At 37.3% G+C, this 288358-nt stretch overlaps 4 protein-coding genes and 1 long non-coding RNA gene across 17 annotated transcripts; 3 read left to right on the top strand and 2 right to left on the bottom strand.

Moving 5' to 3' along the window:
* Nucleotides 1-11291: 11291 nt before the first annotated feature.
* SLC16A14 (solute carrier family 16 member 14) lies at nt 11292-24350 on the top strand. 3 transcript variants are annotated; one of them, XM_074834548.1, is made up of 6 exons: nt 11292-11384; nt 15558-15700; nt 15981-16257; nt 17130-17273; nt 21358-22353; nt 24047-24350. In XM_074834548.1, exons 3-6 carry the CDS (start codon nt 15996-15998, stop codon nt 24193-24195), a joined length of 1551 nt encoding a protein of 516 aa, XP_074690649.1. In that variant the 5' UTR covers nt 11292-11384; nt 15558-15700; nt 15981-15995; the 3' UTR covers nt 24196-24350. The 3 variants fall into 3 exon arrangements, with proteins under 3 accessions (XP_074690649.1, XP_074690648.1, XP_074690650.1); XM_074834547.1 differs by lacking the exons at nt 11292-11384; nt 15558-15700 and having other exon boundaries at nt 15891-16257; XM_074834549.1 differs by lacking the exons at nt 11292-11384; nt 15558-15700; nt 15981-16257 and adding an exon at nt 16401-16509.
* Nucleotides 24351-26523: 2173 nt separating this feature from the next.
* On the bottom strand, nt 26524-54168 carry FBXO36 (F-box protein 36). The gene is made up of 4 exons (XM_074833774.1): nt 53865-54168; nt 34396-34504; nt 31878-32050; nt 26524-28001 (listed from the first exon to the last, which is right to left on the bottom strand). The coding sequence occupies exons 1-4, from the start codon at nt 53958-53960 to the stop codon at nt 27810-27812; spliced, it is 570 nt and encodes a 189-aa protein (XP_074689875.1). The 5' UTR covers nt 53961-54168; the 3' UTR covers nt 26524-27809.
* LOC141927067 (uncharacterized) lies at nt 42216-53835 on the bottom strand. The gene is made up of 3 exons (XR_012624284.1): nt 53534-53835; nt 45895-45965; nt 42216-45751 (listed from the first exon to the last, which is right to left on the bottom strand). It is a non-coding gene; the product is annotated as an uncharacterized LOC141927067 (long non-coding RNA).
* A 213-nt stretch (nt 54169-54381) lies between the features above and the next one.
* Nucleotides 54382-135221, top strand: TRIP12 (thyroid hormone receptor interactor 12). 11 transcript variants are annotated; one of them, XM_074833763.1, is made up of 44 exons: nt 54422-54535; nt 56708-56759; nt 82281-82427; nt 91172-91297; nt 92264-93063; nt 100248-100353; nt 101507-101643; nt 102600-102683; nt 104054-104149; nt 105137-105285; nt 105626-105661; nt 105749-105844; nt 106244-106336; nt 106469-106630; nt 108241-108309; nt 108431-108596; nt 109308-109425; nt 109567-109723; nt 110034-110187; nt 110715-110943; nt 111685-111803; nt 112430-112637; nt 113757-113857; nt 113984-114158; nt 114564-114705; nt 115629-115820; nt 116520-116671; nt 118347-118519; nt 118952-119025; nt 119132-119331; nt 120076-120203; nt 120488-120639; nt 121089-121231; nt 122506-122662; nt 123851-123949; nt 124485-124599; nt 124886-125040; nt 125554-125718; nt 126903-127067; nt 130544-130657; nt 131848-131982; nt 132458-132552; nt 132730-132833; nt 133841-135221. In XM_074833763.1, exons 3-44 carry the CDS (start codon nt 82330-82332, stop codon nt 134035-134037), a joined length of 6336 nt encoding a protein of 2111 aa, XP_074689864.1. In that variant the 5' UTR covers nt 54422-54535; nt 56708-56759; nt 82281-82329; the 3' UTR covers nt 134038-135221. The 11 variants fall into 11 exon arrangements, with proteins under 11 accessions (XP_074689866.1, XP_074689862.1, XP_074689868.1 ...); XM_074833765.1 differs by lacking the exon at nt 56708-56759 and having other exon boundaries at nt 54382-54535; nt 118362-118519; XM_074833761.1 differs by lacking the exon at nt 56708-56759 and having other exon boundaries at nt 54382-54535.
* Nucleotides 135222-152068: 16847 nt separating this feature from the next.
* On the top strand, nt 152069-285997 carry DNER (delta/notch like EGF repeat containing). The gene is made up of 13 exons (XM_074833772.1): nt 152069-152421; nt 205979-206275; nt 217475-217569; nt 220017-220183; nt 234566-234711; nt 241520-241673; nt 246431-246544; nt 256257-256481; nt 267231-267353; nt 270608-270721; nt 271817-271948; nt 277814-278060; nt 284912-285997. Exons 1-13 carry the CDS (start codon nt 152161-152163, stop codon nt 285021-285023), a joined length of 2187 nt encoding a protein of 728 aa, XP_074689873.1. The 5' UTR covers nt 152069-152160; the 3' UTR covers nt 285024-285997.
* The last annotated feature ends 2361 nt before the right edge of the window (nt 285998-288358 follow it).

Here is a 288358-nt window from a genome sequence, read left to right as displayed (position 1 = left end):
GCAGCGGCGGAGCTGCCCTCACTCGGCAGCGCAGCCACGGCTCCAGCAGCCAGCCCTTCGGGGGAGCGGTGTCACCACACGCGTACCGGGGGGACAACTGGAGGCCCTATTATTTTTAGGGGCGGTAAAATGTTGTGGTGACTGTTCATTCCAGGAAGCCTCATTAATACTAATTATAGCTTCTTGTTACAGTCTCATTACATTTCTGTTAAGAAATAAATTAAAAAATTCAAACTGTCAGGTCAGCAATGAAATGAGCTGAATAAAGCACGTGCCTTTTTAAAGAAAATCTTGAGAAGTGGGTCTGCAATATTTAATCTTGAAAGACAGTGCACCTGGAAATACTAAGAGGCTGAAGTAATCATCATCTCAAGGTTAGAAACACATTAATTGGGTGAAAAACCATTTTAGAACATGAACAAAAAGCTATTCCAAAATGAAGCTTATAAAGGTTAACAATAATTTCCTTAGCACATAAAGTTGCATTCAAATCGTATTTGCAGTCTCTATTAATGCAACTCCACAGATGATCAACTGATTTAAATTGGAGAACATTTAATAATTTTCCTTTTTTTTTCTTTTTCATTTTGTGTGTTTGGTGCCACTTCAGCTGCAGCCTTCACAGCAGCAGAAAGGGCATCTCCAAGTATCTGGCAGGTCCCTGGGCAGATACCGACCACTAGAGCTCGAGACTCCATTTTGAAACCAGGGAAAAGTTAACAACTAACTTTGAATGCCCCAGGAGCCGATGCTCTCTCTCTCAAATAATAATCTTTATTACATTCTTATTACACTAAAGGGAAAGGAATACAGCATTTGGGAAAGCATAACCAACTAATACAGGCTGGTGTGTGTGATGACATTACTACGTTATCCTGGCCAGCAATCTATTACTTCTCTCTCCCCATTTGATAACATGAACAGTGAGTGGACAAACGTCCCTTTCACACTTTGCTCCTCTGCTTTTTGTTCTCTGTCACCCTCCCTAAAACACCGCACAAACTAACCGAGCCGTAAATAGTTTGTCAAATTCCAGAGCCTGGGATGCGTTTACGCCAGCCTATCTCTGTCGGGACGGAAGTGCAGAGCTGCTGTGGCAGCCACAAAAGCACTGCCTCATACATCTCTCTGTCCCTCTGTTACCTCTGTTGTTCATGCTGGAGGAGACTTTCAAGTACAGATAGCCCGGAGGCCACACTGGCATTTCTGAAGAGCATTCCATCATCTCTTCTGTATCATCTCTTAGCGCACTGTTTCACCCCACTCTTTCAGCTTCTGTGCTACTTACAGCAATTACAACTCGAGTGACTCATTGCACCACTGTCCTTGGAGTCAGTTCTCCGTACAAAATAATCCACTTTCTGCTGGTACTTGAGAGAGACAGTGGCAACCCAGAACTGTCACCCAACACTTCTTGTTAAGTAGCTTTGTTACCCTTTAGTGACTTGGTAAGAACAACAAATACACAACCTCCAATTAATTTGAACAAAAACGCTCAAAGTGACACACTCAGTGCAAGCTGGTGACTTGCAGGTGGAGAAAGCCCCTCTCCCTAAAAGCTGAAGACTGTGAGGTTACCTACATGCACACCGTCTTTCAGACTCCCTTGGAGTGACAGCTTTTCCACCTACCTGTGTGAAGTTTTGCATGGCAACAAGGAAGAGAAAGAAAAATACTAATAGAGAAAGTGAGATAATAAAAACACAAAATAGAAAAATATGGTAAAAAGTAGCTCAGGAGGAGAATAAGAAAAACTTTCCAGGGAAAACAGTAACAGGAATCTAGCCAAAAACAATGGTCTTGTATTTTGGAAACTAGAAGTGGAGTAATTATAGGCACATCTTGTTTAATCAGTAATACATAAGAAGTGTTTTCTACTACCCTAATTATGGCCTTAGTCCTGTAAATCATTACTTACATAAGCAGTTTGCATTTACAATGAATACTAAGTGCTTGGAAGATGTTTATACTGTTTTTTTTTTTGTTTTTTTGGGTTTTTTTTATTAGGAGACTGAAACAAAACAGTAGATTGTAACATCTAATTTTGAGAAAGAGATGGATACACATCCAAGTTTTGTGGCAGTCTCCTCCTTAAGATGAATACCACAAATTCTGAAAAGGTTTGGATTAAAATAGAAAGTTTCTCATTTAGGCATATGCTGTTTGAGGATCAATCTGGCAAATACCGACATGCAAGCTACTCCTGTGTTCAGCATTAAGCATGCTGTATTTTACTTTTGAGATTAAGAGTTATTTTTAATCTTAACTGGTGGGCCTTTATTGTTGTTTTAAAATGTGTCTAGATATCTGTAAATATTTACACACATAAATATTTTACAATTCATATCATTAAGGATCACTTTAAAAACAGTGCACTTGCAGAAAAATATTAATATGAATATCTCATTATCACTGCTAGTCATATAACATTTATGTTATACATTAAACACAAATTATTATATATTCTTGTTCAGAAAAGCTTTTGACCTCTGATAGTGTTATTTGATGGTTTACACATGTAAAAACGTAAAGAAAACTATTTTATTTTCCTCCACTAGAGGGAGAGAAAGCATCTTTTGTTGCTAGGCAGATTCGGAAAACAATTTCATTCTACATCCTTTAAAGCAATAATGTCAAATTTGGAAAAAAAACAAACAACAACAATTTAGTCCATTATATCACCAAACACAAAGTAATTTCTAAAATATTAAAGCCCTGAAATCTAAAATTTCATTACTGCTAGGTTACTTTCTGTGATCATTAGGACTGCACGATGAACACAGACAATTTAATTTCATATGAATGGTCAGTGATGGGTCAGGTTTTTTTTTACTTCTATTTACTGCACCATGTTGACTTCTTTAGACATGGATGTTAACATATTTATTAAAAATCTAAAATAAATAGCAAAAGTAACAGAAATTGTAATATTGAAAAGCAATTACTAATTTGACAATGAAGCAAAATGACCCATATTGTACTTCCCATTCTGTATTGAATGGGAAACGTTCTTACCAGTACTGCGTGGTTTTCACTGCTTGCTTAGAAATCAGAGCATGATTTCTTCCACCCAACAGATCACCCTCTATCTCAGAAGCTCAGAGAAGTCTGACCTCCTCAAAGACAATCTGACAGTAACTGCACAGAATTTGTGGATGTTTCCTTTCATATAAAAACCCCTCATGATCCAGACCATGATAACCACACAAATGATATCACTTTTAGTCCTATGGACTCTTGGTCCTGTCGGTTTGCAGTTTGTCACATGGTAAGAAAACAAGTGATAGTGATCTGTGTGCCCCGAACAGCATATGGGAACTGCTCCAGCTCACAAAAGCATGAGACACTCTATCCAGCTTTAGAGACTACTGAATGAGATTGAGTTTCTGATGCATGTATTGTCTTTTGGAAAGTGGGCACAGGATGCCCAGTACCTGTAGGACTACCATGGACACCATATCATCAAAGGCTGAAATCCTGACTTCATTTAGAGCTCACTGGAGAAATGTACTGCAGACAGGGTAAGAAGAAATGCTGTGTGGAGGGGTTGGTATGTAGATTGTCACAGCAATAATGTAGCACTGAAAGTTTAATTGACCTTGAAAAGTTGCTTTTTTTTTTTTTTTTTATATACTGCAATATGAACAAACTGAGCACAAGGCAACAATTATTTAGTTTGGGCTCTTATCAATTTCAAAGGAAGACCTCTGTTTACTGCTCAAGAATGAGAAGTTAACAAGGAAACATAACCCAGGCCTTAATATAAATGTTTGAATTTCCTTTTGAAGTTTACAAAATGCTCATAAATAAAAGAAACATAAAAAATATTTCTATTTTGCACTCCTGTTTATATTTATTTACATTTTCTAAAGAACTTGAAGCAGTTTAATAAAGATTGAAAAATGATGGTCCAAGGATTACCTATCTCTGTTTAGGGAAAACTGTGGCCATTGAAAATATGAGCACTGTATAATCAGAAACTGAAAAAAACCCACAAAGCAAGCAAGTAACATCAGAAAAGTTACTGAGAAGGAAGGAATGACTCTATCTTGGACACATAACATTGGCTTTTGTACAAATAGTTCTGGCTGAATTCTCACAGCAATCTCTGTTGCAGGATCTCTGGGTTTTGTTGGCCTAATGCAGATCAATCACACTCTGGCCCTCCAAAATGGCCCCTGCAACTTTGGAGAGTTCGACACCAGCAAAGTCCAGGAACAGTGAGAACACCCTGGCAGCTTCCTGCAATCTGAAAATATCTGGTTCAAGTACTGATGCAGGTAACCTTATAAGATTTGACCCACTAATCACACAATGCAATTTAGCTCTGAAATGAGTAAGTTGCCTACTGTAACTTGGCTAAAATATTTACAGCTCTTGTTCCAGTGGAGGACAATATATGTCTCTCCTCCTGTCTCTAGTCATTGTTTACTTGCTCTGTTCTCATGAATCATAGTATTGCAGTTCTTGCGTTTAAAAAAATACCTTTTCTGAAAAGATATTGCTTTGGGATTTTATACACATCAAGTTATTAAAATTTTAATGTTAGTATTTCATAAAAGCTATGATATTTCATGAACTGTTTATCAAACAAATGCAATACTTTGACAGAGCTGCTACAGAGAATAAAAAGAGAAACAAAAAATCACAGTTCAAATCCAACTCAGACAAACTCAAATTTTACAAGCACAAATACTGTTTTATATAGTATTTTCAAACTGATTACAGATCAGGAGATTCTTTTGATCTAAGTGCCTGTCAAGAAAAGCATAAAGCATAAACTACAGAACAAAGTTAGCAATATATTTAAAACACTATGCTTACTCTGCAGTAAAAGCAAATTTATTGGTTTAGACAAGACATATACAAACCACTAACTTCATACCCACTGGAGTAAAATATTTAAAGAGTGAAAATTTAGAAAGCTACTGCACACAGATTAATACTGTGGTCTGAATGCCACAGACTGAAGGACTAAATCCTGGTACCACTGAAATCAATACGTTAATTTATATTAACTAGTTGAGTGCTAATTTGACCTTACTGGAATTTGCAGTTAATTTGGTATATTTGTAACAGGTGCAATCCAGGACCAAGTCATACACTTCTCACCAGATGCTCTGAGATTTCATACACGCAGAAGTTTGACCCAGAGGAGGAAGTGATTGCAGCGCAACTGTGAGTCACATCGAGGGCCCCTGAGTTCTTTCTTCTAGTACCGTACTTCTGATGTTTAACCAACTGCAACCGCGCCCTTATGCTCACACGTTTTAAACCAGAAAAGTGAGATATCACCACGTGCAAAACGTTAGTGTCACAATAGCACTTATGACTAACAGGATTTTTTTGATAAGATAGTTTATTTTACCTTCTCAATATGCAGCTTGGATTGCTAATGTACAAGGCTGAAATTAAATAATGCTGCAGGAAAGGACAGTTTTATCACATCTTCCTTTGTTTTGTGAGCAAGTGTCATTTCTCCCGTGCTGTGACTTTCTGAAGCAGGGAAATGACTATAGGGAGTCTGTTGCGGATGAAGGTATCTCACACTAGCAATTTAAGATTTATTAATGGTGTGAGGTAGATCAAAGGCTAAATTTTAGCAGCACTTAATGGTTGATTGATTTAAAGATTAGCAAAGTGATCTGGTAAAATATGTCGATTAAAATAGTGACGTGATTACAGATTCAAGAATAACAAGATTCACACTAACTTACTACAAGGTATTCTGAACCAAAGTGTACATCTATATATGTAAAACAGAAGACATACACACACAAACAGCACAAAAATATTTGGCTGTCCAGTGAAGTATATATAAATACCCACACCTGTGAAGGCAGATGTGCGTAGTTAAACATGGATAGATTCGGAGGTCGACGGAAGAGGCTAGCCTGTACTTAAAATTTCCCTCTTCTCAAGTCTGGAGCAAATACTCACAATGCATTGGTATTTCTCAACGGGCGATAATCGAGAGTCAGGAGTAAGTTTGTCTTCACCCTGGCCTTCCGTTGGCTTTGAGGGCAGATGATCTTCAAACTTCGAGAAGTCTGAGCCTGAGAGGTGTCTCAGCTCAGGGGTGATGGTGGTCGCAGCCCACTGTGATCCAGGAGAGCTCAAAGGGTCTCGCTTAGAATCGCTATTTATAGGGTCCAAGATAACTGACTCCTGTCAGGTAATTTTCCATTTCAGCTCAACTCAGATGAGGAAATACTCTGGTACTTTCCACCAGCTGTGCAGGCCCAGAACTTGCTAGATTTTGAAGTTCTGGTATCACCCCCTTTAGGCCACGACCCACGTACAGATGCACTGGGCTGTCAGGAGGTGATTGACTGTCATTATCGTTCCCAAGTGACAGGGGAAGCAGGAGCCAGGTACATTAAGGGGGTGCCTTAATGCTCTGGTCCGCTGCCTTTCGCAATCCATCTTGGGTTGGTATGTGGCCAGGAGGGGGGAACAGCACCAAGCACTGAGCAGCCCGGGGTGGGGGGAACTGCACCACCACAGAGCCACAGAACATCCGTTTTCCCACTGGCTTCTACATCTACAACCTGGAAACCCACATTTGCTGCTGCTGCCACCCCTGAAGGGCTTAAAAGTATATGAGTGGCAGCGGTTCAGTTCAGAAGCAGAAGCCACTATACATACTCCTACCCATCCAACATACTCTGACATCTCCCTAGGCTTCTTCTCCAGCTCAGTGTCCTTTTTTCACTCACCTTCCCCTTTCATTCTTGCTGCACTTCTTGTGGCAGGAAGAACCTAGCCCCAGCCTCTCATGTGTGGAATAGCAATAATCAGTTTTGCTGGGGGAATCTCTGTTGTGAATTTTGACAAGGCACTGATGAAATAGCCACGCCACTCTGAGGCAGGATTGTTAAGCTCTTCAGCATCCCCATCTGATGAGGACCATCCTGTTGTCCTTCTAATACACTCCAGGAAACTTTCACATCTCTCACAGGATACATGTGTTTTTTGGACATTGTATCCCTGAAGGATCTAAGAAAATTGGACAGGACTTCCTGATCCCTCCCATATCTGTAGCTGGCATAATGGACCAGCTCTTGGAGAGGGAAGAAAGAGAAAAGACAAGTAGTTATTGTCCAAATGGAAATCTCCATGCCAGTAATGATAAAAATGTTGCTTTTTCTTCCACTTTGGAATTCCATTCCCATGGTCTATCTCCAGTCTTGGGTGAACCTGAAGATAGCAAGTTAGTTCATGCCTTCCCATTTGGGTAAGACTCTGCAGCTATCATTTGAGGAGGTGGGGGAGTTGCTGAAAATGTTCATACTTGCTTGCGGTATTCTTTGAGGATGTTCTTTTGTAGTAAATCCACCAAAGATACCAAGGATTCTCTTCAGAAAGGCAGTGGGAAAAAAAAGAAAATATGCATTATTTTTGTTTGGCAGTCTGGAGTTGCCAAAATGAAGAGGTACCACAAGCTTTTAGGGTGTTACAAGAAAGCTGTAGTACTGTGCAATCTCTGTGTCAAATTAAAATACTAAGTTTGACTTGTTTTCCTTTTTAACCCAGGACCAATGTAACATGCCCTTCTAAATATACAGGATACTTCAGTAACCCAAAGAGCTTACTGCAAGAAAGAGGAGGTTAAATCTTTAAAAACCATTAATTGTCTTTCTTTTTAACAATAACTGTGTAGCAAGAGTTGAACAGGTTATTTCGTGATACTTTGCACTGGTTCTAAGTTCAGGGATCGAACAAAACTGGGAGCAAGATAATTTTTCTGTTTTGTATCTTGATGCTGCCTCGACCAAGCTGCTACTTCAAATCTTTATTTTCTTATCAATCACTGCAGTACTACCATTTCAAGGGAAGTAGGGTGGCGACTTAATGAGAGCTTTAGGGAGGAGAGCAATCAGCACTGCAGCAACGGTAGAGGAAAAGTGCTGGGAAGCTAAATCAGCACTTTATATTTTCATCAATACACATTTTCAGAGGGCTGAACAGTTTGTAAGCTCTCCAGCACAGCTGCCATTTTGAGCAATGGGGCTTAAGCAAGTGGTTAAACCCCAAGGTGAGGAAAAAGCTGAGGAGTATGATCTGGATGAATGAACTGCCAGATGAGTTGAAACTGGGCGGATTGCTGGGCTTGAAGGGTAGTAATCAATGGGTTGATGTTTAGTTGGTGGCCAGTGCAAGCAGAACACTCTGGGGTCAATAATGGGGCCAGTATTGTTCATTACCTTCACTGTAACTTGGATGATAACACCGGATGCACCTGGAGCAGACTTAGAAGGTGTGGTTCTCAAACCAAACAGTGGAGCTGCAGCTGAGAGGACTCTGAGAAACTTAAAAATTGGGTCAACAGAAACCTCATGAAATTTAACAAGGAGTGCAAAGTTGTGCACATGGGATTGAAGTGCCGAGCACCAGTGCAGGCTGCCTGAGCAGCAGCCCAGCTGAAAAGCATGTGGCTGTCACAGTGGACACTAAGTTGAATATGAGCCAACAGGGTGTTTTCATTGTGAATAAAGTGAACCACAGACTGAGCTAGACATGGACAGCAAACGAACAGAAATTATTATCCCTCCTTATTCAGTGCTAGTGAGTCAACACCTGGGATAATGTGTCCTGTTTTGGGTTCCCCAGTTAAAGAAGGATGTCAGGAAACAGGAGAGGGCCATTCAAAGGGCTGATGAGACGGTAAGTGGCCTACAGCATACGACTTGTGAAAAGATGTTGAAGAAGTTGGGCTTGGTTAGCCTGGCAAAGAAGAAAATATGGGGAGATCTGATAACAATCTAAAACTAGCTGAAGGGGAGTGGCAAAGATCATTGACCTGAACTCTTCCCAGTAGTAGCGAATGGTAAAACGAGGAGCAAAGGCCACAAATTGAGTCACTGGAGCTGTGACTGGATGCATGTGATTGTGCATGGGTGGTGCTGCACAGGAACATACTGCCCAGAAAGGCTGTTGAGTCTCTATCCTGGAAGGCTTTCAAGGGCAGGTTAGGCAAAGCCATGGCTGACCCAAAATACCACAGGTCACAGTCCTGCTTCCAGTGGAAGGCTGGACCCCAGAGATCCCTTCCAACCACCACTTCTGTGACTGTAAAAGTCTAAGCCACCATAGTGGCCCCCGTAAACAAAACTGAGTTATCAATTCCTCCTACCCCTGCCTTCCGTCCTCTCTCCCTCCCTCTGTTCCTCTCTCCCTTTAAGCTATACTATTACATATAATTACCATCATGTGTAAGGGACTAGTAAAAAGTCCTTCCTTTTCAGTTGGGGTTATTCTGCTTGACATCCAACTACTTTATACAGTTGATTTCTAGGGGACCTGGGTCTGTCAGACTTTGTTTACATCTTATTTTACTGCATCAGGCACCTTATGCATCTTTGCTAAAAACTGCAAACTTTTTCTGATACCATAGAATTGTCCTTCCTATTCTTACAAGATGGACTTTTTCCCTCACCGAACATCATATGTAACCTTGCTGCTAGACCTGCACAATTTAATGGTTAAAATTCAAGTAGATCCATACATACTCATCTTCCCAAGAGACAACATAAATCCCAGATTTTAGCCCAGAACCACAACGACATATGAACCAGAAGTCCTGAAGCAGTATGACACAGCTAAGTGAATTCTGCATCAAATCAGACTGTAAAAACAGAATCTCTCCTAGCACAAGGATATAAGCGTGCAGTCTCAAGTACTAGAGGGAACATGGGTTAACAGCCAGTCAAACAAATATTTTTGTGACTAGTCATCCCACAATCCCAGTAAATCTGTTTCTGTGGTTAGGTTTAATAAAGTATGTTAGCATGTTAGATGATACACAAATCAAAATGCATGTGTTTCAAACTTGGGTAAAAACACTAGCCAATAAGCCGCAAATTTCAAGTGTCAAGTCTGTAGCATTAAACCTTTTAAGAAACCAGACTTCAGACAAAAAGCTAATGCCAAAGTTAAAATCTGGGATACGAATGCCCAATACACTGTTGGGCAAGGTATTGCAAACCACAAAGTAATCGGGGAACATGTATGCTCCAGAATGACACACATTTGCAGTGCAATACCATAATCTTTTAAAATGAGAAATCTAGTTTTGTTTACGAAGGAGAAGTAAGTGAACCCAATTGCAAGTCTCTGACACTAACCCAGTTGCTTATTCTGGAAAAGGATTATTTTTTTAACACTACAATGCAAAGTAGTGTAAGATTTATGTAAGGACTGGAGCCATAGCAATAGCCCATGGTCTGCCACTTGAATGAAAACCAGATGAAAGTGTTTCATAGCAATATATTTGATGGACTAGATATATAATGGAACAGAACACTAAACTTCTATGAAAAAATAGATGAGATTCACATGTGTAAACAGCACATAGGCCAAAGAGTATGGTCAAATACAAATGTAGTAAAAATATATTAAAAGTCCCAAACATGTATTTTTAACACCCCCCCCCCCCAATTCTTTTAACAGATTCTGAACCACAACGTTATGCACATAGCATGTACAACACCATTAACCATTCCTGTTGGTCTCTCCTCATTTCCTCTTCTTTCATACTCTTCTTACATCTCCTTGAACAGCCTTTATTTATGTTACTCAGTGTACTGCTGTAGGACACCCAGGATTCTCTGATGGTGCAAGTTTTGTACAGTGGCATACAATCACTTTAGCCTGGGTAAATTCGCTGCAAATAGTCAAGGCAATGTATTGCAGAATGTGTACCTCATTAATGTCAGATCATTAAGAAAGATACAAGTGAGGTCCGGATACTGCTTTGAGAAAGTAGGAGTGTATTTCTGCAACTTCTCCTAAGGGAGGAATATTTTTTAAGCTTATTTATTGCACAAATAAGGTAGTATACAATGAAGCCTTCAAGTTTTATTCTTAGGGTGGTTAGGCTACACAAATTCAACCAGCCTCTCTGAAGTAAAAAAAAAAAAAACCCAACGGTCATTAAAATCTTGATACTGGCTGCTTTTATTGGATTGTATCCTCTAACTCTCTCAGATGTAAATTTCCAGCGATAACCTGTGCGGCAATAAACTTCATTCAGCCACAAGAGTGTGCGTGTGAGAGGATTGCAAATCTCCTCCGCCAAACCAGAATTAGCCGGTATCGCAGGAATGAAAGAGCGTGGAGGTTTGAAATTGCAGGGAATGGAGACAAGGCGGTGCAGAAGACGAGCTGCCTGGGGGGCAAGAGGCCCCACGCCGCTGCCAGACTCCTGCAGAAAATAAGCCCCGGGGCGGCGAGCAGGGGCGAGGCTGAGCGGAGCCGGGCGCAGGTGGACGCCGCAGCCCGCAGCGGCTCTCGGGGCGCGGAGCGGCGCCGCGGCTCGGGCTGACGGCGGGGGCTCGGCGCCGCGGCGGGCTGGGGCGGCGGCGCTGGCGGGGCCCGGCGCGGTGAGTACCTCGGGAGGAGCCGGCAGCCGCCGCACGGCACCGGCACCGGCACGGGTGCGGCCGGGGAGCCGCGCAGCTGCCGCGCCGCCCGCGGCGGAGGCGGGCTGGCCCGGCGCGGTGCAGCGCGGCCGCGGGGCCGGGCAACGGGGCTGCCCGGGGGCGGCGGGGGGCGGCGGCGGCCCCTCCGTGCCGCGGCGGGCTGGGAGCGCCGCCGCCGCAGCAGGGTAACTAGCGGTCATCCTTTGTGCTCCGGCGGGCGGGCGGCGCCTGCAGCCGCGCCGTCCGCCCAAACGCCGCCCCGCCGCCCGGCCCCGCCGCCCGGCAGCCCCCCGCGGGCAGGGGAGGCGGCGGCGCCCGAGCCCGGGCCCCCGCCCCTGGGCCGCGGGCTGCGCGGCCGGCGCTGCCCCGGTGGCAGCCCCGCGCCCGGGGGGCGGGAGCCCTCCCGGTCCGAGCGGTGTGCTGCATCGACGGGCTCCGCTTGAATGCTGGGGGAGGCGTAGCGGGGCAGCTCCCAGATGGGTCATATGGGTGTGGGGGGAAGTCTCCCCTCCTCGGGCTGCTGCTGTAGCAGTCTGTCACCGCTTACAAAACCGAGGGACGGCGCCTGATGCGAGCTGCGCGCTCCCCCGGCCCCTTCACCCCGGGGCCGCTGTCCCCGGGGCCGCCCCCGGGTCCCCCGGGCGGGGCCGCCCCCGGGTCCCCCGGGCAGAACCGCCCCGCGGGCTCTCCCGCAGGGCTCTGAGCGGGGCCTGGGAAACGGCGCTGCGGGCAGGCGGGCACCCCCCGCGCCGGCAAGGGGAGCTGCCGCCGACTTCGTGCAAGCCTGCGACCCTGGCTTAGCGTTTTAAGCGCTTGATTTCCCTGATTTTCTCTTCCTTGCTGAACGTGCACAGTGAAGCAGTGTGGCTCTGACCTGCAGAAGTGGCTAGTGTCCACATCTGCAGGGAAGTCATGGACAACTGAAGTGCTCAGTGCGTTAGCAAGCTGAAGTTAGACTGCCAAAACTTAGGACACCCCAAATAAACTGTGTTTTAAACAATGCTTTTGCTGTATGTCTTCAAAAGACAATTCCATGGCATGTCTACTGGGAATACTGTGAAGCAAACCTCTTTACTATTTTTAATGCATTTCTCGGTTATCCATTGGAAGTGCCTTTAAAGTATGATTTTATTCTATACTTTTTTACACTCAGGCACTCAGGTACTGGAAGAGGTTACGCAAGTATATGTAAATTATTCATCATATGGACTTTTAATACCAAGATCAGATGCTTTTCCATGATCAGTTCAACAACAAGCTAGAGAGCCATAGCTCCACCAATGGTACAGGGAACTTGGGTGTTTTGCTGCTAACTTTGGTCTTCTTACAGCACCTGCATTGGTCCCTAAAATAGCTCATGAGTCAGATTTTCGAGAAAGCTCAGCATCTTTGTGGGCACTAACGTTTGGGCCAGTTTTCTAAGAGCTCTGTATATTGTGTGTGCATACAGTATAAAAAGCTTTTCTGAAAAAACCCTAGTCCTTGTCCATCTGACCAAACAAGAATCCCAATCCTCCTGCCTTTAAATGCAACCCCTTGCAAGGGGCTGTATCCAAACATGCTGTGAGTGGCTCTTCACTGCCTTGCTCATCGGGGAAGTATGGCTGGCCTCACACATCAGCTGCCGCCATTTTCATTGCAGTTTCTTTACGACTTTGTAATTGTGAAGAGCCCCTTGGGCTTCTCCGCCTTCTGTGATCCTGTGTTCTTGGCAGGGCTGTGGTGTGGGAAGAAGGCTGAGGGCAGGTAAGTGCATTTCTCCTGGGTGCGATAGGCCACGGGGTGATGAGGCAATAGTGGGGAGAGGACCCAGATGTCCAGCCCTTGCTTTATCCAGAGCCTGGGAGCTTGTGCAGTCATTGGAGATGACCTTCCCTGCTTTTGAGTGTATTCGCTCTGAAGTTGTGATGTCAGTGGAAAGTAATAAAAGTAATAATAAGCAAGAGTCCAGTTCAAAGGGAAAATATATGCATTTTATGAAGATTTGTGGGGGTTGATGCAAGCATGACATGAACTTGCATCTACTCAATCTAAGCCCATTCCATCAGTAAGATTGCAAAGATGAGTGTTGTATCTTTGCATCTCAATGTAAGTTATTTTTGCTTTAAATAATTCAAAATATTTAAAAGACGTATCCATTTCCTGTGCAAAGAAGAAAATTTTTGTATCCAGTGTCAGTATTCAGGTGCACACAAAACCAGTCAAAAGCATGAAAGAGAGAGGTAAGGCTCCACATTTAATGCTGACTCTGAATCTTCAGTTACATAATTTTGTATGCCATTATCTAAGATGTACTGTAATATCCATCATACATTTTCATTAATCTTATACAGAGTGTCTTTAACAGCTTCCAATTTTCCTTCATTCTGCTACTTCTCATTATTTCCCATTAGCATGATTATTCACTATCTTTATTACCTTTTTGCTGTTAGTATTTCTCTCTCTTGTGAGTGGGCTGAATCCTCCAGTAGTCTGATAAACTACATCAGTGGGGGATCTATCTCCAAGTACATTAATAGGAGAGAGTTGAGGTGTCATCTTTAAGACCTACCTTCTGTAGAGGAAGGATGAAGTATAATTTTAACTAAGGCTGTCCCAGGCTGTCCTCTTATGTTCAAAAAAAAGTCTGCACCACCACATGGCTCTGACTTACTCCCCTGCTACCCTTCCTGCCTCAAACACCCTGCAGGACCTCTAGAAAGACCTCTAAGCATAATCCCCCTTCTCGCTGCCTTTTGATTTGCAAATCCAGTAAGTCATTTCATTATGTGTTTCTACTGGCACCCAGGTTGTGGACTCAGCAATTGGTCCCAGCTGATCTGCTTGGGTGGCAAGTGTTACATGTGCACAGTTCTTACTCTTCCTCACTGTGTCGTCAATACCTTCCATGGCCAAGTCAGAGCTAGTGACAACTTAGTCCATAAAGAGTATCCATCTATGAAATGTTTGATACCAGGAGTACAACGTATTTTAGCTCCAGTGCACTGTGTGAGGCAAATCACTGTGCTCTTGGAGGAACCTACATGTTCAGGCTGTCCTTAGGTACACACGATTACCTACACTGCAAGTAAGGGGTCTGTGGCACTTAACTACAAAGGTAACGTACCCAGCAGCTGTCTGGAAGAGGTTATGTGTATTGGCAGCTTTTCACTGTTGTCTGTGAAAGAAATGGTAGCTTTGACCATTCAGCTCTTGACTCCGTCTACATATGAGTATGAAATACTTCAAGGCTGTATGTTTCTCTAGCAATAAGTAAAAAGTTGAATAGTTTGGAAAAGTAGTAACTTGAGAAGCAAAATATGTATATAAAGACAACAGCCCAAACTTTCAGTTAGTACAAAATCTGAGTTACTCCATCCACTGCCAGTTTTTAGTAGTGAGGAGCTAGCTCTGAGGCACACCTTCTGAGGGCTCACAGAATATGTAAGGAGCTTTTTAAACAATTCTTGATAACTTTTTTCTCTTTTTACTGTGGTGAAGCTAATGGCTCTTTTTATTTCTCCAGAGAAGAAAAGACAAAAAATTACCCTCTCTGGTAATTTGTACCATTACATTTTTAGTCTCCATGGAAACCTATGTGGTGCTTCACAGTTGGGTAACATTTCAATATGTTGCAGCAGAAATCAGATGGAGGGAAAACTGGGTTCTGCACCTTGCCTGTTAATCGATTAAAAATGGTTTTGAAATTATTTTCACATTGTGTTGCAATCTTCACTTAGAGTAACAATAGAAGAAATCAAAGTAATCAAATTAAGCTATTATGGTCTGATCCTACATACACCTAGGCACATAACTGCCACTCAGGTTGATTCTGATAGGCATTGACATTAATTTAGAAGAATTCTTTGGTTTTAGTAGGATTATATGGATTAATACTATGGAAACTGAAAGCATAATAGCAAACTGTCAGGTTGACTCTAATAAAAAGCTTGCCGGAGAGGTAGTAACAACCCACTTGTAATTTATGTAAGCAAAGCATTTTGAAAATCAGGAACCTTAAATCTTTATCTTTCTCTGTCTTCACTCTTGTTCTTCCACTACTAAAGAAGAAATAAATCTCAAAACTGGTTTCCTCTGAAAAGATACAGTAACTTCATCTACCTACCTCTTCAGGATTTCCTTTTTTTATTCCAGGCTTTATCAACTTGAACACAAAGGAACATAATCTTACTGGGAGAGCAGAAGGCAATACAGAGAAGGAATATACAGAAAGACACCAGTCTTTTTTTGTCATCACAGTCAACCCATGAAGAGTGAGTGCTCTCAGCCACTTACATGTAAGTAAAGTATATAGTAATGGAAATAATGCAGCCTACTGTCAACCTGTAAATACTCCTGCATAGACAGCCATGATAATAAGGTACACAAAGAAATATATTAATTAGAGAATTTTCTAAGGATTTTACTTTTGAGAAATGAACACCCAGTATTCACTTTACAACTGCACTAAAACACAGTAGTGAAATATGGTAGTGATTTATGTTACTCACTATAACTAAACTACAAAATCTGATAATTTTGTATGTATTTCGAAGGTATTTACTGCATTTGTTTCAGAATACCGTGGAGAAAATGTATGCTAGTCGAGAGGATATTGGATATGATTTCGGAGATGACTCAAAAGTTGGAAGTAAGCCAATTAAGCCTAATCCAAACATCGATGGAGGATGGGCTTGGATGATCGTACTCTCCTCTTTCCTTGTACACATACTTATCATGGGGTCCCAGATGGCCCTTGGAATACTCAATGTGGAGTGGCTTGAAGAGTTTAATCAAAGTCGTGGCTTAACAGCGTGGGTTAGCTCCCTCAGCATGGGCATTACACTTATTGTAGGTATGTTCCAGCATAATTTATTTCAAAACTACATAGGTTTTCAGAATATGTTTGCTACTGATCCCTGAAGTGTTTTCTTACAGTTTTCCATTTTATTAGCAGAGCTGCGCAGGTTCTCCTGACTTGCCTTTTTAAAGTCACCAGGACAAATTTTACAAGTTAGAGGGAGAAAGGGAACAACAGGGAAGATGATAGAGAAGACAATTACTCCAGGAGACAGCTTGAGCAGGAAAGGATGCCTGTGACTTCAAGGTCTCAATAGAATTAAGAAAACAGATGATCTGTGAAGCTTGTGGTCCTCCCTGTACTCTATCTGGGAGGAGAAAATGATGAATTTGGACATTTTATGTATCAGTTTGGCAGCCGAACTAAAATTTGTTTTTTAAGTTGTTGTTGGATCAACTCCAAATAATATCTGGAGGGGTACATTTGTGTATATACACACACACACACACACACACACACACCCCTCAGTCTCTCTAAATTAAGACTGAAAAAGTTGTGTTTAGGTCTGCCTAAAATACTCCACTGAAAACAAAATAAAATGTTTACTTTCTAATTACTTGTGAAAAAGGCCTGCACTCACACAGCATTAGTATTGGGAACAATGGTTTGAGTTTCTTCTTCTGTTTAAACTGTCCATTCTTCATGGGGCAACTTTGATTTTAGGTCCTGTGGGTATTTGCTAAGTATTTGGTCAGTTGGTTGAATTTTTCCACGATTTTAAACAGTAATAAGGAAAATAAACTGAATTGCATGAGTGGCCTGATGTTTAACATTTTGTTTAAAACATTAAGAATCTTCATGTGAAAAATTATTAGAGTGTAGATAATTAAATAAATAATTTAACATTTTTTCATGTGTTTTAACAGGCCCTTTCATTGGTTTATTCATCAGCATGTGTGGGTGCCGCAAGACAGCTATAATTGGAGGGATATTGAATGCCCTAGGTTGGATACTGAGTGCCTATGCCTCAAATGTGCACTACCTCTTCCTTACGTTTGGAGTAACAGCTGGTAAGAGCTGTAATAACGTTTGAAAGTTCTTTCATTAGTTTTGATTCCTTTGAAGGTTATCTGGGTGACTAAAGAGGGAAGTTAAACTGTAAAGTTATTCCAGCTTTTCTTTCACACTCTTTACAGCCTGCTACCTTTTCAGAAAACTTATTTATTTACTCAGTGGATTGGGCCCAAAGACTTTTGTTGTCATTTAAATCTGCCATGTGAAGATGGTATTTTTATCAGTTTCTCACAAGTGAATATATTAGAGGACATTTTTAATTAGAAGAATTAATGTAGCCCAGACTAACAAGTAGAATTCAAAGATGTTAAAGCACTGTTGAATTATATATCTAGCTAACTCCTCTCTTTGTCACAGGAAGAAACAGCAAATGTTTTCTACAGGAGCTGCTCCACATTAATAAAATACCAGATTATAATAACTATGCACTGCTTCAAAACCCATTTTAAAGGGTGCTGTGGGTTACTACTGGTAGGCAGCTAAGCCTCACTCGCTCTCCTGCAGTGGGGTGGAGGAGAGAATCAGAAGGGTAAAAGTGAGATAAAACCAGTTTAATAGGTAAAGCAAAAGCTGCATGCACAAGAAAAGCAAAATAAGGAATTCATTCACTACTTCCCATGAGCAGGCAGATGTTCAGCCATTTCCAGTAAAGCAGGGCTTCATCATGTATAATCATTACATGGGAAGACAAATGCTGCAACTTCAAATGTTCTCCCTTCCTCCTTCTTTCCCCCACTTTTATTGCTGAGCATGACATCATATGGTCTGGGATATCCCTTTGGTCAGTTGGGGTCAGCTGTCTCACTGTGTCCCCTCCCAGCTTCTTGTGCACCCCCAGCCCACTCACTGATGGGGCTGCATGAGAAACAGAAAAGTCCTTGATGCTGTCCAGCAACAGCTAAAACATCCCTGTGTTATCACCAGTGTTTGGGTCACAAATCCAAAACAGCACCATATGAGCTACTATGAAGAAAATTAACTCTATCCCAGCCTCAGTTAGGACAATGCATGTGGCCGTATTTCATACATAGTTTCTAATAAAAGTTATCCAGATTACATCAACAACCACTAATAAATAGCAACTAATCTTGCTACATCTTTTTACAATCAAAATCTTGCTATATTTTTTTACAATCAAAATCACTGAAGTAATATTTTGTCATTTTTATTGGAATTAAGTCTCTAGAAAACCTTTTGACATGTGTAAGAGCACAATCAAAATATTAAAAGGCATGCATGTTTAGGAATCTTTCTTGAAGACCAACAAATTCTTGGTGCCTTAATGCTCAGTTTCTAGCAAAACGTGGCTTGTGAAAAAATTTAGTTAGAGGAAGTTATGTAGAAGAACCCAGTATTATCTGTTTGAAGCGCTACTCCATTTATTCACTGTTCATTTCTGGAATTATTAGCTGAGCAACACTGAGCAGTTCAGGGGGCTTTGAAATATTACTCACTCCACGGTTAATATGGCCAGTTATGTTTGCAAATTAAGCATGGTATCTATATGTGACAGAAGCGTTATGAAAAAAAATTGTTTGCAATACTAATAATAGCTTCAGTACCCTCCATTCCCTCAAACTGCCCTTTCACAGAACTTCATAGAAATCTACAGAATTTCTGTACACAATTTTTTATCTAGCTCTCTGGATGGAAAAAATAATTGAAACTAGCAAGGATCACTGTGATGAGTCTTTATATCACCATGCCATAGATTTCAGTAATGTTGTAAATTCCTGAACAAAGAGCAATAATTACAGGCAGAGTTCTGCCCTTGTCAGAATTTCTGTTTCCATATATATGGAATATAATCAAACAGACGGGAATCTACACACTCTTTTGCTCAGCCTTTGCTGCTTTTCAGAAAGACCATACGCAAAATATCAGACAAAAAGGCAGAGATTGTACAGCGAATTTAAAGAGGGGTGAAAACCCTATTTTCAGAAAAAATCTGAGGCAAATTTTTACATAAGGTGAAGTGAGATGCTGTTGCAGTAGTAATTCTGGTCATAAAAACAGTGTAGAGATGCCCGAGATGTTTCTTCCAGCTCCACGAGACCTCCATTCACCATCCCCTCACTCACCACCGCCTCACTCACCGTCCCCTCACTTATGATCTCCTCACTCCCCTCAGTCCCCATCCATCTGCTCACTGCCAGCCGCTTGCTCACAGTCACCTCCCTCACCTCCACCTCAGGGAAGTTTCTTTCATGTTCTCGCGGCCGCTAGATGTAAGACTGCTGTTCACTTACCGTGGCCGCCTCCTGCTGCGAGCGCTTCTGGGCCTCCATGCGGTGCTCACGGGCTTACTCATGGCTCCTGTTCTCCTGGTCGGTGACCTGCCATGCCAGATGCCCTCACACAGAACGTCCCTGTGATCCCAGCCTGGCCCCTCCAGCCGCAGCCACCTGCCGCCTCAGCTCCCATTCCCAAAGTGCCCCTCACCTCAGCGCGCTTCCCCTCCCCCAGCCTCATCCCCTCGCCTCCTGGCCCACAGCTACATCCCAGCTCCACCAGCTCCTCTCCCCACAGCAGCAGTGGCGGGGGGCAGAGAAGCCGCCTTCCTCCTCACCCGTCCCGGGGAGCCCCTGGCTGGAGCTGCTGGCAGCAGGGAGTCCCTGTGGGCTGGGGGGCAAAATGCCCCCTGAGGCCTTGCACAGGGCTGGGGAGAGCAGAGTCAGCCCTGCCGCTGCCATCGCGTGAGGAAAAGGAGCGGAGAGGCTTGTGGCCCTGTATTTACCTGTGAAGGTGGCATGCCTTTGCATGTATTGAGAGTATGTTTTGCTATGTAGCCCACAGAATGAAAAGATAAGTTAAAACAACTTTAAAAATGTCTTACTTATTAGGATGCACAGGGAAGCGCGGTAAGCACTAACACAGGCACGAGCCTGGGCTGTTTTTTTCACAGCAATCAATGGCAGGCTGGTCTGACAAGGCTGGCAGTCTTCTGGGGGGCAGAGAGATTTCCTTAGGGTTTGTGGCTGGGATTGGGGAGGGAGACCTTGTGCCAAATAGAAACCTGATCATGTTATTTGCATAGCAAAGAAATAAATACTTCTAACAGGCAAAACAGGTCAGCTCTGACCACAGTACACTGCTGTGGTGTTGAGGTGCTTTTTTTCAGGCTTTGCTGGAATAACCATTCTTTCAATGATGGAGGAGCTACATCATGCTGTAGCTGCATGCAGCTATGTTACCAGCTATTTAGAAAAAACTTTTAAGCCCAAAACACTCTTCTAAATTATGATCACAGTGAATTTGGAAGCATCTTCTGCATATACCTCTTCCAGTCCAAATCCCCTCCCTCAGGAATTTGCTGTGAGAAAAACTGGGCAGCTGTTACCTTTAATGATGTGTTTGCACAACTCTCAACACCTTCTGCTTGAAATAGGTACCTTTAGTACCCGGGGTTATAAATACAGCTGAGGGATTTTCTACAAAATTACAGATCTGCCTTTTAAGAATATGCCTGTGCAGCTACTTTGTGGCCCTCTCTGGAGTATTCAAAGAGAAACCTGAAAACCACCCAAGGTCCCACCATGGGGCGAACACCCCGTGCTGACTCCTGAAATGTATCTCACAGTCACTGTGGCTCCACAGTTACAAAGAAAACAGAAACTCATTCTGAATCTTCGTTGCTGGTAAACTTGGGCAAAAGCAACAAGATAATGCCCACTAAGCAATTTCTGGTCGCTGATACAATCAGATGGAAGTATTACAAATGCAGATATTTCAAAGTAGGGTTTGTTTAGGTTTGTTCCCATATTAACTGGCACTGATTTACTGTGGGATGTTTGGGACTTTACAGCAATGTCACGCTGAACTGAGGTAAAGGTTTTATCTTCCATGTGTTTCACTTTTTCTAGGAGTTAAATAGTGGTATATTATTCTCACTGGAATGACTATTGCAAATTTTGGAAAATGCTACAAGACAGAAATGAAAGCTAATATGAGAATTGAATATTTATTCTCGGTTTTACTACTATGCTCGCATAAAAGTTAGGAATAAAACTGATTTGTTTTTCACTGCTTTTTGTCTTGTCGGCAAAAAGTTCAGACTGATTTTGGGTTTTATTTTCACAGGTGTTGGAAGTGGCATGGTTTATCTGCCTGCAGTGGTGATGGTAGGGCAGTATTTTCAGAAGAGAAGAGCGCTTGCACAAGGACTCAGTACCACGGGAACAGGGTTTGGAGCTTTCCTAATGACTGCCTTACTGAAGTACCTCTGCATCGAATTTGGGTGGAGAAACGCCATGTTCATCCAGGGCGCCATCTCCCTGAACCTTTGTGTCTGTGGAGCGCTCATGAGACCACTCGCTCCCAAAGATGTTGTTAGTGAAAAATACATTGTGAGAAGTAATAGTGAAGATAATCAGGCAAAAGCTCTGTCCCATTCTGCAGAGACTATAAAATCTAATGGAGTCCGCAGTGAAGAACCGGAAAAAAAAGAAGAGACAGCAAATGAAGAAGTGCTTGACAGTGTTCAGCACATAGAAATTGGAGGTAAATCTAGAAGCGGAAGGAATATGTATGGACTGCGCATTCTTAAGACAGTGAGCCAGCTGACGGTTACAGTCAGGAAGGGCTTTGCAATGTGGTACTCCAGCTACTTCGGAGCTGCGTCACTGTTTACGAATAGAGTATCTGTGGCCTTTATAATTTGGGCTTTGTTTGCCTATAGCAGCTTTGTCATTCCCTTTATTCATCTTCCAGAAATAGTCAAACAGTACAACTTATCTAGTCAGAACAATATATTTCCTTTGACATCGATTATAGCCATTGTTCATATTTTTGGTAAAGTGATCCTTGGAATCATCTCTGATCTCCCGTGCATCAGCACGTGGAATGTCTTCCTCATGGCTAACTTTACCCTGGTCACCTGCATTCTTACTTTGCCACTAATGCAAACATACGTTAGCCTGGCTGTAGTTTGTGCTCTAATAGGATTTTCTAGTGGCTATTTTTCTCTAATGCCTGTTGTGACCGAAGATTTAGTTGGAACTAAACACCTTGCAAATGCCTATGGCATCATCATTTGTGCCAACGGAATATCTGCATTGTTTGGACCACCCTTTGCAGGTAAAAAGTTCAAATTGCTAAGCAACAGATGTTTGTATAATAACCATGTGACTTGTTATATTATTAGGCTTTCTTATGTTACGAGCACATGTAGTTAACAAAATTACAGCTGCTCCAGAATGGACTGTAACATCCAGCTTTACATTGTACAAATTTATAGATCGCATTCGCTGGGTACTAGTTCACTATTCACACACTACAAATTACAATCCTTGCCAAATAACCCCAAATCTGTTACAACCTATCCTTTCAATGGCATGTTTCCTTAAATATTATATATTTTTAAAATGAGAAAGGTTTAACTTATTTTTATGGGTTTTGTGTAATATATGCACTATACATACTCATGCCTCTATCTAGATGAAAAAACGATGAGTAGTTTTCAGGATAGGCAGGTGTTTGTACCATAGTATTACCCTCCAAGAACTACAAAGTGTGTTTGGGTGTCACCACTCTAAGCTGCCAATGGATGTGTCGATTTAACTAACTTAGCTTTGCCTTCCTTCAGCCAGAAATACCTACTTTAGGGACTGCACTGCTCATAATCTCCTTACTGCCATACACAGCAGAAGGTAGAAGCATATGTATGTTATCCCCAAAGTTACTTAGGTTTAAACAAACACTCATTATAAATTTTCTCATAGAAGGAGGCGGGGAAGTACTAGGTACTGCTTGTCAGTACTATAGCCAGACTACAGCTATCTTTTACAGACATGTAAATCAAAAGAAAGCAGCAGGAAACCTTGTGAACAATGGCTGTGGTCAGCCAGGGATGGCACTAGGCTGAACTGAAGCTATTAGCAGCACAAGCAACCCAGAAAAGCGAGAACACTCTCACCTTCTCTCCCCACCAGAGTGAGATAAGACGATTTAGAAGAAAGCTCATTCAGTGCCCTTTGAAAAGCAGCAGTGTTTTACTCTACCATACATTCTTCCAGCACCTCTCAGCCTGTGCTGCACATGTCTTTGTATTTGATCATTAGTAACGAAGCCAATAGGATGCAATTAGTTGATGTTAAAAAAAGCTTCTGATCTTGAGGTTACATCGCATGCAACCAGCGTGACATGAGGGAATTTTGCTATTTTGGGTTCTCAAACCTTTCTGAAGTAACTTTAATGTATTTTTGCAAAGGAATTAAGGTTGGAATGAGAGTCATTTCAAGACTGAGATTATATCTCTTGAAAAGTCTTTTATCAGTATGTGAGTCTTTGAGAAAGCTATTGGGAATGTGTTTGCTTGCACAAGGCACAGCATTTGAACTAGCCTGCAGTATCGGGCATTTTACAAAGACAATAATAGGGTGGAAGAACTGATTGGTTTGGGATTCCAAAATGGCTATTTTAAAGTCAGACCTGTGATAACTTGTTTGAAAAATGTAGTTTTAGAGCGAAGGTTGCTAGGCTTCTTAGGATGGCACATAGCTAGAGTCCCATTTTAAGACTTCCATGATACTTAAATGAGGGGATAGGTTTTGCACTGGTTTTGGGTTTTGGTGAATGAACAAGACATTTTGTTAACACATTTCCATTCGTAGCATCTAGAGAAGGAGACAATCACCAGCTTTTTTCCACAAAACATCTATGGATTTGACTGAAATGTCATGAGAGAAATGTGCAGTGTTTTTCATATTTTCCCATGCAATGTGTCTTGTTGTCAAGCTTTGTAACAAACATGTTTGTCCTTATTTTGCAGGTTGGATCTATGACATCACACATAAATATGATTTTTCTTTTTACATATCTGGCTTGCTATACATGGTGGGAATAATATTTTTACTTATACAACCCTGTATTCAAAAGAAACAATCAAGAGAAAAATCTACAGAAGAAGCACAAGTATAGAACAAATTCCAGAAGTTTTTTTACAGAATTCTTTTGTTTTCACGTTTCTGTATGAAGCTGTTTTTCTTATGAATCCAACCACATTGAGCTGTACTTAAGTGAAATGCAAATGTGCTCCAAAATGCTAATAAATTATTAGAAACATGCTTTTAAAATGAGTTAAGATCTTTTACTTTAGAACTCACAAATAGAGCGATTAAAAGCACCCTGCTAGTCTTAAAATTGGGATAATGCTAAGAGCCTTTATCCTTGCTTCTCTTGACTTTTCACCACTATCCATTGGTGAAACTCCATTGACTGCAGTGCAGTTACTCCTGATTTACAGTAGTCCTACAAGAGAATTTGATCAGGATATGGATGATTTATAAAAGTCCTTCCTACTACATATTCTGTCTGATAAAAGAGTAGTTACTGAGTATGAAAAAATGATTGTATTTCTTACCTGGCTAGTTGAGTACTGTGAAATGCTAGTACAATTAATTCAGTGTATTAAAATTACTATTTCTGTGATGCAAAACTGAAGAAGAGTTCTTATATTTTTCTGAAACGACTCTCTACTTCAAGGATTTTTTATTTTTTTAAAGTATCAACTGCATAATAAAGTAGCCATCCTTCATACATAGGCTGCGTTATAAATGCTGTGACACTTAATGCACCTGAAGTAAAACAAACATAAAAGCAAAACCAGGCAACATATGGAAAACATTCTTATTATTCACAAACTGGAAAATGTTTCCAGAAACAGTTTGAAGTTTGTGGCTGCTTTACCTAATTAGAGGTAACATCCTAACATTGCCATTGATTTCTTCCATGGGACTTGTTTGTCAAGTAAACAGTACTAAAGAACCAGAGTTCGGCAAAATTGGCCAAATATAGTTTTAGAAAGAACTGGACTAGAGCACACTAAATTTTGTTACAATTAATTCAATAACAAGAAGTGTGACATTATGAGGAGTCTTGTTGCTCATAATGTGTGCCATGAACTCTCTAAGACTGGTCACATCTGAGATGTTTATTCACTAGAAAATTAAATAATGCAGAGCATGGAAGAGCTAAAGACCATTTAAGATATTCAAATAAATTTTCTTAAACAACGTTAAGCACCTGTTAATGTAGAATGTTTTGTATGGTGGTACAAGACATACTTTTTTCAGCTTTGAGAGGTGAGTCTGATGTTAATTGTCCTATCAAATAAAAGTCACTGTAGGTTTTTTCCTGCTAGTTTCATGAAAGTTTTTTCATGACAAATCAGGTTCTTAGTTTAATACTGATACATGCTGCTGGAATTCTTTAAAAACAATTGATACTATTCAATTAAATTGAACAAATATTGGAATCAGTTCAGTATGCAACAGTATCATTATACAGATATTGTATACTGAAATTCACCAGCTTCTTAGTTTTGCACTTCTACAACTGTTGGCAGGGACATACTTTAAAACAGATCACTGAAATGAGCCAAGTTAAAGAAGAGAACCCCAAACTACTTTTAAGATTTAGATCATTCATATAAGATAGTTATGTATGACCTTTAAAATTCGTATTAAAACAGTTACTGAGTTGGCAGTGAACTCAGCACATGATGTGAACACAGAGTCAGTAATTTCTTAAAATCAGGGGGTTTTTGTTGGAGAAAATGTTCCCGTAAACCACACTTTGACATCAGTTATTTTGTTACGGGTTTAATGTATTGGTGTGAATGCTGCTGCTAGCTTATTTTAACAGAGCTATATTTTATTGTTGAAGTATATACATTGGTGGTGATTTCCCTCCATTTCCTTTTCCTTTTTGAAAGATATGTACCCTTTATACTTAGATCTTCACTTTGTCTTTTGTCAAAATCAACTATTTGCCTATTACTGTAATGAATAATATGTTGTTCACTTACGATATCTGCAGTATATCTTTCTATAGAAGTCCTTACTGGGCTATATAATGGGAATAAACTTACCCAAATTTTCACTTTCTGTTCATTTACTAATTAAGGTTTTTTTTTAAGCTTAAAAATGAAGATTTTCTTTCAAAATGACTGTTCTTATTTCTTGTAACAGAAGGGACAGATACATGGTTGATCAAGGAGAAGGGAAGGTGGGCTGACAAAAATAAGAATTAAATTAGGATTTTAAATTAATATTCACTCAGTCTGTATTGGCTAGCATGGGTTGTAGTTTCCTAACCTGAAACTGCCTAAATCTGTTATGAAAGTACAAGCTAAGAAAAAAATTCATTGGTGGTAAATTGACATAAAGTGAGAAAAGAGGGTCTGTTGTTCAGTAGCTCTGCTCACATACTTAAAATAATTCTTAAAATAATTTCTCTAAAGCAAAATTACATTTTATAGTGTTTTATTACACAGAACAAATTTTATGAATACAGTATTTTATACACATAATGAAATTTGTATTTGTTGTTGTCCTAAAAGGAAACAGTCACAAAGAGGAAAGAATATACTAAAAGTTTCTTCTATCTGGAGATCTGCAGTCACCAAATGCTTCAAGAATATTGGTATATAGTTGTAGAACAAAATAATCTAAATTAGCAAATATCTTTTAAGAATTAATATACTACTTCATAAAGAAAGAATAAGAACCCTGTATTCATAGTTTTTAATCAATGTATAAAATTCAAGTTTAATACTTGACATGTTAAAAAATTGTAAACCTAATACACTCTTGGAATATTACACTATTATATCCAAATACTGAAACCACTTTTTTTAACATTCAGGTCCTAAGTCGAGTCAATGGTAAATGAATCAACTGGTACTTTCAGAGTAGTAATATTTGGCCTCTTAATTACTGAAGTTGATTGTTGGAGCAAGTCAGTTGTGAGTGAAAACTGCCTTCATCTTACAACACTCTTAAGTAACCATTGTTACAGTCTGGTAAGATAGCAAATGTCTCTTATCAAATATGCAACTTGCAGGAACTTTTGAAACTAATTGACTTCCATTGTTCATCAGCAACGTCAAAGAAAAATTTTGCCCTTATACCATTCTGGCAGTGCCTCAGAAATGATTTTGATGGATTGTCCAAGATGAAGATGATAATTTGATCCACACCCTCATTCACCAAAGAAGTTTCTTCTTGGTGACAAAATTACTATTTGCTTGAAGTTTAGATAATTAATTTAAAAACATTTTAACACACATCAAACTCCGGAACCAGCTACACGTTATTTGCTTATAAACACTGCAAATTTATCATGGTGGACAGTAAAAACGTCAGCATTCATCAGCAATTTTTGTAGTAGGAAATGACAGATGGTTTTCTATAAAGGTAATAATGACAATGCCATAGCATCTGATGTAAGACATGGAACATGTATAGCATATATACAAAATAGAGAAGTCAGAATGAAGAAGTACAAAGAAGCCACAACCTCTTCTATTGCTAGTAACTGTTATGATGCTAACTATAATACAATTTCAGGATGCCCAACATATTAAACATTGTATTATTTACATGTTGCTCCTAGTAAGACATACTTTGTTTTCCCTCTTTCAATCCTTAAAATAATCTGCTTTCCATTGTAAAGAAGAGAAGTCAGTGAGTCTGACCTGATAAACAGTAAATTCACACTTTATAACAATTGCTTCAATGAAAAATGCATCTTTATTCAGTTAGTTTTTTGTTCTGAGCATCTTGTTTCTGTCTCCTCCTTCGGAGCTGCAGCTGCAGCTGAAGTCTGTTTGTGAAGAAGAATTGTTTCCAGCCCATTTCCCGTGCAAGTTCTTTCATTTCAGGTGTAATTGTGTCACACAAGTTCTGCACAATATTTTCCCATAGCGCATTACTGTTACATATCTAGTTGGAAGATAAAGTAGAGGCTTAAAATCACAATTTGGCTTACTCATTGCTGATCATTTTACTACACAAGATGTGTTTAGACAACTGAGATACCTTGTACGAAGGTCACTTGCAGTGAAAGCTGCCCACTTACCTTGAAAGACACTATTAGTTAAAACTCACAATGACATCAGTGGAAGTTTTGCCCAGTGTTGCCAACGCAAGATATTGCATGTTCTTTGAAAAATTTGAGAAGCTTCTTTTGGTATGATATCAGAGGCCTTTCTGCCACGCTAAAAGCAGCTGTAATGCCACATACTCTCCTGGTATGTAATTCATACAGCCCCGCTGAAATTAGTGAAGCTATGTAAGATGATGCCAAAGAACTTGTCAGGATGTAGAAATTGCATCACAGATAAAAATGTGTTTTCAAGGTAAGTAAAAGAAGCAAACTGCCTTTGGACTTACAACAGAAATGCAATTTTAGGAAGCTTTCAGATGCACTGTAAGGATTAAGCCTGTTTCCCAGGAGATGCTTCCGTCTTTCAGAATGACTCCATCAACAGAATCAGATGAAAATATTATAAACAGGAAGAAAAATGAGGTAATTTGTTAGATGATAGAATCATCACGAAAAAAAGAATTAGGAAGATAGTGCCATTGTACATAAGTAAATGATACTAGAGCATAGTAACATTGATCCTTCCTCCAAATGTTCCACTTTTCTGAATGTGTAATTGCAAGGACTTGAGCGGAGTTGTACTAGATTACTCCAATGCAAGTGGCTGGTATGTCTCTCACAAGTAGTAACAGAAACAGAAAAGCAAAAATGCCAGTATAACTTCTGTTACATACTGCTGATGTAGCTGGATACCTTAAACTATTTAATTCACTGACTACAGCAAAGCTGTATCAGAGTATGTGTGGTCCTATTTTTGTTCTTGTGAGAGCGATCATAGTGCAGGCCCACACAACATGCTAGGATATTTTAGCAAAGGAAAAGCAGGGATTATTGGTGCAAAGTTGTTGTAGACGTCCTGAAATAAAGGATATGCATGTTTAAAGTTTTCTTTAAATTTCTGCTTGCTCTCACTCTCTTGCCATTCTGCTGTTACTATGAAAAATGGACACCTTTAAGTTAAAAATATGGAGACTGGTTTTTAGTATCATATATTTGTATTTCCAAATACAGTGTTCTATTAAAAAAAAAATACGGAAATAAAACCGATAATCATTATCATTATTGTGGTTTTCCCTTCCTGCCAATGGCTTCTGAGTTGCGTAAAAACAAATGGGTCTTCCCTTCTGTAAATCCGAATAAACAACGGGACAGCGGGGCAGCCGCTGCCACCCGGTTCACTCTTGCGTTGGGGACCGGGCTCCCTCTGGCGGGAGCAGCCTCCTGGAGCTCACAGAAAGCGGTGTTTTTGTAGTTTTATTTTGCCTATCTAAAGACCTTGCACAAAATAAGCTAAATGAATCCTATCCTGAGCTTGTGTTTGCAGAGATCACAATAGAGCAGTCTGATGAAAAAGTATTTGGAAAACTCACACAGTGCTCCTGTATTTTGTTTCTTTTGAGATGGAGCTTCTTTCACAATACTTAAAAATAGTACCTAGTGAAAATCTAAAATAATTGAAACTTATATTGAAAGCATCTGAATACTCCGGAGAGCCAAATTTATGCTCAGAATTACAGAGTCAGAGAAATGCCATGCTTTGGGTAACCAACGAAGATACCTGTTCAGTTCAGCCTACGAGGATGCATTTCACGGGACGGGACGGAGACTTTCACACTCCACTTCTCAATCCTAAGTGCAGAGACTGTTCTATTTTCCCCGACTTGAAAATCTGAATATGCTATTTTATTATTCTGCAGAGAGCAACATTCCAGCCTATAAATTAGTCTGGAAATGAAAACTCATACTACTGGGTCAAATTTTTAATTCCTTAAAAATACTGCTGAAGAGAAAGAGAATATGACATTACTAGTTGTAATAAGTTATTTCATTGTGCCAAAACCTTATTTTATTATTATGAAACTTAGTTCTTCCTACTATTTTCTTAAGCTTCAAAATACCCAAGGCTTTGTGTTAAACATTAAAAGTTTACTGCCCTCCACAGTACCTCATCCTACTCCACTCACACTCTGCAAACAACAGATGGATTCCAAATACACTAATAATTTCCTGACCGCCCTTCTATCCATTCTCTTCTTCTCTTTTACTTGTTTTTATTCTTTCATCCCCTACTGCTTGTTTCCCAGTCACAGTATCAACTATTTTATCTTCAAACTGAAATAAAGCTCAGAACTCAGCAAGCTTATCTACTTCCATCTGCCCTTCATCTCTAAATTCATGACACGCTGTATTTTGCTATCTTGCCATTTTCTCCTGTGCTCTCTTTACACTATCTCCTATTCCTTCTGCTCACTTGAACTCACTCTCGCTAAAGCACCTATGTCTTTGTAGCCACACCACAGGAACAGTAGTACAGCCATGTCCTCTTGAACTGACAGCATTCCTCCTCAGAACTTTTCTTGAAATCTTGGGCCACAGACTCAAAATAATACAAACCCTGTGAGTAATCTCATCCTGATACAATTTGGAGATGTACTCTGTACCAGAGACATGTCCTGTTCTCCAAACTAAAAGGTTAATCTGTCTCTCTCAAGTCTTTCAGAGAGTATCAAGCTGTCACATCAGAGTCAAGATGACTAAACCTGTTTTTATCTTCCTCCTAAGGTCTCACCATTACTTATGTTTTCAGTAACCGTACAACCCATAACTTGACAGGCTTCATTCTAGGCTCCTACAGCACCCCTGGGGATAAGAATCAAGTTATTTTTCTTTTTAATATGCTTCTCTTCCTATTTTTCATAAGCCAAAATCCTTTTCTCCCCCTACCCGAGTTACTGCAGCAGCCTGTTCTCAGGCTCTGACTGGGATAGAAAATGCAGTTTTGAGGTATTCAGACCCACAAAAGAAAGCTTCCCAGATCACAGCTCTGAACATACTATCTTTCTATCCCTCCAATTACCTGACCCTGCACAGACCAGGAAGTTGGGATAGATGACCTCTCAAAGGCCTCTCAGACACAGCCTAAGTGATCCTATGGCTTTGCTCTTTCTGCACCAACAGAGTGGCCTCATTCTCCTGGGACTTTAGGGCTAGCCTTTCCTATTTGTTACCCCTCATTCAGCACCCTTTAGAGGCTATCCTTAGTTCCAATCAGCCAATAGTGGCAACTTCTGTTATTATTAACTCTTCAAGTTTCAATTCAACATGTTCATACTATTTCCCATACTTTCCTGATAGCTGGAAAGAGCTTCCTAGTAAGCACGCATAACGTCATCTCTTTCTTCTCCTGTGTTTCTCTCAGCTCCTTGCTGTGACGTCTACAAAAATCTTGAAAAAACCCTCCTCTTTCCTTGTGCTCCTGTCTTTTGTGAAAGATTTAGAATGTAAACTCTCTAGGAATGGCAATGATTTTTTTGATTGTTAATGAGTCTAGCATAAGGGGATCCTGGGCTGTGGTTGAAGTTTCTAGACATTACAATAATACAAACCATAATGCAAAGCATAGATTTTACATTTCAAATACTTAATCCTGGAAGTAGTGCATAACACCCAGCCATGGGTTACAATGGAATTATCTGGATCACTGTGTTTATTATATGCAAAAAAGTTTGTAGGATAAGCACAGTCTCTCTAACAGCCTTTCTAAGATCTAGTTTTTATTGCACCCATTCAGTTGTTCAGATGATTAATTTATTGCCTCAAACTTTAAGCAGACAGATTGATGTTAAATGTAAGATGAATCAAATCCAACATGCTGCAAAGCAAAGCTAACAGTTTTAAAACAATTTATATATATTTTTAAATTGTTTTTTTACCATTTCAAATCTGCGTGAAACTTGAGAAAGCCTGGCAATATCTTCAAGCTCCAGAAAGGAAATGATGTACAGGACCAATGGGACAGGAAGCCGTTCCAGGAAGTCATAGTTACCTCGGCACAGATTGAGGACATGTTCCAGAACTTTGGCACCAAACACTATAGCAATCTGAACTGTGATAAGAAAAAGAACAAACACAAAGCCAAACCCCAAGAGACAGATTTGTAAAAGCCTGAAATTTCTTCCCAATAATCCCACATTATTCAGATAAATCTTAAAAAATAAATTTAAAAAAAAAAAATCAAAAAATTCAGCTCTTTTTTTAATATTTTCTAGAAAAAAGAACATGTAGTATCTTACATTGAACATTACTAATTTATAGTATTTCAATTCATCTTAAGAGCTGCTAGTGACATCCAGGAAGCCTGCACAGTAAAACAAGGCTTTAGTTAAAGAACTGTACATTGTCTAGTATACAGCAAACTCTTGTCTCAGCTAAGGAATGTTAAAAACAGTAGCAAAGCTGAACTGAAACTTGTCCAGATACATTTTGTCCACTTTTCCACATACATATGGACTAATTTACATAAAGACTGTGCTATTTACTCAGGAGGAGGTTAGTAAAAACAACTGAAAAAAGTACTTCAGTTGTATGCTTTGGGGAAAACAATGATGGCTCTGACATAAAGAGTCCCTGTAGTTCTGCTTCTTATGTAGGTACAGTTAAACCACTAGAATGAAATTGTGGATCTTATTTCAGACCCTAAATGAAGATACACTCAGGTTTACTCTTGAAAACAGGTGTATTCTCTTGAGGGAAGTTTTACCCTCTCCCCTGCCACCTGAGATTCATATACTTGGGAAAGCAGACCTCCTCTGCCTAGGTGTAACTAAGGTGATGTCTACTAAAGATGCTGATGAGGAAAACAGGACTTAATTTGTAAATGACATCTTTCAAGTTCATCATAAAAATAGGACAAATACGAAGTCACATCTGTAACTAATTTTTTTTTTTGTCTGTCCTGTCCTGGTTTTAGCTAGGAGAGTGTTTTGTTTTGTTTGTTTGGTTTTTTTTCCCTTCTTAGTAGCTAGAATAGTGCTGTGTTTTGGATTCAGTATGGGATTTGATATGAAAAGAATGTTGATAATGTACTGCTGTTTTTAGTTTTTGCTAAGAAATCAAGGACTTTTCAACTTCACATGTCCTGCTAGAGCACAGGTACAAAAGAAACTGGGAGGAAGCACAGCCAATGCAACAGACCCAAACTGGCCAATGGAATATTCCTTATCATACAACATCATGGTCAGTATATAGATGAAGGTTGATTGGAAAGCTCACTCTCACTTCTGGGATTGTGGTTTCAGGATTCTCTTTTCTCTGGGATTGCTAGCTGGGAACAGGCTGGGCATTGGTCAGCAGGTGGTGGGAAATCATATTGTGCATTACTCGTTTGTATTTTCTATGATTACTATTATAATTATTTTATTTTAATTATTAAATTGTTTTTATCTCAACCTATGAGTCTCCTTAACCCTCCAATTCTCCCCTATTCCCCAAGGACGGCAGAGGGCGAGTGAGCAGCTGTGTGGCATTTGGCTGCCAGCTAGGTTTAAACCATGACACTGTACATAATCAGAATACAAGAACAGCTTATTGGAAAAAAAAAATCTCACCAATGCAAGGTGTTTGAGTGCTACCTAGTCTCTTGGGCTACAAAAGCCTCAGATCTCAATCAAGTCTCAATTTTCAGACCAGGTCATTGCTCAGACCTCAGTTATTTGCTGCAGTTGCTGAATTAATACGTCTTTGGCTTACTATTTTCAGGAGACTGTTTCCTCTGTGAGCCATGACCAACCATACCTTTTGACATGACATCTCTTAAAACTAATCCATTACTGAGAACCAAGATTGTAAGAAGATGCAAAGCAATAACTACTTGGGACACATAGTCCCATGGAACTTTGGGAAAAAGAATAATTACTTCAGGTGTTCTCAGCAGCCAGTCTATCAGCACCAGGTTGTAAAACAGCTCTATAATTCTACATTTTGAGGTTTATTTAGTGGTGTCCTCACTACTTTTCTTTTTCTGGCTGTATGCTCTTACAGTTATGTTGCACTTGCATAATCCCAAGTACCTGTTGCAGTTGGTGTTACTTACGTTAAATCAGATTGGGAATCTGGGTAGCTCATGACATGGCCATAAAAACAAATGTGCTGGCACACATAAGGACTGAATTGTTTGCAATAAAAATATTGCTTTCTGGCCTATTTTTGTTACTAATACCTCTGTCATTGTTTTATAATAAAAATATCAATGTTGCTGGGATTTATCATGTATTTATATTTACTGTTATATCTTTTTGTTTTTCCAGTATCCATGCATTAATTAATAAATTCATACAAAAAAGCCTGTTAGCCAAAGCAATCACATCTTTCATGAAAGTTATTACAGATCACTATTGCTAGATTATTCAATTATATGCCACAGAAAATTTGTCATTATTATTGTCATCTTACTATGAAGAGATGAATCATCCAAAAAATCCTCCTGGGATTCTTTAATTTCTCCAGGTCTTGATTCACGAAATTCATTCCTAAGTGAGATTTTCCACCACCTGAAAATTACCTACAATTGTGGAAGAAGAAAAAGAAAAAAAGAAGAAATGAATATCAGGTACCATGAGATAAATACATTGCTAAGATTCAGGACTCTGGTTGTGTAAATATTACTACATTCCCAAAACAAAGTTATCATAAGAGATCAGACCATGGTTACACTACCAGCAGCACTACAACATGCTTCAAAGGACAATAAACACCCCACAATGCACCTAGACAAGTGTGAAATATTTTTTACACACAAAGAAAATGTACTCAACCCCTGCATAAAAATTGTTCCTAAAAATTAAAACACGTTTAATGACATATCAACTTGCAAAACTATAAACATTCTCTTTTTGGTTTTCATTTAGTTGCAGAAATACAATTCATCAGGCATTAAATGATGTGGTTAAGTAGAAATACCCATTCAACTGCTCAGGCATTCAAAAGTGGCAGTATTAGAAGTTAAACTGTCATTTAAACATTTTGTTAAAATCAAAACTAACACAACAGTTAAAAGGTCAGCAGAGACTGTCTGAAAACTCTGCAAAAAGCTCTCCAGAAGTACACATTCAACTCAGATTTTCAGAGTCAGAAAAAGAAGCCTGCACTACAAAGCATGCAACTGAGACAAAAGATTAATATGAATAGTAAATTATGTAGCTATGAAATGATGGAGAACAGGCAGCCCTGGCTATCAGTAATTTCCCCAGAGTTCTCTTAAAACATTACATATGTGCTTGAACTGTGTGTCAGCTTTTAATATTGGCTTTTGTTTTGTTGCTGTCACAGCTGGGTCTACAAGAAGAGGAAAGTCAGAATCACATCTCTTCCTTCACACCAGTTGCTAGCAAAGATCACGCTCCAATCCAGAAGTAGGATTCAGTTGCTGTTGTAGGCAAGGTTAAAAAACATAAATCTTGCAATCTTACTAATATTAATCTGTTTTATTTCTTTCCATTTCATTGAGAAAAGTGAGGATTGTACACATTGTTACATGTACAGGTGAATTCCTGACACACTGAGCAATAAAACTGACAAATGAGAATACTAGTGAGGTATACACTTATAAACACACACACGTGTATATATATAAAAATACACTCCATAGAGTTATTTTTTCTACTGGCACGTAGAAAAGGAACATTAAAAGCAAGCCTCGAGTTAACTGTCAAGAAGCCACAGAAAACTACTCACATATACTGACTGAGAGCACAGAGTTAAATTTACTATTACAAATCTTAGTTCTGGCAACAGTGGTTTACATCTGTCAACATGAAATTTAACTTTAGATGTCTCTGGTATTTCAGTGTCAAAGTGAAGATTTTAGAGTTGAGAATTAAGTATTTTTGACTCCTAATGAGTTGCATTAACTTTCATCATTAATTTTCAAATTAAAGCTCAGATTCCAGGCAATCTGCTAAGGCAGGCCCACACCTATCATTTCTGTATTTTTCAAGTCTTGCTTGTATCCTGTTGACATCTTGTATACAGTAACAGTAAGTAAGTTTGAATAAAGGCTTAACATCTACATTGGAATGTCAAATACAGTCAGCTAAAATTTATTATTTTGATGTTTATTGTGGCTAATATCATTATAGGGGGTAATCAGAATTACTAAATCATATTTCTGATAGCATACATACAAAATAGCTTCAATTAACTCAGACATATCTGCAATACTCTATAAAATAACCCTTATTATGTGAATGAAAGAAAAAACATCCTACTCAGTTGCATAAGTTCATCTTATTTTACAATGACACACACAATCTTTATTCCTTTGCAGTGAAACAGTTGCCTCTTTGAAGGGAAAAAAATCCCATTCATCCATTTTGCATTCTAGAATTTAATATATGGAAAAGTACACCCCTGAAACATTTTATAATAGCAGAATTAACATTTCTGTAACATACAGGCACAGTATAGACCGCCACATTACTAAAATAACAACACTTAATATATTAGTGGTAATATGAGAATACAATGCAATAGAGATTATAAACCACTTGTCACTGTTTCAGTGATGATCTTAACTACCTGGGAAGGCTTTAGAATTAGTATGTTTGTAGCCCACTGCAGGGATAATAGGACAGTGAATGCTGTACTGCACTTCCAAAAGCTCTTTTTATCTCTAGCAACGCAGGGAGAATCAGCACATAAGGCTACTTCCATTCTTATTTGTGAACAGGAGGTGAGAATACGGTCAGAACAAAACTGATATGCAAATGGAGAAAGAAAAGACATTTTCCTACATGTTCCTCAGCTTGCATACCCTTCAAAAGGGTATGCAAGAATACTGTATATTATAGGGAAAAAAAAAAATATCACTGTTAAAGGAGAAAAGAAACCTGGTTAATATGCTTTCTCTTGGCCTTTTCATGTTACTGTTGGAAATGACGTTTCTTAAAAAAAACCCCACCCAACAAAAAAACTCCCATTTCTTGGCATGGAAATGGAATGCCAAGTGTAACTGAAAAAGAAAATAGCCACCTGCCCCCAAAAACACTTACCAAAAATGATTAATGATGACTGTTGCTTTTCAACTTTTGAACTTTAATACCTAAAAACATTCTTCAGATTAATTTTCTGTACAACCTTATAGATTTAACTATACACAAATTTAGAAGTCTTAACTCTTAAAAAAGCAGAACTATGCTGCACAACAAGTTACAATGTGTTGTGATTCATTATAAAATAAATACTTTTCAGCCTGGGGTATACAGACAATGAAATTAAGTGTATAGAGATAGCAGATGCTTGCCCAAATTCTGCACTGGTATAAGCAAGACAAAGTTTTCACAGTAAGTATTCTACATATTTTTTGTTCAGTATTTTGTGGGTATGAGTGTATTTATTTATAATATAAGTTTATGTATACACAGGTGTACAAGAACATATTTAATCCAAATACTAGAGTGTGCATATGTCTGTGCAGACTCTTGAATAACATCTTTACACAATCCAACCAACCCTAAAATGGAACACTAAGTCAATACTCTACAAATTAAATACCTCTGTCCTATTTTTAAAGCAATTACAGTAGATGTTTTAACATCGTTAAAAAAAATTTACTTTCTAGTAGTATTGTTGTACAATTATAAACTCCAAAGGATTTTAATACTAACTTCAAAAGCTTAAAAAAATTACAGAAATACATATTTCAATAATCTCTCCTCTTCCTAATTGTTATACTAGGAAGCACAGACCTATCTGCCAGAAAGGGAAGATCAGGCCAATGCGCAGAGGCACACAAAAAGTAAAATATTCAAGTATAATATAAAATGCCACTGTGTATTTTCTCAACACTATTCTTTGATTTACAGTGGAACAAACTGTCAATAGCACTTCCTGATGTACAAATATTCAGGGCAAACTACAGTTACCTTGGTAATCTGTTAGCACACAGTTGTTTCAAAGAAAAATATTGCACAGATTTTGCAATACCTATACTTTTTGCATAGATTAAAAAGATGAAGAATGGAAAGATTATAAGTGCATCCTGGTTACCATGGACACATTTCATTCTTGATGTTATTTGGAGGTGCAAGTGTTAAAGCAATTCACTACCACATTGCTTAATCCACCGGCATTTCTTCATGAAAAAAAGCAAGAGGAAAGGATGAGCAGAACCAAATCTAAACTGCAGCAACCAGCCAAGGCTTCAGATAAAAAAGTCATAGCAATTTTTTTAACAAATAAAACTACTACATTACTTATGTGAAAATTAGCAAGAAATAAACTATTTAGGAAATGTCTATTGTCAAAATTAATCTGGATTTAGATTACCAGAAACACAGTACTATCTATATTGTATGAGAAAATAATATTTGAATTTTGTCATATGGTGAGCTGTCTTTTAAGGTTGCTGGGCTCAACCCTCCCTTAATTTAATCTATTTCGGAAGTTATCAAACTAGAGACAAGTCTCACATGACAGACTCATATTGTATAATGAGTGTGTGAATTCATGGTGTGAATGCCCTGTTATAAAGGCACATGTGAGAAACCGTTTTCTTCTCCAATATACATTTTTAGGATTTCAAACTTCTCCAGACTCAGCTTTCTGCTTTGCTTAAAACTAGTAACTCAAAATGTAATTTCTCAGATTACAGGTTATTCGGAGATTAATTTCCCTATTTTTCCCTTAGATTGTTCTACTTTAAATAGTTAAACATTCATTAGAGGAGAAAGGTGACTCCAGAATGTAGAAAACAGTGCTTGCTGAAATTGAGGAGATCTAGACTGAAATATTGTCCTCTGTCTCAGGTGAATAACCTAAATCCCCAGTCTTCTTTTTGGCCTTGGATTTGTCACTGTAGTCCAAGCTCTCATATCCCTGTGCAGTGAGGAGCTATTGCGTCTTCTACTGAAAAAAGCAGTCACATTCTCAGTCAGTGACTTTACCTCTACTAAATCCCTTCTCCCAGACTGTTTTATCCCATATTCTACTACTTTTCCACAGATTTTTTAAAAAAATAAATATCTGCTTCTGGATAGGTTTTGTGGATTGGAGGAAACTATAAAAATTTATGTCGCCTTACTAATTGATTTCAATCAGTAATTCAATCAGTAATTGTATTCAAATGCTTCTGTCCCTCATTTTTATCTCATTTTCTCTTGCAGAATATTGTTGCATTTTTGCTACAATTTCAAATAAATCTATTATTTTTAAAGCATTAAATTTTCATGCACCTCAGTGTAGAAGTCATCTATTTCCAGTATCGAAATCACCCATTTCACCCTCACATAAATATTTACAAAAAAGTGGAATAAATATCAGCATTACTGAAACATCTTCAAGGAGATAACTATAAGAGAGGTTTTTCTAAAGCTATGATCTCTATGCCTAAATATCTTTCAGTTAATTGATTGCTTGAAGCCAGTATCAGCTAATCTGTTGTCTAAGAGTTTGTAAACCTAAGTTCAATTACCAAGCCATGCCTTCACTAGATATCTTTTTAAAATTCTGAAATTAATTAGCGCAGTGAAAACTACCAGCTTACCTGCTTCCTTCATCTTTTCAGTCCCTGCTAGTGCAGACGCAATTTTACTTATGAAAAAGCACTCCTCCTGTCATAGATTTTTCTACTTTCATTCTAACATAGCTGCATCTAATTGAGAGGCTGATACTATAGTACTGTAAAGTTTTTCATGCAGTTGCAGCTACATCCACACTACAGCTTTGACTGCCTAAATAATAAAGGAAAATTTGAATAGGACAATAGAAATCTTTAGGCTCAGACAGAGCTATGCTCATTCTAGGTGAAGTAGGCTTCTAAGTCACTTCAAAAAATGCAAAACAGGTACCTTAAAATTTTATTCACTTTTCATCAAGAAGAGGCAACCACATATTATATCTAAACTATGGAACCAAGTAGCACCAACAATGCACAGGTATTTGCAAAAGAACTAAAATAAAATGTTAAATAACTTTATAAAGAGGTAGAGTGAGGTTATCCTTATGCATTGACACTGATGCTGCTAAAGCAAATGCTATTTTTATCCCTGTGGGATAAGCCTTTGAAGAACAGTAACACACATGGGCAATTGTTTCATGTAATGCTACTAATGGCACATTGTGATTAACTTAAAAGCAAGAATGCAGATCTTGTGGAACTGAAGAATCCGTTAATTCTCCTTTTTCCCTCTTGTCCCTAAACCCAGTTAGATTCTTGGCAATGAAAAGATATCCTTTGTTTAAATAAATATTGCCACTGTGCATTCATACAGCATAACAAGCAACATAAAGGTATCTCACAAGATGTTGTGAAACAGTTAAAGAAATTAATAGTTACAGAGATGACATTTAACAAATATTACCAAATATTCATAACATGATCTTGGCACAGTTACACAGAAACTTTTTTTCCTAATAATTGCCTCACTATCTCTACACGAAAGAAAATGGCAGTCACTCTCATGTTTAAGTTCGTTAATGATGGCTACACAAAAATCTTGCAAAGATAAGCAGCTCTTTCATATCCATTACTTGCACTAAGGCGTTTTTTTTTCAGCAGAACCTAAGCCTTGCCAGAGAGGCATCTTTTGCCAGTTTTACAAAATTCCATCAGCATCTCAATCTGTGAACACTGAGGTTTCTCTTTTGTGGCCTACTATTGATTTTTTCAGAGCCCTGCTATGATGTTGTATGGAGCTTTTTGGCAAGTATGATGACCTGAGGACACTTACCTGAAAACTCAAACTTTTGTCTAACTATGCTTGTGTAGCATGTATGGATATAAAGTAAACGTTCAGCTCGTTATTTCAGTCCTTTGTAAATACAAGGATATGAAGAAGAGCCAGCAGAGGATAAGGATGGGTGGCCTACTTTACACCATCATTACCTTATGACGTTTAGCTTGACCTAGAGTGTAAAAATAAGAATTCACAATGAATTCACTGTCCACCAGGAAAACCTGCCATTTCTAGCTTCCTTATTCCATTAAGACTGAGATTAACACAAAAACCAAACAAAACTTTTAATATATGTTTTTAAGTCTCTTATTTTGGAGATTTTGGGTTGCTGTAATAAATGTAAGAGCTGAAAAGCAGTTGTAATCACTCATTGCTATTGAAGATGGATAGCTTCCATCTTTATCTTCTAAGCAACAACAGAAAGTCAGCTGAATTTAATAATTGGGTTTTAAGATCATAAACATGAGTAGCTTAATACAAGACAAAATGCTCTAAAGCTACTGCTAAAATATTTATCTAAACACTTTAGATGTTTAATGCTTGCACTAAACTAGTAGCTCCACATCATACAACTTCACCAGTACTGTCCTGAAAGTGATTAACACTCATATCTGATTAAATAATGTGTTCATTTACCAATGAAAAACAGAATAATAGAAGTCTCCTTATAACACATTGTGGCGCTAGATCCATCTCCTCAACCTGATCATTCCGCTATTACAGAATGGACATACTGGTGAGTCTTGCAAGATGTTCAGAGAAAAAACAATACTGTATGAGACAGGTAGAAGGACACAATTAAGAAGAGTAAATCAATATAGTAATATTTAACTCTGCTTTTCCCAATGGATATTGCTGTGAAAATAGTTGTAACGGAAGGGGATAACATAATCAGCAAGACCACTCTTCTTCCACACGACATCAATAGAAAGACTTAATATGTTCACCAATTAAAGTAAGTCTCCAACTGTGCTAGGCTACTGAGCAGGCAAGCTTTTATTGCTGCTCTACAGTCACTTTTTAAATATTCTTTTACTTTCTGACCAGCTACTCCGGGACAATGTCCCACCTGTCCTCTGACTAATTAAGTAGCATCAGTCCTGTTACTTGTATGTATCTGTGCCTCCTGCCATTTATAACAGATCTCTGTTAAAAAAATAATCAGCACTAACGTTTAGATAGGAATCAATAAACACAAGTGTATATAAATATGGATGTCAATATTTGCAGAAAAAAATTAATTCTTGTGAGTTAGCAACAATTTAAAGAGAAGACTGGTTTATCTGGATTAAATTACCATCTTCAAAGATCACCATTACTTTGTCTTGATATACTGAAATTCACATCATAAAACTCTTCAGTTTATTGAAGCATATAGAACACATGTGAGTTAAAACTAGCACATTTATAATACACTTAAAACTTAAGACCTACTTAAATTACTTTTAGCGTGAATCTCAAGGCAGTGAGGAATAGTCACATAATGCTGTTAAGGTACAACACTTATGAACTGCAGATCTGCATGTTTCTTTGGAAAGATCTAGAAAGTAATAATATCTCTCTAGCCTGTAGAACTTGCTGAATATAACCAACCAACTGTGCTACTTCCATTGCAACTGTTTTCTTTAACAAACATCCAGTAGTCTTAATTACAAGCTCCACAAACTATTTCATAACTATTACAATATATAGCGCTTTTTCTACGGTCTTGATGAAATGTGGATTCAGGAGGGGTTGTGTGATTTGAAGTTTTTAATCAGAGAGATGGAAGTATGGAAGAAAACAGAGTTGTTATGACTGCTTTGACTTTTTTATTTTTTTTTTTATTTTTTAAATACAGCCTTTATTTTTCTGCTCGATTTTGAACATTTGCAATTAAAACTGTTACTTTGCTATGACTGGTGAAAGGAGATTATTTTGAGAGTCTTGATTTAGTTAATATGCAAGAATGTGAACAGTGTTCACTAGCAAATGCAGCCTGGCAGAATGAACTACACTGGTTTTGGGATGGGGGTGGTGGTGGAGGGTGGGTGTGTGTTTTGACCTGCTCCATAGGATATGGCAGCACAAAGGACTATCAACAGTTAATGCAACTAATAAAGCCTTCATTTATTTAGGGTTCCCAGACATCTTTGAAGGAAATCTTTCTAGGAGTAAGAACAAAAAATGAACCACATCTGGGTGGAACAGTGCAAGAGTTCAGCAAACTGAAATTAAACCAAACCTTTCTGCTTTGGTTCTGAAGGAAAAGAAAAAAATCACTATTAACAACAAGATAAAACAATTTAGTTAGCAAACAAAAAAACCCCAGTGACTGCAGTACAGTACAGCTGTAAAGACAATGGCATATGGAAAGAAAGATGATTTCCTGGTGTCAATCCAAACTGTTTTGTGAGTTGTTATTAACAAATATTTCAAGTGCATGGAAAAGAAATGTCACAACCCCAAAATTTCATACGTAGCAACTATGAAGCTGTTCATTTTTCCCCTGCTTCACTCTGAAACATCAACCCACTTAAACTAAGGGATTAGCTCTGCATGCACATGTGTGCATGACTACCAAAGGCTTCCACTTAAAGTATCTGAAAAACATTTTAGTAAAATACAGGAGGAAGATGGAATAAAAAGCTTGGAAAAAATAATTGTCTTTTCCTTTGGGGAATGCAGTAGTTATGTTTGAACAAGAAATCTGCTGCCTTGCCGTGATCTCTTCACTTCCTCTCAGTTACATACCTGGTTTATTCCTATAGTAGTATCTTTCCTCATTGGTTTTCTCAGAGCTTGCAGGGAAGAAAAAAAATAAAGGCAAGAAAATAAACCAAAAAAAAAAAAGCTAAAGATCTTTATTACAGATGCTTACAGCACTGGTGCTTTGGATGCTAACTTCTATTTTTATACAGACTTGTGCACACAGATCAGAGGAAACAATACAAGAGCAGAAGAGTGAAAGACAATGCAGAAGGGAGGGAAGTATTTGCTGAGGGGAAAGCAACACTATCAGAGGGAATAAAAAATTACTCTTGAGGATCAGAGTCTTCAATTATAAGCATGATACTTGCCATTTATTAATGTGATTAAACAGGCAGACCTAGATAAGACTACCACAAAGAGATTATTCCACTATTTAACAGAACAAAGGATGCTAGCTAAGTGCAAGACATAACATTCCTTTCTAGATGGATAAGACACTGACAGGTCTCATTTAAAACCATTTCTTTTAGTTTTGTCCTCCTTACTTCAGCTTCAAGGTCTCCTGGTCGCAATTTCAGGTTTAGTCTATGCTTTAAATTTCTTCTTTTTTTCTTTTTCTTCATTAGAGTAAAACACCCACAAAAACTAGAACAGTCAGACTTCCTGCTATGTGTATAAAAAGTCCTAAAATACAGTAGTGTTACAATGGAAAGCCCTTTTCCAGGCAATCTGCATCTCCTTTAGCAGGGTATGTGAACATAACTGGCAATCCTTTTTATTTCAGATGAACTCTTAGTTCAGTCATCCCACACTGTTCCCTTCTTGGATACTTCTTATCACCCTGATTTGTATGTATCTGCAACCAGTCTAATCTAATACCTGCTTAAAACTGTTTTCCTGTATTCTTACATGGTCAGCTCACTTTCAGCACTGATGTCTCTTACTCTAAATTTTGAGAAACATCTATTGCACAGCCCCCTAAAATCTCATCACAATTTTTAAGAACAGATTAACTCTCAATGTGTTTTTCAGAGTTCCCTTGCTGTCTATTTACAGCTTTAATTCCACCTGATCAAATAACAGGAACACTAAAGAATCCATCACTTCATGGAGGCATTCTGATATACTTGATTCCTACCCATGTCTCCAGTTTTCAGAAAAAGCTGTGGTGACAAGTATGCCTTTTTTTTTTTTTTTCTATCAGTTGTCAACTCAGTACTATAAATGGCCTCTGAAAAGTTTTTTTTAATTTCTGTTTTTTCAAACACTAATTTTGTCCAGTCCAGTTTTAACTACTTGCTTTACATTAAACTTAACACTTGTTACCTGTAGGTTTCAGTCTCATTGTAAACTGCACAGGAGGGAACAACTGCACGATTCAGCTGTAGCACCAATTTAGTGAATGCCGAAATCTATCCTTTCATTATCAGTTGTCATGATAATTTGATGTGCATGCATATTAAAAACATACATGGCATTTTCTGTCACAAGTATCGGCTTGCTCTTTTGAAGCTTTCCAGCCACACAGCTTCTCTTCCCTGCAATCCCCATTTGTTGTCATTCCTTCCACACCATTCGCTATCATCCTCTAGCTTCAAACACTCTCCTAGGTGTCTGCTTCTACAAAATCGTTTTGCCTTTTTTGACAAATCATTTTGATCATTTTACTGTGCACTCGTGTTCTTTCTTCTAGTTACTACACTTCTCCAGATAATTTGTCTAATTCAGGTTTCATCCAACAAATGACATTTACACTAGTTGCATCCAGTGCACAAGTTTAATCTAATTTAAAGAAGTCCATCCAAAAGCTGCAGGCACTTTTACTTTGGTTTAATTTGGGCTTATTTCAGTTTAACACAAATTGATTTAGTTTATACCTAATAAAAATCAAGTAAATCTTTACAATAAGCATCCACAGAGCAGTTTACATGAGCTTTAGCAAGTTTGTTTAAAAACAAATTTTAATTTACACTGGTGCATATTTAGATAAGATCTTTCATAGCCTAGCACACCTTGAGATAAAAAAACCTGATCTTTTTCTAGCTTTGCCTTCTACTCTTTTTTCTTTCTTCCTTCCCTTGAACACATTACTGAGTGCATTTAATTGATTTTTGATAAATGAAAAAAGTATAAATATATGGTACACCTACTCAAGCAAACATATCTGATGGTTCTTCATGATGAATGCTGTTGTGTATGTGGAAAATGAAATAAGAAAAACTGCTCTTGGTTAATAAAAGAAGAAATAATTATTTTCCTAACTCGAATCAGGAAGAAAGAAAACAAGACAGATAGGAACACAAACTTACCTTTGGTAACACAAAAGTAGATTTACTCCTGAGGTTTCCCAAGACAGAGAGCAACAGGGATAAGGGATGTACTACCTACAGTAAGGCAAGTGAAGAATATAACTGAATCTTTCTCTGGAAGAACAAGCACTGACAGTAATGAACATGTAAACAACAGACACTCAGGTACAGTAGGAAACATTTACTTAATTAAGCAGAAGATAGTGGTGATTGCTTACCTTGAGAAACTACTACACCTTCATGACCTGAAAATCATTCTTGGCAAGTAGAACTAGATCGAGCATGACACCTTTGAAGAAAGCCACAAATATTAAAGCCATGCATAAAATGTAAGATAAAATGGGAGCTTAAACACTGCAATTCAGTGTGGTACTGCTGTTCTGTATACTAAAGACTAGTTATAAGTGGACAAAAACCAGCCTAGACAAAAGAAAAAATTCATCTCTAGGCTACCAGTGATACAGAAAACCTGATTAATAGCAATTAACTAAATTAACTAAAATTACTTTATTATCTTTAACATTAATTGAAATTGATATGAGAATATTCCAATGCATCTTCAAAAATCAGCTCAACCACTGTTGAAAAAGGAATTTTGTAAGCTCACATGACAGTACTGAATTATCATAGGCTCACAACCAACTGAACTTCACAAGTAATAACCACTTAAGGACTCAATATTAGTTGTCTCTAATCTCAAATTCATAAATTAATATTTCACGGAGTTAAGCATTTCATAATGTTCATGGGGAAAGAAAAGAAAGCAACAACTCAGCTAGAGAATTGAGTCTTCTGAGAAGGAAAAACCCCACCACTTATATTGCTGTATGTGCTTCTGCAGAGGAACCTTGATCCACCAATAAGGAAAGCCCTGAAATGCCAAATTGCTACTGCAACACATCACAAATTGCATATCAGTTGTTAAAGTAAAAATTTTCCTATTTCAGTTGGGTACTTTTGCAGGATTACATCTTCAGTACTGCAGCATGACCAAAGAATTCCCCAATCTTCCCCAAAACCTTATGGATAAGATCTAGCAACTGCATACATCCAGAGGTGGCGTTATGGAAGAAGTGAGAGATACTATCAGGTATCCAAACTATAACACAACATCCCAACATTACTAAACCAACATATTTTAGCTTTGGACAGAAACATCTGACAACAATATTCATGTTTTTCCAATACAGCATTATTTCCCCAGAGAAACTATTTCTATTTTCCAAGCAGCTCTACTGTTTACTTAGATAGCTGAATTAGAGACAGTGAAAAAGCAAAGATTTCCCTATGTATTGTAGGTTTAACAAACATTCTCCTGATAATAATTGCTTAATACTGTGTGATACCATTACCATAAAAGTGTTCAATTATTTTGGAAATACACTTTTTCAGCATAATAGATCATTTCCTGAGCTGGAACAAAATGGCTTCCTCCTCCTTAAGTCATCAAACTGTGCTTGAAATAATTCTAATTTAAGACAACAATGAAGAGTTGATAGTTTTATGCAATTACATAATATATACAAATATAATATTACTCTACACAAATACCTCATAACAAAACAATCATTTTTTAAACTCCCTTTATAGAAATTTCTGTGCTCTTTTTGTTTGTTAAGAACTCAAATTCTCCCTTTGAAATGTCAAAAAAGAGACTTGAATAGAATTGGTCCAGCTAGGCAACAACTGGTGTGGCATCCTTCAGGTTTCAAATGCAAATAAAATAGTATGACTTTGAAAAAGGTTCATCTCCAACAGATCTTTACTTAAAATCAGAGTTATCTTGGAAAAAAAAAAATGTTTCATATAACACAAAATTAATGTCAGCTTAATTACTATAGTAACATCTGTTAATTTTTTTTCCCCCCAATCCATCTGGTTGAAGCACTTCAAATGGCATCTTGTGCCAATCAAATAGGTTATATATCAAGTGTCATCATTAAGACTTAAAAACAAGCCCAAGATACAAAAGCAATACTTTGTTAATTTATAGTACCATTTTCATAATGAAGTAACTATCCTTGCAGGTTTCGGTAGAGCCTGAAGGTACTCACAACTGAGAAACAACCAGCCCACAAGCAGTAAAACAATCACTTATTAACGTCTCCTAAAACGGAAATTTTATTGAAAATGATAAGTTGCCTTTTTTTTTTTTTAAATTTAGGGTTTATAGAGATCTGACATGAAATATTTTAAATGGAATGTTTAAAAATGTTTTTTAAGATTTAAGTTCAGAATTTTTACTTACAACTGAAAAAGCCAGAAAACAACTTTATTTTTTAAATTAAACCAATTAATTACAGGATCTTTTAAGAAAATATTGTAATTCTCAGTATCCAAAATAATATGCTATGCTCAGAATATATATGATTTAATCAGAAACTGATTGAACATGTAGAAATGAACACTAAATAGGAGCAATGATGGGTAAAAACCAAGAAGAGTCATCAGAACTGTTTGCCTACTTACTTACACTATTTGCTCATCTAGATGTCCTGTATACATTTGTTAGAGAATCTAGCTGCTGATCTCTGACAAAACATACAATTCTGCAGTTACATATTTGGTAAAATTCAGTTACCCTGATCTTTATATGAGCAGATCATATGTGGAATATTGCACAGAATGATGATAGTTTTGCATACATATGATGCCTGCCTTTTACGGGTAAGTAGCGAAACATTTTACTAACATGACAAAATCCTCTGATTAGGGCAGCATTCATTAAATGGTGACAGATGCTAGTATTAATTACATGTTGAGTGGATCATTTTCCCATTACGTTTCTTTTGTTAACAGCCTCATCTTTCTAGTTATCAGCCTGTCCTATAAGCAGATAAGCACCAGACTTTTTTTTTGGGGGGGTGTGTGTGTGTCTATATCCCTTGTTCGACCAAAATGAGAGACCAACCTTTTCTATACTACTCCACCATCTGGATTCCTCTCACAATTTTCAAAACCTTTACTTATCATCTGTTAAACAATTTATGAGAAATTTTATTTTGAAAGGTTATTTGTGCGGCTATCTCAAGTCATCTTATGTTGAAAGCCATATGATTTATTGCTTGCTTTGTACAAACAGATAACATGTATTGTTGTTTGTGACAAACCTTGCCAAATTATAACTGGCATATCAAATATTAATTTGGCATTTCAAGAGTGATTGAAAAACATGTATAGTGAAAGGTAGATGGAAAGACATATGTTAAACAAGTTGCCATCCTTGATGTCAGTCTTGAGACAAAGAGGTTCCCATTCTATGTAATGTTACATGCACTCACACAAACCAAAAACTATCTGCCGTTCCCATGAATTCTAGCAGGATTCCTAGTACACATTTTATGGCCAAGCATGTTTTTTCTATTTGGTACGTTTATCCTGACATGTACACCAACTTCTCCTTCATAACAGCTCAAAGCACTCCTGGAGGGGGAATAAAAAAATAATGATAATAAAAAAAAAGATATTGAAGAGTACAAATGGCAAAGTCATTCGTTTAGAAATAATTTCTGCCACAAACCAAAAGGTTGTAACTTGAAAGTTGACAGAGGAGAAAGACATTGGAATAACAACTGATGAAAGGACGATCAAGAGTCACTAATATGATTTTGGTAGAGAAAGTTAAATATAAACCTAAAATTTAAATCACACAGGATTTTCCAGAAGACACAGAGAAGTAACAATGCCTTTACACATAGCACTCATAAGACTTATTAAGAAAAAAAGTTCTAATGGGAAAAAATGCAGCAAAAAAGATACTGAAGTGACAAGGAAGTAGAGAGCCTGTTTCACAAGGTGAGACTGAAAAAACAAACCCTATCAAGAGAGCATATTTATTAAATATATATAACTTTTTATATATATGTGTATACACACATCTATAACATTGCTACCTACACACAAGGGCAACATTCAAGCTAAAAGATATCCATGCACAAAATAAACTGTAAATTAGTCTGTATATCTGCATTACTAACCATCAGAGAAGTTATGATCTGCAGCAGTTGTTCTGTGTAAAGTAGCAAGGCAAAAAAGCCTCACTACCTTTGAAACACATCAAGTCCCATTTATGCGATGGAGATCTATTATGTGGCTGGATGAAATAGCACGGACTAGGACTTGATGACCTCAAGTCATCTCTTTCAATCTTATATTTCTGCAGCAAGACTGGCAGGTGCCCACACAGGGGAAATATGTGGGATAGTTTCCCTGCATTTGTTAACTTATGATTGCAGCCTTAAAATAGCTACTTGAAAAAAAATTCTTTTCACTGATGGTTCAAAAGATCTCTCCTACACAATTCAACTGGTGGAACTGTATTCTGTGAATACTCACTTATGCATCTGTACCTGTAAACAGTCTACTTTTTAGAAGAGTTACTTGCAATGAGTTACAAGGCTTTTCCCCTTCTCCTTATGCTTCCTCCTTGAAGTAGCTTATGCAGTAACTAGTTGGTAATCTTCCATTCCTAACGTCTCAATGGAAGTGCATGCTTACTCCTTAGTAGTCAATACCTTTGTTTATAAAGTCCTAATTAATGGCTCTAATTTTAAAATGTAACTGAACTTGAATTTGTATCTGGGATGGAAGCTGTCTCTTGTTGCAAAATGAAAAGTTACCATCAGGGTGTCCTTGTCACATTTTTGACACAAATACATCCATAGAGACAAGTGGGGGTATTTCTAGCTATTTTTTTTTTTTCATCCAACTAGTGTTGCATTTGATTGGTCAGAAGAGTTCAAAGTAGCCTCTGCTTTTGTCTGCAGTAGGCCCTGCTTTCCTTTTTTCAGGTGTCCTAGTTTCTCTAGATCTGAGTTAAATACAAACAAGCGTGCTGAAGTACACCTTGCTGTTATAACAATTGCCAACACTGAAAGTAATAAATAAATGTTTTCCAATTTGTTTTTGCAGTAATAATTCACGTACTTACAGCTGAGGATGTGTGCCCCTGTGGTATCATACTTATAGGTATATTTTTGGTTTGTCTTGTCCTCTTTATTTGACTATTGTCCTATACTTAGCTTCAGCAAACTTAGTGTATGCTTAACTCTGGTCTCAGAGATGGCCTTTCTTTTAGTTTACTGTAATTTCAGTTCATTTATTTTTAGTTATAAGATACAATAGTTTGGGCCTACTGTACTGATCTTGAGGCAGTAGCAGACTTCAAAAATGCCTTCTGGAACACATCCCTAGCATATCAGGTCGCATGATGGAAGTTGTAAATTCCCTAGAATGAGGGGAAAAGCTAAACAAAAGCCACAGACATTTCACATGACTTGTTTGAAAACAAAGCCTGCTGCCATGGACTTGCTTTTCCCCCCAGATACGGCTTCCTTGTCCAACTAAATTTCTTGCCCTAACACTCTTAAGACTTCTGTATTTGTACAGAATTTCTGGTTCTATGACAGTTTGACTTGATAGTCAGCTGATACCTGGAAATCCTGGCCATGACCACAGACACACACACTCTGGAGCTGTATAAGACATGCTTGGTAAATTAATAACTTCATCCTGAAGGAGTTGAATTTACTGCTCATGTAAAGCCCAAGTACACCATTCAAAGTAAGGCAGCAAGCACAGAAATATGGAACCATGCAGCCACAAACTCCGTTCTCGTTTTTAAAGAAAAACAATGGATGTTTTGAAACCACTGATTTTGAAGAATGGGAGTATTCAAAGCAGCAAATTTCAGCATTCATGTAACTATGTGCCAGGTTGGAGGCTTAGACTGTAAGGTCTTTCAGGCAATAACTATTATTTATTAGGAGACTGCAAAATAGCATACTGGAAACATGAACCAACAACTAGGCTTCCTAGATGCTAACACAGTATGGCTAAATATGTTTTACATGATACATAACTTGGCATGTCAGTGATGACTATACTTTCAGTTACTATTTTTGACACAGATCTCTTCTCAGGAGATCCCATAGCCTCCTGCAGAAAGGCTAACTAGCATCCAGAAGTTTTACATGTACAGCAGTTAAAGCTGTAGAGATTACTTATGTGAAGTTAGTTGCTTTCAGCAATAGTGAATTCAAATGTGATTGAATTGCAAAGTTTTGCTGGAATCAGATACATCAGCTGCAGAGGACATAGTGATATATTCCAGTGTTCACTGTATCATGCTCAAATGATCTTACCATCATAAAATCAAAACCAAGTTTTTGAAATAATCCAAACCAGCTCTTTTTCAATGACACTAACTTCCTGGTAATGCTTTTGTACAATAAACATTTTCAGAATAATTTTACCTTACCTCCACTGACAGTTACAAAGTTTTTTGCGCAGTTTACGTTAACTGGCTTTGGTTTGTTTTAAGGATATATTTGGGCAGCTGAAAACAAAACCAAAAATAGGTACCTGAAGTGTTTGACAGGAAACTGATATAAGAATCAAAAAAAAATTGAGAATAATAATAATATGGAACATCTTATTTGTATTATACCAGTGCAAAAATGAATGGTAAAAAACTCTGTAATACCCAATTACATAGTCCACAAAGAAGCATGGCACTGATATGATTCCCATGAGGTCAATGGGACTGGCCCATTAGAAGACTTCAGGTACAGATAAGCACATATTTCCCAGCTACTGTGCAGCAGTGTAATGACTTTCTATTCTGGTGGAACTCAAAGCTCCCTAAGGCTGCCTTGTCACTTCTACCTTAAAACAATTTTTTTGAGGAGAATGAAACCAAAACACCTTTTGAAACTGCTAAAGACACTGGTGATTTAAAAAGAATATCTTAGCACCAGAGAGACCAGAAGAACAGCATATAATATACAGAACACAGATAATTTGGAATCGCAGCTGAACTTCAGTTTGTCACCTCCCCCTCCCTCTAATTTCTCGGTTACAAACCTGACAATTCCCTCATCCCTGGAAGAAACTATGTTCACTATTTTGGTTTAGTTTGGGAAAATAAAACAAAAACTTCCTCCTAGTTTCAAAATATATTGGTGTTTTGTTCCCGTGAAACATTTTAAAAGCTTCTCGGAAGAATTTTTTAAACTTCACAACTTCTGTATCAATATGTCCAGCCTGAGACAAGCATCTATGTTCATCTTTTATACACATGAAGTCAGAGGTCCAAATGAAACAAAATATAGGTTTGTATTTTTATTTCATAACCTTACAAACATAATCAGATTTTTAAAATCTCATTCATTCACTGTCAAATATTCCTCATTGATGATTACTATTAGATTATTCTGAAAAATGTTCATATAGCACATTTTGCAGCATATTTCAAAAGAGATTTAAAAAAAAAAAATCTCTTCCAGGATATTTACCATTGCTTATCTCCCTGATCAGAAGACCAGTTATGTACACAGCCATAAGGCAAGACACCTAAACACTTTCAGGTACCATATGGAAAATATACATGGTCTTCCCATTCCCAGATGGGCAGTTTAATTTTAATTTCCTGGAATGAGATGTTAGACTATTATTTCCCTGCACCTTAAGACTAGTTACTCTGAGAGCGCAGCTAAACTTGTCTTTCCTTAGGAGAAATACTGTAACATTACTTAAGGATTTGCTATTTGTTTACTTTAAATGTTAGCATCTCATTATTTGTGAGGCACTTCTGAGAGTAGATTTAAGTTTGGTTTACAGTTACAAAAATCACAGATGCGCATATACTTCTTTGCAAGGCTACTAACGCTGTTTTGAAGGACGTTTTTTCCCCCCCTTCCTCTGGTCCTCACCCAGAGCCCCTTCCCACAGGCTTGCAATACTCCAGGTAGAAGGAATCTCCGGCACACAGAGGCCCCTCATCCAGACACGCTTTCACCTGTGCTACGAAACAATACTTTTTGGTAGCAAATCCTTACCTGGTCCCCAGCTACTTACCGACACCACATCCCAAGGCTGCAGCAAGGTGTTCCCAGCCCTCAGGAGGCCAAACCTGCAGCCCTTACTGATGGCGCCTCCCGGGTCGCTATCTAGCGGTGTTAATAGGTGACCCCCGCGCTTCCCCGGCATGGCGCTGCCAGTGCCTCCATTCCTCACCAGCCCTTCCCCAAGGCCGGACCCTCACTACAGCCGCTGCTACCTCTGGAGCCGGGGGCAGGCCCCAGCTGCCTTCCTTCCCGGCCGGAGGAAGAAAGGACCACTGCAAGAGGAGAGGAAGAGAAGGGCGGGGCAGACACCGCTTCCCTCCCGCGGGCGGCCCAGCACCCACCTCCCGCCGGGTGACGAGCAGCTGGCAGAGGTCCTTGCTGGGGGCTGGGGCCTGCCCGCGCACCTCGAACACCTCCTCCCGCAGCAGCGACGCCATTTTGGGACGCTGGAAGGCGGTGTCTATGGCAACCAGGAAGAGGCGGACATCACGCGGGGTCACCGGGAGCCCAGCCCCCTCTTAAAGGAGCAGGGCCGGCGGCACCGCGGTGGCCGGGCAGGGTCTTCGCCCCCGCCGCCGGCAGAGCCCCGCTCCCCCGCCGGCTCCGCCCCCCTCCCGCGCCCCCCGCCCTCACCCGAGGGGAGACACTTGCGCGGACCCAGGGGTGACGACCCCGGCGGAGGGATACTGGCCGCCGAACGCCGACCCCGCCGAGCGCAGGGAGCGGGGCGCGCTCACGGCCGCAGCGGGGGCTGCGTGGGGGGCGGCAGCCGGGGCAGGGGCCGCCCATCGGCCCAGGGGGCGCGCAGGCCCCGGCGGGGCCCCGGCGCCGGGAGAAAGTAGTCCCTCGGCCTCCCCCTCGCGCCGCTGGAAGGGGTTCGGCGGCGGAGGCGGCGGACGAGGCGGTGCTCGGTGCTGCGGCTTCAGCTGATAATTGAAGGGAAGAGAGGCGGTTGCTGCCGGGAGGAGGGGAGGCACGGAGCGTCTGCGGAGGCCGCGTCGGGACAAACTAGGTACCTGGGGCCCCTCCGCTCTTTCAGGGGGCGCCGGGGCGGTGGGCGCGGGGCGGGGTGGCGTTGGGCCCATCGGCAGCCTCCGGGCCGGGCGGCCGGGCCTGTTGTGTCATCCCCGGCATTAGCTGAGCTGCCCTTCCCGGCGGCCCGGGGCAGGGGGAGGGGAGCAGCGCCATCCCGGAGCATTGTTGCGGATGGGGGGGGGAGGGAGGTCGGGGGGGGACGACACCACGCCGCGCTGGTGAGTGGGGGGGGGGGGGGGGGCCGGAGGTGTGTAACGGGGTGAGGGGAGGGGAGCCTCGCTGAGGAGGGAAGGGGTGGAAATGGAGCTGACAAAATGGCCAGGCAGTCACCAGAACCTGCTCTAGGGACATCCCCTCTCTCCCCGGCGTCGGGTAGGGCTGCTGCCTGCCGCCTCGCCTCGCCCGGGCTGCCCGGCGTGTGGGGGGAGCGCGGCCTCCCCTCTCTGGGCCCTGTGGAGCTGCTGATACAAAAGGGCAGTGTCAGTGTTGACACTGCCGTACCGATTTGTATGCCCTTTCCCGTCTTCTCCCTCCCCCACTGTGGTTGGCCCCCTTTTCCCTAATGGCTTTTTTTTTTTTTTCCTTTTTCTGAAGGAGCTATCGAATATCTTAAGAAAGAAATAGCAATTTCTCTTTCCTTCCCCCCTGCCCGGCTCGATAAAAATGCTAAATAATCGGCCGACGTCCATATTTCACAAGCTTGGGGAGGGGGGGGGAGAGAGGAAGAAGGTGGGAAGAGAATGGAGGCGCCTGTAGGGTCGGAGTTACAGTGTTGACTACCCACCAGAGGGGTTATTTTCGCAGTTAATGTTCTAGAGCTGATGTTTTTGTTGCTTTCAGTCAAGAAGCAAGTTGCCTGGTCCTCGCGTTTGCTTGCATAATGCGTCGTACTTGGAGGCTGATCAAACGCTGGGTTCTGCCTTTCCTGCCTGGCTCTTCCTCCTTCTCCTTCCCCTTCCCCGGCGGGCTGGGGGGGCTGGGGAGTGGGAGAAGTTTTGAGGTGCTGGTAGCACTGACGCCAGCCACCTCCTGGTTACTGCTCTGGTTATCTGGGGCTGGGAAACAAACCGATACCGGGGCTTTCGCCAGACCTGTAGGCCCGTCTTCCTGCTGTTCAACTTTTTTTATTGTTCCCCCTTCCCCCCCCTTCCTAGTGCACTGGCTTTCTCGACAGCCAGGGGTTTTCACAGAACGGGAGTCCGAAAGTCTAGACTGTGAACCGGAAAATAATAGGGGAAAGAATGGAAAGTTATGTCAAGGGCTTTGGGGGAAAAACATCGACGTATCGAACAAAGGTCCTGCCTGTATTGGAGAGAGGCCTGCATGTGAGGCCTGATTGTGTCGCATTTACACACGGGGAAGAAATGAGTGCTTGGTACTGGCCTAAATTTATTCTGTAAGTCTGGCATGCAACTTGGGAGCATTTTTAGTGTGTGTGCAGTTTGTTTTGAGGGTGGTTTTATTATGTGTAGCAATCCAATAATAATTTGAATTTGAACTATTTTTTTTCCAGAAGACTGTTTAGGTTTTTTTTTCTTCCTGCCTTGTTCAGCAGAAATAATATTGATCCAGAGGTTCTAACACCATAACACAAAACTTTACTCAAACAGGATAACTTCCACAGTTTGTTTTGTGTGTTTTATGAATATTGAGCTTCCTGGTGCTTTAAAGACTGTCAGAAAGAGGAGTTGAGTAGTTACTACCTGACAAATATGAAGTACATCCTTCATAATGAGGAAGAGGAGGCATTCTAATCACTTAAATTGAAATTAATTTTATAGGCTTTTCTTAGGGGAGCTGTCACTGTGGATATACGTTCTTTGTAAGACTTAAAAAGCTAGCTGGCATTGCTGTAATTACTTCTGTTTAGTATAGTCTCTTTCCAGTTCTGTCTTCTCTCCCACCCCCAAGATTAGACTTCTAATTGTACAGGGGTGGTTTTTGGTATTTGATTTCTGCTCAGATTTGTGAGGCTTTTAAGTTTTTGATTAAGCTCAAAGTTTTAAAATATATTTTATTTGTGTGTATATATATGAAATGCATAATGAACATGAAAGCAGTACTTGAAAAATAACAGTATACCTTTCTATTGTTTGGTAGCCTATTTAATAAATATTGATAGGAACTAAATGAATTTCATTTTTTGCAGCTAATTTTAACAATGTTATATTTGAACTAAGAAGTTTAAAAGCAGTGTTTTGGTGAGTAAATACTGTAATACTTCAAGTTTTCAGAAACTTACATGTTTTTAACTTGTAGTTTCTGTATTTGTAAAATGGGGCTGAGTATGCATGGCTTGGTTCTGTATATACACTGGTTTTGATCTTAAAATGGAAGGGTATTTTTAGTTTTTATTGTTTGGTGTATCCTGTTGTTGTGTTAGAAATATAGGTGACTGATATTTTTTTTTTTCCCCCCACTCTTAGGGTCTCTGAAAAATTTGTGAGTAGTAAGCTTGAATTGACAACTTTAAATTTGAATATTCTTCAGTCTCCAGATGGCTCCATAGGTAGGAACCAAAACAGGTCTTAGCTGTTAGTAGAAAAATTGTAGGTCATCCACAGTGTGACATTACTACTTATTAATATAGCAGATCTACTTCAGTAGGAGTGCCGACCTGTTGAGTAAGAGGCTTATGAAAATGGAGTCTTTTGATGTCTTGCAAAAGTTTTTCAGGCCAAAGTGACCATTAGGGAAACAACTTGTATCTTCCCAGTAAATGAATAATCAGAGCTGTCATTCTCAATCAGAAATCATGTACAAGTTTATTGTTTATTTTTCTTTTTATGTTGCATTTTGACTGCTTGTCTTCAAACCCAGGATGTAAATATTATAGAAAAAATTAGTAATGAAAACTTGTTCTTATGAAATCATTCCTAGATATGAGGCCCAAAGCTGTAGGCAGCAAAGACACTGTATTCCTTTGGCAGCAGTTTAACAGAAATGTAATGCAGTTGACTTTAATGTCATGAAAGAAGACATGATGAATTTCTCCGTGGGTCCTTACATCACTGATAGGTACAGTTACTTACTTTAAGACAACCCAGGAAGATAACCTGACTAAATTCCTTTTGTTTCTAAGCAATGAAGCTGAAGCATGAGCAGGGAAGTTATTGTTTGACTAACCTGTATGTTTGTACTTAATTTGCAGTGTAAGTGAATCTCAGAACTATCTGTGTTAATCTTATATTTATAGGCCATTCTATATTTTCGAACAGCTAATTAGTTAGCATCATGTAGAACACCTCTGATGATGGGTCTGTCTTCTGTCACACTGAGACTAAATTATTGTGACTAAATATAATCAAATCCCAAAGTTGTACAACATGGTGTATTATCACATTGTCAAAAACTTAACCTGGAATGTTTCTGGGATCTCCCATTGGCCTGTTGGATGACCTGTGTCCTGTTCATCACCTTTCAAATTAGTAACACTCCCTATAAAACACTTTGTGGACTCTGACACTCTTAATAGTGGAAACTCTTCATCAGGCTGTCACTGCTCCATTCAGTACTGACTCTGAAGGTACATCTGAATTTTTTGGTAGGGTAACAGATTACCTTTGGGTCAGTGTGTTTAATTTTTTTGAAGAAGTAATACCTACTTTGAATTTGCTCTTAATATTTTTATATATAGTATCATAGCAGATTTATGGGAGTATATGAACCAACTTTTTGCCAAGCATTTTCATAGCTAAGTTTTAGTTCAGGACATGAGGTTAATAGCTGCAAAAACAAAGTCATGTTAACTCTTTTTTTTCCTCCTGATATTTTTTTTCAGTTTACTTGAAATAATATGTTTCTCAAGGAGCAAAACTATTTACAGACTTCTCACTGGTGATCAAGCATGACAGAATGCTTGTGTGTAGCTGCTTGTTTCAGGATGTCTTTTTTAAGAAAAATGATTAACTTTAAAACATGAATTCAGCAGTCTTCCGTAAATGCAAAAATTCTAGCTACACGTGATACCAAGTGTACAGTCAATGTGAAAGACAGTGCTAAGTCAACTAGCTTCTCCACTGTGTGCTTTCAGATACCAGTGATGGTTACTTTGGTGCGAAGGTTAGTTTTGAGGAGCAATTGTTCTCCTAATCCTGCCATGTGATAAATTTTTTCTCATCAAGTTGGTAAAATCTAACTGTGTAAATATGCAGTCATATTCTCCTTCAATTCTGTCTGGCAGCCAGGGTTCGAGCACACATAACCAATCTGTTTACTCTCACTGTCTATAATAAGGCTTGTCTTGCAATGTACTGACTGTTGCCAGTCTTACTTGACTCATGAACATAGTACAAATATGGCAGAAAACTGCCATGTGTAAGAGCAATACATAGTCAACTTTTGAAGTGAAGACTTTTATATAGGAAAAAATGGAAAAGTTAGATGTATATCAGAGAAGTAATTATGGTGATCTAATACTGGACTTCAATAGTGAAGATGTGTGAGAAGTACTGGCAATGGTGTTCAAGCAATAGTTGCCTTCAGTTGCTCCTAAAAAGCCTCTCTTGTCATGATTCATAGAGTAAGACAGTTTGGAAAGGACCTCTGGAGGTCACTTGGCCCTGCTCACCACTTGACTTTATCTACTCTTGAACAAATAGTTTTTCATTGATCACTGTACTGATAAAATAGCTCCATCTTGAGTGATAAGAAAGGGAAAAAGCAGCAAACCTACAAAGTTATGTGTGGAGAAGAAATGGGAAGGATTCTACAATGTGTAGCAGTGCAATGCTGTCTCATGGAGCAGGGGGGAATCACAGTTTCTCAGTGTTTTCTGAATGGATCATTCTGCTTTGTGATGGTGTCCACAATAAAGTGCATGTGCTGAGCTGCAAAGATTTGACCTTCTTAAAAGGTATGAAAGGGTCTGAGTCATATCCTGGAATGTGAACGTTGAGTTGTAGGGAGCAATTTGGTATTTCAAAATGGAAGCTGAGGTCCTTGGTACTTGTTGAACAAGAAGGCTTTTTCAAGATCTGAAAGTCAAGGTATATTTCATGTTTATTCTGCTTTCAGAGTACCTTGTTACTGACAACGCTTGTTTTATTGCATAACATCTAAATAAGTAAACTTAGTGTAAAGAAGGGCAGCTACTTGCTAGACTCTTGTAAAGGTGGAAATGAAAGAATACAAACATGTTCTTTATTTTCTGATGCACATGTGTTATTTGGGGACAAAGGTGTTAAACTTTTCAGAAAGCTGTTTAAATATCAGCAATGTGAGTCTCCTTCAGATTGTGGCTGACTACTATTGTGTGTTTAAAGTATGGTTAATATCAATTGTTATTAATGCAGAGCAGTAACTGTGAAGAATTTTTACTTTGATTTTTAGGGGTAGTTCCTAAAGAAAAACCATTAGGAAAAACAGCCCTGGGACAAACCTTCGTAGGTCATCTGTTACATACTTATGCTCCAAGGTAACTAGGTATAGTCTTAAGCTATATTTGCTTTTAGAAAACACGCATGCTGTTTTGTTCTCCATGTCTAACTTCCGTCTTACTTGCCTCACTATGAGCTTATTATGGTTTCATATCCACTCTGGGTAGGAGAAATGATCTTCTCTCTGTACTGTGGGCTTTTATGTGGTTGAAGTCTGTTCTGTACCTCCTCTCTTAGTCCAAGACTGCTTAGATGTAAAAGTAGAAGTACAGGTAAATAAAAATGGAAGTAAAAAATACACTTTTATGTAGTATCTTCTAAGGTGAAAATGTGAGGTTTTAGAAGCAATATAAATGAGTTGAGGCACCAAAAAAGGAAAGCTGTAAACAATGCATAGTAACACTAGTGATGGTGGACTTCAACATCCCCCATGTCTGCCTGCCCTGCCCCAAAGAAAAGGGAAAAAAAAAACACACACATATGCACACACCTCCCCTCCCTCCCCAAACAATCAAGGGACTTGCATTAAATTTCCTTGATGTTGGTATAATGATTAGATGCTTGCTTTAACTCTTGGAGTTAGTGAGGAGAAGCTGTCTTTACATCATATATCTTTGTGGAATATGAATCTGTGGTAGATGTCTATTTTTGGACAAGATAATATTGTAAGATGTTAACATCAGGGCTAAAAGATGGCATCTTATCCATGTTAGTAATGTTCTGTGTCTTCTAATGTCAAATCCTTTATGTAATTAGCCTATTCAGTACAGAGAGTGTCCCTTCCTGGAAGGTGTGTGCAGTGTAACTGAACCTTCTGATCACAGGTGAGATGTGGCTATGCATTTAAGAGAACTAATGAAGAAAGTAAGTGAAGGTGCATATTAATAGCCTGTATGCTGAACACAGACTTGGAACTCTGCCTTCCTTAGAGAGTGAATGTTCTCTTCCTCTTTACTTTGAGGATATATACTCTAAGCAAGCTACTGACTGGGAACTGTAATTTTTCTTTAAAACTTGACTTGTTTTGGCCTTTGCAGTTGTTTCAGGTATAACAGCCTGATGAACTCATCCATTGTAAAGGGGTGAGGGGAAGGTGGGAAATCACTAACTTGAAGAAGGGTGAGCATACAGTCATAGTCTGTGTGAGTAAGCCTGAGTGAATAGCACCTGAGAAGAAGCTGCATAGCTAGGTTTCAGATCTTTAAGTAACACCAGTAAACAAAATAAATGGGTTCAGGTAATGGAAGGGGCAGGAATACCATTGGTGTACATAAAAATGCAGCTTGATTTGAAGTTAATTAGAAAAACCTCTGGAGAAAACACCATTTCAACTGAATCTCATTTAAAGAAAGTGACAGAAGCGACATAACTTTAGCAAACTTTAAGCCAGGGTTCCAAGTGTTAAAAGTTCTGCTTTAAAGATCTGCTACAGTCTATTCCACAGTGTTTTTCACATTTATGTAATGACAGTGCATGTTGCCATATCTTCCCCTGGTAGTATTCTGCCTGGTTTATTTAGCAGATAGCTTTCTACAATAAAACACTGGTAATAAAAATGAAGACCTCCATTATACCATAAGAATATGGCATAAAGAAGTTAGTTTCATTTCCTTACTTGGTTACAAAAAGCTTGGCAGAAGAACAAACATACTTTGCCAAAAATAAGACAGCAAATATGCTTTCTTCAAATTTCTTGTATGACAACTTTTAAGTTGATACAGTTCTGCTGCATAATCCCTATTTCTTGTTTACCTCAAGTATTTGTTGACTTGCAAGGGAATGTAGCCATGTTTTATACTAGACTTTTGACAACAGGACTCCAACTTAAAACTTTCATCAGCACTTAGTAACTAGAATTGGAAAAGAAGCATTGTTAAGACAAATGCCCTTGCACACCTCACTCTGCAAATTTAAATACTCCATTGAGCTGAACTGAGCTCTCTCAGGTTAACCTTCAAGAGGAAAGATGAATTTTGTGGAATTTAGAATGTGAAGGAACAGTACTGTTTAAATGCCTTCCATGAACATTTAAATACTTGAGCATTATATTCACAGTAGTAAGGATGGGAATTTTTTTTCTTAATAGTTTAGGGGTTCTTGACATAGTGCCAAAACAGAACTGGAGTTGGAACAGAATGGGCACTCAAGATTCTGACTTAACTGTGTTGTATGCAGATGAACTCAAGTAAGCTAGGACCTGAGTACTGTAAATTTGGAAACTTGAGGTAAATACAAATGTAGCAATAAGTTAATTTTTGAAAGCACACTTAAAAGAAATGTAAAGTTGCCTGTGAGACTCCACTGAAGTTAGAGGCAAAGTAATCTCAGTCTGTCACTTTCAAAATAAAATGCAATGAACACACTTGTTGCTATACTTCATTACTTCCAGAGGTTGTCTGGAGTAAAGTATATTCCCTGAGTGCATGAGGCTTTTTCCTCTGTCACAGACTCATCCAAAAGCTGTTAAAACTTACTGTAGTTTTAAATAAACTAGATTCCTATTAGGTAACTTAAGTCAGTGGGTAAACTTAATGTAGTTCTGTTGTCTATTCTGCAGAATTCTTTACTACTTCATGTATTTTGTTCAGGTGAAGTCTGAGTTTCTATCAGCTTGAGATCTTGCACTTAAATTCTAACTGTGCTTCCTGCTCGCAACACTTGTAGTGTCACCAGAAACACTTTAACTGCCTCAACCTGTTTTTGGCAGTCTGACTGTTCTGAAGTAGTGTTGCTTCTGTTTGTGGTATATGTTTTGTTGTTTCAGTTTCATGGCCACTGAAATTACTGGAAACCCTATTAGATCTCACCTGTACTATTAATGCAATTAATTTTAATCTTGTTTTAGTGCTGTTTAGCGCATTTTAAAAATTTAATCTAAAGTAAGGCAAGTAGGTTGCTGTGCATTGTAAAATTGCTTAATGTTTTTTCATGTAAAAGCTGTTCCCCTTCAACTAAGATACAGTTTCTTCCTTACAGATTTTTAGATTCGTGGTATTGTTTTCCTTCAACAAAATTCTGTCAGGATATTTGAAAAGTCAGCTCAGTAAGATGGCAAATCAAAACTAGATAGCAGATGATATTGTTAATGGATTTAAAGACAGTTAAATTATTTTTTGACTTCATTCTGTAACCCATTCTGAAATATCAGTTGCCTTGATTGTTGTTAATAACTCAGTTACAAAATTTCTGTGTTGCACTTTCATAGTGTTCCTGTGTTTTTGTCTGCTAGTCCTGCGTGTAACTCTTTCCAAAAAAGTTTTCTGAATGTATTAACTCTGAGAGATTTCACCCCCACCCCCCCGCACACACACATTTGGGAGATATCAAATGTGAACATATGGGCACAGAGTGACACAGCAATAGAAGGATCAAGCTGGATAAACAACCTCTGCATAGAATAACCCTATCCAAAAGTGTGGTGTATGGTTTGTGGTTTTTTATTTTTAAATCCTAGAACTTGCTGCTTACTGCAATAACTTGCTTTGTGGAGAGCTATCTGCTGCCTCCCCCGCTCCTTCCCAGCAGAAGGTGTGGGGACAAGTTTTCTTTCCTTAGTCACAACAGAGTTTCAGTGGTAGATACCATGGGACAGAACAAGAAAAGCTTCACAAACTGCAGATAATATAGGTTTGATTCTTTGCAGTGTCTTCTCTGACTTCTTTTATCTTCTGAGAAAGAATGGGTGTTAGGCTAACAAGAATGGTGCTCCAGTTACTTCCTTAGCAAAAATATGAAAGAGGGGGTACTAGTCTTTTCTAGGAACTGAACCTTTAAAGTAGTTTTTGTACCTGAGTGTCTCAGTCCTGAGCAACATGAGCATACCATCTCTGGTTGGCCTAGTAGAACAACAGAACTTGTTATTTGTCAGTTGTCTGTAAGGACAGTGAAGTACTACTGTCTAGGAATAAGCTTAGTAAGAGACTTCATAATGTGAAAAGTGTAATCTGCTAATATTGTTGATACATCACTTAAATCTCTAACTTGCAACCATCTAAGAAGCAGCTAGGTGCATGCATTGGTTTTGTTTTCATACTTGCTTTTTTAATTCTTCAGTCTTCCTAGGAGATTCTTTCAGTATGTTGTTTCTTTAAATTTAGGATCATCTAATTTCCTGCCTGAATTTTTCTCAAAACTGTTTTGCCTGCTAACTGTATCAATGCTATCCTCTCATTTAAAGTAACTTTCTTCTCTTGATGATCTACCCTTGGCCCATACAGAAAGCCTTTATAACCACCTTGTTGCCAGGCTAAATAACACAGACTTTATTAGTCACCTCTTGTAAGACCACTTTTCTGTTCTTTCAACTGGAATTCATCTGTCTTGACCAAGGCTGGCTGTGATGGGATGGTGTATTCCAGATAAATACTTCTTGTACAAAAGAACTGCAGAATTCTCACTTACTCTGTAACGGTATATATACCTAAGCATTGGTTCCTCTTCCACACCCCCCCCCCCCTCTCCATTCCCCTCTGGTATCACTGTGAGGAACTGGAACATGTAGTCACTACTGGTTATTTCAACGGACAAGGGCTTGGCTTATAGCAAACCTCCTTGTTTCCAGTACAAAGGTATAGGATCTCCATGCTGCTTGGTATTATTTTACTTCATAGCATTACAAGTATCTCATTAGAATAATTTACTGTTCTGTGTTTTTGATACATACTTATTATTTTGGGGGAGGAAAGGAGGAGAGGAAAGGGGAAGTGTAGGTTTTGATAGTTTTTGGAAAAAAAGAAGGGGGGGGGGGGGAGTTTTGAGGGAACAGCTCCAGCTTTCAGTAACCCTGTCACCTGGGTAGTTACGTTGAAATAAGCAAGGCTGTAACAATGATAAGGCTTTCTATGGGTAATAGTATTTTCATTGTTACAAATACCTTCGGATAAACTCATATGATGATGTATTCTATTCGTATGCTACTTAACAGCAATTGGTTGTTTAAATAGTTTTGGATTTAAGAAAACGAAGTAATGAATGACCTCTTTTCTATAAGCTTGGAAATAGTAGCAAGTGTCCTGAGTTCTGCTGTCAAAAAACTATTTCACTTCTGGACTCTACTGATTTCCTGTCATTACTGAATTAGGGTTTCAAGATCTAATTCCATCACAAGTTTAAGATTTAACTTGCCTGCCTTCAAGTGTTACAAATGTATAAGCAAGCACCCATAGTTTACAGAAACTGTAATTTCCAACTGTTTTTCTGAACATTGGGCCTCTGACTGCACATTCACAGTAGCCATGAGTATCTTAAGTCCTGCTATGTCTAAAAATGAAAGTACTTTAGACAAAAATACTCTTGCTCTAGTGTGCTTGCTGTAACACAGCTTTGAAACTGACAGGGGTGGAAAGTTGTAGTTTAATAGTCCTTGTCAAAGAGTACTTGTACTCTCTTGCTAAACTCTGGTTCAGTGAGAGTGTCTATCTACATATGTTCATAGCGTAAACAAGTATAATTTCATGGCACTACTGACATAGTGAAGGAGGGTAGGCTGTCTTGTGAAAAGTATTTGAAAGAAGCAGTCTTAAATCTTAGCTTGTCAGGAGAGGACAGGGCCTATTCCTGGAAATGCTGTCTACACTAATGGGTTCTCTTTTTAACAGTAGTTTGGTTTTTGTTTGTTTTGGTTTTTTTTAAAGCAAAGGGACAATTCTTCCTTACTGTGTTTGTGGATCACTTTAGATTGGAGTACTTCAAAGGCCTGACTTTTAGACTGAAATATTTAGTTGCCAGCTAAAGGCTAACAGGAGGAAAAAAACCAAAAAGTGCAAAAGTGTGTGTAAGTGTTCAGTTTTTATACCACTGACTATAGCTGTATTGTCATAAATGTTATAGCTATACCATGAGAGGTAGTTGCTCCCATAGGGATCTATCTCTGTGCTTAGTTCCTGTAAGGGAAGGTGTTCTAAAGGTGTTAACCTGCCATGCTTAAGCTTTGAACAGCAGAGGCAAAGAATTCAAGAACCCTGAGTTCTGTGCCCACTGACTCATGAATGCTGCTCAGAGATCACTGTGTGACAAGTAGAGCAGATGTAAACTACTGTTTTTCCTCTGATTCTCAGATAGCTTGTGTGAGGCATAGCTGAGTTGGGGCTTGTAGGCCCCTATCTTTGCTTTATGTATATTATCTAACTTGTTAAAAAAGCCTACTTCAGAAGGGTTTGGTCTTTCTGTTGACAATATCAGAAGCAGAAAGTGACTAGTGCAAGTCCAGACCTGTGACAGCTAGAAGCAGAAGCTCAACCTATAGTAGAATACAGTGATTTAAATGTCCAAGTTTAGTTAAGTCAAGGAGCATCAAAATCGAGGGAGTTTGCTACTATTTAATAGTATTCCAGGTGGTGGCAACAAACTAGAGCTGCACCTCCTCTTGGTGTGTGTGTTTGCTGTGGTGTTGGGAAGGTTGGTGGCCCAGCTTTGAGGTGGGAATAATTAAAATACACATTTGTGACTGGCTATCATCTAAGCTGCTTTGTTCTTTATACTTGCTGCAGTAACATTTGTGGTGGGAGGGTGGAGGAGAATCTGATGTAATTTCAGGTTGCTTCAGCAGAATTTGAAAGCTTTTACTGGTGACAACTGGTGATAGTTCTAAAGGTTTGAAATTGTATGTATAAACTTGTACAGATGCAATCTATATTTTGGCCAACTCCTGAAGTTTGTGCTGAATTCTAACATGAAAATGGTCTGCACAGGCATTAGTGTGAAACTAGTAATTGTACTCTAACCCTGTACCTTCTGAGGTATTTGAGTAAGCAAAGGGGTTTGAAATAATGACATAGTCAAAGGTAGGAACTTTGGGTAAATACATATAGTAGTTGCAAGCTACCTTCTACTAAGTACACAAGACTTTTACTTAGTTTTTAGATTAGAGGAACTAACTGTCCTTTCTTATTTAGATGACTATGCTCACTAGGATGTCTTCCAAGAAATGTAGTTGGGTTTTTAACCTTCATCACTACTGTGGTACATAGCAGAGTTCAGCTGAAAAACTCCATACTGCAGACTCACAACTCTAATGCCCTGAAGTCTGGCTTGTTTAGGTTTTCTCTCCTTAGTCTGTACTGTAAATTTAGTAGTAATTTTAATCCTGTATGAAGAGTGTAAGGAAGTGTAATCACTATTAAGCTTAGAGTTAATGGAGTTATTAAAAAAAAAAAGTGTGTTTAGCTCAATGTCTGTCATACTTGAATATGTACAGAATGTTTGTGCTGTCATATTAATTAGAAAAGTATCCATTATAAAACACACACTGCTATACCACAGCTGAAATGTTTTTCTTGAAAATAAAAAAAAGCACTCCTGAAACTTTCAGGCTCTTATCATGCAGCTGTTTAATGTAATAAATATTGTCAGATTATTATATGCTAATGGCATATGCTGTCCTTGATATTTGAAACTACAACACCAGACTGCTGATTTGAAAAACCCATGTTAAAAGCTTCATACCCTCCACTTTCTAATTAACCAAAATAGACATTTAATTGGAAATAGTTCAATCTATTTCTTAATAGATGATCCAAGTTTGGTGAGCAAAGTTTTCAAACTGTTTAACTTTCAGTTCTGTGGAAGAAGTTCATGCTGGACAGATCAGGCTGTTTTCAAATTGCAGTATCTGTGTCCCAGAACTGTTCTGCCAGGGGAGCCTTTACATACAAAGAAAACATATAAATAAAGTTTGAAAAGCATAGAAGACCCAAAGTTAGTACAATTAATTTGGCATCTTTGGTAGCTAATGGGGGTTGGAGGTGCTGGGAAATAATAGATGGGAGAAGAGATTTATTTCAAAGACTTGAAGTAGGGAAATAGAGGCAGTAAAGATACTGTGATTACTAGAACGCTTCATTGCTCATTAATCATATGTGGGATGGGGATGTGCATGCTCCTGGCTGAGTATCTTTGATTAGCAAAATAGTTGTAGGATTAAGAGAGGCTGCCGCCTTTATGAAATACCTAAATTTTGCATTTGATATAAGATACTGTGCAGAGGGGAGGGAAGGAAGAAACTGATCACTTTGGGGCCTACAGGTATTTTCCCTCTTCCTTCACAAGCCTAATTCATACTTGTTCTTTAATCTCTCCCTGAAGCCACTCCATTCCCTGTGTTTTTTTACTCAAGTGTTGTAAAGAGAGTTCTGTCTTGCATGATGAATCTGCCCTCTCTAGTTAAATATCCTTTTGTTTGTCTTCCTTACTAGTGCATTTTATTAAATGGCTTAAAATAAATATTAAGAAGGATGACATGCAGAGTAGTTCTGAAGCTGTATCCACGTCTTATGGATGTTTTTTAAAGAAACAAAACAAGAGACAAGACATCTTGCATAGGAATTGTTGAGTGAAGTTTGCTTTCAATTCAGTGTCAAGGGTATGGGATTATTTTCATGTTTGCAAAAATGTCTTTCAGGAGCGTAGCAAGATGGATGCATAGCTTTGCTCCAGAGTATTCTATCATTGATGTACACACAAAGTACTTAAAAGAAACACTGTCTTCCTTTCTTCTTTTCCTCACCATATCATGTTCCAATCCTAGACAAGGCTAGAATCAATTGGTGTTTGGGGGTGATAGGTTGTAGGTTTGCTTGTAAGGCATAATTAAGCATTAATGCAGGAAAAAAGGTCACCTGTATAGGATGCTACTCTTGAGTATTCTGACTGGGTTAGAGCAAACTGCAAGAGCAAAGATTTAACAAATCAGCTATTATAATATCTAGTTCTTAATCATTTTGGTCCTAAGATCAAGCTATAGAAAGCTTACAGTTCTGCTCATTCGTTTATATGTATCTTGGAGCTGTGGAGAAACTGTTTTTGATACGTGTTCTGTATTATTGGTAGTCTGTGAGTCCTTTCAGTACATCAGAGAGCAGCAGTTTAGCTGGGAGGTAACAAAAAGCTTCAAACAGATTTAGGCAGCATCTATTGGAACATCTTGCCAGGAAGTAAGTAACCTTTCTTCCAATTCTGAAGTGATTGACTGTTGGCAAGGAATTCAGGCTTTGGCAATCCTGGCCATGCTGTGACCCTGAGGAAAAATACCTTATTAGTGTCAATTTATTAATCTAGTGAACTGTAAAATATGGACATAGTTACACTTGTTGCTTGTGCAAGAGAAGTGTGTGCATAGCTTGGGAGAAAGGGGGTAAAAATCATTGGTGAGGTAAAGCAGAAAAAAAGGGCTGGTGGTACTTGCACATATGGGAAGGAAGAGAGGGATTTGTAGTAGACTTTTTTTGTTTGTATTAAAGTTTGATGATGGTGAGTTCTTGTCTAGTTTAAAAATAAGACTAAGTCTGGCATCCTGCTAAAAAGCATTTGAAAGAGCTCTAATATTTAGATTTGCTAAAGTTCAGCATCTTAACCCTCTGTGTTCAGGTTCTTGGGACACTTGCTCATTTGTGGTTACCATACTCTGTAATCCCCTTGTACAAGACCTCATTCTCACAAACTTGTTTTATTTGTCAAGTGCTGAAAAGGTGCATATGTGCAGAGTGGAGTAGACAGTCTTGTCAAAGCGTGCCATAAAGTTCCTTTATTCTTTCATAAAGCTTGGTACTCTGCCTTTTGACAACTTTTTCCATGAATTTAAAAGTGAGAACCTTCTTAAAATGCAGTTGTGGAAGCTAATATTGTATGCTTTCCCGTGTAGTTACCATGAAAGAATAGCTCTGAGCGCTGTAAAGTCCTGATCCTATCATTGATAGGATCAGGTCTTTGATCAATGATAGGATCAATTTAAAGACAGCCTAATCCTTGGTGCTTAACAGGTGTTTCTTTGGGTGTGCCTTCCTTTTGTTCAGCTTTACACAGAACTTCTGTTTCTCTATACAGATGCTTGGTAGGTAGTTTGGTTCATGATTTCATACAAGATAAATGTCTTTAATTGTGCCTATGTCAGTAATTTGGTATGTGTATTGGAGCTCACTCTTAATCACATCACTGCAAGGTATGATGTCAATGTATAAATTGTTTTTCTTTGAGAAGATGCATCTGTGGCACATAATTCCAAGATGCCATTGGTTCAAGCACTATGCCGTTTAGAAACCTTAAATGTGTTTTAATCACTTTGTTGTGCAGTATCCTTGTGATAGCTAAAGATCCATATGCAGATCCAGTGCTGAGGAAGCCGGAAACTTAACCTGTTTTAATTGTATTTCTTCTTCAACATCAATTAAACCATTTCCCAGATTGTATCATATGACGTAGGAATCTTGCTATGCAGTCGGCCTACGTCCTTTTTTGTGTGGCATTTGGATAGAAGTCTTTGCTAGGAGGATAGCATAACCTGCTTCAGACAGTATAGGAAAGGAAGCCTCAACAGACATCAGGTTGGAGTCAGTGCTAACCATCAGTGATTAGAAAAACAAAAGGAAAACTCCAGAGATCATACAGATTTGTCCAAAACTTGTGTAAATGATATTTTGAAGATGCAAAAACTTAAGACCCATTCTAGTTAAGTAGAAAACAAATGAGTACTCCCCCTCTCCACTTCCCCTGGAAACCTAGAATATTTTTTAAAATTTTTGTATTTATCTTTAAAGTAATTCTCTTAAAGACATGCTAGTTGAGTGAACAGGCTTCTCAACTTTTGGCATTTCTGTATGTAAACAAGTTTCAAGTTGAAGCTGAATATTATCAAAATGAAGACCCAGTCTCCTCCCTCTTTACCTTGTTTTCAGGGTAGATCTACATAATGCCCTTAGTCCTGTAACCTTGGGTTTATCTGTGGCGCTTGTCTAATCTGCGTGTACAGGTGAACTGTTGTTTGTGTTTCTTCTCCCAGCAGAAACTTCTGTAATTTCTCTGAATTTCTTCATTCTAGTGGCTAACTGAAGTTCTTTTCCTGTTTCAGCCCCACCCTGGCCCCGGTTGTCTAAAAGATTGCAGAGATCATTTTATATTAATTTAGACTTTGGGTGGCCAAACCATGTTTTACTAGCCACTGAGCTCACTGTCTCTGTAAGACAGTTTGGCAAAAGTTGATTAGGAACCTGGCAAGGCTCAGGCAACCTGCCATGCTGCAACTTGGGGCATGTATTGTCTAACAGGCTCTGCAGGTAGGACATGTGTATGTACCGTATCAGTATGTCTTGTGCTATTGCACTTGATTTTACTTAAGGGCTGTGTGTGCCAGATGAAGATGAATGGCAAACTGCAAATAAGGCACCATCTGGTCTATGGGGTTAGAATAGGGAAGAGGCTTGGTGTTGTAGCAGTAGGTTCTGCATTCAAACTCATAGAAGTAAATGGAGCTATGCAGCGCAGAGACAGCTGGACATTAAGCATTGCACAGGGCAGACTTGGAGTGGGTGATGATTTTGGGTGTTTCTTGGGTCACTTGTGTGACTATTGAAATCAAGCTTCTAAATTGAAATTTGCACTAATCACTCAGCTGACTTTTTTCTTCACTGGTAATAAATGCCCACTGCCCCAACTTCATCACACCTGTTTACTTGGTCTTAAATTGACCACCTACCTGCTAGCTTGTCTTCATTTCTGGCAGTGTCCCTGATCTGTACTTCATGAAGGACTTTGTGCTTTTGTTCATGTTGTCTCACAGAAGGTAAAAGCTCCTCATTCAAATTCATTCCCCTATTCTGAAGAGAATGTTCTCCCTCATGTTTGCCAGGCAGCATGTTTTTTTATAATGTTACTGAAAGCTTAAGCTACCACACAGATAGTGAATTTTGGCTCCTACTAAACAAGAGTTTCTAGAGAAGAGCTGAAAATTTTACTTCTATTGCTTGTGATGGCTTTTGTTGGGAGTTTGCTCAAACTAAAGAATTCACATCAATTAATTCACTCTGGGTACAAATAGCAGAGTGTTGGTCAGAATTTGGCTGCTGGAAAACACGTTCTTTTCCCTTGAAGAGATATCAGTTACTTTTGTTTAATTTAAAAAAGGAAAAAAGTTATAATTATTTCCATTGTTGCTAACAAGTTGGAACCACACTTATATTAGTATCAGGTAGCAGAATTGCATACTGAGACTTTCATAGTGTAAACTTCTCTGTCTAGCAGCTTGTCAGTAAGTAGCTAATTTTAGAGTTCCTGTAGAGGTGAAGTCAAGCTTTTGCTGTAGGATCTGATTTGGCAGAAAAATTTTGCTCTGACAGAAGTGTACACAGAAAAATAAACTTTAAACACATCTGTTCCTCACTTTTCCATTCTCTTTCCCATTGCTGTGCTAAAAGGGAAAAAGATCTGTCAACAAAGAATCAAAAACTGGTTCAGTATTCTGCAGCTAATGTTTGTTGTGTTTATATGTGCCTGTTCTCCATGTGGTATAACAAATCTTTCATATTACTAAACTGGCTTAAATATCTCGGGGCTGCTTTTTAAGCTGAGCTGTTTCTGGCTGACTTGCAGCTACCCAGATCAGACTATTGCTGAATATAGGTTGATTCAGAAGTTTCTGGGTTCTTATGCTTTTGATAATCTTTATATTTGTGTGCAGAAAAAAATTAACTACTGCAGAATTGACTGAATTATGCAATGAAACTTAATGTTTAGCTGGTTAAAAAACCAAACCAAAACAGAGCACTGAAGATTGAGAAACTACAGGTGTTGTAAACACAAAAATATTTTCTTAAAGCATTGGGTCCTGGCATTCTACCACTGAGGGAACATTCCCTTCCTTTGTTACTTAAGTCAAACTATACACTGATGGAAAACTTATATTGAAGTACTTTGGATGTGTTGCAAATGGTGACGTGGAAAGGTAACAAACTTGTTCATTTGGAGAATGACAATTATTTGAGGTTTTTTACAAGCGCAGATTCTTTGAATTAAATTGTGATCTACCCTTATAAGTAAATGTTCTAAGATTGCTTTTATAATCAACTCCATTGCTGATGCTCTCAAAAATGAGAGGAGTAGTTGCTGTTGACAAGATATTTAATTTCCAAAGATACAGTATGCTAAACTATAGAGAAGCAAGAGAATAAAAGGAAGTGCTTTCTGTTTTTCTTAGATCCTCATCCAAAAGAGAAGTTAAGATCTGAATGACACTTGTGTACTTTTCTGAACCAAAATGCACTGCAAAGAACAATACAACTTGTAATATTTCTGTCCCTGATGAACATAAGAGAAACAAAGCATGAGGTGGCAAAACTAAAGAGGGATGCCCTCAAAACAGCATTATATTTGTTCCATGCAACTCCTTTACTTTTTTTCCCCGGACTGCAGCCTCTGGTCTTTCAGGGGAAAGGAGTATAGGAGATAAAGGCTTTTACAATCTTAATGTTAGCTAGCCCCCTTAACCAGCACTTGAGAATTCAGTTAAGATTTAGTCCTGGTTTAATTTCTCAGTGCACTGATGGTGAGTCTTTCTTCAGTAATGAAAGAAAGCTATGGATTCCTGTGTACCATGAGCTGTGATCACCAGTTGTGCAAACAGACCTGACACCTGAGCTCACCTTTGTATCCTGTATAACCGTATACAGAATAGAACATGAGCAGTGTTTTTTTTTGTTCCTTTAAGCTGTCCAGTTGAACAGGAATGTTCTGCTGTCAAACTCCTGCAGGTGCATTTTTTTTTCAGCTAATTTGTGGCCCTCCCCTCCATCCATAGGTTTCTCTTGGTTTTTGAGTTGTTTAAGTTCTTGAACAGTCAGTTGTACTGTTGGCTACTTAGAAAGCCATCTGCCAGCAGTACCTGTGCTTCTCTGTAGTTTTGAGTAGGACCCTGTTTGCTCTTTCAGTTTGACTCTTCCACAGCCTGAAAAGACTTGCTAAGGTTCTGGCTGTGGTGTTCAGGCCAGTCTACTGTTTTCCTTCTAAACCAGTGATGGGTGTCAGGTCTCAGTAATCTTTGTAGAACAAGGTTTTAAGCTTCTTCCAGGTCACTGAAGACATTTTCAGTTTGCTTTTCTGTACCAGGCCCAGCAAAAGGTCTCTGCAGTCTCAGACTTCAAATTCAACTGATCTGCTTGAAGCAGAGGAGGCTGTTCAGCTTCTGCAACTCAGAATGTCTTCCTGCTGTTAGAAAACTATTCTTATTAACACTGGAGCTTGTGATAGCATGTATTTAGATTTTTTTTTTTTTTTTTCTTAAATGATACTTGACCTCTGACTTCCCCAGACTGTTCTCAAGCTATGGTAGCTTTTGCACAGATACTTTTCAGTCCGTTCACCAGACAGACAGTAGATAATTTGCTGGCTTGGGGTGATGGCATGTATAACCTATTGGATCACACAGTCATAACAACCTGGGCATACCTCTAGTGAGCAGTGTTGTACATCTTTTTCAGAGGCTTCTTCAGTGTTCTGGTAGAATCATAGAATGGTTTGGGTTGGAAGGGACCTTGAAGATCATCTAGTTCCAGCCCAGCTGCCAGGGGCAGGGACACCTTCCACTAGATCAGGTTGCTCAAAGCCCCATCCAACCTGACCTTGAACACTGCCAGGGAGGGGGCAGCCACAGCTTCTCTGGGCAACCTGTTCCAGTGTCTCACCACCCTCACGGTAAAGAATTTCTTCCTTATGTCTGATCTAAATCTACCCTCTTTCAGTTTAAAATGGTTACCCCTTGTACTATCCCTACACTCCTTTATAAAGAGTCCCTCCCCATCTTTCCTGTAGCCCCCTTTAAGTCCTGGGAGGACGCTATAAGGTCTCCCTGGAGCATTCTTTAGGCTGAATAACCCCAACTCTCTCAGCCTGTCCTCACAGGGGAGGTGCTCCAGCCCCCTGATCATCTTTGTGGCCTCCTCTGGACCCACTTGAGCAAGTCCGTGTCCTTCTGATGTTGGTGCCCCCAGACCTGGACACAGCACTGCAGGTGGGGTTTCATGAGAGCAGAGTAGAGGGGGGGAATCCCCTCCCTCGCCCTGCTGGCCAGACTTCTCTTGATGCAGCCCAGGACACGGTTGGCTTTTTGGGCTGTGAGCGCACATTGCTGGCTCATAGTAAATTTTCCACCCCCTAATACCCCCAAGTCCTTCTCCGCAGGGCTGCTCTCAAACCACTCTTTGTCCAGCCTGTATTTGTGTTTGGGATTGCCCCGACCCATGTGCAGGACCTTGCACTTGGCCTTACTGAATTCCATGAGATTTGCACAGGCCCACCTCTCCAGCCTGTCCAGGTCCCTCTGGATGGCACATCCCTTCCCTCCAGTGTGTTGACCGCATCACACAGCTTGTTGTCGTTGGTGAACTTGGTGAGGGTGCACTCAATCCCACTGACCGTGATGCTGAGAAAGATGTTAAACAGTGCTGGTCCCATCACTGACCCCTGAGGAATGCCAGTCACTGCTCTCAACTTGTATGTTGAGCTGTTGACCACAACTCTTGAGTGTGACCACCCAGCCAATTCCTTATCCACTGAGTGGTCCATCCATCAAATCCATGTCTCTCCAATTCAGAGACAAGGATGTCATGTGGGACAGTGTCAAATGCTTTGCACAGGTCCAGGTAGATGAGCCAGTTGCTCTCTTCCCTTACCCACTAATGCTGTAATCCTGTTGTAGAAGGCCACCAGATTTGTCTGTCACAATTTGCCCTTAGTGAAGCCATGTTGACTGTCACCAATTGCCTCCTTAGTTTAAAGCTGCCTTCACTAGCTTTGCAAGCCTGTGACTGAAGATGCTCTTCCTCTTCTGACAGATGGACCCGTCAGCCCCAGTAGGCCAGGTTTCTCAAAGCAAGTCTATGGTCTAAATAGCTGAACCTCAGGCTGTGACGCCAGTCCTGTAACCAGTTGTTGATTTGCTGGATTTGATTGGTCCTTTCAAACCCCTTCCTTTTGACTGGGAGGGTTGATGAAAAAACTGCCTGCACTCCAGAGTCCCTTACCACTGCTCCCAGGGCTCTGTAATCCTTGACAGTGCTCAGACTGCTCCTGGCTGTATCACTGGTGCCCATGTGAAACAGCAGCAGTGGATAATAGTGGACTCCTGTGGGAACCTGTAAATCTTCAGTTTGAGATAATGAATATTCTGACTGCCAATTAGCAGTATAGTTTCCCCTAATTCTGAACTGTGAGATCACAAATGAAGATATTTTTAGGTTCCTCTTCCATGCCAAGACTTTATCTTCCCAGTCTTTGTCTATAGGTCATTATAGACATGTATGCATAGATGCAGTCTAGAGAATCTTAACCTGGTGGTTACATACTTTCAAGCTCCTAGTCACTTGTTCTGCTGATTCTGCGACGGTGGACTTCTGCATTGCCCCTGTCTCAACTAGAAGGCTAGGCAGGGTCTAAGCTCTTGAAAGACTGTGTAAGGCAAAGCTGACTACTTCTTCCTAATGTAGTAAGGCCCAAAGGTTGCCATAATCTTCTGATGGCTGTTGTCAAGTCAGTGGAACAGGGGGTAACTCCTTACTGATTTTTTTTTTTCTGTTGTGGAGTCTGTAGTTCGAGTGTATTTATGGCCTATTGGTATTTGAAAAGTTTTCTGCGGTATCCATACCTCTTTCAATATAGGGGGTATTTTTGAAATGTTTAAGGAATAACTTCCACTCTAATGATTAGAGAGTAGTTGAATTAAAAAGAACTCTTCCACTGTAAATGAATCTAGGAAGAATATTGTGCTGAAACTATTTTTTTTGGTCTCCAACTAACAGCTTATGTATTGTCTGAAGTTACCGAGTGTAAAAGTGAATGTGAGCTTGTCCTAAGTCTATAATGTCTTCAGTTATTGGACCCCTTTGATATTTGTAGCTTACATGCCTGTTTTGCGTACTTCCTCATCTCTGTCCAGGTTACTAGATTGTGTTTTTAAGGAACTGAAGGGGAGGGAATGCTTTCTGAGCTATATGTGATTGCAGTGAGGAACAGGGCCAGAGTTGTTTCTTTTCCTCTCAGGGAGGTTGTCCTGGGGAGGGATGGGGAGTGTGTCCTTGCACACGTGTACATTTACACAGATCTGGGATCTTGGGTTACTTGAACTGACATCTATTGCATGATTTTTTTATCAAATGCTTCTGCTGACTATACTGGCAGTCTGTTAGTGTCTCCTCTTGCATGCCTTTGTATCTGGCATGATGTTTTAATATGTGGTGGTTTTTTTCTTCCCTGTTCTTCGGGATATCTCTCATGATTCACATTTTGCCTTTCTGCTGTTGCTCAGAACTCAGAATGTATTTTGTCGTCATGATTGGAAATTGTTGCTACTCAGCAGAATGAGAGATCCTTAACATAATCTAAGGTCCTACTTTCAACAGGAGTTTGGGCCAGATGATCTCAAGGAATCCTTTCCAGCCAAGGCTTTTTTAATGATTCTAACTTAACTCTTGCACTCCAGTTGAGCCCTGCATCAAAAAGGCATCTGGTCTGAAGAGGAATTTTTCTCTGTATGCTGTTAAACTCTGCTTGTCTTCCCATCAATATCTTATTAATGTCTTTCAAGAGAACTGACGAAAGTGATGCAACTATTTAAGTTTGTAGAAATTCTGTGCTGGAAGAGGTGTGGAAATCTGTCTCCTTACCACCTAACATGCTCGTTTTAAGAAGAAACTTTGATGATACCTCCTTGTCTGTTCTCTCAGCAGTGAGGTAATGTTACAGTACTAGGAGGATGTAGAATCTTGTTTGTCCTGAAGGTTTTTCCATATGTACTAAATTTGCTGTAGTTACTGTGTCTGTGCATGTATTTCTGTGTGTGTAGCTTTTTTAAATATAGCATTGGAGGGGGAGAATACAAAAAGAGTATAGTCCAGCCTAATGTATGATTCAGGGTGATCTTGTGTGGTTTCTGTATCAAAAGAAGTTAATCTGATAAAAGTCACCATGTGAATTTTACATTATTAGATGCAGTGCAGCAAGTAAGCTTTAGTGTACTCCAAGCATCTTTAAATCATGTAGATGGCTTATGGCTATTCTTGGGGAGAAGGAGGAATGGAAGCAGGTAAGAGAGTAAGTGGTAGCTTACTCTTCCTATGTTGGAAGCCTTAATGTTTTCTGATAAGTACGCTGAACTCGGTTCTGGCTGGCAAGATGTGCAACTTGCTGGAAGAAAATGTTCTGAACTTACAAGACGCAAAACATCCTCCCGTCTTTTCATTCTTCCCCACCTCTCCCTCCCCACCTTTTGCCTAATACTGACTTCAGGTCAGTAGGTCTTTGCAATTTTGAGAAGCTGGACTGCAGCAGCAGCATTATTAAGTAAGACACTGTTGTTTTGGGCCAAGGTACAAAAGAGTATGCTGACCAGTGTCTTTAGCTCAACTCCAAGCAGATAGCAGGTATTATAATGGAGTGTTATAGGCAGAGGTGCTAGGCATATCCTTAAATATTCAGAAAACTGGAGTACAAGAGCCTGAAGAATTTTTGCACTCCTGAGACTCTTGAAAGAACTGAAAAACCTCAAAACCCAAAACCAACAAACATGTCAAACAAACAAGTTCTAGAGCTCATCCAAGTAGACTAAGGAAGCCCTTTTCTTGTGAAAGGGTTCAGTTCCATTTTTCCAGAGGTTGTTACTGGTTTGCCTTGTTACACTGTTAGTGGCACTAGAGTTTATTGGAGTGCTTCAATTTACTCATTTTCTTTTCCTCTCTTTAGCCTGCATCACAACAGGCTACATTACGGTTCACAGCGTCCTTCAGGGAGTGATTTTGGGTGTTAAGTAAAAGCCGATACAGGCTTGTTCTGTAGTTGTCTGTTTCCTCTGCTTCAAAGACCTGGAAAAGACCTGGAAAAGCGTTGGTCATTTCCTGTTGGCTTTTCGATGAGAAGAAAGGTAAAGGCTTAACTGCAAGTTGACAGATGTGTTTTGTATCTTGTGTTCCTGTGGAACCTCTCCCAAGTAGTATGTTGGCTATACATTAGCTAAAGTGTTCGTAATAGGTATGTTAGGTCTACAGAAATTTATTCTAGTTGCTTTCCTGTGCAGTAACAAAGATAACTGTTATTGGTAATCAGAGTTTACTAAAACTTAAGGATACTATGCAAGATAATAACAATTAGATGCCAGTGCTGTTAGTTGTCTTCAAAAGAGATGTCTGGGTTTATTTAAAATGGTGGGTTTTAGAAGTCATCCTCAGTCTAAAGAGTCTGCTTATGAAGAGAGCATCTGTGGGCCAGTGCTTGGCATCATTAAAGTTAGGAATATGGACTTGTGAAACATTAACTAGAATGGCTTGTTTACAGAAAACTTCATGCTAAAAGAGGACCTGAACTTAAAATTCTCATATCACAAAGCCTGTCAACTGAAACACAAGAGGTCTGATGTACAGTTGTAGGTTTTTTTGTTGTGAGTGTGGGGAGAATGCTCAATCTAGTTGAGGAAATAGTCTTAAAATGTGACAGGACTGCACTGGTGCATTCAGCTGATCTACTGGATTGTGCATCTCCTTTGAATTTAGGTATTTAAAGAGGGGGAAGAATAAGCCTGGGAGTGAGGCTTACATATGGAGGCACAAGTCTGAAGTTCAGATTTAGGAGCCTTAGGGCTCTCTTCTTGTCATTCTAACATGTGGAAGTCACAGTTGTGACCCACTGAAAAGATCTCTTCCCTACTGGACTAACTGGGCCCATGATATTGTGTGGCTTCAGATACTTGCAGTGAGACTTAAGTTAATGTTTTGATGTTAAAGGTCATAGCTGAATTGTGAAGCAGCATTATATTTAAAGGCAAACTGGGAGTCGTATGGTAACACACTACACGGTAAGAAATGCAGTTATGTTGAGAGGTTTCAATATAAACTCTGGACATCATCTTGACTTGACAGATGCCTTACAGGATAAAACAGCTGCCACTTCATTCTTCTACACAGCTGAAAATACCATGTGTATGACAACACACTGTACTGCATAACTTCTAAGCACAGACTTCTTAAAGTGGCTGGCTGACCCAGACAGATCAACATTAAACTCAGGTTTCCCTAGACAGCACCAGGATTGCCTGTGTGATGTTTTCTTCTGCTAACTCTTCTGGTATTTTGTGGAGGAGCCCATGTACTGGCCTTAGGTGGAAAGGCATGTGGCTGACCTAGCAGAGCTCTAGAGTGAGCAGTGCTCCTTGCAGAATGAAACCTGCTGGAATGCATGTTGTTCTTAGAGTCAGTATGAGGTGAGACAGTAGATCTATGGCAACTGTTTCATAGTATGATTGATAGTTTGACATGAGTACCCAATTTCAACTTTAGTTGACCTTTGGCAGAGGGGACACTACTTCCTTGTGGAAAATGCACAAAATGTTCCTCTTTGATGTTTATGAAGAGATGTTTTTTCATTTGGTGTTTGAATACAAAGAAATAGAGAATGCACAACAGCATTTGACAGTGCCTGTGATCGAATTCAGGTAGACCCTGTAGGTAGTGCTGGAACCTTGGTCGGGTTTCAGCCTGGTTAATGCTAGGCTTGTTGTCTTGCATCTGCAGTGTACTCTGAAGAGAATGCTGCCACTTATGCTCTCCTTGACCTGGCTAATCTGGCTTCACCAGCAAGCTGGTGTAATTTACACCTACAGCAGGCTTTTTCTGTTTCATTGTAAGTCTTTTTGTGCTTTAAAGTATAAGAAATTGTAGACTGAAGGTGTCATGTATTGCTTAAAAGCTTTAAACCTTTCTGTTAGTGGGAATATTTACTATGATTAAGGAGTTAGGATAAGAAATAAACATGAAGAGGGAAAGCTCAGCTTCTGAGGAGTAGGATTTACAGTCATCAAGACTTCTAGCTACGAGGTTCATTGAAGAACTATTTTGGTAGATTGTGGTTTTTGGGCTCTACTTCTATCAAGTTCTAAGTGTAAGGTCAAAAAACAAGGTAAAGACAGTTATTTGCTAATTAATCCTACTTTCTGCTTTTGCTGTCTGCTGCTGTGTTGGACCTCTTAGTGGAAAGAACATGAACTTCAAAAAGATGCTTTTGACTCCTGTGATGTGGGGATTAGGAAGGGGAGCAATTCTTCTGCCTAACTTTTATTTGACTTCTGGAGCTTATTTAAAATATTTCTGATATGCTAATGGAGAGCTTTTAGTACTAGGTTGTATCATTACGGTCTAAAAGACTGAATCTGACCTAGCAGAATCCTGATCACTTACTCTTGTGCTGTGCAGGTGTCTTGATCATATATACATGTTTCTTTTGGCCTTGTGTGAGGTAATGGTTTGCATAATACCAGTTTATGTGCCTGGTTTCTTATGGCCTACAGTAAAATGGAATAATTTAGGATTCTTTTTTTCCTTCTCGTTTTTGTTTGCTTCTGTGGGCTCTTTCAAAGCAATAGACAATTATAGTCAAGTATTGTCTGGCTTTACTGACAATGCCAGGTATTGAGAGTTACTTTATTGAAGGCATTTGAATTTGAACTGAGCCTTAGTAACCTGCAGATGAAATGTTTTAAACTTTTTCCTGGCAGAGTTCTTGCTTCCTGTGCCATAGCTGTAATAGATTCTGAATCAGCATATAGACTACTGTGTTCTTAAACTTGGGTTATTTTCCTTCTTGGGGCTTTTTTCACTTGCACATACCTTTTTTACCAGATTTCACACAATTAGAAACAGTGACGATGGATTTGCTGGTTGTGGTCCTTCTGCTATGCTCTCTGTAAAGAAATACCAGTTTAGCCCAGGATACAGTAGTTACTTCTCTTCACTGAGGAGCTAGCTGAGGCTTGACCTTGAAATACCTCTGTTTCTGAGAACTGCAGCTGGATGTTATGTTAGTCTTCCATAAAACTACCAAAAATATAATCTGTAGACCTCTAACAGTCACAAAGCAATTCCAAAAGTAGTAATACAAAGCCATCATATTGTTTTTTAATAATTGTGTACACTCATTAATTCTTGTCTCAAATACCTTTTCCTACTAATTAAGCTCTCATGAGCAAGAACTTCTTACTTACATAGCTAGATCTCTTTTCCTGAATTACTGTGTATGTTTCTTTACTCAAATGGAAGTTGTATAAATCTGACTAGAGAAAGAGTGGTAAAAGAACAGTAGTTAAGTTACTTCTGTAATCCTGTGGATACAGCTGCTCGTTCATGAGACTGGTATTGTCATCTCCTACAACGATAGTTAAAATACTTAAATACTATTGCTGTCTATCAAGCATTGAGTTTTACTAGTTAGTTTGTTTTTCCTTAATGTTGACAAATACAGGTTCTCCTAAATTGCATTTGTCTTGTCTCATAAAATAATTATAGAAGCCTGCCAGGAAAGAAGTGTGTCATCATAGAATCGTAGGATAGTTTGGGTTGGAAGGGACCTGTAAAGGTCATCTAGTTCAATAGATCATCTGTATGCTATATATACTGAACACTGGTTGCTCTGTATTAAGGATCTAAAGAATCTTCGTTTTTGTCTTAAGTTTTTGATTAAACAATAGCATTTTACATTTGTCTCTTGAGGCATGGCTGTGAGTCTTCATGCCATGTGTCTTATGACTATCTCTTTCTTGTCTTTCAGTGAATGATAGTGTCTAGAAAGGGTATGTCCCTTCAGGAGAGAGGTGCCAATGTCCAACCGGCCTAATAACAATCCAGGGGGGTCACTGCGACGTTCACAGAGGAACACTGCTGGGGCCCAGCCACAAGACGACGCAGTAGGAGGAAGGTACGACTTATGTCTGTTTTAATGTATGAAAGCAAATTTCATGTGATTTAATTAGAGAATTAAGTTTTCTACCCTGCAATCCAAGCACCGAAACTTGTGTAAAATCTTTTTACCTCTGAAATGCTCTCTGTACTGTTATTGTATGGATTGAAAACATGGGTAACTCACTATCATGCATGTTCAGCTAGAACAGCAGTAGTAGGTCTATGGGGGAAAAGTGTAACTGAGCTATATTCCACAAATCATAGGTGGTAACAAATTCCTTCCCTGTCTTGCTTCCCTGATAACAAAAATATCTGGAGGGGATGGACGGGCAGAGAAACTGGTTTGTGAAATCTGGGAAAATCTGTGTCCCTGTTAGAGAAGACTGAATAACTGGCACCCCTCTGTTCCCTTGCACTGTGTATTAATTTGGTGCATAATTTTGAATTTTGGATAATTCAAGAACAAAAGGTTTGCCATCCTTTAATGTACTGGTGAGCAAGTGGATCAGGATGTGTTTGTTCTGTAAGCAGAACGTGAAGAATGAAGATCCTTGAAACTTTTTTTATGGATGTTGACTGTATAATTATTGCCGTGTCCTTTAAGGAATTAAGAGTGTTCATCTGAGTGAAACCTGTATGGATAAGTCTTCCTTTAATTTTGTTAAAATATTAATCTAATGAAGAAAGGTTATAGTGTCATGGTAGGCAGCATCTGTCTGTATTTTACTTCCTCAGAGGTGTTACTGGTGCAGTCGTTTGAATGTGTGTAGCTTGGACTTGGATTTTTTGGTATAAGAGTAATAAAATATTGCAGGTCAGTGGCACAAGATAACTTTTTTTACTATAAAGGAATCAGGCTAAATGATGAAGACGAGGTATATTTCTTACTGTTGTATAAGAACAAAGTTACGGTTGAATGGATGAAGGAGGCTAGCTGTTTTTCTGAAGAACCTTGGAGGGGAATAATCCAATCTGCAAAATGCAGCTGCACTTTTTCTAAACTAGTCTCTACTGTAGAAATGGAAAAACAGATGATAAACACAAGGTCCTGGGCCTCTGTAGCATAAGGAGGGGAAAGCTGCTGCCTTATGTAACTAATTATTTTGCAAGCTAGAATCGTTTTTGGAGAATACTCGTTTAACTGAGGTATGGTCAACCCATCATTCCATTCTGTCTGTTCTGTGTTATCTCTACACCTGAATGGATGTTTAAGTTAGATACTGCCCCACCAACTCTTTCCTTTTACACTGAACTAGACCTGGGGTGAATAAGCCTCTCCCTAAAATGTAGAATTAGAGATGAGTTATTTGGTTATGGGGTGGGGGGATTCTTCTTCAGATATCTACTGTTTATAGTACAGTACGCTCTACAGTGAGTCAGACAAATTTAAGAATTTTAGGGGTAGCACTGTTTTCTTATAAGGAAGTTACACATCTAGTCTTTTGGTGCATTGTGATCTTTTACTTATGCTGTCATACAGTGAATCAAGATGCATTTTGTCTTAACTGACTGGACCTCTTCCACCTCTCACCAAATCTATGTCTGTCAGACTTCCATGAGCAAGGGTGTATTGCACTCCTGAACTATGTTATTGACCTTTATTGGAACCAAAGTTCTTTGCTTAAGTAAAGCAGATGGAAATTTACAATCCTCTTTGAAAATGTGGGCTCTTTAGTATAGTACCTGCCCTGCCTTTCCATCTCTGAACAAGCATTATTGGCTGGCAAAGCCTATCAAAAAGGCCTGGATAAAGCATGCTGGTTAATATAAACTATAATGAATTCAGTTTCTTTTACTGTCTTTATATCTCCTCTTTAGTAAGCTGCTGGGCAGAAATGGCTATTGTACAAGGAACAATGTAAGACAGATCAATTGGGGCCTTGAAAAATTTGTAGATGAAATGGAAAGAGACAGGCTCTCAGGTAACAGTCACTCTTTCTCTGGTTGCCTGTCTTTAGACACAAACCTCAGGACTCATCCTTCCACGCATCTAGCATGCAGTGGGATAGAATGTTCTAGTTCTGTTGCTGAACAGTACATAGGAGGGTCTAGAGTTTACAGCTTGATGTACCTTTGTTATGCCTTGATGTATTCTGGTGATACACACTGCTTTGGCTGCTATAGTTAAAAAAAAAACCCCAACCAAAACTAACAAAAAAACACAACAAAAAACCCTACCCCCAAAACCAACACAAAAAGCCCCAGAAAGCCAACAAACCCTCCCTACAACCAAAACCACCTTTTCTTACATGAGTGCTTTTGGGACACTTGAGACATGACATTTCTTCCCAGTCTCTTTCTCACACTTGTTATCCATAAAGTGAAACTTCAATTTATTCCTTGAAATAGAATGAACAAACTGTGGGAAGACCAGTTTCAATAATATGCTCATATTGTGCAAATAACTGAATTTATGATGCATCTGTGTTAGTATTTTAGTTGGAGTTGGGAATGTTCTTTTGAAGCAGATCTGTCATCCTCACCTGCTGTGCTTTAGCTAACATCATGGAATGGCCTTGGAGCACTTGAATTGAAATCTTTTTGGAGAAAACGAAACTGGAAGTTGTGCTGTAGGAAAACAGTTCATGCATCCTGGTCACTTGTGGTTGTAATCTGATCTGCTTTGAAGTAGAGATCATTGAAATGCGTAGATAGTGGACATTGGTCCTTAATGGAAACTATCTTGTTTTACAAATTCTGGTGATCTGCACTACCTGTTGATGTAGTTGTACAGACAGTATGAGACTTTCTTTAGCCACTTTATTAGATCCATGTGTTTCTTAAAACAAACCCAATACCCAAACATACACCACCACCCCACCCCTGCTCCCCCCTCCAAAAAAACCCCAAACCCAACAGAAAAACCCAAACAAACCCGAGACAAACCAACAAACAACTAGTATTGTAGAGGGAATTAAGGAGTAATGTGAGTCTGTAGGGGGTTGTTGCTTCAACCTAAAATTAGCCACAAAGTTTATAGGCAAATTTAAGGGCCACACCTTGTAAAGTGTTGGAGAAGGTTACTTCACTTTGGTCACAGATACGCAATCATAACCCTTCGAGCAAGGACAAGTTTCGATACTGTCTGAACTTGTGTACTTGATTACATTTCTGCTTTGTATAAATAGCTTTCTAAATGCTGGAAATGCAACAGCTTTTTTCTTAAAGCTTTCTTGTGGCTAAGGTGCATGCATTTTTCAAAATACAAATTAAGTGACAAAAACTCAGTTTCTGCAGTTCTGTCACTCGTACTATAATTTCAGACTTTGATGTGAAGTCCGCTAATCTAATGTGAGCGGTTGTATAGTCATTGGTAGTACAGCCAAATGGGTTTGTAATAGCCCTAACTTTGCCTCCAACTCTTATGCTCTGACTGCGATAGACTTCAGTTGAGAAAGGTGTTAAAAAGGAGAGGGGCTGGAGAATGATACTGCTTCAAGCCAAAATGCTAATGCATGTCCTTCGGTAGTCTTTAGCTTTTTTGCAGCTTAAAGGTCTTCTGTTTAAAACTTTGTCAATTTAACTTGATGAGCAGCTATTGTTCACTTGCAGACTTTGGAAATGCCAAACTCCTCTCTGGTCTAGTATGTAAAACATGCCGAATCATCCTCCTGTGACATCTAACACTGGCAGATTTGGCTTAACCTGGAAACAACAATGCAAACCCATTTTCCTCTAGACTGGGCTTATTTGCTATCACCCTCATAAGATCAATACTTGCAGTCAGAATGACTGGGGGATACCTGTGATGTGGTTTCTGCTGGGGTTTTACTAGCAATTTCACACTCAACACAGTAACTTGATAGGAGCTTTGAGTGTTTGATTTTTATGGTTGCGTTTGCTTAAGAAAAACCAAACAGTGATGCTAGGCTCACAGTGTAGAAAGATTGTTGCAGCACAAATTGAAAGTAAACTTAGCATCTATGATGTGTGCTGTTCTCTAAAAGAATCAAGAGATGTGTGTTTGTTTACAGATGTATAAACCAGTGAACTGTTTTCCCCCACCATGTAGGTGCATACCAAGTTGGCCTCGGTTAAGTTGGGTTAATGTGATTTTTCACTTTTTGTTGTCAGTAGTGATCTTGAAATACCTTTGTGCTTTGGATGACTTTCTGTTTTTGTGGATATTGTAGTTCTGACTTGCTTTACTATTGGATTGAAAATTATTCAGTGTTATCCTCCTAATCTAGAATTACTGTTAGGATGACACCTTCCTAATTGTACACGAACCCTTATCTGAACTAACTCTTCCAGCACTTTCCATTGAAGGATGACTCTTTGCAGGTTTGTAAGGAAGGAATAATGATACTAAAGCTTCCCTTTGCAGCAGTAAACCAAAGAGGAGTGGAAGCAGATGCATTAATGAGAGCATTCTTTTCCTGGGGGCAGGAGGAGAGGGTGTGGAAGGTACTTGCTGTCACTTTCTTAACTCTGTATCTACATTGTCACCATGCGTATTGAAGAATTGTGGCCTTGTGGCTTAAGTTGCCAGTGATGCCATAGTATTTACTTTGAATGGGAGCAATTTGGAGGTGATATTGCGAGGCACACAGTAAGATCTTTTCTGAAAGTGATGCAGTTGGCTGTTCCTTTCAGTTGTGAGCAATGTTTTAGTATGTTGGTATGGAGTAATGGAAGTGGATCTATGTAGTAGTGCTGCAAAACTTTTTAACTTTTGTTTTTAGTTGCATGAAATGACAGTGGTGCTTATCTTTCAATCTGCGTATTGTCACTCTTCTGAAATCTTTAGGAACAGCAGTATTTAAGTAGGGATATCAATTTGACATAAGTGATTGCTGTGCTGTTGCAGTTGCTTACGAAAGTATGATACTTTATAAAAACTAAGTTTTCATGATGTAATATATACATGTTCTTGTGCATTTGGGATTGAAGGCTAAATAAGAGATCCTTGTTAGCTGCATAGAGGACATTGGTATAAGCAGAATCTGGAAAACAATTTGGTCTGACCCTTTTCAAATACTAAAGTAAGAAGAATGCTTTTTTCAGTTATATGGCTTTTGTTCTAAACAGGTTTTGGTTTTGGACCAGTCTTGATAATATGTGAACTCGTAACGTCTTACCTGAGACTTGTGTAAAAACTAAATTTAAAGTTTACATTGGTAGGGAAGATGAGTGGAGTATTTGAGGAGAGAAAGTAGGGTTTTTTACACAGCTTAGTTCATCTGTGCGATTGCTTTTTTATCTCACTTTTGACAGAAGTAGAAGGGTGTTTAGCTTTGTAGACTTCATGTTTGGAGGCATTTAATACCTCACTCTCAGCTGCTGAGGAACATGGCTTAGATGAAACACTTTGTTTATTAACTAACTTCAAAAGGTATGGTTTTTAATACGCATGGAGTAACTCCTTGCGGACAGGTTCTAGTTGATTCCTTTTTATGGTTTTGCTAAGGAATGCTAAGGGCTGGTAGTTTCCACAAGATTGATTATATGAAGACTGCAAAGTAAATGGTGGGTCACCGGTCAACTTATGTGTGCTACTCAAAACTGAGTGTCTATCTATGAATAAAAACATGTATCAGCAGACAGCTTTGCCCAATTGAATGAAGCCTTGGAGTGGGTTATGAAACTGTCTTTAACTTGGGGTGGGGGAGGCGAAACTAAGAAAATCCAAAGCAACACTTGAGGGTGCAGCAAGCACTCAGTATTTCTGGATCTGCCCCTGCAAATAGAAATGGACAAACATAAGCTCATAAATATTTACTTTTTTGCCAATAGTGAGGAACTTAGCTTCTCTAAAGTACTTGTTGCTGGAAAATTTAAGTGAAGCTTCTGAATGAATGATATGTTAATGGACGGGAATAAAGAGCTTGTAACTGGGTAAGTTATGAGATAAAAACCTTGAATTATGGACAAAACTACAGGTAGCTCACAGCCTTTAACAAGAATCAATCTTCTAGCTGCCCAGGTACCTTTCATAGCACTTAGTTCTCCAAGCATTACTCTTTTTGTTTCTAGCTCACTAGACTATTTTAACTACCTTTGTATGTAAGTTAACTTTAAATGAGACCTGAAGCAAGCTGTCACAACCTCGATATAAATCAGGACAGTGATAATTTGTTTGGTGTATGTTCTTTTAAAGTTATTTTAACTTAATCCTGCAGTTTCTCCAAACTGTCAGTCTGCTTGCCATCGTATAAATCTTAGAGAAGGGAGTTAATGTCGTGCTCCTTTTAAATGACATGCTACTGCATGTACAGTTGCTATGTCTTGTGTACCTTCTCTTTGCAACACATGGGAAGTGAATGATTAAACTCAAAGAATGAGAAGTGAGAACACAGTAGGTCTTTAAAACTAAAATTAAAAAAACCTCATCAGTTTTGACTCCCCACTTGTTATGTTTCTAGTGTAACCTTTCTGCTCCAGCTATGAGTGTTATTTTTGCTGATAGTTTGACAGAGAAAATAAAGCAAATGCAAATAGTCTGCATGATATGGTATTCATGTTCTCCAGGATATGGTTGTAGCTTTGTTGGTCTACATAAATTGGACATTGGTATGAAATTGTTTGTAAAAACTTAAGAACCTGAAGGAGTTAAAGGTGAAAGGGAAGAAGCCTGAAACAACTGGAAACTTTTCAGTGCCTGATTTAAGTACTTGATGTTTTGATGTATTGCTTTAGCCATATTTTAGTTGAAAAGATCTTCAATTATTTGTGTTCTGTGAATACTTAAAGCACTAAGTTGAATCCAGTTCTAATTAAAGCAAAACAAAAATCTTTAAGGGAAAATAGCCTTTTAAAATATACTTCAAAAGAAATGAACCCTGATCAGTTAGCTTACATAAAATAGATTCCTGCCAAGTGCAAATTATGTAATAACTTCTGTTACTCCCATAAGAAAAACATTTCAAGGGAAAACTAAATTTCACGCCTTAATTTTTTGTTGGGAAAAGGAAAATCCAAACACTGAGTGTCAGGTGAAACATTCCCAAGTTTACGTTGATGGAGTTTGCTATTGCGAGCTAAAGATCTAACTTTTATTTCACTTGCTTTTGATAGTAAAAGTGATTTATTCTAGTATGTGAAGTGAAAACAAATTACTAGAGTATGGAGAAGATGCTGTTAATCTTTTCAGACTGTTATGCTCTTAGAAAGATGAACCGCAGAAGATGTTTTGAATATGTGCTGTCTAAGTGTATTCATCAGTTTTGGTAACTGACTGAGTGAGAATACTTCAGAAGAAAACAAAGGAAGGTTATCAAGAAAAACCATAATATTACCAAATTTTTACCATTTCAACTCTGTAAGCATATTGTCATGTGGTTATTGCTTAGGTGATTAGACTTGGTACTTTTTTCCTACTAAGGTTTGTGTTTAAATTTGTGTTGAAATCCTTAAGAGGATAGTGAAACTTTCTGGTCAATAGGAGGTTTAGCTCTGCCTTTGCTACTACATTTTTGGCATTTCCTTGGAAGAAGCTGTTTGGAAGCTTGTGGAACGCTTTTACCTCTTCCACTTTTGGCCTAAACTTTTTGATGTTTGGGGTCATGGGTTGGAGCAGGACACTTAAATATGAAGTCTACATTTCTCCCCTTCCCCTGTATGATTCAAAGATGTTTGCATAACTCAGCTCAAAGGACTAGATAGCCTAGGTTAATAGCATATCAGCATATAATCAGCAGTTCTTTAACTTTGAAACATTGCATCTTCGAGCATTAATACTACACTAGTTTGAGATTTCATAAAGGTTAGTGGTGCTTGGGGTTTCTGTATAGATAGGATATGAGCAGTAGAGTTTTCCTCTGGTGACAGCTTAGCCAAAAGTGTGTTTTATCCAGGGAAGTACAAGTGAGATGTCTCTTGCCTTTGCAATTATTACTATTACTTATTTTTCTTAATCTTATTATTATCATGCTGTTTTACATGCTGATGAGCTGTCTCTTCTGAGTCTTGCACATGGTAATTCTGATTGGTTTTGAAAATAGATACGGAATATGTGAAGATATAACTTAATACTTTATCTATGGTATAGTATGATCTTTGTCCTCCAGTCAGATATCATGAAATAAACCATTTTTTGCATGCAGCTGGAAGCTGCTTGAAAGACCTCTTGTAGCTCATTCCTTTCTCTGACATCACAGGTTTCCTGTCTTATCTGAAGGCCTTCATTGGTAGCATGTGTTTCTTCATTCCTCTTACTTCAGCTGTTACCAAACAGCTCTCAATCATTTGAATTTGTGGATCTGCAGCCAGAAAATAATTGGCAGGGTTGAACTTTCCTACTGAGTGGAACTGGTTGCATTTGCATTCCAAGCATTTGATTTTCCTAAATGGAAGAGCAAAGAAACAAACTTGTAAACACCCTTAACTGGGTAAAATCTTAATGCATGTAACTGTGAGGTTGATGAGTGTATGTCTATTTTTGAGAAGACGTCTTTGACAGGTGCCCTAGTCTTGTGCCTTAGCATGCTAGCTTAATGCTTAGGTGAATAATTTAGTAATCTTGCACACCAGAAAAATTTGAATTTATCTGCACAGCTCAGGTGTGAGAAGATGTTTTATTCATTTAAAATGACTAAATAATTGTGTGCTTTACAAAACAGGTACACTGGTGGTGATTTGTAACTGCACCAGGTGATTCTTTTGAAATATTGCTGTAATGTTAGTGGTTGATATGGAAAGGTTTGAAGCTGTAAACTAATATTTGTAAATGCTCCAAAAAATAAATAATAATTCCACCTACAGGTTTGTATCTGTATCTTGGAATCCTGATAGCTTTCTGTTTTGACTTTCTGCTGACAGGTCACATTTAGGGCAGGCAAAACATAAGGCACATAGCCCTCCTGAGAGTAGAAAATCTATTTCAAAGACACCCAAAGTGCAGTCTAATACTACTTCTGAGCAGTCCAAGGGACACTTTTCTAAAAGGTAATTGCTCTTCATATTTGTATGTTAACCAGTGTTATTTGCGCTTCACAACTGTGTATAATACATCTAGTTATACAGAGTTCTGATAAAATGTATGACTAACAGATTTTAACTAATCTAGGTATTGCATTCAGTGGATATATTTCAGTGTTTTGCATTCTGTTTGTGGTTTTTTTTTTTTTTCTAATTCACCAGCTAAGAGCATTCCATCAGTGATGGGGAGGAAATGATTTCTGCATAACTAGTCCTGGAATACTTGCAAGGTCTTTCTCCCCTCTTCTGGCTTCATATTGGGGGAAGATTGCCCAAGGAGTTCTGAGCAATGTCTTGTATTAATTGAAACATGTAATAATCTAAAGTATGCCTGTGTTCAGGGTAATCATCTCGGTCATACTTTGCTCTTCATACACTTCTGCTATATGCACACTGGAACAGTTTTCTATCATGTAGAAGACAGTTTTGCCATTTTTGTGATTAATTACGTTAGTTTCAAGATTGAGAAACTATCCTATCGTTAAGAGCCTTTCTTGAACTAGAATCCAGTTATAACTAGTTATGCATTACTGAACACTCCTTACTCTCTTGTGGAACTTCTCAAATGTTCAGATAATAGCTTCATGGCTTCATTTTTTTCCCTTTTTTAATCAGTTCAACATATCTATCAAAAAATAAAATCAGATAGTAAAATCTTATCTATGTTATCTCATATATTTCTCTTTAAAAAAAGCAGTGTACTGTGCTTTTATTTTGCAATTTATTTTAGTTTTCATGCTAGCAAACATTTGCAATATGATTGTTCTCATACACGCATGGAGTTTTTTCTTGTTTCAATGTAGACTTAATCAACCCTGTTTCTTACCTGTGGTTTCCTTTATTATTAGAGAATACTGACATTTATCTTGCTAAACTGTTGCAACTGAGGTTTCTCAAGTTCAACACTAATACTGTTCCTGCTTACTTCTACAGAGGCTGTAGTTCATCTGCTGTTTTAATACCACAACAAGAAGATCCAGAGAGAGTCAATACTTCAGAAAAGCAAAAAACGGGGCAAGTGCCTAAGAAAGACAATTCTCGAGGAGTTAAACGCAGTGCTAGTCCAGATTACAGGAGGACCAATTCTCCCAGCTCTGCTAAAAAACCCAAAGCACTTCAACACACTGAAACTTCCTTGGAAACTAACAAGCCACATACTAAATCTAAGAGAAGACACCTAGACCAAGAACAGCCGAAGTCTACACAATTGCCATCAACAAGCAAGGCTCACACCAGAAAGGGTGGAGCTGCTGGTAGCTCCCGAAGTCAGAAAAGGAAAAGGACAGAGAATCTGTCTTGTATAAAGAGTGGTTCAGCAGTTGAATCAACTGGCGCTGAAGAAAAGTCAGCAAAACTCTCCAAGCTGGCTTCAAAATCGGTGACCTCAGCCAAAGCTGGGTGTAGCACCATCACTGATTCTTCTTCTTCAGCTTCCACATCCTCTTCCTCTTCTGCTGTTGCCTCTGCTTCTTCTACTGTTCCTCAGGGTGCCAGAGTGAAACAGGGAAAGGACCAGAATAAGGCTAGACGTTCCCGTTCTGCATCCAGCCCCAGTCCAAGAAGGAGTAGCAGGGACAAAGAACCAAGTAAAACAGGTGGCTCTTCAAAGTTTGACTGGGCTGCTCGATTCAGCCCAAAAGTCAGTCTGCCTAAAACAAAACTGTCTCTACCAGGCTCTTCCAAGTCAGAGACATCAAAACCTGGACCTTCAGGACTACAGGCTAAGCTAGCAAGTAAGTTGTTCTTTTGGGGAAGAATAAGCATGTATGTTTCACAATCAAGTCTTCTAAACAAATAGTTACATTGTTTTCAGGCTTCCTGGGATCTTCATAGAGAAATTAACTTTTAGTGTGTTCTGCTGAGCTTTGAAGTAAAGCTGTGACTGAAACTATTTATAGCTAAAGCAAATTATTTAAGTACAGTCAGTGTTCTATAAGTTTCAAGTTGCTTCTGTGTCTTGCAAATCAATTTTAAAAATAAAATATATGCAAAATAGTTGGGTGTTGTGATGGGCCATATATGTTACAAAACCCTTGATTATATTCCTCCTGTCAGATTTCTTTTTCCCCTCATTTTCATAAGCTTTCTGTCATGAAGTGGGAGTGATAAATGCTGGAAAACAAGTAGATAATACATGGTTTCTTGTTTCAAGACCACTTTCCTGATTTTTCCTTACTGTCAGAATCTCTGATGTTACTTTAAGAACAGTAATCTTTTAAACCTGGTGTACCTAGTGCTTGCAACATTAGTCACTTTCTTTTAAATTGTTCTAAAATATGTTCTCTCTGGTGCTGGACTTGAGTAACAGGTACTGTTCTTGGACACTGTCACTGGGAAATATAGGCTGTCTCCAAGCAAAGCACCTGTTTGCTAGCATGCAGATATGCTTGTAGCTCTGTTACATTGAACAAAATTTTCTTGAAATGCATCATGCTGCCTTTGTGTACTGTACGATTTATAGCACGTATTATCTAAAACTTGATTTAAGAAGTTGGATTCCTAAGCTTCCTTACTGTTGTTCCTTTATCTAGACCTGAGCACAAGTAGGCTGTCCCAACCGGGGCATGTCTGCAGTTAATACTAATGCAGGAAATAAGTGAAATAAACAAGAGCAACTGGATGTTTTCCTCTATAATCAAAATAGATTTAATTGACCTAAAAGGCTTGATTTGGATAACTTGCATGAATGGAGTATTGATTCTGGAATGCCCTAACATGATAGACTAAGAACAGCGCTGGGGAAGAGGAGAGAGGTTACTTTCTTTGTAGCAAGGTTTTGTCTACTTGCTTCATGGTTCAAGACTTACAGGGTGATGAATTCCAGAGGAAAAACTCTATAAATGTGCACAGGGTGGATTGAGGGGGAAGTGGTAGGAATTGGGCAAGAGTGGGATTAACCAACAAGTTCTTAGCTAAGCCTGTCCTTGTTATAGGCTAATGAACTAAGACATTGAAGTATATGTCACAAAACCAAGTTGATATGAACTGTAGGTATGTCTGTGTATGTATAAAAAGTTACTGGTAAGGGGCACAAAGCATGGTGAGAGACCTTTCCAGACTCAATAGAGGGTTAAAGTTACTTTCTCTATGTGGTATTGCAATTTGAGGAGAGAAAAAAAAGTACTAACAGGTGATACTAGGAAGTCTAAAATGTATAATGTGTATTTATTTTACTGTAGACTACAGCAAAACTTATTCCAATGGTGGTTACACTGAATATCACTGATCAGAGTAAGTGATTGTACTGGATATCACTAAGAGTGAGAACTCAGCCTAGAATAGAAGTGTTAAATTATGATGTTTTTGAACAGTCTCAGCCTTTCAAATAGTGCATTAGAGCTCTTTGACAACAGATTGAAGTGATCTTGGAATCAATGGTAACTATTGTTAACTCAGCCCTTTTTTAAAGAGAAAATAACTTGTCTGTCATACAGCTTCACTATCTTGAAAATATTGGGACAACTTTGAAATATTTTAACAAAATACGCATTTTAGATAATGCTGAGAAGCATCAAGAAAATACTAAGAAAATAAACTTCCAGGGTAGGTTTTTAAGGAAGAATGGGCAAGCTGAAATTTATTTTCTGTAGCAAGCTAGTACCCCTAGAGGATAAGGGAGCAGAAGTAAGTGATTTTTTTTTTTTTTTTCACACAGATATTAACACCCCTAAAGCTTTCTAAAGCAGTAAGGCAAACAGTGATCTGGATTAAATTATTGAGGTGTATGCTCCTCTGCCTGGGAACATGTCACTGGAAGTCATAGTAATCCTGTGTAGAAAGTGAAAGCTAAAACTCAGTAGTCTTGTATAAGGGTATAATATGAAACAGATGTTTGAAGTAGGGCTTATAGAACTAGTGGGATATAAACAAACAAACATGCAAGGAGCTGCAAAAACTTAGGAGAAATGATGGGGAGAGTGGTTCTAGGAAGAGAATTGAGAGGGGACATTCTGGCTAACATCATCAGTCATGTCTATATAAATGTAGTGCTGTTCACTTCTGGGTATTGCAGTTTAAGAAGTACAAGAAGAATTATTAGTAGTTGTGATCTTTGAAGGAAAAACTAGAAGAGCTGAACTGACTTACTCTACTGAAGAGAAGGATGAGGAGAGAGTTGGTTGGTACCTTTGCAGAAGCTTTTTCACATATTGGAGGGGAATACCCTGAGGCTTCTTGTCCAGCCCTCGCTGGGTAATTAATAGGTGTTAAATGCATCCAAGGTGACTATCAGAGTTTTCAGCTACCCAGTAGTCTGTAACTTATCAGTGACATCACTGAATAACAAGTATTTGTTGGAAGAATAAAAACAGGCTGAAGCTTTCCACCTCTATTCTTGTAGCTAAATATTTCTTGATGGGAGGGGCAAAAAAAAAGCAAGTTCCTTGTTTTGCTCTCTTGATTTGATTATTTTCATATCCCTTTCAAGCCCTATATTTGGTAGGGGCTTTTAAAATGTTGCAAATCATGTTATCTCACTGTTTATGTAACAGTATAAAACCAAGTTTAATTATGTCGCCACATTTAGGGAGGAGATATCTCTACTGCCCTTTCTGTAGTGTCTTGTGGCCCTTAAGTAGGAAGAAGCTGGCAATGATGGGTAGGACAACGTTGAGAGCAGGGTAACTTAGGGTAACTGTCCCTGACTGAGGAGCCTCTACCTAGTACTTTAAGGTCTGGGAGGCTGAAGAGGTTACAGGTATACACTGGAAAGCCACATGAAAGTGAACACAGAGCGTGAATGGTGCATAACTCCTGTCTTTAAGGAATTTGGCAGAGGTGGGGGAGGAAAAAATCTGAAAATAGCTCTGAAAAAGTTTATTAGGGGTTGTGGGTGACAGTGCTGTCTGTGTGATGGTCATTAGAGCCTTAGAGTTGTGGATTTACGGTTGAGGAAATAAGATGACTAGCTTAGAGATACTTAGTTTATTTGGGGTGATGGGCTGTGTACAATCAAGAGCTGGGGGGTGTTTCAGTTGGTACTGAGGGAGGGGAATAGTGGAGTATTAGAATGACAGGAGGTTGTCTTGCCTTCCCCTGCCATAGCTATTTTCACCCTATCTTTATTGTGTGAGGAGGAGAGCAGCCCAACACAGGAGCCCATCTGAAGTCTAACCTTCCAGTCCTAACAAGTAAATCTCTACTGATTATCTTTCTGAGCTGCAAAGAAAGGGTTTTCCAGGTTATGTACTGTGAAATTTTGACTAACTTTGATTTGGCTTGGGTAATACACTCAGTCTTAAAATAAGTGAATGCAGTTCAGCTGCTTTCAGAACTTTTTTCTTTCATGCAACAAAAAATGCCTTAAAAAGCTGACCAGTAAACATGCTTAAATGTGAAAATGTTCTTAAGATTTTTTTTTTGTTTGTTTGTTTTATTTTTGTTAGGCTATGCTGTTTCAGGTTTAGCCTGTTTGGGTCTATTTTCCTTCTGAGTCATTGACATGCGTGTTTCGCATGCAAATAGGATGATGTCACGCCATAAGCAATATATCTATTTGCCATAAGCAAACGTATGCTCCTGCTTAAATTCTGAAGTTTACATCACAAGTTATAGCAGTTGCTGAATATGAACTGCTCAAACTTGATATTCTTTTGGTTTATTAAAAGTCCATCTCTGTTAACTTTCATTAGCTCTTTGAAACATCTCTTGATTACAGAAATAGTGCTGAATAAACAACTTCTGGAGAGGAACATCAAACCAATTCCTCTGAAAGCCCTTGCTGTCTGTCTTATGGCAGTATGACTGGTGCTTTCCTTCATCAGGCAGTCACAGGGCATCTCTAATCTCCTCTCTCTGAATGCTGGTTATGCCTTATTTACCAGTGAAGGCTTGGGGCTGTTAGCCTCCTGCAACTCCTCAGCTGGGAGGCCATGCTAGTGGTGTGTTAAGGGGGAGATCAAATTTTGGTGACAATGTGAGTGAAAGGAAGAAGGTTCAGCCCTGTGCTGAAGAAATTAGCAATCCTGAGCTTATGGTATTGGGAAGATTCAAAGGATTTGCAAAAGGTGCAGGTGGTGAGATTGACTTAAGCCTTCTTAAACAATGAACTTTAAGGGCACAGAGTGGCATTGAACAGCAGGAAGGGAACAAGCTCTGAAAAGTCTCTTTGCTTCCTTTTTAGCCTTTGAAATTAATAGAGGGAGGTGGAAGCTCCTATATGACCTGGTAGATATCAGAGGTAGAGAAATAAAGACTTGAGAAAAAGAGAGATGTGCAAAAAGATCAGACATATATAACATTCTTCCTGAGCAGCAGGAGAAAATGAGTTCAACTCTTCTGGGTGCTCAGGCTGTGATGTATTCTGCACCTCGTCCACCAAGCAGTAACTGGCTAACTACATTCTCTAAAACCTGCTTACTGAGGTAATTCAGTTTAAAAGAGATGGCTCAGCTAATTTAATGCCTCTTACAGAAAAGGACAACCCATTTCACAGCTTCCATTGCTTTACTGCTTCATGGTGTCTGTGCTCATCTGATCTGTGTTAAGCAAGTTCAGCTCGCCACACTGGCAGGATGCTAATGGAACAAGAAAGTGAGCATCAGGTGTGCACTTTGTGCTTCTTGGGATTGGTTTGGGGACAAGAAGACATTAGGGAGTGTACCATACTGTTAAACAACAGCTGTTTTGTGAAACCTTTGCCCTTAGCAGAATTCCTGTTTTGATACAAGTTAAGTCAATCTTGCTTCACTTATAGTGGATGTGTGGTGTCTCATTGATAGCCTATTACCAAGTTGATATGAAGCCACTTAATATTTAGGTCTGACTACTTGAAAATAAGTACCCAAAGATTTGAAGTAATAAGTGGTGTGTTGATGTACAGAATTAAAAGGTATTTGTGTATTTTCTGTGAACTCTACTGTAACAAGTTAATTAACTTATTCTTCTATATGTAAAGCAAAAGCACATCTCACTTAGAAGTTCACCACACTGTTATAGGTAGAGTAGCCTGTTTTTCCATACATGTAATATGAACCCAGAGTGGTAAACACATTTTATCTGCGGAACAATACAGTGCTACACCTAGTGCCAGTTAAAGCATGCATTTTCTATTGTAAAATATAACCAGCTATGAGGGGAGTTTTGTTGTATCTGTGCACTTCTAGTACTTGAGAAACTTAGAGAGCTATGGCATAGCATCCTACAACTGTTTCAAACTAGTTTTGTCTTGTATCTCTACTTTATAACACACTTTTTTGTGTCTCGTGTCCCCCCGTTCCACACCCCCCCCCCCCGTATCTTGCATAATGACGAACCCTATTGACATACCAACTGTTGTACCAACTTCAACTTAAATTTTTGGTTTGAAAGCATACATAGTAAACATGTCACTGCTTTTTTAAATATTTGAAATAGTTATGTATTTTGTTCTGTATGTACAGATCATCTGAAAATTTAAGTGGCTGGCCTGATTCAGTTCAGTGCTGGGTGGCTGTTAAATAAAGAACCTTGTTGTTTTCTTAAGGTTGCCAAATTTCCTGAGTTAGTAAGCCAGATGTGTGGTAAATACATGAATATCGGGTTAACCTTCATCTGCATGGAACCGCACACAGCATTGTGTTCCTGGATCAAATATAGTATAGTATTTGAGAGGACAGGCTATTGACCAGGCCAGGAACAGCTTTTCAGATCACTTTCCCTTTTCCATTAAATATCCAGTCAGAAGCTGTGTAGTTATCACTTCATCCCTCAGTACCTAAGCTCAGTATTCCTGGAATGTTTTAGGATTAAGGAAATAGACAGGAGCCAGTTTAATAGGTAATGTGCTGAAAAACATTGCATATTTAAATATGTTTTGTTTCTGCTTTGTTGCCAGAAGAGGGAGCAGTGATCTAACTTTCTCATCTTTTCAAAATTCTTTACATCTGTTCTAGTAATAGTATGTCTAAATTGTATGTTGTGGGGTTCTCTTATTTATTGCAGGGGCGGGGGGGACTAAAATGTAAAGCTGGGCCTGATAAGGGTTTTTAATTTTTGACACGTTAATTCTCAGCCTTCAGGTTTGGAAGTTGTTATGGGATATTTCAGCCTGATCGTAAGCTTGTTCATCATCTGATAATGTTGTATTGCATGGGGTTTTGTGTGTGTTAAGATTTGCCTGGTTCTGTGGTGGGATATATCATCAGAACAATAGCTTTATAACCTAGAGCAAATTAATTTTAGTTGAGTCAGTCTCCAACAGTGCAAATACTTTTAAATTAAAAACTTGACAACTTCTTTTCCAAAGCTGTGAAGATGTGCTTGGTTATTTGGCTCAAGGAAGACCTTATGACAGTGATAGGGGTTGAAGAGATGTAGTTGAAATAGGAACATGAATAATATATAGGACAGATCTCAATACTGGCAGTGCTTGACTCCTGGAGGAGAGCATGGTTTTGATTTAAGGCAGTTATTCTTAAGCCATGCTAATGTGAATAAAACTGTCTAAAAATTATAGTTCAGCTAGTGAAGATTAAGTTTATGCTGCACAGATTTATTTGGAGGTGCAGGAAAACAGATGCAACCACCACTGCCCTCCCCCCTCAGCATGGTTTTTTTTCTCTTTTATCTAAAGCTAAAGCATTTTCTTGTAAGTGTTTTGAAATCAACATGTGGAAATAATAAACTTGTATCCCATGATGTGATAATCCGTTTAGCGTAAGAAACACAAGCTCTTCTATAACTGTAGTGTGTATGTTAGGAAAAGGTGTCTAGGTAACAACTTGGAGTTTAGTATTACTTTACTTTTACTCATTGAGTTAATAACCTTTGTTTTACTGGTTCAATGTAAGGTGACTAAAAGCTGATGTGGGCTTATTGTGGTTCTTGTGTAGAAGCTGTTCTTCTACACAGAAGTTTCCTGTACACAGAAATTCCATTTTTTTGTAGAACTGCTGTGTATTTAAAGACTGATTTACGCTATTCTTTACATATTACATAGGTCTAAGAAAATCTACAAAGAAGCGCAGTGAATCACCACCTGCTGAGCTCCCCAGTTTGCGGCGGAGCACACGGCAAAAGACCACGGGCTCCTGTGCTAGCACCAGGTAAAACTTAAGATAATGAAACATGATTACTGCAGTGGATTGATATTAATGTCATTTTCAGGCATGAAAACTGGCTTTGTCTATCTCTTTGCTATTGGAGAAGTAGCTGTAGCTTTTCAGGCCTGCTGGGTTACTCTACACCAGTGTCATGGGTAGCACATAGAATTTATCTGAGCTGTGACAATGGAGGGAAAGAAATGCCCAAAGTCAGTATCACAGATTTAAATAATCCTTTCCTTAGGGACGTGTTGTTTAAAAAAGATACTAAACACAAAGAAAGAGTGCTAAACTACTGTCCATCATGAATAGTAGAGGACTATTTTGAAAAATGAAAGACTTCATGGTACTACACAGGAGTCTGTTTTAATAGTGTACGTTGTTAAGCTGACTCAGCTTGTCAGCAGCTGTGTTTGAACAATACTACAAATATCTAAGTACTTAATATACTTTCTGATACAGGGGAAAATTACTCCTGAATTAATAATTTAAAACAGCTGGTAGATTAAATGGAAGGGGAGAGTAAATGTGTCCTGTGATGCAAAAAATTTTTGTAGTTGCATGTATTCTGAAGCTAGACTTAAAAAGCCTTAACAACTTTTATTTTTTTTCTTACATCTAAACTGTATTTAGTAGTTCCAGCATAACTTCTTTTTCTTCTTCCATGCCATTAAAAAAAAGCTTCTGAAGTCTGATTCTGTTGTCAAGTGTGCATTTGAATTTGGCTGTTTACTTTGTAGACATATATATTTGTAGGGGTGATGATGATAGTGTTTAAAAATGCAAATTTTAAAAGGCTCATGCCCTCAAGCTTGTTCTGGCACTGAAAACCAAGTTGAACATCTGAGTTCTCTTTGTGCTTTCAGTAGTTTGGAACTTCATTTAAAGACAGTTACCCTGTCATTGAACTTCTCTGAAGGTATAATGTAAGGACCTAGCTGTAATGCATCTGTATAAACTAATCATTGCCATGGTGCGGTGCAAGGAGGGAAAGACAAGTTGGATGATTTTGTGAGGACTGTTTCTTATGTGAATCAGTTAGTTTGTGCAACTTTGTGGTAGTGATCTACATAAATGTTATGTGGTATTGAGTAGTCTCACATTAATAAATCTCTTGGTTCATAAGGTCTGAAACTTGTGTTTTTTGAATCTTTAGTCGGCGAGGCTCTGGCCTGGGCAAAAGAGGAGCAGCTGAAGCTCGTCGACAGGAGAAGATGGCTGATCCTGACAACAACCAGGATGGAGTTAACTCTTCAGCTGCGCGTACAGATGAGGCTCCCCAGGGAGCTGCAGGTAAGAAGAAATTCCAGTGGAAGCATTTTTAGTATAGTTGCTGATATAAACTTCTCTGCATGTAAAAACAATTAAATGGATTAAGTTCTGGGGAGAAATTATTTAAGCTGGTACAGCTGGTAAATAATTCTGGAAGGTTTTTTGAGTGAGAGGGACCTTTACTTTTGAATCTGATCTCTTGGATGACTCGTACATGTTTCAGTTTGCTTTTTTTGTAGTCTCCAAACTATGTCCAATAAAGCAGACTTTAGTTTTCAGGCATCTACCTTTTTTTTAAAGTTGTAACTTCAGCTGGTGCTACATAATTTACTGTACTGCCAACCAAAGAGACACCGAAGTGTTCAGAATACAAAAGGCATGTATTTACCTGTAAAAGCTCTTTTGTAACTACTCATAAATATTCTACAAGTTTTCTGCTGAGATTGCAAGCATGTCTGTACTGGAGAAATGTGTAATGAAGTTAAATATTCTTACTTGCACAGTCCTATTAAGTGGTATCTAATTTTATCATCTGGTCCTAATCAGTAGTGAGTTCAGAGGAGCTTTCCAGCAATTATGATAGATTGTAGAAAATCTCAAATGTTCTCTGCTTAAAGCTAACTACATTAGTACAAAAAGTCAGTATTAATGGAAACTAAGTGTAGCAAAACACTCAATTAAGAAAAGCATAAATTTTCGAAGGGTACAGGCAAATCTGTCGAAAGGCAATTTGCTGATCTAGCTGTACTTTTTTGTTATTATCTTGTGTTGATATAGCCTCTTTCTTCAGCTTTTGGAAAGTTAGACCTGTAGACTCGTCTATTCAAAATGACAATTGTACAGAAGTATGATGGTGGCAGGGTTAAATGCAGGACACTCTTCTGATGGTGGACACTTTTCTTGATGATGGAATTGATGCAAATTTTATAGCTTTAAAGGCAATATAACTTGCAGTAATCTCTATTTTATTTATTTAGCTTCTAGTTCTGTTGCTGGGGCTGTAGGTATGACAACCTCTGGAGAAAGTGAGTCAGATGATTCTGAGATGGGAAGACTACAAGGTATAAAAGTTATTAACTTACTTTCAGTTTGTTTGCAGTCTGTAAATAGCTATACTTACCCAAATTCTGTATTATATGTAGTGGGAAGGGTGTATTTTTGTTTTTCTGTCTGTGAATGTGTTGCTTTGCTTACAGTAGTTCTGAAGTATGGAGTTTACAAGCCTTAATTCACTAAAGATGCAAGAATTTGGAAGTGATATCTGGAGGGGGTGGCATAGCGTCCTTACTCATTTGCATGGTGTATAATATACTACTGTTGATGATTTTTCAGGAGGAGGTGGGGGGAGAGAATTGAGAACTTGGTCCTATAAGTGTGTAAGCTCAAATATGAAAAGAAGTCTTTGCAAGAGTGTTTTCAGTTGACAGGCCAGGTTAGGCCTACTGTTACTCTGACTGCTTCTGGATAACATTTTTTGTGCATGTCATAGATACCCACGTTGCTGTAAGCTTTGACCAAACAAAATCTAGATGTTGTTAAAATGCTTGCTTTTGTGCTTGGGCTAAAGGATTCAGGTCTCTCAAAACCTGAGAGTACAGGCAGGTATAAACTCGGATTGCATGTCCTGCAACTGTTTTAATGATTTTACCACTACACTGCAACGAGTTTGAGATCATGATCTCCATTGCAAATGACAGGTTTCAGTTAATCTGCGTATTTAATGTAGAAATGAGTGCTGTGTCACTCCCAGTTCATTTGCTTATAGTCCTCAGTAAGCATAGGCATGCATTAGGAATATTGAGCTAAATTGGTTTTCACTACTAATCGTTACTGCATTGTTTAGCAGTAGTCATGGTTGCTACAATAAAAATCAGAATCACCCACTTAGTCTAGCTTAAGTAACACTACTGAAAAGTGTTTAAAAACAAAACCAAAAACCTCCTAATATCTAGCAGAATTCTTCCCTCTCCTGCTCATCAGCAAATAAAGCTGTGAACACTTTCATCGCTGTCATTGTTTTACATTAATAGTGCCATTCTGTTCCTGAAAATGTGAAGATCAACTTACAACCTATTTTATGTAGCTTGAGATTTGAAATTACAGTTTGGTGTATCTGCTATTCTAGATCTAGACTTATAACGATTTAGTAGACCAGACTTCTCCTGTGAAATATGTAACTTTGGAAGCTCAGTGGGTGACTTCTTAAAGGGCCTTAATGCTCTGATGCATACAAGATTAGTTATTTGTTCCCTAAAGGTAATTTTTTTGGTGTTTTTTAGAAATTGAGGTAGCTGCAGTCATCTAATCTTAACTCTTCTTTCGTAAAGTATCAAAATTCTAGTAGTCTTAAATTATAGCATCATGGAATTTAAGCTTTTAAAAATATATGTAGAAGCTTTGACAATGGCTGTTATCCTCTGTTTGCTTTTAGCTCTATTAGAGGCTAGGGGTCTTCCTCCTCACCTGTTTGGCCCTCTTGGTCCTCGGATGTCGCAGCTCTTCCACAGGACAATTGGAAGTGGAGCTAGTAAGCAAAGTTTGTCTAATTTGACTTAATTCTTTCCACTTCCAGACTAGTAGAACTCAGCCACTAGTAAATTCTAATATTTGTATTAGCTTCTTAGTTTAATATAATATTTTACATGTTGAACATTTGTATGTCATGATAGTGCTAGACCACTGGTCAACAATATTAATTTGCTTGTCTTCCTATAAGGAAGAGAAATTTGTTTTAGCCATATTTCTTTTCTTTTTTGGGGCATCTTAATGTTCCTTTCTAGGTGGGGAAGGGAGGGTTCTTGCCTTTTCACCCCTTTGTTATCTTTTTCTTTTGCATGATGGACTGCTTAACAAAAGATCTCTCCAACCCCCTTGGGTTTTTTTGCTAGCTTCAAACAAAGGCTTTAGCTAGCTTTAAAACTATTAGTAGATGTCAGTTCTGAGGTATGTTGTTTATAGTTTCAAAAGTGTCTTGGGTTTCAGACAGAAATAATTTCCTTCAGACAGTGCGTCAGAGAACATGGGTCCTTAGTCTTGTTCCACCATGTCTGTATTATGCAGCTGGATAAGATGTGTACCTTCTAGTCCAAGTCTGTTTAGCTTCCCAGGAGAGCCAAAGGCAGCCTGTTACACTGCTTGCTAAGAGGAGGATGGGGTTTCATGGGTACTCCATGTGCTGTGTTATGTAGGGGGTGTGCTGAAAAGTCCTTTGCTTTATAGAGGTGAAATGGTGTGGGTTCTGGCACCTGCTGTAGGTTGGCAAGATGGCTATGGTGACAGTGTGGTGAACTCCCTGTGCTGACCAGTCTGCACTGGAAAGACAGCCAAGAGTGAGATTTTGCCTCCCTTTCCTATCCCTCCCTTTTTATGACAGGGAAAGGAAGTGAAACTACAAATACAGAGGAAAACAAACTATCTCTGGTCTTCCACTCTGGCAGAAGTATAGCATAACAGTTCCCTTGAACACTTATGTTTTCTAATATCTTCTTTCCTAATCTTTTTTCTGAATATCTAGGTTCTAAAGCCCAACAGCTTTTACAAGGTCTCCAAGCCACTGATGAAAGTCAGCAACTTCAGGCAGTGATTGAGATGTGCCAGCTGTTGGTCATGGGGAATGAAGAAACATTAGGAGGATTTCCAGTCAAGAGTGTTGTACCAGCTTTGGTAAAGATTAAATCTCATATTTCTATAGGAGGATATAATATTTCACTCAATATCTGGCTTAAATCAAATCTTACTAATTTATATTACATATTCTTAATTATCTATGTATGTGTGTATGTGTATCTATCTATATATCTCATTATTTGGCTTTGAGGACATGTTTTGCTAAATTTTGATAGCCCTATTAATTCTTTAATAGCTCAAGAATAAGTAGTGGCTCTCTTCAAACTTTTACCAAAATTCAAAGTTCTGAATCAAAAGCTACGATGTGCCCTTTTTTATGTTGATATCTAGATACTTTTTACTGAACTAACAATACTTTTTTTTAAAAAAAAAACAGATAACACTGCTGCAGATGGAGCACAACTTTGACATTGTAAGTGATTTTTAATGTTTAAGAAATTTTTTGAAATAGAGAAATGTATCATCTGAACTTAAGAACAAATATCTATATATTTAATAGATGAACCATGCATGTCGGGCCTTAACATACATGATGGAAGCACTTCCCAGATCATCTGCGGTAGTGGTAGATGCAATTCCTGTCTTCTTGGAAAAGGTAAATTGAAATCAGAGCAGTGTTAAACTCATCTGAGGGGATTTTATCTTTTGATTTAACTTTATGATATACCATTAAGGTAATGGCTTCTTTTCATAGCTTACAAGATAATACATAACCCATGAGAAGCTTTTAGAAACAGGTTTACTCCTTGTTCATACCCTTACTGAAAAGCACTATCTGATTCACTGAGAACTTTTTGTCTGATTGGCGTTGCAAAGATACTGTGTAATCATACAAACTGGTAACTCCTGGAGTGGCTATATAGCTGATCTAGCAGTGCAGCTGCATTAGCATATGTGTCTCAGTACAGGCTAACTGTCCAAGTCTTAATGAAGATTATTATTATTTACAAACTAGTTTAAAAATTGATTGACAAGCTTTCTTGTTTTCTTGTAGCTGCAAGTTATTCAGTGCATTGATGTGGCAGAGCAGGCGCTTACAGCCCTGGAGATGTTATCACGCAGGCATAGCAAAGCCATTCTGCAGGCAGTAAGTAAAAAAGAAACCACTTTTACCTCTACGAGTTCTACATCTTGGTGATCTTCTATGAAGATGAAATAAGGAAACAAGTTTCTGTGATTTTTAACAGTACTGAGAGTGAAAATGTTTATTTTATTATAGGGTGGGTTGGCAGACTGTTTGCTGTATCTGGAATTCTTCAGTATAAATGCACAGAGGAATGCACTAGCTATTGCTGCCAACTGCTGCCAGAGTATAACACCTGATGAGTTTCACTTTGTGGCAGACTCTTTGCCACTGCTTACACAAAGGTTAACCCATCAGGTAAGAAGCTATTATAAAATGGAAAGTTTAGTATAAAATTGCCTCTAGATATCTCATTCTTTACTGTGTATTCTTTGCCTTTGCAATGTGATAATTACCTTAAAGTTTCTATACTGTCAAGTTGTGATATTCTAACGTGCATATGGACCTTTTCTTTTGTAAATGTGCTGTCAGGATTCATTACACCCCTATTAATTTTGTAAAATGAGATAAATAAGGTACTTTAACTTACAGCATGAATAATAGTGGGTCTGTAGTCCTTGTTGCCCATCAGTAAGAGGAAATCCACTACCATTACTGTTGTTTTTTCTTAACGGGTTGCAAGGTTCCTTCCCACTTCAAACTCAGAAAAGCTTCAGTTTCAATTTTTGTGTTTTTTTTTCTGATTTGACTTTTTGGGAAGGCTTACAGCTTTTTAAAAAGAAAGCTCCTACTCTTGCACAATAGTTTGAAGTGATGAATCCTAAATCATGGGGCTCCTGAGATCTGCCTGTCCTGCAGTGCTGCTATGTTCATAAGTGAGCACTCGCAATGACTGTTGCACCACAGGAGATCTGGACATACTGCTTGGTTGGCAGTTCCCTGTTAAAAAGGTGAAAAAGGAGAAATTATTTTGTTCCTTAACAAATGCTACTAAATGGAAGTCTCCAGGTAATGTTTTTGTGTATTCTTGTGCTATTCTTAATTTTGCCAACATCTTCTTGCTGAGAGATTACTTGAATCTTTGAGGCAGCTTCACAGAAGTCAAATGTCAGCTTTAGATGGTGCTCTGGAAACAGGAAGCACCATTCCCAGCAGCAGTTGGGTCAAGTACTGACTCCTGCTCTCTGAAGAGAAGCTACAGCCCACAAAAGTAAGGTTTTAAGAAATTTTGAAGTGGAATTTTCCTGGCAAAACAAGTCTTGAGTTAGTTCTTAATAGAATAGTTGAGGTTGGAAGGGACCTCTCAATTAATCTAGTCCTAATCCCCTACTTCAACAAGGTCAACTAGAGCAGATTGCCTAGGACCATGTCCACCTGAAATTCTTTAAATATCTACAAGGATGGACACTTAACCTCTCTGGGCAACCTCTTCCACTGTTCAAACCACAATAAAAGTGGTTTATTATGTTCAGATAAACTTTTCTAGTGTTCAGGCAAACTTAACGAGCTATTTTTAGAGCAGTCTTTACTATCTTGGTATGTTTGGATTTGCTGTCTTGGCTGCGCTGCATGCTATAAAAATCAGGCTTCATGTAGTTTGTAGAACAGTAGCCTTCACTCCTGCTTATTGTCTGTATCTCCTGTTGCTTTGGCTTTGTAGCTCTCTTCCTTTTTGTTTCCTCCTTGTAGAATCCAAAAAGGATATTATAGATCCATTTATTCACCTCTAAAGGTATTTGTGTTGCAAGTGTGAGGTGTTTCCCAGGGAATATGCAGGAGCACAGCCATATCAGGAGGTCAGTTTAGACTGTATCAATGAACTTAAAATTCAGAGCTGTAATATTCTGTAAAATGTGATTCAGCTGGCCTTTTTGGAGAAATTTTATGAATGCCTCAAAATGACAGGATAATCTAAAGCAAGTTAAAGTACTTTAATTCAAACAAATACTTAACTTTTTTTATAATAGGACAAAAAGTCTGTTGAAAGCACTTGTCTCTGTTTTGCACGGCTAGTGGACAACTTCCAGCATGAGGAGGTAAGGGTGTGGGTTTTTTGGGGGTGGATTTTTGTTTCCTTCTTCTCTCCCTCAGTTCCTCCTAAGGGCTTACTTTTCAAAGTCAGACTAACGTTTTCAATTTTGCTGTTCCCTCCTAAAGAACTTGCTCCAGCAGGTTGCTTCCAAGGACTTGTTAACAAATATCCAGCAACTCTTGGTAGTGACGCCTCCTATCCTGAGCTCAGGAATGTTCATCATGGTGGTGCGCATGTTTTCCTTAATGTGTTCCAATTGCCCTACACTTGCAGTCCAACTTATGAAGCAAAGTGAGTTCTTACCCTTTCATATTCTGGGGGATCTGTTTAAGTTAATGCCTACAATCAGTAGGCTCTACTATTGCTCTCTGCACTTGATTATACAAATACTATGTTCTTTTTATTTTTCTTTCTCTGTTCTATGCTTCCCCTGGGATACAAAGTTTAGTTGATCTTGTTGAAAGTTTATTTTCCTGAGGGGTTTTTCTCCCCTTTCCTGCCTCTAGGTGTTGTCATTGGAGCGTTTGCCTAATTTTGAGTCTGTATTAGCTGCACAGATTACTCTCATTCCAACACAAGTTGAATAATTCTTTTTGTAGTCTTTACCAGGTGGGGAAAACATGTGATTTAAGGAGTTTTTCTAAGGAAAAACATAAAGAGAAGTAACTGCTGTGTAGCTGTCTTAGTTCTCACTTGTTTCCTTCTTTTCATGTAAAACTTGACTTGTCACTTCAACTGCCTTATGTTCCCCTGTTTTCTTTTGTGCCCTGTGTATTGAGTGATACATCCCTTAAAGGAAAAAAAACCCTAAACACCCAAAAAAAGTGCAAACCCCAGACCTGAGAAAACACACATTTCTTAATACGTTCAAAAAGATGGCTTTTGTCTTACTGTCTACTGTCTGTTTGCTTTGGGCAGTGACTGCCTCTTCTGTGTAGTGTCCAACACAAAATGGAGTTTATATTTTGATATAGGCAATCTCATGAATAATAATTTTTATAGATATTGCAGAAACGCTTCACTTCCTTCTTTGTGGAGCCTCAAATGGGAGTTGTCAGGAACAAATTGACCTTGTTCCACGAAGTCCTCAAGAACTTTATGAGCTTACTTCTCTTATCTGGTAAGTTAATGCAGCCCTAGGTTTTGAGTCTGGTTGGTATGTTAAAATCCCTAACTTCACTAAAATGAAGGCAAACAGTTTTCAGCTTAGATGGACTTATTGTGTATTTCTAGTAAAATACTGTTTTAATGTTCTTTACAGTGAACTGATGCCTTGCCTGCCGAAAGAGGGAATCTTTGCTGTTGATACTATGCTAAAGAAAGGAAATGCGCAGAATACGGATGGTGCAATATGGCAGTGGCGAGATGACAGGGGTCTCTGGCATCCCTATAACAGGATTGATAGTCGAATAATAGAGGTAGCAATTCCACACATTTGTGTGTTGATGTTTTTTAAATATGCATGTGGTTGTATAGGGAATTGAGAGCTTTCTTCATGGCTTTGAAAGTATTGATCTTGCTCTTTTTGAGTAAGAAATATGTGAGTTTCCTCAAACTCCTGCCGTAATGGTGCACTATTTTGGTATTCAGGGTGAACTGCTTAATCACTCTTCTTACTGTATTTCTGTCAGTCATTGCTTTTCCTATTGTGTTGCCCTTCTCCTCACCTTTCATATAGCTTCCTATTTGATAGGGGTTTCTTAACTTTAAACTCTTTCTTGTTTTTAGGCAGCTCATCAGGTTGGTGAGGATGAGATAAGCCTGTCTACGCTTGGGCGTGTCTATACTATTGACTTTAACTCTATGCAGCAAATAAATGAGGATACTGGAACAGCACGTGCCATTCAGCGAAAACCAAACCCTTTAGCCAATGCAAACACTAGTAAGTACAGTTTAGGAGACACCTGGTGTCTCTAGCTGTGGCTAATTTATGCTGGGTTATGCAACAGTCCTCTACTTAGCTAATATTTCTTACGGTTTCTGTGGGACATCAGTCTGATCGGACTTCTACAACACAGCTCAAACTGTTGAAATGCATTTTCTATAACATGTAAACTCTTTTCCTGGAAACTGAAAATGCATTAAACTGTGGGTTGGGAGTAGAGCTAGGGGTGTTCCTGATGTAGGATTTCCTGAAAGTTTTGTTCATATACCCTTTTTTTTAACAAAGGCTGTATGAGGACTATTTAGTACCATACAGAAATATATATGAAAACTGGAGAAAAAAGATGCAACTCCTTGAAAGAGGAGGATTTGTACCTAAGTTCTTGCCATCAGTTTGACTTCTGGCTCTTAAGTGATATCTTTTCAATTCAAGAGCTAAACTAATTCATCTTTAACAAAACAAAGTAATCATCAGAGCAGAGATGCAAACAACTATGCGGTGATTTGTTGTGCAATTTCTCACAGGTGGACATTCAGAATTGAAGAAGGATGATGCTCGAGCACAACTAATGAAAGAGGACCCAGAACTGGCAAAATCCTTTATCAAAACATTGTTTGGTGTTCTTTATGAAGTATATAGTTCTTCAGCTGGACCTGCTGTTAGACACAAGTGCCTTAGAGCAATTCTTAGGATAATTTATTTTGCTGATGCTGAACTTCTGAAAGATGTGCTGAAAAACCATGCTGTTTCAAGGTGGGTTCATTAACTGTTGTGAGTGAAACTAATTTTGAGATTAACAGATCAGACTTGTGATGGCTTTTTTTTTGAATCCTCTTTTTCAGGGGAAAATTGTACTTTTAAATTCTTATTTATTTATTTTCCAAAAGCTGAGGCTGCCAGCTCTTCATGATTTTTTTTACATCTTAGATTTTGCAATAAGTGCCAACTCTAGGCATTCTTATTAGAAACTTAGATTACCTGTATGGCTGTGTGTACTAGTAATGTCTAAGATTACCATGTGCTGTTTTCCTGGTTTCTAAGAATTGCCTGTAAACTTTTCTGAGGGCAAGATGACTTTTGAGGTAATACAATGTGAACAATAACAGACTCTCTGGCATTCAACTGGTAAGTTCTATTCATGAAACCTCTTCTACATGTTATACCATAAAGTTACTGATCTAGATAAAAAGATGCAATTAGAAAATAAATTGACCAGTTTTTCAAAGGCAGTACCAGGTTCCAGAACACCATGTTCTTTAAAGAAAGTAAACTTTCTCTTTTCCTTTATGGCACATGTTAAAATTTGGTAAAAGTGATTTAGGTGGGAAGAGGACTTTTTCAGTCCTTTTACTTGTAGCTTTTACAAAAGCACAATAAACTTTGTTTGCTTTTAATCTTCAGTACTATGTATGCAAGATGAACTGGCTTGATTTTTTTTTTTTAAAAGCAAAAAATGAAAAGGCAAATCTAATTCTAATAAATTATCTGTTTTAGTCATATTGCCTCCATGCTGTCAAGTCAAGACCTTAAGATAGTAGTTGGAGCCTTGCAGATGGCAGAGATTTTAATGCAAAAGTTACCTGATATTTTTAGTGTTTACTTCAGAAGAGAAGGTAAATCCTTGTTTTCTTTTTTTAACATCTTTAGTATTCTAAGTGTGTGTGTATAGAATCCATATACTTTATCCCTCTCTTCATCTCCCCTAAGCTGTAAAAAGTTAATATTGTTCTTGAATAATAAAGACAAATCCATACAAGCTATCCTCATATGACTAGGGAAGAGCTGACCAAGACTATGGAGGAGACAAGCTTGTTTTTTCTGAATCTGAAACAAGTTTGTACAGGCTTACTAGGTGCTAGCAAACTTATATTTAGATTGAAGATGGCTTGCTGAAATTACATGGGTAGTCTTATTGGACAAAACTGATGAATCTTTGGCAGGAGATCTGTGTTCTAATCCACTGGGGATTTGGGGGTTTCTTTAACTACTGTTTATGCTGCTGTTATTAGTTTTTAAAAACTATGTAGTTTAACTTTTTGAAGAAAGGATTGAACTGCTTTTAAAACTTAGTATTGATGGGTAGGGTGAGCCAATGCTGCCATAGTCAAAGCAGAGGTTCAAATAACAGACTTCTGCCTTGTCAAACATCTTTGTCCTTGCTGTACTCACTCCCCCTGAAAAAAACCAAAACCCCACAATCAAACCAACCTACCAAACAAAGACTTCTTCTTTTGTAAAGGGGTGATGCACCAAGTGAAAAACTTAGCAGAATCTGAGGCTCTGCTAACAAGCCCACCAAAAGTATGCACTAATGGATCGGGAACACTGGGTACCACTACAACAATAAGTACTGGAACAGCCACTGCTGCCAGTAATGCAGCTGCAGATTTGGGCTCTCCCAGCTTACAACACAGCCGGGAGGATTCTTTGGATCTGAGTCCACAGGGGTAAGTGCACTTCTTGTTGTGAAAAAACAATCTGTTGGGGTGTGTTTTGGGTGGGGGTGTTTTGGGGGTTTTTTTGGTGGTGTTTGGGGTGGGTTTTTTGTCTTATTTTTAAGTGTTGACTGACATGGGCTACTACAGTATTATCTGCATTTTGCTGTGGTATTTTCCTCTAAGGTTCTAAAATGGAATGGTGTTGAAGCTATCAATGAGTAGTTTTGATGCGTTTTATATGAAATGTTAAAAAAACCCCAACAAACTAGTCACTTGATAATTATGATGTAAGGATATGAAACAATTTGCTGTTTGGGGAGAGGCTGGAGAACGCCAAGAGCAACAACTGTAGTCTCATGTAACCCTTGAGGATAGAGTGATTCTTTCAGAGAAATGATAGCTACGGTGTGTGGTTCCTTTCTGCTGGAGAAGGGAGGGGAAAAAAGTCATCCTTAAGTTACTTTGTTGGAATGCAACCATTTTGAACACTTGAAGAATTAAAATCTCTTGTAGGAATAAATTATTTTAGTGTTACACAGTTTGTCTTTAAATGTCTTTAAAGGTTTGTCTCTAATGTATTGGCATAATAAGGAAGCTCACTTTAAATCAGAATTGAAATATGTGAGCTTGGAAAGTGTAGGACTTGGTGCGTAGAAACACCATAAATTGTTGAAAATTTTGATAGGGGCTTTGACAGAGGGAGGCAGGTCGAATATCCAGTGTCTTTTGGTGTTTATTCAGCAGAGATTTGTGGATTTTTTTTTTTTCTTTTTAAGGGTATTCAACTAAATGACTAACCAGATGGCTACACAAATAAAACCTTGAAAATTATGAGAAACCTTTATTTAGTGGCACTTCTGGCTGTTTTTGACTTCACGTAGTAGAAAAGTGACAGTAAGCAGAACCCCTTCTTTCTGGATGGAGTAGTCACTTTGTCCTTCCAATTAAAATAGAGTTAAGGCCTGTTCTCCCAGCAATCATTCTTCCCTTGTAACCTCCTGGTTATGAGATGGAACCTTTTTATAATTCTTGAGGAAATAGCTGGCAGATGCATCTTAAACTGAGTGATGGGTATGCATATGAATATGGTGGATGGAAACATGTTACTTTATTTTTAATTTTGTACAGACGACTGAGTGATGTTCTAAAGAGGAAAAGACTGCCAAAACGAGGGCCAAGGAGACCAAAATACTCTCCTCCAAGAGATGATGACAAAGTAGACAATCAAGGTAAATCATTATTAAAATGTGATACTCTTATTTCCTTTTAAATTTAAGAGTAAGCTTATAAGATGTCAAAAGTGCTAGCTGTAATAAATGTGTTGATTCTCTTAATTTTGTCTTTGCTTCCTCCAGCTAAAAGCCCTACTACTACTCAATCTCCTAAATCTTCTTTCTTGGCAAGTTTAAATCCTAAAACATGGGGAAGATTAAGCACACAGTCCAACAGTAATAATATTGAACCAGCACGAACAGCAGGAGTAAGTGGTCTTGCAAGGGCTGCTTCCAAGGATACCATTTCCAATAACAGGTACACACACAAAACATCAAAATACTTGTAATATGGTGTAGACTTTGAGGTGCAGCTACTCTCTTGTGATAAGCCATCAGGTGATTAAGCAGCACCTATCAAAGAAGTTTGAGCTTAACCACTGTTAAAATAACTCTGGAAGAAGAATCAAGAAATTAAGGTAGAGGAAAAAAACCTCTTTATTAAGTAGCATGCTGGGGAACAGTTGGAGAACTGGGGAAAATGGTGCAAGAAGTAATCTGTAGAGAATAGACCTTTACTGTGTTTGAGTAAGAGGGAAGAGTTTTGGTCTGTGACTGCTGTTAAACATGGGGAAAATGATACTCTGGCTGTGCCTTTACTTGCAGTGTTGGAGTATGAAAATGCTAAGTGTGGCTGAAATGCCTTTTGTGTGCTTCTTTACAGAGAAAAAATTAAGGGCTGGATTAAGGAGCAAGCCCATAAATTTGTAGAACGTTATTTTAGTTCTGAAAACATGGATGGAAGCAATCCTGCACTAAACGTATTACAGAGACTTTGCACTGCAACTGAACAACTCAACCTCCAGGTTAGAAATGGCAATCTTCCTTGGAGTGTGGGAGTAGGTGTAGAGGCAATAGAAGTATTTAGGAGGAAGCTAGACCATCTTAGACTGCATGGCAAATATTTTAAGCATAGTTTTTGTTATCGTAAATGATGATACGGTGTTTCTTCATTTGCAATGGTTTGCTTGGAACTTTTTTAGAATTAGTATATAGGCTCTGACACATAACTTAAGATAAGTCACTAGTATTAACACAGGTATTCTTGATTCCTAGCAATGTGACACTTACATAGCATTTTATTTCAAAGTTTAAAATTCTGCAGTTAAATGTTAGGGATTGACTTTATACCTAAAGAACAACATAGATTGTAATAAGAACTTTGGGGGTGGGAAAGTGGTGGAAGTAGCATTCTGTTGAAAGGATAGAAGAAATACAGATTGGGTTGAATCTATAGCATCTCAAGAACTTGAGCCTTGCTTCTCAGACAGTTGTGATTCTTGATAGATGGTCTAAACCTGTAAGTTCTAAAGTAGTTAAACAGCTGAGTTACGTTCTGTGCTTTGATCTAAGCAATCCTTAAAATATGAAACTTTGCCTCCTCCTCTCTGCCACACAGATGTCATGTAAAATATATACCAATCTGAGGATTTTGTGTGGTGTTTTTTTATAAAAACTTTGGAGCTCATCTTCTTATTACATGAGACAGAAATGGGACCTTGCATTTCTCTTACAATGGGAAAAATGTAGATGTTGCCTGTAATGTCTACTCTTGACTAGAGAAATTGCTTATCCTCAGATTATTTGCCCTGTCATTGTTTGTATTGAGTTACTATACACTCCAGACTTCCCCTGCTTTTTGCTCCCTTTAGAGCTGTTCCATGCAGTAGGAGAAAAAACAGTACTTCTTAATACCTGGGTAGTAAAATATTACCTTCATATTTTTCAGGTGGATGGTGGAACAGAGTGCCTTGTAGAAATCCGTAGCATTGTCTCGGAGTCTGACGTCTCCTCATTTGAAATCCAGCATAGTGGGTTTGTTAAACAACTGCTGCTTTATTTGACATCTAAAAGTGAGAAAGATGCTGTAAGCAGGGATATCAGATTGAAAAGATTTCTTCATGTATTTTTTTCTTCTCCAGTAAGTTTTCATGTTTATTGTTGTTCTTAGTTGTCTTTCTCTCAAATTGTACTTACCTGACCATCTGAGAGGCCCAGGAATGACCTTGGCTTAAAGATGGAGTATGGAAGGAATATTTATTTTTTTTAATGCCTAAGCTGCATAACACTACAATTTTCACATGGTTCTATGTCTTTGCAGGTCATACACTTTTTAGAATACCATGTAATTGCAGAAAATTCCACACAACAGTGGAAAAAAATCCTGAATGGCCAATTGTCTGAGTCTTGAATAACTTGAAAGTTGTTCCTGAGTTTTAAGAAGTTGATATGGAAAGAGTTTGGAGAGTAATCTTATCACTTGCTCCCTTTTAGTCCTCAATACCGCAAGAAACTATATTATCCTGTTTTTAAAGGAAGAAATTTTAAGTGAAGAGAGGAAAGTAGATAGCTACAGCTTCCATGAAGCTTTTTGCTTGTGGTTAGGGGTGAATGCTTAAAATCTGTAGGGCTAGTCAATTAAAACCAGGAGCGAAAAGTCCTTTGAAACAAGTCTTTCATAAAGTTGTTATGTGTCATCTAGTCATAGATACTTCTCCTATTTTAACTGAGAGCAGTGACTCTTAATTTTCTTTTTTCTTTTTTTTAAACAATTTGTGGTATAAATTGCTTACAATGGATTAATTCAAGCATGTAACTAAAAGCCTGGAATATATTTCAGCTTCCTGGTGAAGAACCCCTTGGAAGATTAGAGCCATTAGAAAATGCACCTTTGTTGGCATTAGTCCATAAAATGAACAATTGCCTCAGTCAGATGGAACAGTTTCCTGTCAAAGTGCATGACTTCCCTAGTGGAAATGGAACAGGGAGCAGGTAAGGATTAATGCTCAGGTAACAGTTTTGTTGGAAGCTTTTGTTTTCCAAAACTTGTTTCCATGCTAAAAGTTTCAAGAGGTAATGGAAACTTCTGACCCTATTAAAGACAAAAGCAATTACACAGTTGGCTTTTTTTATTCAGTGGAAGATTGAGTATTTAACCAAATGTATGCTTATCATCTTGAAACCTCTCTCACTTAGATTGAGGGTGGATGTGTAATTTTAAATGCAATGTCTAAATTTAAGCTTTAAAAATTCAAATTTTTTCCTTGTCCCCATGTAACAAACACTGAAAAGAGACAAGCTATTTATTGCTGAGACACTGATACTTTTTTAGAGATGTAATTAAACTGCTGAGAGTTTGTATTACAGGGCTAAACTTTGTTACTGAGATAAGTTCTGTTCTCTAGGATGGTAATGGATTGAGTGATAACTGTTGGCTGTCAACATACTTTAAAATAACTGTAGACCTGCCCTGTGTCTTAAGGTAGATTAAGTTTGGAATACAACTTGTTACTTGCATTCTAAGTAACTAATTGAAGACCTATATCTACAATTTCTTTTGTGTACTTTTCTTGAATAAATCAATACTTTTTCAGTTGATACATAACAGTCTATTTTGGCTGGAATGTAAATTTTGAAAGCGTTTTGTGGTGCTGGTCAAAAGCTCAATTCAGTTATAGACATTCTTGTGACTGGAAATTAGGAGGGGAGGAACATTCAAAAATTCATTTTCAAAACTATAGCATTCACACTATAGCATTAATCTAACATTAAAATTCAGTACTTGTTTTTTATGAAACTGTTAAAATCCATGGGAATGAATGCAATAGAGAGATTTCTAATACTTGAAGAAATTAATCGTCTTAATACTGGCTTTTGCAAAGAGTATGTGTTCTTTGCACAGAGTATAATGCTTCCTAATACACACTGTTTCTTTAAAAAGTGGGATAGCTACCGAATTTATAAAGCTGCTACTCATAGAAGCAAAAGTCTGCTCTTCTTTTTGATAGAAAATTAAGTATGGGAAGTCAGACTGCTGTAGCATTGTTTGACTGCTAGTCTTACTGTGGATAATGTCTATGAGGACTTTGAGGCGTTAAGATTTGGTAGTCTTTCACTAGCACCTGGAAATAGAAGCAGCCCAAGAGGTTTGTGTATAAAAATAGTTTGGTGAGATGGAACATGTACATAATCTATACTTGGCAAGAAAGAACAGAGGTGCTTTCAGGTCATCTCTTTAGGTCCTTAATAAAAAACATATGAATGGGTATTTGCATTCCCCACCCCCCTCCCCTTCCCCCCCAATTCTGATCCTTGTTGCACTGCAGGTAAACCTCATGTGGCATCAGCTGACCACTGAACAACTTCAGACCTCAAAGATGGTCAGTATAGGCCATGTTGTAATCAGACCTCAGAATGGACTTAATCCATGTAGCTTCCATTTGAAATTGGATTTTGTCCAACTTGGTTTCTGGTGTTCTTGTAGAATAAAATTTTTATTCTGTTTATCCAAGTCTTAATAGCTTATTTTAGAGAAGTAGGCTGAGAAATAATACTCTGAACAAGTGAATTTGTAAATGCATGTATAAGCACACTTTAATGCTTTTTTTAATGCAGTGATGGTTATTAGATTCTTTGTGTAGCAACTTTTTTCACAAATTATTTTGAGTTTTTCTCTTAACAGAGGATCCCAAGCTTTAAAATTCTTCAATACACATCAATTAAAATGCCAACTGCAAAGACATCCAGACTGTGCTAATGTGAAACAGTGGAAAGGTGGACCTGTGAAGATTGATCCTCTGGCTTTGGTACAAGCCATTGAACGATACCTTGTAGTTAGAGGTATATATATTATACAGTCATATGTGTTTTGCTTCTTGGGATAGTCACTACTGTCAGTAGTGTAGAGTCTGTAAAAACCTGTGAGGATTATACTGAAGGCAAACGGGAGATACCTATAAATGTATCTTGCTCACAGGGGAGGAGACTAAGACTGCAGAGAATCTTCGCTTTTCTGGGACAAACTTTCTCCTTTTGTAAATGGTTCAGTCTAAATACTGACAGAAGTATAATCTAGTTGACTGTCATATTGGCTGTAACTTGACATTTTAATTTGAGATGTTGATACTGAAATTTGTTCTAACATGTTTGAACCTTTTTTAACGTATTTTGGAACTGTTTTAAACAGTGGAGTTTTTTTAAGTCAAAGTACAAAAGCACTGCTACGTTTTGTGTATAAACAAATGAGGATGTTGTTTTCCTCTCTTGTCTCAGGCTATGGAAGAGTTAGAGAAGATGATGAGGATAGTGATGATGATGGGTCTGATGAAGAAATAGATGAATCTTTGGTAAGCTTTTGCTCTGGGGGTAAGGGGAGGAAACAGTGTGGAGAGGGGCTTAAAGAAAAGCTAGCAACAAGTTTTCTAACTTGTGTGGGTTTTTTGTTTTGTTCAGGCTGCTCAATTCTTAAATTCAGGGAATGTGAGACATAGACTGCAATTTTACATTGGAGATCACTTGCTGCCATACAATATGACTGTGTATCAAGCAGTTAGGCAGTACAGTTTGCAAGCTGAGGAGGAGAGGGAGTCTACAGATGATGAAAGCAACCCATTAGGAAGAGCTGGGATTTGGACAAAAACGCATACCATTTGGTAAGTTGGCTAGAGAAATCAGGGGACAACTTCTCCAGTTTCCCAGATCTATATACATAAAGGAAATTGGAATATAGTTGTTTACCTCCTCTCCCAAAACTGTGAAACTTTGAATTTCCTGATGTGCTTGAGATACTTAAATCTTAGTAAGATTTCATCGTTAGCTACTCATTTTCTAGCTCATTAGAGAAACTGATGAACAAGAAATGGGGAGTCTTAAATGATGCCTGCTAGATGGAGGGAAATCATAGTGTTAGGTAACTAACCACAAACAACAGAGAATGTGTCCGCAGTCTACAAATAATGGTCAACTTCATACTGGTTTTCACAGGTGATTGCTGTGCAGGTATATGTACTTGCTGGCCATACTTTGCAAGGAGCAGTGCCAAACATTTTTAACATTACACAATGTCTTTCTCTTTTTAATATTTAAATGTGTTATTCAAAAGCAGAAAAACCCAAACCAAAAGCCACTTCTGTTTTTTTTTGTCTATACCTTCTGCTTCTCTTCCAGTTCATGGAGCCAGAGGGTCCCCATTTTTCTCCCCCATGACATACTTTGCTTCTGAGGGCCTAGCTTCAAAGGCTGGATCATATCCAAATGCATTGTTCTTGTCTTTCTGCTTTTAACTGTCATTCAAGTAAAATTCTGGTAATCAAAGAACCAACACTTTTACAACTGCTTTTGTTTCCATGTAAATTAGTATTTCACAAACATGTTTTTAACTTTTAATTACTTTTTAGGTACAAACCCGTGCGAGAGGATGAAGATGGTAATAAGGACTGTGTTGGTGGTAAAAGAGGAAGAGCACAAACTGCTCCCACAAAAACCTCCCCTAGAAATTCTAAAAAGCATGATGAATTGTGGCATGGTGAGTGCATTGCCTTGCTAATATGCTAGATTTGTGAAATTTCTGAAAGGATGAGAAGGAAGAGGGTTGAGAGGCACCATAGTGTTTCTTCTAAAGCAAGCATAGTATAAGAACAGTAAGCATATATTACTGTGTATTAAAACTAAAAATAAGATACTTAGTGAATTGTCTAACTAAACTGTTGTAGTTAAGTGAATGCCATGACTACCTAGGCTCCTAATAATTAAATCTTGGGAAGACTTCTAATTGATTTGTTTTGATAACATATTCTTTTTTCCTTCTAGATGGTGTCTGCCCTTCAGTATTAAATCCTCTAGAAGTTTACCTCATATCTACTCCACCCGAAAACATAACATTTGAAGATCCCTCATTAGATGTTATTCTTCTTTTGAGAGTTTTACATGCTATCAGTCGTTACTGGTATTATTTGTATGATGTGAGTAGAGCACTCTTCAAACCACTTTCATACTTGATACAGACACCTCTGTCCTGAAACACCTTCTTCCCCTGGCCACCTCCCCCCACCAAGACAGAATAATGTGAATATCATCTTGCCCTATTTATTTCTCCTAACTTCTGTTAAGATAAAGGCTTTTAACTTCTTACAGTCAATCATATTTCCTCTATAGTGTGTTAAACACATTTTCCATGCTTTTTCCTTTAAGTTCGAAGAGCAAAATTATTCCTGAAAGAAAATGAATAGGAAATATCTACTCAGTCTTTCTTTCATGGCTTAGACTCTGTATGACCAAAGTGACAATGAAAGTTGTTTTTTTTTCTTGTGATGATAAGCAAATTAGAAGCATAAAGAAACCTCTTAACAGAGGCTTAGTATTTTTTCCAGCACTACTTTAACTAGAAGTACATTGTTTTTATTTAACACAGAATGCAATCTGCAAGGAGATAATTCCAACCTCAGAGTTTATCAACAGTAAACTGACAGCAAAAGCAAACAGGCAGCTTCAGGATCCTTTGGTAATTATGACAGGAAACATACCAACTTGGCTGACAGAACTTGGAAAAACATGGTATGAATGACTTACTGTATAGTGTTTCTAATCTGAGTTCACTAGGCCTCTTGACTGGGCGGGCAGCCCAGGTGCATATCATATGTTACAAGGCTTTTGGAAGTGCTGAGGGAGAGCAGAATATAGTCATAGAAGTCTTGCTAAGTTACATAGTGACACTTGGGTGAATGTTTCCACCTATATTGCATAGCTTAAATCAAATACGGAGGGATAGAGTAGCTGCAAAGTTTGGATCACTTCTTACAGGAGTTTCTGAGTAACTTGAAGTTTTCTCGCTGAAATAATAGTATGCAACTATTCAAGTTGTGTTTTCTCCTGTTAAACTGCTTAATGGCATTTTTCTCATACCACTACATTTATCTTAGCATATTCAGTATGGTACAAAGGAAAATATTTGTAGAATTACTGATAAAATATTATAAGCTTATAACACTATATTCATCATACTATGTAGTATCTTGATACAGAGTATAAGCTGTAAAACTCTTCCACTTGAAAGAATGAGAAATAAAAGTTGACTTTCTTGGATTTTTCAAGCATGTTAATGGAAGCCACATTGGTGACAATTGCCTGGAAATACATAATCTAGAATTTGTTCATTTTTAAAATAAGATCTCTAAATTTCTTCATGAACAATCCAAAAAAATATTGTGAATGTGAGTGTATATTCTTATACAAACATCTGTAGCAGTGTTTGTTCTGTAAAACTGCCTTTTCAATTAAATATCAGTGGAGGACTACATTGTTAACTTACACATGCCTTTGAGAATAGTAGAATTGATAAGTAAGTTTCTCTGGTAGTCTTTCACAGATTATTTAAAATCTTTTTGGAAAATGGTGGAAGGTAGAATGCTGGTGTTGCTGTAGGTGGGTTCCCCCCTGCCCAATATGGGAGGTTGAGTCACCTTCTTAAAATCTTTCATCTAAATTAGATTTGCTAATTGTAAACCAGGTGTGAACAAGTAAAAGAATATTTATTTTCTGGTATGAACTTTGCATAGCTAAGGTATTTTGCATTATTCTTCTGGAAGAGTTAGAAGTTTCTGGAATTTTTTGAGAGTCCTTCTATTAAGTTCTATCTCTAGACTCTTGCTCATAAACATTGTAACTAAAACTAAAGTGTGTTTTGAAAGGCTTCCTTTGGGGGCTGTTTTCACCACAGTGTTTAGCAAAGCATTAATTTCAGGCATACTACACTTTTATTGTGTTTTAAACTAAACTATAGTCATAGATGCTAATTGGAACCCACCTAACTAATCCAATGCTCTTTACAGCCCATTCTTCTTTCCATTTGATACCCGTCAAATGCTGTTTTATGTAACTGCTTTTGATCGTGATCGAGCCATGCAAAGACTGCTGGATACGAATCCAGAAATCAATCAATCAGATTCTCAGGATAGCAGAGTGGCACCGCGACTGGACAGGAAAAAAGTAGGTATATCTCGTTTAAAAATGGAATGAATGATCTGTTTATTTTTTTTATACTGTCTATAAGAATATCATTGTGAGCAAGATTTATTTGTAAAACTTCAGATTTTGGTAGTATACCGATGAAGGGCAGGTTTGTTTTTATTCATTTAAAAGCCCCTGAGTAGGAAGCACAACGTCTTCTAGGTATCTGCCACGAGGTGGCAGCAGGGGCTAGAGTATGCTACACTGCTTTCTTACATCCTGCTTAATTTTGGAGTCTTCGCATAACTTCTAAAACTATACTCCAAGAATAAACTTTAAGGTTTAGGTTACGCTAGTGATATTTCCATATATTGTCTTGTAAACATCTATTTTGCTTTATGGAGAATTTCAGAAGAATTCAAGCAATAAGATTTAGATCCTTAAGTGTTACTTGAATAAACAAAAATGTTCTTGTATTCTGGGAGAGTATTAAATCTCTTGTCACAACATAATAAAACCAAGCTGTGACTGTTTTCAATTGAAGGGGTCTTGGGTGTCTGCCTTGAGTCTGGAGAGATGTTACCTTAGTTTAAGGTCTGCTGTATATTGTAGATCTGTATGGTCTTGAATATCTCTGGAGAAAAAAAGACACGAGACATAAGAATCTACTTCAACTAGAATGTAGCTTCTGATATGTAGGAATCCCAGTCCTGGTGTGTGGTTTGTTGGGGTTTTTTTGGTTGTTGGGCACTTGTTTTGTTTTGGGTTGTGGGGTTTTTTTTTCTGTTTTTGAAACCTGCTGCTTTCTCTGCTAGAGAATCTGTAAGGGCAGGGTATAAGATTATTCCTTTAGGCTGCTGGATTTTGGCATCTTTATTTTGTGTTTGCTTCTCCACATATTAGTTTGAGGTATGTAACATCACATGACAACATTTCTCTGCTATAGTCTACTGCCAGATGCTTGGCAGGAGTAGTACCTATTAGTTACACTGATACAAATGTAAGGCATTGTTTTTTCATTTTATATCAAACTCTTTAATTGTAGTCAGTTTTTATATAGAAACAAGAATTATTTTATCAAACTATAAGCTTACAAATTGTTGAACTGTGGAACTATTAGCGTGGGGTGGAAAAACTTTCATAACTAATTTTTATCCTGTTGTAACTGCCTTGGGAGCTGGGACTTACAGACATAATTTCACTACTTAAAACTTCTCTAATGTGTAGCGCACTGTGAACAGAGATGAGCTGTTGAAACAGGCAGAATCTGTGATGCAGGATCTAGGCAGTTCAAGAGCCATGTTGGAAATCCAGTATGAGAATGAAGTAAGTAATATCAATGCAGTCTAATTTAACCCCTTTTTACTGAAGATTAATACAAAAAAGCTACAATTTTCCTTGAATGACTTAGTCTCTTGGTCCTTCCCATTGCTGGTGCCACAAAATTTTATCTATTAACTATCCCTAATCCACTTGGTTGTGACTTTTAGTTGCTAGGAGAAACTCTTTCTGATCTACTGAATTTCATAATTGGTCTTATTCTGCAGAGCACAATTTTTTTTCTAACTCTAAAGCAAACAGCTGTGTGCGTTTCCTCTATAATACAAAGATTAGGTGGCTAATACTTTTATTCCATTATTATGCCCTCCGATATGTGTTCTTTCCAAGCTGTCTCAGTCTTATTGTAAGCATCGGCGTAGTTAGGTTCTCTAGATGCTTTTTGCAATGCAGTCTTCTTTATAGCCAACAATATACCATATTTCTCAGAATAAATAAAGATGTTGATATTCAAACTGACCTAATTGACTCATTCATTTATCTTATTCCCCCTCCTCTCCCCACACCCTCCCTCTCCCTGAAGGTTGGCACAGGCCTAGGCCCCACGCTAGAGTTCTATGCACTTGTATCTCAGGAACTACAGAGAGCAGACTTAGGCCTTTGGAGGGGAGAAGAAGTGACTTTAGCCAATCCAAAAGGTAAATGTTTTATTACCTGAACTATCAATATTGATCTAATGTTGAATTGATTCTAAATTGACTTTAATTATGTGAATGGCTTTGAAAAAGCACCTCAGTTTGTGATCAGATAATATGCCTCATGGTAGTGTGTGATTATCTTTGTGGTTTGGCTTTTTTAATTTTATAAGAAGCTTTAGGTTATGGTTATCTGTTAATCACTTTCAAACTTGCTTCTGGGATGAAACTAGCAGTGTATGTATTGAACTCACTACTTCTTTTAAAACTTTTCTTTTGTTCTTAACAGGAAGCCAGGAAGGTACAAAGTACATCCATAACCTTCAAGGCCTTTTTGCACTTCCTTTTGGTAGAACAGCCAAGCCAGCTCACATTGCAAAAGTTAAAATGAAGTTCCGCTTTCTGGGAAAACTAATGGCCAAGGCAATCATGGATTTTAGACTGGTGAGAATAAAATGGAAAATGTGATTCTGAGGGGTTAAATGGAAATTCTAGTTCTGATTGTTGGGGAAAAAATATCATTGAGTTGCATGGAATTATTTTCAGCTCTTGCAGTTCAAGTGGGGTGGCGAGAAGGGATGCAGGTGAACTTTTGAGGGGAGAAAGGGTAGTGTATGTTGAAGATTTTTACAGTGGCTATTGAGACCACAGTGAAAAAAGGAAAAGCTTTGCCAGCCATGGGTTGCAATCTCTCTCCAATCTTCTTTCAAGATCATTTTGGGCTCATTATTATACCAGCTGCTAGCTTGCTGGTTGCCTAGTGCATATACATTAGATCAGTCGGTTGTGAGTTCTTGACTAAATTTCTCAGGTAAAACCACTCAGACATAGTGTTTTGGTGTGTGCCGGAACTATGAGTTAGTAAATAGTATTCTAGGTCTAGAATACAAGAGAGAAAATAGCAAAAGATACAGTTTTGGAAGGCAGTTCAATACTAAACTAAGTTTTAATTTCCAGGTGGACCTTCCTCTTGGACTTCCTTTTTATAAATGGATGCTACGACAGGAAACTTCCTTGACATCACATGACTTGTTCAGTATTGATCCAGTAGTAGCCAAATCAATATATCACCTTGAAGATATTGTAAGACAAAAGAAAAGACTTGAACAGGACAAAACACAGGTGGGAAAGTAACCCTAAGAATGGAAGAACGCATCTTCACACGTTTGGATTTTATGAAGTAGCTGTAATTAAGAGTGTATGATAGTGCATAATACTCATAGTAATACTAATAATGACTTCATTGTAATAAAAGGAGTAGTTTTACTGTTATTAAATCAGTAGCTAGTAGTTATAACATGGTCTTTGTAATGTAGACTCTAACATTAGAAATTTATTATGGGATTCTTATGTGTGATTAAACATAGGCTAGAAATGGCTAAAACTGCCACATGTTTGCCTAAGGTAACTTTTCTTTTTGGTTCACTTTGAAAAGACTAACCAACTTTAACAGCAGGGGGAAAAAAAAAAGTCTATCCTTGATTTTTGAACATTCAAAAGGCTTGGGTTTTTTTTATTGGTTAGTTAGTCAAATTTTCAAGGCTTTTAGAAGTGCCTTTTGTGGGTTTTTTCCTTCCCCACTGAAGAGCTGTATGCAGAACTGGTGTAAACTGTCTTCATATGGAAATTAGTCTTAATTTTTCAAGGTTATCCACTCTTAGATGAAAATAATACTGTTCACTGCTGTGAGTAGTGATAAAAGGTCTTTGGCATGCATGCTCTTTCTAGCGTCCAATGTTAATAGACAGTAGGTGGTAATAACCTAATTTATACTCTTAATACATCTACTTTGTTAGTAGTGAAGTTATTGCAAGCTTGTGGGATTTTGTTTCTCTTCACCTCACTGTCTCTCCTTGATCACCAGTTTTAATTTCCCAACAAGCGTTTAGAAAACCTGAAATCTGGTGGATGAAAGCTGAAAAATGTCAGTATGCATGCTGAATATGAATGTCATTAATTATTCTAAGGAGAAAACATAGCTTAAGAGCCTTAGTATATTACCCTTCTCCTCCTTTTGCAGTAGTGTCTTCTAAATAAATAGTAATGCAAGAAGGTAAAGTAATTCTAAAACTGCTACAGAAAAGTGTACTGTTATGATCTTTCAAGTTTATCCATTAAGATAGCAGACCAAGACAAACCAGAAACTGTTATCTATGAAAAATATAGAAGGAAAGCAAAGAGTACTGTAACAGTATTAATAGTAATATTCTTACAGAAACTTTTAGTTAACTGCTTTTAGAAGTCATAACTTTTGGATGTTAATGTAAAATAATTGTTCTTGCTGGTTTTCACTTCCAATTTTTTAGACCAAAGAAAGTCTACAGTATGCATTGGAGGCTCTGACTATGAATGGCTGCTCAGTGGAAGATCTAGGCCTGGACTTCACACTTCCTGGATTTCCTAATATAGAACTGAAAAAAGGGGGAAAAGATACACCAGTCACCATCCACAATCTAGAGGAGTATCTCAGAGTACGTAAAAGCAAAGCTAGGACTAAAATTTCCTTTATTCTTCCTCACCTTGCTCCCAAGTAGTTATGCTTCCACATATTTTTCAGTTCATTCTCATGAACTGGTCACAGCAGTAATTTTCCTACAGATTGCTTCTATTCTGTACTAGTTTATTGCTACAGAAAAACTGTTTTGAATCCTAGTCAGTGCACCTGACTTGAAAGTTTTTATAGTACAAAAAAGTCTGGTTTATACATAATGAAGTCTCAAGAAGTATAGTTTTTTTGGATAAAGTATGTTGTAGTAAGTGGTGTAATTTGAGCTGTGAACTTTTAGAATCTTTTAACAAGTTCCCATGGCAGAGTATGCTAATGAATTAGTTTGCAGTAGTGACTTAGCACCTGCTACTCACACTTCAGTGAGTTTTAAACTGCTATAATAGTGAAATTTTTTGGAGTCGAACTTAAGAAAACATCAGGTCAGTTGCGAGTCAAAACTAGAGCAGTAGTGTTTCTTTAAAAAAACCAAAACCCAGGCAAAGAAGAAACCCCAAACCACAAAAAAATCACACAACCAACCAACACCAAACCATTTAAAAAAAAAAAAAGGTGAGGAACAGGTAACAAAACAGTGCCATAATAAATTGACAGTACACTTGCATATTGATTTATTCTTATGTCAGAAGAGACATAAACCCTAGAAAAACACAAGGATACTTCTGAACAAAGGTAGGAAACTGTTTCTGCATAAGAATGTGTTAAAGGGAATGGGTTAAAACAGCCTGGAAAAGAGATGAGGAAAGGCAGGAAAGAATGCAATATTGTCACGTGAAGTCATGAGTTGGATGGGAGGTAAGAAGGATTGATTGCATCATGAAGGAGCAATTCCTAAAGAATGCATTTTCTGACAGGTTAGTCTGCTGCCAGTTTCACTGAGGACTGTTAAGATTTTCAAACTCTGATAAACATATCTGATGATTTGGTAGAAGTGATTCAGTAAGGGACATACAAGCTCTTGGGTATCAACTGGGAACTTTGTGAAGTTGTTCCATAATCTTTACAACTGAATATTGAGCAGTTGCTGTTCATCTTCAAGATTCAAATTGTTATGCACATATCCAGTTCTCATATCTTTATTTGTTGAAAGCAAATTCTGCTAGTCAGGAATCACTTATAAAATTAAACATATTTCGATATAAAGCTGTTTGCAGACTTACAGATGGGCAATGCCAACAACCATAGTTTGTTAGAAACAACATTTGCAGTCTCTGTTTACTGAGGAAAGCTGAGAAAGATTGCTTTCAGGTCTAATTTTTGTACAGTTTGCAGTCTTCTAGGTAACGTGTATCAGGTATCTGATATGCTGAGAAAGGCTTGCAGACATCTTGGATGTTCTGTAGTTGTCCTGTTGCAGGCCTCTGGCACTGTAAAGGGAAAGCAGATCACCACAGAAAGGTTGCTCTCTGTTTCCTTCTGAACAACTTTTGGGTCTATTTTCTGTAAAGGATACCTGTGCTTGTCTTTATTCCTGCGTTATAGAGGAGACTTCAATTAGATCCCAGTAATTAGCATTATGTACCTGATGTCAAGGAAATAGAAAAGATTTCAGAGAGAAAACTAGTGTCCTCTGTATCACAAGTATGATGAGTTGTAATTTAGAAACAGTATATTTAATTTATCAGCTAGCCTGTAACAGCTCCCTGTGGGTCAGCTGCCCTGCTCTTGAAAATGTCATTTTCATTAAAATCTTGTGTGTGGTTACCATTAAAAGTAGTTTATAAAGCTAGAATATCCTACTGTTAGCCTCTCCTGCAGTTATGTCATTCCACCCTCCACCTCCCTTTTCTCCCTGAAGGACAGTTCCCACAGGGGCTGCCTTTATCAGAAAGTGGAACTATTTCAGCTATCAGTGTAGTGAAAGACTTTATTCTCTCTCTTTTTTTTTTTTTCCCCTTCTTTCCTTCTCTGCTGTACTATAAAGAGGCCAAGTTGTTCAGGATTTGTGGACAAAAAGTTTCTGGAGTGCAGTTTTTTGCCTAGCCATTTGATCTTCTCTTTGAATCCACAAGAATACAGTGCAGCTTAATTTTGCCACACACTCCTGGTCATACAGTTACAACCTGGTGTCTGAAAGTAGGGATGTGTATCTTACCTGAAACTCAATGCTTGACTCTTGTGTAGGAAAGCTTATCAACACATCCTAATAGGCTTTCATATCTGAGTGCTTTCTGGAACAAGTAACTCTTCAATTATTGGGACAGGATTAAATACTTGTTTCAGGAGTCCAGCAGTATCAGTGAGGTTTTTAATCATAGTCAGATGCTTTTCTTGGCATTCGAGGTCAGAGCTTTTAACACATTTAAAAACTAGTAGCTGTGTGTTGACAGCACATCTCTTACAAGCAGCCTTCACTTCCTGCTGGAGTTGAAGGTATCCAAGGCAAGTGTAATCATCAGTAGCACTAACTGACAAAGGAATCTGAACTTGGCATGCAATCTGCTGTATATAATTTATTTCTTAATTTATTGGAGAAATACTGGCTGTAGGAGATTTAAAAGAATTTTGGTCTTGTTTGTGTCATGTCCCCTTCCTTCCCCCTAGTGCTTATTGTTTCAGTATGTGCTATCCACTTTGGAAGGTGAATTTAGTCCCGAGGGGTAACTGCAGATATAAAACAAAAAAAAAAACCCCTGCCCCCACACCCCCCACCAAAAGCCTAGACTACTGTCTTTTGCCTTGCAGTTCTTAACCAAATCCCAGTAACATGATATTATTTCTTTTTTTTCCATGTATTCTTATAGTGTTAAGCTCCTTAATATAGTTTAAAAAAGTAACTTTAGTCTTTTTGCTGTATGTTAGAAAAGGATCCATATGTTTCCATTGGGGAAACTAATATAATACGGCCAATGATGCTCTAAGGATTTCTGTTTCAGTTGCTGAAATCTAAATGGATGTGAGCGTACAGAGAGAACATCTAAGCTAGGCTTCTAAAAATATCTAATAAATACTTAGGTTTGTTTTAAAATATTTCGTTACATAGGTTCAGTTTATCCAGCAAATCTGAATTTGATCTATTAACCTTGTTTTATAAAAAATAAAGACATTCTGCATGACTTGCATGCTTAGGGTATTCTAAATATGGGGTTGTTTGAACTCCAAATGACTTTTGCTAATTTGCAATGACAGACCATATGAGAATGTTATAAAGAGAAACCCAACAAATTCTGTGTCTGTTGCATTGCAGCAACACTGCGCTTGCACACATGCAGTGTTATGAGTTTATGAATTAAGGCAGAATGAGGTAATGCTGTAGAGAAGCTCCGTGAATCAAAGTTCAAACTCTGCCACAACTACAGTGAGCATATGGCTAGGCTTCTGTAGAGGTTTTTTTCTGCAGCTGTAGTCTTTTGTACAGTAGTGATCATTTGACACTTCCTTTGTTCAAATGACTTTCACTTTTCCTTCTTATTTTCTTAAATTTTTTTCTCTTCCCTGCAGTTGGTTATTTTCTGGGCACTAAATGAAGGTGTTGCCAGACAGTTTGACTCATTCAGAGATGGATTTGAATCGGTCTTCCCCCTCAGTCATCTTCAGTACTTCTATCCTGAGGAGGTTGGTAAACGTGTTTTTGCTGATGCTTTTGTAACCTTATAGCTATATAGTACAGGCAGTCTGAACCTAGGTGTGCACTGGATGCAGTGCATTTCTGACAGTCTGATGACATTACATTTCTGATGCATGTTAGTAAAACTTAATGTCCTTTAAATTGTATACTTAAATGTGAAAGATTTCTATGTTCAGTGGTCATTTATCTGATGCTTTTGTTATGAACAGCTCCATTTTCTTTAAAACTGAGTGTATCCAGCTTTTCTGAGAAGTGCTTAAATTTATATATGCAGGCTCTCTATACTGGTATGGGTACTTCAATTAATTCCTTGTATTGCAGTACCTCTTAATAGCTGTAGATATAGATATGGATGGTACCTGTATGTTCTATTAAAAAAAAAATTGTCAGCTCTTTAACAAAGCTTTAGACAGTAAGAGGAGATTCAGATGAAGGGGGTAAAGAATAACAATGGTTGGTCTTGCCTTGTTCTCACCACCTACCATATTCAGTTTCCTTGTAAAACTCTTACACTCTTGAGTGGACTGAATTGAGACACAATTATGGGTATCTGGATTAGAAAAGAGAATGTTTTATTACTCTGCCTTTAAGGAGTTTATTTGAAGACTGTACTCCAAAGGGTTTGTTTACCTTCATAAACTTAAACCTTTGACTTAATGAAGAAATGTTAAGCATGCTCTGAAGCACTGTGTTAGCTAAACCTTTGCATTACTCGTTCTTGGTGCTTTACGATGTAAGAGTCTCTTAAAGCTGAGATCTGTAACTGCTTATAGTGATTCTTCATGTCTCTCCATTGGTACTACTTTCAGAGTACCAGCACCTTTTTTTCTGCAACAAATTTAAGGCTAGTAAAAATGCCAGATTACTCTAGTTTCTCCAGTGCTTTACCCAAACTTCTCCGCTTTGTGGTATGTGTGATGCTGTTCTTCTGTCTTGTCATTGTTTGGAGTGGTTTGATGCTTGCTTCTGCTTGGAAATGTTGAAATACAGATTGTTAATCTACTAATATGGTTGATAAAAATTAAGCCATAGGAGTAGTGTTATCTCTTCCTTGAATGGAATATATGTGTGTGATCTCATGTTCTGTTGCTGATAGCTATCCAGCCATTTGAACCTTTTTACAAACCATTCATAAACGATTACAAAGAGCTTGTAACTTTTTCTTGTTCATGAACAGAACAGCGAGGTGTGTCAGACATCTTGTTTTACTGAGACTGGGGCTTTACAACTCCTCGTGTATCCTAGAAGGACATCTGGAGAAGCCTTTAATGTTTTGACTGTAGCCTGTCATGTCTGCTTGCCTAACTGCATAGTAAGAACAAACAAAATAATTGAAGTACAAAACTGCTGTCTGACAGATCCATCTCCAGTGATTGATTTTCTTTTTCTTTCAAAGAAGAGCTTAAGAGTTCCAAAAAGCAAGTGCAAACACTATTCTTCCCATTCCCTTAGATTTCTTTAAAAATTGTGAGATTTCCAAAACATTAAGGCACTTTTCGTTCTCCAGTGTAAATTGCTTATTAGAACTGTCTCTGTTCTAAGAGATACGTTCATATCTCATGTGGTAGTGGGTTGTATGCAAAGGCAGATTCAGCAAATGAGGCTGTCACTGGCATGAAGCTATTGCATTCAAATAATTCGGGAGGATTGCTTGGGGTGACTGAGGTGGTTTTGCAGCAAGCCATTCCAGAAAGTGGAATGCTGTAGTAGTAGTCAGAATAGAGAGTACTCATTCTGTCTCAAGTTCTAAAGAGGGAACCTTACTTCCTTGTTTTTTAATTTTATAGTTGGAGCAGCTCTTGTGCGGCAGTAAAACGGACACTTGGGATGCAAAGACTTTAATGGAATGTTGTAGGCCAGATCACGGTTATACGCATGACAGGTAATGCGGTCTTGTTAAAATAAATATTAGCACCAGAAGATGTCTTTAATCTTGATACACTTTTATTCAAGGTAAAGTAATTATATGAAATTTACTAGAAAATATACTGCACTGAATACAAATCTGATGCAATTATTTTAACTATAAACAAAATAATTCTTTTTTTTCCGTCCGTAGTCGAGCAGTGAAGTATCTCTTTGAAATTCTCAGTAGCTTTGATAGTGAGCAGCAAAGACTGTTTCTCCAGTTTGTGACGGGTAGCCCCAGACTGCCTGTAGGAGGTAGGTTTTGTTTATTACATATTCCTATATATGACATCAGTATTATTAATGCATTTCAGAATAAGTGGATTATTTCAGTATAGGAAAAAATGAGCTAACTGTATTTTAGAGGTTCATGCTTGTTTGACATTTCTAGTTTCAGAAATGGCTGGGTACACTTCAGGTAGAATTCTCATAAACTTTCTGTTAATGTGACACATAATTGACTCTCTTCAGGTTTAATTTGTGTTACCAGATAACCTGTCAGAGGGCAAAAAATAGTTCAAAATTTAAAGAAAAGTCAAAACCCTTAATACTCTATTACTTGGCTAGAGGTGCATTAAGTTATGACAACATTGCTACCTGGAAACAATAACCTCTTTTTTGAAAGGAAACAATACTAGCATAGCGATAAAATTTAATTTCTCCCCCTTTTGAATTTCAGAATTTAGATGAGAAGCAGTGAGGAAAACTGACAAATTTGCGGTCTTTGCTAGGGACCATTATCGAACACACATTTTACCATATTCTCAGCTGAACTTTTGCAAGTAAAAACAGAATTTATGCATCTATTCCATTACTTACGGTCTTTGGGGTTTGGCGGAAATAATTGATTTAAAAAACAATAGTTTAGAGCTCTTTTGGGGAGAGATGGTGCAGACACATGTGAGGGTTAGGAGTATAAAAACCTTAGCTGGAGTAAAAAAAAATAAGGTACCACAGTCATAGATAATTTCTGAGTATCTTAGAAAATGTGATTGGAATAGTTTTTTTACACACACGGAACACAGAATTAAAAGTAGATGCATCTAGCTTATTTCTTTTTTTTAATTCATCTTGGGAAACTAATCTGCAGACATGATTTTAGGTTGCTATATGGCCTTATAAAGCTGTATTCTAAACTTTTAAAAATGGAGATTAAGTAGTCAGTTACGAATGCATGCTTCTGTCACTGTTAGATGTCTGCAGTGTTAACTGTGGGTTTTCAGGAACAACCTTATTCTGAATGTCTTTATTCTCATTAATAGGCTTTCGAAGTTTGAATCCTCCGTTGACAATTGTACGCAAGACATTTGAGTCTACAGAGAATCCAGATGATTTCTTACCCTCAGTAATGACTTGTGTGAACTATCTCAAATTGCCGGACTATTCAACTATTGAGATAATGCGTGAAAAACTCTTGATAGCTGCGAGAGAAGGGCAGCAGTCATTCCATCTTTCCTGATCACAATGAAAAATGCGATGTCTGCCTGTTACAGCAAAAGAGAAACTCATGATTCTTTTCTAAATATATCACCTGAGTCAAGGAAACGTGTTACGCCTTCTTGTTGTAGAAAAACGGCTTGCAGATTATAAACAAAGACACTTGGTTGATATTCATTAAAGGCCCCTATGGACTTAAAGTGATCAGGCCCTAAAAGTTGTTGTGACAAGGTTTCTTTAGCAAGTTCTTGTTTAAATTATCATTTATTTGATGAGTGAAGTTTTTAACTTGCTTTGCTGTGTGAAATTTAAAAAGGGATGTTTTTCCAGGCTGGAACAATAAATGTCGCTGTGCAGTTTAATACTGGGCTGTGTGTATCCATCTAGCTAAGTCTGAAGTTTTTCCTCCAAAGACAACTTTTGTACATAAGTACAGAAATTAAAATACACCATGTATTTGACAAATCTAGTTTAGTAGACTAGTTCTGTGTACCCTCACCTGCCTCTAATTTTACCCATCCTCATGTATTGTCTGATGTGCAATTCACTTGGTTCTTTTTGTGTGCAACATTCAACAATTGTTATGTTTTGGTTAGCATGGGCATTTAACTGCTCCATGCCTCTTTCTCTGATTAAGATAATTTAAATTTTACTGAAATCAAATATATATTGTCAATATAATTCAGCCTTTGTAACTAGGTAGAACCTTCCTTATAGCATAGTTTTACTGTAGTGGTAGGATATAATGGCGACAGTCTTTACCAGTCAACGCTCTAGAGCTGTTTACACAGGATGCAGGCAGCAAAAGCCTCTTATTAGAGGCGAGGAAGAATTACTTCTTTCATGTAGTTGAAGTCCAACAGCTTGGGCTGGCCAGTGTGTATTGTGGTAAGGCCAGAGCATTTCGAATTGATGTAAAGTTTTTTAAAAGATAAATTAGTTGTTTCATTCCCTGTTTGAGTAAACAGTTTTCTTGTTCTTGATCTAAGTTCCTGGTTACTTTTGTAGCTTTTTCTTTTATCTTTTTTTTTTCTCCCCCAGTGCTAGCTTGGAACAAACAGTTCAGCCTTTGTCTTTTGACACAGATAAAGCACCTGTAAGCAATGCTCTGTCCAACTGTTTTATGTGCTGATTTCTCAAATCTGCAATAATTTACTTCATCAGGTTAATGTTTTTACCTGAATATAAATAAAAAAGTTTGCTTCACCTTTTTGTTTATAGTTTTGTACTGTATGCATAAAGTTCAATTGTGTAAATTACTGTAATGCAAGTAAATCATCCTAAATCTACTTGGCTAACAGCCTGCAACTTGTGGATGATTTACTACTAAAACAAGACCTTTTAAGACCTCCAACTTAGAGGGAAATTTTTTCCTTTCTATGGGTTCAAAAAACGGGCAATTACAAATATTCCTGAGATGTACCTGCTATATAGTTCATCTCTATGGAAATGTGATAGTTAATTACTTTTATTCAACTTTGAGAAATCAAAATTCATTTCAGTGCTTAGTAATTGTTAAATTCTGGCTAATCAGGCTAGTATTTCCCCTAAACTAACAAGTTTTCTTTTATCTAGCTGAAGAACTTGTACTTCCAGAATATGTAATGGACATTCTTCCAGTGAACATTCACAGAATTACATGTGGTTGCTCATACCAGTGCCACTGAAATGTAATGCAAATCTGTCATGAGCATGAGTAGAATGTGAAATCCTTGCACAAAGAACCTGATAACTGAACAGTTTCTACTACCGTATTAAAACTGAAAGAAGGCGCTTCACACTGTACATATAATAATGGTAGTGCACAGTGCGGCATAGTTTTCATAAAACTTCAAGGCAGTGTTTAAACTATGGACTGGTGTTTAAATTGTTCTGATAACTTGATCAAACTGAGCACAAAAAAGTGTTTATAGTGTGTGGATAGCAATTTGTTCATTTTTTTTAAGGTTCTATATTTTAAAAAAACTGACTTGTGTAAAAAAAAAAAAAGAAAAAAGCTAATATTTTGTATTAAAATATCATGTGTATTGATATTTTTTTACCATGTTGTCTCCCTCTAGAATCTGGCTTTCATTGACTTTGAAATTTTGAGGAGCTTTCAAATTTGATATGTAGCCATTGTGTAACTGTTTCAGTGGGAAAAAAGTACCTGTGGTGATTGATTTTTGTTGTGCTGGCTGTCGTTTTCAGCACAGACTAAGGATGTAGTTGGCTTGAAACCCTCTTGGGTGACACTTTTTTCCTACCTAGGGCAGCTTTTAGTGTATTAGAAGAGCAATCTGGCTTAAAAGGTAAAGGTAGTAAATGATAAGAATAAATCAAAGCATCACAGTTTGCATGACTGCAATACTTTCCTACAAATGGAAATGTAGTACCTAAGAGTAGTTGAGAACAACTGGAGGGGTGGGGCAAGATATTGGGGATTCTTCCTTTTCAGGAATTTTGGATTAAGGGAAAAGCTCAATAAAGTCAATCATAGGTGTGTGTAGATGCCTGTTGAGGACTACGTAGCCCTCAGAAGAAGATGTTTTAGTACTGAACTTCCTTGTATACCTTTAAGGTATAATAAAAGGTACAAAAAGAAGTCTTATTTTTGAAAATAGAGGCCTTAACATGGTAAGTTCAACTGGTTCTAGAGAACACCAGCCATCAGTTACTATTTTGGATGAGTTTCACGTCCTTCTAAATTAACAAGAGCAGCAAAAAGTCATTCATGGGAAAAAGTGCCATCTGAGCACTGATAGCTGCTACTGAACTTGTGCAGTGGTTGGTTGGTTTGGTTTTTTTTTTGATATTTGCTTTATACAGAAACCTTTTGTGTATGGAACACTTAAGTAGTGTCACATCTGACATGAAGTAGTAAGTTGTAGTGCTTCTTTACTTCATATTCTGTAGGAAAATGTACAAGAATTAATTCTAAAGCATGTGTAAAAATCCCCATGCCCATTGCCAAACTTAATCAGATATTCAAATTTTCATATGCAGACTGCTTCTGTTATTGAATTGACTAGCTTCTTCCTTCTTTTCCCCTCAACGTTATCTTTAGTTTTTTTTCTATCTCCTTTCCCTTACTGAGCTCTCTGGGTGGTGGGTGCCTAAGGGTAGGGACTGATGAAATTCCAAGTGCTTGCTGTCACTTGTGCCCTCTTCTCTGGCCATTGCTGGAGGTAGGTCTGTCATCCACAGAGGTTCTGGGCCCTGTCCCACCTGTTTTCAGCAACCTGTCTTCAAAAGAGTAATACCAGTTCCCATCATTTGAGAAGCCTGTACCCCTGCAGAGGGCTTTCCAAGAGGAAATTAAATAAACAGTCTACTTCAGGGATAACACCTTGTTTTTAATGTGAATGTGCCTCCCCCAAGCCAAAATGCTTTTCTGTAGCTAAAGCTGTTGGCAGAATGGAGAAAAACAAAAAGCTTTGCTGAGACAGAATAAAAAGTTTGGAAGGGCAGCAAAATCTTACTGGTGGTTGACCCTTTTCAGGAATTGTCCTGTCTTTCTTGTACTTTACTTTCCTAGTAATGGTTTTGAACTGGAAAACCTCATGCCATGTGATATCTTTCTGAGATCTTGCAGGAATTTCACAGCTCTGTGCTCTCAACTTGCTGTATCTCTCCCATTGCATTGTGTTTTTAACAGCTTTTCTCAGATGGGTGTGGTTGGCTGCTCCAAGAGTAGCAGTAGTCTCTCCACCCCAGTGCACAAGCCTAGGCTGTACAGTCACATGCATTTTAATAGAACATTAGGAACAAACTGGGAACAACAGGAAACAAATTTCATAGCTCTGCTGCTTGTGACCAACAGTGAATGGCTCAAGGAGTAACTGCTTCAGGGGACTGGGGTAAAAGATACCTTTAGAGGAATACTATGTCCTTCTGGTACTGAAATGTGCATGTATTGATGGGACATCAAGCTGCTTGGGGGGTGGAGGAGGGACAGGTGTGGGTGTCTACTTTGTTGTGTGTGTCTGGGGAGTCATGAAGTCTTGAACCATGAACAGGAGAACTAAGTGGAGGGAGAACAGTGAGGATACATCTAGTATTTTCAAGGCACTAGATTAAAGGTCCTGAGAGCCTTAGCAAGCAACTTCTAGAAACCTGATTCAAAGAGGAAACACCACCCTGCCCCTACCCCCCCCAACTCTCAAACAAAACCAAACCACTCTGAAAAGTATAATAACAGAGATTAAAGTGTGCCCCGTGTGCCCCCCCCCCCCCCCCCCCAAAAAAAAAAGGTGGGAAATTCCTAACTCTTGTGACATCTTTCTGTAGCTATAAAGGAAACTGTCCAGTTCAAGCTGTAACAGCATGTTGGGGTAAAGCAATGTGTGTTGTGGGTTGTTTCTTTTTTTTTAGTTTTCTGGTCCTGTCTGTCTCCGTCTTATTCCCCCTCCTCCCCTTTAGTATTAGGCTGTGGCTTTTGCTAAGACCCCATCAAAGACAGGTAGGTAAGCCTGGGAGAAATTGTTACGAGACAGCAACCACCCTGCCCTGAGAACAGGAAAAGGTGAAAGGAAGAGGTTTCCCTTTGTAAAGGTAAGCTTAAACACAATATATTCTTACATACTGAAAGCCAAGACAGTTTGATGCTATGGAGATACTTAAAAATAATGCAATTATCCCACCTCAATAGCTATTTCTCAAATGTACAACTGAGAGAAAGGTAGAGAGAAAAGATGGTGGGATTTCATAAGCTATCTATAGAGCACTCTTGGCCGTTACCTGCTTTTAACTGTCCTGGATGGTGTGATCCTACAGGAAGGGAAAATAACAAATTTTTAGACTCGTGCCATAGTATGGAAAACTACTACAACAAATTACAGCAGAAATTGTGGTAAATAGCTAACTGCATTCAACATTTTTGTGGTATTTAAGTCAGGAGCTAGACATTAGACTCCTGCTTCATCACTTTGCGTGTTCTTCCGTTCTTTAATTCCCCTCTATTCCTATGGCTTCTTGTGGCTGTTTCATATGGTAGATGAGGTTAAATACTGTGTTTAATGTAATAATTTCTGACCGAATCAGGGTACATTTCATAGATCTTTGGTAAAGGAAAACATATGCTTAACTGATGCTTTGTAGTGAGTTAGTGAAATGGGTCATAGGAGTAAAAACAGAATTTAGTGATGTTTTGTCTGTTTTAGGAGGCCCCTGGGCTACAGATGATGGGAAACAATATTTAGGGCAAATATCATGTATGTGGCTTTACTCTTTAGCTGCTATGCAAAGTATTTTAGGCTATATATAGGCCTGGTCTGACTGCAGCTCTTCTGTTCTTAGGACTTCTTGTATGCAGAAGCCTCTTTGGCAGACAGGCGATGCAAGCAGTGATCCAGAAATAGTTAGCCAGTCTAGGAGGTAGCACTTTATTTCCCAGCCTCTTCCAACCTTTTTTCACAGACTATTATTTCTATGTATTGAAACTATTGAGACATTGGCTAAACAATGAAAATTTCCTACCTAATTTTTTTTTCCTTAAGCTGGTGTTTCCTGTAGTCTGTACTACGCTTCTCAAACAAATGGCAGAATTGAATCTTTATGCCTTCGCTTTGTAGCTTGCTGTGCTTAATTTACCGAAAGTGTTGATGTTGCTAATCATTCAGAAGGGTTTCCCATGGTTTTGATTATTTCTTTGGTATACAAAGGAGCAAGCCTTGTTCTGGGACACTAGAAGTATAAATGCTATTCAAAAAAGGGGAGGAAAAAAGTAGCTTTAAAATGGTTATCAAACAGCAATGTTATCCCACCTTTAGTAACGCTGAGTTCTAAGACTGGTAATTTCCAATTTATGGCCAGCAGTATCAGCTACTTCTGCTACACCAGAAATTAGAGGTAAAGGAAGAAACTGGCTGGAGAGGAGCTCTGCTGAAAAGGGCTGGACAGAGGTCAGCAGTGTGCCCTGGCAGCAAGGGAAGGCACAGCATCCCATGTTACGTTAACAGGAGCACAGCTGGTAGATCAAGGGAAATTCCCCTTTGCTTCACATTCCCAGAGAAGAGATTGTGCAGTCTCCGTGCATTTTTCAAGACCCAACTGGATAAATCTGTTTGTTTTACTGAAGCATGTTGCAATTCTAAAATTAGCTATCTTTAGAATTTAAAAACAAAACTATGCAGGCATTTACTAATGACTGAGAATCAAAAAAAGTTGATATGCATCTTAAACAGTCTTGCACTGTTTTGTGCTACATCAGTCCTATCAATTTAAATAAGTTCAATGGGAGAAATTGATATGCAGAGAGAAAGGTTTTCCAAATTTTCAGATAAAATGAATAGAAATGACAAGGGTCTTTGTTACAGCTGCAGATCTTGAGTAATCTCCAGAGGACTCTGCTTCAACTGACTGAAAATTACAGGCCCTAATTACTTCTGCTTTTCTTAAAAGGGTTTCAACTTTCAAAAGTTTTTCTGGCATCTTATTTCTGTTTGTAATATTAAGTGAAGTGGCCTTTACCTGTGTTCAGAAGCTGCTGTGTCTGTATGTTCATCTCTGTCCCAACAGGTAGCTGGTCATTTCCAGTTTCTTCCAGGTTAAGTAGTTAACATCATTTGACAGCAATTATGGAGAGATGCCATAATTCCATATACAGGACTTTCTAGAAAGAGCTGTTCTCATGGCTATTAACCAAAAATAACATCCTGAAAACTGCCTAAAACTTGAAAGGTTGGGTAGAATTAGGAATGTGAAATGCAAAAGACAGGAAAAAGTTCTACTCCCATCCTATATGTGGAATTTGAAAAATGAATACTGATAGGTGAGTGACCACAGCAGTGCTGTGTATGTCCATGGTGATGCTCAAGATGTTTATGATCAGATTATAGAATTAACTGTCTGTTTTACTGTGCTCTTGCAAATTTTTAGTAATATGTAGCAAAATACATTTTCTACAAAAAGCTCATTGTGCAGTTTACAAACAGATTAATTTAGCTTTGATCCTATGAAGTGGATGAGCAAAAGAACAGAATAAGATGCTGTTTGATGTCAGATGTCCATCTTTCTGAGACCATTGTACACTCCAGCTGACAGTAAAATTTGATATTGTTTTTGACAATTGTGGGATGCCTGATTTTGAGTTGATACAGATCCTGCATGTCCGTAACAGTGTAAACAGAAAAGGGTGTATCAATAAGCTTTTAATTAGTTGAGATCAAGTAGGATTTCACTCTGTGTATCAATTATTTGGGTAGAGGTATTTATGGATTTACCAAGCCATCTTTGTTAATGCAGTTTTGTAGAAAACCATTTGTTTTGTGAATGACAGTGAAAAAACAAGGATGGGAGTTAAAGCTAGAAAGACAGCATGTTATAGGAGGAACATATGTGCTTCGTGAGCTAAACAAAGTTGACACTGTAACTCGGCAGCTATCTGCCTCTTCTCTAGCAGAGATATGATGTCTCTTAGATACGATATTTACCTATTTCAAAAGTAAGAGTATATGTACAAGAGAAGTTGAATTAGGTAGAGTGGACAGCTTTACAACAAATTCTTCAACTTGAATGTGGAAAGCAATATTAGTAATAAAATAGGGGGAGATTGTGCAGTACCAACTTTATATAACTATACGTTACTTCTATCTTTTGTTATCGTCATTGTTGCTACATACATTATATGTTACAATTACTGTCCCCATTCTTGGTTTCCTGTTTTTCTGTCAAAGCTTATTTTTCAGTAATCTTACACTCGAACAGATTCAACTGCTACCTTCATAATAATGACTTAAAGGTTTTATCCTTCTGTGCTGGAGCAGACTATTTCTGACCGAATTCCAGTCTTGATGTAACACCACTGATGTCCAGATGGTTAATATCTGTAAGTCCAAATAAGGCTTTTAATCATTCTTCCAAGAGCTTTACCTTTTTTTTTTTTAATACACCCATCCTCTCTGTCAGCCTGGACTCAAAAATAGATTCTTGCATCCATACTGGATTTGAATGTGCTGATGCTTTCTGCTTAACAGGTCTTCTTCTATCCACGTACATCTTTCAATGGATATATCCGTTATGTAACTGGCGCTTTTGTTTAGGTTTTCATTTTTTTTACTAGTAAAGACAACTTTGCTTATTCCCATTCAAGGGACAGATATGCAGACCACTTTTAGTCTATTGCTTTGCTTGTGTCAACCATCTCTTCTCTCCAAGTGTATCTCTTTTCTCCATGGCATTAAATATAAAGTTCTTGTCTTCCAGTGCTCCAAAAAAGAACCTTTGTTCCCTCCTGTCCAACTCACACCTGTACGTATTCTCGGGTTACCTCAGACACCTTAAAATTAATCTTTAAAGAGCTGCTTTGCCATAATGTTTAGCCTCAAAATGATCATGATAAATGACAATTGCTGTCTATGCTTATGGCTTGTTGTGACAGTCAATACTGTCTCATTGTGTCCTTCATGCTGTGTTGTCTTGCTGTAATGCTTGGCTTTGCCCTCTCTTGTGCTTTAATGGTAAGCTTTTTATAGTGGGGAGCTCTTTTGTCCTTTCTATGTAGAGGGTCAAACAGAACATAGTTGCAAGTATCTCAGAACTGCTACCAAATCTGGAAATAGGAGCAAAAAATTACCAGCTCCCAGGGATTTACTTTTTAATCTTTTGAGAGAAAATCTAACTATTAAACTTCAATTTGATTGTTATCTAAGGGAAATAGTTTAATAGCAAAAGCTTCAGCTTTTTAATAATTCTCAAATGGAATTAGGCGATTCCAGTTGTCAATATAAATACTCTCATCAAAGATGTCTCTTTCTGTTATTTCTTTCAGGAGGCGTACTTCTTTGGTTCTTAATCATGGAAATGCATCTGTTCACACCTGAATCCATGTGAAGATCAGAATAATATATAATACTGTGTAATAATGTCTTTAACACGTCATGTTATGGTAATATAGTTCTAACATGTTTTAAGAAATCTAGTCTATACTTGCTTTGTATTACACAATATCAGCAAAACATTTTTCCAAAGGGCAAATCTACAACTTTCAGTTTTTATAGTAAAATTACTCTCAGTGCAATGTAGTCTTCTTACCTGGCCAAGGCCATTTATGAAATTCACTGGCAAATTCAATTAAGCAATCTCCTACAGAGCTTGCCTCACTTTTCATTTGTTGGAGCTTTGTTTAAGTATATGACTTTGACCTCCAGAGCAACAGGGATTAGGTATTTTCCATTTGCTGCTTGGCGGTACGCAGCATGGATATGCACTGTACTGCTGCTTTTCTAAACAGTGTCATTTGCCAGAGAGACTGAGCTATAGCACCTATGCACGTAGCTGAAGCTGTCAAATGGATGACACAGATTATTTCTGCCATATGCTTTTTTAAAGTCAGTATTTAATATCTTGCCTTTTTGACTATGGAGAGTAGAAAAAAAATCATGTGACAGTGGAAAACCAGACACCATGAGATTTATTCCTTGTTCTATATGCAAAGATAGCACTTCAGTTTCCAAGTTCACAGTTTATGTATCTTTATTTAAAAATCTTCAGTAAACTTGCTAATAACAGTAGTTCTGTTCCTCTGGTTTTTCATAATTATGCCAATTTTTTGCAGAACTGATAACCGCTGAGGAAATGAACTTTAAAGTGATCAACATCTTGGCATTGTGTTCTGCAAAATCAACCAGCCATACTCCTAAAAGCAAAAGCTTCCTTTACAGAGGTACCACTTAATGCAAAAAGGCCTGCCTGCCTGATAAAGGTCATTTATAACACACTAGCACACACCAAAAATGTGTGTGCTAGATGTTGAGATAACTAGACATATATCTTTGAGATAGCATGCCAAGTTTTTATGACTTAGATTTCTCATTACTTGAATAAAAACCTATTTGCTAGGGACTTCAGTATGTGCCTGTCTACTCTGGAGAATCCTGTAAGCATATTTTCATTCCTTGTAGTTAATAGACATACAAACACTTTAAATCAAAAAAAGAAAAATGAGGTGAAGCTGAATATGGAATATGAATGAATGATTCTGCATTTCCTATTTTGAATTATTGACTTGTTAAACCATGTAAGACCATGAACTTTATATATAGCTACTTACAGAGCTAAGCAAGAAGACATTAAGAAAAAATAAACAGTTTGCTGTTGTTCTGTTTCTATACTGGACAGTAGGATAGTATGAATAGTTGTCACTGCTGTATTACTACAAAAATGTCTGGTGTATAGCCATATCTAATGCTTTTATTACTGTAGATTTCTTTAATTTTTGTAGTAATTTCAGAAACATAAAACATTAATATATAATTTATTCACCCAGAGCTAAAAGTAAAGGGAGTAATTCCACCCCCTAATGTGTTATATAGGATCTGCCAGCCTGACAAAAGCCAGGTTGGCATATTCAAGTCACTCCCTAAGATTTTTGAGTTGAGGTATGATACGTCCTAAATCACTTTTTGTCTGATGATCTCAAAGACTGAATGATTCTAGTACTAAGGCACAGATTAAGGATGTCTATATTTTGAGTTTCCAAGTCCCAAAAGACATCCAGGTTTCAAGGGTTACAGCCATGTCTGCATAATACTGCAGCTGATCTAGTGAACACCTAGCAGACAGTACCTATCCTGCTATGATTACTGAAAGCAATTAAGAATCTTTCTATTTGCATTAGTAATACATTTCACACCAGGTATTATATTTATTTTTTTTTTATTGTAACTTATGTACATGTGACATTTACATAGCCTAATGTTTATTTCTGAAGATTTTTATGGTGTAAGGAAATGCCCATGTAATTTTTGGCCTATTCCCTATGAAGTTTTTACAGGCCCACAGTAAGCTAGGTATATTGCCTGTTTCCTCAGAAACCCAGTACTTGTTAAGGGGAGATGACTGCATGAAGAAAATGTATTTGCAGTGATTATACAAGGAGAAATGGTGAGTATTTAAGTTTTATTGCCATGAAATGTCCATGTGAGCTACAGTACGTTAGTCTAATTAAATACAGCGACCAAAAGATGTTCAGTTCACCTAAAGGCATGTTAACAAATGGCTTGATCTTGGTGTAGAATCACCTGCAGAGGTAAAAATGCTACATAAATGACTCTGATAGCATGTAGCTCCTTAGTCTGTGGAAAAAAAAGTAAAACTAGATCCAATGGGTGACTGATGAAACTAGATTAATTTGGATTAAAATTGATTTAAGTTCTTGAGAAAAATATACCTAGAGTCTTCATCACTTGTGGTCTTCAGATAAAGACTGGATACTGTAATTTATGCATATTTCTAGTCTTGACATAAATGAGAGAGGTTCTTTATGTGGGAGGCCCAATGAAAACTGACCCAGAACTGTCTTAAAATATTACCATTTTGTATTCAAAGGTTTCAAAAGGTTTTAAGAAACAGTGGATACAATATATAACAGGCTATCATTAACTCTGACTATTGACTATGTGGAATACCAGTACACATCCACTCCCTCTGCAAATGGCACCAATATCTTGAATCTGTTGAGTCTCCTTTTCCCTGACTTTCAACTATGTTAACAACACATATATTGCACAGTGCCCCCCTTTTCAGTGTAAGTGCTGTCATACTGGGTTCATTGTTTTCCTATAAATAGCACATATGTGACATTCTTTATTTTTACAGAATTTAGAGCCTTATTGTTTTCTATAGCAAGCTTTCTCATTGTGTTAAGTCAGTAGTTCAGAGCTATAGGATGAGTTTTCTACTTACCACTGGCTTTCTGTAGGATGTTAGGCAAGAATCTAACTTGTTGGTTAGGTGTCTAAATAGTTTAGAATCTGGGCTGGAGCTTGAGCTGTATAAATGGGATAATATCGCTTCCCCACCTCAGTGGAGGGCAGTGAGGAGGTGGTCAGTCATGATCAGCACTGAATAAGTTAACCGGGAGCCTGGAGATTCAACCTGTAAAGGAGTCAAGGTATTTTGTGGATCCACATTTACTGAAATACATGTATACATGTCTTACTTGAAAGAAATGTTTAGGGAGAGAATTAAATTGAAAAGACAAGCTTGGGCTGAGCCATAATCTACTACTTATAAATGACATGTAAGAGAACACAGATAGAAACACAGTGACATTTATCTGTGAATTTTAAATCTAGTGAGGGTGATATTACTGAGCAATAATAAATTGAAAAACCTGAAATTATTACTTGAAAAATCAGGTTTGAAAGAATAATGGCATGAAGGAAAAAAACCCCACAAATTCATTTTGTATTTGCTGTGAAATTTTGTGTTGAGATTAAAACAATAAAAGCAGTTCTCTGATATTTTTTTCTGATTATTTCTGAGATTTTTGCTGCTGCCTTGAGAATCCCAGGTGCTGGCTCTTTTGTGATTGCAAACCAAACAAAAGCATTGCCTTTTTGTTTACTGCTCAGGGAGAGTAACAAGGAGAAACATGAAGCCTTAAAACCTCTCACTAGATTACCTTATGACTTTTTTTTTTTTCAGGTAAAATGTTTACTGATATTTTACTTATTCTTTTCTTCTGTACAGCTTCTAATGTGTAAGGTTTTCCAGTTAACCAGAACATAGATGTCATGTCCTCTGCTATATGAACTTGAAATTCATAGAAATAAGATGTCATTTACTTACTGGATATAAGAATAGCTGCTCTTCAGATATAGTACTTCTTTGAAGTTCTCATGGTCAAATACTTGTTCTGATAACTGTCATACTAAGCACATCATTTGAATTACTGAAATATCTATGTAAATTCTAAGACAAAGACTTAAGATAATTGACATTATTTAAGATTCTGTGCTTTGCACTTGCTCTGTTTCTTTGGCTAAAAATTACTGTCTGTATGAATTATACATTATAAATTTTTTTCTCTCTACTGAAATTGTAGTCCCATCAGATCATTATTTGAAAGCTGATGTCATGGCTTAAGAATAGAGTGGAAGACTGTAAATGGCAAAACCTATACATTCTTTCTTAAATTATTTTGTTGTATCCATATCATGGATAAAACACCAAGCACTTGTTTTGTGGTGTTACTTTCCGAGAGACTTTTCGAACAAGCTCCTTAGAAGTTGATTCAAACTTGGTATAAATATGCAGGATTTTACCCAGTGCAGTTTTATTTGCCTAAAGGTGGGTCCAGATCAGTCTTTTTGTAAGATGAATTTCTCATTTTATGAAGTACAGTAGTATTTGCTGTAGTGTCACACAGCGTGGTGATAAAAAACTTTGTAAGAGTATAAAAAGCACATCTTTGCTGCAGAAGTGTCTGTTTTCAAATTACGTGTACAGCTTTTTGGTGAAGAATGCCATAGCTATTGAGACAATTTTTCTGGCAACTTTTAGAGAAAGATCCTTCTTAAATAGCTGACAGTAATTTTGTCTGCAAAAGATCTATACTGTATAGAGATAAGGATTCATTTTATTCCATTGTTCTAAAAATATATAAAAAATACATAGGACAATAAAGGTTCCTATGAGCTAAAGAAATAGATGAAGATGTGGGAAATACTGCCACTCCTGAATTGTCTGTCTGCCACTGATAAAACAGGCATCATGGATTTTCACAGCACAATGATTTTGCACTCCCCAATATAAGAGTTTAACTTCTGCTTTATGGATATTCTCTTAAAACATGATTTATGATTCCCAGGATTTTATGATTCCCATGATAAAGAATGTTTCTGTACATACTCTCTCTTGATAGTAGTTGTATCAACACCTCTCTACTTGTACTGCAGATCCCCTGAGCAGCAGCCATTAAATAATGACATATATTTTCACTGACAACAGTGGTAAACAAATGAGCATGGTTATCACCAGTTTCATATATCAAAGTTAGCAAACAAAAAGAAGAAAACATGCAAGCTTCAAACAGCTGAATAACGTGGAGAAAAGTAAAATAAATGCAAATGCAAGAGCTGGGGAGGAAGGCAGATAAATTCATACACATTGTCAGGGATCAGGGTGCCAGGCTCTGTCAAGATAAAAGAAAAATAGCAATTATTCAGGTACATATGAAAATAAAGCAACATTTCCCTCTCATCCAGCTATGGAAGTGAACAATGTATTTTTTAAAACTTCTTCTCTGTTTAGTGTCTTAGACTACCTAACCCAAGATTAGTAGCTAAAAACTACCCTCAGAAACCTATGAACAACATCCAAAATAAGTTCCACTGTGAAGCACCTGAGCATGAAACTTCCGAGGTGAGTATTCTTACTGAATTACATGGGCTGCTTACATGTTTAAATGTGTACTTCAATATTTTGATAAATTGAGGCACGGATCATTCAAACAGTTATATTAATAGAATTTGCTGGAATAGAAACTATGTGCTTGGAAAAAGAGAGTTTAATATGCATACAAAACATTTTGAATAAATGTATTTTACACCTTATGAAACACAATGTTAAAAGTAATAGTTTCAGTGAGTGCGGCAATGATTTTCAAAAGGATTTAGCTTTAAGTTTGGCAGCTGTTGGATATGTGATTGCGAACATGGTGTGCGATTTCAGAAATTGGACTCCAGTTGTGTGAGTGAGACCTTTCTGAAATTTCTCAAATGAAATTAAAACCGCAGTTCTCCTGGTAGATTAGAAGTGAAACTTCTGAGATGCTTTAAAGCAGGCACAAGCTGAGGGAGAGATGAGGAAATGTCAGTTCTGCACTCTGCAAACCAATATCCTAAAGACATGATTGCACCCTGACCCAAAACATGAAACAGAAATGAATCACGGTCCAGACACTGTTCAGAAAAGGCTCAACAGTAACTGTCTCATCTAAATTAACTCCAATCGTAGTAAAGAAAAGCATAACTAATAGTTAGTGGTTTTAAAAGAACTCATCAATATTTAGAAAAAAAATCATTGTTGTTATGGGAGACATTTAAAGCACATAAATTCCTCTTAGGAAATCACAGAGATTTTTGTTCCTTGCTAAATATTTAATCAGAACAGATAAAAAAAGATCTCTGCAAAATCTTCTTCAAGCCACTAGAGGATGAGTACTTCTCCATCAAAATAAATAGTTAAGATGTAATGTAGCTTATCTAATCCACACTAATAAGCTATTAGACTGGTAATACAATTCAAATTCTAGCAAGTGTAAATGAGGCAGACAGTTCAAATCCTTATTGAATACTATGATTAGTAATTTGTTTATGGAAAGCTGACTGTAAGATTATTTAACTATGCATACTGGAACATTAAAATGCATAAAAATACACAACATTTTGGAAAATCACTAGCTAATTAGGTAAGCATAATATTTTCTGTTGTACAGTTAAATATTATGAAAATGGCAATTCTAAAGGTTGCTCGTATATTCTGTAAAATGCTAAGGAAACTCATGTGATATAGTTATGTCTGGTCTGGCTCAGAACACCGTGTTATATCCTGCTCTGTTGGTTGTGTTGGTTGACTGGCTTATTTCTAAAGTTGTTCTTTTCTGCAAATACCATGCTACTCCATCAACAGTATTCATTACCTGATCTAGGTGTCAGTCGTGAAACCATCTTTTCCAATACTTATCTATATAAAAAGCCTCAGATATAGACCAGAATTACTGAACCCCTTTGGGGGTACCAAGAACAGTTATAAAATAGGGCCACTACATAACCAGTCTATTCAGGCATCCCGACTGTTACAATGGTTGGTCATCTTGTCAACATAATTAGCATCAGCTACGAGAAGAGCTTGAGCAAAAAGAAAGATCGGTTAGGGAGTAGAACATCTTTTCAGCTTGTCTGGTTCTGCAGACTTGTTCTAGAAGATGTTTAAAGAACTGGCGGAAGCTAGTTGTTAACAACTGTCTTTGATAATCTCTGTGGAAAAGGACTGTCATGGTTTAACCCCAGCCAGAAACTAAGCCTGATACAGCCCCATGCTCACTCCCCACCCCCCAGTGGGATTGGGAAGAGAATCAGAAGGGTGAAAATGAGAAAACTCATGGGTTGAGATAGAGACAGTTTAACAGATAAAGCAGAAGCTATGCGCACAAGAAAAAGCAAGGAATTTGTTCATCATTTCCCATTGCAGGCAGGTGCTCAGCCATCTCCAGGACAGCTGGGCTCCATCATGCATAACAGTGACTTGGGAAGACAAAGGTCATCACTTTGAATGTTGCCCTCTTCTTCCTTCTTCCCCCAGCTTTCTATGCTGAGCATGATGCCACATGGTCTGGGATGTCCCTGGGGTCAGGTGGGGTCAGCTATCCTGGCTGTGCCCCCTCCCAGCCTCCTTGCTGGTGGGGTGAGGAGCAGAAAAGGCCTTGACTCTGTGTAAGCCCTGCCAGGCAATAACGTGGTAGCAACACTGTTTCCAGCACAAATCCAAACCATAGCTCCATACTAGCTACTGTGAAGAAAGTTAACTCTATTCCAGCCAGCACAAGGATAAACATTTTTACAGAGAAGGAGGACGGAGAGAATTACAACCCAGCTGCTTTAACATCAAATGCCACAGCAACCTGAGATTTATATACAAGTTACTTCAGAGCACTTGGAAGATAACAAGAAGACAAGTAGCAGCTCTCTGTGGATTTATCAAGAACAAATCGTGTCAAACCAAATTATTTTCTTGTAGAACAAGGCAACAGATATTGTGAATGGAATAGAATGAACAAACAGTTATTACAACTTGACATGGACAAAGCCTTTGGCATTGCTTTCCACAACATTCTTATGAAGAAGCTTAGCCGTTTAATGAAGTGTTTCTTACGGTTGCAAAATGGGTTGGAAAAAAAACATGCTTAAAGAACAGTAAGTATTTCCGTTTCAAACTAATGTTTTCCAAGTCCCTAGATTTCCCTGAGATGCAACCTTTGATAATGATCAGTAAAGAAAAGAAGACGATGAACTGGTCTGGTAAGTACAGCGTGGGGTTTTTGTCTCAGCCTGTGCAGGGCTCTGGTGAACAAATACTGGTAGAAAAAGTAACCTTAAGGAGAAGATAGTTGTAAAATAAAGAAACAACTTAATCCAAGTATATATGGCTAGCATTGTTTTTTATGTGTATTACCACCGTGCCTGTGGGCTGTAGTAAACGTCAGCCCCCGGCGGCGGTTGGGCTCAGGGCCGCTCCGAGCCGGGGCGGCAGCCGTCCCCGCCGCCAGCGCGGGGGGAAAGCGGGTGCTGGGGGAGCAGCAGTGGTGCTTCAGAGCGCGTTCAGGCTGCTAGAAACCTTAATGAATTTTCAGTTCAATTAGCACCACCAGTTATTTCTGCTTGGAGTACAGGTTTCAGCCCTACGTTCGTGAAAATTGTGGCGTGTGGGTGCCAGCAATCCTCCTGCATCCTATGATGGAGAAGCGAGAAGGCGGTAGGGACGAGAGATTTCAATACTTCACTTTTGCAGAAGCAATTAATAGAAGGCCAGAGAATGTGGATTATCTTCCTGCTGTCCGTTAAGTGATTTACAAACCATGTGTTTTAGTTCTAATCCGAGCCCGTAAAAAAATCCCTAAAAGGCTACCAAAATATAAATCGATTTTTAAAAATCAGCTGCAGCTACCCTCAGCCGAGCAAACACACAGCTATTTTTTTTTTTGCACTATGAGACATGACAGGATTCATTTACATGGCTCTACTTCGGTCTTAATAGAATTTTAAAGTAATTATCAGCACATTACACTTGTCAAACAGTAAGAAGCGAAGGGCGCCTTGCCCCGATCCCGGCGTTTCTCTCCCGGGGCGTTTGTCGCGCCCCGCGGGCCCGGCCGCTCCCGCGTTGCCGTTCCGAGCCGCGGCGCGGGCAGCCGGGCGATGCCTCCCGGGCCCGGCAGGAACGCGCCGCTCCCGTTCCAACCCGCCGCGCTGCGTCCCCCGCCCCGAGCCGCTCGGCGCAGCCCGGCCGCCCTTCCCCCGCCGAGGGAAGACGGGGCGCGGGCGCAGCCCCCCCGTCCGCTCCGACCGGAGCTCAGCCGTGGCCCTGGGGCGGGGATCGCACCGGCGCTGCCGCCCCCCGGGTCCCGCCGCCCACCCGCCCCGGCTGTCCCGCGGGGCCGCCGCCTCCGCCCGGGGCCGGGGCCGGGGCGCGCTGCGGGCGGGCGCCCCCTGCCGGGCTCGCGGCGGCGCGGCGGCCGGCTCCTCCCCGCCCAGTCCCCGCCCGCCCGTTGCCCGGGGAACAGGGGCAGGGAGCAGCCGGGCGGCCGCTGCCTCCATCCCCTCCGTCCCTCCCCGCCGCTGCCCGCAGCCGAGCGGCACCCGCACCCGGACGCCCCGCCGCCATGTCCCGAGCCGCCCCCAGCCTCCTCCTGCTGCTGCTGCTCGCCCTGGCCCAGCGCCGCGCCTGCCTTCCCGGGCCGGCCACCACCGCGCCGCCCGGCCGGGACCCCTGCCTCAGCCAGCCCTGCCGCAACAACGGCACCTGCTCGCCCGTGCCGGCCCGGGGCCCCGCCGCGCCCCGCCGCCTCCAGCCGCTGCCGCCCCAGCCTCCGGCCGCCTACAGCTGTGCCTGCCCCGCGGGGGTCACCGGTACCTCCTGCCAGGTAAGGGGCGCGCCGAGAGCGCCCTGCGCGGCCCCCCCCGGGGTGCCCCCGCCTCAGCGCCTCCCTCCCGCCCCGCGTCCTTGTGCCCGTCCCTGCCCTTGGGTGTCCCCGCTCGGGCTGCGGCTGGCTCCCTCCGCTCCTCGGACCGCCGCGCCCCTACCCCGGCTGCGGGCGCCTCCGCCCGCCCTGCCTCGCTCCGCGCCGTGCCGGTGCCGGTTTGCCCGTCCGGTGCCCGCTCCCCGGGTGAGCGGCGCCCCCCCCCCCCCCGCCCCCGTCCCCTTCTCCGCGCGCGGCCGCTCCCTCCCGCCGGCTCCTCGCGCGGCGGCCGTTGGTGCCGTTAACGGGCCCCCAGGGCGGCCTCGGCTCCCCCCCCGCGCTCTCCGGGGGGCCGGCGGCGGTTCCTGCCGGTGGACGCGTGAAGCGGGTGCCGGTGCTGCGGGCGACGGGCTCGGAGCCGCGCCGTGGAAGGGCGCCCGAGCCGAGGGGAGAGCCGCTGCCCCGGCAGGGAACGGGTGGCCGGCGTGTGAGGGGCTCGGTCAGAGGCGGGGAGGAGGACGGGGCTGAGCTCGGCCCGTGCCTTCCAGGGTAACCTCCGTCCTAGAGCCCCCCGCCCCGCGTCCAGTCCTCGCAAATTATTTAGTACTGACTTAGTGAAAGGATGAAAGGGATGGTCCTTGGAAGTGGATCCTGTATCGCATTGAATACTAATCATTAAATCGTGTCTCCAGTGGTCATTTTCATCGGCTAGGAAAGCTTGCTCCCACGTTTCGGGTGCTTCTTGGATTGATTTTGAATTTTGGAAGGTCAGAATGCTCAGAGTAGGGTCGGTGATCTAAAATACAGAGAGGCAGTAAGCAGTATCTTTCTAACGTGCTTGGTCATATTGGGATTTATTGTAATAACAGAATCGAATTTAATTATTGTCACGTGAAGATTGTAATTTTTCTTTTTTGTCTCTAGTGTTAGTGATGAAAATCTTTGTTATCAGGTTCAGAAATTCACAAAAACTTAATCTTCCATATCTTCAGATAAGGGAGAGCGGGCAGAGGGACAAAGAGGTTTGTTTCCTGCATATCTCTGTGATGGGTTACTTTCTGTGACGGAGGCGTACAAAAGGCTGTATGGATTGGCAACCGTTTCTTTATCAGTGCTCTCTCTTTTAAGTTGATTTGACATAAAAGCAAATGAATTCAAGTAAACTCAGTGTGCTTTTCAGTTTGATTTCTCTTTTTTAATGTTACTTAGTCATGTAGTATCAGAACTATACTGTTGAACGGATGAAAGGGATGATACATTTACTGAAGACTTAATGTGTAGGTGAGTATAAAAGTCCTTGTAAAGTAGGAGCACTATGTTCTGTGCTTGCCTTGAAATGTCTCAGCCGATTCAGTGTAACAATGAAAGTGAAAATATTTACACTAATGAGATTCTGTAAAATCAGAGAGATGAAAAGTGGATTAAACAGATTTCTCTTTGGCTAATTTTAGCTCTTGTCCTCTTAAGAGTTTACTATGTTTCTATCACTACAAAGAGAGAAGGAGCATGCTGCATGTTTGCTTCTGCTTGTTGCTGTTAGACTTGAGTGTCTGAGATCCATGACTGAAAGATTAATGACCTTTTTAAAGACTTAGAAGAATGTAACACTTGCTGGCATCATACCTCCTGTGAAGTATCGTGCCTGGGGAACTGGATTTAATTGTTTTTCTAATAATAGAGATAGGCAATATTTTCATAGCAGTTATGCTTTTTATTAACTAATAAGAGAAGGCTTACAGTATCACTTTTTTTTTCTTTTTATAAAATACTGAGTAATGACCCTTGCAAAGAAAACTGGTAAACAAATGAATGCCATTTCTAGCTATCATGTCAGCAGCTGAAGTGTGGATATCAGTTAGCTATGAAAAGTTAATATAGTTTTGAAATGTAACTTTAACTAGAGAGCAGGCAGTTTTTTTAAAGGAGTAATATAAATACAGTATATCTATGGTTGAGGTTTTGCTCATTTTATTGAAATAGGAAATAAGTATTGTACAAATGCATTAATTCTTGTGTTGCTCTGTCATTCAAATGCCTAACAGCTTAACAGATGCCTAATGGCTTAAACTTTTACAAAGAAAGGTAAAACCAATCATGTTTTCTAATTCAATGATAATAAATAATTGTAAGGATTTTAAAATAACTATAGGATTTTTTTCTTGTATCCCTTAAGAGTTATGAGAAAAATATGGGCTAAGTCAGGAGATCATTGGGATGTATCTAGACAGGGGGTTTTCATGAGGTTATTACTGAACAGTTGGACTTGCAGAGGGGAATGCCAAGAGGGGAAAAAAACCCAGGAAGTATTATGCTTGAATACCCAAGATCATGGAAGGTAAGTTTGCATTTTTGGAATTTGTGATGGAGCTAGACATCTTTGGGAACCCTACTTCCCTAAAAATATAGAATTACTTTCATCTTACTTCTTGTAGTGAAGGCAACATTTCACCACTTCTACTCAGATGTGTTGCGATGTAGAATGAAGAAAAAATGTTGTAAATGTGCCTAAAGTCAACTGGGCACAGTGAAGTTGATAATGTAGAAGGATTGCTAACAGTCAAAGTTGGAGATTGCCCACAAGTTGTGTTACTGAAGTTTTTACTTTAACTGGTTTTGATGCACTAGACGCTGGTGGTGGCATGGGAAAAGAATAAAACTGGCTTAACGTACACATGAGATACTTCTAAAGGTCTAGAGCTTTTCTGTCATCAAGTGACTTATTTAACTTGAACTTAAACCAATTCCATGATCTTATAACTGATTTAGTAACTCATTATTTATTTAACAACAGAAATTATAGGTCCTCTTAGTATATCCATTCCATGAATTATGCATGTGTATATATTTCACATTACTTAGGGTTTGAATATACTTTGTTTTGCAGACTTCAGGTTTGTTTTGTTATGGATTGTTTGGTTTCACATTGAATTTAATGCCATTTTCATGGTTGTGAGGTTTTTTTCCCCATGGTTCTGATTTTTTTCCCCACTTCTCTTTACCATACTTCTAGTCTCTGTAAAGAAGAAGTAGAATGAATGTGTTGAAGTATCTTAAACTTTAGTGAGTGAAGAAATCGTGTATTCCAAAGAAAATTGTACAAAAATTATAGTAAATTCAACTGCCTATGTAGGAATTTGAAATTGGCCAATTCTTAGCTTTACATTGAGAGACTTTGATGAAGTAAATTGAAATGAACTGAGTAACAGATATTAAAGTTCCCTAAACTTTATATTCCCTACACTTTTACTTACATTTTACTTTGAAAAGCAAACTTTCACCTTTATGTCTAATGACTACTCTGTTATTTCAAATGATGTGTATAATCTAATAAAATTGTTTTTCTTGATCAGGAAAGTTTTATGTAAAAAATTATTTGTGTTACTGCCCTATGAAATAATTTTAGAGACGTGAGGTACAAAATAACTAGGAAATGAAAAATTTCATGATAGACTTGGTCACTTGCTTAAAAATACAGAATCTGAACAGCTAATTGCATTAAATTGCATGATGTTTATTTGGTTCCATGCTAATGCTAATTTCATTAAAAGACATGAAGAAACATTAATTTATTAATATTTTAAAAAACACTATCATACATGCTTTGTTTGATTTAGTTGCCTCTTTGTGTTTTGGTTTTTATTTTTTTCTTCTCTCCTTTGGTTGAGAATTTTCCCTCATTCTTTTACTTTGGTGCTTTTCAATATACTTTTAGTTATTTTATAGATTGGGTCAGTAACCAAAATGAGAAAACAAGTAGTGTCCAAGCATACAGAACCAGCATTCTGGCTTTGCAGCGCTTCTCTTCTATGTAGTCTGATTAGTGATGACTGGATGTTCCATTTCTGAGCACTATGTGGTAGCCACCGATGTAATACCATTTTTGAGTCACTATTGAAATTGTTATTTTAGTAGCAAAAAGAACTCTTTGGTCTTGGGGAGGATTTGTTGTGTTCACTCTAATGGCTATCTTTCCACACCTGTAGCAGAAATATTTTTTAAATATAATTGTGGACATCTTATTTAAAATGGAATTTTAGAAAGGTGTAACCTGAGTTTAAAAAAGTCAAGGAAGGAACTGATATTGTAAAAACTAATACAGATGGACAGTAGATTATCTTTTAAGTTCTGTTCTTAGAATTATTCCCTCCCCACCGCCCCAAATTTCTGCCCAAATATGTTTTTCTTCATTCTCTCCCCATTTTTTGTACTTTTGAATGCTAGGTGAATTTTTTTTTTGTCTTTGATCATGGTATTTGAATATTTATAGATTATACTGCAGTGATTTCATTCTTTTGCTCTGTGCCCCCTGCTTCTGTTTTTTAATCCTGAGTTGAGTTTTTGTTTCTTTGAATTTATTTCTGTTCTCAGTAGATTTCTGATAATGTCCTGTTTAATGCTAAATGCAGAAATCCAGGGTTAGCAAACTGCTGCACAAAAAAGGATTATTGTTTCTTGACTCACTGGTCTAATACTTTAGAGTAAGTGGTACAAAATTTTATTGGCCAGGTTATATCAGGTTGCACTGGGCAGTGCTGTGTAAAAGGACATCCTTTAACTGCTAAATCACCTTCATGTCAGTATCCTGATTAATACTTCAAGCGATTTTGTTTTCTATTAAGTGCTGACATCCCTTCTGAAAGGTCTCTAAATGATCCTTGAATTGACAAGAATTCTCTAGCATATTTAAAATGCTATTTTTTCCATTCTGTACTCATTAATGAAAGGTATATACTTAGATTATGTGGTTATTGTGATGCAAGTGTTTTGTTATGTGACCACTCTGTTTGCTCTTTTATCTTTTAATGAGAGTAAATTGTAGTTAGCAGATGCCCTGGAGTTTTCTTGCTTCATCTGGACGTAGTTTAGCTTGAATTCTCAGGGACCATGTCATTTCCTGCTAACTAACTCTGCTAATTCTTGCAGTGCTTTCAAGTTGAAGAATTTAAATATTTGCATTGATGTGCAAATATTACTGTGTGTGAGAAGAGGGTGCGAGAGCTCAGCTTGTTTTTTTTGGAGAAGAGGAGGCTGAGGGGGAATGAAGTGCCATTCTCAGCTATCTAATGGGTGGCCATAGAGAAGATGGAGCAAGATTTTTCTTGGATGTGGTCAGTGAAAGGACGGCAGGTGACACACATGTTATAGTAGGGGAAGTTCCAGTTAAATCTAATGAAAAAAATTGCTCACAATGATAGCGGTTAAACACTGGAACAGGCACTTAGAACAGTTGTGGGATCTCCATCCTTGGAGATCTGTGGCTTGAGCGGCCAAGACCACAAGTACCTTTGCCTAGCATTAGCCTTGGCCTGAGCAGGGGTTGGACCAGAGAACTCCCTCAGGTCCCTTCCAGCCTAAACCATTGTGTGATTCCGTATATACACACACCTGTGTATATCTCTTTTTTTCTAGATTTTGCATTTACCTATTACTCTTGTTCTGTTCTTTCTCCCCTTCTCTGGATATTTAAATTATTTCCATGTTATTATACATATATGTTTTACATCAAGTCTAGACTGTACCTGGAAGCTGACAAACTTGTGTGCAGTGCAAGCAGGAGTTCTAAGATGGCTATATTACTATTAGATAAAATATCCGAAAAATCTTTAGTATTAATTTCAAGACACTGTTTACAGCTCCTTTAGTCACAAATTAGTATACTCACATTTCACAGTCATTGTTGATTTTTTTTTTTTTTCAAGTTACAGTTGTATGTCACGCAGGACTGAGGGATATTACTTGTTTTCTGTGAGTTTTTGTGATCTGTAAGTGAAGTTTTGTTCAGGTCCCTCAAGAACTTTGATCTCCATGGTTGCAGTGGAACTGATGAAGTTCTGCAGTATGGCGATGTGAGGTATCAAATATGGGGAACATTAGCACAGAATAAATGAATGTGGAAAACAGTTTCTCCACCCAATTTATTTTAGCTATTATAACATCTGTTTTCTCTTAGTACAAATATATTTCCAGTCAGAAATGTAAGCTTTTCAAATTAGTATCTTGCCTTGAAGCGTATAATGTGAAAATATGTGAGTGAGAGAACTATAATTCAGCAATTTCCAAAGCAGTCAATAAAGAATTGAGCTGTGATTTTTGCCATGGGATCTAAGTAAATTTATTCTAGATTTCCGTAGAATAAAACTGGAATAATGTAATAACCCAAACTGTCTCAATTATATAAGTGGTCATTATTTGGGTATCATCTGCAGACTAACCTTTGTCAGTCTTTGTATTTTCTCTTTCAATGTCTTGAAATACTCCCTTTAAATCTGTTCAAAATAGTTCTTTTAAAATGCCAGTCAGGTCATTACATAGTGCAAATTATTTGGTTCTAAAAAATTCCATCATATAAGTGAAAGTTTCAAGTATTAGTTTTAATAATTTTTTGCGATTAAAGATTGCAAAGAGATGGATCAGGTGTAAAGTAACTGAGTAATAGTAGAAGATATGCTGTACTAAGATGCTTCAGCTTTTTCATGTGTCATTTCATTGCAGTCTATGTTCTTTGATCTGAGAGAATTACTTTGCAATGATATGTGTTTAAAAACTAGTGTTGCTTTGCTTTCCTTTGAAATACCTAACGTGATATTGTCATTTGTATATATGTAGCTCTGGAAATCCTCTTTAGTGGAGCAGGTTCCCAATGTACTAGGAGAATACCTTATCCTGAATACAAGATAAGAAACAACAGAATATGGACGAGAATACAAATAAACAAGAATATTGCTTGAAGTACTGGAGTTCTATGACTTGATTCAGTATTACAGGAGGTAGAAATACTCCCCTCTTTTTGAGGGCTCTCATAGGATCTTCTACATATTGCCCTTCTGAGAAGTACTTGCTTGAAATCAATAATTTCAGAAGTGGCATTTAGCAGGATTTCAGCTTGATCGTGGGATCACGAGGCCACAAATCTTAGAAGATGATGCAAGAAATTCCATTTTAATAGGCAGACACGAGTCTGCTGAAAGTAGTGTCCACTTAACCCTAAACATAGGGCGGTGGTTTTTTGTTTTTGTTTTTTTGATACATGCTCTCATAGATCACTCTGCTCTTCTTGAGTATCAAGTCCTTCATTTATTCCTAGTGACTCTTTCTGACTGTGATACATTTGTGTTCCAATTAATCCCACAGATTGATTGCATGGAAAACATAATTTTATTAGTTTTTATGTTCTGTCTTTCAATTTAATTGAATTTCTCTGTTGTATTTTTTTCTCTTTTAAAAGTGAGTTATTCCACTCTCCCTGTGCATGTAGTGAATATTTTTCTTTTTCTGCAGTGTCCTTTCTGAGCTGAATAGATTGAGTTAATAACAATATTCCTGTTGGTTGGTGGTTAATCTAAATATAGTCTCTTTCGCACAATGCTAAATCCCATTTTTTATGTACACTGAGAGGTTACCTGTTCTTTTGACAACTGCATTAGAGGGAAGGCTTCAATAATATCCATAGATTGTTTGTTGTTTGTTTTTTTTTTTTTATTTAGCTTTTGGTTGATACAGGTGAATTGAGCTCAGCAGCCTACCTAGAGGTGTCTGATTGTGGTGGAGTGATCCCCAAATGAAAGCATCCGTATTTATAGTGCATCCACGTCAATTGAAAGCACAGTGTTTGGCAAGAATAGCGATAATTTCATTAAAAATTTCTTGGAGGCATTTAGGTCAAAATCTGAAACTAAAAGCAGTTTAGTATGTGCATTTAACATTGTAGAGCATCATTTATTAAGAGTCTTAATTGGTTCTCTGTTTTTTAAGAAAAAAATAGTTTTGTTCAACTTTTTGTTTCTCTATGGGTTTGTCAATTTGTATGTTACAGGAATAATGCAAACACTGAAATAAATGTCCTGTGGAGAGAAACTTGTCATGCATCAATATAAGCTAGACAAAACATAAAATATAATTGTATTATTAGGAAAAAGATCTTACACTGCAATACAGTTGAAATTTTCCAACAGTTTTGTAACAGTAGAAACACACATCAAGTTACAGAATCATAGAATCACAGAATGGTTTGGGTTGGAGGGGACTTTAAAGGTCATCTATTTCCAACCCCCCTGCCATGGGCAGGGACATCTTCCTCTAGACCAGGTTGCTCAAAGCCCCGTCCAACCTGGCCTTGAACCCTTCCAGGGAGGGGGCAGCCACAGCTTCTCTGGGCAACCTGTGCCAGTGTCTCACCACCCTCACGGTAAAGAATTTCTTCCTTACGTCTGATCTAAATCTGCCCTCTTTCAGTTTAAAATGGTTACCCCTTGTACTATCCCTACACCACATTATAAAGAGTCCCTCCCCACCTTTCCTGTAGCCCCCTTTAAGTCCTGGGAAGCCGCTATAAGGTCTCCCCGGAGCCTTCTCTTCTCCAGGCTGAACACCCCCCAACTCTCTCAGCCTGTCCTCATAAGGGAGGTGCTCCAGCCCCTGATCATCTTCATGGCCTCCTCTGGACCCACTCGAGCAGGTCCATGTCCTTCTGATGTTGGCGGCCCCAGAGCTGAACACAGGTGGGGGCTCATGAGAGCAGAATAGAGGGGGAGAATCACATTGAGAAAAGTAATGTTTGCTTGTCTTTAATTTGTTCTATTGGTTGAGTATAATCTCTTACAGAGAAGCACTTTTGCATTCAAAAACTGATTTGTGTGCTACATATGTAGCCTGTTTGAGTTCGGCAATACATATCACTGCCCTATATTATTTTTCAAGTTTGCCTTGGTTTGTTTTACAATTGTATGGGCCATTGTAAGTGTAACAATTATACTGTATTATTTAATATTATATTCTGCTGTAAACCTGAAAAAATAGCTGTAAACTCTAGAGAAAGGTCTGAAAGTGATACATCGTACTAGGAATGGGAATATTAGAGCTTGGTGCTTGGAATTCTCACTGCTTTGCTGAGTCACGCAGGGCAAAACTCTTACACCTTCTTACTTGGATTTCTCCTCTATAAATTCAGATAATTCTGCATGTTCAAAAGGTTAATTTGTGAATGTGTATGAAGGCTTTAAGAATGTTGAGTGAAAAGCACTTTATAAGGAAGCATACTATGGAAATGACAGGTTCTGAATTACATGTCAGCAGCCTATCAGATTATATTTAAATTGTAAGGAAAAAAGCCTTCTTATTAAAAAAATCAACCTGGCAAATATTCAGGCTATCGGTCTACAGATTAATTTAGTTTTGTAATGTTTTTTGCCCCTGGAAGCAGGGGCAATAGATCAATGATCAGTATTTCAAAGACTTCTGTAGCAAATGTGTTTGAGAACAAGGTGCTCTTAAATAAGGTAAGAACAGGATTCGATTTGACTGTGAAAGTAGGGTTGTTATACTGAGATAAGGTCACTGAATGTTAATGATTTGGGGAACTTTGTTGTACTTCATGTATTAGTTACAACAGCAACCGTATTGTCAGTTTGAGAAGACTTTTGGGTATCTTCAGGAACAGTAGCTGTAGAAAGAGTAACAAGATATGATTCCTTTTCTTTACAAGCCTCATTTTTCAGTCTAGGTTGCCCTTATGTGGTCCTTTGTACTGGACCTAACAAAGCTGAAGCTTGTTGTTGACAAATGCATGAGAGAAGGAATAACTTCAGCTAACCATGCATATTCTGAATAAACTCTGATTATTTGGGAGGAATACCCATATGTTCTGGTGGTGATGTGTTGAATAATCCTCACTGAGCCTGAATGCTCAAAATGCAAATAATTTAAAGATGTGCAGATAATGTCACAAGAGAACAGAAGCTGTTTTAGAATGCTGTTCCCTTCTATGAATGAATACTAGTTAATCCTCTGAAATCAAATTCAGGTAAGTTTACTTATAAGATAGAGAGGGCAGAAATAGATATGACCCAGAGAAAGGGCACCAGAAGTGATCAGTAGATGTGGAATGGTTTGAATAACCTGGGAGAAACAACTTGTTCACTTTTATACAGAGACAAACGAAGAGTTTGAATGAAAGGTAATATTGTGACAAGGACAATGCTTTAAAAAAAAACCCATCAGGAATGAGACAGTAAAATTCTCCTGGGCATCTGCTAATAATCAACTAATGTGGCTAAGAAAAATATATGGACAATTTTCTGTCATTTTCCAGACCTGGTACATTGCTGTGATCTCCCTTTGAAGTATTTGGTAGGGGCATTTGTCGATAAGGACAACCCCATAAACTATGTGGCAATTCTTGTGTTTCTTATTCAGCCCTAATGATTTGTGCTTTAAGTTCAGCAAATCTGTAAAAATTCATGCAAATTTTATTTGTATTTTGGTTTTGAAGTTTTTAACAGATGTATGGTTTCTTCTGCTCAAGAAATTAGGCAAATTGTTAAATACTTTTTATCAAAATCAAATTAATTAATCTCAGTAATGGCAAACCAAAATATTGGCTTAGGCTTTATATAGACCTAGCAGTCTATTACTAACTTGTGATTGACTATATACGTGTACTTTTATTGTAATCTAATTTTCAGGCAAATGTAACTGAACATTATTAAACAGAAGAAAGTAAAGATGGCCATGTAGAATCTAATAATTTATGATCTAGGTGCCTTTTGTGTTGCGAGTCCAAATTCTGCTGTCTGGTTGCAAGAGAGTTGTTTTCTGGCACTTATTGTCACTGTGGAACACCACAGTTGTGTTCTTGTATGTAGGGATCTGAGAAACTTTCTCACTTGAGAATGCCTTTGAATTTCAGTGAGTTGAGTTACATGAGGTTGACTGACATAGGTAGGGTCTGTAAGACCAGATACTTGATTAATTTTTTTTTAAGGCTACAGAGTACTGTGTGATGATGGCATATGTGACAACCGAAGAAAATGGTGTTGAGTCCTCTGGGAAATTAACATGTTTAATTGAAGGAAGGATAAATTGACTTAATTTACATAACTGTAATAGGACTCTAATGTTAAAATTTGGCTAACTATTGCCTCTTAAAAGTAATGGAAAGGTACTGGGTTGATGTTACAAAAATTCTTAATATTTCTGAGGGTGTAGGGGGATCTGGCTTTTATAGAGCGTGCTAAAAATGTGGAACATCTTCTTTAAAGGGCTGCTTGAGACTCCCCTATGACATCTCTTAAAGGTGAAATAAAGTGACAGTCATTTCTTTGTCTATAAAAATAAGAAATGTAAGTTTAGAACTAGTTATTTTAGTAACCATTTGAGCTTGTTGGTGTTCCTGAAATGTAGCAAAGAAATTCTGTAAGGTGAATGAATGCAGGAGCAAGGTCAGCTGTGCCACTTGCTTCCGAAATACCTTTCTCCCAATTAAATATCTTCCCTTGCAACACCAAATTTTAACTTTTTTCTGCAGGTGAGTGAGGAAGGCTGGATTAATAGATACAGTGATTCTGCCTTTTCACAGAGGCCTGCTTAAGAACAGCATGATAGATTTATCAGTTACAGCTATGCCCTCTGATTATCCAGTCCTGCTAGCAGTAGCACGTAGCAAACCAGGGTATGGGCCAGAACCTCACTATATTTGATTTTGGAATATGGAGGATTTTCTGTTAGCATAACATCTTAGTGAGTGAGGGATTTAACCATATTTTATATTTGTATGAGATAATCAGTTGAAGGATACTCTGAAATGACAGCTGTGCTAGCAAACCTTACTGTGTAAATGACATATAGCAAACACAACTGTAGCACCTTAGTTGATTTCTGCATGATGTATAATGCTTTTCACTTTGTAATCAGTACTGCAGCAGCTTCCAACTTGAGATTTCTAGTTCTGAGGACAACATTTTTATTTTTCAAGATATACTTACATCTAGTTCTATTCTGTATTCTCAGATTTTCTAAGCTCCTTGCCTAGGGTGTGAAAGTAGACCCTGCCTTGGAGGTGGGGCCTTTACTGCAAGCAGCTATTGAGCCCTGAGAGCTGCTGGCTGGTAGAAGCTCTTCCAAGCTCCTTGACACTAAGCAGGTCAGTTCTGTGAAGCTGAGAAGTCTTGAGAGCTTCAAGCCTTATGTGACTTTGAGAGCAGGGCTGCAGCTCAGGGCTTCAAGGGGCTGTGTTACCAGATCTTCGAGCAGAGCACTAGTGCTGCAGTAGGGAGGGTAACTTTGCCAGAAAGCTTCCATGAGAAACTTATCTGTGATTTGGCCTCCCCTGATACAAGGTGCCAGCACAAAAATCTTTTTAATCAATGAACTGTCATTTTCTGATAACTCCTATGTTCAGTCAGAAGGTTCTACCAACTGTAATAAGTGTGGCACAGTGGTGTCTAGTGGGAAATGTTCCTGAGTATTTGTGTATTAATTTGATGTTAACATTGCCATTATCTTATCTAATTTTGGAGATAATTGTGGAACTTTAGGGTATCAGTTGTTGATCTGCACAGTTTATTTTCTCTGTCTTTTTAAAATAACACAGATGAGGTTCTCTGTTTTTCAAGGATATTGTAAAGGTATTAGGCTGATTTTAGAAAACTTTAATAAACAGATGCATAAAAGCAAGACTGCAAAGATCTGGGTGTAAATTTGCTACCTATGTAGTTATGTTCGTGCTATCGATGCTATTAGTGTTAATGCTACACTGAAGTTGGATTGAAATGGCTTATGTGTGCTTACTATGGGGTGCAACTATGTCAGTATGTGTCTTAAAGTAGCTGATGCTCTGCAAGCTCATCTGTTTTATCCTGTAGTAACTTGCCTGTTTGTTTATGGAAACAAACATAAATGAAACTTATTCCTAAGATCTAACAATGCTGGCCATTGGAAGCAGAATGAACAACAAATGATTTTTTTGGCAGAGCTGAGATGATGTAGGTTTTGTGTATTTCTTATGTTAGGATCTGTGGTTTACTTTGGTTAAGAAAATATTTAGTTACTTTTTTCCATACTCTATATCCAAAGTATCTTCCTTTTTCGTTGTACCAAATTATTTTTTGTCCTACAGATCTCAAGTTACCTTAATAATGCAGCTGGTTTTCAATTACTGACCTTCAATGTTCTCTTTTTTTTTTTTTTTTTTTTGTCTTCCCAGTGTATTAACAAAAAACGTCACATGGGAAAGTTGCTGATGGAGCTTGTATCCCTTATTTTAGGATAATTTTCTTTCTTGTTTTCTAAAGACAATAGTGCCAAACCCAGAGGAAACAAAAGTTGGTGAAGGGATGTTTCAGTGCAGAAACTGATTTGGTTGCAGTTATTGAATTGTGGGATGAGTAGAATAATAAGTCATTCACAGTCCCTTTAGACTTCATGAAATAAGTGGGATGAAGAGTATAGAATATGTTGCTGTGTGTTTCCATTTCTTTACTTAAGACATGAAATAGATGCAGCGTCAGGGAAAAAAAGGACAAAAATTAAACTTTATGTTGGATATTAAGCTTGTATATCTGATAAGCTGAAATATTTGCCATAGATATTCATAAGAGAATGAAGAAATCGATATATTCCGGCTTAATCACAGAGCACTTGTGGCTGTGTTGTGGAATTTGGCAGTTATAGAAGTTTATCATGTAAAAAATACACTCTGAGCAAGGGAAGTGTGCATTGCTGTTTGCTAGTTTGGAAAGGAGGAACTGGGCTGGGGTCCTAGTCTGTCGTCCACATCTACAGCAGTGCTGCTCCAGAACCACCAAACTGCCCTTTCCTTTGACCTTTGCAGTGTTTGGAATAATCTTGAGTATACTAGCTAGATGAGTAAATAAATACAAGAAGCAACCATTAGAAGGCAATCTATTTGAAATAATTTCCACGTACGTTTTCCTAGTTTTGTTCTACCTTTATAAGAATAACATCTGTTCCAATTCCCAGTTCGTTTGATGCTTAGGCATCTGTTCAGTGCCGAAGATTTTTTTCATTGTAGTTGCAGGAACGTAATTTATGTAGCTTCTGTTGATATCTTTTAGCCCTGAGTTGCATAAATAAAGTTAACCTCTAAAAATAATGTTTATTTTCTTTTTAGACAAAGAGGATTCAGATGCTGAAAAAATCTGATAGCTTCTTTTCTTGAATTTCATTTCAATGGCATTGTGGGATTTTCATTTCACTACTGACAGTTCTTCAGGTATAAGTAAAATGATAGTTGGTTTGAATTTTCTATGTCTCAGCTAGGTGAATTCACATAACGTATCTCAAAGAATTTGACTGTTGGCCTTTTCTTCAGCACTTGCCTGTATTCCAGGTCCGAATAAATGAATTAATGATGCTGCATAGTGTGCCAGGTGTCTTTCTTACTCTCATGGGTATGAAAGGATTATGAATTTCTGTGTTCCTATTGTATGTTATGTACCATTGTTCAAGCGGATTCAGCAATCCAAATTATTTTTAGTCGTCTGTATGGTTTTCTAAATTTTACTTCTTAAAACAGCATTGTTCTAAAATACAGAAGCAGACATAGTTAGACATCTGCCGTAGGATTTCACATGAATAGAAATAGTAAGAACTAATTTTTGGCACCAGGGTATGAATTGGAATATACAAGAAGCAGATAGTTTAGAGAAAAAGTAATTATTTTTCATTGCTGATGACTTTCCAAATGTAATGCTATTTTATTCTCCTTTCCTTTTTTCTGTAGCAAATCTAATTCACATTTCCATAGTGAATGCTAGAGAACTAACTGGAGTGATTTCATTTAGTCCTATTAGACAAATTATGGACTTTTCATAGGTAAAATATTATCGCTCAGCAGTAGTAATTACAGCAGTGACTTAACCCTAGTTTTATCTATCAGACTGATTTTCTAGGGACTAAGGCCTTTAATGAGTTTTTCCAGATGTGCTTGCAGCTTGGTAATTGTTCTACTGTTTCTGTTTTCTTATGAAAAAGTACTTCTGGAGCAAGTAGGTGGCTTGTATCACCAAGGAGGATAGCTCATACACAAGAGTGGGAATTGTACCTGCACATCCTGTGAAGCACAGAGGCATCATTGTGAACAAATTTGTTTTCAGTATTTTAATGTTAAAGTAAAAATGTGTTCTGGAAAATCAGGTGACAAAAGTACTGTGCATCTCTTACTAGTGTTACAATTCAGCTTCTTGCTTTAAGTAACTAAACGATATAGCAACTTCCTTTCTATACTTGAGATAACTCAGTGTACCTTGCTAGTGTAAGTAAAATCTAAGATTCAATTTTTGTATAGTTTTTGGAATAGATCTTGAATAGTCTATCGTTGAAGCTGTGTAACAGTAACTTCTTCCTAGCAATATTTTAAATAATTACCTACAATGAGACATTTGAGTTTAACAATTGTACTAGACTCCCATCATTAATGTGTATATATAAATCCACTAAAAATGGTGAGCCAACTGGGGTTTAATTTTTTGAGTGAGCAGTGGTGCTGCTGACATTCTTAAAGAAGCCTATTTCTCATTAACAATCAGTTATGCCCTGATTGTCCAGGTACTCTGAAATGACTTGATTTCAGCAGTGCAGCTCAGAGGCCTTGCTCCGAAACCTTGCGTCATTTGCTGAGTTGTATAGATGTGGTAAGCACAGTTTGTCCTAGCTACCCTTGTCTTTTATGCTTTCACTGTGCATTGCTATAGCGTGAGTTCTATGTCTGATTCTATGTGAAGATAAAAGATTTGATATGACTTGAGATGAAGGAAGGTAGAACGAAATGAGTCTGTTTCGCAGGCACGTTTAAATTAATAATTAAAGACTGCTTCCCTTGCTTTCAGCTGATTGTGGATTGGATCAATAGTCTGCAATAGGGATCAGTATCCGCAAGATCGCATTGTTGGTCAATTCATATAAAAGAGTTCTGGCTACAAATAATTATTAGATGTAGGAAAAAACCCTGCCCCTGCCCTCCTTTTCTTCCTTGCCTCCTGCCTGATCTGTTAACATTGTCTTTTTGATCTAAAGGTTTGGAAACTTGGTCTTGCAAGCTTTGGTTTATAGTCTGCCCCTAGAAATTTTCTCAAAATATTCTTCAACATCAAAAGCTTCTGTATCTCTATAACGTTGGAAAAAAAGTGTTCACACTTCACTCTGCAAATCTCCTGATATTATGAGAAAAATGTAGATCTTCAGACCACAAAACTGGTGCTGTAATTTTAATTTCAAATGTAGTACAAACTTCCTTATACAATCTCACAATATGGTGACCTTTTAGAGCCCATAGAGATGTTCTTCAGAGCTGATAGATATTGTAGTTTTTCCCCTGCCAGTACTAATTTACTTTCATTACAGTCCATTTCAGATTTATTCTAGAAGGTTTTTAGTATATGATCTAGTAATCTGGTGGATTTTGGTTCTGTATTTAGTTGTGGCAAGGTCTTACTTTAGTCCCTCTTTTATTTTTACTTTTCCCACTTTACCTTGTCACAGGACATTATTCTAGTGAATTGTTTTATCAAGTTTGTCTTAATTTCTGCAGAGTGGCTATGTGTCCCTGGAGATGTTCCCTTGCATGGACTATAAACTTCTAGAATGCTCAGTAATGGTTAAAACTCTTCTCATTATAATCAGACATTTTCCCTCTATTGTAACAAGCACACCAAATGCACATTTTATTTTTTATTTTATTGCAGGTTTTTATTTGTGCACCTGTGACAATGCAACAGGGTCTGCTTTCTGCTACAGGTTAATTTTTCTAACCTCCTCTTTTCCTTGTACGTGTTTTGGGGGAAGTGTGTACAGAAGGGCTGAAACTAGAGTGGGACATTTTTGCAAGTAGTCACTTTCCATTATCTTTATTACTGGGAAAATGGCATACTTCACATGGAAGAAAACTCCAGGGTACTGGTGAGGATCATGTGGAGTCACCTACATTTGTCTGTGTAGAGCTGAGCTTTATTTAGAATGGCTAATGCTGATCAGGAGCTAACAAAGCTCCTGACTCCCCGCCAGCTCCATGCACAATTACTCTGGTCCCTGGAGTGTGGTGCTGAGGCACTGCAGCTGACTAGTAATGCAGCATCATGCCAGAATTAACCCTGCTGAGCCAGCTCCAATATTTTCCCCATCTGTAGTCTGCTTATTTTCCAACCTGAAAAATCTGCTAACAACTGAAAGCTGAATGTAGTCATCAAATTGTTCACATGAAATTCCTCTTATTTTTTATGAATATGAACCAGTTCTAATATTATGTCCTAGGAGATTTCACAGAATGCTCTTTGCTAATTACAGTAACCTACAGATGCAGAAATCTTTTTCTGCTCATTGTTCCCTGGCTGCCAGGTCAGCTCACTATAAAGTTTGATGCATATCCAGCTTTCTCCCAGCTGATTGCCTACAAAATACAAAAGTCAACATTTGAATGTCAGCAAATCACCTTTTCTGGAGTTGGTTGAAGTCAAGAAATTTTTCTTGGGAGTTGGGCTTTGCAAATAGTAAATGGAATTTTTGGCAATAAGAATCCATATTTGTGTCAGTTTCTCCTTGCCCCCCTGGATCCCATGCCATCATTGACTTCTGTAATGGTCTGCTACATAGAATGAGCCTTCTCCAGGAGAATCTCCTTACAGATGATGTGTGGATCACCTGAAAAGAAGTCAATTTTGGTGTATGACTGCTTTAACAGCTTTGCTGTTGGTAGATCAGAGAGACAGTGTTTTATGGAAAAGGTAGACCTTGTTCAATTCTCCATTCTTCTGCAATTAAACTTATTCAGGTATCTGGATTGTTGAAGTATATTGGAACAAGAATTTTGAATGAGCCATGAAGCTATCATGTAGATTCACAAAGTGTATCTTAGCATTTGTTTATTAATTAAAAAATTAGAAATACCTCACAACTTTTGAACAAAACATGCAAAATTTAGGAATTTGAATATGTATATGTAAGATGTAACTAGTTAGACAAAGAACTTTGTATAGGTATAATGGGTCGCCCTTAATCACAAAAGGTGCCGAACTTGATGTGATAGCTGTAGTAATAAAAAAGTTATTCTTAATGGTTATCAGTCACTGCATGTAATCTCTTCTTTATGAAAGCATATTAAAACTAGAAGTTAAAAGTACTATTCAGCACATTTTTAAAATTATGGTTTCCTAATTGTAGAGTTTTGCAATTAATGTCTTTTGATTTACACATCAGTCACTGTCATGGCAACGTATTTTGGACTACTTTGACAAGACCTCCTACTTCACCTTCTATGTCAGTTCAGTCCTTTGTGCAACTGGTAAAACCAGTAAAAATGTCCATTAATACAAGTTTTGAGGCTGGTGCCCTGATATACTTTTAGGTCTCTATCTGGCAAATTACCCTCATATTTCAATAACTTTAAGTGTTTATGAGATCATGCTAGGGTATGTTCTACTCATGAGAGATCTTTGTCTCCTTAAAATTAACCTAAAAAATTCAGAATTCATTCTGAATATGGAGCTAATTATTTACAAGTACTTCTGTTTATCTGGCTTCTAAATGGGTCTTTAAATGGTTGTGTTAAATAAAACGTTGCATTACAGTGAAAAGCACTGAATGATAAGCATTTTTCTGTTGAATCATAATTCAACTCTGTTTCTTAAGAAATTCAGAATCAACTTATTCCTGTAATAAGCATACTATTTTATCCATTTTTTCATTTTGTGCGTATATGTAATTCTGAAAACCAAAGTATTTCTTTTGCTGCTGGAAACAGATCCATATGGTAATAAAAAGTGACAAAACCAGTTGGATTTCTCCAAAGAAATCCTTCTGCACTGGACAAATAAGTAATGGACACTGTATATTCTTGTCTTACACTAGTGTTCTTTGGGGAAATTATTGATGCTGTCTCAGCACCATGGTTGAATGCTCAGTTGATTTTTTTTTTTTAGGAATGAAATAAACTTTCTCCAAAGAAAGAATTGCTTGTAAACACTCTGGTTATATAGCTGTCCATAAAATAACTGTTCTTGAAGTCTTAAAATATGCTTTAAAAAGCATTAATTTCATATTGATAGTCCAAAAGTATAAACACGATGCCTTGTTTGTAGGTGTATTTTAAACTCTCAGATCAAAGGAATATTGAAAAGTAAGTTTTACATGCTTTCTTTATTTCAGAAGACAGACTGCATGATTTCAAACTGAGTGAGTCCGGTTGAGAATCATTGCTTTATTTCAGTAGATTTTCCTGGATTCTGAAAAAATGGAAACTAATCAGCACCTCTGGGTCTTAATTGTTTGAGTCATCCATGCATTAACCGATGCACATGCAAAGCAATTAAATGCTATCAGTGTGAAGTCTGTTTATGCAGCTTTGTTGTAAGATCTGGAGAAGAACTTAAAATAGTAAAATCTAATAATAGAGAACCTATAATAGAAAGACTTAATAATGCGGAACAATTCTTTCCAAAGAGGAATTCCCAAACTGCACACAGATCTTTTAGTATTGGATAACTGCTAAATACTCATATTGAACAGGTGCGTATCACTTTTTGTAAACTCACCTTTACTAGAAATTTAGTTAGGCTGCAGTCCTTGATGCTCCTTTGGTATAGCAGGAGCACCAGTCGTGCCTAAGCTGTCTGAAGTAAAACCGTTGCCAGCCTGGTTAGCAGTGGACCTTTAGTTGATTCAACAGCAAATTAATTTCCACGGTTGAATGTGTCACCTATCAGCAGAGAGAATCCATGACAAAAATCCCACTGATAATGGTTGTAAAATGAACTCTTCCCATCATCAGGAGACAACTGCGGCGTTAAGAGCACTATCAATTCCACAGCTATGGTGTGTGCCAACGCCAGCCAGCCCATCCTGGTCCTGTCCCCTCTGTCCTTCAGCCTTGTCTAGGCTGCTCGTTGCTAAGCGACTGTGGGTGAAGGCCTCTAACCTTGGCGGCCTGCTGCTGCACAGCTACTGTCCCTGGGGAGCTGGAGAATCAGTGGGGATAAAAATACTTCGCTGATTGTAATAATTCAATGATTAACAAAAGATTTCAGTCTAGGAAATATTTTCATCTGTAGACACAAGTTCTCGTTTTACTGCAATGCCATCTGCACCCTTTCTTTCCAGTCTCCTGAAATACCTTTACTGCGCTATTTGCACTTTACAGCTGTTTGAGATGTGCACAATTAGTAAAGCAAATTTAATGTGACCTCTTATGTTAAAATAAAATGGAAAAAGGTTTATAAAGTTGGGAAATACGGAGTTAGACCTGGAGGTTTTCTTACTTGTCTGTTTGTGAGTAGGAGGAAACAAGTGTTTTTTGCTAAGTTTCTTTAATTGTAAAAACAGTAACAATAGGTCATTCTAATATTGCTGCATGCAGGGAAAGGAAAAAAATATTTTCCTTTTACAAATGGGTGAATGATTAAGATTTCACGTGTTTAACCATTTAATCTTCAATCTCTGATTTCAGCAATGACAGAAGTTATTGGCATATGCTTGATTCTGCACAGATAGTTTATTTCAATCTTCCATTCATCTGATGATCTCTTGCAGCAAAGGAAAGAAGGGGGAATGAAAAAAGGAGAAAGAGGAAAGTTCATTTACATAAAGGGCTTTACTTACTATGGTATTGCTGCAATGGATGATAGCAGTTGAAGTTAGATGAAGAAGAAGTGTTAAAGAAGTTACATTGACAGCTGAAACTCAAACCACTGATTAATTCCTGCAACAGTAGCTTGCATGTGTTTCTGCATCTGTGTTCAAAAAGGGTAAAAGCTGTTTACGACATCATATTCAGACCTACCTTTACGAAATGAAATAAACAATTTTGTCAAATGAACACTAGAGTCTGCTTTGGTCTAGAATGCTAGGTTAGCTGTCCAGCTTCATTGTCACATTATCTGAAATCTGTGCTCCCCCTAAGCGTGAGATATTTTGCTGGATTGCACAATTTCAGGTAATGGTAGTTTCTGTTGAAAACCGTCAGCCATGCTGGATCGTAGTGTCCGTTATCAGGAAAACACGTTTTCTAGATTGCATTTCGCTCATGAATGCTTAGTCTTGCCCAGATGCAGATATGTCAGTGAACTGGTTCACTGATGTAATATCCCAAGCATGTGTTTTCTGGACACTTATAAAAATATAAAACCTTTGAAGTTTTATCAAGGTTGTAAGTCAAAATTCAGATTGCTTTTGGCCCAAAAGCTGCAGTGCTTAATGACTTGTGTGCTTGAAATTATGTAAAGTTTTGTATGGTAAAAAAAAAAAAAATGAAATTGTCAGCAGCATATGCAGTGACACAATTTCTATTCCATTGCATTTCATTTGAGACAGGTTTATATGTAAGGAATTAAATCTAAAGGATTTACATCTATTGGGAAGAGGATTATGTTTTTAAAAGCAAACAGGCCTTTTTTTCTTGAATTACAGAAAATCCAGCCCTTCTGATTTTGAAACCCAGTGTTAAGGTTTTCCTAGTTCTGAAATGTGCTCTTCTATCTGGCTGTCTAATTAAGGATTTTAACCTTTGCTTAGTTGGCAAATTATAGCTTACTTTTTAACCACTGCCAAAAGTATATGTAGTACTACACTCTACATTATCTTTCTTAAATTGAAACAATATATATCTTGCATCTCTTAGAACATTAATTCTGTGGCCTGTTCTTATTTGCCTATCTGACAGATAGGTACTTTTTGGTCTTCTTACCTTGTGGCTGAAGGGCTGAGCTGTAATTTTTTTGAACTCTACTCAGTGAATATGGATGAGCCATTCTAAAGTGATATGACACACATTTCATATGAGGAAGTTATTCTTAATAATAAATAATATTACCAATTAAGAAATAATATAAAAATAGGAAATTGGGGGAGGAGGGAAGGAGTTGTGTTACTTATAGTTTCAGGATGTTATAGTCAAAGTGCATTATGACTGTCTCCTTTTGTGCCAGTGTGGTGGCATAGTATAGTGTCACTTCTGATATATCCTACCTTGATTGATTTTTTGAGATTTTGGTTCCATATCTAAGATGGTGATTGGTGGTAATTCCTCATTAGCCTCCGTTTATTTCTCAATTTGCTTATTCACTTTAATAATACTCCTCAATCTTGCTCCATGTTATATAGCAAATAAAAAATGCTGAGAAACATTCCTTGCTTAGTATTATAGTAATGATGATATACTTCTAGAATTATTAGAAGTATTATTTTACTCATCTCTTCCTGCCCCCAGAAGTATTTGACTCTCCTTTTTGTAATACATGCCTCAATGTTACTGATGTAGTGGAATTTGCATTTTTTATTTTTTTTTCAAGTTATAGTTGACTATCACTGTCTTGATTGCTTCAGCCTTTTAGTAATAATATGTTCTTCCTTTTGTCTTTTTGCTTTTTAATAGGTAGGCATAGGGTTAAATTTTAACATTCTTTAATAGACAAATTTGACAAGCACGGAAGTTAATGAGATAGTAACAAATGTTCTTAATAACTTTTTTACAAGTATTTACATGTGATTTGAGATCTTGCCAGTTACCTTAGACCTGATTTTAATATCATATTTGTAATTAAAAATGGAAGTTTAATCAAGGTATGTTTGTAAGCTAGGGAGCACTTTCTGCTGTGGTGTTTTGTTTTGGTTTCATTAAAAAGTAAATGGTCCTACACATATGATTCAATAGTTAATGAATTCTCAATTATGGGTTTTAATTTGAATATAAATGGAGAAGTCTGACATTATGCATTATGGAGAAATTGAATCCAAATATATGTCAATCATTGTGCTGACCAAAATTGTGTCTTTTAGATTTTTCTTCTAACATAATATATTAGTAACAGTGAACATTGTTTCTGGATCATTTCAATTTTTTTACATTTTTTCATATTCTTAAAAACTCAGTGAACATTTACTTTGCATAAAATAACAGCAGCTGGATAGACAAAGTTGAACACTATAGTGAAAAGAGAAATAATTTCATTGTCAGGATGCAAATGAGAAAATTTAGATTAATTTTTTGTTCCTTGATTTGACCATCATCATATGGATGACATATGGGTTTATGTTTATGACAGAATTTGAGTTGAAGTTGATGGGAGAATTCATAATAAACAATGTATAACATTTCAATCATTTTTTTGAATCTTTTGTGTTGGGCCTTTTTATTTCTAAGAGAAACTGATGGGGTGCTAATTTTAATACAGGATTTAAAAAGACAATCTTCTAAGTTGCTTTGTTTACTAGAAGATCTGTGCTTGACAGAGGGTGAAAACAAGTACATATAGGAAGATATTTCTCAAACATTTTTATTCTGTAAGTCATACTCTTCCAACAAGAAACTAAAACCACTTGCACCTAGTGATTTTTATGTTGCTGCTACTGCTTTTTTGTACATGGTTCCACAGCTGCTAAAACAACTTTTTAAGTCAAACAGTTTTGTTACTGTCCTTTTATGCAACCTTTTTTTGGGTAGGATCATTAACTACTGTCCTGATCCCAACTCAAACAAGTGGCACTGGAAAGACTTCTTGAGTTTAACGTATAAACCCTATAAAACACCAAGCAGCTTACAAATAGTGTACTAATGTTGGGCTGGTGAAAATTTAATTTAGAAAATGAATCTAATTGGCATTGTGGTGTCTAACAATATTGAATGTTTGAATAGGCATCCAACATAGTATTAATATTGCAGAAGGTAATGTGGGACAGGACTGAAGAAATTGCCAGAAATTATAAGAAAAATCTTCAGAAGAAATTGTTTTCCAAAGCCTTGTTATATGCTGTCATAACAAATTCATTTTCTTTTTTTATTGTTTCAGGAGGTGTATGTACACTTTTTGAAAGTGAATAAAGTAGCATTTTGTAACATAGCATATTTTCTGAAAAAAAAAAAATCTGAGTTCTACCAGAGGGAAAAGTTAACGAGAGGTTTCTGAAGCTGGTAAGCTCATGACTGAAGGCTGTTAAATGCAGTGTTGTCTTGTTCTTGCTCACAGAGCATGCAGATTGTATTAGGAAAAGTGTGTCTTCAGTTACCCCTTCTATCAGACTATCGGGATTTGATTTCTTCTACATGTATGGGTTCATATATCCGAATCAACTAATTAACTGAATGGTCTAATAATGGAAAACCAAGCCCTCAAAGCAATATTCACCAACCTTGGCTAATGTTGGCTAGAGTTGTGGTTGTTACCATGTTAGTTGAAAAGTAGTGAAAAGAGGGGTTATTCTGTGAACTTTCAGCCCTCAAAAAGGGGAAATGTAAGTTTTATATATATAAGAACTAAATGTGACAGCAAAACTTTTGGACAGTTTTTTCCCAGCATGAGTGACTATTAATCTATGTCTCTTTCTGTTAGCTGGCTGTTCATTCTGGATATCCATTTAAGAGTTAAACACTGTTAAATGTAAATAGAGAAATAATTTTAATTAAGTAAACTATTGGCTGTAACAAAGCATGCTTTCAACTGCTTGGTTACTTCTGCATTTCATGTAGGCTGCAGGAATATTTGGGTTCAAAATAGGATTTATTTTTATTTTGTTTCCTAAGACACTGACTTTTTCTTTCCCCTGCAGATTTTTTATAGGTTACCTGAGGTAGTTCTTGAGACATTTAAGCTCTAAATATAGAATGGCCACAATAGAATTCCAAATGAAAGCTTTGAGTGTGTTCCTACATGTTTTATTTAACAGCTTCTCACTTTAGGGTCACATGTTTTGGATTCCAGCTAGTTAAATTTTTAGTAGTGTTTATAATATAATGTATGAAGCTTTTGCATTTAGGCTTTCTTATGGTAGATATTCTCAGGTGTAATAGCTGAAAAGCAAAATGTAATTTTTCCTAAGCTACCTTTAGATAGAACTTTTGAGTTATTGAACTGTTTTTCTTGGATGTAGAACCCCTTCCAGATAATAATCAGTGAAGTATATCCTTCTTGGGTCAGATAGTTTTAGGCAGACAGTATAAAATATGTTCTAAAACTCTTATGCTCATGTTGAGAGCTCTTCAAACTGATCTATGTTGTTGAGAGGTGGAGTTTGCATAGCCTGTTAAATTTGGGTCATTTAAGCTCACTGCAATAACCTCCCAAATAACATTCTGAATTTTCAGCCATGGTATCAACCAAGACTGTCATTTGATAGCAATCCTGCTCGTAATAGTTCATATATGTTGTTGTAGCATCTAGAAAATAAGCCATGAATGAGGATCCTGCTGTACTTGTGTAAGCACAGAAGGAAAGAATGGTTCCTATGTGAAAAGATTCCAGTTTGTCACAAAAGAAAATGGATGGTGTGACATGGAGACCTAGCAGTGTTTGCTCCATGGCTGGTTTATCATGACAGTGCAGAAAAAAATACAGTTAAAAGGTTGGTTAATATCACATGAACATGAAATATTTTGGATGTTTTCTAAAGTTCCTGGGAAAGCTGCCTGTCTCCAGTCTAATAATCCTCTTGCCCTATTTCCCCTCTTCCTGTCATCCACCAACAATAAAAGCATAGGATTTTGAAGCCAAAAGTTCTCTTTAGTAGGATTATATAAAATTCTCAACGAGAATGGCACAAGTTTACAGATACGATTTAAGTTGAAATAACTGTATGAAAACCTATTACAAAAGAGTTCTTGCACAAATAACATATTAGTTTAACAAAACCTATTTCAGTTAACCTGGCATGACTTCTGAGTATGGCCAGTAACCCGATTTCATGGGAATTGCATGCGTTCTGCTACCCCTGTGTCAGTGATTCATGGTTGCTGTCTAAACACTGTTTTCTAGTTAGTGTATTTTTCCTCTCAGATTCTCAGAGTTGAGGTTGCTGGTTTTGGTCTTGCTAAACACTGAGGCCTACGTTTATTCCTTTCTGACTGTCTGACATGTCCTAACACAGATGTGTGCAGTAGCCTTTTGCAGGTTCCTCCTCTGTCTTTTTACCCTTTTACTGCAGTGAAGTAAGACTTGGCTGATAGATTTATTCCACATCATATTTCAGGCAAGTGTGACTCTTTATTTCACCAGTGTCTGCTCTTTATTGTCTTATCTGACCTGATATCTGACCTTATCTGATCTACAACTACTTCTCTATAACTACCTGAATGGAGGTTGTAGTGAAGTGGGTGTCTGTCTCTTCTCCCAGGTGATAGGATGAGAGGAAATGACCTCAAGGGAAGGTTTAGTTTGGATATTAGGAAAAATTTTGTCACTGAAAGGGTTATCAAGCGTTGGAACAGGCTGCCCAGGAAAGTGGTTGAGTCACCATCCCTGGAGGTATTTAAAAGACATGTGGCACTTAGGGACATGGTTTAGTGGTGGACTTGACAGTATTAGGTTTAGAGTGGGACTCGATGGTCTTAAGGGTCTTTTCCAACCTAAATGATTTCCAAAAATATAACTATTTTCCAGATATACAGTACTAGATAAGTTCCAGATTTTATCTGGTCTCTAGAATTTATCCTAAAGAAGGATCAAAGGGTGCAGTGTCCCAGGCTGCCTGTTTACTCTGCACTCTTCCAAAGAGTAGTGGTCCGGTTTGTGGTTTATTACTAGAACGCAAGACTGAATGTTAGGAAAGCATGGGGTGAGGGAGGCTTTCTACCATCAGTCAGCACTATTTTCTGCTTGATTTCCTTGTTGGAGAGGGTTTTGGTTCATGCACATTAGATTAGCTATTTTGATACTGAGTTATTAAAACTATAATTATTAATTGCTAAAAAATAGCAGGTTAGTTTTTTATTTCATATTTCAGATGTTACATAAATTGATCTACAGTATCTTTCTCCAACGATATGCAATCTCACTTTACAATCCCACTTTGTTGATGATATGAAGATTGATCCAAATTTGTGAAGGGAAAGGCCTGTGGTTACCCAAGGTGAAAAAGATATGAAAGTGTCCTTTTAACTGTCAAGAAAGCATTTTTCAGGTCATTGTGTGTATATCGTCTCAGAGTCATGGGATCCTGGGTTTCAGGAAGAGTGCAGTCTCTTATTCTGTATACCAACTACTTCAGCTAATAATGTGTGTGTGATACAGAGCTATCTTATTTGTAGCCCTGAACTGGTTGCGGAAATAAAACTTGCACTGAACACAAGTCTTTAATTAAAATATTGGAGACAACATATGGGGAAAAAGGACTTCTTATAGGTAGAATAACCTTTTCATTCATAAGGTTAATCCAAGTTGGTATAGACTGCTAAACAATATTTGAGTAAACACTCCTCTTGAGTTTCACAAAATATAAGAGAGTTTTATTTCTTGTTGTTTGGTACTTTTTCATTTTGTAGTTCCCTTGATTTGCTTTCTTTAAAGAATTTTAAAGTCCAACAACATCAAAAGCTGTCTACATTAAATATTTTATGTAAATGTATTGGCATTATTGTCCATGTTGTGACTTGCAAAATACACAGCAAAGTAGCGGGCCCGTTGTAAATCGGCATCCTCCTTCATTATTTCCTTACTCACCTCATTGTTTCCTTCAGTATGTATCCTCAAATGAAATCTTTTGAAAGTATCTCATTAAAAACTCAAGTTAAAATACCTATTTTATTTAAAAATACCCTTATGCTTTTTCTCCTCTGCTTTTCAAAGTGTAGAGGTGTGACTGCTTTGGTTAGTTTTGGCAATTTAGAGATATGTAAAGTCTTATGGGGACATAAAATAAGGGACCAAATTACAAAACATGATGAGGCAGACTTATTTCTTCTGTAGTAAGGTAAATTTTAAAAATAAAAGACCAGAATCCATTCTTTTTTGTCTTATGTAACAGATGATATTATTAACTTGGTAAACTTTCTTAAACTTTTCAGTAGAAATTTAGGAAAGTTATTTTTAAGCAGCCTAAGCTTTCATATATTACTGAAAATAAGCTGCTTGCTAAAGAGGGCAGCTGTAGTTTGTGAGACTTTTTCCATATTGCCCGCTTTTTTTAACTTCAGTGCTTTTATCTCATCTGTTTTACACACACCTGTGGTGAAAATCATCCCTATTTTTGGACCATGATAACATCTTTGTTTTGGCTGGGGTTCTTGAGCTAATATATGTCTTTTTCTCAGAAGTGCAGCACTCTTGGCACGCTACTCTCACAATGTGAAACACACTTTTGCTGCTTTGGAGACGAGACACAGTTCAGTAAAGATTACTAATGATTTTTGTTCCATTACTACAAGAGAGTATGTTGAGACAAGATTTCCAAAATGTGTCATGAATGCAAGGAAATGGGAGAAGAGAGAAAAATATTAAAATTCCTGAAATACGGAAGAGAAAACTTTTATTCAAATCCAACTAGAGGAATATGACTCATAGAGTAGGAATCAATCTGCATGCTGTCAGTAAGATTGGGAAATAATGCATGGTTGGTAGTAATGAACTGAACTTACAGCATCTGTCTTATATCCATTTTCTGCTGTCAATTAAAAGATGAGGAGCCCTAAAAGAACTAATTTGCAACCACTGTTTTTAATTTTGAGCTGTTGTGTTTTCCGCTTTCCACATGGGAACTTAATGAACTGCATGCAAACTGCAGTATTGCTCATTAGATTTTAGGAATGTTAATTTCTTGTGATAAGGATATGTATTTATAATAAGTAGTTCCTGTTTATAATACGAGACAGTGTCGCTCTCAATAGAATATTGTAAGGCAACATGGAAATGAGCAGTTCATGTCCTGAAAACACAAAAATATGTTTGACTGTCTTCTAAGGATACAACAGTTTCTGTTGGAATATGGTTTAGGCCTTGTTAGGAAAAGTAAGTCAGGAATTGCTATTGAAATCAGTGGAATCGGAGCACATACCAAAAAAGGTACGTGCATTTTTTCCTGAATTGGGGTTTTGATGTTTGTTGCTAAACAGGCCATTTTTAATTAAAAAAAAAAAAAAGGGGGTGATGGTTGTAGTAATGCATGCTCCAGTCCTGAGAAAGTTATTTGTGCATTACACTTAAGTATTGTACTTTTATGTCTACAGATGAATGTGGAGGCATTGGTGTATAAATATATTCGTGTCTTTCTTTAGTAAGGGGTGTATTTCTGAGAATTATATATACAGAGGCAGGAGGATTACAGCTGTAACTACATTTATTTATAAAATATATGTACTGTGTCCTATAATTATTTTTGTGAGCACATAGATACACTTGTTCCAAGCAACAAGGAAAGATTCTTCCCATATGGTGTTTTTTTGTGTTTTTTTTTTTTTTTTTTAAATTTTTATTTTTAAATACTTACTAGAGTTATGAAGGGCACTTTGGTTGTGATTGCAGCAGAAGTAGGGACCAAATAGATTTCTGGATCAAGGTAATGAATTAGCCAAGGTTGATTGTTGCAATCTAAGATGCTGACCAAGTGGATTCTAGTAGGATTTTAAAAAATATTTATAGCAATTAGAAATTTCAGTGTGAGATGCAGAAATATCACTTTTTTTTTCTTTTTAAGCCTTCTTTTCTTACTCTGGAACTACTGAGTCACTGTAGTCCAAATTTTTTTTAAGGATTTTATACTTCTAAAAACATTATTAGGGAAAAAGTAACTTCATGGTATCAGAGAGCTAGAATTGTATTACTTTATTAAAATGAAATTTTTGAAAGGTCATTTTTTGGACCAGATTTTTATACCTGTCAGTTGCAAGTAGTAGCTATATCTAGAACAATATTTCTAGGATTTTTTTCTTTTAAAAAATTAGCTATAGAGCATGTTATGAAACCTTTGCTTCCACATGACACATGCAATTTAAACTGAATCGTGTTTTCTGTAGTCCACCTTACTAATATTTTATAAGCAAAACAGCTTTTAAGTGGGAAAATATAGATAAAATTAATCTAATTTGATATATTTTTTTGAGGCCCAAAAGCTTGGTTTTCAATGTTTTATGACAGCATACATGTAGATGACATTTGTATTATATGGTATAAGGCTGTGAAGCAAAATATGTATGTGCCGGTTTTGGCTGAAGTTTGATGTTTTTAGGTTGTTGCTGTCACTACTGTTTTGTTCTGAAACACGTTAAATATCCTTCAAGTAATTTTTTTCTTTTAATCTCAGTTATTTTCTTAGATATTATTTAGAAAGAATGGAAAAGATACAAAATACACATTTCATATGCTTGTATAAGATGTAGATGTGGCCCTTAAGCATAGATTATACATGGAGCTAAGAGTTCTACCTAATCCTGCTATTTTACTTTATTTGCTGATAACCCCAAGTGTTTTGATATGGATGAGCTTTGTGATGGCTTCTAGATGGAAACGCATGTAGTTGAAGATTTTGTTGTCAGGTGTAGTCAATTCATATTGATGCACAAATCAGAAGGCTCATGTATGTAGACACTTAAAATATTGGTAGGTAATCTAAGAAATTCTGACAAATTGGTCACTTCTGTAGCTCATCAAAGCCCTGGAGGTCCAGTAGAATTGCCAGTACTGGGAGTATATAGACTTTGAAACTGCAAAAGTCAATTCTAAGAGATGATGAACAAACCTCTTAAAGCTGTGATATCTGTTTCTGTGGTAAAGTTGTGTTACTGCTCTCTTAACACAGAAGCACCAGCAAGTGTGTGTAGGGAACATTGTTTCATTTACCCTAGAGCTGTCGGAGAAGTGCAGTTTTTAGTGTCTTTTACACAAAAGTGAAAAGCTCAGCCTAGGGCCATAAATTTGAAGAGAAATTAACAAATAAAGCTAAGTATTCCTAAAACTGAGGTAGGTCTAAACCAAAAATTGGAAATAAGTTAAAGACATGTACTGATCTCTTTACCTCAGATATGCTTAGAAATGAGAAGTTTGGAGAGGTTTCATCAGAAGTTCCTAAGCTTCTTTCAATGAATTACACATGGAGGAAAATTATCTTTGGGATGGCCTATTATAGAACTTTTCATGTTGAAGTTCTGTCAGGATGGAGAGAAAATATAGGCACCAAGGCTGGGTGGTTGTGGTATTATAAACACTTGAAGATTGACGTGTTAGATGCATCCAAGAAAGTATTTATGCACAATGCAGGTCCCAAGGGTACTTCAGATTTCAAGAGAATGAGGGAGAATGAATGAACTATTGTCCTCTGACTTCTCATTCAGTTAGTAAGATGAAAGTAATGCTCACAGTTTTTAGTCTTGCTGAAATTTTCTGTGCTCTCAGGCTGAAAATATTTTGTGTTATGCTTTCCTTGTTCTGCTGATCAGTGTTGGGTCACTGGAATATAACATCTTGTTAAAGTATATGTGAACTGGTAATCTAAGATAATTCACTATCTATTTTTTGGATGATGTCTGTGTATGTGCTTGCTAGAGTTCTAGGAATTCTATGGATTTTCCATGACTAGACTCACTCATTAATTTTTTTATATGGTGTATGAAGTATCCTCTCCTGTATTCACAAACAATGTCAACAGAAGCTACTTTACTTCGCCGCCCCCACCCTGCCCTTTGTAAGAACATGAAATCCGTGAGGAGTGTGTTCCTGAATGACTGGATGGACTTTAATTTGTATGGGCAGAAGAGGTTAGAAGGATAAAAGTATCAATTAGAAATTTTTTTTTTTTTCTTTCCCCAAATCCTGCTTATTTCTGTATAGTCGAACTTCACATTTTTACCAACCCCTGTTTTCAAAGCACTGGTGAGGACAGCCCATTTCTGTCTTATTTCAAAGGAACACTTTCCTGCTTGACTTTAAAACTACAGGCTCTTACTACAGCTGTGGCTTCGATTCATCAATTACAGCCAGTTCTGGGTGCTACAGAATTCTGATAATGAGACTTTGTCATTTTATATAGGTCATCACAAGGACCCAAGAACAGAAATCAGATAACAGGAAGCAATTGGAAAGAAAATGTGAAAATCCAGGAACTATATCTTTTAACAGGGAGCTAATTGGGTAAAACTTTTATTCCAGAAATTTGATTATCAAAGCCTCAATTATAATTTAAGACATTATATTCTATGGCCTTCCAATTCTGCATGGAAGATATTTTGTGCGGTTCATAGATTCAAGCACTTTCATCAGAGGGATACAAGTCCTTTAAAATGCAGAGGTTCACTGTACGTGCCAGGTTTTTTCATATAATCCAGGTGAACACAAATGTTAGTGAACATTTAATGTTTTTGCAGGGATAATCACTATGCAGAAGACTACATATTGCTAAGGTTCTCTCCTCCTCCCCCTAATTTTAAGCATCTTCTGGTGGACTTAAAAATGTAGCATTTAGCAGCCAAGGATATCCTGTAGTGTATGAAGTCCCCCGGAGAAACAAGGGGGTTTTGTGTAGCAAGTGGATTAGTATCATCCATTTGAGGAGTTTTCTTTGATCTTTGAGAAATTACAAAATTATGATGATCCACTTAACAGAGGATCCAAATATAATTCAGTAGATCATTAGTAAAATAAGTATTGGTGGTAGCACTAAAAGGCCAAGTCAGGCTTGGATTAAACTATGATTTAGCATTATACAAATACAAAAAGAGATTTAGAACATAGTTCAGAAACTTACGTCTGGTGTAAATTATAACCAGCTGATACACCAAGAAGGGAATTCATTAGGAAAGTCACTTGCCTGGGTTTTGATAAACTTTTAAGTGCCTACTCTGATAGATACATAATTACCTGTCTGATATAAAACAGTGTTAACAGGTGAAGCAGAGACCTACTCCAGAATAGCTATTATGCTGAAAGCCAGGACACTAACGTAAAGTACATGGGTGAGATTCACGTATTCATTCTCAGACCTTACCAACACAGAAGATAATGAGAAGATTTTCATTTTTGAAATCTAGTTATTCTGGCTCATCCTTCAAAAACTTACTATATTGACAGTAAGTGGAGAAAAATGTAAATCCATTTTTATTTGTAAAGAAGTAAATATAAAAAAATCTTCTACAGTTTTCTGTCTTGAAAGATAAAAGGGCCCTGAGTTAAAAAAAAAAAAAAAGAAGTTAAGTTGAAAGTATTTTAAAATGGAATACATTTTGGGGATAGACAAAAAATTATAACTGAACATTTTTTTGCTATTTGTGTAAGGTTCTCTTTACCAGTGTGGAATTTACTACTGTTCCATCTTATCTCTAAGAAAATGCTTAGAAAATTTAGGCTGCATTTTCTTTAAAAGAACCTTTCAAGGATTAGTATGATGAAGTAAAATTGTGCCTAAATGTAGTTATACACAGTCAAAACTCATCAATATTTAGTTGTGGAGTTACAGCAAGTGTGTAGAAAGGTACATATTTCTGCTAAGACATACTATAAGAATTTAGCTTTGGGTGGTAGTGGAGTAGGAGAGTGGGGAGTTTTCATCTTTGGCTAAAGTGGGACCAAAGTTATATAGTGAACTGCAGTGGAAACTGTCTGAAATGAAGATTTCTGAACTCAAGAATGAGTTACAGAAGCCTTTGCTTGAGAGTGACATGTTCCCTAATTACCAAGACACGCTATAATGTATTCCATTAATATCAAAGGATTGTGAATGGAGTAAATTCCGATTTAGTTCAACAAGCAGTGGAGTGAAATGTGACATTCTCCCATTTGATCAAGGTGGGAAGGGAGGGTGAATGCAACATGGATGGATAGATGGATGGATAGGTGCATGCTGGAACAATGGGTGTAAGTGTAAGTTAGAGGCATCTCATCCTGAAGATAAGTCTCAACTACTCTTGACCCTGGCTCAGTAGAGACAGCTTAGCTGACATTTATGTGATTGACAACTTTTTTCTCCTCTTGCATAAAGATAAAACCACATTTCTAAAACAGTTAAGTAGATTTCTACTGAAAGTGTATGAGAGCCTTTATAGGATGGACCTACACTTTAAATTGTAGAAATGTGGCCCTGTTCTAACAGTCTCAGGCTGAGGGGGTCTTTTTGGAATGGCATGTGTATAAAGAGAAGATCTTTTATTTTGTGTTATATGTAAGTAGAAGAGCTATTGCACCATGGGTCAAACATAGGCTGTTTTTCTCTAATTTAAAAAAAACCCCAAACTTGCTATCTACTGTGTTATTACTTTTGGAAATTATCAGAAAGGTGGTTCTGAGACTGTAAAATACATTGCTGTAAGAAATAACAAAAAGGTGTGTCAAAAACCAGGGGAGTTTCTGATGCATTTTGAAAAATGCTTCCAATTTTTAAAGCAGGTGACAGTAATAAACACTGAACAAAGTGATCTATGGAACATTTTATTTGGTAGAAAGTGCAATCTTCTTGCTTCCAACTAGACTATTCATGTATTTAGTATTTATAAAAATAATTTATATTTTGACTGTTTATATTTCAAATTTTGCTTTTCCTCTCAAATATTTTTTGAAAACAACCATAATTGTTGTCTTTCCATTTGTTTACTCCTAACACTTCCATCCGTACTGCAGGTTCATGATGCCCATGCACACTATCTGGTGCTTGGCTTTTGGCCTGTGCGTGAATATTGATTATAAGAAAAATTAAAGGTGATGTCCTGTTCGGTTCAGTTTTTCACTGCAGGGATCAGAAAATCTGTAGTATTAGCTAAGTAGTGTGAAAAATGATACATTCTAAATGAAAATTTCTGTCATTCTGTGATTTACCAGGTGTTTTGACTTTTTCATATCAATTTTGGGAGGCTGTTACTGTATTTAAAGACTGTGAAATGTGTTTACTAGGATTTTTTTCCTCAGCCTTGGGGAAGTTGGTTGCATTGTTAGATCATTTCTGTGCTGCTAGCTGCTATGGGGTGTAACTTGTCATATTATTGATGCTTCTGAAATACTGCTGTTCATTTCTGGGTGTGTATTAATGATCTATCTGTGTCAGAAGTGTTTAGACTGCCATATTAAAAATAATAAAACTGAGAACAAGAGCTAGACAATCTAACAGAATCTGTCTGAACTTTCATGTGTGTGTATGTATGACTCTAATTAATTAAACAAAGTTTTTTAAAGTTTTCATCCAAAATTTATTATTCTAAAAAAAAATTGTGGAGAAAAGACTTCCAATGCTAAATCAAGAGAATTTCTGTCATCTAGTTATGCAAATGCTTGCATATTAAGAATGTAGGTGTCATACATTGCTTCAGTTTGCTAGATGGATTGATATAGTCGGAAAATCCAGACAAGCTAGTAAGTGCATCTAATAGTAATCATGAAAGGATAGATCGTATAGTTCATTTATATGAGGTATGGAGTAATATGCATTTTTTCTTCCATTGCAACTTGGCAAGAGCTGTTTATGAGAAATAAAAATTACAAGAAGAAAAGGTTGCAGTGTCCTTTTTGAGCAGAACAGGGAGTTATAAGAATAATGTAAAAAAGTGTTCAGTATACTGGATTTGCTCATGTTGGGTAATATAGCTTGGCTATAGGAATACTGATGAAGCTACAGAATGTGTCTACTGGGATGGAAATAAGATAATTCTATTTTTGGAAATATTTCTATAATAAGCAGAGCAGGCTAAATATGTGGAACAGATGTAGTGGTTTTTATTTAAAAAAAAGAAAACAATGAATCTAACCGCAGTGTGATAGTCAGTGCTTTGTTTTGCAAGGTCATTGCAATTTGAAATCTAATAAAAATTGGTGATGAAGAGCAATAATAAATCATCAGGCAGAATTTTCTACATTAAATAAAAGAACAAGTACAGTTGCAGTAGGGTATATCCTAAATGGCGAATATAATTCTAATTTCAGCACTGTAGAATGTATTTTTAGTTCCAAGCTGATTGTATCATGGGACAAGAAAATATGGGTAGTTACCAACATATGGAAAGTTATTCTAAAGGAAACAGAGTAATTATTTTAGGCATTTTACCAGATGGCTTAACATCTAAAAACTGCTTTGCTTTGCTTTTATTTTTCTGACATTGCAATCAAAGTGTGGACATAAGGAATATATCCTAAGGAAATTTAGGATGGGATAGTGCCATGCTTCAATCTGCTTGTAATACTGGCCTTGCAGTTCCCAAATATTTACCTTGCAGATCTCTGTACACATTTGTGGTGGAATACGGCTTTAGTTTTTATCTGGTAGATGCCACAGCAAGGAGTTATTGGCACACCTACAGCACTACTTGCTGGCTTACGAGGGAGGAGGTTTCTGTGGTTAGTTGTTCAGTTAAGATAGCCAAATTTTTTTCTAGTTGCATTTCAAACATAAATAACATTGACTGTGTTCTGCATAAGGCTAAAATAATTATTTTGCATGTGTGTTTCTGTGGAATTAGGAAATACGCAAATATTTCAGATAGTTTTTTACAAATCACAATGTGAAGAAGTAATAATTCAGACAGTCTAAAGGTTGTTCCTTTCCTTTTTATGTTTTCAGGAGAAGGATTTCATGCTTTATCAAGATTCAAATCCTGTTTGATATCACAAATTAAAATGAAATTGCTAATTATTTTGTCCTTACTTGGCATTTTTGTGTGCAAGAAATTATTCCTGAATGTCTTCATAAAATATGCAGTCTGTTCCAGTAAAGGCTAATAGAAAAGTAACAGAAGTGTGACAAACCAAGCTGGAAATATATTGGCAAAGCGATGTGACAACGCTTCTCACTTTTTCCAAATTCAGTACTAATCTACAAGCCCAGGAAGACAAAGATCCCTTAAATTTTTTCTGGCTTACAGCTTGCAGGCTTATATTTACTCTTTGAATCTGTTGAGGGCCAGTGGGAGTAGCCAGAACAAAACTGACATTTAACCTTACTGTACATAGTCACTAAATTCCAGTAAAACTGTCTTGGGCACTAGTTCATTCCTGATAAACTGTTTTTTGAAATTAAAATAATTAAATAAAAGTGAAGGTGTTAGAGAAATGACAGCTTGGGGTATAATTAACTATTGTATTTTTTGTATATCTGTGTTTTAAATACAGTTGTTCTGGATAATTATTTATGCAGGTGTTGACACTTTGATTTGAAGCAGTACATTTTACTGCATGCATTGTTAGGCTTTCTAGTGAGCTGTCCCTTTGTTCCATTTGATATGGCAAAAGCAGATAGTGAAGCAGAATTCAACCCTGCTGAAAGCAGTAATGAGCAAAACAGTTTATCTGATTTAAATGGGAATTTAATGTTTCACTTACTCTTTTTTGTTGTTGCTGTCACAGAAAGTCAGTGATTCGGCAGAGGAGACCGTAAGAATAAAAGTAACTTTTTATGTACTCCTGTATCTCTCCATCCCTGAGGCTTTAAACATAATTTCAGTACCATTTCACAAATCCAGACCTATTTCTTTTAAAGACAAAGATCATGAAGATTTAGTATATGTCTGGTTGTGGTAGTATTTTTCTTTTGATTTTTGAGACCATAAATGATATTTTGATTCTGTCTTTTTTTTTTTTTTTTTTTAAACCCATGTTTGGTGCTGGAATTCCGGGATGTATTGATAGAGGATGCATGTGAGGAACAATTAACAGAAATGGGCTGGATTTTATCCTAATGAAATGCAGGAATGTTAGGATAATGAATTGACTACTGCCAAGCAATATTGATCCTTCCAGATGAACTCATAATTAAGCAGCAGATCATTTGAGCAGGGAGAAAAAGTTGTATGGATTTGTTAAACTAGCAAAGCAGACTGTAAGGAGGGATGCTTTTTTTTCAGCCATTTTTGGAGAGGAGAGTGGATTTTACAAGCCTAAATATAGTAAGAAAGTTTCAGGACTGACTTGTAACCCAAGTATCCTAGTGTAGCCTGCACAATGGAAAAGGGATTTTGTTCACATGCTGTTGTTTTTCCACCAACTGTACTGCTTTCATTTTCACCTAGTAAACTGGGTGCGTGTATGAAATCTCAGTGTCTGAGCATTAATTGACTTAATTGTAATTTAATTGTCGGAGGTAAAGGATGAGCTAAAGAAGTCTACAGTGAAATCTCCTTTGAGGACATATGAGAGAGTTTCTCCTGAAACAAGTGCATGGATATTTGGATGATGGTGTTCTCCAAATAAGAGATTAAAGAGATGTTGAGGTGCATGCAAATGCATGCTTAAGCATTTGAACCCAGAGAGACAATATTAAAACTGGACCCAGCAAATCAAATGCTGCAGAAACCCAGGCCTCATTATGAAGTTCAGCATGTTTGTGAATATCAGAATGGAAGATATCAGAGCTGTTGACAGATTAATTCCTAATACCTATTAGGCAGGGCAACAGTATTTTCTAGGATGTTTATTTATTCTCTAATTCTGAGTCTTATTTTGATTTTGCAACTGACACCTCTTTACTCAATGTTGCAAATATATGCAAATGCCCATTGCTCATTAGTGCCTTAGTGCCAATGTATGTTAGATCATCTATTGGATAAAAAAAGATAAAAATAGGAAGGCCTAAAAATCTGTAGTCCTTAAGGATGTAATTGGAGTAGATGTCCCGTGATGGTACTGCAATTGTAATATATTTTAGCATTTATAAAGAATTTACAGAAAATTTGAACAAGAAGCAGTAGTGGTATGCTGGAGTGTTTCACAAGAAAGCTTTTTTGGAAGTTGAGCAACAGCCTGATTTTTCCCAAACAGGAGAAAGATGGGACTAAATCAGTGGGGGGCCGCAGTGTTGTCATAGGGTACCTGTGAAGGCTTAAAGCAGGGGTGGGGAACATCCTGCCCGGAAACATTTGGTCTGGCCTGCGGCAAGCACTGCACTTCCTTTTCCCACAGCCCCCTCCCCTCAATGCTCCTCTCATACTCAAGCCCCCCTGCCCCTGCCTGCCCTGACACGCTAGGATATTTGGTGCTAGTATGGTTGGTGGGACCCACTGTAACTTGGCAGTTTTTCTCTTAAAGACATTTTCTTAACCCAACCGCCCTCTTTAGGGCCACAATGGGGCTAAAGTCTGTTCCTCCAAGTGGTGGCCCTGGACCCATAAACAAAAATATACAGTGACTGAACACAGACAAACAAGGGGGGATGTGAGAAGAATTGTAAAAACTTATAATCAAATTTTAATGTAAAAATTGGCATCAAATTCGGAATTAGCACGTTAAATACCGTAACATGGGCCATTTGAGCAAGAAGAGCGTCGATGCTATTATTTTAAATTCATATGGAATCATTGCAATAAAGATATTATAATAGGAGTGTGTGGATTAACAGATTAATTTATTTCCTCTTCTCTCCAAATTTGAAGATCCTTCATGAGAAAATTGAAATAAATATTTGATGCAGTCTAGTGCTTTAAATCTTGAATTAAGTCTTGGTGGTTCATGACCACAAAAGGTATTTAAAGGGGGTCTGTGGTGAAGGAAAGGTTGAGAACGCCTGGACTAGATTATTATCAGATTATTTCTGTCCCAAACTGTAGGTCTCAATAGTTCTAAAAACTTTCTGCTGTGTGCCCTGCAATAGATGGATTTTTGTATTCCTCCTATGTATTTATCTTGTAAGTAAAAGTAATAATGGAAAGCTTGTATGGTATATGTGCATAAATAACGTTTTTGGCTTTAATGGTTTAGAATTTAACTTTTTTTCCTCTTTGTCTCTATAGACAAACATATCAGAAAGTAGTACTTGCGCTACTTTGCTTTTTGTTTTAATATAAGCAATTGATATTCTATGAGTATTTTGCAGCTGAGTGCTTCAAGAACACATCTGTAGGTGAAGCTTTCAGGTTAAAGATACAGTACCAAGTCTAGCGAGTGTTTTAGTTCTGACTCATTTTTTACGTGTTTGAATATTATTATGTAAAATACTTGTATTCTTCTGTCCTTGCAATACAAATCTATTTCTTTGGGCTAAAAACTAGCGCTAGCCATATCTTTCCCTCTATTTCATCTGTAACTCAGTGTCGTGTTACAATAGAGAAAAGAATCCTGAACCCATGATTCATCATCTTTAATATTAGAAAATCAGACTAATTCTGTGACTAGATGTTTTGATTAATTAATACTTATTTCTTTTGTATTGTCAAAATATGTTTTTGTCTCTCCTGGTCAACTTCTCTTAGCTTCTTTTATTCTTGCTCTAGACTATCTCCTCCAGTATTTATTTCCTATCCTATTTCAGAGTTATTCCTATTCTACGTTAAAGAAATTACTTGGCAAAAGAACTTTTTATTTAGATTTTTAAAAAAATCTTATTTCTCAGAAAAATATTTTAGTTGTGTCCTTAATTCAAAAAGAATTTCTGTAAGCCAAAAAGCAAGTATGTTAATGGGAAGAGGTTCACCAGTATTATTGGTTAATCACATCATAGTTTTGAAATGTTTTTGACTTTCAGTGGAATCTTGAAGGAACACTGTAAATCTGAAAAGTTTCCTGGACAGAAGGAAGCAAACCAGAAGCAAGATAAATGAAGAAAAAATTGTTTTTATGACTTTTCTTATTCTTGTCCATATTTGTGTTATCCTTTTAACTACTTAGCTTAAGTAAAACAATTTTTGAACCAACAGTGAGGGAGCAGGGGCTAATGACAAAATTTATACCATAATGAGGTTATGTTGTGTTTTACCATTTTGCAAATACAGCATTAAGATCATATCCTAATCCATTTCACTTTCTATCCTCAGAGGGAATGGCACTTGTGTAGTGCCTTAAAATATCATGTAACCTGACACAATAAGAATGTAGGATATGGCACAGCAGGGATTTAATAAGCCATTTTTTTGTCCATCACCAGAAGCTTCCTGCAAGCCATGCCTGTAGCAGTGGTTTTAAATTGTTACATTTCTTTTCCCATTTTTCCCTATCTTTTTTTAAACTTTGTTTTAGTATAAACATATTTGCTGAAGATCAAGAACAAAATACTGATGCAAGATGTCCATGTGTAGTTTTCAATAATTTTAAAAAATATTTGACATTTGTCAAAAGATGCTATCTTATTCCGTGATGTAAATACATGCACGTACAAATTGAATTTTATGTCGAGTTGGATGGGCCCCCAGAGATTGTGTAAAATGTACTATACTGTTTTGTTATTTGTAGACTGACTCAGTGTTTGGCTGCCTGTTCAAATGTTTCCTAAATCACCATCTTTCAATACAGGTAGAATAGGAAAAGTAGCATTTTTAATATCATGACTAACACATCATTATGAGCGACAGTATGCAAGTGCCTCACTAATGCGTGTGACTTGGAGGCAACATGCTGGGTGATAACCCCAGAAATAACCCAGAATTCTTTTAGAGTAGCAGGAAATATTCCCTTGAATTCTTGTAGCTGTTTCAAAAGGAGGTAAAAAAACCTTGTAACTTGGATGAAAAGAATATCCATAAACACTTGTCCTTACCTCTGGAGTGCTATCAGACACTCTCGTGTGTCTTGCTACCCATTATATCATAAATCAGTATGGGAGAGTACCTCTGGCGTGGTTTAAACCTGTCTGGCAGCCAAACACCATGCAGCTGCTCGCTCACCCTCCTCTCCAGGGGATGGGAAAGAAGTTGGAGGGGTAAAGGGAGACTCGTAGGCTGAGATAGAAACCTATGAGATAACTGAAATAGAATAAAACAATAACAATGATAGAAAGTACAAACATGTAATGCACAATGCAATTGCTCACCACCCACTGACTGATACTCAGCCCGTTCCTGATTAGGAATCCTGAAATACCAAGATCCAGCAATTGTAATCCCAGAAGGGAGAGAGAAACCCCCTCCTTCCTGGCTGACCCTCCTTTATATACTGAGCATGACCTTACATGATAGGGAATATTTCATTGGCCAATTTGGGTCCAGTGCTCTGGCTCTGCTCCCTTCCAGCTTCTTGTACACCTGCACATGGACAGAACATGGGGACTTAGAGAGCCCTTGATCTCACTAGCAACAACTGAAAACATCAGTGTATTATCAACATTCCTCTCATACCAAATCCCATACTGAATCCAAAACACAGCACTATTCTAACTACTAAGAAGAAAAATTAACTCTATCTCAGCCAAAACCAAGACAACCTTTTAAAAGCCCTGCTGTTTGCCACCATAAATTAATGTTCTGTTATAAGAAATAATGGAATCTTGCAAAAAAATACACAGAAAACTCTTAAAAATGCAAGTATGCATACAAGACTCGAATTAATAAAAGGCTGCTAGAGCTATCTGCAGGAAATAGAATTCTGCTGCTATTTTTTTTTAGATTCAATACAAAGCTTTCCAGCATGGTTGTGATCAGATCTGCAAATCCTTACCCTCCTGATTTGTGTAGGTAGTCGCCATCAAGTATCGCACATGTGTGCAAGAGAATGGTGATGTACAGAACCTCAGAGGGTCTGTGCCTAAACCAGTAAAGGCAATAAATTTTGTTCTTGAATAGAGTGAGTAGAAAGAGTTATGTGTCATATAGGTAGGAAATGACATATAGTGGCAAAACAAATGAGGATCATTGTATGAGTTGGTTTTAATATTTTGATTACTATGATGAAAGGACCAGAGAAAAAAGCTGTACCAGTATATAAATCCAAGGTATACCCACATCTCTGGAACTCTCTCCCTACCTCAGAAAGGGACAGTGACAAGGTATATGAAACAACTTCTGAATATCTAAAACTTATCTTGTTCACCTCTTTTCCAAACACAGTTGTGACAGAAGTCTCAAAAATCATGAGTGATGTGAAGAAGAGAGCAACATATTTGCTAAATATCACAAGATAAGGAGTAGGAACATATAATAAAATTACCAAACAGAAGATTTAAATCAGACTAAAGGAATAGTTCCTTACAGAAAGTTTTCCTCACAGAAGTTCTATAGTTCTTGCTGTAGAATTTTTTTTTAGATGCCATGAAGTATTGCTGAGTTCAGAAAGTGATAAATCTAATTCATAGCATCAAAACATTAAAGGACCAGGCCCATAGACATAAATTCGTAGTGGGGTTATTAGCTAAGACAGCAGATTTGAAGGCACTCAAAGAGAGTAATAAAGGATTTTGAGAAGTAAAAAAATATGGGGAATGATCTGTGACATAAGTTTCAACTTGTCTGGATACAGAAATTCATGAGGTTAAATCATCAAAAGTAATGTGTATGAGTGAGAGAAATTGTAGAAAGGTATTGTTTAAAAAAATACTCATCTCTGGAGTTTAGTACACATCAAAATGACAGCATGCACACGGTGTAGTTTGATGACAGATATAAGATCATTTGATATATGACCTCATGAACAAAATTCATAGGAGAATTTATTTAGGTCACAGCCCTGCTTTCTACAGTGGTAGAAAAATGGTCTGTAAAGTATTGTATCTGATTTTGTAGATCCCAGTGTTTAGACCAACTGAAAGAGAGATTCAAGCAAAGCCCTCTAAAGGGACACAGCCCCTTCATTTGTGCCCTTTCCTCTAGAGGGGGCACAAATCCTGTCATTTCTTTCAGGAACTGTTCATTGATGTTGGTAACAGCTATGATCTTTAGGGCAGATATAAAATGATAGATGATGAGTTTATTGCTGGGCACTAGTTTACTGAAACTCCATTTTACCATTTCTACATGTATCTTTCATCATGTTGAACAATGAGTATACATGGCATCCTGGAGACACCAGTGAGAAGATCTTACAACAAACAACTTTCTGCTTGTTATCTCTGATGTGACAGAGAGAAGAAAAAAAGTAAACACACTGAGGAGTAATTCTCCTATTTGTAATGATAGGCTCCCTGCAACTTGCTGCAGGAGACCTGAGAGTACATACTGCTGTCCCAGAGAGGTGGGCTAAATACCATATTTCTATTTCCCTAGGCTTAGAGATTTTAGAGGTAATTCCCTGTTTGAATTGTCCTAGCAGGAAGGCACAGTCCTCTGCATTAAATAAATGAAAAGTTTGTGTATATAACTAGAAGTCATGAGATCAAGAAGCTGAAATTACAAGAAAATAATCAAAAACGGACATTAGAAAAATTGTATTGGCATCGGCTAAAGAGATAAAACCCTGAACAATTGTTACTGTGTATGTCATGGGAAAAATCATAATCCAGTTTATTTTAATATAAAGTAAACAAAATAAATTTGTTTTTAAGAAATAGTCCCAAGAATGTTGTTCTACTGACTGGGCAAACCAGTTATTTCAGATGAGGTTAAAAGAACCACTGCCTCGAACCACTGCATATAAAGACCTATTTTATGCATCTGAAGATTGACTTATTCTCAAGGTTCAGGCATATGCTGCTGTTGTCATACCTTAACAAGTTACTGTGTGTTAGCTGCCATGAAGCAACTGAGTTCACTGTTAGCCTGTCATAAAATGTGAGATAAAACGTTGTAGTTGAAACTGCTTTCACAGAGCAAATTCACAGGGGCAGAGGGTGTGACGATGGGAATGAGTGTCAACATGAGTGAGTGATGGTGTTTAAGCAAGGAGGAGCAGAGAAATTTTGGGCTTTTATCTCTGTTCCTAACATTGTTCAAATATTTAGTCCAATTACTTCTTGCAGTAAAATGATAAATTCTTCAGGGATTAGGAACTGAATGTTGAGTTGAAACTCTTTGGACATTCCTCTTCATGTGTAGGCAGGTGCTTTGTTATGAGATAAAGTTGCTGACTTTTCGATACTGCCTCTGACCCTGTCATAAAAGAAAAAATCACTTGTGACCAGAAAAATGTTTAGGTTCCTAATCCAAGAAGGAAGGCTGTGAGTCTTTGTCTGCTGTAACAACCAGAGAACTGAAAGCAGCTACTTCACACTGGTATCCCTTTTCACCGATTCTCTATAGATGTCAGTTCTGCTCAGTGTGTCAATTGATTGTTTGATATGTAACCCCCAATAACTGTATTAACAATGTAGCTGGGTCTTCAAATTTTAATCCTGAGCCTGAATGATTAAAATCAAGTATATATTAATATACAGAGGAAAGAGTTTTTAAAATAATGATCACAGGGAGTAACTTAATCCAAAATAGCAATACAGAGAATGCATAGAGAATGCATTCATGCATTTGCAATTTTTTTCATCTTTCTTTCAGTATTTCTCCAACTAGACAATGTTTTAACTTTTGATCTGTCAGGATGTTTAAGTATGAGAAATAAGAAAAAAATCATGAGACCACATACCTGTGATTTACTGTGTTGTCAATAGTACCGGACCGAGTGCAGTAACGTTGGTTGCATTGCTGGTTTGAAAGCGCTGGAGGACCTGTATAATGCTCGGCTGTTTGACCAGGTGCATAAGCATTTTCTGTTTTATTGATTGCCAAATGTCTCAGCTGGCAAAATGTCTCCTTTCTGATGTATTGTGGCTTGAAATGATAACAACTATTTATTTTCAAACTCACCAAATTTTAATTGTTTTTTCATACTTGATTTGGAAAAATATGGCATCAGTGGGCTGCTGATTATACCACATCTCCTAGATACCTTATGGATGTGTTTATTATCTTTGCCTGTTTTCACAACCTCTTGTGGGCAAAAAGCTATGACAATAGCCAGTTGTCACATCTATTTTTCAGGATTTCATGTGGTATTGATGGTTCAACCACATAGTTTTACTGCACAACTCATTGTGTTATTCAGTCCTCCTCTTGTTCTTACAAGAACTGTGTGCCTATTTTGCTTTATCTCATCTAGAAAATGTCTGAAGTCTCAGACTTGTAAATCAAAAAATGTCATGAGTACTTGAACTAATGAAGTCTTGTTTTATGTGAATTTGTGTCTTGAGGTTGATTGATGTTGATGCTAAAGAAAATGAGAACGCTGTTGCTGTTCCTGTTGTTGAACTTTGTAAGGGTGCTCTTGTCTTGTAGCTAGCTTGCTGTATAGTAAAGTGTGAGATTATGCTGTGGTCTTTTTACCAGTTAGAGCACTTACACAGGCTTGATCCTCTATCTGGTTGCCTGTTCATGCAATGGAAGTAAAAGAAGTTTAATTATTTTTGAGATCTCTGGAAAACTATAAAATCTGGTTTGTTCACTGGGGTCAGAATTTGTAAGGGTGGACAGACACATAGATTGTGTAAAACTTTGCATACCTGAATAGACCCTATAGTGTGCTGTTGCTTTTAAAACAGCTGAAAATTTAGGAATTGAAGATCATCTTATTTTCAGTAGGATAAGTAATTTCTTTAGTCAGTTTTGAAAATCCCAGTAGCAGATTGTTTGGGATTTTTTGTTTCATAAAGATATTTTGAATGGTATTCCTCCCTGGGCTAGTCCTGATTGTGTCATAAATCAGAGTATTTATGGCAGAATTTGTAAGATTTTGAAGTAATATTATTAGCTTTGAATTAGACTGTGACCCATATGCTTAACTTCAAACTTAAATTAATCAGAATGAATTAATCTTTTGTTTAAAAATATCTTAAAGTCTTTTGCATGTAAGTTGGAACACTTGTTTTTTTCTTTTTTATAGAATATTACATGTCATTTTTTAGGTCAATTAATGACTTCTAGAATAATATAAGGGAATATATTTACTTAATTTCAGCTTCTCACAGTGAACAATGTATTTGAAACAAGCAGAAACTTAATTCTAGAAATAAAAATGTTATGAATTTTCATATCATTGCATATGTTAATGTCCTATCATCAAATTATTTTGTGTAACCTACTGTTGCTCCGGAAAAAATACTTCTAAAAAGGGAAGACAATATTAAGAATAAAGACACTATTGATAATTCTTTCACTGTGTGATGTTTTCATAATGAAATAATAGCATAAGATCTAAACAAACAAATGTGTTGTGTTACTCTAACAAATTTAATGCTTTGTCTTCAGAATTACCCCCTAGTTTTACTACCAGTAATGAGAGTGCCACTGGGGTCCCATTTAACAATTTTACTGTAGGTTGCCAACCGTACTGAGAGTAAAATGAGGTGATGCTGCAGTAAAAAGCCTCAATGCTAATCTTCACAGATCTATTGATACTTCTTAGGTCAACCACTTATCAGAAAGGATCTGTCTTCAGGACGGATATTCTGACCTAATTTTGTTTTTAAAAGACATCTTTGCTAAGTATGGGTGTTGCCCATACACAGTAAATTGACTTAGGTTGTCTACTTGAAATGTAATATTAAATCCACTATATCTAGACAAATATCAAACAATTTGAATGGCCTTTCCCAATAGGATAAAGGAAAATGTAAAAAAAAAAAAAAAAGGAAGTGTTAAAAGTAATCTGCTGAGGAAAGCTGAGAAAACCTATAAGGTGCTTCTCAGTAATTATCTGCAAGCTCACATCTAGCAGTACTCTGTGGTTAGTGTGAAGTAGATCTTTTCCTTTTGTTGAGGGAGGGGGAAAGTGATCTCAGTTTATTTTGTAGTCATTTCAGTATGCCCTGAGGTAAGAATGAGCAAAGCAGTTGATGTATGGTAACATTACGCACGGGTAACTTAGCCGTTTGCCAGAGCTCTGTTTTTAAAGCCTATCATGCTGTTTAAAATTTGCCTTGTTATGTTTGCTGGTTTTTCAAATAGACTTGGGCAGCCATGCTTTGGTTCTCAATTAAACAGACAATTTCTTTGGGCATTTTTCTGCTGCTTCACTGAAGTAAAGAAAATGTTTTATATCCATTTATTACATTCACTGGCAGTTTCATTACTCTGAATATTCAAAACTCATAGAATGAGAATGGCAGCTTGGAAGTAATCCAAAATGCTCATGGTTAGTGGTGTTTCAAAGAATCATGTTCTGAATTAACTGACAAAGGTTGCACTTCTTTGTTAGATTTATTGATGTCTTTCCTGATGGGTTGGGGCATTGAGTGGAATTGCTAAAGGAAAACAGTAAACGTTTACTTCTAGAAAGAAGTTGCTTACGTTGTAGTTTCAGTATGATACAGTTCTTAGCATTAACCTTCTAAATCTTAATTAATTCCAGTCCTGTGTGCAGCTTGTAGTTTCTAATAACTAAAACTGATGTAGCTGCCACGTTAATGTTTTCTGTACTATATAAATGTTTTGTCCTGCTTACATTGTTTTGAGGGATGGGAACGCAAGCCCCAATTGCTCTGGTTTCCAGGACCTCTGTATAAAGCACTTTCTGTTACTTTGTGGCCTGTCCATTCTTTAAAGTCCTTGATAGCCAGGGCTCAAATAGATACAGTTCATATTCTGATTCCTGTATGGACTGGCTGGTCTCTGATCAAGGTGCAGGTGGTCACTGCACCCTGTGAGGCAGTGTTTCACTGTGACATAGCACCAGTTCTCCACATGTGGTAGAAATACCAAGAGCATCCTTAAACACATATGCAAAAGTATTTGCAGGCAGCTTTTCAGTAACAGCCATTTAAGGTGGAGATACCTATGTGCACCATGGTGCTGTTACTGGTTAATTTTTACATTCTCATGAGGCAAAAAAAATATTTCATCCTAACTCTCATAATCACAGTGTATTAGCCACTCTAATTCTTATGTTTGGTCACAGTTGGAAAAATAATGTATTCTTCAACCTACTTGTTTTCAAGAGATCTTGTTTTGATGAAGAGTATAGTGTCTAAACATGCAATATCAATGTGATTTTGCTGTCTTTTGTGGGTTAATTAGAAAATTATATAATTTAGGAATTTTTCTTAATTTTAAAGAATCTTTGCTGGATATTTCTCTGAACGCTCCTGTTCATCTGAGCAAAGAAGTGTTCGGAAGAAACCTGAATAGCCACAGAGAGAAACAAAGGAGAGAGAAAGAAAGAATAAGAAAGAAACAAACCTGAATAGCCGCAGGTTACAGGTTTAGCCTTCTGTACAGAGATATATTTCTTTACTATATTTATTTGTATTTCACTGCTGCTTGAGAGTTCCTATCTACATCTGGCTCTGTGTTTACCATCCTGAAAAAAATTGCTTTCTAACCAGACAACACAGGCAGTGTGAGAAAGGAAGTGTAATCTCCATTTTACAGTTAGGAAAGAGGCAGAGATAGAGTCTGACTGTTCTCAGGTCACAGAAGATGTCTCTGGGAGAGCCAGAAGCTGAACCCACATATGTTGCTTGAGTCCCACTGAGTGACAAGACAGTCTTTTGTCAAAATAGAAGAAAATGCATTTGTTCAATATACTAATCTCAATGCTTTTTCTGTGGGCACCTTTTGGAACATCTGGGTTTTTTTCTATTTCAATTCATCCTGTTTTCTTGTCTTTCGTTTCCTAGTATGTATTAATATTTAATGTGTGATAGAATGGGATTTAAAACTTCACTATATGAAGGATAGAATGAGGCTGAGTTTAAATAATAGTTTGGACATAATTAAAATTCTTTCAAAGAGATTACATTTCTAGATAATCTTTATTGCCATTGCTATGTAAAAGATTTAAATCTGTTTCCATCTCTTTTTCATAAATTGATGCATATGCATAGATAGCATGATATTTCAGATGTGCTTATAAGAAAAATCTTTTTTTTCCTACTTACTGTATTAAAAACAAACTGATAATAGCTTAGACAGTAGGTTTTAATAATTTTCTTTCTAAAGTATTCAGAAGTTGATAGTTTTTAATGTACTGTGCATAGCGTGAAATTGGTGTGTCTGATGCCTTCTCTTTGTTTGTGATATGTGGTGGATCTTCCCATGATCTCTTCCTGGTCAAGTTGTTTGTTTTTGTATTGGGGAATTTCTTCAGAAATGTAGGTGCAAAGCCAGCTTTCCTTTTACTGATTTAAATTTCTCCTAGGATCTATTTTTACCAGAATACATGAAGAAAGTATTTGTCTAAATGCCAACCGGATAGGGTCAGTTTACATATTTGAAAACACAACATTTTATCCTGTAACTGGAAAAATTATCTCAGGGGACCATTGAAGAGTTGGAAACTTATGGACTATATCGGTTTTTAATATCTGACGACTGTTTTGGAGATTGTGAGTGCTACTGCACACATATGTAAAATATCAGTCTTTGACATTGTGTCAGCTTGGCTTTGTTAACAGGTTGACATTCACTGTGTAGAATGGATTTAAACAATCTGCTGAATTCCTCATATGAGGACTCGATTTACTCTGTTTTTTCCTTATTTTACTGAGGTTGCAAGCTGGTATAATGTTTTCTGTGATTGTAGGCCGTGGCAATAAAAACAGCCAAAAGTTAGTTTTGTACTAACACATCTAAGAGGAGACTCAGAGGTGGAAGACAGGTTTTGTGGTGTTTAGGAGCTCATCTATAGCCTTCTCTTTAGGCTTACTATTCTATTTTTTGAAGCTCTCTGGAGGATCTACCTGGACTGTCTCCAGGTAAAACAAGTAGAACCTCTCTGAAGAGATGCTGAATGAGCATTGAATGGCAAATTGGTGTCACCAAAAGGAGTACTGGCAGAAAGATCTTACAGATTTACATCTTGCAGTGTTTTATCTTAAACTGAAACCTTAGGAAACAATTGGACTGGCTGGCAAACAATCCATGTTTGTGAATGTGATTCTTAAACAAGCCTAGTGTTTATACTATTTTCAGTCTGTGTTTGGAAAATTAACTGCAATACGAAGGGCACCTTGGTATGCATCTATCTTAGGATTCTATTGGAAAAATACTCCAAAGATTACAACTGCCTAGACATATGGAATAGTAATTGCATGCAAATACATTTTATGATTTTTAGCTCAGCTTTGGCAGTTGCAACTGCTGACTGTGACTATTTAGTCAATGAATGTATTATAAAAACAGACTATTAAATGGAGAAATGGGGATAAAACCAAAAGACCTAGATACTAAATATACTTTCTTAATCAAGATTATTGAAATTCTACACCTAAAAAAACCCTGGGATTTTTTAGTTGTGATTATATTGTGTTATTATTTAATCATGTTCTATATGGATACGTATGACTTGCTTCCTGCTTTTCTCTTTACAACAGTATTTTAAAATACTGTGTACTTCACAAACAATGGCTAAAAAAGGGCTTTTTAAATTGTGTACTCATGGTATACCTATGTTCAGCTCACAACTAGACCAAGGACAGTCTGTGAGCTTTTTTCTGTGAGCTTGAAAAGTTTGTTGAAGGTTAAGCCTTGAAATTTTGCTACCTTTTAATTCTGATGTAGCCATGCAGTTCGCTGTGTCAAGATGTTTCTCAGAGTCCTTGGAGAGGACTAGAGGAACCACAGAAACATCATCCAACACAAATTAATCAATTTTATTTCCTCATCTCTTTTTAATTGCCAAGTAAAATGAGTTTTCTTTAGCTCAACAGAAAACGTATGTACACAAAGGATGTAGGTTTGTTTTGATAGGCTTACTGAAAGAAAAATGAGCTTTAGAATTAATAGTAACTAAGAAAAGGGAATTGTAAGTTAAAATCCTGTGAAGTACTTCATAAAACTCAATTCTGACAAAGTGCATGGCTGAAGTTCTATATCTACACTCATCTTTTTTTGTTCTTCATTTAAAGCAGTCTTAAATTATTTCACTTCCACTGCGTGTGGAAAGTTAGTGGCGATTCATAAGGTGCAAGGTGTTTTTCAGTGCATGGCATGGGTGGCAGTAAGCAGTGCTTGTCATTAAGCACAGCTGTTTCCAGTCAAACAAGCTCAGAACAGTTTACAGCAAATAACATGTATCACAATGCACTTTTTATTATTTTGCTTGTAAAGTGAATGGGTGTATTCACTAAGGGGGAAAAGTGCCTTTTGTGATTGCTTGAAAATATTATTTTTTCTTTCTTGTTACTAGGTTTGCAAATAATATTTTACATGTGATGAGAACAATTAAATTTCATTAGAATAAATGCCGATTTATTAATCAAAAACGGGTTAATGTGAATTTGGATTAATTGTGAAAGAATGAGTAAAGAGCTTATCCAACAATAGGATAGCTGCATGTCTTTGAAACTCAGATCTAGTCCAAGCAACTAGAACATGAAAAAACTGTTGCAAACAATTTTGAACTGGGCTTTGTTCACACATCAACACTTTTTATCTTCAACCCTCTTAAAGGAAAAGGAAGTTTCTGTGAAAATCTCTGCTACTCAGCACTGGGAGCAAGCTTGAAATGTAACTGACAAACCATAGAACAGAACTAGGTTGTGTTCCTTCCTGGAAACTGTTCTTTTCTGTCACTTAAATATTATTTTGCGAAGAAGCAATCTAGCAATTGTTCTTTGAGAACTTATATATTCTGTTGATTTGCAGGAGAGACTTTAAGGAGATAAACCCATCTGATCATAAAAATCCATACTTACTTGATATATTAAGTATATATAAACTCACTTTATAGTTGAGTTTTAAAAATGAGGAAGAATCAGAGTTTGACCCTGCTACCTAAGTGTCACCTGATACGTACGAGATGTGTCTCTATGCAAAGTAAATACCATTCAGAGCTGTAATCAAACCATGAGATAAATGAGTAGACCATATATCTTGGACTGTCTTCCATGGCCTCTAACTCTTCTGTATCAGTCAGTACAAAATCTGATATTCATCATTAACTGTCTCCAACGTTAACTTTCATAATATTGTTTTCTCTGTTTTCTGTCCAAAAATGTTACAGAGGCTGGGGTATAGAAAAATTTCAGCCAAAGAAAGAATTCTAGCTGAGGTCAATAATAGCACTGGTTTATGTAAGAAAGTGTAATACTAAGATTTGGTGTCCCTGACGCCAGGTCTTTGAACTGATGGAAAGGTAAATTCCGTGTGTAGACCCAACACTTTGTTTTTATGACATTAATGATATATAAAACTTATGTAATTCTTATGATAATTGAAACAAATATTTAATAATAAATAACTGTAGTCCTTTACTGAGAAATACAACAAGAAACAGAAACAGTGCTTACGCAGGGAAGGACTGGAATATTGTACAGGGAAGAACTGGGTAACCTTTAGGACTGGAGCACTTGGGTGAAATTTGCCCTTACAAGACTGAGAAAATATCTGTTTCCAGTGATGGGTTATCCCTTTGATGTGAAGACAAATCAAGGGAACTGCCTGGCTTAGTTGGTCAAATGATGACAGTGAGTCAGCAGTGTGATTTAGCTCTGACTAAGGCAAACATTTCTTAAGTAATATCAAGGAAGCAATTTCCAGGACAAACAAAAGTATTGATGCATTTGCAAAAGGCAGTGCTAAACTTTGGAGTCTGGAGTGCAAAGATGATCATGTGAATGGAGGACTTGTCCTCCACAAGGAGAGTGGGCAAGCATGGCTTATTTAGTCTATGAGATGAAACTTGAGAAAGGTTTGTAGATGTATTCTATAAATACATCATGGATGTAAGCATCAACATAGAAGAGAGAAAAGACATTTAACCTGAAAGTCAATGATGACGTAAGAAACTGAGTACAAACTAGCTGTAGATAAATTTAAGCTAGAAATTAGAAGAAGGCGGGTGAGTTTAGGACAGGATTTTTCCTACATCACTGGGCTCAGTCCTGTCCTATACTAACAGACGCTGTTTTAAAAATAAGCACACTTTTGCCCCAACTTCTAACTCCTGTTAGACAGTTTTCAGCACCAGAATGAATTCAGATTCTGAAACTGCTGTCCACTAAACAAAGTGCAGGTGAAAGGCCCAGCTGTTTTAAATAGGAGTTGTGTCCACAAATAGGATCGGGTGATGTTAATACTGACAACACAGAGCTGCTTCATGACCTGATGATCTGTAGGAGTTCTGTGCCCCATTCCTACTTCTGTTACAGTGTTAAATTTCTAGAGGTTTGTTGTTTTCCCTGGGTAGGTTAGTCTTTTAAGACTGTTTTTGAAAATTCCTGATTATGAACAGTGGCCCTGTTGCTACTTTGTGTTTATCACTTTGCTTTAATGTGTCAACAGTGAATTAACATTAAATAGTCTGAGAAAAGTGGTTAATATAGATTAATCTATATTCTTTTTTAATCCTTTGAATTTACTTCCTTGAAGATACATCAAAGATGAGTTTGATTCATGAATATGTTTAGAAGATAAATGCAGTAAGGGAAAAGAACCCTGTTTTATAGTCTCTGTAAAGTTCAGAAATAAATCCTTTATATGCAGTAATTGACCTATATGATATGTTTTTTCCAGTTTGTTTCAGATCCTTGTGCCAGCAACCCCTGTCACCATGGTAACTGCAGCGCTAGCGGTGATGGCTACCTCTGTCTCTGTAGTGAAGGCTATGAGGGAACAAACTGTGAACACTCATTTCATAGCCTTCCAGTCTCTGAATGGACAGAGCTGACGTCACCAAGACAGAGCACACTGGTCTCATCCACCTTGGAACCTGACATTGTTCTTCCTCGTTCAAGAGCAACTGTGACGTTACCTACATGGCAGCCAAAAGCGGGACAGAAAGTTATAGATCTGAAATGGGATGAAACAGAGGTGAGAATATTCTATCTAAACGAAGATGCCCAGAAAAGTGTTATTATTGTTGGGTTGTAATTTGTGCATGATGTTGTGGATGTCTACATGAGGGGACTGAAGATATGATCTCTGTCCTGAGTTAAATATGCTAATAAAATCAAACACAGTAGATTTGGATGCTTGTTAAAAGTAATGGATTTAAGTTGGCCAACATGTTGTATTAGGTATTTCTTTGAAACGGGATAATATTGTTTCTTCCAATCATTTGTATGACACCGTTTCTCCAAACATCAAATAAATTTAGGAAAATCAAAAGGTTAAAGCAATACCTTTAATATATTTTTTTCTGTTTGCAGTTATAATCGCATGTTGTTTTGAAAAATACATGTCCTTGCAGTGTTAAGAAAACGTAGTTATTCGGGGATTAAAAGTGGTAGTCAATGTATTATACAATACACAACTCTAGTGATGCAATGATGATGGAGGAAACTTCTAAACATTTGTTGTATCTTTTAGTAAAATGACAAACTTAGTGTCTGGCAAAGCTACATCTGGAAAGCACACAACATACGAGCCTTAAGAAATGTGATCTTTGCTTTCTACTGTTTTGTACACTGTTCTATTAGTAATTCTTAGATGTCTTGCATAGACTCTAGTTTCTGCAAAAGTAAAAAGAACTATTAAACTTAGCCCAGTTACTGTTAAATATTAATCTTTACATGTGAAAACCAAGTATAGATAGAAAGTACGTTTTCTCACAAAGAAAAACTGATTATTTATCTCTGGATAATTTTTCCATGTATTAAGTTCATTCTATCACATGACCATCCTCCTCCCTTCTTCTCTGAAGTCCATTATTGCAAGAATGATTTGTAGTTCTCTTCATTGTTGTTCTCTTACTTGGAGGTGCAAGACCACTACTCCTGCATATCCTATTCCTACTGTGGTTGGTACTGAAACCTGATCCAAAGATCACCCACCTATAATAATGCTACCTATGTGCAAAATGCATCCCAAAGAACAGTCTGCCATAGAAGTGAGCATCTGTTTTGGGGGTAATGGTAGTGCCTTTTTTTTCATTTTGTTTGAATCAGTAGCAAGCACCTAGGGGTAATGAAGCTTGTTGGTGAAGAAATATTACAATTTCAGTAGGCAAAGAATTAAAATCTTCATGACATCTTTTTCTTAATGAAAAATGCATTGTAGAATTATTTCATTTGAGTTTTTTGAGGGATAAATAGGTTAAATGTCAGCTGTATCTGTTTTTGAAGTGTTTCAAGTAGTGTGATTCTTCTGAGGTGTTTTCACACTCCGTAATGAGAAAGTGAACAGGCATAAGTTTAATCATGGAATAAGTATATTTTTCGTCATTCTTTGCTAGCCCAAACAAATTTGTTCATGTTTTTACTGTAACGTTTATTTAAATCAGTTTTTGAAAGTAAAGTCAACCTATGTAAAATATATGTTTGATGTGTTATGACTCTCAGATTATATCTGAGGTACAAGTAGTTGTAGGGCTGTATCCCATTTCAGTGGGAGTTTTGGTGGGCAATGTCTGGAGAACAGAGCTTTATTTCTTGGAATTCCATCTCCCATATCTCTTATTTTACAGTAGAACATATGTCAGGCACCAAGTATGGAGTTTGGAGAGCACACTGAAGCAGAAACAAACAATGATCTGCTTTTATTACTTAGTTTAAAGTAAGTGTCATCTCTGCATGGGTGCTCCATACGTCCTGATCAATTAAGGGCATGCCCTTCTCTGTACCAGATTTCCCTCGTGCTTCTTCCTCAATCTGTCATCTGGTATTGTATAAGTAACATTTATGCCTGGTTTGCATTTTAGGTAGATTCACTAAGCATTTCAGCCAAACAGATCATTCACAAGTGGGTATTTTAATAGCTGAAATTCACCCCTTCTGTGTGTCTTCCGTTACCTGAGAAATACGTATATGTTATCAGTTGTGACTGCATTATTAGCACTAACATGGAAATTACTTGTTACCCTATTATGAAATTACTTGTGTTGATATGTGTTTAATAGATTGTGATGGTTCTTGTATTTTTTGTGGTCTTTCTAGTGTAGCATAATGATCTTCTGTCCTTTGGAATTCACAGTGAGAGAGATGCTTATCCGAAAGAAAGAGATTTCAGTTGCTGATTCAGATTTCAGTTGCTCTGACCTATATTAAACTAAAGAGAGTTGATTTGCCTGAAGGTCTGTGTTCCAAAGCCTCTTCAGTGGAGACTTCAAGAGTAAAGAGTTAAGCAGGAAACTACTACCTTTCCTCAAAGCTTTAAAAGCTTTGCAAAGGTTGTCTTTTCTTGCCCTCTTAAAAGGGAAAAAAAAAGTAACTCTAGGTTTTGTGTTGCAAAAATCTACTGTTTTGATCTTCCTGGAGATTCAGAGGCAACAAAGGCTGCTATTATTATGTTGGGATTTTCGTTTATTTGTTTTTGTTTTTTAAAATCTTCTAAGTCATCCTGTTTTTCAAATTATTCTATACTGATACTGCAAGTGAACTAATAGTTTTCATACTCTTTTGTCTCTCTGCTCAGAGAGAAATTTTGACAGAATCTCTCCAAATGAAAGCTCTCACTATCTTGCAAGGACGAAGTTTCCATGGAAGCTTTTTCAGCAGGTTTTGGGAACTCAAAAAATGAACAGCTGAGAGAAGTACACTGTCTAAGAGAGGCATGATGTACGGTTACAGTTGGACATTTTTTCTGTATTCCTTAGATACTAGGGATATACTTGGTAGTGCTTGCTTGACTGAACCTTCTCGGTAATGTCTGCACCAGTAGACAACATACGGATGTCTTTGGATACAGTTTATTTTCTTAGACAGCTCTTGCTATAAGAAATTAGTCTTTTCCTGATATGCAGATTAAGGGCTACAAACACAGATCGTTGAGAGAAAAATATTCTTGTCTGTTGGTTTCTTTAGGCTAATAGGAATTTATCTTTGTGTTCAGTTGTTGAAAGAGAACATTTTTTCCTGCTTTGGGTAACTAACTTGTTCCACTTGCAAGAGAGATACAACTAGCAATCCACTTTTCCCCATTTCAATGATCTTTTGTGTTACAGTGCAGGAAAGATATATATTAGCCAATAACAGAAGAAAAAAGAAACCATTTTGTTTACCCTACTCAACTAACAGATCCAACAAAGGTTTCTGTGTACAAAATCAACTGTAAGAATAGCAGTACTGTACTCTTATATATTACTTTTCCTTAATAGCTCTCAAATTTTTTTCAAAGGAAATCAGCAGTATTATTCACATTTTACAGATGGAGACACTGAAGCACAGAGCAGTAAAGTGATTTGCCAGGTACGCAGCCAGGAATTAGAATGCTACGCATGTGAGTCCTAGTCTAACCTTTTATTTATACTGCAATACTACCACTCAGATTCAAGCTTTTGGAGCTAGTGATTAGAGGCTGCGATAAACTTGTAATTCCCCTTGCAATGGGGACAGCATTTGTTTTACATGTGTTCTTAGTCAGTAGATTATAAACCTTTAAAAGGCGTATGGCTGGGTCAGGTGGAAAATCCTGAAATAGAGTGCTCCTGTTCTGCAGCAATGCTTCAGGAATAATTCTGCTTGAAACAGAGACCTTTGAATCTTTGACTGCTTTATGTGTTGCTAAATGTTTGTGCATTTTTTGCCAAAGTATGTTATGGATGCTGAAGGAGGCTGAACAGAATCATGGAGGTGAGATCCATTTGGGGTTGCTAAATACATAGAAACGACAGTTTAGGAAAATCTTTCACATGAAAATAGGTGGTGGCTGGAGGATGTATACTTGCCCTTTTCTTATCCTATTTTCTTGGCATTCCCTCTTATGATTGCTGTTGGGGTTAAAGTACTGGAATATGTATGCTTTTGGTTTGACTTAGAACAGCTTATACATGTATGTAAGGTTTATTTTGTAATCCTCGATTATTTGTTTTTTTCTTTTAGAAAAATCATTTAAACAAATAAGGAAACTGAAGGAAACAGATTTTGCTAGAATAAGATTAACTTTATTCTAGGATAAATCTGTAACTTCACTAAATCTCTCCTCTACAATATTTATGTATGGAAATTTCTGTACAAATGCCATTCAGATAAGACAACTTGGTGTAAGCATCTCTGGATAGGTGATACCCTTTATTACATTTATTTTCAAAACACAAAACAAAAGTCTCTAAAAGCTCAATATGCTCAAACAAAACTTATGTGAAGTGCACACAAACCTTACTTTAGTATGTTCCATTGCTAAAAGATGTTTAATGGATAGTCATAAAGACTAGCTTTCCTAAAATCAAAACTCTTGTATCCCCTTTAAGGACAGAAATACCCTACAGAAAATTCTAGTGAGTGCAATTATGTCAAGATACCGAAGACCTGCTTGCTGCATCTATATTGTTGGGTGGGCTCAGGATTTTTGATTATCCAGGAATCAGGCCATCTTGAAGTCTTTGAGAGTCTGAGCAAAAAAACCCTGCCTGATGTGTTTACTGCCTTTCAGTGTGTTGGTGTAGAAGTATCTATGGCTGACTTGACAGACTTTGGATGGATTTTACATCGTAGCTTACTCTTCAGTGACCTGCGTTACAGAATCACAGAATCATTCAGGTTGGAAAAGACTCTTGGGATCATCGAGTCCAACCATCAGGCCTACTCTACAAAGTCACACTGCATGTAAAGAATTGACTATGTGGAATTTTTGCTCAATGAACTTGTTTCCACAGTGTTTACCATTATTATTCAGAACAGCTCCATACACTCTGGAATAAGAAATGATCATTATTTGTTCAAGCAAGTAATATTTATTGAATGACAGTGTCGTGGTTTAACCAGGGGGTAGGCAGCTAAGCCCCACACAGCTGCTTGCTCACTCCCCAACCCAGTGGGAAGGGTAAAAGCGTGAAAATTCATGGATTGAGATAAAGACAGTTTAATAATTAGAAAAAGTGAGAAAAAGAAAACAACAAAGAAAAACCCCAAACAAAAGAAAGAAAACTAAGTGATGCAAAACACCCCAATTGCTCACACCAACGGACTGATGCACAGCCAGTCTCTGAGCAACAGCAGCCCTGGCCAACTGCTATCCCCCGCAACCTAGTTTTATTGCTGAGCATGACATCATATGGAATGGGATATCCCTTTGATCAGTTAGGGTCAGCTGTCCCACTGTGCCCCCCGAACCTTGTTGTGCACCACCAGCCTACTTGCTGGCAGGGCAGTCTGAGAAGCAGAAAAGGCCTTGATGCTGTGTAAGCACTGCTCAGCATTAACAAAAAGATCTGTGTTATCAACACTGTTTTCATCACAAATCCAAAACATAACACCATGTAAGCTACTGTGAAGAAAATTAACTCTATTCTGGCCAAAACCCGTACAGACTGATTGTCAGATTTTATGAAGTTGACATTGATTTTGGTAGCCATCCTGAGACAAGAAGGCACCTGACTAATATGATTACCCAGGTAATTTATCTGAGAAAGTGTCATTGTGTAAGATAACCTACTGTGCCCGCTGAAGCGTCTACCTCTTGGTGTAATATTGGCATTATTAACCTGTGACAGAAATACAAAGTTTTAATAGTGTTGTCTAGAGGATTGCCATGCACCAGAGTGCGCTGGATCCTCTTGGCAGTGTGATTGCTGACTCTACAAAGTGGCTTTTGCTCAGATGAGCAAAGAAACACAAACTGCCAGCAATAGAATTTGCTGGGTGGATATGCAGCCTTCCTTACACCACATTTCAGTGCTACAATAACTGGCAAGTGTTTTTCATTTGATACTGTTTTTGGATGCAGTCTGTCAGTCTTCCCTTGGTGTTCTTCAGAGAGGCACTACTCCTACTCTAAACAGTTTTGCTTTTCTCTCCCACTGGTGAGATATGTTAGAAGTAAGCCTTTATTTTCTTTCTGTTCTGGTTTTTCTTTCAAGCATTGTCCCATATGAAACTCTGGAGGGTAGAAACAAATACACTTATGTGGAGGCTAAGCTATGTGACACTAGATTTTCAGAAGCAGTCATTTTTCCATGCTTATGGAGCAAGGGAACTGCTTTTCTTTCTTTTATAATTTTGTTCTCTCTGAATGGGATTTCTGTGCTGGAAATGACCCTGGTTTGTTGCTTGGCATCTTGACTACAAGAAACCTCTTATGGTTCTATTACATTGCCTTTTATTTTCCTACTCTCTTTTCCGTTTTTAATTCTTTGCAGACAGCTCTTCAAGATATTATAGACAGGATCTAACCTGTTTTATTTCTTTAACATGATTTTTCCCTTGCATAAGGAAGTCTGACAAAGTTGTCGTGCTTCTTAGAAAATAAAAGCTATCTCTTGCCACCCTTAGAGGGTTGGAAAAGAAGAAATCCTGCAGTCCTTATCCTGATGGAAAATTATGTTCAGAAAAGGCAAAACTGCACATTATAAAACTTGCTTTATTGAATTAAAAGTTAATATGTAATCCCTTGGAAGATGATTTGAAAGAGTTAGCATTTGCAGGATCATTCCTCATAATACATTCATCGTGACAGTTTCTGTCCTACCAAAGAAATGAAAGGTTATCTTTCTTAATCACCATGTCAATTTTAAAGGGAGACCACCCCAGAACATAGCCTTGTTTTTCTCAAAGAACTAATTTTCGTACTCTTTTCATTAACATAATGTCTTTTCAAATATGTTTACGTTTTAAAGCACAGTTTTTTCTTTTAAGCACTGATCTTTTCTGTAAGATGAGTTTGTATTCATCTCTTTTATTTAGTTCAAGAATGATGTGCGGAAATGATGTGTGCATTTGTGTATTCTCTTTAATTCCAGACTTGCTTTGGCTGCAAGACCATGCAGATTTCTCTGTTGCCCCATTAGAGGTAAAAATAGGAGAACAGCTTTTTCAGGTGGAAAGACAGGAGATTAACCAATGAGAACCTTCACAGGTAGCAGAGAAGGAAAGCGTCAATTAAAAATACACAGATGCCTGTGTGAGTGTGCACACACATGCACACATACTTATTTGTGTAACCTTGGGAATATTTTCAAAATGAAGCACTCTTACTGTGTGTTGGAACGGGGTTTATGTGAAAGCCGTGATGTCACGGAAGTTACAACGGCAATTTACAGGAAAGACTTGGTAGGCAACTGGCTCAGGGGGTGAATTTTTACTCACAGAATCACAGTGTAGGTTGGAAGGGATCTCTGGAGACTGTGTAGTCTAACCCCCGTGCTCAAAGCAGGGTCAGCTAGAGCAGGTTGCTCAGAACTGTGTTCAGTTGAGTCTTAAATACCTCCAAGGCTGAAGGGTCCATAAGATACCTGGACAGCCTCTTCCAGTGTTTGGAAGTATCTGTTAGTTTTCAGAAATATTCATTAATATCTTGTTAATAAGATAGTGAGGAATTGCTGAGGCTAATGTGAATTTGGTCATTCCACTTACAGACAACTTTAGTCTGACGCAAGTGTGGCATGTTTTGCAAGAAGTTTTGTCTTCTGTGATTCTTTAAACTCAGTGGGTTGAGATACAAAAGAAATGCAAACATGTATCACGGTAGTAGAATGGCTGTATTTTGCACTGTTGATGAGGCCTTGTAGAATTACAGATGTCTGGTCAGCTTTCCAAGAAACTTACTGTGAAATTTCATATACAACAAGTATCTTCAGATAACTACTATAGTGAGAGGTTGCATATATGTATCCTAGCATAAATGTAGAGTCTGTATGTTACTTTTCTTAGCCTCATTGAACTAAAGGCTAGTACACTTAATTTACCAAAGTAATAAAGGCACTCATGTAAAAAATATTGCCTTGGGATTTATGTATGAATTTCAGCACTTATTGAATTGTCTATTTCATTATTCTGGTTGGTCTGTAAGGCAGAAGGGTATCTGTACAATTCACATGATGTAATTTTTTCACAAAAGGTGTAATATGGAAGAACAGTCTGTTGCTCTCTTCTTAGGTACCACACCTGACTTCCTTTGCAGTCTCATCTATGCTACTGCTATGGCCTGGTAAGGTAATCTTCTAGCCAAATCACTGCTGTCTTGTTAAGGTCCAGGAAGAGACTGTAGGAATAGGTACTCTTCTGGAGATTTCACTCTTGCTTTCTCAAATTATGCTTCTCTTTTACCTATGTAAAGACTTGGAAGGTTAACACTCTTAAAACATTTGAAGCAGAAATGTAGTTCTTGTATGTCATGTTCTCTTTTAAAAAACAAGAACGTGATTTAGATGCAAACTTAAGAACATGTATGTGAAGAGGAATTCTGTGTTTCCTATCAGCAATTTGATATTTAAGCATTTTAAACTCTAAGTAATATATTAAAGAGCAACTGTTCAATATATTCTGTACTGATGTAGGAGCTTATCTTTGTAAGCAGCTCCTAAACATACTTTAGTCTTTGGCAGGTGCGTGAAGATTTTGTTTTCTTTGGTGACTATTTTTAAAGTAGCTACATCATTTGTGTTGTATCTATAAGTCTGTTCCCCAAGGAGCTTCCTTGCTGGCTTAAAAGTTCTGTGTCATTGAATGCTTCAGGGGAATTTTGGAAGAACTTGATGTCCTTGCAGTTATATGTAATTTTTTTTCAAGATTATCTTTAAATGACTTTAGATGGTCTGTATTTTTTACTTCAGCCATTTCACTTTTTAAATTTTGAGGAATTAGGATAGGAATGCTCTTTATTTTACTTTCTGAAAATTATTTAAGTATATTTTCCAGTGAGTTCTGTTTTAAATATCTCCTACCTGTTCTAGCAGCCTTTTTTTTTTTTTTTTTTTTTTGAGAGTGAGACTTACAGATTGTTTTCATCTTCTCAGTGTCCTTTCTTATTGTAATGTATTGGTCTTCTTTGCCCTCATTCTTCAATCTTTCAGTTTGGCAGAGAGCTCTGTTAGTATAGGAAAGAGACATAAAAATCTTTATGCAAATTTCTCACAGCTGTGAAAATCTGTATAATTTGTTTCCTTATTCAGGTATCAAAGCAGTCATTTTTGTCTCTGTAGTATTTGTCTGAAATAGGACACTTATAGAACCATTTTTGTCCTTATGAGAGCTGCTGCTTCTTCCTGTGTTTTTTGTCTAATCCAAGTACCAGATTTTTTAATATAAAAAAAAAAGAAATAACTTAAACTTAATCTGTTATAAAACCCTAGGTTTAGTGTCCTACTGGTTTAGATGATTATTTTATTGGATTCTTAGAACATGAAGTTAAAGCCAATTAGAAATGGAGTTCCTAGATAAAGACATCAAACAGTACAGATCTCTTAACAGAACAGTCAAAAATCCTGCATTTTCCTTTTTGCTCTTCTGATTACCATTGAAATATTTCTATCTGTGCTTTTCATGCTGAGTAATCCTTAATTCTGCTGTGTTTGCAAACAAGTGGTTTTGTTTTGTTTTTTTTTCCATTTTCACAAGGTTGAATCTCAGCTCTTACTATGAAGCTGCTTTGTTTGGCTCTTGCTTCTTTAATTTTTTGGGTTTATTTTAATTTTAGTTTCAAAGAGATCAATACCCTTTACTTTACAAACTTCTAATATTGAATAGTAAGGTAAATGACATGCTTAAATTACATTTTTTCCCCTTGTGTTCCAAGGTAATAAATGCATGGAATTGTAAAACTAATAAATACTTTAAAAGTGTTAAAACTGAGTGTATTTTTAGATGTAGTATAAGACTGTGTGAGAATAGAGATGTTGATTTATTTTTTTTTTTCCTTTGTTCCAGTAGTTATATAGATTCTTAAAGAAAATGAATGTTTAAATGTTGGCAAATAAAAAAGGAAGAGTGTTAGCCAGACTAATTTTGGATTCATTGTGCTTTGAATGTTAGCTCCATAATTTTGACTTCCAAGATTGAAAAATTGTAATGGATATATTATCTTTTTTCAAAATTTATTTCAACAAATACAATAAAATTGCATCTCACATTATTTTCATAAACTACATGTATTGATATTATATGCACCAGAGAATTCAACAGTGTATCAAGTAATTTAGACATTTTTGCTGAATGTGAATACTGAGTATTTGTCTTGCCTGAGTCAAAAGCAGCTCCGAGTCTCCTAAAAATTATTACTTGCATCATATTCTGGACTTCTGTTTTTCATGTTTTCACAAGTGTTTCATGACATTGTTTAAAATAAGAATTGGAATTTTACTTAAATTTACAAATTAGATTCTGGCTTTTTCTTTGATGGGTGATTAATTCATGGAAGTGTGTCAGGTTGCATTTTCAGTTTGCCAGTAAGGCTGATGTAAAAATGTTGCACACGTATTCTAGATGACTGAGAAGATAACATTGCAAAATCTGCCTAGCAATTTGAAGATGAAAATGACTGATTTTTTTTTTCTTACAGTGTGATATTTCATAGGCAAGCTGATGAAGATACCTGAAAACTACTTAATTAAAACTACTGATGATGTTATTTTAGGTGATAGAAAGACTCAATTATGCCACATAAAACATTACTTACTTGAAATAAAGGTATCATTGAAAACACTAATAGTTTTCAAACTGTCTTTATGGAATTACTACTTTACAAGATATGAATAATTAAGGAGTCTGCCTTTGATTCCTCTGTGTTGTATGGCATCCTGTATGGTGTCTTGATCTAGTTAATACAGTAACTGATTTCTATGCCTACTAGGCATCACAGATTTGGCAAATACGTCCTTTGAACTGTGCTCATAATTTTTTTCCATCTGAAAGCACTGTTTGTGTAAGCAACTTCTACTTGGAAAAAATAGTAATGGGCAAGTGGGTGAGTATTTTTAAAAGTAATCTGTGTTTGGAAAAAAACATATTTCAATGTAGTAGAAAGACAATAACAGTATTTGCTATTACAAATCCTCCAAGACCACCTAAATTAATGATGCAGTATTTCTTGGATGTGGCAAATGTTAGAGCTTTCTTATTTTAAAAGACGAGAAGCCTATTCATCTTTTTTCTAAACATGATCACTTTTAAAGGAAGATGCTTTTAGAAGTTCACATTTATGTACAGGAAGTTTTTGTTAAAAACCTAAAATAATGGTTGTGTGAATTTTCAGAATGTTTATTGATAGCATAAATGTTTTGGTGAATGTTTAGCTCTATCCTGATTATTTTTAAAAGGTGACTGCTGGACTATTAGTGCTATTTTAAAAAAAAAAATCTTTCATGTTTTCTTTGGTCAGACTTTCTGGTTTACTGTTAAATAAAACTATTTTTATTTTCAGATAACCCCCGATGTGGCTTGTGGAAATGCCAGTTCCAATACCTCTGCTGGAGGTCGGCTTATCTCCTTTGAAGTTCCACAGAATACATCAATAAAGTAAGAATATGTGTAATGTGTGATGAAATAGAAAATGCTTTTATTTTAATTTGCCTGTATATTTTAGACAACAGTTTTTCGGATAGTCAGGTTTGTCAAATGGCTAAAAGTATATGAGAGAACTTCAGACAGACTTCAGGCATCTAGCAGTGCCACAACAACTCATTGCTTGGTATGCAATAAATAAATAAACATATTTAATGTTTTAGAAGATATAAGCATGTAAACTGTTTCTGGGCTATTGGAATGCATTAGAAATTAGTGCAGATGTGATAAAGATGTCAGTTTGGAGAAGATATGACATTTTCTTTCTCCTTCATGCAGTGAACACTTTTTTTCCCTCCTTTAATCTCAGTCTGCACTTGCTGGTAGAAAATGTTATTGTTTACTATATAAAAGCATGTATTTTGTGCATTTGTATTTGATTTCTGGATTATTGCTTTGGGTGTCATCAGCTGTGAAATCTTTGTGTATGTCCTACAAACCACAGTTCTCAAAAATTTGAATTTATTCTGTGTTGCTCACTTTTCAAACTCATGCTTTTTTGATCAAGTGTTTGCTTTGTTACTTTTAATTAACAAAACCTGATTTCCTGGAAAGATCTGATTCTGTCAGCTGGAATGAGGCATTTTCTTATTAGAAATTTTATTTCAAATAAAAAGCTGCCAACATAGTTCTCTGGCTCACAGCTTTACTGCCATTTTAGACTTCAATTTTCCAAAAATAGCCTACTTTTCTCATACTGTCATCTTATCTTTCAGAATCCCAGCTTTCAGTTAAAAAAGGCCATGCTCGCAGGAAAAAACAAACTGATGCAAGCAGACAAGCTGCAGACAGTTTGGAGCAGTAACTGTTAAACGTGGGAGCTGTCCTACTCTTCCCACGGGACTTTGAATCGTGCTCATTCATGAGCGTTAAGCCTAAGTCAGGAAGAGATCTGTGAGTGTGGATGCTCTGGCTGGCTGGAATCTGTAAGCAAACAAGTGTCTTTTCTTGAAATCAAGAATAAGCTGGCATTTGTGGATTCTACATCTGTATTTAAGACCCTTCATGGAGGGACCTCATTTTAAAGGAGGTTGCAGAGGGCACAGTCATTTTTGGTCATTTTTTACACTATATATCTTTAGTGGTGTGTTACATTTGGGTAGGTTAATGCAAGTCAATATCTATCTTTATTTCATTGTATTTCCTGTGTTCAAGGCCCCAAGTAGTGTCTCTGGTTCAATGCTGTCTGTGAAAGGAAAATAATTTCAGTTTAATAATTTTGTTTTGATCGTCAGGTGTGACCTAAACTGTGAAACTAGTTGCTATTTTGTTCTAAAAGTGAGATGGTCAGCTTTGGGAGTAGCGATGGGGATAGTTCTTAAAGAGGACACAAGATACAGTAAAAAATTTGCTTCTTAATTTGTCTAGTTGCAGCATTTTTCAACTTGTGTCAAACATGATTACAAAACTTTGCATTTCTTGTTTTGAACTCAAATAAGAAGTGACAAGGGAGAAACTGCCTTGTGTTTTTAGCAGGATTGAAACTATTTCATTACAGGAGATTGTGGAACACAACTTCATCTCTGGGTATTTGGAGGCCTGTTTTCTGCAGGAGAGAATTACCAGTTTTCAGCAGTTAGATGCAATTGTGTTTGAATTTTTGGAGGATTGTTCAAACTCATTTGGGATTCATTCAGAGGAAATTAATGCAAATATTTGGGAACTTGCCAGAAACATGACAGTTTTTTTTCTTTTCTTTATGGAGGTGAGTAGGGAAAAAAGTATCCTGAGAGGAAAGAAACACTGACTGACATAGATACAGTGCTCCCTAGTGGAGCCAACAGGATGTATGCAGTTGTAGATACTACTTTATCCAATCTGTCAATATTCAGGAAGGCACCGTGGACTCAGTAACCCTGGGAGCATTACATGACTCATTTGATTTACAAGAATAAACTGTCCTGAACCTTCGATCTCGCATGTCAGACAAATGAGGATTTCTACCAGGATCCATCTCCCTGTATTGAACAAACATTGAATGCTCTTCAGTAAACAAGAGGGCTGGATGTACTTCAGCTGCAGAAAATGATGGCATTGTAGATGTAGAACAGAGGTACTATCCAAAAAGGCATAAATACAAAGACTGAGTAAAGATGCTTTACTATTATGTGATGTTTATGTAAAACTCCTCTTGGGCACTAGGATGGTGTCCTTCATGTATTAGAAATTTAGACTCTGTATTATTAAATCTGCTATTACATATACTATTATGGAAATCTTACTATTGAAACATTTTTTTACTTTTTGTGGACATGCTAAAAACCTTCAGGTCTTTTCCTGATTCCATACCTGCTACCTTTAAATTTTCCTTCTTTGTTGATAATCTTTTGTTCTGCAGTGATGTACTTCCTAATAACACCAATCTTCCTCAGTGTAAATATTCTTATAATTTCTTTTCTTAGAATAAGGCAAGATGCTACTGCTTCTCTTATCCTGCTATGGAAGGTCACAACCACTGGATTTAAACAGTGTTCACTTATTGATGGCAGAAGTGTCACTCTTCTCCAGGCACTGGGTGGACTTGTTCTCTCTGAAGAAATGCTTGCATTGGGAAACAACTACTTTATTGGTGAGTAACATGCTGACTTTCTGTTTATCACTTCTAGATGACAGCCGATGGTTTACCCAACATTTAGAGAAACAAAGGGGTAATTGCCTTAATTTAAGTGCTGCTGAAGTATCCATATATGATATTGGAACCATGTTTTAGACATTGGTTCATTCAAAGCAGACAAATTCTTACACAGGTGACACCATTCAGTTTAAAATCTAGATTGTGATTTTTGCCTGCTACCTTTAGATGATACAAGGTATTTTATATGTTCTATTTTAATCAGCTGTAAAGCTTTTGGCAAATGCTACAGTAAATAGCTATGAATGTTTGAGGTGTTTCTTTGTCAGATATTGTATCATGGAATACTTTGTAAAGAAGCTTAAGCCTGTACACAGTAAACTTAAAAAAATATATTCAAATATAATAGGAAATCTGATATTCTAACTATTCACTTGCACTATTTTTTCTCTTCTAGTTTTGTCTCTGTGAGTATGAAATCTTAGAAATATACTGTATGTTTCATTGGGCAATTAAATGTTAAGCATCTTTGTGGAAGGGGTGTAATGAAAATAGGCCGATATGCTATATTTAAGTGTATGGGAAATCACACTGCTTTAATGCAGTATTTATGCATAGACACAATAGACTTAATTAAATTGAGCTTTCTGGGCAGATGGTTTATTATACCAATGACATGAAACCAAAGTCATTGTAATAACAGCATTTATTGTAATCTGCTTGAAATGCTGTATGTCTTATAATGAAGTATAAGCTGCCACAAATTGTTATTCGGCAACTTATCATGCTAATAAATGTAAAATTAAAAGCATTCTGATGCAGAAACATTGGGCCAAATTCTAAGTGTGTAGCTAATACAGAAAAAAAACAAATGCAGTAGTGGTGCCATGTTCTCTCCCTTCTGAGCTGTCACTTAGCAAAGATATTGCTTGAAGGCTATTAGTATAATCATTTAATTACTGTCAGCAGTGGTTTCTTTTAGTGATATTTATTTTCTTAACATAATTTTCCAGTTTCATATATTTTATTTATTATTTACTTTCTGGGATATTTAGTTTTAGCTTTCTTTTTTCTTTTAATCTAGTTTTGCAATTAATTTATCAGTTATAACTCTTCTTATGTGTCTTCCTCAGGAATACATTTTTGCATTTGCCTTGTGGTAGTTAAAGTACGATAAAACTTGCTGAAGACAAGATAATTTGTAACTTTTGTGCACTCATGAAAGTACCTAAAGGCAGAGCTTGGTCTATAAGCTCCCCAGAGGGCCTAAGTTGCTCTGTGAAGGCTCCACGTGACTGTACACACCATACAGCAGAGGCTATTAATTTAGATAACTAAAATGAATATTGTCTTAGTCTTTAGTTGTTTGCCTTGTCCTACTTGTCTCTTTGTGGCTGTCTTGCTCGATCACGAGGTGAAAATATACCTTTTCCTCAATGAGTACAGAACAAGAATCTATATATAGTTCATAAAAATTGTACTAATGATCTGGTTTATTTCATGCACTACAAGTTTTCTGAGACCTCTTATTTTAATTACTTGTGGTTTTTGATATTTTCTTTGATCTTTCTTCTTTATTTCCTGATAGTGAAATTCTCTGTAGAATTTTCCTGTTGTTGTAATGTGATTTATGTAAAGAACATGAATCATAAGTGCGTATGCATGGAGCAGCAGGGAGACTCCAATAACACAGTGATACATTCATGAATAGGAGCATCTGAGTGCTTAGTAAGGATGAGTGCAGATATAGTGCATTTGAATTTTTATAAATCCTATTCATTTTAGCAAATGGATGGATTACCTGTAGCGCTTTTAATAGAAAATGAATATGAAACATTCCCTCTGCATATATTTTAGTCCTGAGGCATTGTAACTCTATGCTATGATATAATCAAGTAATGAGATAACTGTTTTCTGGAATAAATTATTTTATGTGGCCTTAATTTAGTTATAGCTTTTTCCAGAATGATTTCCTTTTATTAAAACACTTGAACAGAAAAAGGGTGAAATACAAGGAGTAGGGAAACTGAAACATGGATGAGTTTAAAAGTGTTTGTGACCTATCAGCATTTATTGTAAGAAAAACAGAGTGGCCTCTGGATTTTCTTCTCAATTGTATGGAAATATTCTGCTTACTTTCCATCATCAATTCTCGTTCAATAAAGTGTAAGTCTTGGGGGTAAAACTTAAAGAGGAACTTGGTAATTTCATGTGAAAACCACTGAATTTTATCCAAACTCAACTGAAATAAATAATTCAGCTAAGGTCTATATAAAAATAATTAAATCTTTACTTTAAATTTGATCCAGATGTATAGAAATGGTCCGTGAATCTGACACACCTCACTTAAGTTTTTAGTTTTTAATAGTTTAGTTTTCAATAAGATCAGATGAATAAGTTTTCCATAGGTTTCTTGATATACACAACAAACTTATTCTAAGGTACAGTAAATTAAAATGGATGATTTTATATAAAAAAGCAATAATGTAGCATGTGTTTTTATTGATGATATTTGAGCTAGAACAATCGTGAGGCCACAAGATACTGTAGGATGCTATAAGCATAGAATCACACAGTAAGGCTGTGGACCATACCAGTCAATATATTTACCTTATGTAATTTCCTCCTTCTCCCACTCTTTTTCTGTTTATTCAAATGAGTTTTTAAAGGATTCTTCTCTTAATTGGTGAATTCTGTACAATGCAATTTTTTTGACCTTTTCAAAAATTTCTAATTAAAAGTGTCAAAGAAAAATGGGGAAGATCTGAGTGGTTTTGTTCGGGCTTTTTTTGTGCGTGTCTTTTGATCTGTGTCTTATCTGAGTCACTTCCCACTGTGTTGCCTCCAAGTTTTGTTACTCAGCAAGGTGCTTTAATTACCTCTTGCAAATCTTTCTGAATAAGATAGTTATGTCAAAGATAAAACATTTAGGGAAATATTACTTATGTTACCTCATGGTGACACAAGTTTAAAGTTCTTTAGACAAGATTGAAAAGACTCAAAAGTCGGCAGCAATGTACTGATTTGCTGGTCATGTGATTCAGAGCACAATGTCTAGAGGCTGGAAAGAATGCTGTCTCTGAGCTCTAAAAATAGACACCTTGATCATAGTGCTGTTTACCCCAGAGACAGTACCTGCACTGTATGAGAATGAAGGGTTTGAAGGAAGAAGAGTGTAACACAACTAAATGAAAAAGAGCTGTCTGTTTTCTATAATGTGATTTATAAAATGGCTACTTCATCTGCAAGCAGTCTTTTGCAGTGCAGGAAAATAGTTATGATGCTGTGATTATGCAGCATGATTATGTTGTTAAATTACAGCATTTACCCCATTAAAATAAGCCCCAGTAGATGGGAAAGAGTCCTAATTTTGAGACTGGCTTGTACTTTCTGTAACACATTCTTAAACTGACTGCTTTGCTTAGAGGATTTTTAATGAGTTTGTGTTTAAGATTTGATACTACACATGTGCCATTCTTGTAAAATAATTTATGATGTTTTATTAGAAACTATACTTATTGGCCAATGGAAAAAAGACCAATAAAGTTCAGGTTTTGAAGTGAAAAAGCCCCTGAGAGTACTGATTTGCTCAGTAGGTTAGGTGGTTTAGGTGTAGGGTGAAGCACACAGCATATCCCAAGGTGCTGGTGGCTTTTAATGCCAGGTTACTACCAGACAAAGGTAATCATTAGATGGTTGATCTGTCGTAAAAGCCTGGTGAACTGTTGATCTCTGCTCACTGTTTGCAACAAAAATGCTTCATTAAATGCCAAGAGAATTTAAAAAGTTTTATGCCCAAATTCAGGACTTGGAGAAAAAAAAAATATTTTATTGAGGGCATTTCTGAATAGCTAATATTTTTAAGATCTGTACAGAAAAATATCTATTCTCTGGAGTGCTATGGGTGGATATCGAGATTTGCCAGAGAGATAGTTGGGAAGTGAAGCAGGAGGGAATTAATCATATTTTTAAATAAGAGATGGCAATTAAGGGATCAACATTTAAAACACATTAATTTACGGAAAGTCTGCCTTTTACTTAAATAGAGTTATAGCTTCATACTATTTGTCCCAATGTTCTTTGAAGTTAGAGAGATTCCTGTATAAGGTATCATATTTATAAAATGTCTCATCAGTAGTTGTTTTCATTCAGGATCTTCATGCTAGCAATAATGGCACTAGAATATTTGAAAATGAGTAACTGCAAAACTTTACCTTGTTACAGTCACACACCTATTCTTCACTGGAATATATCTTGAAAAATTGAAATCAGATGAAATACATTTTACAAGTCTGACAAAATGGGATAAGAATACCCTGATGCACCATCAGTTGGTGCATGAGTCTTTCAGACTGAAGTTCTCACGAATGTTAATAGCTTACAGCTAAGGATCTCTGTGGTGAGTTGAAAGTGCTGCTTGTTATGTGTTTTGGGAGGAATCTAATCCACCCAACATTGTGTACTTCTCTCTTTCAGGGAATAATATACTAGATTTTACAACACGTACAGGAACGTGTATATCTTTTTCTGTATGAGTTTTTTGCAAGTGTATAAGATTTACTAAATTGATTAAATAATATCTCTCTTGAAAAAATAATGCATTAACATTTTCCTTTAGAAAATAAAAAAGGCCCTGCTGAAGGACTTTAAAGGACATTTTCAGCTTGTATGGCAACTCTCTCAAATATCTGCCATTTGTTGCATGCATCTTTTTTTATACAAACATGCAATCACACTCTGATTGAAAACTGGAACATTTATTCTGAAAACACAGTCTGCTATCAAAATAGTGAAAAAAACCAAAACCAACACATAACAAAAGCATTAAAATGTTTATTTTTTTTAATACTCACATTTTAGAAGTTTTATAGTGACTGTGTACCATCTGTTTCTTCATGAGTCAGTTAATTTACTCTGGTGCTAAATTAATATACCTGTTCACTAAGGCAACAGTTTTGTGCTTCATGACTCAAAAGATACACCTGTGGATGTGAGATTTATAGTCGGTTGTAATTTCACAGTTTCCAGTCTACTTGGTAAACTGGTATAGGTATACCTATTCCAGTATACAGTTAGCATTTTATATTTAAAAGTCCGATTCTGCTAGTAATAAAAACCACCATAGCTTTTTTTTTTGTTGGACGAATTTGGAAATTGAGTAATAAAATTGCATATTGTATGATTATCGCTTCAGTTTTAAGAGGTGTTTCTTTTGAGATTTTGGGCATAATGAAGAGCATGGAGTTGGCAGTGCTGACTCTGCATGCAACCTATTTCCTTCTTATCTCCCAACAACATGAAAAAAATACAATTATGTTTTCAGGTCTTTATTATGGTTATTAGGATATTAACTCTGTTGACAAAACCTGTTTCTCATTAGCTTCCATGCTAAAATGTTGAAAAAATTGCTTTTCTGCCTTGGTGTACCCACTGCTGAGGCTGCAATGATGGGAGGTGTTTCAGAAAAATACTAAAACAGATAGTTGGGCATTAGTATTTTGCCTCCATATCCCCATAGGTAATACGATAGAAAAGTTTGTATATCTATAGTTGCTAAAAAGTGCTTGTAAATAGCTTGAATTTACTTGCTTTTTGATTCTGTGCTTTATTTAGCACTTCCATTATACAGCTTAAAATGCAGCTTTCATGAGATATTGCTACATTAGTTTTTTAGTTTATTGTCTGCTTGTAAAATAGGAGGAAGAAATTTATATGCAAAATTGCTATTTCTCAGATAAGACCTTACAGATAAGACAGAAATTTTAACATTTAATATTAATTAATATTTTTCTCTGAATAGAAAATAAATCATTCAGCATAATCTCTAAATGATAATGTTTATTTTCATCACAGCAAAGAAAAACTGATGTAGACCAGGTGTGTAATCTGGTTTTCTGCAAGACGCCCAGCCTATTAGATCAATACAGTTTTAACTAACTGGTTTAAACTATAATTATAAAGTATTTCAAAAGTATTTCCTTAAATAAAATTGGTAGTTGTACAGACTCACTTGAAAACGGATGCTATAGCATCTTTATGGTGAGATGAATACTGATGCTATTCAAATGCCAGCCCCTATAAGGCAGCTTGCTTGAATTCCAAAAAACTTTTTGAAGTTTTGCTTAAAAAGGAAAATTAATGCTTGGTTCCTCAAGGACAATAAATCTGTTGCATTTTAAAGTGTGTGAACCATGTGTGTATACATATAGAAAATACAATATTTTTCTATCCAAAATGCTCTTCTGCCTTTCTAATGCAACAAAGTATTTTCTTTAATATGTCTGCCCCAGCAGTTATTTGCTCTCTTTATGCTCTTTGGGTTATTCAATGAATTTCCTTGCAACATCTCATCATACATTAACAAGTTGTCACCGCTAATATGACTACATTGAATAGGCAAAATGCAACTTAGTGTACAAAATACTATATTAAAAATAAATAATCTAGAGAGATAACTTGAAACAAGTCAGTCTGATTTTTCTACCTCCTTTTTTCTGGCTGTAGAATTTCAGATTAAGAGGCAAGTTGTAACTGTGTCTTTTGGATGGTGTGTTTTGTGTTGTTACATGTCTTTAAAACACACACGTATCTCCGTTGAAAGAAAGCAGTTTCACAGAATCACGGAATCGTCTAGGTTGGAAAAGACCTTGAAGATCATCTAGTCCAACCTTTAACCTAGCATTGGCAGTTTCCAACTACACCATATCCCTCAGCCGACCCAACTCTTAAACACCTCCAGGGCTGGGGACTCCACCACCTCCCTGGGCAGCCCATTCCAACACCTAACAACCCGTTCTGTAAAGAAATGCTTCCTAATATCTAGTCTAAACCTTCCCTGGCGCAACTTGAGGCCATTCCCTCTTGCTGCATGTTGAAATTGTTTTTACTTATGCAAAATTGAAATAGGACAATTTTATTTCATAATAGGAGATGTGTGAATTGAATTCACTGAGAGCCACGTAATCAAGTTACTCTAGACCCATGTGTCAGCTGGACATCTGTGTGAGCTCCTAGCCCATGGCGTATGTGCAGTCATTTGATTTAACCCCCTTCCACTCTGGACTAAATTAAATCCAATTCCCTTGCACATGCTGCAGTCAGAGTGTTCATGCAGTTCTTGCTGCTCAGCCGACGTGCAGTAACGTGTGTGTGTGTGACTGTTTAGTTACTTTTGTGCAAGTCAGCCTTGCTGGTGGGGGAATTTGTTGACAACTGCTCCGGTTAATGGGGTTTTCGTTTTTATGTGTGCAGTTTTCCTGGAAGGGCCCTGTTGTAGGCAGTATTGAGTATTGTGCTCAACTGTGAACACTTCCCTGGGGCATAAGAGCTAACCTTGCAGAAAATGGCCTTTTGATAATCAATAGCAGCAGCAGAAGTGCGAACAGCTTAAAAAGTTCAATGAAGTGTTAATTTCCATGACTTCTGTAAAAGATGGCCTTATAAGGCAAAAAGTTAAGCATTCAGGTGAAATCCAAACCATTCTGAAGAATGCTATTAGTCTATACAGGAAAGGGTATCTTTATAAATACGATAAAAATCAATATACTGCCCTGCCCTTCATGATCAAGTTACATGTACCTCATCTCACGTATAAGTAGATGTAAACATTAAGCTATTTAGTGTTTTTATACATTGTATTATGTTTTAAACTAGCATCTAAATAATTTTTACTCTTTAGAGTTGTCTTTAATTAATCAGTAAATTATTAAAAATTAATTTTTATTCACTGCTACTTCTAGTAAGTAACAGTGGGAAATTATTTTTCTAGTCTATCTTTGAAGGTTCATCTGCTCAAATTTGTAACACTTGGTGAAATACCTTTTGTTTGTTTATTTATTTCCAAGATTTGTCTTCAAATGTGACTTTAGTGACCAATTCACAGTCAAGATATTTACATTCAGTTGATCACATGGTTGTTTACACTGTAAGATCTTGAACAGACTGCTTAACCTGCTCTGTAAAATAAGGCTACTAATGCATAATTTAAAGGAAAATGTGAGGCACGTTTTAGTAACACTTGTAAAATGCTTTGAGATCTTCAGCTAGTGGTGTAACATGCTGTACAGTGCATTTAAAAGTAGGGTAGCCACTTGTAAGTCTTTAAGTTGAACCAGTCACTATAGATAAATCCTAGCCAACCTTGCCATCCAATCTACCACAGCTCCCCTTATCACAGTCCCAGCTATGTCATTTGTACTCCACCACACTTAACTGCTTTTGTGAAGTGTGGTATCAGAGATAGTTCACCAAAATAGTTCACCGGCAGCTTGGCAGCATTGTTGAGATGCTGATAAATAAGCACGTAATGGGGGAAACTGTGACACAGGAAATCTATTAGAAGATTAGTCTTGTCACCCTTTGCTGGGCTTTCACTGTTATTTTGGATGTAAGCAGAGTCCTTGAAGCCATGACAGAGGGTCCCACTCTAAGCTACTGTCACATCTCTGTAATAAGCTGTATGCAGGTGGTTTCATAAGTGTAAGTGTATTCTTGCTAGGTGACCCTATCATGGGTTTTGGTCCAGTCAAGCTATGAAGTTGGGTAATAATTTTGTAATACTGAAATTCAGAAATTGCCATTTGTTATGGAGGAAATATAATGGAATATGTGTTTGAGGATTTCTCTATGCTAAGTGAATCCAACTGGTTTGCTCAGTTTATAAATATATTTTAACTGTCAGTCCTGCAAAACTGAGCTCCAGCTTGGAAGTCAAGCTGTGTGCTATTTCTTCCCAAACTTTCAGTAATAATTTTCTGACACCCATATTTTGCGTTCTGTTACACCTGTGTAACACTATCATTGTCAATCTGCTTCTGATAGAATTGCAGTAATGTTACTGAGAATATAACTTGACCAGCAGCACATTTATCTTTATCACTGGAATGGTGATTATATCTGAGAAGAAAGTATATGTTGGATTTTCAGACACCAGGATGAGTTTGCAGTGTTGGTAGTAAAGTAGGCAAGCATACCTATTTTTAAACTGAATGTCACTGGTATCAATTTGGAGAATTAAAAAAAATGCAATATGAAGTTTTACAGTCACTTATCAACAATAACAAAAATTCTTTAAATTGCTGTTTCATGTGAATTTTTGAAAAATAAAGTATTTGAAACAGTTATTGAACTGATTCTCACTAAAATTTATATATATTTTCAAAAGCAGTATCTGACCAAGGCTTCTGTGACAAAACACAGTAAACATGCTGATCTACATAGAATTTGGGAGAGTTGTACCACTTATAAATAGTGCTATTTGTGGGCAAAATAGCAGTTTTGTTATCACAGCTGTATTTTTGTATCCCCAGATGCTCTGTTGCCTAGCAGTATCATTAGAGAATGATCTCAGATGTTCTGTACAAGTATCCTGTGGTACTGATGGCACAGAAGTACTGCATCAAAGATTGCAAATATCATTGACTACCTGTTTGTCACTTCTTGTTTTCTACTTATGTATGATAATCATCCTAAGGCAAAGTAGGAAAGGATTCCTGACCCATTTTTTCAAATTCTGAAGAACAGTATTAGTGTCAGGGCCCTGAGGGTATTGATAGGCCTTAATGACCCTGACCATTAGGGTCATGGAGAAGGTGATAAATGATTGTCTATTTTTAAATCAAAAGCATGCTTCTACTATTTCAACATGTAAAGGCAAATTTGCACAATCAAGCATATCATGAGAACACCTTGTTATGCTTTTTCATTTGTTAGAAATGAATTGAATATGACTTTCATGAATGAGTGGAAGGATTGAGCTCTCTTAGATTTGCTACATGAATAACCACTACTTGAGGTTGTGATATACAGTGCCGTAAGAGGGAACTTGGTTTGTAGAGCTAAGCTGAATTTACTACTTTATGCTTAGATCCAAAAAGGCACATAAGCATTGTGGCAATTAATATAGACCCCTGTGGTGGTCTTCATAGTCTTGAAAGTTATCTATAATCATATGACACATGGACAGTGTGAGTGTCATGGACATGAAAATCTTTGGATAAAATCTGGACATGAAAAATTTTAGGAGAAAGGACTAGAATTAAAATCTCCTTTTGTCTTTTTTCTGGTGAGTACTGTGATCAAAATTTAGTTGTCTTTTTTTCCTGGCTTCTTTTCTTTAAATTATTCTTATGTCTGCAAAGTTCAATGTCCACAAAAGAAAAGGTTGAGCATATTGACCACTCCTGTTTAGCTTGCTGGATAACATTTTCCCTGTGATGTGAGAGATGTAGTCAAACAGAAAGTTCCTCTTGGATCTTTTACACTTTCCATTATCTGTGGATGAACTAGCAGACATACTTATGTAGCTTCTATCCTGGACCACTAAGGCTTATAGTTTAGTATACTCTGATAGCAGCCATATTGTTTCTGGAAGTTGAAATCACGTGTGGAAGTATTATAGCTTCATTATGTTACTACGTGACATGAACTGAAGATGTGGTGCAGGCACACACAATACCACTGCTTTGCTCCTGAAGGACTGGTACTATCTGTTTTTCATCCATCTGATATATCCTAGTTTCCCATTTTTCAAATAATGAATAACTGACTGTACTGTACACCGGGAATGGGGTGGAGAAATTGCATCACCTTATTCTGGGGCCCTTTTTTGTTTTCCTACCCATTTTGACTTACCAGTGCCTTTAGTTCTGGGGCTGTATACTGTGCAGGGAAGCTGTAGGCACTTTGTGTCTTTGAGAACTCCACCGCTTTGCAAAATGTTGAAGTTGGCTACTGACCCCAAAAGCTTTTGGTGTGGGAAAGTGTTGAGAGAGAAGAGAACAGATGGAAACTGATAGACATCCCACTGCTGTCTCATTTCCTTGGGAAACCAGGCTAAAAATAAGTTGAAGACTTGGGGACTGATGCTTCACTGTAAGTGAGTGCCCAAATGCCTTGGCAGTCATTCTCTCTCATCCAAGAAACTTTTAGGTGGACTCAAAGACCTATACTTTTGTGAATTGGACCTTTTAATGTAGGGAACTGTTAACTGCATTTCTGCTGTAAAATGGTAATCTGTTGTTTCAACCGTAGGTGAATTTATGTTGGAATACATATATTCACTGTGCAGAATACAGAGAAATACATTTGGGCCAACTGCAATACGCAAGAGTGTTTGTGTGTGTAATAGCATTGGGTGCATACCAAGAGTTAGTTACGATTTGTAGTTCAGTCTTACGCCTCCCATTAACACAATATGTAGTAGGATAACGTTCTGAGTTGGTGGCCTATTAGCTTCAGTCTTCTTTATTTTGGCAGTCCGCTATGGACCAGCTTGCTGACCTCAGTTTGCCGTGCATAGAAGGAAGGTATTGTTCAGAAACGGGGCTTGTGAATGAAGCAAATCAGTTTGTGTAGTCTAGATAATCTACAGTCAATCAGTTAATGTTTGTGTAGTGGTAATCTGAATGGCATGATATGATCTTCTGAAAGCACCTGGACACAGTGATGACACCTGTCATCTTTTATTTTGACTTTATTCCTTATTTTTTGTTCTTAACTTTCCTGATGTGAGAGAAACAGGAGCATACATACTTTGTGCTCCTAGGCGTCAGTAGGTGAAGTTACCGGGGTGGAATAAGCTATAGTGTATTTTACCATGCATACTGCCAATGAAATCGTGCAGGCGTTTCTCAGGCTACCAAATGAGTGTGCACAAAGCTTGAAAATGCCTCCTTTGCAACCTAAATGACTACTCCCATCATATTATGATTTATTAGGCTTTAAAATTGGTTCTGTAATATTACTGTAAATAGCTCAACCCTGAATTCTTCAACTTAAAATGCTCTGATGTCATTATGTTTTAACTAGCTTTAGAAAACCATCAAGGTTAAACTGAACAAAATTACATTTTGTTATAAACAGCTGTAATGTTTTTCTCCAGACCTTAGATGAAGGGAGCTGTAAACATGCTTCTGAAATTATTCTGCTACCTAGAATTTAAAAATAGAACTTAAAACTCACTCTAGTTCAGTTGCTGTTATGGGAATTGGAGAAGGAATTAATTGAAGTGCTATGACCTGAGTTAAGCATGGAGTCATATTTAGATGATCAGACAAGCTTCTTCTAGCCTTAAAACCTAGAGATCTCAGAAAGTTGTATGCAACTTCTTTAGAGTGAAAATAAATAGCTGTGTTTTTATTTTTCTAGTCTTTGGAAATTAGATGAGATAATTAGAAATTACAGGAAAATATGTGGCATTCCAGTGAGAATAATGTGGGTTTTTTGTTTTTTTTTTCAGTGGTTTGCCTAAGGGCTTTTGATACCAAAATAGTAACAAGATTCAAAGTACAAAGAAGGTTGATTTAATATTCCTTTAGGGAACTGTCCTGAAGAATATGTAACAATCTGCTTCAGACAAGCAAATGTGAACCCAAAGACATTTTCTAAATACCACATTCTTCCAAGCATTCACATATAATTGCATGACTGCCAGTGACAATTGCATTCAGTTGTTAAAGGAAATAATTTTGGCTCAATCTTTGAACAGATGGGTAAAAATGGAGTGTGTATTAAGGCCAGAATAAATTGGCTTGCTTTGAAGAGGTCAGCAGATTACAATAATCTTCACTAGCCAAAACAGACCATTAGACATTTGGAACTATACCCAATACATTTTTTTTTTTTTTAATCTGATCTTTTAGAATGTTTAGCTAACTTGTAGAGACTATACACAAGCCAATGATACCTATATTGGACATGAGATTTTCCTGCTTTGAAGATATGGTCTAGGGATCATTGTTTCTAGCACAGACAACTAATTGTTCAAAGGATGCAGCATTTTAAAAAGTGAAGTCTAAAAATTAAGAACAAAGAATGGGTCTTCCATATGATTTTCTATGGAATTTGTAGAATTAGTCATGCTTGACACTTTCATATGCAGAATGTAGTTAATGTTTAGCAGCTGTTCTGTAAAGAGAATTCACCTGAAGTTCAGTGCTTCGTGAAACTTTGGTTTATTACTCTTCATTATAAATATTATCTTATACTAATTTTTTTCTGCCTGACTAAATATTGTGTTATCTCCAGCCTATAATGCAAGAGGCTATACTGCATATTTGAAATTCCTTTGAGGATTCTAGATCTTAAAGTGGAAAATATTAGAGAAAACATTGTCATACACTTCCTGCATCTGTTTACTGTCATTCTTTTTAAAATTAAAGATATTTAGATTTTAAAAAGCATTCATTTTTACTTAAATACTCTCTCTATTAATTTCTAAAGAGAAGTATAATCCTGCAATGGTTCTGTGTCTGTAGCTTTCCATACTGATACTACAAAGTCTTAGACCTTAGGAGTCTACCTACAAAAAGGACAGTGGAGTTAAATTTAAGTTTGACAATTTATGGAAGGATCTCAGGGTTTTTTTATACATATATTCTGCATACACTATACCAAACCCACAGTTTTTATGTCACTGCACATTTATTCTGCTATGAGCTCCAGAACAAAACAGCTAACTAACGCCACACATGGAAGGTCTGTAACCCAGGAGTCCAATCACTGCGGTGGAACGATGCAGTTCAAGCACAAGTGAAGTATAGGAGTAGGGTATATGTATTTTGACATGAACTCTGACTTGATTATGTCTGTCATAGGCTGTGTATTTGCCTCATTTTAGCTCTCCTGCTGTCATTTATTTTTTTCTCAGATATATCTGTTAGAAACATGGGTGACAGGAATGTTGTTGTGCTCCGGTGTGTTTTAATTCCACACAATTACAGGTGCTAGCCAGAGATTTGTGGATTTTCCTCTTCCTTGTCACATGTTCCCATTTTCATGTTTTGTTCATCTATACCTGGTATATCACATTATAGAGTTATCAGATCAGAAATTCAATATTACTTGTAATGCAAAATACAAAGAAATGCTGCCAAGTTGTGTATGTATGTTCTTGCAAACTTCATAAAAAATAAAGCCAAAGGGATTGTCCATCTATTACCAATGTAATGCAGTTTATGATCTGTGATTTTAACTCTGAAATAACTTCTAGAAATTCATTTAAGCATTTTTCTCCACTGAATTTGATTTTAATATTCCTTGTCATTAAAAAACTTAAGGAAATATATTTTTAACTTATAGGCAAAAGCATTTGATTATTCGAGACCTAAAAAATAATAGCAGAATAGAGTTCTGGATGTAGATCTGTTTCACCAGCCTGCCTTCCTTTTGTTAACCAATATAGTGAGTGTTTGTTTCTAAACTGTATTCCAATTTGTATTTACATGCATTAAATTTAGATAGGTGTGTATGAAATATGAGCAGTGATGTTCTTAGTTGACAGTTTCTTTCAAATCAGTTTTGTTGTTTATCTAGCAGTAGAGCATTAATATGTATTAGCATTTTTACTCATATGGTAAGACTTTTTTTTTTTTTTTTAAGGTTTTTTGAATGATTCAGTTACTAAGTGCATTGTGGCCCTACGCTTGACTGTGATAGTGAAAGTCAGTACCTGCATGCCTGTGGGAAGCCATTCAGATGACTTCCAGTGTTCGGGGAAAGGAAAATGTATCACCAAACCAGATGAGGTAAGGTGAGCTTGTCAAGACTTTCCTGTAGTGTGGAAATTCCATGATAATATAAATACAAGGTGAATTGTGCTTGCTATTCTGAGTGTATGCATACCTTGCTGCTGTGTAATAAACTTCTAAAGCTCAGAGATGTTACTAAATAATAACAATATATTTATTTGCTATTCCTAAAAATGAAGCACTTAAAGTAAGAAAACAACTGATATGAGATGCAAAGATTCATACCCTGCCCTGGCAATAAAAACAATTATTCAAATTAGGTATAAGGTAATGTGTACTGCATCTTACTGTCACTATAAAAAAATATTTCTTTATGAGATGAGGAGCATGCAGTGGGCACTTGGGATCCCCAATCTCTAGACTAGTGTGTTCCAGTTTAAGTCTTCAACCTTCTTTTGGTTTTAGTTTTGATTTAATCTAGTACTTATCTCTCCACACCTCAGTAACTGCTCACTGAGAAACCACTGATCAGTGCAATGGAGTTATCTGAGCATAATTATGAGAAGAAACAGAATGGAGTAATTTGGTAATGCTTGGAAGTTTTCCTGTATGGCTTTCTCCTTTACGTAATACTACACCAAGAGATTACAATGGTGACAGCAATTCCACTGGCCACTGTGAATTTTTTGTGCGATCTAGTAACGTGAGAAAATAAGAACCAAATGTGTTAAATTTGCAGTCTGTATACTGCTTTTACAAAATCAGTATGGCCTTCTGTGAATGAGATCCTGCATTCTCTGTTACCTTCTATATGTGTTGATTTTATTTCATGAATTAAAAGTCATTTACAGCACAAATATGCACAGTTAATCTTTGGTTTTATTAATACTCATTTGGGAGATAAAAGCAGTAGTAACTGTTGAGTAAATATTAACAGCTGTGAGCCTGCTGTGAGCACAGAAAATCTGGCATATTTAGGGAATTCACTGTTAGTTCATCTGCTACCATTTTCTGATTTAAATTCTCAATAAGCATGTTTGATAGAAAAATGGCGTTTTGAAATATAACAACAATAATTAAATTCCTACAGTAATCTATATATGCATGGCAGTGCTAACATCTGGAATAATTATCTATTTTATTTCTCAAAAATGAAATTTTAAAATGCTTGAGGTAATGTGTGAACACAACTATTGCAAGATGAATTTAGAAATGCTACTCTACCATACCAACTGGCTGGTATCCAAATAAATTATTCATTCAGATACAGTGTCCTGTTTCATAGTCCAGTTTAGTTTTTCCACTTTACTATATTTAACATTTTTATTTTATAAATTCAGCATCTTGAATTTGGTTTATGTAAATAATATGTTCAAATTTACTATATATAACAGCATATCAAAATGTCTTCTTTTTCCATTTTTTGTCAAGTTGAAAGTTTCTCCATTTTTATGACTAATTTCTTCCTCTTATTGCGTGTCATATGTCACAAAATAAAAATAAATTACTTCCTGTATCTATGCAGAAACATTAATGCTTTTCTGTATTAAGGAAAATGTATATATGGCCTTTAATAATTATCCATGTTTTAGAAATCTTTGAGACATGACAAGTAAAATAAAATAATCTTTAAAAAGAAAGACAAATGGGCTTCATGGCAAGAAAGAGGAGCTATTATGTCACACAAAAAAAGAGAAATCAATGCCTGTACATCCCCATCTGTAATCTTGACATCGAAAATTTTATATGTTTAAACTGTTAGTGAGAAATGAACCCCCCTCATGCACATGTAGCCTGTTGCTTTCCCTGCAAGATGAATAGAAAAATTTAGGATTGTTCATATCTTTCCACCTATTCTTTCTTTGAACCTGAGATTAATAACGGGAAAATTTATTGAGGTAGTGTTTTTGATGTAACATGCACTAGGCTGCAGTTAACCAACACCCCTGTGGCTGAAGCTGTGGGACACAGAAATCATGTTGAAGCCTGTTTCTGAAGAGGCGTCTATCAATTAATTCATGGTAGTCAGAGAACTGGAATTAGCAGGCTTCTCAATATCTCTTCAAATAAAATTTTAACTTCTGAAATGTAATTGCTTTTAGCTTCACTGTCACAAACTGCTCCTGAATTTTCTAGAACTTGAACAAATGAGGAATGTCCCCAGTGATCCTCTGGAGTGCCATCAAACCTATGCCAGGTAGCCTGTTGGGCTGCGGTAACTCACTAAAAACCTCAGATACAGTGTTTCCAAATGTAGATAATTTATGTCCAGCTTCCTGCTCCAGGGAGAATAAAAATGTCATGTTGTCTATAGTGTTTTTTTAAAATCTGTCAGTTTTCCTTACTCTTTAGCCTATTAGTTGCATGATAGAACTTCAGCCAGGGAACTGATTCAGGCCCAGCATAAGCAACATAGGTAAAAATAGAAGGTGCATATTTCATTAAGCAGGATTTTTTTGTCATTGTTTAACTCGTCTTAGGTGAGATATGCCCTAAAATATCTTGATGATTTCCCTAACGATGGAGCAAACAATTGCCAAAATTACACGCTTGACAGGCACCAACGGTTGCGTCAGTTTCCCACAAGATGCATCTTCCGCACTTCTTTTTGCAGAACTGAAACTTTTAATTTTCTTTAGGTTTATAACATGCCTTTTGCGATTTGCTCTTTGGTTTTATCTATAATTCATTCTGTTTTGCACAATCTAGTCTTACAGGATGCAGAGCAACTTCTTACAAGAATGCATAAAAGGCCCTAGTACCATGAACAAGCTAAGAGCTCTGCTGGCTCTAGTCATTGCTTCCAGTGCCAAGAAGATTAATGATTGTCTTTGTGTTTTTATGTACGTCATAGTTTTATTGCAAATCTAGTTTAATGTAAAAGAATGTAGTAACACATCTGCGTAATGGGAAAGTTAAATATAATTAACAATCTGCAGTGATACAAGTGCAGTGGCATACTGTTATCTATGGAGTACATAAAACTATAAACAAATGAATTTTGGTCTAACCTGGAAGTCTTGGCCAGTTTTTACTCATTCCTTACTGATACATAACTTAGCTTCTCCTCAGCTAGATGCTTTTTATAGCGTGTGGGTATGAAAAGGAAAGTTTTAATGGCAGAGTTTCTTTTTCAATCATTGTTGCTTTTTGAAAGGAACATAAAATTCACCACTTTGAACAAAGTTCTGTGAAGTGAGGTGATACTGAGTCAAAGCGATGCCTTTTCCTTCCTTTGTATGAACTTTGTACCTCTGCTTTGCTGCCATGCTTGCAATTCTTCTACAATGGAAGCAGGAATGTGTCAGAAGGATAATACTGGTCTTGGCATCATCACAATATAAATACCACTTTCACACTCATATACTCAGCTTTATACCAGAATTAGTTATCCTCAAACCAGTTAGCTGTGAATGGAAGAGACAAATCTTAGCATTAACTCAAAGGGAGAGATTTGTTCAGTGTGAATTTCTGATTCCGTGTAGGATTTTAAAGTGAACTTTGTCCATCCTTTGGATTTGAACATCACAATTTTGCTTGCATACCGGGATTAAATGATTTCTTTCACAGATTTCTCTGTTCCATAGCCTCAGCTCTCCCACGTAAAATATGGAAGAGCTGACTGTGTAAATATGAAATCTTATTGTTAGATTTGGAACCCTTAAGATTTACACAAATATGACTGGCCTCTGCCTGCACTGAGAAGTAACATATTGAACTGAATAGCAGTGATTTCCGCGTTTTCTATATTAGCTAGAAGCTTGGGGTAGATCCACTTGATTATATTTATAGAAAGGCTAATTATAAAAAATCCTCATGTATACCTAAAGGCATGCTCTGTTGCATAGGAACTGAGTTTCCTAAGTACAATATACTCCTAAACACAAAACATGTAATTATCGTAGAGCAATGTTTTGCTCAAATATTATAGCAACTCATTGTGAGTTGTAATAAATACTGAAAGTCTTTCTCAACAAGAGAAACAATAGACAATTTTTCCTGGTCATCCTAACAGCTTCTTTACTGTAGTTAAAAAAAGAAAAAAGGTGAGCTTTTATGGTATCTCTAGGCTGAAATTTAGAATCTGATAAGCATATTATTACTCTGCTTACTTAAAACAAGTAGAAAGTACTATATTCCAACTATATTTATAATCTCATACTTACAGATTGGATAATAGCAAATTATTTTAAAGAATTTATTTTATTCCCATTCAAAATGATATATTACAGATTTGCACTACACAGTCAAGTAACATACACAGATGAACTGTCTATTGATAGTAGATTGTTTTGGAATTCTTAGATAATGACTTTAACACTAGCATTATGGCAGTTTGTAGCTTCTTGACTTAGTTTTCCTCAAATATGCTAGTACATGTCATCTAGTGAGAAAAAAAAAATAATAGTATCATTGGGAAAAGTGAAGATGACATGCCTAATAAAAACGATGACACCTAATCTTCTCTGTAGAGTAACTTGTCTGCATCTCAGAACTGTTACCTGTCATTAAACATTTCAGTTTGAAGTGTTACAATGCTCTTATTTTGCTGCTTTCAAATCCCATTTTGTTAACTACACTTTATGGTAAATTGATCCCTATATCATACAGAAAGATATTAATATTATCTGAGCTTTTCTTAACTTTCTATTTCATTAATAATGTTGAGGCAATGTCTGATTGTTGCATTGTTTAAATATATTAATGCTTACTTTATAATAATCAGTTTCGATTGCTTCAAAATGAAATTTTAGTGCAGGCAGAGCCATGGTGTTTGTGTCTGTGTGGACAGTAGAGACATTCCCTTCTTCTCCAATGAATGGTTCAGGTAATGACATTCTTTATGTCTTACTGTTACATCTAGCATAAACCAACCATGAACCTGAGCCTACCTAACAAACATAATACCTCTCTGTTCTGACAGATGATAACTTTGATGGGATCTTATACTTCTTGGATCTCTTGCTTAGGGATGTCTTTAGCATCAGATAGACGTAGGTAAGCCTGTTCTCATTTCCAGTGCATACACAAAGACCAGAAACATTTAAATGAGATCAAGACTCTGATCTCTTTAAATAACACAGAATCTAGCTACAGTGCCTGTATCTTTCCACATGCTCTACTCATGTCGATTTTAAGAAAAAATACCATTTTTTTCATAGTATATCATCTCACTTTGTTCATCCAGAAGAGGTGAGTTACTGAGACAGGCAGCAACCTTGATTTTGTATTCAGTCTAAACTCAACACTCCATTCCAAGAATGATAACAAACACTTTAAGTAAATAACATAATTTAGTATCAGTAAGAGAACAGCTGTGAAGGATGCTGCAGGCAACATGTTTATGTGCACTATTTACCTGGGTCCTGATGCTATATATGCACAATGGTACTGCATAACTCCATTGATATGAGATGTTGAAGACAACTCTAATTTTGAACCACTGATCACTGTTGTCTTTAGGAACCAAAGTGATCCCTGTGCTGATGTGTTTTCCACCAACGAATGCTATATGGAAATGTGGAAATACTTACTGTGTATTTTGTTAACTGTTTAGTTCTTAAATAAAAGTGATTATCTGTTTCACTCTGTTAGCTACTTTCCTGTGTAGCTCATATGAATTCTCTTCAAAGTAAGTTGCTGTGCTATGGGATTATAGTAATTTTGACTCTGTTTTGCTTGCCTGTGTTTTCTTTCTGTTGAACTACAGCCTTGTTTGGAAACCTGTCATTGCTAATGTGTGAGATATTCAGAGCTGTTTTGTGAAGAGGCTTGGGTAAATACCAGAACATGGATAGACTGTACACTTAGCAAGGACTTCTGGCACTCCTGATAAATAGCATACTCATCATTTTGAGTTTTGGAGATGTATAGTATTAATCCTTGTTTAAACTCTGCCACAGTAATATTTGTAAGGAAGAATGAAATCTGGGTTTTAATGAGTGAAGGTTTATATTTGTATGAAGATGATGATGTTCTTTTCCACTTAGGTCACAGCTGTTTATTCATATGAAGAAAACACGAGTAAAAATAGAAGATAAAATACTAGCCCCATCTCTTTATTTCTAGTTCCATGCACGTTTTGTACTTTGCATTACAATATCTGTGCATGGGACAGCTGTGTTCCAGCCCTAATGACCTGACTTTGAAACGTATGAGAGTGAGTGATGTTGCCATCTAGTGTTTAATGAACAAAGAAAGTAAGATATTTAATCTAAATGAGAGCTTTCCTTGCTTCCATTCTTTGAGACTTCCTTGGCAATCTTAGTGACCTAAAGATTTTTAAAAAATCTAATTTACCTTACTTTATTACTAACAAAAATGTGCTATATCATGCCTACTATCGGTATTTTAAATCTTTAACATGTGTAGTGCTCTTGATTTTTTATTAAGCAGCAGGGTTTGGAAAGTAACAAATATGTTCAGAAGAAGACATATTTTAACTGAATTGAAGGGGTGCGTCGCTACTGAAGTACCACTAAAGTGAGCCTCTCGGGCCCCAGCCCCTTCACGTAAAGGGTGCATCTTTGTAGTAGGAATTTGTTGAAGTAAATCTGCACATTGCTTGTTCTGACAGTTATTCCAGTCTATAAATGTAATTTCTGGAATGGAAGAAAAAATTTATAGTGATTTAGGCATTATGGATCTGATCCCAGCCTCCTTGTCTAGATGAAATTACCTGATATCATTAAAAATTTTAGCTGAAGAATTGGTATTTCAAAGAGTAATTTTGTGCAGTTGATGTATTTATGGCAGCTATTGTTATGAACAGGAAAACAACAAAACCATATTTGTTCAGTAGAGTAGTCAATGAAACATAACCTTTGAAAATTTATTGTGAAGTACATATTGTGTTTGGTTTTAGGCAACTTTTTTCTGCCACTGCGAGGATGAGTATAAGGGTTCCCTGTGTGAAGAATTTGATGCTTGTCAGAGCCAGCCCTGTCAGAACAATGCAACCTGCATCGATGTAGCACAGAAACACGACAGGAATAATTTCACCTGCATCTGCCTGGCTGGTAGGTTTTGTATTACGCTTTGCATAATGCCTTTTTGTTTTAACATTCAGTGCATGTCTTTTGCAGAGCAGTGAACCGTGCAGCTTCAGGTACTAGGAAAGAAGGAAAATACAACAACATAAAGGCAATTTTTAGAAGGCTGTGGAAGATTCTTCATCTGTGAAAAATGCCACTGAAAGCACACATCTGAACCATAACCTAATTAGTGAATTATTCATAACTAATAGAACTTGACCTCCTAAGAAGAGATGACCAAAATTTAGTTTACATCAGCTTTTTTTCAATCGTTTTTTTCTTTTCACTATAGATTTTAAGTATACATTATAACTAACCTATCAATAAACATGCTTTCATTGTAACTAGTAAACTCTTTTCTTCAGTTGCACCAATCGAATGGAAGAAAATTCTCTCCACACTATGCAGTTGTTGGATTATTCCTCAGAATTAACTTAAATTTAGAAAACTTTTAAAAAAAATTCATAAACTAAACAGTAATTTGTGGGTTTGATTAATGAACAAGTATCTGAGTTCTCTGAAGTTACTTTAAGAATATTTGCTTTAAAAATTTGATCAAATGAATATAGACATCTTAATTGAAATTAAAATTAAACTAAGTACAATGGTCATATGTTGGAGGCTAAATTAAAGATACATGTTGATGGAAAAAAACCTAATGGCTATTATAGAAAACTCTGCTATCTGAACTTTACATTTCAAAATCAAACTCAATTATTGGAATAGAACAGTTACTTCAATATATATTTTCTAAAATAATTTAAAAATAAAAGTTAGCAAAGATTATGATCAATATTGGTAATTTATTTTGCTTCCTACAAACATTTTAATGTACACTTTCATTTCTGTAATACTGGTCAGTTCATATTAGAGAGAAAGGGGACTTATCTGAACAAGAAAAAAAGAGAAAAAAGGAAGATGCTTCTGGATTAGGCCCTAAAATCTGCAGAATATTAGAGCTATATTATAAAAAGCAGATAGAGAAATTAATGATTTGGTCAGGTTTCTAGTGGTTGTGTATAAATGGTAATTGATTAGCTTTAATGCTGGGTGGGTATTTGTGTTCATTAAATATATACAAAAGGTACATGTAACAATACTTCCTTTATTCTGCTCCAAAGCAGGGTCATGGAGTGGGTGTTCTGAATTGTCCTTTAAAGATGGGAATATTCTTATTCTTTACCCTAATACATGTCAGCACAGACTAGAGAAACTTCTAGCTGCACTAGATTATGTGTAAGTACCAGCCTGAAAAATGACTGAGCCAGAAGCAGGTGGATGCAAGTGATGCTTTAATGTGGCTGCCATGTACTACCCTCTGAACTGTTTTGTGAATTTTGCAGTTCAGTCGATCAGCAAAGGCCCCTCCATTCTCTCCAAAGGCCAAGATGTTTCCTTTTAATTATAATTCCTCTGCCTCTAGGACTTTCACTTCTTCTCTCTTTCCTTAAAGTCACTGTAGCGAATGTGCAGCAAGAAAGGGATTTATATTTGTATTTTTATTTTTGTTATATAATGACTTGCATTTATACTGCTCTGAAAATAAGATGTGAAGTTATTATGCAGGTGTACTCTATTTCACAAATTTGCCAGAGGATCAACTGTCACTTTAACAAGATATGTAAATACAATTGAATAATGATTTAAATATGAGAAAGATCAGAGTGGAACAAACTTCAAACGTTTGAACAATCCTTACCATTACTGTCATGTTGAATATGGTTGATTCAGAATTCTTTTGGATTTTGAGAAGTAGTTTCCAATTAGCAAAGAAAAAATGTGTGTTTGTTATGTTTGTGTTGTTTGCTTTTATTGAGATAGCTATCTTGGAAATTGTTCTACATCAGGTATTATTAGGCTAAATTTCTTTTTAAAAATTCCCTACTTCAGAAGAAGTACAAGAATGATTCTAAAAAAACCTGCCTGAATTCCATTAAATCAAGATTTTTATTGGAATATAATTTTAACATAAAATATTTTCCAAATACTTCAAAATTCTTGGTTTTAGTTGTGTGAAAAAAGCTTTAGGGGGAATATTTATGGTAATTCTGATGTGCTTATTGTAAAGCCTAAGAGTGTTTCCACTAGGAAAACTTAATATTTTCAAGTTGTACAGCTAAATTTTGCAGAGTAACATAAATATACTTCCCACTTATGTACAAGACTCCAAAGGTGGTATTGCTGTTTTTACTCTTAGATCAAGTCTGTGATAGTTCCTGCTTCAATTGATAAATTACAAATTATAGTGCCTTGATAAAGCAGATGGTATTTTATTTGTGTACTGATACAAAATTCTAGGAGTTTTTTTTTTATTATGATCCTAGATATCTGCATCAAGTGCTTATGTATTTTTTAAAAATTTGGCCTCTCCAGACTTTTAAAAGCTCCTTATGAGTTAAAAACATAGTTGCTATTAGGGACGGGCATTTCAATTGCTTGCTTCATAAAGTGTTAGCACAACTGTAGAAAAATTGATGCCATGAGATGACAGGAATCAATGACTAAGATCATGACAATTTCTTGAAGAAAATGTGTTTCTCTTACATATTTTGGAAATATATTTCCATTCATGTCTTTACTGTCTTATAACTTTGGATTTTATCCTTTCCATTTAAAAACTATTTCTATAAAATATAATTTATGCCTTGTTATTTTCATAATTGTTTCTTCTTATCTCTAGAACAATTGTTAGCTTCTACTGGGGGAAAAAAATAATGTCAAAATTCTAAATACTTCCTTCTGCAAAACCCTGCCTACTTCTCATAGTATAAAACAAAGCTTACAATAGATGGAATGAAATTATTTGGTTTCTGTATGTGAAGGATTCCCTTCTGAATGACAGTGTGATCAAGTCCCTCTTGTAAATCCTCAGTAAACCTTATATAGTTAACTTAATTTACTACATTCTGGAACTTGCAAGGTTGTGCTCCATGACCTCCACACATTATGTTTAGGTTTAGCTTTTAAGTTTTTTAAAATAGTTTTTCTTAATTTTCTTAATATGAAATGTCTAATATTATTCAGATGGCTTAATCATTGGTAACTTCAGTGGCTTGTGTTTCTACCCATAATTTTTCCCCCAAAATTTGCACTTTCACAAACTTGGTAACAGTTTGAAGATGGAAAAATGTTTAAATGAGTTAAGCATATTCAATACTGTGTTATGATTCATAAAAATAATCAGCTGAATGTGAGAACATGAAAAAACATGAAGCCTATAGATGAAAGAAATCAGTTGATGTAGTCTTCTATAATGCTTCAGTGCTGGTTTTGTAGATTTTATGTTAATTTGAGACCAATTAGAATTACAGAAAATCACTAGTTATCTAGAGTGAGGCTGATGTCTCTCCGTGTGCCTCAATCTGGTCCAGATGAGCTACCTCATGAGAACATAGTTCTGGTTTTCAACCTCATTATTTTTCTCCAGTTTAGGTGATTTATGGGCATTAATCCAGAAACAACATACAAGAGAGGTTTTTTTCCCAGGTTTTGCATTGGAGAAGATAGGATCATAATTTAGCTCTCTATAGCATATAAAAGCAGTAAGGTACACAGAGAGGAAAGTCTTACAGATCTTTTTCTATAGTAGTACTCTAGCAACTCTAAATATAACAATCTATGTTGAGAGCTATTTTATGGTGACATCAGTATATTTGAACAGGGATAGGTATTAGCGTGCCCCAAAGACTTATAAATGTTAATTTTGATTGCATTAAAAATAATTATTTAATCAAAATAAGATTTTTTTCCACTTTTTCTCCCCTGCATAAGCAAAATTCTAGTCCAGACATATTTTCTATCTCACCTTGGAGTCTTTGTCTTAGCTGTTCATAGCAGTGTATTAACAGTGTCACTTAATCATAGCTTACTGGTCTTTAACACCAGCGGTTGTGTTAAACATGCTTGTTATAGAAGATATTTACAATTTTATGTAGGGTTCCTATTAAAAAACAAAATGCTTCTGTGTGTAGTGTGTAGTTTCTCCTTCAGCCATGCATCCAAGATCACTTCTTGGAGGTAAATAAAAATTAAAAAGGGGAATGTGTGGTATTTGTTAAGGAGTTTAAGTTTGTAGTGTTTAATCATTTAGATTGTATTTTGTAGGTTTGTTCATTTTTTGGAGATGTGTTATAGACATCAGACATATGGAACAAAGCAAACTTATGGTCAAATAGTACAGTACACACAATCTGTAGCTTGTGAACTTACAGGAGCTTATTTGGAGGAGTTTGCAACTGTGCTGAGCAGTTCTTCACAGCTCCCACTTAAAATAAACACTCTTTTTGAAGCCCAGAAGTAGGAACAAATGACAGTCATTCAGCATATGCACAAATAATTCATAACGTCAAGTCTTGTTTAAAGTCTTGCTAAAGATTATTGACTTGAGATTCAAGATGTTTGAAAACCATTCAAAAATTACATTTTTGGTTATATAGGTGCTGATGAGGGTCCAGCACCAACCTCCATTATAATAGTGCTGCCAGAATATTGCTGCTGGTAAAATACAATTGATATAATCTCTAGATTTCCACTAATTATTTCTGTTTCTTCAGTAAGAAGTATAAGTTCTAATTAAAAATCTCATTTTATAAGAAATTAGAAGACTGTCCTGGATTCTATTTCTTTCTTTGGCTAATTTTTTTCAGGAAAACTAATAGTACTGTTTGAATGACCTAGTAATACATTTAGTGATAAAACCCCATTTTCGCTATATTTTCTGGATGTTGTGTGCTGTTTTGTAGGTTACACCGGAGAGCTGTGCCAGTCAGAAATTGATCATTGCATCCAGCAGCCATGCCAAAACGGAGGTACCTGCTCATCCAACATCAATGGATTCAGCTGTCAGTGCCCAGAAGGTAAACAGCAAAGACCTATCTAGTACCTCATATAAATTGGTGTTTTGTCGAGTGTAGTTTGTCTAAATTTTCAGTTACATTTTTATATATATGTATATCTGAATTTTTAAAATTGTGCCTTAGGCCATAATCGTAAGCAGAAAAAAAAATCCAGATGAGATAATCAGCAATAGCATATAATGTATAATCAGCGATAGTATATAAAGTATGGTAGGAACTTAGTGTTTCAGTGTGTATGTGGTGCAGAAATGTTCTCTGGCAACTCTACAGTAGAAGTCAGGCTCCAGCACTGTGAGAAAGGTGAATCTGAGGAGACTTAGGTTGTGATTTTTATGTTGTCCAGTAAACATGTGAGAAAAAGCTGCCTCCCTTGTAGTATTTGCATATTTCTGCATATGGCTCCGTTGTCTAAAATGTGTGTAAGAGCAATAATTCAAAACTAAAAGAATGGTTTCAATTCCACAGAGTTTTAATTCATTCTCCTTTCTATTTTGACTTACTCCTTTCTCTATATAAAAGCCTTTCAGTGATTCTCACTGGTGAACACTGTAAATGTAACTATGTGAAATGAGGACACCACAACGCTGAAGTGCTTTCGTAATACTTTGCTGACTGGAATGCAGATGCGTAAATCACTCATAAAAAAATTATCAGGAGTGAAAGCTCTCAATTGTGAAGACTTCTATTAGTTATTTATAATTAAGATTAGAACCTTGAACTAAATTATATTTCTGTTCTTATTTGATCTGTGGATGTTGTTTTTATTCTGCCAGCACTTTATGCTTGCTCTAAGGGTACAAGTCTTTGATAACTGCTCTGGTAATATATACTTGCTTAATCATGAAGATTATTTGTAATGTCTTTAGACTGATTGGTCAGAAATTTACATGCATTCTTCTTAGGAAATCTGTTCAAGGATCTTTAAAGATGTTTTGCGGGAAATGATCTTTCCAATAATAAATGCTTGGAAAAACAGCTACGGGGATTTTTGGTTGTTTTAGAACTGCCATATTTGTTTCTGTGCGTGGCATAATTGCTTCCTCCTAATGACCTGTTAATGAATATGCTGACCATCTCTCCACTTCTGTCCTACCACCATTTGAGATGCTGGCCATGGGACAGGGTTACTGGTGGGTTGAAGTCCCTAGATGGCCACATCACTCATCCTCTTCTGTGGGTGTGCTGGGATGCTGTGGCTGGGATACGGTACATGTAGCATAGCTCTTCAGTGCCTCACTAAAAGGCATTTATGCCTTGGTTGCTGTGCAGGGTTGTGGCTGCTCTCCTGCTCAGGGAGCTCATGCCAGCGGCAATTGGCCTCTGAAGGGGAGTGGGGCAGGCTGCCAGCTCTGCCTGGCCCGCAGGCCTGGGCACAGCCGCCAGAAGCAGTGCTGGCTGCGCCAAGGGCGCCGTGCCATGTGGGAGACCTAGAGCACAGGAGAGGAAAACCTTCCCTTCATCTCCCTCCAGAGCTGTCCTCCCCAAAGAGAGTGATGGAGACGTTATCTGACGTGCCACTGCTTGATGTGTAGCATTCTTGCTGATAGCAGCTTTTCTGCTGCAGGAGAACCAAGTTACTTGTGCTTCCCTTTTCTCAGTTTTGCTCGTGTTTCGCTATCTCTGTGTTATGCCACTTGGTCCTACAGCCTTGTTGCCTGCTTTGCTTCTTGAGTATTGATCTTCTGCTCCTTCCTTTGCCACTGATCCATACTTGTGTTTGGTAAGTTTCCAGTTGTTTCTGTTGTGTGCTCTGCTTTAAGTAGGCTTATTTTGACACTGTCATTGTACTATCTTAGTATTTAGGCTGTATGCTTTGCTCTTTTTTTCTTCTGGGCACATTGGTACCATTTTTTCGGTATTCTGGTATTTTTGTTTGTTGGCACTTCTGTTCTTGTTATGTGTTATAAATCTGTGTTCCTTTTCTGCTTCTAGTCTTGAGGTTTTCTATGGTTTCTGGATTTTCCTTAAAGATACAACGTGCTTTTTGACCCTTCAAAATTACAATTACTTAGCAACTTCAAGAAGTACCTCTCTGCTCACAGACTTTGTTGATAGGCAAACATGGTTTTTGTGTTGCTTGTCTGAAACTTTTTGTGCAGAGTTACCAGTTCTAGTCTCCCAGTATCATTTCTGTGTTTCCAAGAACAGCAGTGTTAGAGCAAGGATAGAGTTGGGGGAAGAGCTGTTACTCTGCTTATTTATATGTCTAACACGCTCACATGGTATAAATGTTTTCAAAAAGCACTGGGGCAACACAAGAAAAAATTTTTGCTGAAATACATTTACAACTCTTGTTAAGATCAGTTTTTATACATTGACCTGTATTATTTCCAATGTAGGAAAAGTGTTTGGAGGGGATAGGAAGTTTCAGGAATCCCTTTCTGGACTGCCCAGGGTTATTTCCCTTAGAAAAAAAAAGTCTTGTATGCACCATGTCTGATTGTTGGTCCCCTGGACATGAGAAAATCATTCTTAGGTTTGCAAGAACAAATGCCATCTTGTGTGCATGGTTGCTCTTCCAGAGTGAGCCTGTGATAACTCAATAGCAGCCACAGAGGTTCTTCCTGACTCCCTAATAATTACCATTGTTTCAGAGAGCGAATGCTTCCCATGAAGTTACATAGCTGTGCTTCCTACTCATGTCCTCACCGTAAAGAGGGGATAGTCAACACTATCAGAAGTGACACAGTCTGTCTGCAAGGGCCAGTGCTATTGCTCTGGAGTAGCCTAATGGATGGATGTATTATGTAATAAGGTGTTGCTTTTCCATCTTGTTCTGGAAGACCTACTAGTGCCAAGAAACTCAGGAATTCAGATATTTTGTGGAGGGAAAGAAAGGGTTGATTTAACAAAATACATTATCTAAATTTACTAACGACTGCCTTTCCCATGATTCTTCTTTCTTCTTTTGAGGTGTTATCCTTTCAGAGGCATATTTTGAGAGCTTTTGTTTGGGTTTTGAAGAGGTTTAGTTATTTTTGTAAATACAACAAAGGATAGTTAAGGGAAAATTGCAGATGCACTAACTTGCAGATTTGCTATTTTTAGCATGTCCTCAAATTTTCCATTAAAAAAAACCCTACCAAAAACCCATGATAGGTTTCTAATTTAAGTGAGGTCTCTTGCTCTGCTGCTCTTCTCCTGCTGTGCTTAATAATAATTGCTTGTTGAGAAGAGGCCTTTCTGAAGTGCTAATTCAGCACAGTGGGGGAAAGGTAGCCAAGGAGCTTATATATGTGTAAAAACTAAGACTGGAGATATAATGTGGTCAAGCAGAGGAGGACAAGAGAAGATAGAAAGTATCACAAAGGGAAAAGAAAAAGATGGCAGAAAAAGGAATGAGATGGAAACAATGAGAAATGATCTCAAGATTGTGCATTTCTTTTACAAATGATATCTGTGGTTCATGAAAGCATGTGATAATTTACAGAAGGGGAGATCTGAGGCACTGAAAAAGCAGCCTAGATCAGATATGAACATTTCATGATTATTCTTTAGACAATTTTACTGTCTTAAGAGTCCTTTAGTAAAGAAAATTTCTTTATGCTTGCAGATTCCATTTTCTGTATGATGCATTCTAGATTTTAATGTCCAAAATATGTCAGAAAATAAACTGCTATCTGAAGTTTTTGAGTCACCTGTACTAAAGAGAAAATTGGATTTTATACTCCAATTTATAGTGAAGAAGCTTAAGCAATACTAAGGACTGAAGAATTTGTTCCAAATTTTGACTCTTTATTATTGTGAAAAGGGTGTTTGTCATGTTGTACTTACAATGGGGAAGGGATCTTTGATCATCTTCTTTAAATTTTCATGATAATAAACATATATTTCGCAAATATTACCTTCAAATGATGATGCAAAGAAATTTCTAGACATTCTAAAAACCCACATGTAGTAAACATCTGTCAACCTGAACATGGATATTTGAAATTTATATTCAGAATGATTCCATAAATATCCATAATCTCCTCTGGGTTTTTTTTCCACTTATTGCAATGTATAATGTACTACTGTATTGACCGTAATACTAATTCATTTTATTTGAGTTGACTGGGGTACTGCTCATCAATTTATAAATTGGATTACTTCATTTTCTTTAAGTCACTGAGAAGTTACCTATCGTGGTTTGAGCTCAGAGGGCACCCTGAAGTGGAATCAATGTACAAATAATAATTAGAAACATTAAAAAAACAAGTTGGAATAAACAAATATAATTACCATAAATGTTTCAGCGATGGAGAAACTAGTTATCCTCATTTATGTTGTTATTAAATTCACTGAAATCTTTGTTAAACGTTTTAAAAAAAATAAAGTGTATGAAAATTGCCTGATTGTGTGGTGAGGAAATGCAAGTCTCACTAATCTGTTCCTTACACATGCAAATTTTGTGAAGTTGATAGAATGAAAGACTTGGTACTTGTGTATATATATATTTTACATATTTTAAACATTTGGAGAGGCTTTGTTAATTTTGCTCATAAGACAGTATTAAAATAAATTATTGGCAGAATATGGTTTTGAACAAAGCCAGATAATAATTAGCAAAGCTCAGATCAGTTATTCGAACAAAGAAATGGACTTCTGCTGCAAGATGTTTTTGAAGTTCTGTTACATGCAGTTTTAATGTCCTGATGATGTGTACAGATGAATTGGATTCAGTGTTATAGGAAAACACTAATCTTTGATAAAAATAGCAAGCATTCAGCTGGCCAACCACATGAAACTGGCTTGGATTCTTGGGATTTTGATGCTTTCTCTATGTGGAGGTCACCTGCTCTGACAGAAGTGGCAGAAATCTTTTAATTCAGATTAATATATTTTTGAAAAATAGTTATCAGCAATAATGGATGTCATAGACATCCTGCAGAAGGGGATAGAAAACAGTCTTATAATTAGGAGTTTAACATACAAATTACTTGAAATTCACATTTCAGGACTTATTTATATTAAAAATTTGATTTGTCTAGCTGCAGGTAACTACAGCTAGGCAACACACTGAGTGGAAGTGTCCTGAAATACCTGCAGGTATTTCTGGAAATACTGGAAAGCAGCAAATTTATGAATATTCTTATTGTAGTTTCTGTGGTTTAAAAAAATAAAGAGTTTGACAGCTGTAGGAGATGCTAAGTTGTGATTCATATGTGTTGATTTGCAATAGCAGCTAGAAAATGCACATTGTCACCATGAATTTTAATTGACTGGGAGAACAGAAGTTATTTGCCTAGATTAAGAATAGTTGAAGTTTCAAGGTCTTCACTTTTTCTGAGCTTCATTGTTCATGTAAAAGCCTTTTTATATATTATATCTTGCAGAAGTAATTCTAACTTCTTTAGGTTTATGTACAATAAACCTATTTGTTATCTTGATTCCAGGAAACTAGGTCACACAGCTGTTGCCTGTGGAAGATTTCCCAAGGTTACTGGTGATTAGAGAATGCAGAATTCTTCATATTGCCATCAGAGAGTTTAATTTACCTGAAGAATGTTTTGCCGTTAATTAAAAATTTTTATGGCTGTTTGGTTTCTGGTACTTTCTACTAATCTAATGTTTTTACCTGGCATCTTCCCAAATTGCTCTTATTTTTAATAGACTTCTCCTTAATGCTTTAGCGGGTTTAGCTTCTGTTCATCCCTCTGTTCATCTTTATCTGTAAAGACTTGGCTAGGGTGAATTTCAATCAAAATTTTACAACTACATTTTAATGATTTCTTGTTTCCTTATGAAGAGTATCTTTTCTCCCTTTGCAGAATTCTGGTGAAATACCATCAGACATCTTGTATTTCCTCACAAAACAATTTTCTATAGGGAATATAATAAATTGTCTGTATTTCTTTTACTATTTATCCCTGTATTTCAAATCCAAAGGTTTTGTAATCCCGAGTCCTAGCAATTCACAGACTTAATTTTTCACATTTGTGTAATTCTTGGAAATAGGTCTAACATAACATTCAGGCAAGTTGTTTGTTCTGCAGACTGTATAAAAAGCAGTTGTACAGTATCTTCAGAAAATGTTTAACTTCCTTGATTTGTACATGGCTCTTTTGCTTTCAATAGCCAAGTAATTAAAATCCCACCATGATGAGAAATCTGGTTTTTATCCAGAGCTTTTCTATCTCTGAAAACATTTCCTGATCTAGTTTCTATCACTGCCCTAGAGGTCTGTAGCAATATATAAAGAATATCACCTGACTTAATACTTTTATTCTTCTTGACAACTCCAAATGGTCTGATCCATGTAAACACAAATATTGCATTGTGTTTTTTAGCAGTATACATATTTTCTAATATTACCTTTCCACTTTACCTTCTGTGTTACTCCTTTGGTAAATTTTGCATTCAGATCTTTGAAATCACCAGTAGTCTTCAGATTTCAGTCATGTCCCTGTTACACCAATAATGACCTAGATGCAGGGTTGGGTTCATGTTAACTGACTGAAGAACAGTTTATCCCCAGAAAAATAATCTTGATTTTTATTTTTCTCCAGCATTTGTTTCTGTTTTCAATCTATAAACCTCTGAATTTGATTTTTAAATTTATTATTTACATTATTTGTTTTCAACAATTTTATTGATATGGACTTAAATGTACATTCAGAAATGTCAAAATAAAAGATCTTCAATTCAGATGTGTAACTACTGCTGCTTTGAGTATTTTTGGGTATTTAACTCATACATAAGATTTAATCTTCCAGAATCAACTAAACACATTTCACAGCACAGTCAAAGATAGCACAAGGGCAACATGTTTTAGTGTATTTTAAACCTGCATATGTTCTTGAAGTGCTCTGTCACTTGAAACATTAGCCATCTGCCAGTAGGCTTCTCTTTGTAGGGAAGATTATTGCAAGGATTGTAGTGAAGCAGCATTAGTGTCATTGTGTGACCTCAGATCTCTTTCATCCTTTTTAATCCGTTTTCAGAGTTAGTGTAGAGATTTCACCAGACTCATTGGCTGATCTCCTCCTAATAGTTAAAAGTCCTTGCAGATTCTTTTAAATCTGTCCAGGATTTGATGATAACAATACAGGCTTTTTTAATTTGTCAGCAAACCGTTGCTAGAATTAGATTCTTGATTTTAGGATTTCCGTTCTTTTTAGTTTCTGATGGTTATGCATCTACAGGAGGGACCTCTAATATAGTATCTGTTTTCAAGATCTCCTTCTTCAGCATTGGTGTGCAGGTGGGTCCTGATAAAGCCCATCAAGCAATCTGAGCTGTAGGATAGCAAAATGGACAGGGCAGAAGGCTCTTGCCTGTTCTTTGCCTGTGCCCTGTCAGACCTGCTTTTCTTTCCTGGTCTGTTGCTGAGTTATTAATGACTAAACTGTTAAATGTTCAATATGTAGGTCCTTCCTTTTTTTTTTTTTTTTTTCTTAAATGGGATTATTTTTTCTTCAATTTTCATTCCATAGCTCTGGCATAAGATTTATGAACATATTTATGAATGTATGAGGGAAACATGGCTTTTTAAGTAATTTCTCCAGGACCTAATATTGTAAGGATGCTCATAAAATCGTGCTGCCAACAGTGCCCAAGAATATTCTAGTTTTGTCTGGAATTCACAGGGCAGTTGTGGCCTTTCCATTTTTTCTTAGTTACAATAAACTAAGTTTTGTTAATTCTCTGAGTAGATCCCAGTAGTACACTCTGCGTGGGTTACTCACAATTGTTTAATATCAATTTCCCTCTCTGATGCATTTCACGGAGGTTTTGTGGATCTATAATACATGGAGTGTGTCTCCTTGAGGAAGTCCTCAGGATATTTTAAACTAATTGCTGGTTTCCCTTTTTTTGGTGTATGCTGGAAACTTTAATGTCTTTAGGCTGATTATTTCAGCTTTCACTTGCTCTTCAAGTCTTGGTTGACAGACTATGCTCATTTCACTAGATCTTTCTGGCCCAGGTTTTCAACAAATCTAATCAAGAACAAACTATAGAATTAAAACCTATTAGTAAATGTTTGTGATTTTTTTCTAATGCTTTAAAATGTACGTTAATCTATTTCTTATGCGCTTGTTTTCAGACATGCCAACTCCTGACTTGCTACCCATGGTTACAGTGCTAGAACTACAGTTAAACAGTTACAGTTTAACTCATCTGAATGTGAATCATGAATAATTAGAAAATAAAACCAAAATGCCCTGAAAGTAACACATCTGTCAAAGTTAACTAAAAACTATTTCCTGATGAATTGTACCTTGCTTGAAATGTGGAATGATATTGTTTAGAACAAAAATATTTACTGAGTCAGTAAAAGATAATGAGATGCTGTAAAGTATGTATTGAATGTGGTATTTGGTCTTACTTTTGGTTCAGTTCTAATGCATCAACTGCTTTTAATCCAACAGCGAGACTTTATAAATACAAAAATGATAGAAGAAAGACCAAAAATCTGCTTCATTCCATCATGGATAAGATTTCAATATTAAGTGTTAATCCAAAGTGTCACCTGTCATTGTTTTCATGCTCTGAGTGTTGGCAAGCTGCTGTATAACAGAGATATCTTCTCCATCTTGATCTTTTCTCTCACCATAATGCACATTTTGTATTTTTATTTTAAATTTGTTTTTCTCTCTTTCTGATTAAATATTTTTCAAATCCTAGAATAGCTTTTCCTGCATTTACTTATTTTCTTTAGTGTCTGAAATGTTGCCACAGTCTCCTGGTTAGCAGTGGCAATGTGGTCTGTTCTTTGTCTTTTAGACTGGCACAACTGCAGTGGTTTACATTTTCTGTTAGAGTAGATTAGTAAAACTGGCTTGCTGGGTCTTGAGTGGAGACTGGCCTAATTTGCTCCTAATTTCTTATTCCCAGTGATTAGTGTATTGTAATGTAAGAGCTGTTCTACAATGTAAGATATTCCAGGAAACTTTAAGCCTGAAAAGTTATGGTCTATACAAATGGTCCAAATACTCATTAAAAAAATATTAGAATTGAATGGAAAGGACAGTTAGCTCTTTTATTTGGAAGACTGCTAGAATTTACATATACTTTTAGGAGGGTGCTAGAATTGGAATATACTTTTCTGACTTGTTTTTGGGTACAATAACCATGCATCATGTTAGTACATATATGATGTATGTGTATAAACTATAGTTAGTATACTGCAATTTGCTCAAATGTTGTTCTTCTCTACATCTGATTTTAAAATTCCCTTGCAGAAATACAGTTTTCTTTATATCTAATTTTTACATGGTATTGCTTCAATAAATCATTGTCTCTCCTGCTAATGAGAAATATGTTCTTGTAAAAGATATTCATCTAAATTATTGAAACTCAAGTAAACTCATGCTGCTTTAGAGGTTGTTATTCTTAACAGACACATTAACAATAACCCGAAAAAGGTCAGTTTTGGCTTTTCTTTTTTTTTACCAGGCTAGTCTGTTCCTGATCTTTAGAAAATATCTGCATTTCTAGCCAGATGCACTTTGGAAGGTGGATAAACACTGTCAGTTTCAACAAATATTTTTACAATTCACTGCCTTAATCATATGATAGTATGATTCTACCTGAAACATATTTTATCATATCATGTTAATGGGTAGAATTAGAGTTTAATATATATAGGAAGTCTGTATTTTTGTAATTTTCATGGAATTTAAAAAGTAGGAATATAGGTATATCAATGGCTTACTTTTAACTTGCTTTAGTTATTAAAATTGTATGCATAGCAGAATGCTTACTTATCAAAACCATTTATTTCTTTTAGGGTTTTTAGGAACCTCTTGTGAAGACAAATTAGACCCTTGTGTGTCATCTCCCTGCCAGAACAATGGAACCTGTTATGCAGATAGACTTGCCTTCTCCTGCAGTTGTAGTCCTGGATTTACAGGACCTACATGTGCTCAGCTGATTGACTTCTGTGCTCTGAATCCTTGTGCACATGGCATTTGTCGCAGTGTTGGAACCAGCTACAGATGCCTCTGTATCCCTGGTTTGTACCAAACTGTTACATGTTTTGTAAATCTTCTAATATTTTTATATATAGATTACCTACATAGTTTAAAATAGCTTTCTTTTTTTCTTTTCAGTGTATAAAACACATTGAGCAGATGTTCTGTCTGTTTAGAATAATGATAGGAATCCACACATTCCATTTGGAAAAATCAGAAATTGCAGAGTGAGCACTGAAAATACCCACTGAGATCCAGGTGGCTTGGTTGATATCTACAGCTGTATTATAAACCCATAGTCTGCAGGATAAATCATTTTAAGATGAGATATCAGTGTCATTGAAGTTACAGAATTTAGTAGAGTGCATGGAAAATGACACAGATCATTGGGGGAGTGGAAGCAAACAAGGTAGCTGAACAAAGGTAGAGAAGGAAAAAAAAGGTTATCCCAAAGGGTTTAGTTCTGCCATCCATGTTTACATAAATTGTCTCTCTTCAGAAGTTCCAGTGATACACCTTAGGTGAGCCTAGCTAACAGACTCAGCTGGTAACTGTTTGACAATATAGCCTAGCAGTGCCTGACGTCTGGGTTGCGTTTTGTTTAGCTCTAGATTTTTTTCTTCTTTGTACCAATGTAACAGAATATTGGGGTACTTATAGCTCCCTTTATACATTTTAGAAATTATAATTAATAGGTGAAGTAGCAGTTAGAATGAATAATATTGTGTGCTGCACTACTGCTTAAGCACTTACAGAGTGAAAACCAGTAATTGTTTTCATTTGAATAATTTTGATGCTTTTTTATTTTTCAAGTCTGTTCTTATAAATCTATAAACTTGAAAACTGCAGAAGCTAAGGGGAAAATAAATTCCCAGTGTACAAGGGATAAACTAAGGTGGTACTGGATAGTTAGTAGCTCTACATACACATAACACTGTGTCATGCATGTTGTTCTACGAAGTTCCTTTCAGAGGAATACTCTCTCTGCTGCTTCGCCTTGCCTTGCCGGAAACCAGTCACAGTTCTCCAGCTCTTTTCCCTTCCTTCTCAGTTAGCAGGCTGTGCAGGTGTCCTACGAATCACAAAGGTGTTGTCTGTCCTATAGGTGACGAGTCTGAACTTTAATACATGCCACATCCGTATGTTTTCTTTTTAGCCTTTGCATAGAAAGAAGTCAGCTTCTTTCTCTTCCAAGAAGAAGTTCCTCCTTTTCCTGCCAAGAAAGAAGCCCACAATCTGTTCCTAGAACACTTCAGATTAGGATAGTTGAGGCTTAGGACAAAAAGAAAGTAAAATAACTGTTTAATTTGACTTTCATATATTGGCATTTTGAGGATGAAAGATGTCACTGCTTTCTGTTTCTGCTTCTTACAGCTTTATAGCAAGGTGAAACATAGAGAACTCTTCTATTTTCCTTGAAAGGCATGGGCTTTTATCTGAGATACAGTAGCCCATAGAACTGGTATCTCATCTGAAGAGGGATCCCTGAAGACACAAGCATTACCAGCTAATATCTTTGTCTTGGGCGGTATATTGAGGGCAAGCTTCAAAGTGTTGCTGTCAGTAACTGACGCATGTGATCTTAAAGGAAATTCCAGATGTTGAGACTAAAGTCTGAAACTGCTTAAGGATGAAAGCATCATCACTTCATAAGAATAATGGATTGATTTTTGAAAATAAGCCATCACTTATTAAATCAATAAATGTGGGAAGAGCAGGTTTCAGCATTATGAATACTTCATCATAAGGCTTTGTGTTGTGTAGCAAGATTCTCACTGATGTATGCTATCCTGAGAGGGAGGCCACAACATGGTTGTGTTGTTTCACAGTTTTGTTGCTGAAATTTCTTCCTGTAGTGTGTTTTGATTTTTGGAATGAAGATACTTTTAGCGATAGGTTAGACAACTGGCTATATAGTACTTTGTGCAGTTACAAAGTTTGTGCATATACAGAGCATGATGTAACAGTGAAGTTTGCTTTGACTGAATTTTAGAAAGCCTGTTGAAAAAAGCTAATTTTTGGAACTCAGTTCAATGAGCAGTCCTAACTTTTCTAGACTGTCTAGTTTTCTTACATTGATTCTGATAGGTCTGAATTTAACTGGTATAGAAAACAGTAACCTTCTGGGCATTTTGTGTTGTTTCTCCACCAGAATGAATTAGTTTTATCTGTGGATATGGGGAGTTTGTAATGAAATCTACTAGTGCAGCATTTTTAGAAGGTGTCAGAATTAATCACTGCTATTTAGAGACACAGAAAGAATCATCAGAAGTTGTTTTTGGAGAGGTACTCACAAATGAACAGAAGCTAGTCAAAATTTGAGGTTTGGATTTGACAGATTTATAATTGAATTACATACTTCTTTATAAAGGAGAAAAATGTGAAAGTGAAATGCAAACAATACCATAGTAGTGTTATCTCATAATTCATTTGTTGTCCAGCAGGACATACAGGATTATAAGACTCTCATGTAAGAGCTTTAACCATTGAGACATATTAACTTACTTAACAAAAATAAGAAAAGAAGCTTCCATTTATGGACAGTTTTTCAGGAAGCACCCTCAGTTGTTCTTCTTGCAACCCTTCCGAAACCAGAGGGTAGGTAGACTTTTGTGGCAAGATAGGTCCAGATGTTTAAGTGACCTCAAATGTTTTCAGCTCAGATGTTTCTGTGAATGGCATGGGCAGTTTTCATCTGAACAAAAGAATGGCATTATGTAATGCAGAAGAGTATTCCCTAACACGGTTTGTTTTATATATTTCAGGAGGTGAAGATGATAATTCTTTCATTACAAACTTTCAGTCTTCCTTTTTGAAGTGTTTAATTGCTTTGCTGTTCGTTTGCATAATAGAGGAATCCTTAGAGAAAAGGATTGGGTATTGAGATGAAGAGCAACAGGCCTAATCATATTTAAATAGAGCTAGCACATCCTGTCTTATTGAGAGCACAAACTAGAATTCATATCAGTTGATAATTAGTTCCATGTCTGACAAAATACCTTTTTGATTGCAGGTAGTTGAAATTGCCAGGTGCTGTTTTCCTAAATTCATTTTTAGAACTGAGAATTTAATAGTTTAATATTTACCCCTTCATTTTGGATATTATTCCCCTCACCCAGCCCCCAGAAGGACTAAATAGCAGAGGAAGTGAACAGGAAAAAAAGGGTTTGAAGTTAAAAAAAAAAACAAAACAGAAAGACAGGAGAAGCAGGACTCCGTGGGTAGGACTATGAGAGTTACTTGGTAGCATCAACCTATTCTTTGATTGGCTAGCAAGCATTTTGTTAACTTGTTTGGATTCATAACAGAAAACTGCTGTTTTTCTAGCTATTGAATGGTACAAGCAGTTTGGGCATGGTCAAGAAAAATCTCTACAGAGGGTGGAGAAGCTTTTGAGATGAGGAGCTGCCTAACTCTGGACAATAAGGAAAGTGATCAAAATTTATCAATATGCTTTGATCTTTAAGTGGTTTTTAATATATAACTGACACCACAGTTGACTGAAAAAACCCAGAGACTGATGAAGAGCATTTTTAAGACTACCAGTGCTGTGTATGCTCTGTGAGGTTCTGAAAAGAATTGTCAGTATTCATATGCTTTGAATTGTAGAAATCAAAACACAAGAAGAGATATTATACCTTTGTATAAGCGATGGAAAGATAAATCAACAGAAACCTGAATTTCCCAATTAGTGTAAAAAATTTTTCTTCTTCATTTCTGTTATAAAAAGGGATCCAATTTTCCTGTCCTGGAGTATCGGGAGCTGTCCAGCACAGTGCCCTTTCCCAAGTTGTCCATGGTAGAAAAAATTAGACATTTCTTTTTCCAACTAAACCAGGGAAGTTTTAATCTTCTTCAGCATGTTATTTGCCTGTGGTTCAAACAACAAAAAGCTAGTTAAATATTCTTGGATAAATAAAAGCATTTTTTCTGAAACTTGTCACCTGATTAGAAGTTGTTGCGTTGGTTTGTTCAAATTAATTCTGTGTTTCACGGGACTTAAAAGTAGTCTCAGGCCTCTCATGTTATGAAGACTTGTTTTTATTTAAATAATATTTATGCATTTAAAAGTTAGCCTGATGAAAAGCTATGGAGGTTGCATCCAAGACCATATATGGCACCTCTTTAGTTGAACTCTTTTGTATTGCTCCATGTGTGAAATTCAATGGGAAGTATTAAAAAACCCCATTTTTCTTCCAAACCTTTTGTAGACTGCTGTAAACTTCACTTTTAAAAATAACAATTTGTTTTAGAAGGCATTCCCTATACAAATAGCATTACTTGCTTCATATAGAGGTGGAACTAAAGCCCAAATTATGTGAGCTTGTCATTAATCTGTCAGTAATTTAAAAACTTGGATAACTTATTTCAAAAGATCATTCAAGAACTGCACCTAAGTGGTAGAAAGATAGGAATAGTCAGAATAATTTGTTTCCTTCTTTTATGCCTTTTTGTTGTTATAAACATACCATTATGGGTTAAGTCATAACAGTGGGATTTAAGCCAATTACCTTTAGGGGTTTTCCTCATGAGTTAAAGGGATAGTAGATAAATGGGAGTCAACTTCTGTGTAGATCAGCATTTAGGAGGCATCATAATACACACTTTGCCAGTGGTTTGTGTAATTAGTGTAAGATAGATGAGCGATTAAACTTGAGGTTTTTGAAGGAATTGCAACCTAGGATTCCTCAAGTAATGACTACAGAGCATGGAATAATGCATTTTTGGTATCTCTATCAAAAAGAGTTTGATAGGGTGGACGAGTTATGTCTCTGGTATATTAAAATGGTGGATTCTATTTACAATTTTGCCTGCAGAGATTTGATGGTCTCTGTTACATTACTTGTAAAGTGGATAAATAAAATTTGTCTGCAGTTTAGTAGCATTATTAAGGGTTAATAATAAACATACTGAACTACATAAAGATATTACCATACATTAGTAGGAAAGAAATGATCTCTGCATCTTGACCCTGAGGCTTTCTGGCTTATAGGGTCTCAGCATCAGTGTGCCAGCTCCTAGACTACTGACTTCTTTGTACAGGAGTCTTTCACTTTCAGACATGTTCCTGAATTCCTATACATTATTTTTTTAGATATATTAATTGTAAGTGTATTAAATAACATTTTTGAACTCTCTTTGAAATTTGTTATAAGGTATATCTGAAACATACTGTTTTAAAAACTTTAGAACCTGCCACTTATTTTTTGTGTTCTGCTCTAGGATGACATGGGGCTTTTTTGAGTTATTTTACAGAGGATATAATTTCTTATTACAGAAGCAAAGCTCTGCAGAGTTTTGCTTATATGTGTGACCTTAATACCATCCTTCCTTTATGCACTGTTTCTACTAGCAGGCATAGTGTCAGCTGAATTTTCATCTGTGTAACTAAATAATAAGAATTCTAAACAGTTCCAGTTAGCCCAAGGTCTGTGAAAGTCTCCTTGCGTGGTAGGCAGTTTGGTTTCCATGCTTTTTTGGCCAGCGTACAGATTTGAAGAATGATGAATGATGTCCAAGTAGAGAGTGGTCACAAGTGACGTTCCTCAGGGGTTGGTGTTTGGGCCAGCGCTGTTTAAGATCTTTGTTGGAGACATGGTCAGTGGGATCAAGTGCACCCTCACCAAGTTCGCCAATGACACCGAGCTGTGTGGTGCAGTTGAGACGCTGGATGTGCCATCCAGAGGGACCTGGACAGGCTGGAGAGGTGGGCCTGTGCAAATCTCATAAAGTTCAACAAGGCCAAGTGCAAGGTCCTGCACATGGGTCGGGGCAATCCCAAACACAAATACAGGCTGGGCGATGAGTGGATTGAGAGCAGCCCTGGGGAGAGGACTTGGGGGTGTTGGTGGGTGGAAAACTGACTGTGAGCCAGCAATGTGTGCTCGCAGCCCAGAAAGCCAACTGTGTGCTGGGCTGCATCAAGAGAAGTGTTTGAGGCCAGGTTGGATGAGGCTTTGACCAACCTGATCTAGTGGAAGGTATCCCTGCCCATGCAGGAGAGTTGGCACTAGATGATCTTTAAGGTCCCTTCCAACCCAAACCATTCTATGATATATCTTAAAAAAGACTACATAAAAAATTTCTGTCTTTTTGTTAAAGAATTTAGCTGTAAACAAAAGAATTTTTCATAGATAACTTCAGAATAACAGATTCTAGTATAGTTGCTTCCTCTCTTTCTAGTAACATTACAATGCTGCTGCTTTTATGTTCAGAACCAATGCAAAATACAACTATTTGGTATATAACATTTCTGTGGATGTACTCAGAAAGAAAGAAACAATACCTACATTAACAATACTTCTCCAGCTAAGCAGAGAAAAAAAATGCATTGGGCATTGCAGCTTCAAAAAGGGCAACTAATATTACTAAATATTTTTTTTCCAGGTCACTAAAAATTGGATATACCTTCAATAACAGCATAAAGATGTCCCTATGTTACTTCTTCTCACTCTACATGACTGTCCCTCTGCTACTGGTCTTTACAAAGGCAGAAACAGATCTGTTGCCACTCTCCTGTGGATTCCCAAATCCTCTTTCTCTTTCCTAAGTGACAGGGAGGCTGCCTTGAAGAGGCCAGGATGTTTGTCTGATGCTCTCCAGCATTGTCTTCAGACAGCTCCATGCCAAGGTGCACTGTCTGTGCACATGGCTATGTTAAAAACTGCAAAGGGAGAAAATGTAAAAGGGGGCACACAATCTGTGTCATGCAGGCTGATGAGGAGAAGCCATGGGTTTTCTCAAAGCCTTCGAGAGCGGTTGACAGAGCAAAAGATACAGCAGTGCAACCTCTTGGGAATATCTGTGCTATCAGGTTAACAGAAGAGAGAGGGAGAAGCTTACTCTCCCTTTATAAATCAATAAAGAACAAAGTTGAAAGCTTCTGAGGCTTTCTTAGATACTAGCTCCTCAACAGTAATTCCCTGGGCTTATTCACACTTAACACCAGCAAACCAAGGCAGCAGGACAAAAATCCCATCTCTATGGGAAGGCCTCATGGGATACAATGCAAGGGAGCTCTATTTTGCAGGGAAGAGCATCCATTCATATACATGGCCGCTCACTGTGGTTGCATGTTATATAATCAAGAAATAAATGTGTTCAGTTAAAGTCTGAGCTTATATAGCAATTAAGTAAGAGAGAGAAGAGCTGCTCCAGATGGCAGGAAGGTAGGAAGGCATGCTTACAAGCCATGGCCAGATTGCGTGGAGGGTTGCCTTAATGTAGAATTGGAAACAAAATGAGGAAACAGAAGCAATAAAGGGCTCACAGACAGTCTGGAACTGGAATTAACCTAAAGTCACTTCTGCCAGAGCTTGCGTTTCCTGCCCCAGTTCCAAAATGGGGGAAGGGAAAAGAGAGCGAAAAGAAAAATTGCTACTGCTACAGACAGATGTTGCACTTGCCTCTGCAAAAAGGTACTAAGATAAACCTACGCTCCTATAAACATCTATTAACCTGCATGAGCAAAAAATCAAGTGCAGAGGAAGCATACTCCATGGTACTACCTCTGAAGTTGCCACACTCTTCATACCCTGTAGAATTTTTTCTGACACTCCTCTTTTTTTTTTTTTTTTTCCAAATGTTCTATATGTGCTATCATATATATTTATAAAGTAGAGGGCAGGTGTTAATGTCTGTACATGTGCTTTGCGGTTTCAACCTCCATACCCCTATGTCTTTAAGAAAGCCAAATGCAAAAGTTTGCTGCAACATTAAGTTATTCAATTTCCACATAGATTTCTTTGCTTCAGGCCAGACAAAATTAAAAAGAATATATAAAATATTCATATTTTAAATTGATAACAGCAGATCTATTAAAATAATGGAGTATAAAGAGAAAAAGGTTTAAGAGGAGGAGGAAACTGCTTTGGGGTTCAGGGACTAAATAAATGTTCTATGAACAGACGCAATGGGGTCCCACTGGTTTCATGAATCAGGTTCTAGATGAGAAATCCAACAAATGAGCATAAGAATTTTCATCAGGATTAGTTCTTTAACATGGGGTAAGCATGAAAACACATGACACAAACTATGAATCTAATGTCCAAACACTGGGTATTTGTTACCTGTAAAGGGCCAGGAGATAAGTATTAATAATTGGGGTGTGTAAGCATATAATTAAAGATTTAAAGGTAAAGTTTCACATATAATTGAAAACTCACACACATAATACAAAGTAGGTATGGTTTCATAGGCTTGTGAATTCTAAAGGACCCTCTCAGCAGACATTTGAAGAAGAAGTGTATTCAACTTGGAAATAACTTACACATTTTTTCCCCCCATTCTGGAAGTAGGAACATTCAAAAATATTAGACTGCTTACCAAGTTAACTTATATGAGTTAGCTTTTCTATGCTAGCTATTAGATGATGTAGGTTATCCATAACAACACCCACAATGAAAGCCAACACACAAAAAAAGTTAGTAGTAAATGCTTGGTTGTGTGTGTTCTGCAAATTGTGCAGATATGCAAGTATAATAACCATCATAGAATGATTAGGGTTGGAAGGGACCTTAAAGATCATCTAGTTCCAGCCCAGCTGCCATGGGCAGGGACACCTTCCACTAGATCAGGTTGCTCAAAGCCCCATCCAACCTGGCCTTGAACACTGCCAGGGAGGGGGCAGCCACAAATTCTCTCTGGACAACCCGTGCCAGTGCCTCACCACCCTCACAGGGAAGAATTTCTTCCTTATATCTAATCTAAATTTACCAACTTTCAGTTTAAAACCATTACCCCTTGTCCTATCCCTACACTCCCTGATAAAAAGTCCCTCCCCATCTTTCCTGTAGCCCCCTTTAAGTACTGGAAGGCCGCTATAAGGTCTCCCCAGAGCCCTCTCTTCTCCAGGCTGAACAACACCAACTCTCTCAGCCTGTCCTCATAAGGGAGGTGCTCCAGCCCCCTGATCATCTTTGTGGCCTCCTCTGGACCCACTCGAGCAGGTCCATGTCCTTCTGATGTTGGGGGCCCCAGACCTGGACACAGCACTGCAGGGGGGGTCTCATGAGAGAGGAGTAGAGGGGGAGAATCCTCTCCCTTGACCTGCTGGCCACACTTCTCTTGATGCAGCCCAGGACACGATTGGCTTTCTGGGCTGTGAGCGCACATTGCTGGCTCATAGTCAGTTTTCCACCCACTAATACCCCCAAGTCCTCTCCGCAGGGCTGCTCTCAAACCACTCATCACCCAGCCTGTATTTGTGTTTGGGATTACCCTGACCCATGTGCAGGACCTTGCACTTGGCCTTACTGAATTTCATGAGGTTTGCCCAGGCCCACCTCTCCAGCCTGTCCAGGTCCCTCCGGATGGCACATCCCTTCCCTCCAGCGTCTTGACTGCATATGTATGAATTCAGTCTAATACATGGTTTATATATCAGCATAATTTAAAAGCAGTAATGCAAAGAGAAACGCTTGTTAAGAATGATATGGTGCCTCTTAGCTCCATGAGAATAAACACATTTCCCTTGGGTGCCCGGTCCCACAGCAGATCTTACTCCCTCACAGCAGTTACAGCAGAAGGAAGCTGCTGGCACCAGGGTGAGGACGATGAGGGTGAAATCGTATGTGGGCAAGATCTGCCCTCTCGTGGAGAGAGAAAATATCTTTCCCTCACTGTGTTCGGTGTCTGACAGCATGGGCTGTCTTAATCCTAAGGAGCTGATATGATAGTTCATATTCATTTTAGAAACCAGACAACTATTCTTTCACAAAACTCCAGACATTGTTTCTGGAGTTGGAAAGCTGCTACCTTAAGAAAGAAGAAAAAAAAAAAATAGGAAAAAAAAAAAAGAAAAAAAGAAGGAAAAGAAAAAAGTAACAAGAAAGTAGAGAGGAGGCTTTGCATTAACAAAAGTATAACCTGGGTCTATTGAAGAGGAATTAAATAAGCTTCTTGGTATCAAATGTAATAGTCTTCAAAATGACCAAGCTTATGATTCTTCATATTTAATACCAAGTAACCAATATTATTAAGTAGACATATTTTAGCATTACAGCTAGTTTTATTTCCTCTGTTACATTATACTAATTAATGCTGTTACTTAATATAAGTAGGTACTACTTTGACCTGATACACTATGTCTAGAAAGTAATTTCAACTACTGTTAAGACCAATGATCATATGCCACACTAAATAATGAGAAAAGTGCTATTACAAGTGGATTAACTCCTTATTTCTTACCTCATGATACAAATGACTCAGTGGTCATTAACAGGTCTCGTAGCTTTTCTGTGCTCCTACTTTCTATGTCTGCATAATCAGGCCATAATACCTGCCTACAGCCTGGGAATACTGTAAAAAATTAAGTATCTTAATGCTTCTACAGTGTTTTGACATGTACAGCATTAAAGTTAAAATATATTATCATTCTAACTACTGTTATACGATTATCACCGCCTTGATGAAAAGTGGCTTTGATGCAAGGATCCAGGAAAGCTAGGAGATACGTCAATATTAGTTTATTCCTTTTTACAGCCAGAGTGTGGGTATTCACATTGTTCCTAGCGGCCTTGGTCACCAGCCTGTGTGCTTACAGCCTTGCTGTGGTTTATCGCAGGGGCAGGGGCTGGGGCTTCTCTGAGAACATTGGGCTACCAGGGTGGTTTTTTTTGTAATTTTCACTCGGGGAGAAGATGTCCTTAAAATCAGTGTCTTAACATGTATCTGTCTGCACAGTATATTTCAATTAGCAAGCATCTGTCCTCAGTCTAGAGTTGTGTAATTGTTAATTTTTACTGAGAAGGGTTTCATGACTTGTTTTATTTCCTCTTTGTGTGATTTAGGTTACCATGGCCTTTACTGTGAAGAGGAATATAATGAATGCCTTTCTGCACCCTGCCAGAATGGAGCCACCTGCAGAGACCTCGTCAACAGCTATGAGTGTGTGTGCCTTGCAGAATATGAAGGTAGGATGGGGTTTGCCTGTTGTTTTTTGAATTGTTCTATGTATTTTTTTATGGTAGGGTCTGTAACAGAGATATACAATATCCTTAATTGAGCAGAAATAAATCCCACATCTAAAATTAATGAAAACAAACTACAATGTAGATCCTGATCCCATAATCTTGATTCAAATGCCTAGTTCAGATTTAGGTGGTCTGTGAGGAGTGCATGTCCTTGTCTGGGGACACATGGCTTCTCTGTTCTTTTGTACTTTTTTCTGCGGTTTTTAAGATATGTTAGAAAGTGATGAGTTTTTAAAAGAAAACATAAGTGTTAAATAAATTTTTTTGTCAGTTATTATTAGGAGCCATTACATGAAGAGCTTTCCAAATTATTTTTTAATTTATTTTCTTCAGTGAAGTGAGCTGAAAACATAGTAATAAAGGATTAGTATTTGAAAAAGATTAGCACAAAGGAGTAAAAATGAAAATTTTATGTTGATTGTTCATTTAGAAGACCATAAAGCCCTGAGATAGTAGTACCTCTGTGACTGCTTTCCCATGTTAACTGCAGCTATGTTTGAACAGAATTGGTCTTCAGCATTTCATATGTAATTTATAAAATAGAGGAGAAAATTATGTGTTTTGCTATACAAAATCTTTTATCTTGCAGTGGTTTTCAGCTTTACACAGAGTAGCACATATCAGCTGTCTGTGACATGTCCTTCTGTGGAGTGCTAAAATTATACATTTTTTGTGTATTCTGTTTCAAATCATGCTGTGAGAACATTTTGAATGCAATTTTATATGTTACTAGTATTAAAAAATATATACATTTTACATAGAATGACTATGTTTTAAGGAACATTACCCCAGCATTTTCTCATTAAGTGTATCAATCCTTATCTGTGTTGATAAGTAATGCTCACTTAACAGCTGCTTGAGGCTAAATATGTATTTCATGCTGGTGATTGCACTGCTCTTTGACAATAGAGACAGAATTCATCATTTTAGAGGCTTAGTGAGCAAATGACCCTCAGCTTTTCATGACAGTTTAAAGAGCACTTAACCATAATGTTATGACTTCATGTTCTGTTCTCATCCGACCTGTATGTGCAGCTGAAAGCACTGTGTGCACAGCACATTTTGTTTACATGAAAGCAGGGGACCTGGTCCTGTAAGCAGTTTTTGCTGATTACTGAGCTTTCTACATTCCAGTACTTAAGGTATTCAGTGACTCTAATGAACAGAGCTGAGGTACCCAGCTCAAGATACTATGTGGGCCTCAATTAGGCCTCAAGTTTTACCACCACCAATCCAGACCTCCCTGTCTGCAGACCCCCTTCTGCGTCCATACCCCCCGGGCTGCAGACAAGAGCTGTTATCGCTGGTCTGGACTGAAGTATGTGCCAGCACGTATGTGTGGGCTTCTGGCTCTGATGGCTTCTGCTGCTTAGCTGCAGGATGCTCAGACTAGAGTGCTCTGCCTTTCTGCTGCTGACAGACTGACCAAATGATTTCAGCAGGTCTGTAGTGAGTGAGTATGTGTGTGTGTGTGTGTGTATATCTATTTTTATGTATATGTTTAAAATAAGTTGGTTTTATATATTTTTTAATTATTGCTATTAACTTGAGATGATTGTTTTTATATAACTCATGTAAGCTTGCATTGCTGTACATAACGGCAGTGTCGAATGCTAGAGAGCTAAGTTCATTCCTTTTAATTGTTCACTCATTAAATAAATTTGCTTGTATACATACATCTGATATATTATGTGTCCAATTTCTTCCTTTTTTTGTATTGATTTTTCTTTCTCATATTCTTTTCTCTAAATACTCTATTTTCTCACTAATTTTACCTCTGTATATTTCTGCATCTCAAACTCTCCAATTTCAAATTCATAAACTGCCCAATTCCCGTTGGGAAAGAGGTTGGGAAGGAGTAAGGCAGGATCAGTTGCATGTCCACTTTTCACGTGTATTTGTCTAACCTCTTCTACTCCTCCATCACTGTGGGTTCTGTAATTCCCCCAAGCAACATAATTCCTTCACTGTCATTTGCTACCTCATGATTAGAAACATTTTCCTGATGCTAATGCTGTATTGCAGTTTTTATACATCATAAACAATATGAATTTATGCTTCTATTGACTATGAATCTTTACAGTTTGCAGGACAGTAAGGATTTAGAAACATGAACCACCTTAAAAAGTGAAAAACGTGTTTGTAATTTGTAACTGTTACAACATGAATGTATTCGGAATCTTGTCCTGCTCTTGTTTGTTGAAATTCTTATTAAAAGTATAAGAATGGGAAAACTTGAAGATAATTTAGGATTTTAGCTAAGTGGTCACTTTGGATTCATTCCCAAGCAAAGAATGGTAATAAGACTTAGATTTAGACTTAAAACTTACACTAATGGATAAATTTAGGCAGGTATTTTAAGTGCAAGCTAATTTCACTGTAGTAGATACATTATAAACAAAGTCCCACCAGTCATTCATTATTCACATACATAATTTTTTTCGTGTTTCAGTGCTCTCCACGCACTGATTAGATCCTTCATGTATTGATTTTTCTAGTTTTATCTGAAAAGTAGATCCAAAGAAAATGATGCATGTAGCAGTCAGTGGCAGTAGAACATCTCTCCCCATCCCCAGGTGGGAATCTGCTGTGCTTTCTGTTGTGTATGCCAGGTATGGCTTGTACTGTCCTCTGCAAGGAAAAGCTGCTGAATGCACATAGCCTACACCTGAGAATGAAAGAGCGAAGGTAGTGGCATGATGTTGAGCAACCCAGTTATACATTTGAATAAATTGATTTTTCTTTTTATTACGTTACTTATACTCCTCAGTTTCCTGGAAAAGTCAATGAGAGGCATCAGAATGCTTATGTATATTATTAAAGAAGTTATTACATAATATTCTTACTGAAGACAATTATTGTTTACATTTTATTGAAGAATATTAAATAGCTGAACAGATTATGCTTTACTATACCATTGGTTTTTCAGACACTGCAGCAGTTCTTGTTAGCAGAAATGGTCCTACCTCTCTTATCCCAAAGCCTCAGTGGGTGGGAAGAGCAAAGAGGAGGCATGTTTGTAAAAAGTTAAGCTGCCATAAACTATATGGCTTTATTTTTATGGCATTGGCCTAATAGGACAGGTTTGGAGGCTACACATCATTGTGCTCATCCAAGTGAAGTTATCACATGTACTGGTTTCATGCTGTCAGTATAGGTCATGTTAATGGCAATTACTAATTTTGCCTTTTCAGGAAGGCACTGTGAATTATACAAAGATCCTTGTGTTAACATCAACTGTCAGAACGGTGGCACTTGTGACGGCGAAGGCCTAAATGCGACATGTATTTGTGCACCTGGATATACAGGCAAGTAATTCATACATTACATAGAATGTCTAGTTGTCAGTGCTCACTGTGTCCAAAAAGACAACTACCAAGTAAGACTGTGTCTCTTCAGGGAAACAAATTACTTTGGACTTTGCTGAATTGTAATCAGTCTAGTGAGAACGAAAAGTTCTTGATATTACTTGCAACTGCTTTGAACTTGAAAAATTTTGCAGCAAAAAAAGCCTATTACTAAATACTAAGAGAATTCACTAAGCTAACAGCTATTTAATATGCCTTCTGACTTTACTGCTGGAGACTAGATTGCATTTTAAAAATAACATTTTGAAGACTTCCAGGTAAGCCGATATACTAATTGGACACTGTTGAAACTGGAAAAGGTTTTAACATTGACCTTAGTTACTGCAAGCTGTAGAAAACTTACTCCGTTACATTAATGTGCAATTGCTGAAGGCCCTAAAGTGCTTGTTATGAATCAATTTACACTTTCAGAGTAATGGTAAACAGCCCATTTAATCCTTTGGACTCATATTTAAACTGGCATGATTGGTGTAATCCAAATATCTGCTGTCAATTTACAACCTGATGCTCTGTTAATCATGCAAGGTAATATTCAGTGTGATCATAACAGATAAATGCATTCATAGCTGTTTTGTAGATCAAATCGTGCTTTTCGATCAGTGCTAATTAAAGGTGTGGGGTTTTTTTTAAGATTTAGCTTTCTGTTGTACAGTGACTGTTTCTCAGAGGCACTGATTAGCTACATTATTGTATAGCACTTCAGAATATACATGATAAATTGTTATGCCACATTTTCTTGGGATAGAATTTATATTTAAAGAAATGAGACATACATAATCTGTGTGAGGTTAGTCAAGTCACTTAGACTTTGTTTTCACCTGGTTGAATGAGGATAATATTTCTTCTTGGAAGCTATGTGAGACTTATTTCTTGAAACAGTTATAGAATACTTTTGATGTTCTGAGAATAAAGATGCTATTGAGCTATAAGCTGTTTTGCAGCTAGAGAAAAATTGACTGATGATGTATCTGCTACATGAGGCACCCATTGTATAGAAGTTTGTTTTTTGTTGTTTGTTCTTTTTTCCAATTTAAGGTGAAGAATGTGAAATTGATGTGAATGACTGTGACAGCAACCCATGTCACCATGCAGGAACTTGCATAGATCAGCCTGGTGGTTACACCTGCCATTGTCCACATGGATGGGTTGGTGCAAACTGCGAAATACGTGAGTTTTGTAGTTTTCTAAAAATTTATAAAAGGATGCATTATAATAAAGAAATTCATATTTGTTTCTAAATACCGATCTGCACAAATACTCTGAATCATCTGTAAGTATCAAAATTCTGTTAAATGCATTTTATTTTAGGCCATAACATTTCAAAAGTGGCTATGAAAGTTTGAGAATTCTGTTTCTGGGCACCCTACTTTGAGATGTGTTGGACTAGATTGTCAGAGATGCTATCTCACAGCTGGGCACTAAGCAGTTTGCCTTTTAATTGCACTTAGGCTCAGAGCTTACTTTCATATTTACCTTGGGTTAAGTGATTTCCATAGCATGATAAGCATGGTCCTAACAGACTTGTATTGACTTCTGAGCACCTACAGTTCTAGTGATGTTTCAGCAAAACAGTTTTGAACTTGCTTACCTAAGAAGGCAAGTCCTGTGTAATTGTGCTGTGACTTGTGTGTGTATGCATTTGCCAACTTTTTCAGGAATAAATTTTCCAACCATAGGCTAATTTCCACTGAACTTGTTAGAAAGGTAAAGGTCTCCAGAGCAAGATATTTCCTAAGCATTTAGTAAGGCTTAGAGAGGTTCCATTGGTGGGTCTAGTGAGGGAACAGGTTCGGTGTGATCTCGCTTCTTAGTATAGAGAAAAGCTTCAGTGTAAGTGCACCCTTATGGAGCAGAAGAGAGTCCATGGGAGGAAGAAAGTATGAAGCCCAACTGTGGAAGAGTTAGAACAGAAATTAGGCTTCATTAGTTCTGTTGCTCACAGAGCTGCTTTGTATTTCCCTGATATCTTGTTCTTGGGCTACAGATGTCTTTACTAGGGAGTTTAGCTGTGTATTTAAGTGCTTGAATGCTCAGGTACTGTGGTCATAGATCCCTTCAAGTCATTATACAAGTTTGAGAGGATTTGCAGTACTTAGCACAGCTAATGTTGCAGGGATAGGTGATAGATTAAAAAATAAACAGGAGGGGGGACTCGGAAAGCTCATATTGTACATTCATGAGAAATTACCTATACAAAAGCTGGAATAAAAAAGGTTTTCTGTATCTCATTTACACAAGGAGCATATGAAGCTTCTCTCCTTTACTCTTTTTTACTTAAACTTTACTTAAACATGTTGATGGCTTTTAAAGTTGATTTCTATTCTTGATGTTAGTCCTTAGTTTAACCCAGAAGACAACTTTGTTCACACCTAGACTGACACAAAAGTTTTATATTGACAGGTTTATGACCTTCTCTCCCTGTAACTGTTGGTTGTGCATTCAGGTTCAATGTTTTCTGTTGAAAGCAAAGACTGCAGAAGAGCATTGTTAGCTAGTCCAGAGATGGTGAAAGCACTGCCTTTGCATTGTCTCTGTGAATGGCACACACACTTCCCTGTGTGGTACAGAACCATCATGATGTTGGGAGCACAATGTTGTGTGCTATCTGTATGCCATATTGCTCATGCTAAAAGATGCTCAGATGAGCTTTTACTGACAAAGCTGCTGTTAGTGATACCTGAAACATTCATGTCCAAGTTGATCAGCAAGGCAGTGTAATTCTACCTGCCTTAGCCACTGAGCTGCCAGACAGATGAGTTTAGTTCTTGAAGAAAGCAATAATCATCCTGGAAAGGTACTTCCTGAAGTACCTTAATGTAGTAACAATTACATTTCTGTTATGTTATGGAATGAATAGGTCCCAAAGGGAAACAGATGGGCTTGCATGCTTTCTGAGCCCTGCAGATGTGCTATATATAATCAGTGATGCTTGTTCTGGAGTCCTCCTTTGGTTGTCACGCTCTAGTCACTAAGAGTTTGGCTGTTTGCACCACAGATACATAGTGAGGTGCATATAAACACATGGAAAAATGAGAGAAGCAGAACAGAGAGTGGAAGGAGCCTTTTCTACTGTCCAGCTCCTCAATTATTCCTGCTTTCCCCTGTGAGGGATGCATGCCCCCAAGCACTGCCTATGACAGGTAGGTTCAAGCTTACATCTCTGGTTGGTTAATATTAACTCCTTTCAGACCTCATTTGTAAGTGTGTGAGAGAGAGAGTGGATAAAACTCTGCTTAAACTTCGTTCTCTTGAGCAAGGGGATTGTCTCTAATGCACATTTCTCTACACATAGCATCTGTTTATAGTTGAACTGCAGTGGCCTTGCCTGCTGCTCACAAACTTGGATTTTTTGCTTGTATTGCATACTTGTAAACTGTGCAAGTTAAAATGATGGGAAAGAGCAACAGCACTTTGTTGTTGCTGTTTTAAGCCTTTTACTGACTGATTTGTTCTTTTATCTTGTGACTGTTATGACAGGAGACAGGGAGTTATATGAGTGTTAACTGGCATTGATAACACTGCAAGGCTGATTCTCAGCCAGAAATATCAGACCTTTTCTTTCCCTCTCAATATTTGGAGAATAAATCTTATACTATTGTTCATGGCAATTGTTTTCAATTGAAGAGGTTGAAATTTTTATCCCACAAATCAGGATAGCTAATAGAGTCTATATATGTTCTAATAATAATAATAATAACATAGGAGATATACAAAAATGCAATATGGACAATTCTGGTTTGGATTCGTCTTAAAGGAATCAAAACAGGAAAAAAAATCTTAGCATAATCTCATAAAGATACATTTTGAAGAACAATTAAGTTTAAAATTTGAGGGTTACCTATAGTTTCTTCAATAACCTAACATCTGCAAATGTCTCATGTTCCCCTGCTATTAAAGTCACTTTGACACAGCATCAAAGTAAAATGATGTGTTGTTATGGGACACCATGACACTTCGCAATAGTCAGATGTTAGTATGGACATGCAGCCTCTCTAACCAGTTCAGTGGCTTATACATAAAGCTGTGGAAGCTTCCCTAAAGCATGTGGATTTTAACAGGTATATAGAAGATTATGCAAATAGAGAGGGGATTGAGCTTTGAAGAAATCACTTTGCAGAAAGAATTTAAAAGCATTTTGATCTGCAGATTTTTTTCTACAGAACTGTGTATCCATGGGAAGATCTTTGCACTCACTGTCTTTCCCTGAGCTATGCGTTGACCAACTGATGTGAACCCGATCGTAATCATATCTACAAAGACAATATCCAGCTCTTTTATAAACAGGTGCAGCACTTCTGATCTCATTGGAGTTGAGTCAGTGGTGCAGTGGATTTCTGTTCAGCTCTAAACATTGAATCTATCAGTAAATCTGCTTTTGTTCATCTTTCCATATCTCCTTGTCATGTTTATCATATTGTTTCAGCAATTTGTACATACTGGTTAATAATGTATTGGAAATTAAATTTAAACACTCCATACTGACTTCCTTTATATTGGACCATCCCTCTGAATGCTAGAAAATGACATGATGAAGCCAGGCTTCAGGCTTCTCAAGACGGGGACAAGCTGGTGTTCGGGGGTCATTTGACTAAATAGATCACATTTTATCTTTTGTGTTTTTCTGTTACTATCCATCAAGGAGGCTGTTGGTACTTAGTCTTTTTTGTAGAACAACTCTCTATTTACTATTAATAGTTCCCCATTTTTTTCACCAGCTGTTTTATCTGCTTGAAGTGACCACCCTAACAGTATTTCAGGGTTATCTTCTTGTCAAACTGCATGCTTTAATTTTCAAGTGCTGTATATACAACAAACTAGACAGGATATGTGTTGCCTGGATGAACTGAAATGCCTGCCTGAAATATCTGAGATGATACTTATTATATCGTCTTGTGGTCCTTACCAGTATTAGCAATTCCAATTAAATAGGATTAAATCAGTCTTAATTATAAAGAGGATATTCTTCCTTCCAAAATGAAATGTATTTGCCTAAAAAGTTAACGGAGCATTCATTGTAAAAAAAAGCTTACAACATGTCTCATATGAATTTTGTAATGCCTGCTGGTTATTTGTTAATATTATTACATTTGCTACTTTTGTAATTATTAATGTAGTTAGCAAGGTAAGCCAAACCATGTGGTTACTTGAAAACTAACATTATGAAGAATTTCTAGTACTGACTGTGTGATGTGCATTGAAATCTAATTCTTAATTAATTTTATGAACATTACTATGACAACTAAGAATACTGTGATTTTGAGCTGTCATAGTTCTTTCTAATCTTTGGAGTATAAGCTGTTAATCTTCATATTTTTATCTGTTGAGGAAGAAAGGAAAAAATTTCATCCTTACCATCCAGAGATGGAAGACACAGAACCTAAATCAGAACCGTCTTGTCATATATCTGCGCACATTAGATCTGAATTTGGCCTGATCTGACAACCTGACAGAAACCACTGTGTGTGACGAATGTGCTGCAGAACAGAAATAGAAACCCATTCCAGACTGCACAGAGCACAGCTGTATTCTCTCCCTCATATGCCGTCTGGGCAAATTGCAGTAACAGCACTTTAGCAACATTAAATCACTGAATGATTACAGCTGATCAAAACTTTACTGATCTCTGAAGAAGGTAACACCAACAAGCAGTCAGTCCTGTAAACTCAGCTCACATTTATGGACAAAATTCTAAGCAAGCCCAAGCTCAGAGGTGCTCCAGGACAACCTTTACTATTGTAAACAAAGAGCAAGCATTTCTTCAAACTTTGCCCAGGTGAATCCCACACATTACAGCTTCAGGATTTCTCCCTACCTTCCTCTAAAATAGATTTTTTTTTTTTTTTCTGTACTTATACACTCCCCTGTGTTTCTGCCATAGAGGAACATTACATCCACAGATGCCACTAAACTTGTCATTTCAGGTCAGGTGCTTGAATAAGTTATCTGCCATCATCAACATCCTCAAGAGGTGGCTTCTAAGAATATCTTAACATTCCCAAAACATACGCTTGGTAGCCCTGTTCCCAGACTGTTTGTTATTAAGTAAAGGGAGTTTCTAAACCAGTGCAAGCGGAAGTCCATTTGAAAAAGGAACAGTCACCTGCTAGAAATAACTTGAAGCGTGTCAGATTTCTGTAGTCAGAATGGTTCAAGTCTGTTCCTGGTTTGAAGTAATTTTTGAGAGCATAGGCTTAAAAGACTGTCAAAAATGAACCCTAGAGGGAAGTACAGGTTAATTAGAAATACCCTGACCCATGCTAGAGAAAAACAGATCTGAGGACATAGGCAATTGATAGACAATCTGTTTGGCGTTGATAGACAATAGTTTGGGCACAAGGAATACTTATAAAGAAGGTCTGGAATACATAAATACGAGAAACCTCTTCCAGATTGGCTTTACTTTAAGGTCAGCTTCGAGACCTTTCAGGGAAATTATGCTTGAGAGAACACTCTAGTGGGCTCAGTACTGCAGCACCTTATGAGATGCCCTTTTTGTCCTTGAAATGCTGGTTTTGAAGTCTCTGCAGTCTGATGGAGGTAGGCATAACAAAAACCTGTGTTTCAAATACAAAACCAAGCATGTTTAATACATCTTAAACAACACATTTTAGTGGAAAGGTTCACTAACTATTAGAACAAACTGCACAGAGAATTGGTGGATTACTAGAAGCTTTTACATAAAACCTGCCTGCCTTTAGAGAGCCTGTAAATATTATAACATAATGCAAGAATAAGTAGATGACTTTCTATGACTTGGGTTATTCAGGAGATCAAACTAGATAAGTGTTCCTATATGACCTTAAAAAACTACAAAAAAGCTGGGTGAAGGATCAGGATAGCACTATTCAAATTTGTTGCATGTTAGGCATGGTGACATATCCATAACAGAGCCTGGGGAGGTTCAAATTACATATCCTCCTAGCTTCAGAAGTCTCCACAGAAACATCGAAAGTGAATGTCATAAAAGAATTCTATTCAGCAGGAAGGATATAAATTACTAATTAATGATAACCTTTTATTTCTTACTGGCAGATCTGCAGTGGAAGTCTGGGCATATGGCAGAGAGTCTAACAAATATGCCTCGTCACTCCCTCTACATCATAATTGGGGCTCTCTGCGTAGCGTTTGTCCTGATGCTGATCATTCTGATTGTGGGAATATGTCGCATCAGCCGCATTGAATATCAAGGCTCTTCCAGGCCAGCCTATGAAGAATTTTACAACTGTAGAAGCATTGACAGTGAATTCAGTAGTGCAATTGCTTCTATCCGACATGCCAGGTTTGTTCTGGGGATGGTAATTTAAAAAAAATATGTTACGATATGCAATTTCAGTCCATGCATAGTGCATTTAACTGTGTTGGGAGAGAATGGGCTGCTTCACTGTGAAAAGACAGAATCACCAGCATTGCTCATTGTTCTTTTTTGATCCCTATTCTGTTCTCATCTGAAGTGTGACAATCCAGCACAACTCTTGAAAACAGAGAGAGTTATTCTGAATTTATTTGGTGTAACTGGTGGAGAGGGGCAGATGCAGAGTTCTTAGCTTGTAAGATCTTCTGTTTGGGATGTAAATACTCTTTAACTGACACACACAAGTAATTTGATTAGGTAGCAAAGGCACCTTGATTTTTATGACTAATTTACCAGATTATTTAGTGATACTCTTCAAATCACTCATTTTTTCTGCTCCTGTTTGCCTCAAAATTAGGATCTTTCTTACTTGCTTTCCTAGAGAGAGTAATTTTTTGACTTTTAGTTTTAATGGAGCACTTGTAAGCCAGGCAATAATACAAAAGTAGGACTGGAAGGGATTCAAGAGCTCAAGTGTAAGCCATTGCACTGATATAGCATTAATTACACTTAGCTCCCTGCCAACAATTGTGTTTAAAAACCTCCAAAGGAGTTGAATAGCATTAAAAAAGGCTTTCCTGAAATCCAACCTAGATTTTCTTTGCTATCAGTTAGGCTGATTCCTTCTTACTGGTCTTCAGGTTGTCATGAAGAATAATCTATCACTGTTCCCTTTATAGTAATCATGTACATCGTGTCGTCCCCCCACTTTTTTTTAATAATAAAACCAAACTAAGCAGAACAACTTTTTTCTTCCCTAGACTAAACTAACCCATTCTTCCAGTATCTTCTCCTGGATCATATCAGCTTCTTTATTGTCTTCCTGGGACACACTCCAGATTGTCTTTCTCTTTTTTTGAAGAGTGGTTCCTAAAGCTGGAAATAGTTCTCTGTCTGAAGCTTTACCCATAGCAAATGAACTGAGTAATCACCTCCTGTGTCTTATTTATGGCATTCCTGTTCATACATCTGAAAATGAAACCTGCTTGCTTTTTTTTTTAATTTGCATTATGCTAGCAATTGCTGATATAATTTTGTGACCTGTTAGACCTTTTCCTCACCCCAAGATCCTCTGTGCCATTTTGCTTTCTAGCCAGTATTGTTTCTTCTGCATTTGACATCTCTCTTAATAGGGTAGAACTTTCATTTTTATTGTTTCTTTTTCCTATTTCTTCGATTTGTCAAGATCACTTCAAATTCCAAGAGCGTTCATGTGTGTTACCATTAAAATGCTTTTAAAAGAATGGAGGGAGACACGTTCCTGTGCATGGAGAAATACATGCGTATTGGTTGGTGATTGCTGGTAATTCATTTTCCAAATGCTCCAGTTCTGTTTCAGTGCAAATTAAATAGATTGATTGGTACCACCACTGAAGTCATCAAAGTTATCTGAAATAGATGAGGAGTTCCTACAGACTCAGTTAATCACATTGCAGCTTTGGGCAGTAGCTCCTTAAACTGTTCCAGCTAGATTTACAATAAAACATTTGTTCATTGTCAAAATATATTAGTTAGTAAATATTTTAAACAGAAAGATGTGCATAGTTGATTTAACATAGCAATAAAATAATGTTCTTTCAAGTCTTCCCTCAAGTCTCTTTTGCCACTTAGCCTTACATCTCTTCCAGGAGGAGCTCAGAATCTCCACACCATACACACCCTAAGAACTCTTCTTTTCCTTTAGCAGTGTATTGGGAGAGGAGCGAATTGCTTTATGGCTCATAAAAAGCTTTATAGTTTTTTATTATTTGGCCTTCTGAATGTCTACTGTTAGGTACTACACATCTCCAAGGGTGGAAAGCAAGGTGCAAAATGATACTGTTAATCTTTCAAATTAAACACTTCCCTCCTACTACTGCAGCAGTGATGAATGTGTCAATCCTGTTCAGTTACTACTTGATGAAGTGGTACTTTGCACTTCCACAGGGACTGGAATTGGTCTCCTGAAGAACAGTGTAAAACACCTGGGTTTTCTTACTTATTTCTTAAAGCAAATTTGGCAACTTTCTATCTAAGGGTATCAAGGAAAAGTGTACCAGCAAGGTAGGATCTTTTTAATCTGAGTTTGCACTGCCTTTTACAGTTTCACCACCAGGTAATGGAAATGGTAAAAGGTTTCCTGTATGAAACCTTTCAAATCTTGGAAGCTGGGCTAGTTCAGGTCTTTATCACTACTGTCTGTACTACTTATAACGAATCTCTGTTTATTACTGAACACAGAAGTTTAGAAAAACAAGTTTTCATCAGGGTTAAATAACACCCAAAGAACTTCTTACACTAGGATATATTCATGATGATTTTTCAGATCCATATTATGCAGTTGAAAGTTACATTATTGGAACCTGTTAATAAAGGGTTTCCTTATCTTGGGAAAGGTGTTTCTATTTAATGCAAGTGAAACTAAATGTTTTTATTCCAAATAATTCTCTGTGCTTCTCAGAGAATTGGATGCCTTATAAAAATCCAAGATAGAGCTGCCAAGTCAGGTAATTCACAGAGGTTTAGGATGAACATGATTGTGTTTGTTTTGTTTCCAGGAAGATATAAAACACTGCTTTGGTGATTTCACTCCAGGAAGAGGAGCACAACTTTTATAGTTATTTTTGCATAACTCTTAAATCTGCATATTAAAAATACCAAGGTCTGAATTTTCAGAATTGCTGTATCTAAGATACCTACTTTCAGGTAATAGATTCTCAGCGTTTTCTGAAAATCATTCCCTTTCCCAGTTAGATACCCAAACTTATTAGTAATTTCGAGGCTTAAGAAAAAGTGAGTAGATGATTTTCTTTAAATGTAAGGTTTCTGTTAAAGTCAGTAGGTGTCCAGGGCATGTGGATGCCTGTTGCATATTCAGTAAATTATTCTTAAATTACTTGTTCATGTTTCTCAGCAGGTCTTTTTCTTGATCATTTTTTATAATTTGGTCTTTACTAATCAAGGTACTTGCTGTAAGAGAAAACAAATCTGCTCAAGGGTCATTACTAATACATGTCTACTTCTAGTGAATGTTCTTAGGATTAGCAGATCATAACTAGATAGTTTTCTAACAAGGTGAAGCACGGCTCTCTTTAGTATTCATTATGCAGACAGTAAATAAATACTCCTTTTTTTGTTAAAGCTTATATATTTTAAAGCCAGAAGGGAACACTGTAATGAAATAGTTGACCACTGGCTACTGCAGCCATGAGACTTCATTGAATTGGAACCAGGATCTGTTGTTGAAACTGGATTGTTCACTTTAGGAGAGCATTCATGCTGAGTTCACTAAGTATCTGGTTACAGAGACTGTACTACTGTGAACTTTTTGTGTGTCTAGATATCATGCACTACATACAGTGTATTTAATTTTACTTTCATATGCTGACTCTTGTTCTGTCTATGTGTGGGTTGAAGAGTCTGGTTCATCAGACTAAGTCATCGTGTCACAGCAGAATAAGTTTCACTCCACTGCACATTCTCTGCATTCTGATGTTCAAGTCATCTGTGTTATATTGCAATGTCCCAAGTTCCCTGAATCTGATGAGCTTCAGCACATGCTAGTTTCTTACCATTTTCTGACATAGGTTTCAGTGATGAGTTTTGGTTAGCTATCTCTTTGTGGAAGTATGATCACATGCACAAGTTCTCTGGTCTCCACAGCACGTGCTAATTGCTTATATACATCTTCTGTCAGTCTCAACTTTGTAGGAACAAAGGATTATATTTCAATTATACCAAGGAACAGAAAATACCACTTGGGCACATGGCCTTTTCTCTGAATAATGCAGAGGAAATTAAACTTCTCATTCTCCTCCTGTGGAGGCAAAAATAATCTGTTCCTCTTATGGGTATGCTTTTTAAAAAATTTTAAATTCTGGTCTCTCTCTTTTCCTTCTCTTGTTTAAACTTTATTTGTGGACTCCTTATACCAGTTGCTGTTTTTGAAGAGAGTAGCAACATGTGGTTTCTTTCTTCTGCTTCTGGGGAAACTCTGAACTCTAGTCTATCCCACAGAGGTTGGAGGATACCATTTCCTTGGGGTTCAAACATCTAACGTTCTCAAAAGTCTTCTACCTGAATGGAATTGTTGAGGTTAATGACTCTATGGTTAGCCATCTTTTGAAATGTCCTTTTAAGGAAGTGGAGGGGCAACCCCATTCCACATGTGACATAGAATTTGCAGTCTCTGTCTCTCACACACACACACACACACACACACGTATGGACCAGCTGCCTGTGCCAAGAAGAATTCTTACGTTGAATATATACTGTCCACAAAATTCTCATGGAACCCTCAGTCTCAGTTACACAGGTTTCTCTTGTTCAATGTTTCATTGCAAAATATATTTTCTAATTCTCATATAATTTACTTGACTTTGTGATGATCCCTATGCCATTGGTAAGTATCTCTGATATACACACTGGAACACTGTTACCCATGAATGGACATGCCAATGCTAAATATAGAGGGCATAGAACTTTCCTCATCCTACTGATGCACTCTGCTTACCAATCTGAGCACATAATTGATCATCAGACACAATATGGCATTAAAGCTAATGTTAAAGTGATTATCCATCATGTCCCTCCAGTCTTTTTCCAGACTCAGTGCTTCCCGCTTCCCAGGGTTGAGATTTCCCAACATGGTGCATACTCTTTGTTAGATGAATAATTTTGCATTTGGTTGCACTGGAAGAAGTCTTTATTCATTTGTTTTGTATGTGCTTTTGTTGTAAGCGGCCTATTAATTGATCCAGTGCACTCTATAGCAGTGATCTGCATCTTTTCACTATTTACTGCCCCTTGAATTGTTGCCTCTTGCAGATTGTATTGGTAATTGTTTTATGTTTTCTTTTATATCGACAATTAAACGATTAAATAGCATCCTTGTGCAATCCTACCAGATACACACTCATTGAACTAGGACTTCCCATGTAACAATTCTGTTTTGAGACCTCTGAGGTTTGTGTTAACTCTGTTTACTGTTACGAGCAGGGACTGGCTTCTGAACCGCCTGATCAAAGCAATGTGGTCTACCAGCTAGATGGCTCAGCCAGGCCACAAACAACTAGCACATGTGCTGTGGTCTTTTCTCAGCGTTTACTAATTAGGGGCACATGTCAACTATGACCTACACAGAAGAACAGATTCTGTACTGCTTCACCGTGTGCAACAAGCCATTTGTTCTCTACCTGTCAGAAAAGGCAAAATTTGACTTAAATCACTGGAGGGTGTTCATCATTTGTATCTATGCAGAGCTCTATTTCCTTTAAACCCTTAAGAGTGATGGAGAGAAAGGGTGATTCAGAATTCATTGCTGCCTCTGATTTAGTAAGATTCCATAACTTGATTCCTTCATTCAATTCTTGGAATTTTATCTCATTTACAGAAAATCAGGTTTATCCATCATGATGCTGATGAGCAAACATGGCCTGTATGTATTTATTAAACTATAGAGGACAGGAGGCATTTGTGCATGGAAATGTACCTGGTGTGGCCTTATTGACAGCTGAAGTACTTTGAAAAATGAAATTTCCACCATATAGATCATAATGCTTCCAGCCATTTTAGTTTTGTCAACAATTCTATATCACTGAAAACAGCCAAGAATTAAATTGGAACAGACAGGAAGTTACATAAAGATCTTGGAATAAAAACAAGTTAATTTTGGTTTGGTCTAAATATTAGCCTCAATATCTGAATTTTCTGGATCTCACCTTCCAGTGTACACAAATTAATATAGACTTAATATGACACATAAGAAGGGGATAAAAAGAATCCTTAGTGTGGATCATTACCTAAATAAGTCTTTATGTTTCTGTGTTAGTATTTTTTCTGCATCAGGTCCATAAGGAAAGCAGACTTGACCCTTTTTTGCCTCATTTTCCTGTGATCCTTTTTGTTATTTAAAGCTCCTGAAATTGTAGTCAGAACACTTTGGTCATTTTTCCACTTTCAAGTTGCATTTTTAGCACTATTTTTGTGTCTTAATAAATGATCAGAAGTGTGATAGACTGTCTATGCAGTGCAAAGGCACCTGAAGGAGTTCTGGATATGCCAGCACTGGGCCACAATGATACAGCTGCACCAATTCTCTGCACAGGCAGATGCAGCCTGGTTCTTAGCAGCGATGGTTGCCCAGGAGGAGCATGCTGCTGATGGGATTCTGTTGCTTGTGAACCTTTGCTAGATTAGTATGTTTGCACTATCCTAACTGCCATTAATTCTGCCAGTGTTGCGAATAGCATGCAGCATGTTGATAGTTAAAATGTGCTTCCCAAGTGGATGTCAGGTGAGAAAAGTTTATTTTTTAAATGCTTTGGCTATAGCTCATAACTCAATTCAGTGCACAACTATTGCATTTCCAAATGCAAATGTCACACAGTTGTCTGTTATTTACTTTTTGTAAATATATATGACCTGACCTTAATATTGTTTGTTAGAGCAAGCTCGAAAATAAAACTCTGGGCTCACTGAAACTGTATCAGTTTCACTTTTGCCTTCCGCAGTCTTCTCATATTCTGATACTGCTGAATTCTGTAGCAGAATTCCTGTAGCCTTTTGATATGGAATCTGTTTCTTGTTTGCAAGAAGGTTTTTTTTTAATTTGATATGTATATTTCAAAAGTCACTGTTCAGGTATTTAAACTTCTGTACTACTGGAATGTTGCAATACAATTGAGAATTTATCTAGGCTCTCTGTGTCTGTTTCTGACCGCATACCATAACTCAGTGGGTTCTTGCCATTAATTCATTCATACTTATGTTTGTTACCAAAAGCTTTCTTTTGTTTCCAGGTTTGGCAAGAAATCCCGACCTGCAATGTATGATGCAACCCCCATTGCTTATGAAGATTACAGCCCAGATGACAAACCTTTGGTTACACTGATTAAGACAAAAGATTTGTAATCTAGTGTATCTTTTTTGGATTATTTTTCAAAAGGATGGGCTACTAACCTAATTTAAATATTTTTAAGAAGAAAGCATAAGTAATTTAAACCATTAGATGCTTCAGAATTTTCTGTAGAATATTTAAGAACCAATTTTCTGCAGCTTTTAGTTTGGAAAAATATTTTAAAACAGAATTTGTGAACTTCATGAAATACATTTTAATGTACCTTGAGCTCTATAAACGATAAGCTTATGATAGTGTGTGCTTTTTTCTTGGTAGACACTATTACTAAACCCAGATGAGTTTCTTGTGGTTGTTACAGAACAGAAAACAATAATTAATGAGGAATTCTTTATGACATGTCAGTGCCAGCTTTCTCAGTAGAGGTAGGAAAAATGTGAAGCATAATATGATATATAATATATCCATTAATTAAAAAAGTCTAAAATGTTTGTGTTGTGAAAAAGAAACTAGTAAAAATTATTATTCCTAATCTGAATGAATTAGCTTTTGCCTTATTCCATGCATGAATAGATAACCTATTTCTCCATTATTTCCTGAAAGTTGCTGAAACATACTCTTGAGTTGATGTTTGACATTTTTGTAATAGTATTCAGGCTAGGCCTTGTATAATAATTAAAGTGCCTCTTGAGGCAAAGTAAGGGCATGATCCTTTAAACATTGAAATCAATGAGAGAACTTCCATTGACTTCAGTGAGCATGGGATTGGATCCTACAATTGGAGTGAATCTATATTTTTCTTTAAAGGTTAAAGTTTTTTATATTGTGACTAAACTAAGCATATGGTTTGAGTTGTTTGTTTCCTAAAGGTTGTTGATGTACAGTATTGTTTCATGAAATATTGTGTATTTCTCATAGTGCTTCTTATTTAGGACCAGTATGGGGTTTTTGTGGCTGTATTTGATTGCTTATGGGCTTCTTAAAATTCTTGCTTATTTCAGAAAATATTGAATAAATGTTATCAAGTGAAGATTGCAGCTGTTTCTTTGTTTTTCTTCATTTGAAAGTGCAGTGTTGTATATAAATTTGAAAGGACATGAGCATATAATGTGCTATAAATAATGCTGAAAGAAGATAATCCATCTGTTAATCTGAAAAGGAAAAAAAATGGGCTTTATTATTAAGGTAATCTCTCAAAAGTGAAACAAATACAGCACCAAAGTAAAGATGCAGTCCTGCAGTCCAGGCCACATGCACCACAACCTGTTCCTGAGTGGATCTGACTGCAAATTTGGGCTCTAAGTTATAGCAAGAGTAAGGTTTTGTCACAGAACAAGCAGTTTATGTGAGGAGGCTCAATCTGACTTTGTGTTTCAAAGAGGCCGGCTAGTGGGGAAGCCAACATGCATGGTATGGAGGCAAATTGCTGTAGCTACTTGTAGAGCTTGCTGCATGGTGCTGTGCTGCGTCCAGTCAGTACTGTTATATTACAGGCTGATAAGCACTGAGGGGCTAGGCTCTGGTTGACTTTTTAATGTTGGGAAATCTTGGAATGCATCCAAAATCTTCATATTTCACGTAAGTATCATTTCCAGACAGAAAAAATTTGTCATCAGGAACTTTGATCATCTCTGTGTGAGGACAGCCATTGTCTCACGCAGTCCTTCCCTTTCCTTGCAACCACTGACATCTCCAGACCTCAGATCAGCCACTAAAGACAAACGTAATTAAGAATTTTAAAGATAAAAAAGCTGCCACTGTTTTTACTCTCTTGTTTAGATGGGCAGAGTGCATCTGGTATGTTATTTTTAATTTTGAATTTCATTATTATTATGGCTTCTTGTTACAGTCATAGCAATTGAATTCTTTCCACATCTTGCACAATTAGTGCTGACAAGAGGTAGACAAATTATTGCAAATCAAGCTGTTAGAGTTGCTAAAATGTAATTTTTATTGTGAGGTTACATTCTAGTTCACCACCAAAAAAAAAGAGAAGAGAGTAAATGCAGCAGATATGGGCCAAATTTGAAATTTAAAGTAAAGCAAATGAAATTATGTTTTAGTAGAACTGTTAAAGGCAAGCACTGCTCAAAGGATTCTCTTACTGTTTGGAATGGCTGGATGGTGAATATGTAGGTTAGTAAAACCATGTTGTGTTGGAATTATGGAAATGCCAAATGCATCGCAGAAATCAAGAATACCTTTCCTGACAACCTGTATCTGCTACCATGGGCTATCAATGATGTTGGCCCAAGATAATAGTTACTAGTTAGAGATCTAGAGAAACTAGATTCAAACCTCCCTTTCATTCTTCAGGCAGTTTTCTGTGACAGAGGTTGTACATTTGTGCCTGGTGGCTGTCAGACTAGCTTTTTTCATTGGTACTGTTTTCTGCTGCCGCTTTATTCCAGGTATGGAAATGTTTGTTTATGGTGACTTCTTGGAATGTTTTAGGAACCCCTTAGAAAGAAAGGTCAAGAACAAGCTATACCCTATGTGATTTTTTTGTAAGTTGTGTGGAAGAGGGGCAAATATATTGTTGTTATAACTGATTTGTTAATCAAATAGAAAGGAAATACTCATTCTTCAGAGTTTTTGGCCTTTTCAATTGTAAAATACTGGTTTATCTTTGAAGAACTGCAAACCTATACCAAGTAGGGAAGCAAGCGACTCTGTTGTTCTAGCGAACATACATATTCACAGTTCATATTTTACAAGAGAGATGTTCCAATGAGCAGCAGCCCTTCTGCATACAAATCACACCTTGGTAGTGATTCCTGACCATCCTATATTTCTCTCAAGTGACTGACCTGAAAGATAACTAATTTGTGAGGAGCTATTTTCCTGTCAGCTTGTAGCCTCTAGTTCCTGTAAATCATCCTGTGCTTCCTGTGAATTGTGCTTTGAAAATTACTTTTGCTCCTTCCAATTTATTTTATTGAACTCTGATGGCATGTTATGCATGCACTATGCCTGAATCTGTGCACTTCTGAGATATTTGTGAGGCACTGCACTGCCTGCCAGTGGAGCAGCCCTCAGACCTGGAAGGAACAAACCCGTCCTGAGTTTTTATCCCAGCTCTGAAGCTGCCAGGTTACTATCTTTATATGCCAGATCATGTCTTCCTGAGGATATACACGAATGCGGACAAGGGACACTTCCATATCCTTTTCCCAAACCAGAGGAGGTTTGTTCTGTATAGGGAGCAAATATAGATATAGAGCAAATATAGATATATAGCAAATACCACCTGCTGTCAATATACTATGCATGTTTTTTTAGCTGTAAATCATCCAGATGCAGAAAGTGGTGATTGTATGTGCTCTTCCCCCTGGCAATGGGCTAACAGCCTCCAGCTCCTCCTGCAGATATGGACAAGTCTCTGGGCTTG

The sequence above is a fragment of the Strix aluco genome, chromosome 9 (assembly GCF_031877795.1).
Source record: "Strix aluco isolate bStrAlu1 chromosome 9, bStrAlu1.hap1, whole genome shotgun sequence".
Lineage (NCBI taxonomy): Eukaryota > Metazoa > Chordata > Aves > Strigiformes > Strigidae > Strix > Strix aluco.
Note: the sequence above shows the minus strand (reverse complement) of the source record. Positions and strands in the feature narration are given on the sequence as shown.

Bases quoted from the DNA above. Each gene is read 5' to 3' on its own strand.
- FBXO36 (XM_074833774.1), bottom strand. From the start codon at position 53,960: ATGGCGTCGCTGCTGCGGGAGGAGGTGTTCGAGGTGCGCGGGCAGGCC. The intron at 32,051-34,395 runs GTAAGATGACAA...TTCTTATCACAG, and splicing joins GGATGATTCATCTCTTCATA to TTCAGATTGCTATAGTGTTT. The intron at 28,002-31,877 runs GTAAAAAAACAA...TCTTCCAACTAG, and splicing joins TTTCACGCAGATTTGAAATG to ATATGTAACAGTAATGCGCT.
- SLC16A14 (XM_074834547.1), top strand. From the start codon at position 15,903: ATGTTACTCACTATAACTAAACTACAAAATCTGATAATTTTGTATGTA. The intron at 16,258-17,129 runs GTATGTTCCAGC...GTGTTTTAACAG, and splicing joins GGGCATTACACTTATTGTAG to GCCCTTTCATTGGTTTATTC. The intron at 22,354-24,046 runs GTAAAAAGTTCA...CTTATTTTGCAG, and splicing joins GTTTGGACCACCCTTTGCAG to GTTGGATCTATGACATCACA.
- TRIP12 (XM_074833761.1), top strand. From the start codon at position 82,330: ATGTCCAACCGGCCTAATAACAATCCAGGGGGGTCACTGCGACGTTCA. The intron at 105,662-105,748 runs GTAAGTGATTTT...TATATTTAATAG, and splicing joins TGGAGCACAACTTTGACATT to ATGAACCATGCATGTCGGGC. The intron at 119,332-120,075 runs GTAAGTTGGCTA...ATTACTTTTTAG, and splicing joins ACAAAAACGCATACCATTTG to GTACAAACCCGTGCGAGAGG.
- DNER (XM_074833772.1), top strand. From the start codon at position 152,161: ATGTCCCGAGCCGCCCCCAGCCTCCTCCTGCTGCTGCTGCTCGCCCTG. The intron at 152,422-205,978 runs GTAAGGGGCGCG...TGTTTTTTCCAG, and splicing joins TCACCGGTACCTCCTGCCAG to TTTGTTTCAGATCCTTGTGC. The intron at 234,712-241,519 runs GTAAGGTGAGCT...GTTTGGTTTTAG, and splicing joins GTATCACCAAACCAGATGAG to GCAACTTTTTTCTGCCACTG.